Source organism: Schistocerca nitens, chromosome 9, assembly GCF_023898315.1.
Source record: "Schistocerca nitens isolate TAMUIC-IGC-003100 chromosome 9, iqSchNite1.1, whole genome shotgun sequence".
Lineage (NCBI taxonomy): Eukaryota > Metazoa > Arthropoda > Insecta > Orthoptera > Acrididae > Schistocerca > Schistocerca nitens.
The window spans coordinates 446309980-446538773 of record NC_064622.1 but is presented as its reverse complement, the minus strand read 5'-3'; the positions used below and the strand labels follow the sequence as shown (position 1 = coordinate 446538773).

Genomic DNA, 228794 nt, shown 5'->3' with positions numbered 1-228794 from the left:
CGAATAATTGGCTCACACCTAATCATCAAAGACTTGTAACTCTGTTAATGATTTTCCATGACAAAAAAAAAAATTAAGTAGAAAAACCAAACTATATAAGCTTCAAGAACATACGCAGAAATTATATTAATCAAGCGCAAGGTGAATGATGATTATATTAATAAGTCATAAAATAAATGTAAAGCAGCCTGGACTATTGTTAAAACTCATCTGAGCAGAGGTAAAGATATTATCAAAAACTACTGCTGTGATTCAAGTGTCAACTGATTCTTCATTAATCCAGGCAATGTAAATAACACTACTGCAACTGAACATTTTAATAGCTGTAAATATGTCATCATCCATAATGCAAATCATGAAAAATCCTTCTCACAAAATTTTGAAGATTAAGTTCCTGTCTGTAAATGGTAAGAGGTAAAAGAAGCAATACTGTAACTGCAGTAGCAATATTAAGTTACTCAAAATCGGAACACATTTGTGGTTTCTCCAGTTTTGTGATAAAAGGAATTGTGAATGTAATAGCACACCCGTCACATTCTCTTACATACCAAATGTTTGTCAGTGGTTGTTTACCTTCATAATTAAAATTGGCGAAAATCTGTCCATAAATGGGTAGCACATGCCTAAAGCAGCAGATCGACATCATAGTTGCTAGATTTAAGAAAAGTCAAGACAACAGTGTATCACTATGTATTTTTAAAAACGTCACCCAGAAATGGCTTAGAAGAAAAGCATTTGGTACAATAGAAGAGTTCAATATGTGCCCTAAAGGTAATCTTGAGTACTAATAGAGTTTCATTTAAGTTAATGTTAGATACATGAATATATTGAATATATATTGTATGCAGTACGATGAAGAACTTTGCATCTTGATAGACAGTAATGATCTAAAATGCCTTTTATGACTATGTGTTTATTTATATTGTTGTGTCTAGACAAGACAGCCTAGACACAATGAGAGGAAGCCGAAAGGCACACGCTTAAACTCACGCAGGCTGGCGTGAGGTCTGAAACAGGATACATAATGAATGCTGTAAAGAAAAGTACGTAGCTTCTGGAATACTTAACTATAATCCACATTTGTAGAACATCGCTCTTGATGATACATTAATAGAATCTCAATATCAATGGAATACGGTGCCTTGCTAGGTCGTAGCAAATGTAGCTGAAGGCTATGCTAACTATCGTCTCGGCAAATGAGAGCATATTTGTCAGTAATCCATCTCAGGCAAAGTCGGCTGTACAACTGGGGCGAGTGCTAGTACGTCTCTCTAGACCTGCCGTGTGGTGGCGCTCGGTCTGCTATACTGACAGTGGCGACACGCGGGTCCGGCGTATACTAATGGACCGCGGCCGATTTAAAGCTACCACCTAGCAAGTGTGGTGTCTGGCGGTGACACCACATATATAATTGTATATGTAAAAGTGTATGTATACAAAGGACAACATCAATTGCTTCTTTAATGCTTAAAGATGGATAGTAAATAAATAAATGAAATAATGTAAACTTTTGTGCCATATTTAATCAGTCGATTTTATCTGAATACCAGTTGTACTGCAGTCATTTTAGTTGCTCGTACTTGGGTACAAGCACAGAACAAGTTATGGTACAAGGTGCCCTGTTTCATGTTTTAGTGGTGTTGCATACTGAGTGTGGCTTTAGTCTGGGATTGCACAAAATGGTTCATTATAATGGATTTAGCAGTCTGACCGTTGTGAGAGGGTGACTTAATCTGGCTATGATTTTAAAAATCGGCTAGTGTGAAGGTAAGGTCCATGGCTACGACCTAGCAAGGCGCCATTAACCATTTCAAGATAGAGTCTCACTTGTATCATCAAGAATGCTGTATACAAATGATGGAATAAAGTTAAGTATTTCCGCAGCTACGTACTTTTCTTTATAGCACTCATTACGTCTCCTGTTTCAGACCTAAACTAGCCTGCGTGAGCTGACGCGTGCCCTTTCGGCTTCCTCGCCTTGTGTCTCGACTGTCTTGTCTAGACACAACATATTTGGCGACGAGGATGGGATCAGGATCTTGTTCTTTCTCCTTGCTTTGCCTCAATTTGCTTGTGTCATGGCTTCGCCACAATCTCCAGATGTACTGTCCGAATTTTATCGCTTGCAGAATCAGCAGACGCAGGCGTTACTGGATGCCCTTGGACAGCTCGTCCAGGGTCAACGTGCAATGCAAAGCGATGCGGCAGCTGCCGCCTCACCGCTACCGCACCTACAACACGCAGTTGCACCACCTTTCCGCCCATACGATGCGGACCTGGAAACATGGACGGAGTGGTCACGCCAATTTGGATTCCATCTCGCCGCCTACAGAATTCAAGGTAACGAGCGGCAGCCTCACTTATTGTCTTGTGTCGGCGTGCAAACGTACCGTGTGATAGTGAAATTGTTTCCCCGACGCGACGTAGCAACTCTGTCCTACGAAGAAATTTTGTCAGCGTTGGATGCCTATTTCAAAGAAACAGCCAATGTGGTTGCAAAAAGGTATATGTTCTTTCGTACAAAACGTACGGCCGGTCAGTGGGTTGCAACATTGTAAGGCCTTACTAGGGATTGTGCGTTTGAGTGTGAATGTGGACTCCCTTATTCAGATACTATGGTGCGTGATGCAATTGCACAGAACGTTTCTGATGTTCGTATACGGGAACAGATTTTGAAACTGGTAAATCCCTCCCTTCAACAAGTGATAGACATATTGGATAGGCAAGACACACTTGACTTTGCTCAGGAATCATTTGAAACTTCGCCAGCCATGTGTCACATTAACCGGCCCGCCGGGCGAGCTGCACGGAACTGTAAACAGCCCTCGCGCTCGTCCGCGCAGCTGCAGCCTCGCTCTCAAATACGTGTGCCGCCCACGCGAGCACCTGCAGTTCTAAAATCATGCCCGCGGTGTGCAACTAGACATTCGCGTGACAATTGCCCGTCACGCCAAGCTATTTGCTTTTACTGTCATAAGAAAGGACATGTTCAAAGTGTTTGCCAGAAAAAGCTCAGATCAGACAATCACAACCATTCCAGGCCCTTTGCTTCGCGCCGGAATCGAACCAAGAATACTCAGGCTCGTGAACCTTCGCCCATGGACATTCATGTAGTTACTTCCACTCCGTCCAGTGCCACTTTCTCTACCAGTGACTGTGTTCGTCCCACAAAAAGTGTGCGTCGACGTCGCCGGAAATCTCGTCAGGTCGCAAGTGCTTCTGTACCTGTATCAGTTCAAATTGCACGAGAAAGTCGCTCTTGTCGTCGGCAGGACAATAAACTTTTTGTCGACTTGGACTTTGAAGGCAAAGTGATACCATTCCAGCTCGATACCGGAGCTGCTGTTTCATTGAGCAATCACGACACGTACAAACAACTGGGCACACCTCCGTTGCGTGCCGCAAATGTTCAGCTCACTAGTTATTCAGGACAGCAGATCCCTGTGTTAGGACAGTGCACTCTTCTTGCAACGTACAAGGGACAAACAAAACTTGTGTCACTTTACGTCCTTCGTTCTTCTTCTGCAGTGAACTTGTTTGGTTTAGATTTATTTCAGTTGTTTAACTTGTCAATAGTCAATCAGGTCCTATCAGTGAATCAGACTGTGCCTTCCGCCAGTGTTTCTCGTCTTTGTGAAGAATTTGCCGACATTTTTGCACCGGGCCTTGGTTGCGCTAAGAACTATGAAGCACATTTGGAACTGAAAGTAAACGCGCAACCGAAATTTTTCAGAGCATGCAATGTTCCCCACGCATTGCGTGATGAGGTAGCAAGAACTTTACGCGATTTAGAATCACAAGGTGTAATTGAACGTGTGCAAGTTTCTCTCTGGGCCTCACCCTTAGTAATTTTGCCACAACCTTCCGGAAAACTGAGACTTTGTGTGGACTTCAAGGCAACTGTAATTCCACAACTTGTGACTGCAACTTTTCCTTTGCCCCGCCCGGAAGATCTTTTTGACAAACTGTGCCCGGGTAAATACACTCCTGGAAATTGAAATAAGAACACCGTGAATTCATTGTCCCAGGAAGGGGAAACTTTATTGACACATTCCTGGGGTCAGATACATCACATGATCACACTGACAGAACCACAGGCACATAGACACAGGCAACAGAGCATGCACAATGTCGGCACTAGTACAGTGTATATCCACCTTTCGCAGCAATGCAGGCTGCTATTCTCCCATGGAGACGATCGTAGAGATGCTGGATGTAGTCCTGTGGAACGGCTTGCCATGCCATTTCCACCTGGCGCCTCAGTTGGACCAGCGTTCGTGCTGGACGTGCAGACCGTGTGAGACGACACTTCATCCAGTCCCAAACATGCTCAATGGGGGACAGATCCGGAGATCTTGCTGGCCAGGGTAGTTGACTTACACCTTCTAGAGCACGTTGGGTGGCACGGGATACATGCGGACGTGCATTGTCCTGTTGGAACAGCAAGTTCCCTTGCCGGTCTAGGAATGGTAGAACGATGGGTTCGATGATGACGGTTTGGATGTACCGTGCACTATTCAGTGTCCCCTCGACGATCACCAGTGGTGTACGGCCAGTGTAGGAGATCGCTCCCCACACCATGATGCCGGGTGTTGGCCCTGTGTGCCTCGGTCGTATGCAGTCCTGATTGTGGCGCTCACCTGCACGGCGCCAAACACGCATACGACCATCATTGGCACCAAGGCAGAAGCGACTCTCATCGCTGAAGACGACACGTCTCCATTCGTCCCTCCATTCACGCCTGTCGCGACACCACTGGAGGCGGGCTGCACGATGTTGGGGCGTGAGCGGAAGACGGCCTAACGGTGTGTGGGACCGTAGCCCAGCTTCATGGAGACGGTTGCGAATGGTCCTCGCCGATACCCCAGGAGCAACAGTGTCCCTAATTTGCTGGGAAGTGGCGGTGCGGTCCCCTACGGCACTGCGTAGGATCCTACGGTCTTGGCGTGCATCCGTGCGTCGCTGCGGTCCGGTCCCAGGTCGACGGGCACGTGCACCTTCCGCCGACCACTGGCGACAACATCGATGTACTGTGGAGACCTCACGCCCCACGTGTTGAGCAGTTCGGCGGTACGTCCACCCGGCCTCCCGCATGCCCACTATACGCCCTCGCTCAAAGTCCGTCAACTGCACATACGGTTCACGTCCACGCTGTCGCGGCATGCTACCAGTGTTAAAGACTGCGATGGAGCTCCGTATGCCACGGCAAACTGGCTGACACTGACGGCGGCGGTGCACAAATGCTGCGCAGCTAGCGCCATTCGACGGCCAACACCGCGGTTCCTGGTGTGTCCGCTGTGCCGTGCGTGTGATCATTGCTTGTACAGCCCTCTCGCAGTGTCCGGAGCAAGTATGGTGGGTCTGACACACCCGTGTCAATGTGTTCTTATTTCAATTTCCAGGAGTGTATTTTTCGAAGTTGGACCTAGCAGATGCGTACTTGCAAATACCTGTGGACGAAGAATCCCAGCGCGTCTTGGTGGTTAACACGCATCTTGGTTTGTACCGATTCAAAAGACTGCCATTCGGGTGTGCATCCGCCCCTGCATTGTTTCAGCAATATTTACAAACTGTTTGTGCGTCGGTCCCTACTGCAGCAAACTATCTGGACGATATTGTGATCTCCGGAAGGACAGCAGCCGAACATTTAGAAAATCTACGAACATTATTTCAAGTATTGCGACAAAATGGTCTTCGCTTGCGGAAGGACAAATGTGTGTTTTTTGCTCGTGACTTACCATATCTGGGACATGTCATAAATGCACAAGGCATACATCCCAGTCCAGAGCACCTCCGTGCCATACAAGACTTGCCTTCGCCGCAGAATTTGAAGCAGCTACAGAGTGTGTTGGGAAAAATTAACTACTATGCCAGGTTTATCGCGCATGCCTCTTCCATTTCAGCTCCGCTTCATCGCTTACGCCGTAAAGGTGTTCCGTTCGTCTGGACGACGGAATGCGAACGCGCCTTTCGCCAGTTGAAATCGGCGTTGCTTTCAAATACTTGCCTTACGCCATTCGATCCCCGGAAACCCCTTTTGTTGATGGTAGATGCATCGGATTTCGGGATCGGTGCTGTGCTTGCGCACAAAGATGGCTCGCATGATCGCCCTATTGCCTTTGCGTCAAACTTGCTCTCGTCTGCACAAAGAAATTACTCCCAGGTCGAGAAAGAAGCTTTGGCTCTAGTTTGGTGTCACAAAGTTTCCATGATTTCTTGTATGGTCGTCCCTTTACCATCATCACAGACCACAAACCTTTGACGTCGCTTTTTCATCCGAACCAGCCTGTACCTCCATGTACAGCGCAGAAATTCATTCACTGGTCTATTTTCCTCTCGCAGTACCGCTACGATATCTTGTATCGGTCCACTGCTAAGCACGGAAACGCTGATGCGTTGTCCCGTTTGCCTGTTGCTGAGGATAAAGCATTCGATTCTTCCCAACTTGCTTGCATGTTCATTGATACGGAAACCGATAACGTAGTTGAATCGTTTCCGATTGATTTTCGTCGTGTAGCTACAGCTACAGCCACAGCTTCTGACCCTGTCCTTGCTACCGTTCTGCGTTTTGTTGCTACGCAATGGCCCTTGTCAAAGTCATGGATCGAGGATCCGCTGGTTCGCCGATTTTTTGCTCACAAGGAGAGATTTTTTGTACGACGTGGTGTTTTGTTGTTGCGTCCTGATAATGATCAGTCCAGAGTCGTGGTCCCACTTTCGTTACAGTCCTCTGTCTTACGGCTTCTCCACCAAGGACATTGGGGTATAGTGAGAACGAAACAACTTGCTCGTCAGCACTGTACTTGGTTCGGAATCGATGCTGCGATTACGAATATGTGCTCTTCTTGCGTGGCGTGTGCCGAACAACAATCCGCACCGCCGCGGAAATTCTTTGCATGGCCGCAAGCCACTTCCCCTTGGCAACGCTTGCACATCGATTTTGCTGGTCCATTCTGGAATGCTCGCTGGTTGGTTGTGGTCGATTCTTTCAGTAATTTTCCTTTTGGTGTCCGGATGTCTTCCACGACGTCTTCTGCCACAATCCAAGCGTTGTCTGCTATTTTTTGCATTGAAGGTCTTCCACAGACTATTGTTTCCGACAATGGCCCACAATTCATGTCCGCAGAATTTCAGTCATTCTGCAAGGCCAATGGTATTCAACATCTGACATCCGCGCCGTTTTCGCCTCAGTCAAACGGTGCCGCTGAACGATTGGTCCGGACTTTCAAGTCACAGATGTTGAAGTTGAAAGAGTCGCATTCTCGGGAGGACGCGTTATTGCTCTTTTTGTCCTCGTATCGCTCTCAGCCCCGCGATGGTCGCTCGCCGGCTGAGTTGCTCCACGGTCGTCCTCATCGAACCTTGATGACTTTGCTGCATCCGCTGCATCAGGTTCCTGTGCAGCGGCAGACTCCTGCTTTTGCTCCAGGCGACGTTGTATTCTATCGCGACTATCGCGGTTCACGGCGTTGGCTCGCAGGGCGCATTCTTCGCTGCCTCGGCCGCGCGATATATTTGGTTTTGGGGGCCTCTGGTGAGGTGCGTCGGCATCTCAATCAGCTGCGCCTCTGTCGTCGCCTGGGTTCTGCCGCTCCCCGTCTGCTTTCAGCGACGGTGCCGTCCGGTTAGCGCCCTGGGGACCCATCTACTGGCTCGCCTCATCCCCAGGTGTTACCGACGCTGCCTTCCATTTTGCCTCATGGCGACGCGCCGCCGCCGCCGCCTGTTCTCCCGCCGGCGCCGCCCGCAGTGGACGCGTCGCTGCAACCGCCTGGCGCCTACCTGGGTCCCGCGCCGCCGATCGCTTCCCGTGTCCAGCCGTCCTCCGCACTGGAACTCTTGCCCGCTCCGGACCAGATGTCGTCTTCGCCCGTCGGGTGCCCCGACCACATGGAGGTCGACCCTTCGGCCCCTCCTGTCTCTCTACGGGCGCATCCTCCGCATGTTGACGTCTACCCTGGACTAGGTTTTCAGGCGTTTCCTAGCTCCCCTCGGACCGAATGGCCGGGTGCGGGTGGCACAGCCTCGCCTGTTGTTAGGCTCCCCACCTCATCGCATACGTCAACATGGGGTCCTCCCCACGGCGGGCGGAAGCCTTATCACACGACCGTTCGCCGATTTGCGGGGGAGGAATGTGGTGTCACCGCCAGACACCACACTTGCTAGGTGGTAGCTTAAATCGGCCGCAGTCCATTAGTACATGTCGGACCCGCGTATCGCCACTGTCAGGATCGCAGACCGAGCGCCACCACACGGCAGGTCTCGAGAGACTGACTAGCACTCGCCCAGTTGTACGACGACTTTGCTAGCGACTACACTGACGAAGCCTTTCTCTCATTTGCCGAGAGACAGTTAGAATAGCCTTCAGCTAAGTCCATGGCTACGACCTAGCAAGGCGCCATTAACCATTTCAAGATAGAGTCTCACTTGTATCATCAAGAATGCTGTATACAAATGATGGAATAAAGTTAAGTATTTCCGCAGCTACGTACTTTTCTTTATAGCACTCATTACGTCTCCTGTTTCAGACCTAAACTAGCCTGCGTGAGCTGACGCGTGCCCTTTCGGCTTCCCCGCCTTGTGTCTCGACTGTCTTGTCTAGGCACAACAAGAGTTACCCCAAAATATTATACCATATGACATTATGGAATGAAAGTAGGAAAAGTATGCAAGCTTTTTCATTTTTATGTCACCAATGTCTGCTAACACTCGAATTGCAAATACAGATTTGTTAAGGCGTTTCTGCAGTTCTGTGGTGTGCTCTTCCCAACTGAATTTATTATCAAGTTGTAATCCCAGGAATTTAAGACTGTCAACCTCTTCTATCTGCTCTTCTTCGTATTTTATGCATATGCTGGGTGGAAACCTCTTACAGGTTCTGCATTGCATATAGTGAGTCTTTTCGAAGTTTAATGTCAGTGAGTTGGCTTTAAACCATTTATTAATATCCATTAAAATATCATTAGCAGATCTTTCTAGAACTACACTTGACATACTATTTATTGCAATACTTGTGTCATCTGCAAACAAAACGAACTCTGCTTCTGGCAGTGTAACTGATGAGAGATCATTAATATACACAAGAAAAAGCAATGGCCCTAAGATGGATCCTTGTGGGACACCACATGTAATTTCTTCCCATTCTGATGATGACTGATGACTTAATTCACTAGTCCCTTGCACTGACACCCTTTGTTTCCTGTTAGTGATGTATGACTTGGACCATTTTGCAGCACTGCCTATGACACCATAGAATTCTAACTTACTTAAAAGGATGTTGTGGTTCACACAATCAAATGACTTTGACAAATCACAGAAAATACCTGCTGCTTGTAATTTGTTATTTAATGAATTAAGTACATTTTCACTGTAGGCGTAAATAGCCTTCTCGATATCAGAACTCTTCAGAAATCCAAACTGTGTTCTTGATAAGCTGTTATTTGTGGTCAGATGGTTGAGCAGCTGCCTGTACATTACTTTTTCTAAAATTTTTGAGAATGCTGGCAAAAGTGAAATCGGTCTGTAGTTTGATGGTATCTCTTTATCCCCTTTCTTGAGTAGAGGCTTAACATCTGCATATTTTAGCCAGTCAGGAAATGTCCCAGGTATAATTGACTGGTTACACAAGTAACTTAGAATTGTACTAAACTCACAAGAACATGCCTTAATTAACTTTGTTGATATTTCATCGTACCCACTAGAATGCTTTGTTTTTAAAGATTCTATTATGGAAGTTATTTCTTTTGGTGAAGTGAGTGATATATTCATGTACTTGAAGCTATTTGTGAAGGCTAGTTTCAGATATTCAAGGGCATTATTTACTGATCCTGAAAGTCCCATTCTATCAGTAACGGATATAAAGTACTTGTTAAATAGATTTACCACACTATGCCCATCAGTTACTAATGTGTCGTCTACCCTTAGTGCTATTTGCTCCTGTTCCTTTCTGGTTCTACAGTCTGCTCTTTCACTATATCCCATATTGTTTTTATTTTGTTCCCTGACATTGCTATCTTCTTCTCGTAGTGCATTTGTTTAGACGTTTGAATTACTTTTTTTGATGTTTTACAGTATTCCTTGTATTTAGCTAGATCATCAGCATTGGAGCTATTCTTGGTCGACAGATACATTTTCCTTTTTGTCTTACAGGAAATCTTTATTCCTTGTGTAATCCATGGTTTTATTCTAGACTTCTGTTTAATTTGAGTAACTTTTAGAGGAAAACAGTTTTCAAACATGGTACTGACATTGTTCATGAATGTGTTATATTTTTCATTCATGTCATGATCACTATAAACATCTTTCCAGTTCATATCTTTGAGCAGTTTTCTAAAACATTAAATTTTTGGTTGATTGGCTACTCTCCTGTACTCAGATTTAGCAGTCTTGATAATCTGCTTAGAATTTACATCTAAAACAAGGACCTGCATGTCATGATCTGATAGTCCATTTATAACAGGTTTTATGATATGATTTTGTTGCTTTGATTTGTCTATAAAAATGTTATCAATGGCTGTCCTTGAGGATGTAGTGATCCTAGTTGGAAAGTTTACAGTGTGAGTTAGATTGAAAGACAACATTACTAACTGCAGTGAATGTTTACTGGAAGATTGTATTAGAAAATCTGTATTAAAGTCACCAGCAATCAAAATTTCTTTGTTCCTTCCTGTTAAATAACCCAAAAGAGCTTCTAGATGATCTAAGAATAGATTATAATTTCTTGCAAGTGCTCGGTAAATAGTTATTACTATATAGGATCTGTTATGGAACTCTACTTCTGTTGCACATGCTTCTAGATGCTGCTCTAAACAGAATTTATTAATGTCAATGTTCTTGAATTTATGGCAGTTTTTGATAAATGTGGCAACTCCTCCTCCATCCATATCTACTCTGCAGAAGTAGGAAGCTAGCTTAAATCCTGAAATGTCTAACATATCTATGTCAATTTGGTTAGATGATTTCATTTCATCGATACAAATGAGTAGTTCATCAACTTTATTTCTAAGTCCCGGAATGTTCTGGTGTAATAAAGATAACTGATACTGCATACTAATGGGATTGTAACTGCTTTGGCGAAGATGAACTGGCAGTTTCTGATTACTTTCTGTTAAACACTGTTTAAATGGAGACTGTATGATAAAATCTGACTCCTGTTCATCTGTTTTCTCAAACTGTGTGTGTCTGCCAATCTCTCTTAAAACTCGTTTTCTTTCCCCCTTCCGTATCCTAAAAAGGCATCCCTCTGACCCTGTGACCACTGGTATTTTACCACTTGTGCCAGTGTCCCCCCTTAAGTTTTCTGCAATCAACCCAGACAGTTTTCCCTCCCTTCCCTTTCCTATGCCTAGTGTAGTCCCACCTATTGATAGCATCCACAGGAATCAAACCAATATGGGACCCTATATCCGTCCTAAGCAGCCACTCCAACTCCAAGTTCACCCTCCCTACGGAAGAGTTCAAATGAGGCCGATCATGGCGTCTCAACACAGACACAAATCCCACACTCGTATCCTTCGTTGCTGATGCTATCTATGGAATATTCAGAGTCTCTGTCAATGCTATTTCCCAGACCACCCACTATAACCACGGCATCCTCCTTTGTGAAATCCTTGCATAAAGCACCTACATCCTCTGTTACCTGACCCAGATCTGCACTAGGCCCTCTCTCTTTCTCCTTCTTGTCCTATATTTCTCTGTCTAGCAAGGAGTGCCAGTCACACCATTATACTATCATCACATGTGCTGAGCGCACTTTGACTAGATGCCTATAAATGGACCACTGTCCAGTAATGCCCTGATCACTCTGTGTGCTCATAGATGATATTTTTATCGTGTCTGGCCGGCGGGCTGGGGTCTGGCAACTAGAATCTCTTTCCAGTGGCTTCTTTTGCCATGTCCTAGAATTTAACTTTAATATTACTGGCTTCTTCATGTGGACATAAGAGCATACCTTCCGCAAAGAGAGACATTTCGGAAACTGCAAGAATCAGCATATATTCCATGTTGAAAAATAATTTTAAAACAGATTCAGTAAGCAAAATTTCCACATTCTATGGGCAACAAAACCAGCTCATATTTGTATATCGAACCGAAATATAAACCTGCAAAAACTGTACTCAAAGTACAATGATGTTATTTCAGCCATAGAGCATGAAGTCAAATAAAACTGCAGGAAATCTAAAACTAAAATTTCAGTATGCTTAGATGTGCGCTGAAACAATGCACACAGCATACAACCAATGCATACAAGCTCTCTCAAGAAACATAATAATGAGTCGTTTACATCAGAATTCTTCCTGTAGTATTTTCAACAGTCAAGGGTTATGTCTCTGGTCATGAAAGGTAATGTAGAAGGCTTGGAGAAACTACCAAACCAATTCCCTTCTATCATCATTCTTAAAAATTAATAACCCAGTTAAAAAAGAGAGATCAGTGAATTAGTTCAATAAATACAACCTTGCAAGCGAATTACAATTTGGGTTCTAAAATGGTAGAAGCAGAGAATCAGCTATAGTAAAATTCACGAAAGTGGTACTTTGTGCATGTGACAAGGATGAATTCATCATGGACATATTCTTAGAAGTTTCTAAGGTTCTTAATACTGTTGAACATAAGATGCTACTAAATAAGCTAGATTCAGTAGCAATAAGAAGTATGGCTAATGACTGATTCTGATCATACCTAGCACATAGGGTACAAAGAGCAGAGATTTTAATGAAAAACTTACAGAACCAAAATACATTAATATAGAAGTTCCTAAGATTAGTTTATCAGAACCCCAATTGTTCCTGATAAACATCAGTACTTTCCCAGTAGTGTTAGTCATAGGGAGAAAGTCTCTTTGCTGATGAAAGCAGTTTTATAGTCACTGAAAAAACAGGAGAACTGCTTGCTGAAAAAGCAAATGAAACACTAAAAGAAGTTTACATTTTATTAATAAGCAATGAAGTGACACTGAACACAAAGAAAATATATGCCATGAGTTTGAGTTTGAACAGGGTAAATAACACTGTTAAATTAAATATAGATGGGAATCTATAGAGTTTGAAGAGGGTAAACAACACTGTTAAATTAAATATAGATGGCATCTCTATAGATTGCCTAACAATTGTAAAATTTCTAGGGCTGAATATTGTTTCTCAGCTGAAGTGGGATCAACACAGAAAGATACTTGCAAACAGAATGTCCCTTGCATGTTATGCCTTAGATGTCCTGTGATGGGTGTGTAATGCCAGCGTCTTTTAGCTACACATTATTCATATGTACACTCAGTTCTTGGCTATTGAACTCTTTACTAGGGAACAAATACACAAAATATATACACATATTCCAAACCACAGAAATGGGCCATAAGAATAATAATCAAAAGCAGTCATCGAGCTTATTGTAAAGATCTGTTCTAAACAATGGGAATTTTAGCTACACTATTTGAATACATTTAAGAGTCAGTTTCGCACATCAAAAACGACATTGATAATTCCACGGAGTTTCAGGCTTCCAGTGGAATGATATTGACACCTTGCTACAATATTTGATAAGAATTCAGCCATATTATGGTGAGTTTCACAGCACAAAACACCTCTGTCCATCATTATGGCACAAAATCTATACTCAACTTACAATTACCAAGAAAGAATAAATATAAAACTCAAAACAGCTTTATCTACCAACTAATAAAAGGGTACAACAAATTGTCCATGGAGATTAAAGAGATTTCTAAAACAAACTTACGAGGTCTGCCCCAGTTAAAATACACTTTTGCCAACGCCTTTTACAATATTGGAAGCACTTCTGGAACTCCTACGCTATGCTGTTCAGCTCATTCAGTGAATAGAAAGAATAGAACGTGAATAGAAAGAAATCGCAGGGTACCATGTTCGGCGAATACAGTGGCTGAGGCAACGGTTTTGTTTTTTTGCCAAAAACTCAAGAATGGGCATTGAGGTGTGAGCGGGAGCAATATCATGATGCAGTTTCAATTAGAGTTTTTGCTATAATTTTGGTCATTTTATTTTAATTGCTTCAAGCATACGGCACATGACTTGACCATACATTTCATGCCCAAAATATCCGAAAAAATTGCTTGGCATGAGCCAAAGGATATAACGACATTATTAAAACCTTTGCTATTTTCCAGAATTATTTTCTTTACTTCTTCCACATTGTCATCAGTAATTGATGTGCTAGGGTGCCAGGGCGATCGTCATCTTCATTGTCTTATCGACACTCTTTGGAACGTTTACACCACTCATAAACTCTTGTCTTACTCATGGGAGATTCACCAAACGCCACAGTCAACATTTCGAATGCGGTGTTGCACTTTATTTCATTTTCAAGCAAAATTTAACGCTAATCCTTTGATATATGTTTTTCGAAAATAAGAATTCGCCGAGCACTCTAAAACATGTATAATCTTTCCGACTGTCAACAATAAAAGCAAAATTTAACGCTAACCCTTTGATGTATGTTTTTCGAAAATAAGAATTCCCCGAGCACTCTAAAACATGTATAATCTTTCCGACTGTCAACAATAAAAAGAATACTGGAAACACACGAAAATGCAAACATAAACCAGGAATATGTGTACCAACAAGATTTGTTCTTTAACTCGCCATTAATGTTTGACCATGCCTCATCTATAGGCTATTAAAAGAACCATAAAGTAATACATTCTGTATAGTGAATGATTAGTTACATACTGCAGAGTAGGCCTAGTAGTTTGGTAAAAAATGGATAATAATTATAATAATGTTGATGTTGTGGTCTTCAGTATGAAGACTAATTTGATGCAGTTTTTCACACTAGTCTATTCTGTGCAAGACTCTTCATCTTTACACAACAAACGCAAGCTACACTCATTTGAAGTTGCCACTATATTCAAGTTTTGATTTGTCCACCCTCCATAAGTTCAGAATTTTTCAAGGAAGCAGAAGGAAAGTGGCTGTGTCATTTCAAAGGAACCAGGAGTGATTTAGGAAAATCATGAAAAACCTAAATCTGGATGGCCAGATGTGGATTTGAACTGTCATCCTGCTGAATGTGCCCAGTCCGCTGCAGTATTTCCTCATTTGCCATTCCATCTACATGCCTTCAGCATTCTTCTATACTGTCACATTTCAAAACGTTATGTCTACACTCCAGAGAACTACCTTCAGAAAAGAATTCCTAGCACTCAGATTTATATTAGATGTTAAGAAATTCCTGTTTTTTAGGAGCACTTTTCTTGTTGTTGCCAGTCTGCGTTATGTAGCTTTCCTACTTTAAGTACCATCGGTTATTTTGCTGTCCAAATAGTAAAACTTGTCTACTACTTTTAGCATTTCATTTCCTAAGCTAATCCCTTCAGCATCTGCTGATTTAATTTGACTACATTCTGTTACCATTATTTTACTTTTATTGATGTTCATCTTTATAACCTCTTTTCAAGGCTCTATTCATTCTTTTCAAATGCTCTTCCAAGTCCTTAGTCAACTTGTATAAAATTATATTGACATCGATAAATCTCATACTTTTCATTTCTTCTCCTTAAACTTTCATTTGCTTTTCAAATCCCTCCTTAGCTTCTTCACAATTTGTTTATTGTACAGATTGAGTAAGTTGGTAATAGGCTACTTGATTTATTGTGGCTTTTCCTGTCTGGTTTGAGAATAGGGAACAGACAAATAGTAATAGGTAATCATAATAGTATGTGATCAGCTTATACAAACTCTGCTTGTTTGACAATGGATTTTTGCGTAAGGTCTGTTCATTATAAATTTGACCATGAGTGACTTTTCTGAAAATATTTCTTTATCGGACTTCATAGATTGAATAATTCCAAAGCATTGGTTTATGCTGGACCATTCCTAAATTTGTAACACGGAAACTGTAGTCATGCCAAGACGCCATTTAATTGGAACAAAAGCTTGCAATATAAATGAAACACAAGATTAAATAATATCACTGTATTCACAAAATATTGTAGTAAATTGAATTACATAGACACTTATATTAATTCTGCTGCTGTGTGCAACTATGAGTATGCCTGGTGAAATAGAATAGAATAGAATAGAATAAAATAGAATAATGGGGGGAGGTGCCAAATAACTATCTGCAGTGATGACAGATATGCATTCTATCTGTAGTGCTCCTGGAACAAAAAAGGTGCTATCTTCTCTGCAAGACAACTGAAATGTGCAATTATTCTAATGTTTCAGCAGTTGCACACCACAATCGATACAACCACTAATACTAATTAATATGTTCAGTAATTCTTTATTTATTTTTTGAACTTATATCTATGTTTTTGCAATATATCAATGCCCATCCTGCAGATGTGTCTTTAAAGCTACGGCACTGTCTCACTCCCTTCTTGACTACAGCATTCCTTTCATGGCGTTTGACTCTTATAACTTGCTTCTGCACAAGTTGTAAATTTCCTTTTGGTCCCTGTATTTTATGCCTGTTACCTCTAAAATTTCAAAGAGTGTTGTCCAATCCACATAGTCAAAAGCTTTCTCCAAATCTACAAATGCTTTAAACATTGGTTGGCTTTTCTTCAACTGATCTACTAATACAAGTCATCAGCTTTGCCACACATGTTTCTGCAAGCTGATCTTCCCCTAGGTTCGTCTCTACCATTTCTTACCATTCTTCTATAAATAAGATGTGTCAATACTTTGCAGCCATGACTTATTAAATGACACTTGTCAGTACCTGCCTTCTTTGGAAGTGTAATTATTATGTTTTTCCTGAAGTCTGAAGGTATTTCGCCTGTCTCATATATCTTGCAAGCCATTTGGATAACCTTGTCATGGCTCCTCTCCCAAGGCTGTCCAAATTCTGAGGAAATTTGTCTACATCAGGGGCATTGTTTCCACTAAGATGTTTCATAGCTCTGTTAAATTCTTCTCACCACATAACACTTTCACAATACATTTTTTCTTGTCTTCAGAAGTTTAGTCTCAAATATCTTCAGTGTATAAAACTAACACCTCCTCATCCTTTTAAGTTCAGCATCTCACTCATTACAGAGGCTAGAAACTGGGAATTTGCAGCACATCAAATGGAAAACAAAATCTGTTGGTGCAGTTCTGATGTTAGCTGATGGTGAGTGTGCTGTTAGGTTATGAAATAACGTGTGTGTGTGTACGCCAGTGATCAAAAAATAAAAATTAATGAACAGTATAGTACTAGCCATTTACATTATTAAATAACTTCTTAGTGAAACAGTATTATAGAATAGGTACAAACAAATGAGGTATTGCTATAGAAAACAGACAGGCCTTGTGTTCAGGAGGATGTAGGCTACAATATTCATTTGGCGATCCTGATCTAGGTATTCTGAGGTTTTCTTAAGTTACTTCAGGAAAATGTCAGTATTGTTCCTGCTAAAAGGCTATCGCCGACTATTTGTCCCGTCATTGTGAAACTACATCTGTAAGTATGTAAATGACTTTATATATGCATTACTGTACTTTTCTGTACTTAAACTGTAATACCATAACATGTCCAATACCCTTGTAAAAGTGACCCAAGGATGAATAAAACAACAAGTACTACTAACTTGTATAGCCTACTTTATATAAGCAAGAACCTTCAGTATGACAACAGCTCTAATGTTGCTAAAACCAATGCTTGCTGCATGTCTGTAAAGGTTGACAACTAGAGAAAAAAGCAAAATGAGAGCTGTCTTCCATGAAATAAGTGCGTTATCTGTATCTGTGGTCTGCATGCAAGAAGAAGATAGCAAAAAGTCATGTTATTTAATCACTGTGTGTTTTGTAATATCAAATAAAGTGAATATAGCATAGAGTTGCAAAAAAGGTAAAAACTGTGAGTGCAAACATTTGAAAATGTGATAAAATTAACAAACAAATGTCATAAGAACAATCAAGGATCGTGAAAAAAATGTGACACACAAGAGAAAGGGAAGAAATGACAGCAACAGAACAGCAAGGAGAAATGTTACATAGCAAGAACAATTGGCATTAAAGGCAAATCCTCATGTGTTGTGCTGGGAAACTTTCTGATCTATGTACTATAAACTTAAAGAAATATTCCTGTACAAAAGTGACGCTTCTTGAGGAACACAGCAGTTACATCAACAAGTTAATAGTTTAAAATACAATAAAACTAAAGACTTGTTAGTAACATAACTGCTCTACAGAATGTAGCGTTTGAATTCAATCATTTCCAGACAAAAAGACGTCAGACATTATCATCATTCCCAAGAAACTGCCTATTATGCCAGAAGACTTGAAACATTTTTCTCCAGCATGAGATTCATCATACACAATTGAGAAGATTATGGAAAATCTAATGGAAAGGCTCATGGAAGAAGAGGAATGACTGAAATGAAATAATCAAGGAGATAGCAACGCAGCCACAGATTTTCATTTCAGGAGGGGCAAAACATTTTCCCCATACATGTAACTTAGAAATTTTAAGGAGACTATTATCTGCTCCTTATTTTTTGCTATTAGTTTTTGTAGAGCACTTAATATCTGGTCAGTGTTATAAATATAAACAAGCTAACAGTATAATTACAGTAAAACCTGTTTCTACACCCCCAGATTTTACATTTTATAGCCATTTATGTTTGTCCTGTTGTAAGCTCTATTTGTCACTGAAAATTTTGTATTGATAACTTTCCCATATTTTGCGTTCTCTCTTACTGCACATTATTGTCATTGTGTCACTAATACTGTCAGATAAGACTTTCTTGGATTAGTATCACTAGCAAGAATGTACATGATATTGTTCTGCAACTGCAATCTTCATTGTCTCGTCTGCCAAAATCGAAAATGATTCAGTACTAGTGATGCTCTCAATCAAATAATTTCTTAGTACTTTAGAACATTTATCAACTGATTTATTTTTGATTGTATAAGAAATATTGGTGACATGTTCAGAGGCACTTTCATAATCTTTCCACAGTATTCAGTCACCTGACTGCTCTAAACTGCAATAAATAATCAAAAGCAGTATTTGAATTTGTTTTTCCTTTTGCTGGTAATTCATGTAATGCACACATAAAATCCATGAGAAACAATTAATTTGTACTGGTACTAATTTCACAAGATTCTCATTGGTCAGATGTTGAGTGGAGCACAAGTAAGATCCCCTATAAATTATGTGATGGAATTATGTCCAGAGTTTCATAGCCAAACAAAAAATCCGAAATGGACAAATGAGTAAAAAATGGCCAGTATGAGGTCTACGTTTGAGAAAAATATTTAATTTATTTAAAGTGATTATGGAAAAATCAATTAGTGATTTCAGGAAAAACTGTAATATTTCACCAACAGCTGCGGCTAACTATGTAAATGAAATGTTGAAAAGTTAATCTCTTCAAGGCCTAGCTATTTTGCATATAAAAAGATACATTGCTGTAGAAATTGTGGAATACTTTCTTTCATTTTAAAAATGAGATAAATATCAAAGCGCAGTATAAATTGAAACTTGTGTGCTTTCTCTTGACCCTCATGCTCTTAACAATAACTGAATATGGGTCGCTATGTAAATATATTTCATACTTTCTCAGCAAAACTTGAAAATAAAAAGAAAACTGAAAAAATGGTCAAATTTTTTGTGAAATGATTTGTCTAAAACTAGGAAATGAAATAGATTAGAGAAATATTTTATGCTCTACACTATTTCAAGCATGATACAAAGGTGTGTCAAATGTTTCTGTAATATAATTTGTCTCTTTCAGTTTTTTTAATGAGTTCTTTTACACTTTTAGTTTTGTTTGTCATAAGATTAACAAAACTACTTAACTTTTCATCTGCATTTTTCCTGTTGTGGCGTAACAAACGAGCTACGCCACACTGAGAAGGAAGCCGAAAGGCACGCGTACACACACGCCGACTGGCGTCAAGTCTGGAACAGGATACGTTATGACTGCTATAAAGAAAATACGTAGCTTTGGAATATACTTAACTTTTAATGCTTCCTTTGGTACATCTCTCTTGACTATACAAATGAGACTCGTAAGATACATGCACTGATACAATTGGCGCCTTGCTAAGTCGTAGCCATTAACTTTTGCTGAAGGCTATTCTAACTGTCTCTCAGCAAATGAGAGCAAAGGCTTCGTCAGTATAGTCGCTAGCAACGTCGTCGTACAACTGGGGCGAGTTCTCGTACGTCTCTCGAGACCTGCCGTGTGGTGGCGCTCGGTCTGCGATCACACAGTGGCGACACGCGGGTCCGACATGTACTAATGGACCGCGGCCGATTTAAGCTACCACCTAGCAAGTGTGGTGTCTGGCAGTGACACCACATTTCCCATTTGAAATTCTGAAGTATTTCTGCTGTTTCATGTAACTTTTTGAAATTGATGAATGGGTAGCTTATGAATGTGTCATGATGACTGTCATATGTTATAAATGGCTGGAAAACCACCATGGATATAATGACAGCCTGACCAGTCGAAATATTCTCTTTATGCAATCCACATCATTTTTGAAATTATAAATTTATCAGCTTGTTATGGATTCAATTAAACCTTATACTTATGGAATCATCAGTGTCCTTGTTCTCAACATAACTTCTGGCATCGTGTATACTAGATCAAGAATCTACTAGCCTTCTCATCAAAGTACCTGAGACCAGCAGACATATTGACTAGGCTCATATTTTCTCCATCAGCACAATCATTGGAATTTTTAGTAGAGATATCTGAGTTTGTTTCACACTTTCCTTGTGATATTTAATCGCAAGTAGTATATTTTTCGATTCTTTTAGTTTCATTTTCGGTTTTCATTCGTTCATGAGGTACAAAAAAATTACGAACATCCTAAATTTTTCTCTCTATTCACAGTGATTTTACATCTCACAACACAAACAATTTTAAGGAAACAACTTTGATATTTCACTGCCCACAACTCATTACCGACTACGGAAAAACTAAGAGATAACTTTATTCATTGCCCATAACAATCTCGCGTCTCACTAATCAGCTGTATTTCGTGGTAATGCCTTGTAGACAGGTTCATGCTCAGATGCACGGCAATGTGCTGGGGATAGAGAGGATAGAAGACACCAGGGGGTGGGGATCAAGTCTGCAGACGATGTACAGGGTGCAAATGTGTTCATCTACATCTACATCTACATCTACGTGATTACTCTACTATTCATAATAAAGTGCCTGGCAGAGGGTTCAATGAACCACCTTCATGCTGTCTCTCTACCGTTCCACTCTCGAAGGGCACGCGGGAAAAACGAGCACTTAAATTTTTCGGTGTGAGCCCTGATTTCTCTGATTTTATCATGATGATCATTTCTCCCTATGTAGGTAGGTGCCAACAGAATGTTTTCGTAATCGGAGGAGAAAACTGGTGATTAAAATTTCATGAGAAGATCCCGTCGCAACGAAAAACGCCTTTGTTTTAATGATTGCCACTGCAAATCACGTATCATGTCTGTGACACTATATCCACTATTTCGCGATAATACAAAACGAGCTGCCCTTCTTTGTACTTTTTTGATGTCATCCGTCAGTGTCCGCAGCTCGTGGTCGTGCGGTAGCGTTCTCGCTTCCCACGCGCGGGTTCGATTCCCGGCGTGGTCAGGGATTCTCTCTCCCTCTTGATGACTGGGTGTTGTGTGATGTCCTTAGGTTAGTTAGGTTTAAGTAGTTCTTAGTTCTATGGGACTGATGACCACAGATGTTAAGCCCCATAGTGCTCAGAGCCATTCATCCGTCAGTCCCATCTGATGCGGATCCCACACCGCACAGCAGTACTCCAGAATAGCGCGGACAAGCATAGTGTAAGCAGTCTCTTAGGTAGACCTGTTGCACCTTCTAAGTGTTCTGCCAATGAATCACAGTCTTTGGTTTGCTCTACCCACAATATTATCTACGTGATCGTTACAATTTAGGTTATTTGTAATTGTAATCCCTAAGTATTTAGTTGAATTTACAGCATTAAGATTTGTGTGACTTACCGCGTAATCGAAATTTAGCTGATTTCTTTTAGTACTCATGTGAATAACTTCGCACTTTTCTTTATTCAGGGTCAATTGCTACTTTTAGCACCATACAGATATCCTATCTAAATCATTTTGCAAGTCGTTTTGATCATCTGATGACTTTACAAGACGGTAAATGAGATCATCATCGGCAAACAATCTAAGACGGCTACTCAAATTGTCTCCTATGTCGTTAATATAGATCAGGAACAGTAAAGGACCTATAACACTTCCTTGGGGGACGCCGGATATTACTTGTTTTACTCGATGATTTTCCGTCTATTACTACGAACTGTGACCTTTCTGAAAGGAAATCACGAATCCAGTCGCACTACTGAGGCGATACTCCGTAGGCACGCAGTTTGATTAGAAGACGCTTGTGAGGAACGGTGTCGAAACCCTTCTGGAAATCTAAAAATAGGGAATCAATTTGACATCCCCTGTCGATAGCACTTATTACTTCATGAGTATAAAGAACTAGTTGTGTTTCACGAGAACGATATTTTCTGAATCCGTACTGACTATATGTCAATAAATCGTTTTCTTCGAGGTACTTCATAATGTTCGAATACAGTATATGCTCTAAAACCCTACTACGGATCGACGTTAGTGATATAGGTCTGTAATTCAGCGGATTACTCCTACTTCCCTTTTTGGGTATTGGTGTGACTTGAGGAGTTTTCCAGTCTGTAGGTACCTTTCTTTCTCTGAGCAAGTAGTTGTATATAATTGCTAAATATGGAGCTATTTTATCAGCGTACTCTGAGAGGAACCTGAATGGTATACAATCTGGACCAGAGGCCTTGCCTTTATTAAGTGATTTAAGCTGCTTTGTTACACCGATGATATCTACTTCTATGTTTCTCGTCGTGGCAGCTGTTCTTGATTGGAATTCAGGAATATTTACTTCGTCTTCTTTGGTGAAGGAGTTTCGGAAAACCGTGTTTAATAACTCTGCTTTAGTGACACTGTCATCAATGACTTCACCGTTGTTATCGCGCAGTGAAGGTATTGATTGCGTCTTGCGACTGGTGTGCTTTATGTATGACCAGAATGTCTTTGGCTTTTATGCCAGATTTCGAGACAGAATTTCGTTGTGGAAATTATTAAAAGCATCTCGCATTGACGTAGGCGCCATATTTCGAAATTCTGTAAAACTCTGCCAATCTTTGGGATTTTGCGTTCTTTTAAATTTGGCATGCTTTTTTCGTTGCTTCTGCAACAACGATCTGACCCGTTTTGTGTACCATGGGGGATCAGTAGCATCACTTATTAATTTATGTGGTATATATCTCTCAATTGCTGTTGATACTATCTCTTTGAAAACATTCCACAACTTTTCTACACTTACATGATCAGATCGGAAGGAGTGAAGACTTTCTCTTAGAAAGGCGTTAAGAGCATTTTTTATCAGCTTTTTTTTGAATAGATATACTTTGCGTCTCTTTTTGACGGTTGTAGCTGTTACGTTATTCAGCCTAGCAGAAACTGCCTTGTGGTCGCTAATTCCTGTATTCATCACAACATTCCCTATTTGTCCAGGATTATTTGTTGCTAAAAGGTCAAGTATGCTTTCGCAACCATTTACGCTTCGAGTGCGCTAATGAACTACTTGTTCAAAATAATTTTCTGAGAAAGCATTCAGTACAATTTCAGATGATGTTTTATGCCTGCCACCGGCTTTAAACGTATAATTTTTCCAGCATATCGAGGGTAGATTGAAGTCACCACCGACTATAATTGTATGAGCGGGTACTTACTTGAAATCCGACTCAAGTTTTCTTTGAACTGTTCAGCAACTATGTCGTCTGAGTGGGGGGGGGGGGGGTCGGTAAAACGATCCAATTAATAGTTTAGTCCGACTGTCAGGTATAGCCTCTACCCATACTATTTCACATGAACTACCTACTTCAATTTCACTACAAGGCAAACTACCTCTGACAGCAATAAATACCCCACCACCAACTGTATTTAATCTATCCTTTCTGAACAGTGAAGGTCGTTTGAAAAAATTTCGGCTGAACTTATTTCTGGAACGGGGTAGACGACTGCATCCAGCTGAGAGACATCATCTGCCACAGATAACGCCCGAAACCTGTTCGTCAAACGAACCGGGGAAGCCCTACGATCGGCCCCACGGAAAGTTTTTCGCTGCCTGCCAGACTTTGGAATGATCTCCCACTCGACCACGGGTGAGGGATCAACCTCAGTGCAGGCAGTACCTGGGGAGGTCACAGCAGTGGACCTATCGGAGGACACGTGGGACGTGCTCGACGTCCCTCGCATCCCCGCGTCCGATCCCCCACAGCGACGCCCCTTGGCACCAGCCTCAAGCTGTGTGACAGAAGCCAACGCAGCGTGAAGCTGTGAGCGAAGGGTCGCCAGCTCACCTCGCATCTGCACTCCTCCTGTTTGAAGCTCGTAAAAAAAAAAAAGTAACAAGCGAACGGTGTATTCGCCTTAGTAGCAGCAGGAACTAGCGGTGCGCTCTCGCTGACGATCTAACTGACACTGAGTTGTTCTAACCAAACAAACAAAAGCCTGCACGATACGAGAGTCGATACAACGGTCGATAGCAACGGCGGTACTATACACTACACTGTTATTGAAATAAAAGGTTGTGCCTAGTAAGCACTCGAACACACAAGAAATTACAAAACTAAACTAAATAATTACACAGATAACTGAAAATAAGTCGTACTGTTTGAAGCTCGTAAAAATATGTAAAAAGCGAGCGGTGTACTAGCCTTAGTAGTAGCAGGAACTAGCGATGCGCTCTCGCTCACGGTCTAACTGACACTGTTCGAGGAAAAGAAGAAGATGTTGGAAGTAGGTGAGGTCGTAGAGGGTCCGTGTGGGGGACGGGAGGGGTATACAGAAGGCGAGGGCAGAGTGCATGGCATTCGAGGATTTGGAGGGCTTTATAGAATCTGGGAGGGTGGAAATCCAGGCGACGCTGGCATGACAAAGCATGGGGTGGATCAAGGATTTGTAGGTGTGAAGGACGGTGGGAGGATGCAGTCCCCATGTCCGTGGGCTGTGTTTTGGATCGTAAGGAGATGCGGAGTGCAGGTGAGGTGACAGTCGAGGGTGAGGCCGAGGGATTTCAGGGTAGGAGTGAAGTGGATAGGACGGCCATAACGGTGAGGTTACATCGTGTGAAAGACTGCAGGTTCCCATAGTCGGCTTCATAGCAAAAATTGGCGCGAAATCGCATGCGCATTGGCGGCCGCCACAGGAGCGTCGTCTGTAGAAATTTGCGCCCTCTGCAAATACTGTTCTATCTATTGGGCGCAGGCGCATTCGTAAAGGTGAAACTGCATGTCCGCCCTCTGTCGGAATGCACGCTCGCGTTGCTAAAACCAGACGTCAGATATCACCAGACGTGACATTATGAATAAACTGTTTTTTTCTCAGCAGAAATTAGAGAGATCAACGTGTTCCAAGCCTTGTCCAGTTGAAAACCGCCGTCACGATTTAAAAGTTTTTGTGCCAGTCGTAGTTCCACAGATTCTTTAATTACTGAATCCCAAACCTCGCTGGGGCCAAGATTTTTGTGGCAGAAAAATCCATAGAGTGTCCTGTGTTAATAAAATGGTCAGCTGCGGCTGCGAAAGGCGAGTGTGGCGCTCATATTCAACGCACTTTTCATGCACTGTGCGTGTCGTCTGACCGATGTAAGCCTTGCCACGCTGGCAACGAATTTTGTGGATCCCAGCTTTCCATAGATACAGTTCGTCTTTTACCGAACCGAGAAGGGCACTAATCTTCGCTGGTGGCCGAATGATTACTTTAACTTGATTTTTCCCGAGTATCCTGCCTACTTTAGATCAAAGGCTGCCGCCGTATGGAAGGAACGCTCTGGACTTGAACAGCTCTTTATCTCCTTCATGTTGTGAGTGGTCACGTTTCTTCCTCCTTAGCGCTGCGCTGATCTGATGTGGAGAGTAACCATTATCTTAGAACACCGACTGTAGATGTTCTAGCTCCTTTGTAAGGCCGTCACCATCAGAAACAAGATGAGCTCGGTGCACCAACGTTCTAAGGTGGCCTGTAGTTGTTGAAGGGCAATGGCAGCTCGACGCTTGCAGATAAAGGTTTATATGAGTGTGCTTACGATACACAGAATGCCCTAATGACCTATCCACTCTCCTATTAACCAAGACGTCCAAAGCTGGTAAGCAACCATCCTTCTTTATTTCCATCATGAACTGGATGTTCTTGTGGACTGTATTCAGATTGTGCAAGAAACGTAACAGTTGTTGTTCACCATGGGGCTGCACTACATGAGTGTCATCTACATTCGCAAGAAGACTCTCGGTTTAAGTTCTGCCGAATCAAGTGCCCTTTCCTCAAAGTCTTCCATAAAAAGTTTGCTACCAAAGGGGAGAGAGAACTGCCCATGGCAATACCGTCAGTCTGCTCAAAATATTCGTTGTTAAATAAAAGAGTATGTCGAGGAAAGGACATGATAAAAAAGTGCTGTTATATCGACCGTGAACTTATTGCTGATGAGTGCCAAAGAGTCCATAAGATGAACTTTAGTGAAAAGTGAGATGACATCGAAGCTCACTAATAAGTCAGTTTCACTGAATTGAAATGATTGCAGTGACGCTGGGAACTTGCAGTCTCCAGTGGCGGACACTCAGCTGAAGATGGCTTGACGACTGCCAGCCGAAATATCGTGGTAAGACGTCTACATGATCCGGCACCAATCCTGAAGCCTCATCGAATATTCAATACCCTGGGAAAACTGCAAGAATCACAAAAAACGGTTGCTTAACAATGTGATAATAGATGAAACACTGAATGCTTTAATCCATCGTTAATCGTATTTTTCACGCAAAGTTGTACTACGGTATTTAATGTTCAGTGGCACAGCAGGGGGGGGGGGGGGGGAGTGAGGGAGGGACGTGTGTGGGTGGGCAGGTTGCGGGCGGCACTAGGTACCCAGGTCCGTGGGGGTGACAAACATTGCCAAGTTCGGTGACACGAGTTGTTCAAATATTTTATCTTTTCATCCCTGATACTTACGGGAGTGGGGGGGGGGGGGCATGCTCAGCGCTTCTGGACTGGGCCTGGGCCTTCTGCGTGCATACTCGTATTTTACCGCGAAAATAGAATTTAAACAAAATATTCTCGCCCAGAGTTTGAGACAGTGATGTCCATGTCTTAATTCGATGATCATTTTCTTCGTTCGGAAGGCATTGTTAACACAGTCACTAAACTGCTTTTATGATTTAGTTGTGTTGTGAAGGTTTTTGAGGAGTTATTATCTTGTGATAAGTAAATATTACATCTACATCTACATCTACATGGATACTCTGCAAATCACATTTAAGTGCCTGGCAGAGGGTTCATAGAACCACCTTGACAATTTTCTATTATTCCAATCTCGTATAGCGCGCGGAAAGAATGAACACCTATATCTTTCCGTACGAGCTCTGATTTCCCTTATTTTATCGTGGTGATCGTTCCGCCCTATGTAGGTCGGTGTCAGCAAAATATTTTCGCATTCGGAGGAGTAAGTTGGTGATTGGAATTTCGTGAGAAGATTCCGTCGCAACGAAAAACGCCTTTCTCTTAATGATTTCCAGCCCAAATCCTGTATCATTTCTGTCACACTCTCTCCCGTATTTCGCGGTAATACAAAACTTGCTGCCTTTCTTTGAACTTTTTCAATGTACCCCGTCAGTCCTACCTGGTAAGGATTCCACACCGCGCAACAGTATTGTAAAAGAGGACAACCAAGCGTAGTGTAGGCTGTCTCCTTAGTAGGTCTGTTACATTTTCTAAGTGTTCTGCCAATAAAACGCAATCTTTGGTTAGCCTTCCTCACTACATTTTCTGTGTGTTCCTTCCAGTTTAAGTTGTTCGTAATTATAATACCTAGGTATTTAGTTGAATTTACGGCTTCTAGATTGGACTGATTTATCGTGTAACCGAAGTTTAACGAATTCCTTTTAGCACTCATGTGGATGACCTCACACATTTCGTTATTTAGGGTCAATTGCCACTTTTCGCACCATTCAGATATCTTTTCTAAATAGTTTTGCAGTTTGTTTTGATCTTCTGATGACTTTATTAGTTGATAAACGACAGCGTCATCCGCAAACAACCGAAGACGGCTGCTCAGATTATCTACCAAATAGTTTATATAGATAATGAACAGCAAAGGGCCTGTAACACTACCTTGTGGAACGCCTGAAATCACTTCTGTTTTACTCGATGACTTTCCGTAAGTTACTACGAACTGTGACCTCTCTGACAGGAAATCGCAAATCCAGTCGCATAACTGAGACGATATTCCATAAGCACGCAATTTTACTATGAGCCGCTTGTGTGGTACAGTGTCAAAAGTCGGAAATCCAAGAATACGGAATCGATCTGAAATCACTTGTCAATAGCACTCAGCACTTCATTTGAATAAAGAGCTAGTTGTGATTCACAGGAACGATGTTTTCTAAACCCATGTTGACTGTGTGTCAATAGACCGTTTCCTTCGAGGTAATTCATTGTTCCAACTCAATATATGTTCTAAAGTCCTGCTGCATATCGACGTTAACAATATGGGCCTGTAATTTAGTGGATTACTCTTTGGGTACCGGATCTTTCGTCGAGCGAATGGTTGTATACGATTGTTAAGTATGGAGCTAATGCATCAGCATATTCCAAAAGGAACCTTATTGGTATACAGTCTGGACCAGAAGACTTGCTTTTATTAAGTGATTTAAGTTGCTTCACTACTCCAAGGATATTTACTTCTACGTTACTCATGTTGGCAGCTGTTCTCGATTCGAATTCTGGAATATTTACTTCGTCTTCTTTTGTGAAGGTATTTCGGAAGGCTGTGTTTAGTAAATCTGCTTTGGCAGCACTGTCTTCGATATTATCTCCATTGCTATCGCGCAGAGAAGGCATTGATTGTTTCTTGCCGCTAACATACTCCACATACGACCAGAATCTCTTTCAATTTTCTGCCAGGTTTCGAGACAAAGTTTCATTGTGGAAACTGTTATAGGCCTCTCGCATTGAACTCCGCGCTAAGTTTCGAGCTTCCGTAAAGGATCGCCGATCTTGGGGATTTTGCGTCTGTTTAAATTTGGCCTGTTTGTTTCGTTGTTTCTGCAATAGTGCTCTAACCCGTTTTGTGTACCAAGGAGGATCAGCTCCGTCGTTTGTTAGTTTATTTGGTATAAGCCTCTCAATTGCTGCCGATACTATTTCTTTGAATTTAAGCCACATCTGGTCTACACTTATATTATTAATTTGGAATGAGTGGAGATTATGTCTCAGGAAGGCGTCAAGTGAGTTTTTATCTGCTTTTTTGAATAGGTATATTTTTCGCTTATTTTTCGAGGATTTGGGGATTACAATATTCAATCTCACTACGACAACCCTGTGTTCACTAATCCCTATATCGGTTTTGATGCTGATTATTAACTCAGGATTATTTGTTGCTAAGACAAAGAAAATCAGTCGTTTACTAGCGAAAGTACTATGATCATAAAAAACTGAGGTTATGGGTGGCGGAGATATCCGGATTAGGACCTTCTGGATTCAAAACAGTGTTTTCCGCGAAATATTAGGTTGTGCATAAGTTCGTAGCGTTTTTGTTTTGCATTTTGGTATTACTGTTGTTATGGGATTATTTATCAATTGTTGTTTTCTATTTGTAGGTCACTGTTACTATTTGAGTTTCCATATTGTCATTTTGTCATTTGGTGATCGTGAGTGGAGCTGTGGACGATAGACAATGGAGAGTCAAGGGGAGAAATCTGAATATTTCCGAAATATTCTTCTGTTTGAGTTCAAAACAGGTATGACAGCAGCGGAGGCAGGAGGAACATTTATGCCGTGTGTGGGGACAATGCCACTGGTCAGAGCACGGCAAGGATATCGTTTTCTCGTTTTAAGGGGCTCCGGAAAGGCTCAAAATCATGAAAAGTTCAATTTTTACTTTTTTTTGCGTTTTCTGAATCTGCAGACTATTACCTTTTAATAGATATATAATTCATTCAATTCCGAAGACTACAACTATTTTTAAATTTTTTTTGAAATGTGTTCTACATGGGCGTGACCCACTGTGGCGCTGTTAAACTGCTGTCAAATGGTGTTATTATTAATGTCCGTGTTCATCAGGTACATTTTAGTGATGTGAGATAAAGTATGTGTTGTGGCTAACCTGTGATGGTTCAATATATATCGCTGGTGTGATTGTCGATTGTTTCATGTTTATTTACTCTGTCGTTGTCTCGAAAATATTCGTAATTAATTCTGTTTCTTGAGTCTCTGTTTTGTTGAAGTATAATAATGAGTAAAAGTAAAGTTATTAGAAATCCTCTGAAGGCTTTTAAGAAAAGGAGAAATGTTGGAAAGCCAAAGGTATGTGTTATTACTGGAAACAATAAAGACGATGAAAATCCCCAACATAGCTTGTGCCCCAAAGAAGAAGACAGTTGGTGTAAATATAACAAAGGATTGCTAACTGGTGAAGTGTACACTCATAAGCATAGTCTGCCTCATGCAGTAATGGAGGTGATAAAACCTATTTTCAGAGACTTAGCAGCACCTGAACTGTTGAAAAAGTGTATTCACGGAAAAACTCAAAACCCCAATGAAAGTGTAAATAGTGTTATATGGCCGAGAATCCCCAAGACTGTATTTGTTGGAATAGAAACACTTCACTTTGGTGTGTATGATGCTGTTGCGACTTTCAATGATGGCAACATTGTAAGGTGCAAGGTATTTAGAAATATGGGAATGGAGATAGGTTCTAACATGGTACGAGCGATGCTTTCTTTAGACAAGGAACGCCTTCGGGCTGCAGACAGGGCTGTAAAGAGTCTAGAAATACAAGCAAGAGTAAACAGGAGGAGGAACAAGAGGAAGCTGGAGGAGGAGTTTGCAGAGGATGAAGATAATCCATCCTATGGACCTGGAATGCACTAAAAAGTTAATCCAATCTTTGTCGCTCGATTCCAAAAACTTTTATTTTCTCATACTAATTACATGTTTTCTAAGGATATTCCAAACATATTTGTTTCAAACTTCCAGTAAATGTTACACAGTACCTTCTGCATAATTTAACACAGCCTTTTTTCCAAAAAACTGTATATTTTTGAATATATAAATAAAAAATTGCAAAAAAATGTTGTGAATTTTCATTACAATTGAAAAAAAATCATCTTTAATAACTGAACTAAAATTTTGTAAAATCCCTGTGTTAAGTTGTAGCCCATATCCCAATAAATAATCTGTAAAAAGTTCAACTTCCTACCTCAAATACTTTGTGAGGAAAGATGTAATTTATAAGCGTTATTTTAACATTGCAAGTATAGGGCGTTCCGGAGCCCCTTAAGGAGGACCTGTCAGGAAGACCTTCGGGGTTTGATGAACATCGTTTAAACACGATAGCCGGCCATGTGGCCGAGCGGTTCTAGGCGCTTCAGTCTGGAACCGCGCGACCTCTACGGTCGCAGGTTCGAATCTTGCCTCGGGCGTGGATGTGTGTGATGTCCTTAGGTTAGTTAGGTTTAAGTAGTTCTAAGTTCTAGGGGACTGATGACCTCAGATGTTAAGTCCCATAGTGCTCAGGGCCATTTGAACCATTTTTTAAACACGTTAATCCACAATGATCCACGTCAGTGTAACCGAGGACTGACAAATGCGATGAACTGTCACCATTCCACCATCGTGCGACATTTGCATGTAATGGGGAAGGTTCAAAAATCGGGCGTATGGGTACCGCGTGCTCCAAGCCAAAATCACAAAAATCAGCGGGTGGCCATATGTGAATCTCTGAGTGCTCGTCATCAATCGGGTCGTGAAGGACACTGACAATTTCTATCCTGTATCGTTAGTGGTGACGTGACGAGAAATGTTGTCTTTTTGCTAACATAAGGAAAAGATAGGAATCGTTGATCCCGAACAAAGCAGCAACTCCCAGTACAAAGACATACGGATATCCACGAAAGATTGTGTTATACATCTGGTGGAATAGAGACGGTGTGGTGTACTACGAATTGCTTCCCCGAAGCTGATATTTACTGTCAACAACTGAGACATCTTGCAGGCGCAATCTAAGAACAACGACCAGGCGGGCTGCGTGAAGTGATGCTACTCCACGGTAACGACAGTCTGCATTCTGCTAGACTTACAAAAACCATTATACAGGAGTTGCTTTTTCTCGATTCAAAAAATGGACCTACAGAGACTGAATAAAGGAATTAAACTGGGAAGTCATACCGCTTATTCATTTGATCTTATGCCTTCAGCTCTTAGCTTTTTCCGCTCCCTGTCGAACAACCCTCAAGGATTCTCCTTTCCTGATGAAAGGGCTTTTCGAACGTGGCTCGACGAGTTCTTCACTTCAAAACCACCTGATTTCAACAGCTGCAGAATCGAAAAGTTAACCCAGCGTTGGCCGACTGTTATAAATCGTGAAGGATAATATACATACATCAAAAAAAGTTTCCCATCACCCCAGTTCCCAGAACTCCTGAAGATAGACGTTGACTGTGGATATTGTATCACAGACACAGTCCCTTTGACTGTTCAGAGACGTCACTAATGCCGCCAAAAGATGTAAACAACCATGCATGAGCAGCGCCTATTAGGCGTATGGGGTCCGACAGCCTATCAGTTCCAGTCATACACCCAGGAAGTATGTACACGGCTCGTGTTGTCTATAGTTCAACCATGTCTAGACGGTCAATGCCGCGGTTCGATCGCGTCCGCATTGTTACTTTGTGTCAGGAAGGGCTCTCAACAAGGAAAGTATCCAGGCGTCTCGGAGTGAATCAAAGCGATGTTGTTCGGACATGGAGGAGATACAGAGAGATAGGAACTGTCGATGACGTGCCTCGCTCAGGCCATCCAAGGGCTACTACTGCAGTGGATGACCGCTACCTACTGATTATGGCTCGGAGGAAACCTGACAGCAACGCCACCACGTTGAATAATGCTCTTCATGGAGCCACAGGACGTCGTATTACGACTCAAACTGTGCGCAACAGACTCCATGGTGCACAATTTCACTCCCGCCGTCCATGGCGAGGTCCATCTTGGATAGTACGACACCATGCAGTGCGGTACAGATGGACCCAACAACATGTCGAATGGATCGCTGAGGATTGGCATCATGTTCTCTTCACCGTTGAGTGTCGCATATGCCTTCAACCAGACAATCGTCGTGGTTGGAGGCACTCTGGCCAGACTGAAAGCCTTGGACACATTGTCCGGCGAGTGCAGCAAGGTTGGGATTCCCTGCTGTTTTGGAGTGGCATTATGTGGGGCCGACGTTCGCCGCTGGTGGTCATGGAAGGCGCCGTAACGGCTGTACGACACGTGAATGCCATCCTCCGACCGATAGTGCAACCATATCAGCAGCATATTGACGAGGCATTCGTGTTCATGGACGACAATTCGCGCCTCCATCGTCCACATCTTGTGAATGACTCCCTTCAGGATAACGACATCCCTCGACTAGAGTGGCCAGCATGTTCTTCAGACGTGAACCTTATAGAACATGCCTGGTGTTGTGGCGTAACAAGCTAGCTACGTCACACTGAAGTAGCCGAAAGGGCACGCGTCAACTCACGCCGTCTTGCGTTAAGTCTGAAACAGGATACTCTATGAATGCTATAAAGAAAAGAACGGAGCTTCTCGTATACTTAACTTTAATTTCTTGTTGTACATTGCTCTTGATAATACAAGTGAGACTCTCTCCAGATATGGTTAATGCGCCTTGCTAGGTCGTAGCCATGGACTTAGCTGAAGGCTATTCTAACTGTCTCTCGGCAACTGAGAGAAAGGCTTCGTACGTGTAGTCGCTAGCAGTGTCGTCCGTACAACTGGGGCGAGTGCTAGTCAGTCTCTCGAGACCTGCCTTGTGGTGGCGCTCGGTCTGCGATCCTGACAGTGGCGACACGCGGGTCCGACATGTACTAATGGACCGCGGCCGATTTAAGCTACCACCTAGCAAGTGTGGTGTCTGGCGGTGACACCAAACCTGGGATAGTTTGAAAAGGTCTGTTTATGGACGACGTGACCCACCAACCACTCTGAGGGATCTACGCCGAATCACCGTTGAGGAGTGGGACAATCTGGACCAATAGTGCCTTGATGAACTTGTTGATAGTATGCTACGACGAATACAGGCATGCATCAATGCAAGAGGACGTGCTACTGGGTATTAGAGGTGGACCACCACCTCTGAAGGTCTCGCTGTATGGTGGTGCAACATGCCATGTGTGTTTTTCATGAGCAATAAAAATGGTGGAAATGATGTTTATGTTGTTCTCTATTCCAATTTTCTGTACAGGTTCTTGAAATCTCGGAACCGAGGTGATGCAAACCTTTTTTTGATGCGTGCATTATGGATGACTAAGTCTCCGTTAGGTGTATCTGTTGTGTATATTAAGTCTTATGGAAAAACCCTACGAACTTACGCTCGAATCCAATGTGTAACTGAATGTATGTACCAATGTAAGTACAATGTATTAAATTCTAGTTTCCTTCAGGTTGTCTGCTTGGTCGTATGTATGTTTATAACATAGACACTACAAAAAAAAATGGTTCAAATGGCTCTGAGCACTATGGTACTTAACACCTGAGGCCATCAGTCCCCTAGAACTTAGAACTACCTAAAACTAACTAGCCTATGGACATCACACACATCCATGCCCGAGGCAGGATTCGAACCTGCGACCGTAGCGGTCGCGCGTTTCCAGACTGAAGCGTCTAGAACCGCTCGGCCACATCGGCCGGCTTAGACACTACCGTTAAGTTTGTTAAATCATATAAATATGATAGAACGCTCTTGAATGAGACGCTCTTGCAGAACAGTTTTACATTTTTTAGTTATGTAATGGAAAGTGGTGAGTATTAGCGTTGGGTCAGAGTGATGTTCGAGGATTTCCTTTTACCTATTCTGGAAGTTTCTAGGTTGTGTTCAGCATACTGGAAAGGAAGCCGTTAACACAGCGCTTGTTTTACAGGTAATTGAACAGGATGATCAGGATATAACTGTGGCGCCGCTACCTAGTTGTAAGTGAAATTTGTAAGAAGGTGCCCGGGAGTGTTGCGTTAGCTACCACTCGCCAGTAAGCACAATGTGGCGACATGTAGGTTACAGCGACATGCACGGAAGAGGACTGTGAGACAGGCTAGCCATGCTCTGCTAAACCTGATAGCTGGTCTGAGCAGGACCGTATCACCACACCAGTGCTAGAATGGTGTTATTACTACGTGACTGGGAACCGAGCAATGTAGCCCGGAGCAGTACAAGTAAGTGTGAATTTTGAGACCGAGACATTCGGAGCCCAGCAGTACTACCACGGTGTCAGGACTGGGGCATGTGCAGTTGGAGTGATATGCGACCCTTGGTACGTCTAGATACGATTCTGATAGGTAACACGTAGGTAAGTATGCTGTCTGATCACCTGCATCCATTCGTGTCCATTGTGCATTCCTATGGACTTGGGCAATCCCAGCAGGACTGTGCGACACCCCACCGTCCAGAGTTGCTACAGAGTGGCTCCAGGAACACTCTTCTGAATTTAAACACTTTCGCTTGTCACCAAACTCCCCAGACATGAACATTATTGAGCATATCTGGAATGCCTTGCAACGTGCTGTTCAGAAGAGTTCTCCACCCCCTCGGACTCTTACGGATTTATGGACAACCCTGCAGGATTCATGGTATCAGTTCCCTCCAGGACTACTTCAGACTTTCGTCGAGTTTGTACCATGTCGTGTTGCGGCACTTCTGCGTGCTGGCGGGGACCCTACACGATATTAGGCAGGCGTACCAGTTTCTTTGGCTCTTCAGTGTATAAACCAAGTACGATTATGCGTATCTTGCATGACAACCGCTACTATCCCTGTTACACGCAATCCCATGGTGGCTGTTTGAACGTCTGTTGTGACGTGGTTGTTATGTAGCTCTGTACTGTGTTTTGGGACGATTTGTTGTAGTTGCACGCGCAGCGTCCATTTCCGGAGACATGTTGATAGGACCTTTCTTCCCTCCATTTTCAGTCAGGAATCCGTCCCTGCAGTTTGTCGGTTTTATTAATGCTCACTCTGTATATATATGGAGTGAGCATAGCCTATTGCGAATGTTCTCAACATTAAACCGGGCTAGTCACGTGATTATGGGACGACGCTGTTTGTCTACAGTTTGCACTAATAACGAAACTTGAATATTATACGTATTCGCCTTGTTTTATGGACGTTTCTGCATGTTTGAATTTGAGTAACAGCTATGGTGCAGTATTATCGTTACCACTGATGTAAAGAGAAATACGCGAAAGGAAGCGTGTATAACAAATGTACAATTGCAAATGTCACATTGATATGAGGCATTTTATATGCTGAAAAATATCGAGACACGGTATGATAAAGTTTTGTACTGTAGAGACAATTTCTGCAATTTTATAGCTATGCGCTTACGAGACAATTCCTAGATAAATTTACAAGTGTGTCTGAGTAAACTACCAGTCAGTGTATACGTCTCGGTGCTACGTTGACGTAAAGATTTATACGTGATAGTCTGATTAAATTCCTCCAATTTATGCAGATTCTCAAACTCTCTTGTGTATCTAAGCACACTCATGTTCAGGAAAAAAACAGAATGCCTTGAACGACTAGAGACGGGACTGATATTCACAGAGCACATATTCAGTATGTACTGCAGAAATGCTTAGAATTTCAGTCACCTCCGTTCAGCATGTGTTCTGCTGCCTAGTAGGAACAGGGTCCGCCACAGGGCCTAGTAACTTGATGCGTGATGACGTTGACGCGTATTAGTTTTGAATGGCCTCCTGTGGTATAGCCATCCACGCTGAATTGACCTGGTTCCAAAGTTCATCTGTGGTGCTAGGCAATTTGTCACACGCTGCACCCATTGTTTTACCATATCCCACACATTTTCGATTGGCGACAAGTTGGTGATCTGGCGGGCTAGGGCAAAAGGTTGACGTCCTGTGACGCCAAGAAGGCACATGTTCGTGCAGAGACATGTGGTCGTGCATTATCTTACTGAAAAATGGAAAAATGGCGTCAGGGGTGTTGTACAGAAAGGTATGGATACGGGTTGCAGGATGTCATTCACGTAGGTCTCACTGGTCACAGTGCCCTGGACACACACCAGCTGTGATTTGTGGTTGTACTCAGTAGAACGGCGCACCGTAAGGCCTCAAGTTGGCGCTGTATGTCTTGTCACTGTGATACCGCTCTCCCTGTCTGCGGAGAACCAAAATGCGGCCATCATTTTCAAACAGACAGAACTTGGATTCTTCCGAAAAGAGTAACTGATGCCATTCCTGTCCCCAGTGATGTCGTTCCATACACTATTGCCGTCTAGCATGTTTCAGCACAATCCTGAAAGGTAGACGGAGAAATGGACGACGTGCATATAACCCCTTGCGTAACAAACTCTTGCACCGTTGCGCCAGAGGCGTGGAGGACGCAGATCTGTTCGGCATTGCCATTCGGATGAGGTGTTGATCTTCTCAGGGAGGGGAGGTCAAGGCCTTGCGATCTGACCCATCTCGTCGTGTTCTGCGGCCTTCCATGAACCATTCTACATACACCTATTGCACTGCCGAAACACTTCGTCCCATACGAGCAACAATTTCCCGGCTGGATGCATCACCTTCTATCATGCCAATAATGCGGCCTCTTTCAGACTCACTGATGTGGCGGTACGGTTCGCGCATACGACTGCGAGGCATCCTGCACGTGTGCTCAGGTCACGCCGATCCATCACCATCGGTCTATAGCGACAACGAGAGCCACAGGCACATTTTGACGGTAGGTGGCGTTGCGCTGCGAAATCGATGTTGATCTTGAAACCACAGGCCGACATTGCTCAGATGCTAATCACTTCGGCAGTACATACTGATGTACATGTCCTGTGAATATGAAAGTCCTGTCTCTGTTCGTAAAAGGTGTTCTGTATTTTCTGAGCATGAGTATATTTATGCATGAGACAGTCTCCTATAACTTAGAATGTCATTGTAACGTAATTTATTAGAACAGATTCAACAATGTTAATCAGTGCAATGGAAAACGTAAAAAAAGATATTTTTGGCTTTCACTTATTTTATTATTCCCAAATTTGGTCATTGATCCTGTATTTTTTATTTATTTTTTTGTGCCCACTGTAACGTTTTACTTTTCGGATGAAATGATGAAAAAATGTTATAGAAGTTTTACTTGTCCATAAAAAGCAGATGGGTAAGTAAAGAACAACTGTAAATAATAATGGACAAGCAGGTGGTGCAAATCGCTTACCGTGTATACTGAAACAATTCCATTGTTCCAAGAGCGTTGTTTTTTCGCGACACTTAGGCGACGTCTACAGCGTCACTGTAACATAATTAATTAGAACAGAGATTCGAAAATATAAATCAGTGCAATAGAAAACGTAAAAAATATTGTTGGCTGTCACTTCTTATCCAGTTATCGGAAAAACGTAGAGTCCGAGTTATGATACCAAGCAGGAAAAAATACAATACCATTGCTCTTCACATATTTAAGTCAACTTCAGTTCCTGGTATCAGATTGTTTAGATGTCTGTAAAACGCATATACAAAGTTTCGCGATGCTTCTGAAGATGCCGATCTATCTGTAGCAGCGAAGTACACTATTGGCCACTAAAATTGCTACACCAAGAATATGACGTGCTACAGACGCGAAATTTAACCGACTGGAAGAAGATGCTGTATTATATAAATGATTAGCTTTTCAGAACATTCACACAACGTTGGCGCCGGTGGCGACACCTACAACGTGCTGACATGAGGAAAGTTTCCAACCGATTTCTCATACACAAACAGCAGTTGACCGGCGTTGCCTGGTGAAACGTTGTGATGCCTCGTGTAAGGAGTAGAAATACGTACCATCACGTTTTCGACTTTGGTAAAGGTCGGAATGTAGCCTATCGCGATTGCGGTTTATCGTATCGCGACATTGCTGCTCGCGTTGGTCGAGATCCAATGACTATTAGCAGAATGTGGAATCCGTGGGTTCAGGATGGTAATACGGAACTCCGTGCTGGATCCCAACGGCCTCGTATCACTAGCAGTCGCGATGACAAGCATCTTATCCTCATGGCTGTAACGGATCGTGTAGCCACGTCTCGATCCCTGAGTCAACAGATGGGGACGTTTGCAAGACAACCACCATCTGCACGAACAGTTCGACGATGTTTGCAGCAGCATGGACTATCAGCTCAGAGACCATGGCTGCGGTTACCCTTGACGCTGCATCACAGACAGGAGCGCCTGCGATGGTGTAGTCAACGACGAACCTGGGTTCACGAATGGAAAACGTCATTTTTTCGGATGAATCCAGGTTCTGTTTACAGCATCAGGATGGTCGCATCCGTGTTTGGCGACATCGCAGTGAATGCACATGGGAAGCGCGTATTCGTCATCGCCATACTGTCGTATCACCCGGCAAATGGGGCTGCCATTGGTTACACGTGTCGGTCACCTCTTGTTCGCATCGACGGCACTTTGAACAGAGGACGTTACATTTCAGATGTGTTACGACCCGTGGCTCTAACCTTCATTCGATTCCTGCGAAACCCTACATTTCAGCAGGGTAATGCACGACCGCATGTTGCAGGTCCTGTATGGGCCTTTCTGGATATAGAAACTGTTCGACTGCTGCCCTGGCCAACACCTTCTCCAGATCTCTCACCAATTGAAAACGTCTGGTCAATGGTGGCCGAGCAACTGGATCGTCACAATACGCCAGTCACTACCCTTGATGAACTGTGCTGTCGTTGCATGGGCAGCTGTACCTGTACATGTCATCCAAGCTCTGTCTGACTCAATACCCAGGCGTATCAAGGCCGTTATTATGGCCAGAGGTGGTTGTTCTGGGTACTGATTTATCAGGATCAAAGCACCCAAATTGCATGAAAATGTAATCACATGTAAGATCTAGTATAATATATTTGTCCAATGAATACCCGTTTATCATCTGCATTTCTTCTTGGTGTAGCAATTTTAATGGCCAGTAGTGTAATAACACTCAAAATACGCTGAGCGCTATAGGGCTAAAATGCACGCTCTCAAAATTAAGTGACTTGAACTGCAGGAGACACTGCTGACAGGCTTCTCATTCTGCACATCCGAATTCTCACTCCATGAATATTCATGCTCGCTTCCCAGATGTGACGTAAGCATCGCTGGGCGCAGACACAAGTCTACCGACTATCTGGGGCGGCGGACAGCCGCCCGTTGACCGTCACCGGCCTGCTTTGTCGGAATGGGGCATGTCCGCATCACAGTGACGATGGGTAAATGTTGTAATCAAAAGCAAAAGTCTTCTCACCCACCAGTGCCGCTGGGTCCCACTGGCCTACCACTCACAAGGAGAGGCCGCTAAGAGGCACTTCTCAGCCGTTGTCGAGAAAATCGACGGTTAAAAGAAACCGTTGCGGTGAAATACTCTCTACGATTTATAATTTCCTACAGCGTAGGAAATATACTGATTATTCAATCTGTATATTGAGCAAGCAGTAAAGGAAACAAAAGAAAAATTTGGAGTAGGTATTAAGATTCATGGAGAAGAAGTAAAAACTTTGAGGTTCGCCGATGACATTGTAATTCTGTCAGAGACAGCAAAGGACTTGGAAGAGCAGTTGAACGGAATGGACAGTGTCTTGAAAGGAGGATATAAGATGAACATCAACAAAAGCAAAACGAGGATAATGGAATGTAGTCAAATTAAATCGGGTGATGCTGAGGGAGTTAGATTAGGAAATGAGACACTTAAAGTAGTAAAGGAGTTTTGCTACTTGGGGAGCAAAATAACTGATGATGGTCGAAGTAGAGAGGATATAAAATGTAGACTGGCAATGGCAAGGAAAGGGTTTCTGAAGAAGAGAAATTTGTTAACATCGGGTATCGATTTAAGTGTCAGGAAGTCATTTCTGAAAGTATTTGTATGGAGTGTAGCCATGTATGGAAGTGAAACATGGACGATAACCAGTTTGGACAAGAAGAGAATAGAAGCTTTCGAAATGTGGTGCTACAGAAGAATGCTGAAGATAAGGTGGGTAGATCACGTAACTAATGAGGAGGTATTGAATAGGATTGGGGAGACGAGAAGTTTGTGGCACAACTTGACTAGAAGAAGGGATCGGTTGGTAGGACATGTTTTGAGGCATCAAGGGATCACAAATTTAGCATTGGAGGGCAGCGTGGAGGGTAAAAATCGTAGAGGGAGACCAAGAAATGAATACACTAAGCAGATTCAGAAGGATGTAGGTTGCAGTAGGTACTGGGAGATGAAGAAGCTTGCACAGGATAGAGTAGTATGGAGAGCTGCATCAAACCAGTCTCAGGACTGAAGACCACAACAACAACAACAACAGCGTAGTGGCGCTGCGGTAAGCGCTCTGGTTCGTAATGCGAAGGTTGCCGGATCGAATCTCGCGCCATGCAAATTTTTTTTAGTATTTGTTTTTGTAATTCAAATATATATATTTATATATAATTCCCGGCAATCAGTTGCAACAATTATGCATAGAATAAGTTGTTGAAAGTCGTTTGTCGTGGAAAAACTGGCGACTTCGAACATGATTATGTTTTCCGCAAACAAAGTTGTATTTCACAAATGTTATTAAATGCCTTCATAATGTTTACACGTGTAGTTAACGGAAGACTTAGAAACGATATTCCGACACGAATACGTATAGTGTAAGTCAAACGTTCGAATTAGAGTCAGTGTGCGATTTGCAGGGGGGGATGGGGGGGATTTTCCCCCCTCTGCATCAGACCATCCCCTCCTCTGGTTTTAGATTATGCATCCCAACCTGGGATGTTTATTTCCCAAGCACTGGAGTAAAACTTTACATATAATTTAAATTTGTGGAGCCGAACACTGAAAGTTTACTATTAATACTATTAATATGTATGCTTATTAATTTTGAAAAAGTGTTATGTAGTAGTTAAGCATTTCAAAACATTTAGAACTAAATGACTAGACGACGTACGCCACATTTCCGTAGCATGCCACAGTGTTGCAAGACGTCGCCCTAGAGTAAACGAGGCTTTAGAGCCAGGTCTGTATTGTATGGTGGATGTGATGTGTTGCGTACGAAACTAAAACCTGCAATCAGATCCAAACGTCGTGGAAAACTGTGAAGAGGTGTCATCCTGCAGCAAGATAACGCTCGCCCACATTCTGCCAAACGGACAGCCGACGCAATAAAGGAGTTGAGATTCGAGGTGCTGGAACATCCACCATACACTCCAGACCTGGCTCCAAGCGATTTTCACATGTTTGGACCCTTAACGGAAGCACTACAGGGAAGAAGATTTGAAAGTGATGAAGACGTCATTGCTGAGTTGCAAAATTGGTTACAGATGCAACCGATAAACTTATTTTCTGATGAAATAAAAAAAACTCGTAAAACGTCGGGAAAACTGCATTGAAGTATAGGGAGGTTACGTGGAAAAATAACGCATGTTTGAGTTTTCTATCATCAGAATAAGTACAGCTTTTCACAAATATGCCTTTACTTTTTGAATTCCCTTCTCAAAATGGTTCAAATGGCTTTGAGCACTATGAGACTTAACGTCTATGGTCATCAGTCACCTAGAACTTAGAACTACTTAAACCTAACTAATCTAAGGACATCACACAACACCCAGTCATCACGAGGCAGAGAAAATCCCTGACCCAGCCGGGAATCGAACCCGGGAACCGGGCGCGGGAAGCGAGAACGCTACCGCACGACCATGAGCTGCGGGCTCGTATGCCTGTATGTAGATGATTTTGTAAATAAGTTTTACCTATAATGTACTTTTAAAGATATAACAAGGGATGGCTTTTCTGATAGTGCATACGCGTGAATACTGAGTTTCGCCATTAACATCTATTTATAAATAACTGATTAACCATGGGTAACGCCACGGTCCAAGCTAGTAACATATATAGTTATACTAACCCCCTAAGACATCCCCCCCCCCCCCCACTGGTAAAAGCACAAATCGCACACTGATTAGAGACCCCACGATATATAATATATATATTGTTTTTTGCATATATATATATATATATATATATATATATATATATATATATATATATATAGGGTGTCCCAGCTATCTTGTCCACCCAAAATATCTCTGGAACAATAACAGCTATTGGAAAACGACTTTCACCGGTATCAATGTAGGACTGGGGCCCATGAATGTACATATTGGGAAATATTCTAAGACGAAAGCATATGTGTTTTTTAACACAAACTTATGTTTTTTTAAATGGACATCCTATATTTTTTCTTCAGCAATCCGACAAAGCACATACACAATGGCGTTGATTGCATCTCAATATTTCCATTACATCCCGAGATATTAAGACGCGAAGTTGACGCTTGAAACACCCGACATGCGCTGCTAGCGCACGTCCTGAGGCTCAGGCGTGAACCCCATGCTGCCCGTAATCGCGATGTGATTGACAAGTAAGTGTCCCTCTTGATAAGTATGGAGGTGTGATTACACATGTCAATCACATCGCGATTACGGGCAGCATGGGGTTCACGCCTGAGTCTCAGGACGTGCGCTAGCAGCGCATGTCGGGTGTTTCAAGCGTCAACTTCACGTCTCAATATCTCGAGATGTAATGGAAATATTGCGATGCAATCAACGCCATCGTGTATGTGCTTTGTCATGCTATGGATTGCTGAAGAAAAAATATAGGAGGTCTATTTAAAAAAAACATAAGTTTGTGTTAAAAAACACATATGCTTTCGTTTTAGAATGTTTCCAAATATGTACATTCATTGGCCCCAGCCCTACATTGATACCGGTGAAAGTCGTTTTCCAATAGCTGTTATTGTTCCAGAGATATTTTGGGTGGACAAGATAGCTGGGACACCCTGTATATATTATTTGTTTTTTTGTATTTCATATATATATATACTCCTGGAAATGGAAAAAAGAACACATTGACACCGGTGTGTCAGACCCATCATACTTGCTCCGGACACTGCGAGAGGGCTGTACAAGCAATGATCACACGCAAGGCACAGCGGACACACCAGGACCCGCGGTGTTGGCCGTCGAATGGCGCTAGCTGCGCAGCATTTGTGCACCGCCGCCGTCAGTGTCAGCGTTTGCCGTGGCATACGGAGCTCCATCGCAGTCTTTAACACTGGTAGCATGCCGCGACAGCGTGGACGTGAACCGTATGTGCAGTTGACGGACTTTGAGCGAGGGCGTATAGTGGGCATGCGGGAGGCTGGGTGGACGTACCGCCGAATTGCTCAACACGTGGGGCGTGAGGTCTCCACAGTACATCGATGTTGTCGCCAGTGGTCGGCGGAAGGTGCACGTGCCCGACGACCTGGGACCGGACCGCAGCGACGCACGGATGCACGCCAAGACCGTAGGATCCTACGCAGTGCCGTAGGGGACCGCACCGCCACTTCCCAGCAAATTAGGGACACTGTTGCTCCTGGGGTATCGGCGAGGACCATTCGCAACCGTCTCCATGAAGCTGGGCTACGGTCCCGCACACCGTTAGGCCGTCGTCCGCTCACGCCCCAACATCGTGCAGCCCGCCTCCAGTGGTGTCGCGACAGGCGTGAATGGAGGGACGAATGGAGACGTGTCGTCTTCAGCGATGAGAGTCGCTTCTGCCTTGGTGCCAATGATGGTCGTATGCGTGTTTGGCGCCGTGCAGGTGAGCGCCACAATCAGGACTGCATACGACCGAGGCACACAGGGCCAACACCCGGCATCATGGTGTGGGGAGCGATCTCCTACACTGGCCGTACACCACTGGTGATCGTCGAGGGGACACTGAATAGTGCACGGTACATCCAAACCGTCATCGAACCCATCGTTCTACCATTCCTAGACCGGCAAGGGAACTTGCTGTTCCAACAGGACAATGCACGTCCGCATGTATCCCGTGCCACCCAACGTGCTCTAGAAGGTGTAAGTCAACTACCCTGGCCAGCAAGATCTCCGGATCTGTCCCCCATTGAGCATGTTTGGGACTGGATGAAGCGTCGTCTCACGCCGTCTGCACGTCCAGCACGAACGTTGGTCCAACTGAGGCGCCAGGTGGAAATGGCATGGCAAGCCGTTCCACAGGACTACATCCAGCATCTCTACGATCGTCTCCATGGGAGAATAGCAGCCTGCATTGCTGCGAAAGGTGGATATACACTGTACTAGTGCCGACATTGTGCATGCTCTGTTGCCTGTGTCTATGTGCCTGTGGTTCTGTCAGTGTGATCATGTGATGTATCTGACCCCAGGAATGTGTCAATAAAGTTTCCCCTTCCTGGGACAATGAATTCACGGTGTTCTTATTTCAATTTCCAGGAGTATATATATATATATATATATATATATATATATATATATATATAATTGAAATACAAAAAACAAATATTAAAAAAAAAGTTTGCATGGCGCGAGATTCGATCCGGCGACCTTCGGATTACGAACCCGAGCGCTTACCGCTGCGCCACGATGCTGTAGGAAATCTTACATTTCACTTCAGCGGTTTCTTTTAACTGTCGATTTTCTCGACAACGGCTGAAAAGTGCATCTTGGTGCTTTGCCACATTACACCTCTGCCCATGAGCTTTTATTATGCGCAGTATGAATCGAATCTGAATTTCACAATCGGCGGCCTCCCCTTGCCAGTCCCTCCCACTGTCAGACGGGCCCCATATAACGATGTTCCAAGGACGAGGCTATGACAATCCGTCTACAATAGCTGGAGAGCATCCAGGACTTCAAGCAAGAATTGTGAACTTAACCCTAAAGCATTGTTTTTACTCTGTACCACAGTTTTTTAATAGTTCAGTTATGTGCGGCTCTTTTTTTTTTCACCATGGAAAGTTGGGGTGCTTGTTTGACTCAGATTTCGCCCACTTACCACCCACGGATGAAGGATCATTCTGAAAGACGTTGGAGTTACAGTTAAGAGACTTTCAGGTACACTATGGAGTGCTCACTACCAAGCTATTAAGCCTGTCCTTCAGCCCTTTGAAAAGATTACCGATGCCACTGAGGAACAGTCTGATTCTTCGAAAACCATAGAAACCAGATGAGCTGCTCAAACTTTGTTGCCTGCATTGTGTGACTTCTCGTTTTTGCATTTTTGTCCTTATCTAGTTAAAGCACCAGAAACGGAACGTCCCACAATCGCAAAAATTTTAGTTGTCAATAATGATGAAATTTCTGAAGACTGTATATCCTTACAGAAATTCTCCTTCCAAGAACATTTCTTGGATGCGGAAGTTCCAAAAGAAGAGTTCTTGGTTGGACATTTATAAGAATCTGACAATTTGTGGTTGATATAAAAATGTGTTCGCAATCTCGTTTTGGCATTAAGATTCTACATCTATATGTTTATCTACTTCTATACTTCGCAAGCTATCTTGCGGTGTGTGGCAGAGGGTATTTTGTGTACCATGGTCATTTTCCCCTTTTCCTATTCCATTCGCGTACGGTTAGCGAGAAGAACGATTGACGGTAAGCCTCCTCGTGGGCTCGAATATATCTAATTTATCTTCATGGTATTTTTGCGAGATATGTGTAGGAGGAAGCAATATATTTGTTGGCGCTTCCGGGGAAAAACGCTCTTGGAAATTTGATGATAAACTACATCATGATGCAGAACATCTCTCTTGCAGTGTCTGCCACCGGAGTTGATTGATAATCTCTGTGACGCTTTCGTGTTTACTAATTGGAACTTAACGAAACGCACCGATCTTCTTTGAATCTTCTCTATTTCCTCTATCAGTCCTATCTGGTACGGATCCCATACTGAGCGATATTCAAATATTGGTCGAACGAGTGATTTTATAAGCTGCTAACTTTCTTGTTCGAATACGTTTTCTGGGGATTCCTCCAATGAGTCTCAGTCTCGCAAATGGCTTAGTCGCTTTAATTAGGTGTGGTCTTTCCAGTCGAAATCGGTCCTACATATTTTATGGTAGTAACTTCTTCTGGTGATTGTTCTGCAATTGTGTAATCATACAGCTGTGGGTCTTTATGGCTATGTATTTGCAACACGTTACATTTGTGCATGTTGAGGGGTGATTGCCACACTCAGCACAAAGCGTCGACCTTCTGCAGACCACCCTTCATCTCACTACAGTTTTCTAGCGTCGCGACGTCTCTGTATCAACGACTTCATTCGCCTCATGGCAACTTCCGACGTTATCTAATAAATAATTTACATGTAGTGTGAAAAATACTGATCCTACAACACTCCTCTGAGGCACACCCGAAGGCTTTTCTCCATTCAGAATGGCATGCCGTGTTCTGGTTACTAGAAATTCTTCAGTCCAATCACACAGTTGGTCTGATACCCCATGCGTTCGTAATTTGTCAACTGAGTGGCAACGCAGAACTGCATCGAATGCCTTATGGAAGTCAAGGAACACAGCATCTACCTGTGCGCCTGGTCTACTGCTTTCTGGGTCTCGTGGACGAACAGAGCCAGCTGGGTTTCACGAGATCGTTGTTTCCGGAATCCACGTTGGTTCCTACAGAGGAGAATGCCAGTGTCTAGAAATGTCATAATAAGCAAGCCTAAAACATATTTCAGAATTCTATAACAGACCCATGTCAGAGATATAGTCTTATAATTTTGTGCGTCTGTTTGACGTCCATTCTTGAAAAAGACAATGGCCTGTGCTTGTTCCTGATCATTAGCAAAACTTCGCTCCTCCAGAAACTTACCGTACACTACCACTAGAAGAGGGGCAAGTTCTTTCGTATACTCTATGTGAAATGTATTAGTATCTCATCAGGCCAAGTGGTTTTCCCTCTGTTGAGTGATTTAAGTTGATTTTCTATCTCCTGGTCACTTATTTCGAGATGAGTCATTTTGTAGTTCGCGTGACAATCTGTAGGAATCTGTGAATCAGTTTTGGAGAAAGACGTCTAGTATTTCGGTCTTTTCTGTGTCGACATCCTTTCCACTGCCATTGTGGTCACAGAGTATCTGCTTATTTAACATAAGACTAAAACTTCTTAAGACTTTCTATTAACTCGGTAGATAGAATTTTACTTTCGAATTCGTTAATCGCTTCACGCAAGACTTTCCTTGCGCTAATGTTGACTTCGTTTGATTTTTGTCTGTCTGTGAGGCTACGTTTAAATATGTAGTGAAGCTCTCTTTATTCTAACGTTGCCGTCGAGCCACGGAGCGTCTTTTCCATCATTCACAACTTTGCTCGGCACGTACCTGCCTGAAGTGTATGGCACAATGCTCTTGAACTTTGTCCATTGATACTCAGTGTCGTTAGTGTTGGAGATGAATTTTTCGTCCTGCGTGCTCAGGTGATCTGAAATACCTTTCCTGTCGCTCTTGCTAATCAGAAAATCAATCCCTCTTCAGGCCACAAGTGGCCCATCGGGACCATACGACCGCCGTGTCATCCTCAGGTGAGGATGCGGATAAGAGGGGCGTGTGGTCAGCACACCGCTCTCCCGGTCGTTATGATGGTTTTCTTTGACCGGAGCCGCTACTATTCGGTCGGGTAGCTCCTCAATTGGCATCACGAGGCTGAGTGCACCCCGAAAAATGGCAACAGCACATGGCGGCTGGATGGTCACCCATCCAAGTGCCAGCCACGCCCGACAGCGCTTAACTTCGGTGATCGCACGGGAACCTGTGTATCCACTGCGGCAAGGCCGTTGCCATGCTAATGAGAAAGGTCTCCCTAAATTTCTTTGTATTCCTATTTACAGCCGTGTTTAGTGATGCTGTAACGGCCTTATCGTCACTGATTCCCTGTTCTGTGCGCCCGCATCTCGTGGTCGTGCGGTAGCGTTCTCGCTTCCCACGCCCGGGTTCCCGGGTTCGATTCCCGGCGGGGTCAGGGATTTTCTCTGCCTCGTGATGGCTGGGTGTTGTGTGCTGTCCCTAGGTTAGTTAGGTTTAAGTAGTTCTAAGTTCTAGGGGACTGATGACCATAGATGTTCAGTCCCATAGTGCTCAGAGCCATTTTGAACCTGTTCTGTGCTGAGTCGAAAAGTTCGCGTCTGTTTATCGTCAGCAGGTCTAAGATGTTATCTTCACGAGTCGGTTCTCTGATTAACTGCTCAAAGCAGTTGCCGTATAAAGAGTTTAGGACAATTTCATACGAATGTCTATCCCTATCACCCGTCCTAATCAAAATGGTTCAAATGGCTCTGAGCACTATGGGTCTCAACTGCTGAGGTCATTAGTCCCCTAGAACTTAGAACTAGTTAAACCTAACTAACCTAAGGACATCACACACATCCATGCCCGAGGCAGGATTCGAACCTGCGACCGTAGCAGTCGCGCGGTTCGGGACTGCGCGCCTAGAACCGCTAGACCACCGCGGCCGGCCCGTCCTAATCACTTGAATCTTCCAGTCTACAGCCGTAAGTTAAAATCTCCACCTAAAAATATAACATGGTCAGGAAATTTACGCGAAATAACTCCTGGAAATTGAAATAAGAACACCGTGAATTCATTGTCCCAGGAAGGGGAAACTTTATTGACACATTCCTGGGGTCAGATACATCACATGATCACACTGACAGAACCACAGGCACAGAGACACAGACAACAGAGCATGCACAATGTCGGCACTAGTACAGTGTATATCCACCTTTCGCAGCAATGCAGGCTGCTATTCTCCCATGGAGACGATCGTAGAGATGCTGGATGTAGTCCTGTGGAACGGCTTGCCATGCCATTTCCACCTGGCGCCTCAGTTGGACCAGCGTTCGTGCTGGACGTGCAGACCGCGTGAGATGACGCTTCATCCAGTCCCAAACATGCTCAATGGGGGACAGATCCGGAGATCTTGCTGGCCAGGGTAGTTGACTTACACCTTCTAGAGCACGTTGGGTGGCACGGGATACATGCGGACGTGCATTGTCCTGTTGGAACAGCAAGTTCCCTTGCCGGTCTAGGAATGGTAGAACGATGGGTTCAAATGGCTCTGAGCACTATGGGACTCAACTTCTGAGGTCATTAGTCCCCTAGAACCTAGAACTAGTTAAACCTAACTAACCTAAGGACATCACAAACATCCATGCCCGAGGCAGGATTCGAACCTGCGACCGTAGCGGTCTTGCGGTTCCAGACTGCAGCGCCTTTAACCGCACGGCCACTTCGGCCGGCTAGAACGATGGGTTCGATGACGGTTTGGATGTACCGTGCACTATTCAGTGTCCCCTCGACGATCACCAGTGGTGTACGGCCAGTGTAGGAGATCGCTCCCCACACCATGATGCCGGGTGTTGGCCCTGTGTGCCTCGGTCGTATGCAGTCCTGGTTGTGGCGCTCACCTGCACGGCGCCAAACACGCATACGACCATCATTGGCACCAAGGCAGAAGCGACTCTCATCGCTGAAGACGACACGTCTCCATTCGTCCCTCCATTCACGCCTGTCGCGACACCACTGGAGGCGGGCTGCACGATGTTGGGGCGTGAGCGGAAGACGGCCTAACGGTGTGCGGGACCGTAGCCCAGCTTCATGGAGACGGTTGCGAATGGTCCTCGCCGATACCCCAGGAGCAACAGTGTCCCTAATTTGCTGGGAAGTGGCGGTGCGGTCCCCTACGGCACTGCGTAGGATCCTACGGTCTTGGCGTGCATCCGTGCGTCGCTGCGGTCCGGTCCCAGGTCGACGGGCACGTGCACCTTCCGCCGACCACTGGCGACAACATCGATGTACTGTGGAGACCTCACGCCCCACGTGTTGAGCAATTCGGCGGTACGTCCACCCGGCCTCCCGCATGCCCACTATACGCCCTCGCTCAAAGTCCGTCAACTGCACATACGGTTCACGTCCACGCTGTCGCGGCATGCTACCAGTGTTAAAGACTGCGATGGAGCTCCGTATGCCACGGCAAACTGGCTGACACTGACGGCGGCGGTGCACAAATGCTGCGCAGCTAGCGCCATTCGACGGCCAACACCGCGGTTCCTGGTGTGTCCGCTGTGCCGTGCGTGTGATCATTGCTTGTACAGCCCTCTCGCAGTGTCCGGAGCAAGTATGGTGGGTCTGACACACCGGTGTCAATGTGTTCTTTTTTCCATTTCCAGGAGTGTATTTTCCAAGTTTCCCCTTAACTTTTGCACCAGTACTACTGCTGAGATTGGGGTCATTAAAAGCATCTGATGACCATGTTTGAACCACCTTCAACACTCGTCTTCATTCAAGTTATTTCGCATTCGCATTCGTAATCTGTACTAATCTCACCAAATATTGTCGTATTTTTTATTGCTATAAACACGTCTCCACCGCCAGCGTTCAGTCTATCTTTGTGATATGCATTCCCATCGGAATTTAGAATTTCGTTGGGAATGACATCACGTTTCAGCCAGTTATCTGTCCCTAGTACTATGTGGGCATTGTTACCGTTTGTAAGCGAGACTAGTTCCGATACATTTCCATAGACTCTCCTGCAGTTATCTAATGCTATATTAATATTTTCTTCACCGACCTGCTATGACGAATGCTGCTCTGTCTGGACTCAGAAGGAATCTTATTGGGCCTGTGGATGGATTTCACTATCCTAAGAAACCGACATGTGCACGCCACTCGTACTCTGCTACCCTAGTAGCTGCTTCCCGTGAATAGCTCACCTATTAAGGGAAACCCTGCAATTCTTCCCCCGACAGTGGAGGTCTAGAAAATTTCCCTTTTTTTTTTGACTTCGTAGTTATGGTAGCGTCATGTGAAAGGATCGTTTTAAACCTCAGATTAGTTAAGAATAATCGTAGGTACATTGTGAGTCAAGCACCACTCTCTAGGTAGGCAGCTTTGTCAATCGCAGATAGTGTTGCTAAGGGACGAAATTTCCAAATTTGCAGTAGAAGAAGTTAAGAGGAAGAGTTTCTAAACTACATTTTAAAGTTACCCATCACAAAGAAGATCTTTGGTTATTTTCACTGCTTCATTAATAATCAATGTTATTTATAAAATTGCTTTTTATTTATTTTTGTTTCCAATTATAAAAGCTGCCTACATAAGGATTAACATTACACTTTGCTTACTTCGCTCAACAACTCTTCCCCCGAAAAATTCTTTGATGTTTTTGTAGGGTTGGTGGGAATAGGGGTGACAAGTTAAAACCCCGGATAGGATGGCAAACTACCTAGCTACGGCACTGCATATGTCTGTTAACATTAATTGACATTCTAGGCAAAGTTGTATATTCCTTCAGTACTAAATGGTATGTATTTTGTTTTAAATGTGTTTGATGCTTAGTTATGTTTTAGCATACGTCCTCTTTCAAGACACTTTTGTAATCTTGCAACATTGTAAAATAAATAAATAAATAAATAAATAAATAAAAAACAAAAAGAAAGGAAAAGAGGGAGAGAGTGAGAATTCTGTTACCAATTTGGTACCAGGTCATCTGTAGATGCCCGAAACGCGTAATGAGTAATACGAACAAATGGGGCCAGAAACATCCTGTGATCATTATTTTGCGACCAACCAGCTACTTTAAAGCGATTTTCATCACTGTGATTGTAATGGACGCATGCCTCTAATATTACTTTCAATCTCGTGTACGTGGTCATCAATCTATACGGTTCCTCGCCTTTTGTCTTGTAATTTCTGTCTACCCTCACAAATTTTTTTCCTCGTCAGTCACCTCTAATCCAAATTCCTTTGCTTTTTGACATAGCTTTCTTCACAGTATTTTTACGTCATCTAGATTTCCTGGGATTAATACTACATCACATGCAAAGCCCAGTAAAATAATTTTAATTCCTATTCTGATTCCCATCTCTGTTTTACTTGTTGCATCCAGTCCTGTATACTTACACTTAACAAGAATGGTGATATTACGTCTCGTTTCCTTACTCATGTTTTTATGTCAAAAGCCATGGAATATTCTCCATCCATTTTCACTATCCCTTTCGTGCCTTTCAGCGTAACTTTTCAAAACTTGTAATTTCCTTTGGTATTCCAAACTTCTATCACAAGCTTTCTTAAATTCGACAAACAACACTTACGTAGTTTTGCTATATTCCCAATATTTTGATACGGCTTCATTTGTTATAAATGTCTGATCAGTGGTGGATCGATTCTTTATAATTTCCACTTTTTTCTCATCTATTATCTGTCTTTTTCGTATTCTGAATGCATCTACTGTCTCTTTCAATGTCGGCGGTGCAACTAAGAGTCCGCAGCTCGTGGTCGTGCGGTAGCGTTCTCGCTTCCCGCGCCCGGGTTCCCGGGTTCGATTCCCGGCGGGGTCAGGGATTTTCTCTGCCTCGTGATGACTGGGTGTTGTGTGATGTCCTTAGGTTAGTTAGGTTTAAGTAGTTCTAAGTTTTAGGGGACTGATGACCTCAGATGTTAAGTCCCATAGTGCTCAGAGCCATTTGAACCATTTTGCAACTAAGAGATCCGCGGGCGGCCATTTAGATTTAGGTTTTCCGTGATTTTCCTAAATCGCTCCAGGAAAATGCCGGAATGTTTCATTTGAAAGGGCACGGCCGATTTCCTTTCCCATCCTTGACACTATACGAGCTTGTGCTCCGTCTCTAATGATCTCTATGTCGACGGGACGTTAAATCTAACCTTCCTTCAGCTAAGAGCTTTATGCTAGACCAAGCTAAACTCCATCCGAACAGACCTTGGAAGGCCCAACGGTACCGACCGGCCGCCGTGTGATCCTCAGACCACAGGCGTCACTGGATGCGGATACGGAGGGGCGTGTGGTCAGCACACCGCTCTCCCCGTCGTATGTCAGTTTACGAGACCGGAGCCGCTGAGTCTCAATCAAGTAGCTCCTCAGTTTGAATCACAAGGGCTGAGTGCACCCCACTTGCCAACAGCGCTCGGCAGACCAGATGGTCACCCATCCAGGTGCTAGCCCAACCCGACAGCGCTTAACTTCGGTGATCTGACGGGAACCGGTGTTACCACTGCGGCAAGGCCGTTGGCGCTTTATGTTATGCGCTGATGTTTGTGTTGTCCTCCATTTCTGTACTTCCATCTTCAACGTTTAAAAGCTCCTCAAATTATTCCTTTCAAATTTTCTTACCTTTTATTCTTTCCAAAAAAGTATTGCCATTTTTATCTTTAATGCCATACACTCATGGAATGTACCCTATTCTGAAGAAAGTAATTGACCTGTAAAAATATCTTGTATTCCCTCCAGTTTTGTCCTCTTCTGCTATTTTAACTATACTTTCGACACGCTATCTCTCTTTTCTTCTGAGGAGATTTTTGGTTTCCCTATTAGCATTATCAGACGCTACTCTGCTACTCTACTCTGCTCTGTAGGTGTTTTTCTATTTGCTACTCTTCTTTCTTTCACTTATGTCAAAGTCAATGAGCAGAAGTGAAATCAAAGATTCAGCGAAATATGTTGCAGTTGATAATGACATAGAGTCTTTATCACTCTTCACCACTCCTATTCCCCATGTTTTAACGGCACTTTCTACTGAAACGGACGTGGGGTCCAGGTCATGTGACGATCAGTAGACGTGTAGGTGACTGAACGGTGTCTGTCTTAGATTTTTACGGTGTCCACTGTGACTTGTTTGGTTTGCAGGTACCAGTGTAAAAGGGCCAGAAGGCATGATTAACGCGAGCGATGGAAATAATAGCTGAGGCACCATTAACATCGACTTTAAAAGTCTTCGCGTCTCGGCTCACAACTGTATATGGCACGTCATATGATGGCTGCAGAGGCTAACAAAAACCTTGTTACATGTCCAAAGCGTAGCAAAAATTAAAGGGCGACAAGAATGCTGCCCTCTCGCTGCGTCTGGACGCAGCTGTCGAATGTGCCAAAGTAATTGTTGAACAACGTGTGACGCCTCAGTAAGATCGTTAGGCATATTACTGAAGAATTCACCAGGTAATTGTATTAGTTGACCATAGATCAGTTCTGCTGCTGTGTCGTTACCACATTTCTCGACGGTAGCACTGACATTAGACCGAGTAGGACAACTGGCAGAAATTCATAGCATCTTAAAGACACTTTAACTAACGGTGCAAACACTCAATTAAGCCATTTGCTGCTGGATGAAAAGCTGCAGATATAATACGATTCATATCTGACAAATCAGTGAGTGACTCAAATCACATGCCTTGATCTTTGGTGATACTGAGATGCGCTCCGAAACGAGCGATCCATCACAAAAAATGTGGTTACAACAGTTTCAGATGTGGCATCAACAATAAGGAAAACCTCATGCGAACGAGTGAAGTGGTAGATAGTAATTAGACAGTAGGTGATTCCTTACGATGGGGGTAACGGTCCAACAATGTCTATGTAAACGTCAATAAAATTCTTCAGGGTTTGAGGCCGCGTTGTCAACTATAAAATTCCAACGTTTCGGCGACTGATGCAAGGCGCCTTCCTCAGGGTAGCAATACACCCTGAGGAAGCCGCCTTGCAACAGTTGCCGAAACGTCGGAATTTTACGCTACTGGCCATTAAAATTGCTATACCAAGAAGAAATGCAGATGATAAACGAGTATTCATTGGACAAATATATTATACTAGAACTGACATGTGATTACACCTCCACGCAGTTTGGGTGCATAGATCCTGAGAAATCAGTACCCAGAAAAACCACCTCTGGTCGTAATAACGGCCTTGATACGCCTGGGCATTGACTCAACAGAGCTTGGGTGGCGTGTACAGGTACAGCTGCCCATGCAGCATCAACACGATACCACAGTTCATCAAGAGTAGTGACTGGCGTATTGTGACGAGCCAGTTGCTCGGCCACCATTGTCCAGACGTTTTCAATTTGTGAGAGATCTGGAGAATGTGCTGGCCACTGGCCACGGCAGCAGTCGAACATTTTCTGTATCCAGAAAGGCCCGTACAGGACCTGCAACATGTGGTCGTGCATTATGCTGCTGAAATGTAGGGTTTCGCAGGGATCGAACGAAGGGTAGAGCCACGGGTCGTAACACATCTGAAATGTAACGTCCAGTATTCAAAGTGCCGTCAATGCGAACAAGAGATGACGGGGACATGTAACCAATGGCACCCAATACCATCACGCTGGGCGATATGCCAGTATGGCGATGACGAATACACCTTCCAACGTGCGTTCACCGCGATGTCGCCAAACACGGATGCAACCATAATGATGCTCTAAACAGAACCTGGATTCATCCGAAAAAATGACGTTTTGCCTTTCGTGCACCCAGGTTCGTCGCTGAGTACACCACCGCAGACACTCCTGTCTGTGATGCAGCGTCAAGGGTAACCGCAGCCACGGTCTCCGAGCTGATAGTCCATGCTGCTGCAAACGTCGTCGAGCTTTTCGTGCAGATGGTTGTTGTCTTACAAACGTCCCCATCTGTTGACTCAGGGACGATCCGTTACAGCCACGCGGATAAGATGCCTGTCATCTCGACTGCTAGTGATACGAGGCCGTTGGGATCCAGCACGGCGTTCCGTATTGCCATCCTGAACAGTCATTTGATCTCGACCAACGCGAGCAGCAATGTCGCGATACGATAAACCGCAATCGCGATAGGCTACATTCCGACCTTTACCAAAGTCGAAAACGTGATGGTACGTATTTCTACTCCTTACACGAGGCATCACAACGTTTCACCAGGCAACGCCGGTCAACTGCTGTTTGTGTATGAGAAATCGGTTGGAAACTTTCCTCATGTCAGCACGTTGTAGGTGTCGCCACCGGCGCCAACGTTGTGTGAATGTTCTGAAAAGCTAATCATTTATATAATACAGCATCTTCTTCCAGTCGGTTAAATTTCGCGTCTGTAGCACGTCATATTCTTGGTGTAGCAATTTTAATGGCCAGTAGTGTATATTTGACAATGCAGTCTCAAACCCAGAAGAATTATATTGACCGTGATAACGGCCGCGGAAGCCTACGTTTACATCTATGTGAACGTGTTCACATCTTTGGTTGGTTGGGGCAAACTGCCAAGAGGTGCGCCGACGTGTTGAGTGATTTTGTTACTTTGACAGGCCCAAAGCTGGTGCACAAAAGTTTTATTGGCACTGTCCATATTCGGCCACACAAAAAATTACTTAAACATACAAATCATGCAAAGACGAGGCTGCCTGTTGATGAGATTTCGTTGCCACAAATAGGTATGTATTTGATACAGAAACATCACAATAAAACGTTTCGTTCGAAAGAAGTATCTGGATCCGACGAAGCTGTAAACCAGTCAGGTGTACAAGGAAGTCTTTCGGTTCACTATCATGGTGCTGCACCAAGACGAGTGCTTCACAGTCTACTTTAGCTGTAATTGTGCCAGCGTGAGAAAGTTTCTTGTCAGTGCATTTAGTTCCACATCGACATGGAGGACAAGTGTCGAAACTGACATGGCGATGCTTCGTCTGGCTTTTGACAAAAAGCATACGTTAGCAGCTCGTGATCAGTGATCAGCGTACTCCTTCAGCCTTCAAGCTTATGGTGGAATTTCTTTACAGAAGCGTTATGTGCATATAACTCGCGGTCATATGTTGGCCAGCTGTGTTGGGATGGAGACAGTTTCTGACTGAAGAAAGGCTGCCAATGTTAGTCTATAAATTGCTAAAGTTCAGTTGCAGACGTGTCAGTCATTAAAGTGAGAGATGTTTGCGGATGAGGGTGCTCTTAAAAGTGTAGCCACAGCGATAGCACTCCTCATGTTGCTAAAGGCATTTTCCGCTTCACTAGTCCACTGAAAATTGTCACTTGGTTTCCGTGAAACTCGTAAAATGTCACTCAGTGGAGTGGCCTGAAGCTCTTGGTTATGCCAAAAGTGACGGTAATAGTTAGTGACGACGAGAAATCTTCAGAACTCAGGGACTGTCACAGGCTGTGGGAAGTTTTTTATGGTTTCCATTCTCTCCTGCGACGGCCGAATACCTTGGACATTAATGACATGATCTAGGAACTGAACTCCTGGCACTTCAAGCACGCACTTGGACGAATGATTAAACCACGTGAACGGGAGCGAGCGAAGATTTGCCGTGAGTGATCCACAAGTTCCGTTTCAGAGCTAGACATAAGCAAAACATCGTCAATATACAGGGTGTCCCAAAAAACACCCAAGCTTTAGGGACAGCTTCCTTGCCTCAAAACAAGAAAAAGAGTCTGGTAAACATGGGCTCTGAGGAACATACATTAAGAGCTACAAGCACTTGTTCATCTTCGATTCTGTGAAACAGATCTGTTCTACTAAAAGAACTTTGCTTTCTATATTTTGGGAGAAGGAGTATGGATCAAACCAAGAAAAAAGAATCCTGTAAATATGGGGTCTAAAATTCATACTTTAAAAGCTATCAGCACTTATTCATCTTCACTAGTGTGAACCTGACCTCTTCTACTGAAATACACCCTTTAAGAGCTATGAGCGCTTATTTATGTTCACTAGTGTGAAACACATTTCTACTGAACAAGTGCTCATAGCTTTTAAGGTATGGATTTTAGGGCCCATGTTTACTGGACTTTTTTTCTTCTTTTGGTGTAAGAAACCTGTCCCTAAAGCTAGTCGGTGTTTTTTTTTTTTTTTGGGGGGGGGGGGGGGGGGAGGAAGCAGTCTGTAGTCGTAGCAGAAGTCGAGATCACTTGTGACTTCGCTATGGAGCACTGAAAGTTTTGCGCAGCACTGCATAATCCGAAAGGTACCCCAATGAACTCGAACACGTCGAATGGAGTACAGACAGCGATCAGTCTTAGTAAGTCTTCTGTAAAAATGGGTGAATGGTACAAAATGTGTCCCAGTCTGTTGGTGAGAAGACGTGTTTGTCGGGTATACTGAATGAGAAATCTTCAGTGTGAAAGACAGGATACCGATCGCGAATTGTTTTTGCGTTAAGCGTCCGTAATCACCGTATGGGTGCCATCTATAGGTCCTCTTGGGAACGCCATGGAGAGGCGAGACCCAGCTGCTGTTTGACGGATGACAGATCTCTTGGGCGAGCATAAAAGAAAAATCTTGCTTCACTGCCTTCAGTTTTTGGAAATTTGTGTAAGTTCCTATGCGACTAAACTGCTAAGGTCATCGGTCCCTAGGTTTACACACTACTTAATCTAACTTAAACTAACTTACGCTAAGGACAACACACACACACACACACCCTTGCCCGAGGGAGGACTCGAACCTCCGACGGGGGTAGCCGCTCGATCCGGGGCTAGGCGCATGAGACCGCATGGATACCCCGCACGGCGGCTTCAGTTTCACGAGTGGTAACCATCGAGATGGAGTGTGGATCAGTGGTCGTGTCACTGTTAGTATACAATGTACTGGTGAGTGTTGTACAGCCGCTAGTGTCGATAGCTGATGAGCGACCTTCGGGAATCGTCTAAACAGTTCTACATCGACATAGAGAATTACCAGTGGCCTTGCATACGGTAGGGCGTAAACGGCCATGGCTAGCTAAGTTAGTAGTAGTATCAAAAACGCATCAGTAGCAAAGGTCCGGTAGTAAGCTGTGGAATGATAAAAAAGTCTTCTTCCTTGTGGCAGTACGCTGCGTCACAAAGTAGCAAGGCTATTCAAAACCACAGATGTAAAAATATGCTTCAGCATCTAAGTAGGAATATTACACTGAAGCGACAAAAGTAATGGGACAGGGATACGCACATACAGAGAAAGCGCTAGTGTCACGTGCGAAAGGTATAAAAGGGCAGTGCATTGGCGGACCTGCCGTTTGTACTGAGGTGATTCATGTGAGAACAGTTTCCAATGTGATTGTGGCCACACGGCGGCAATTAACAGACTTTAAACGCGGAATAGTAGTTGGAGATAGACGCATGGGACAGTCCATTTTGGAAATCATTAGGGGATTCAATATTACGAGATACCCTGGATTTAATTGCATGAGATCGTAATTTAAGACAGTTTAATCAAATACAAAACATCCATATTCATATTAATAATACGGAAACATGTACTTTACGTGTTTACCTAGTTCTCAAATGTGTTTGCCATTTAGATAACGAACTGATATACCGTACTTCAAAAATACTATGTTGACAACTATTAATCTTTTGAGATATAATAATTTTTGTGCCGGCCAAAGTGGCCGTGCGGTTAAAGGCGCTGCAGTCTGGAACCGCAAGACCACTACGGTCGCAGGTTCGAATCCTGCCTCGGGCATGGATGTTTGTGATGTCCTTAGGTTAGTTAGGTTTAACTAGTTCTAAGTTCTAGGGGACTAATGACCTCAGCAGTTGAGTCCCATAGTGCTCAGAGCCATTTGAACCATTTTGAGCCATAATTTTTGTGTGCTTCCAGTCAAATTTAGTTTTTAGGCCATGAAACATTTTCGAACTTACTGAGCTATATCAAAACTGACAACTTTTGTATCTTGCCCGTTCTTCGAAAAATATTGGGAGTAGAGCAAGATCTGATTCCATCCGTCTGTTTACGTGCATTACAAAGACAGTCTCGCATAACATTTAATAACAGGCCGATTACATAATACATTCTTCAAAATGGCGACCGCAAGACAGACCGTCACGGTCGAAAGCAAACGTAAAAAACCGGCGAAGTATTTCAGTCAGCTAATAAAATGAAATTAGCGGGGTAGCCGTGGAAATGGTGGGGTTTTGGGCGGGGACAACTAAAAAAGTTAATAAAGCGAAGATCATTCAAAAGCAACCAAAAAGTCGAAACATCACACACGCGGATTCTTCTAGAATAAATGAAACGAAAATGTACAGAATACACAAAATAGGAACTGAATTTTTCACTCGACCTATATAGTCCAGACGAAGATAACGATGCCAGACACAACTCAAAGATGGACAGAATCGAAAAATAACACAAATTCCTCCAAAGCAAAAACCAATATAAAAAATGCATTTTTCTCTTGATCGATCCACATCATCGGGAAATGGCACTCAGAGGTTGTCAAGGGGATTTGGTAGATAAAGTTTTACGGAGGAACCCATGTCCGGAAAGGTCATCCAATGACGCTACAGAGCGTCAAAGGTAAAGATGCCGGCGTCTGTAAATGTATGTGTAGACTGGGTGAGTCCGCGATGATGTTAAAAACTTGCAAGGAAGATGGAGACGGGTAAATGTATCAATTTGAGGTAAGTCGAAAGTTACGACCGAAAGTCATTCCGACACCTTTGACAGTGGAATATATGCACCGGTACTGTTGCTGCTAAGAATGTGGCACATGTAACCTTCAGAAGTCGTAGGATGGACCAAGAAAAGAAAAACATTTATCGTAAACATTCACCCTAAAACGCACACCTGAGGAGCTATGAGCACATGTTTATGTTCACTAGTGTGATACACATCTCCTCTACTGAACAAGTACTCATAGCTCGTACGGTATGCATTTTAGCGGCCATATTTACTCGATATTTTTTTTGTTTTGGTTCATACCACGCCTCTTAAAGTCGCCTATCCTACAATCTTGGCAACTACAGTACGGGTGCATGTGTTCCAGTGTCAGAGGTATCAGAACGATTTTCGCTTATGACTTTGGGCTCGTCCGTTTCCGTTACAGGGACCTTTACCTCAAACTGATACATCTCTTCTTCTTCATCACTCTGTATATACACATATTTACAGGCGCAGGGGGCCTATAACGTTGACGCTCTGTAGCATCTGGATGACGTTTCCGGTCATGGGTTTCTGCTCCCTTTTGTCAGAAAAGTTGCGGGTGAGTTTTTTTTTTTTTTTTTAATGGAGAATTACACTTACCAAGTACTGACTCTAGCTTCTATCGAAGTAGTCCCCTTAGCTATCTACACACACTTGCCAACGTTTCTGGAGATCTTGGAAGCAAGCAAGGAAATTGTCAATTGCGATGCTTCATAGACGGTCGGATGTCTGCGACATCTTGATGGAGCTTTCCTTTCAGTCGCCTTTCCACTTGCGGAAACAAGAAAAAGTCGCAAGGCGAGGAGTCAGGCAAATGTGGCGGTTGTGAGACGGCAATAACGAAATGTCTGGCCAGATACTCGGTAACAGATACTGTGTTGCATTGTCATACAGTGAGAAACTGAGAATACCAGAAATCAGGGCGGCGACGTCGAATTGCCTGTCGCAGACTTTCAGGACTTCGATGAAAAGAGTTCTCTTCACTGTTTGACTTGGAGCAACGTACATATGATGAACTAATCCTTTACTATCAAAGAATACTATCAACATTGTCTTAGTTCTCGAAGGTTGTCGTTTGACTTTTTTCGAGGCTGGTGATCGAGGACTTCGTCATTTAACACTCTGACGCTTCATGTGAGGGTCATACTGATAGCATCAATTTTCATCCCCAGCAATAATCTTTGACAGAAATGTGGGATCACGTCTGGCTCTGTCCAGAAGTTTAACACAAATTCTCCACCTTCCCTCTTTCTGTTCGCCTTTTTGTGTGTAAAGGCCGAGTTTTGCATTAAGTTTCCGTTTCCCTTAATCTTCATGCAAAATCTTATGACACACATCACGATTCAAATTAAGTTCTTCTGATATCGCATGTACAGTTACGTGACGGTCTTCTTGCAATATCAATCCCGCGTCCGGCCATCCTGATTTAGGTTTTCCGTGATTTCGCTAAATCACTCCAGGCAAATTCCTGGTTCCTCTGAAACGGCACGGCCGACTTCCTTCCCCATCCTTCCCTAATCCGATGAGACCGATGACCTCGCTGTCTGGTCTCCTTCCCCAAACAATCCAACCCAACCCTCTTCTTGCAATAACTTCCTTACACGCTCCACGTTTGCAGCGGTATGTGCGGCTCTGGGATCGTCTTGCACTGAATCTCTACCTTCACGAAACATTCTGTGCACACTCGAAAATATGACTTGTTGCAAGTGCCGCCCCCGCGTGCGCCTGCTTGATCATTGTCCAGCTTTTACTAGGGGTTTTCCCGAGCTTAACGCAGAACTTAGTATTCACTCTTTGTCACAGTCAGTATCCACTGAGCCACCGTAACTAATGCTCCAAGAACCCACACAGTATGGTATTAACCACAGCCCTGCCACCTATAGAGTTTGTGCGGAAACAGGTCAAGGTCATTTCAAGGACGCACGCATACCAGTTAACATAAAAATAACGTTTATTTCTTTTTAGTATTGCAAACTCAGAAATAGGGAAGCCTGTTCTGGAACTTTTCTGACAAAGGGAGCATGTAGAGCTTGATCTACTAAGTGTCCACTCTCCTCTAGAAGTGTGTGGCATCAATTGTGGAACACTCTGTATGCATGGTGTTCATTTCAACTTGTTTGTCTCAGAGCGGGACATCCAAAGATACCACACTCGACCCATCACCCCACCCCCTGCGTGGGTGGCGGCGGGAACCTTCGAAATCTTCAATGGGAACCCCAGTTTTTATTGCAGTTTACGAATCTGCGGCAAAATCTACATACGTTTTATTTGAAGCATTTTTTTCCGTTTCACCACAGATGGCTCCGTAATCAGAGGAATAGAAATGTGTACACAATCGCAGTTTATGACATGCTCCTCAATGGCTCGTGAATATCCAATGGCACATCGATGCAGTGAGGACAGGATAGACCAGTATTGGAAACCCCATTCGCAAAGTTGTATTCCTCCGACATATTGAACAGGGGGCCACTCGATGTGCCACGGTGGCTGCGGCTTGAGGCGAATGCTTCTCTACTTCTCCAATTAAAGTAAGTATTCAAACATAGTACCACCAACTTCAATGCACTGAATGATCCGCTTTTGACATGGCTGTACACAGGACAGAAGTATATCTATGGAAATGTCAGCACAAGCATTTCTGATGCAGTCCACCATATCTTCACAGCCTGTTCGCACTTGCTGGTACATCTTATCTTCTAAATTACCCCACAGAAAGAAATCCAGCTACCTAGTGGGCCAATTAATAGGGCTACCTCTGCCGATCCACTATCTAATACCTCCTATGCTTCAATTGCAAAATGTGCAAGGCAACCATCATGCTGAAAGCACATACGTTGTCGAACGTCCAGGGCAAAATCCTACAGCAGTACCGGTACTTTTGTTCCAAAAACGTTCAATAGTTGCATCCATTTAACGTGCTGTCGATAAAATATGGAGCAATGAGTTTGTTCCCCGTGATACCACACTATACGTTAACTGACCAAGAACGTTGATTATCAACTTGCCACAACCAATGAGGATTGTCTACACTCCAGTAATGCCTGTTATGCTGGTTAATGCTGCCACGGTTTGCGAATATAGTTTCATCGAAAAATAGTACCTTGTCAAAGAACATGGGGGTCGTTTGCATCTGTTGACGTGCTCATTCACAAAACACTACCCAGTTATGGAAATCGGCGCCATGAAGTTCTTGATGCAGTGACACGTGGTATGGATGATGCTTATGACGATGCAGTTTCGTGACAATATTACCTACAGACATACAAGAATCGCGGTATAATTTCAGGACACTTATCTGTGGGTTGTGGTGCACTGCCACTAGTACAATTATTTCATTGGCATCTCCTGTAACTCTTTTGCTTCGTTTCCTTTTGCTGGTCTGTACGCTGCCATCAGACATAAAGGCGTTCACAACTTTGTAAAAGAACGGACGAGAGCGTGCTTCCTCTGGAACGCTCGACATACAAGACGACATCAGCGTCAACATTTCTCCTACCTTCTCTGTAAATCAGCATCATTTTAGTTTTTTCTTCTGTGGTTGCAACATTCATCGTGCAAATGATAGGTAGATGTGCAGGCAATAAACGCTGCTCAGGTCGAGCAATGTTTAAAGGCGCCATCTGTTCATTTGTACTATAAATGAGCTCCGGTCGCAGTGTTATGATACTTCTAGTTCGCGACACGCCCACTGTGGCGCGTCGAGTAGTCCCCTGTCGGAGGAATACAACTCTGCGAATGGGGCTTCAAATTCGAAGTTACGAAATGCTGGCCTGTCTTACCCTCGCAGCATCGTGGTGGGGTCCCACGTGCCATGGGATCTTCAAGGGCCACTGAGGAGCACATCATAAATTACGATTGTGTACCCATTTTTGATTATGATGAGGTCCCATACTCCGAGGGGCATAGGGAACGATGCGGGAGACCCGCACTGCCGAGTAGGCAAGGTGGTAGCGGAGGTGGTTTGCCATTGCCTTCCTCCGGCCGTAATGGGGATGAATGATGATGATGAAGACAACACAACAGCACCCAGTCATCTCGAGGCAGGGAAAAATCCCTGACCCCGCCGGGAATCGAACTCTGGACCCCGCGCGCAGGTAGCGAGAACGCTACCCCAAGACCACGTGCTGTGGAAAATTTTTATACCTTCGATTACAGTGCCATCTACGGCGAAACGAAAGAAACTGCTTCAGGCGAAACGAATGTAGGCTTTGCCGTAGAATCATAATCTGCAATAAGAAACGGGGGCTCCCATTGAAGATTTCAAAGTTGTTCGCCGCCACCTACGCAAGGGGTAGGGTGGCGGGTCGAGTGTCGTATCGCTGCACTCCTCCTCCGAAACGAACAAATTGGAACCATAAGTTTTTTTTATCTGACGTGTACTTGTAGAGCTATTTCAGTGCCCTGAATTAATGTGAACACGAGGAATCACAGCGTACTCTTGATCTATATAGCTCAAACGAAGTCAGCAGTACAAGGCACACCTTTCAAAACGACTTAATCGAAAAATAACAGTCACAAATTTCTCTAGAATAAACCGTAAGAAAATACATTTAAAAAATTGGAATCGCGTCACAAACAAAAATTAACCGGCCAAAAACCGCAAGCAAATAACCAACCAGTAAATACCAAAACCTCGGTCCCATTCAACTAGACCTTGACTACTCGTACAAAACACATCGCAAGAGCTAACGCCCACAACAAGAGTGAGCCACAAGTAAGAATACGACAACTATATGAAAAACGATTCCGTACACGCAGCTGCAAAACGACGTCACATTCGAAAAAGCTGCCAAATATTTGTAAAATTCACAATTATAAATAACATCACTACTCGTTTCTGTAATGACCATTTGAGCTGTGCTCTTAGATTCCTGCCTAACCTCGCCCTCAACAAACCTACCAGATTAAGAAACAGCCCAATCATTGGGATATAGAGGGGTGATCGATACGAGTAGTTGGCTTTGACCACCGCCATGGGGGACAGGCGCCAAACGCCGTAAACAGTATTGGGACGGTAACGTGATGTTATTTGCGATTTTTCAGAGGGCTAAGCTGCAGATCAGTCTGACACCAACGCCAGGCTTTTTTAGTATCACATTCGCTGGCTTGGCTAACTCACAGCCAAACTATTACAGTGTGACAATTATTGAACTATATGAAATAAAATCATCATAAACTCTGAACGGTTTGCGTTTGAACTTTGAAACTGCACGGTTGGCCGCGGGGCATGACGGGAATTAGTATGCGCTGTACGGTTTGCGGTTTGGTTTAACGACGAAGTCCACTTTAATTTGGATCGGTTTGTCAATAAGCAAAACTGGCATATTTGGGAGACTGAGAATCCGCATTTCGCGTTCGAGAAGGTTCTCCATCCTCAACGGAGGACTATGTGATGTGCAATATCCAGTCACGGAATAATCGGTGCGATATTCCTTGATGGCACGGTGACCACCGAACGATACTTGAAGGTTTTTAAGATGATTTCATTCCAGTCATCCAAAGTGACCCTGATTTCGGCAATATGTGGTTCACGCAAGACGGAGCTCTATCCCATCAAAGTTGGAGACAACAACGATGTTCCGACACTTCAGCGGGTCATGCAAAATTTCGCTATTCGTCTGCGTCACATCATCGCCAATGATGGCAGGCATATCGAACATGTCATAACCAAATCCGAATATCTGTAGTGACGTTTACATGTTGAATAAAGTGTGTGCGCGCCGTAGCTTGTAACTAATTTACGTTTTTTTCATGTAGTTCAATAATTGTCACCCCTTATCCTCCAACCTGTATCAATATGTCACCACAATCAGATGTTCTCTTTTTGGTTCATGCTCGGTTGCTTCAATAACTAACAACAAAACTGTGAGTAAATGCACGGAAAAATTTCGCGACAGCAGCTGTTAATATTACGTCACTGGCCAAAGCCAATGACTCATATCGAACATTTCTCCTGACCGCAGTAACTGTAAGAAACAACATTACAATTATAACCCTAATCGTTTCACTAGCAACAATTTAACTTGTGCTTTTAAGTTCCGTCTAACCTTACCCTCGCAGATCGATCCAAATAAAGGGAGAAACAGTTAAATATCTGTGAGAAAAAATAAAAATATAGTCACTATTAATTTTTTTATCGACAATACAAGCTGTGGTCTCAGGATCCGCCCAGACTGCACCATCATACTAAAACAAGTACGTCACGATATATTTGGAATAAACAGTACAGTTTACAAACATCATACATTACACTACTAACTAACACAATCACAAATAATGCTTAATAATTTAATAACAGCCCGCTGTCATCCTTCCATTTACCTCCATGCATTCTTCGCAACGTAAACTCTTGAGGTCACTCAGGACGCCAGGAGTCAAAGCAGGAGGGTGGAATGGGACCGTGCGCTAGAGATAAAATTTTTGCGGACGCCAATGCTTTGCATTCGTAGCAGAAACAATTATTCACCATTGACGTTACTAACAAATATTTTTTTAAAAAATAGTGGAAATAAGAATGAAATTAAAATTTTAATTTTAATTGACAATGTAAACAAGCAGCGTTATACATAAGTCACGTGACAATTTCGATGTGATTTTGACCAAACGTGCAATATTCCTGTAGTGTGGCCGGTCATGCTCGTTTCAAAACAATTCCCGCAAAGATGGCGTCATTTTGACGTGAAGCTCAATGTCGACGACCACATTATCGGCTATACACTTTGTGACAAGGAAGGATATGTATATTATTGCCCTCGATTCATTCACAGCAATTTAAGCTGTTCTCTTAGGTTCCTGCCTAGCCACACACTTGGAAGTCACTACATATTCGGAAACAGAGAGACAAATATTTGTCGGAAGAAATATTCAAATCTTATTGCAGCTGATTTTAGTCACACTATTTAAAGCTGTCCTCTTAGGTTCCAGTCTAACCACACACGCGGAAATCGCCACGTATAGAATATGCACTTTATTGCTGCTTGTTTCAGTCGCAGCAATTAAGCTGTAATCATAGGTTCCCGTCTAATCACGCCCTCGGAAAACGCCACACATTCGTAAATAAACAGCGAAATATTTGTGACAAGAAAGAATACGAATGTTAACGCTCCTCGTTTCACTCGCAGAAATTTAAACTGTCCCCTTAGGTTCCTGCCTAAACACAAACTAGAAAGGCAGCACATGTTCGGAAATACAGAGCGAAATATTTAGGAGGAGGAAGAATATGAATTTTATTGTTGCTTGTTTTAGTCGCAGGATGTCCTCTTAGGTTGCTGCCTAACCATATACTCGGAAATCGCTAAATATTTAGTTCATCCTTCGTTCTCAGATCAGACTGTAAATAACATCCAATATTACAAAACATGCTTGTATTACTTTCGTAAGAATGTAACAGAACGTGTTAACAACGCTAACATGAAAAAAAATTGTACGTAACAGGGTGTGAACCAACAACTTTCGATTCCAGAAACTGCGATGTTATTCATTACGCTCGTAGTTAACCACGTGATGTTTAACTCCGGACATGGTTATCATATTCTATCCCGGAAGCTTGTATCGGTGATGCATTATTAAGTGACATTAAATTTGCAATGCTCCGTTATACTGAAACGGGATATTGCAAAGTATAAAACAAGTGTGTTCATTCTTAATTTGTAAATTATTGACGATAATAATTCACTGCTAAGAGAGCCTTCTTATATGAAAGCCTTAACCGTCGGTAAATCATTACGTAACATTTTATTACAGCAATAATTACAATAAATCATTCCAATAATGACGTGTTTTTGTAAATCTCCGGTACGCGTGCATGAAATCTTGTCAGAGGCCCGTATAGAATGCTAACGAAAGTTGATAGCCGATCATGAGATCGTCAATATAGCGCGTGACGTCAAAATGACGTCACATGTGCGGGAATTATTATGAAACGAGCTTTATCTTTCTGTGGTTCACTCCATAGATATGCCTACACATAGATACAAAGTTATTCTTTTCTGGTCTTGTGATCTATGCTGTCAATGACTGTTTACAATCTCTGGCGTCTTCTCTTACCTTGTTTTCGGTTATTTTGTAGTTGCTCATTTGACGCCACCCACAATATTTTCTTCGAGGTGCGAAATACAAGCGCAGTTGCCCGCAAATATACGTAGTGAAGTTAGCTTCAGTTTGGTTACCAAATCGTTTCCATATTCTTCCCACAATGTTTGGCGAACCGCCTCCTCAAGATGAATCGAAGATATTCGAGATGGCGATGATGGAGCTGAAACGAGTGCAACATCAGTACAATGTGCTGGCGAGAGGGAAAGCGCCGCATCCACCGGGGACCAAGAGGATCCTTCTTAAACAGAGGTTAGTCTCAAACTCTTCTTCTCACTGGCAACTCGAAAGCTGCAAAGCAGACTGTGGTGAACAGAGTCCGCGCACTTTTTCTCGACGCATCGGCGGCCCATGTCCCTATTCAACAGAAATCGAGCAAGCACCGCATCTATTTTATTTTATTCTGTTGGTCTTATGTATACACTACACAGCCATCTCAGATAGTTACATCTGACACTTCGCAGTTCACAACTTTTTATTTTTATTCATATGTAAATGAGGAGTAGGAAAACACGCATTTTGTACATTACTGACACAAAAAAGGCTAGCTTCAACACAAGGTAGGTGTCTGAGTTTCTAAAACCTTGAAATATCTGCGAATAGATATTCATATTTAGGCCTGTGTACTTCATTACACTCGAACCCTGGATCAGATTTGTATTTTTTATTCTTTCGTTTTAAATAAATTTTGATCTGTCACCGTAAGTTCTGCGATGTAGAGCCTACTATTAATTAGGAGGCACAGAGCGATTATGGGTGTCCTAGGTTCCTTAAATATATAATAACTTGTCTTCTGCTTGTTTCATGTAGTGGGCACTGACATAAGATATAGTTGTGATTACCTACTAACTTTTGGTGGCACTATAATGTTGGAGCCCCATAAATTCGTAATTTATAAAGGTTGCTTCGATGCAACCACGGTTATATACACACATTAAAAAAGTTTTGCATCACCTCTGTTCCGAGATTTCCGGAACCTGTACAGAAAATTGGAATAGAGATCAACATAAACATCATTTCCGTCATTTTTATTGCTCATGAAAACCACACATTGCACGTTGAACCACCATACAGCGAGACCTTCAGAGGTGGTGGTCCAGATTGCTGCGTACACACTGGTACCTCTAATAGCCAGTAGCACGTCCTCTTGCATTGATGCATGGCTGTATTCGTCGTGGCATACTGTCCACAAGTTCATCAAGGCACTGTTGGTCCAGATTTTCCCACTCCTCAACGGCGATTCGGCGGAGATGCTTCTGAGTGGATGGTGGGTCACGTCATCCATAAACAGCCCTTTTCAATCTATTCCAGCCATGTTCGATAGGGTTCATGTCTGGAGAACATGGTGGCCACTCTAGTCGAGGGATGTCGTTATCCTGAAGGAAGTCATTCACAAGATGTGCACGACTGGGGCGCGAATTGTCGTCCATGAAGACGAATGCCTCGTCAATATGCTGCTGATATGGTTGCACCATCGGTCGGTGACGGCATTCACGTATCGCACAGCCGTTACGGCGCCTTCCATGACCACCAGTGGCGTACGTCGGCCCCACATAATGCCACTCCAAAACAGAAGAGAAATTCCACCTTGCTGCACTCGCTGGACAAGGCGTTCAGCCTGACTGGCTTGCCTCCAAACACGTCTCCGACGATTGTCTGGTTGAAGTCAACACTCTTCGGTGAAGAGAACGTGATGCCAATCCTGAGCGGTTCATTCGGCATGTTGTTGGGCTTACCTGTGCCGCGCTGTAGTATCCAAGATGGACCTCGCCATGGACGGCGGGAGTGAAGTTGCGCATCATGCAGCCTGTTGCGCACAGTTTGAGTCGTAACACGACGTCCTGCTGCACGAAAAGCATTATTCAACATGGTGGCGTTGCTGGCAGGGTTCCTCCGAGCCATAATCCGTAGGTAGCGGTCATCTACTGCAGTAGTAGCCCTTGGGCACCCTGAGCGAGGCACGTCATCGACAGTTCTTGTCTCTCTGTATCTCCTCCATGTCCGAACACCATCGCTTTGGTTCACTCCGAGACGCCTGGACACTTTTCTTGTTGAGAGGCCTTCCTGGCACAAAGTAACAATACGGACGCGATCGAACCGCGGCGTAGACCGTCTAGGCATGGTTGAACTACAGACAACACGAGCCGTGTACCTCCGTCCTGGTGGAATGACTGGAATTGGTGGGCTGTCGGACCCCCTCCGTCTAATAGGCGCTGCTCATGTATGGTTATTTACATCTTTGGACGGGTTTCGTGACATCTATGAACAGTCAAAGGGACTGTGTCTGTGATACAATGTCCACAGTCAACGCCTGTCTTCAGGAGTTCTGGGAACAAGGGTCATGCAAAACTTTTTGTGATGTGTTTAGTATGCAGAGGTTCGACTTTGAGCAGCATACCGTTGGTATTCCATACTCTTTTTCGAATTTTCTGCTGAACGCATCTACATCTATATCTGCACTCAGCGGAGCTGTTTTCAGTCTGTGGCGGAGTGTACTCGTGTTAAATGCCGAAGAACACCCTCTTCTATTAATTGTATAATGCCATTCATCAAGCAATTTACAGAACTGCAGAATCTCGAAACTCTTCACCAATAGAGAAATTCCCAGTCCGTGCTGCTCTTTCCGCCACCCTGTCTATTTTTTAATCGTGTCTGATACTCGTGTCGAGCTAGCATCCTTTTCAGGCCTTCGCTCAAAATTACTTTACATTTCATAAAAAGGAGCACGTGTGGATCCTGAGCAGAATTCCGTATTCCACACGGAATACGTGCAAGATCTTACATTTCATTTAGCCCCCTCAAACTAGCAAACTATTTAGTGTAAAAATATGGAACTGGCATCAGTGTGTACCGAAAGAGCTGTGCCATGTTTTCATTTTAATTTTATTTATTGCAACAAATAATTAAGACGACGTAGGACAGTTACGAATAATGTATTTCCTAACGTCGTCACCGAATTTTCAACATGCTGGGAAACTTTTCTGTTATTGAATTAGGCAAACGAAATTTTAAGGACGCATCGTATTTTCATCTCCTCGAAACCGAAACTCTGACAGAGGTTTCTAACGTGAGATACTTTGAATCAAATGTGAAGGATTAAGCTCTGTTGGTGCATCAAAAGCCTGGCAGTCGCCCATTCGGTTTCATTTTAAGAGTAGTTGCATAAAGCCATTTCTGGCACACTTTTGATATAAAATTAATTATGCAAATAAACTAAATTGATCAATTAATGCCGGCCACGGTGGTCTAGTGGCTCTAGGCGCTCAGTCGGGAACCGCGCGACCGCCACAGTCGCAGGTTCGAATCCTGCCTCGGGCATGGATGTGTGTGATGGCCTTAGGTTAGTTAGGTTTAAGTAGTTCTAAGTTCTAGGGGACTGATGTTAAGTACCATAGTGCTCAGAGCCATTTGAACCATTTGATCAATTAATTAAACCCACATCCTGATCACATCATGGGTTTTCCCCAGCCGGCACGTGGGTCCCTTTCCCAGCCACCCCTCTGCGAAACACTAACCCCTCGCCAAGCTTTCCCACAACCCCACCCACTCCTGGAAATGGAGGGAAATTCAAATTTATTGGCAGGAATATCAAATTTTGTTTGTATACCTTTACCACCTCAGTATGGCTTTCAATAGCGGAGCTCAGCGCGTTCTCCCCAGTACTACTACAGTGGCACTCACCAGAAGATGGCCAGAAGACTGCGCCGAAATATCGTGGCAAGACGTTACTGATATCCGGCAGTTCTCCCGCGTTTTTATGGAACAATGTTACTGATTTGTTTGACTGATGGGGCTGCCAAGTGCTATACCATCTACTGCACTCCCCTGACTTAAGCCCTCGTGAGCTCAACTCGATTTATAAACTGAAGGAAACACTTCACGGCTTTCGCTTCAGAACTGCTACAAATTGTCGGGCAATAGACCGCGCCGCTCGAACTGTCAACACAACTGGCACTGCTAAGAGTATCCTACGACTTCCACATCGTTGACAACGGGTTCTGCACAATGCTGGTGACTACTCTGAAGGTCAGTAAAACTTTGAAACACGTATCTATCTTGTAAGAGCTGTAAATAAAATGCTGCCACTATTAAAGTTCCAACCCTCGTAGTTTCATAAGCTCCATCTTTTTAAAATTATCACCTTTTCATTGAAACAGTGAAGTTATCAGTCAACTCTTCTCTTCGCTTTGCTGTATGTGCGTCCTGTCAGTGAGCATTACCAAGAACAGTTGTTAACAATGTAGACAAGTAATACGCAAGACATTTCCCTCAGCTGACGTCGAGTACCAGTGTCCTGGCCAAGAGAGTGAAGTCGAACGTTTTCACTGGATAACATTCACTGACGAATTTGTCTCCGACATTATTCAACATCACGCAACATACAATAAATTATGGTAATCTATGTATATATTTACAAAAGTCATTATATGTACCATTTATGTATGTGAGTTCATTCCACACCTCCTCCTGAACTACAGGATCGATTTCTATCAGACTTTGTACACATATCACTTAGTATACGGAAAGAAGAAGTATGGGAGTACTTCTTCCTACTTCCTACGTCTGTTAGGAGTAAGGGTGAAAAAGGAGTGGCACAGAAGCATAAATCGGAACGTCTGGAGAGATTTCAATCAAGTTTTGTATACCCATGACTTATTATTTGTATAGCAATACTGCCAAAGTAATATAGTCCTACTACGCCTACGGTTGGAGTTTGGGGTGATCAGCCATATCATGTAAAAATATTCTATAACGACTGATAGTAGTATCGAATCCATGATTTTGGGGCTCGCTAGCCTCATTTGTGGCAGTCCCAATATTTCTTTTCCCTCTTAAGGATGGGGTAGGCGCGGAAAGACAGTGACATATCAGCAGATCTCTGTAACACCTAAAGCAGTGTCTACCAAACCTGGCACATGTATTATTTGCTATCTGGAAAAAATGCTATGACAGTAAGAGACCCCAGCACTACCATGACTGAGGATTGCAGTGAATAAAGGTGACAGGAAAACATAGCTCAGGAATATGCCTCAAGCAATTTCAACCAAATCTGGTGCATGCACGACTCATTATTTGTATAAAAATACTGTGGGTGTAAGATATTCTATTACCTCTAAGAGCTGGGATGGGGATGAGAAGGAGAGACATGTAAAATGTTCCAGAACAAACTGTTGGAATTTCTTTACTGTGTTTGGTTGATCTGAAATACTTTAAAAGTATGAAGTCCAGTCTGTCTCTTATTTGTGTTGTTCAGTGCATCAACCAGGTGACAAAATGAGTACTGCACTGAGCCAACAGCTTTGAAAGCATGTCCGGAGACCTAAGATCATTTTTGCATGTATGTGTGAAATATATACAGGGGCCTCTCTTAAAAGCCGTAGGTGCACTTTCTGCAGCGTTCCAGCAGACATTTGTAATTTCATTTTCGCGTTGTGTGTCTGGCGTCACCCCAAGCAAATAGTGTTCATCACTTTTTTCACGCGACGCTAAGTGTCGACGGAAAGCGTCGGATTTCTTCTTTTTACAAACAAAGTGATTTTTAAAGCAGAATTTTACGCGGCCGCTTTGGTCAGTAGAGCTGCATGCTTGGCGGTAGGAGTCAGCGCCGGCCGGGGCGTTGCTGTTACTTCTGGAGTACTGTCCCTGTTTTGTTTGTAACGGGAAAAAAAACCGACACTTTCCGCCGACACTGCGCGTCACATGAAAGAAATGATGAGCTCTCTTTGTTTGGTTCGACTCCACCTACGCAATACAAAAGCAAAATCGCAACCATCTGCTAAAATACTTCAGAAAATGCGCCTGACGACTTTTAAGAGAGGCACCCTGTACATAATATATACTTATGCGGACAACGCTGTGAGCAAAGAACTAGTAACAGATAAAATAATGACCCCATAACTATGGAAATGAAAAAAAAGAAGCAAATCTTAGTATGCAACTGACGAACCCACAATACAGCAAGTTGCCTAGAAGTAGTGCAAGCAGCAAATGTTGGAATGTGGGGATGAAAGTTTGGCAACCCCAAATGGCTGCTGCAGCTACACGTCCTGTAGGATTGGCTGAATATGTGTTGGACTTTTCGTATGAGATTCACCCCATTACCTCCATCGCAGCTGTCAATCCAACAGTAATTTTGGAGAGAGCGCGGTTACTTACACAATCTAAAACACTCTAAGATTCCAGTTATAAGGACACTGGATCTCTGAAAAACTCTTACGTATTCAATAGCCTTTGATAGTTACAGACTCGTATAGGAATGCTGGAGTAAAGCGAAAATTGCGGTACGACGTATCTTGTTTGATCAGTGATATACTAAATATATCGGCCATGCAAAGGACAAAGTAACCAACATAATTAAGAGTGATACTTTGTCCTTATAATGGACAATAAATGATACAGACCATTTTGATTATGAGAATCTTGTGTATCAGAAATAACGCAAATCGAAATAAGATGTCCAGTCCCAAATTAATGGATGGAACATCCATTGGAAAGAAAACAAATATAATATCACATAAGGACATCGATGTAATAGAGATGGCTATACACAGGAAATACAGTATATTAACAATAGACACACACACACACACACACACACACACACACACACACACACACACAGTCCATGGTCTCATCCTAAACTAATGAATCGATATCATCTAAATTTGGCACCGAAGCAGGACTCATGTGTATCAGCAACGTGGTGTTTATAACCTCCTAACTCGAAAAGGAGCAAGTACATGGGCAAAATGAATTTTTTACATCACTGGCATATAGTCTGCCCTGCATGACAGGCACTTGTGTGGCAACAGTAATGAACCTGCTTTGTAGGGCAGCCTATATGTCAGAGGCAAAAAACGGTTTTCTGGGCCCCAGCAAATAGACTAACCTGCATGATAGGCTTGTTAGAGCAGTATTAGCCTGCTTTATCGATCGGCTTTGCGTGGTGGCCTGCACCTTAGGGACAAATTAAATAATTTTCAAGAACCTGATGTATAGCCTGCCATACACGATGTGTTTTGTGGGAGTGGTAACAGCCTGCTTTGCTCAACTGTATTGCAGGGGCTACACATACAGATGAACATGGCTGAGAATAAATTGAGATGGATAGAGAAAGGGATGGACAGAGTGAGGGGAAGAGGAAATGACAGAGAGAAAAGGAGAAGGGCGAAATGCATGGAGCAGATACTGTAGAAGGTGCAGAGGGTAGTGGATGGGTCGAAAAGGAGGAGGCGAAATGATTATCGAAAGAGAGAGAGAGAGAGAGAGAGAGAGAGAGGAGGATATGGTCAGATGGAAGGGAAAAAAATATGGTCAGAGAGAGGGGGTGGTGGAAAACAGACAAAGACAGGAGGAGGAGGAGGAGATGAAGAGATGGAGAGAGTGGGGAGGAGGAGATAGGCAGATATAGGTGGGAAGATGAGGTTGATAGAGGGAGAGAAAGTTTGACACAGAGAGGGGGAGGAGGAGCTTTGTTCAATAAACGTGTCAAATGCATATGCAAGCAAAGCTACTGGTGAAAGCCTAATATCAAATTTAGGAAAATAAATAAATACATTTTATGCATAAAGCTCAAGTGGAATCTGTGGTACACATATAAGTGCATCAGGGCCAAACTATTGAGAACCTCATTCCTTCAGAAATATTTTGGTAGAGCCCACAGTATATCACTACTGTGGTGTCATTATCTGCCATAAATTTGTTAGTATTCTCTCCTGCCCTCTTCGATTTTGCTCAGTTGCAGGTAGTTAACGACCTGGAGTTTAGTGATGACTTCCCCATCTGGATACATCTGGCAGAGCTAACAAACTGGGTGTTCAGGATAACTAACTAGATGCTGCACAGTCAACTGACTGTATTTGGACTATGAGACAGGGTGCTGAATTGCAAGGACTACATTACGATGGTGATCCACTGAGATGTTGATGCATTCACTCCAAATCGTTCATGGCATCTATGAAAATTGTCTGTTTCCTGTTGGAGTGAAGAGTGTCGCTACGCAGTCAGGATCAGCTGGGTAGAAATACACAGGTTCAAGTGCAACAAACTGCAGAAACCTTCGCAGCTTTTCGCTGTCCTATAATTGAGAAGAGTAAGGAGAGATCCTGGCAGGAATTCCCGAATTCATTAAATCGTTCCAATAGCTCATCAGAAGTATGTAAAACCATCAGAAGGATTTTTGGAAAGCATGCAGGCCAACTACAGCAACTGTACTGAAGAAGGGGTGTCTGAAAACAACAGCAACAGATATCACCTAGACAATTACACAACATTTCGCCAAGACTACTTGTGCTGCCAGCATCCAATCGTCACTATCTGAACATGGAAAGGTGTGGACTGGTCGTTAGGTCCAATAACGATGAGTCCTATAACTGTCGATTTCGATGTAGGAGCTGGGTTAAGTATTGTCTGAGGCTCACAATACTGTGCCCGGTCACGACCGAATCAAGTGCACCATGCTGTGGCAGCTTGGAGGAAAATCAAAGGAAAGTCTTCCAGAACTTTTTAATAGAACTCTATTCATATAATTTCGTCAATGGATGCTTAACACTGTTTAGTTGTAAACTGAGTGGACGTAACATCACTTATCATTGACTTACCAGTGTTTACCTGTTGTGTGAGATAATGAAAAATTACTGCAAAGCCTCTCAAAAATACAAATTTAAAAACTCCTTATACAGATAACACTTTTTGACTGTATACAACATTGTATGTACTCATTTTGCCTATCATACCAATTCAGCTGCCAGAAATGGCTGACTAGGCGTAGCTTGTGCTTTACACTTATATGCTCGAAACACTTTTCGTGCATTAACGTATAGGGCCTATATGTCTTTGTACAACAACACCCTCTTTCCCTGATATATATTCTATATTCTATGAAACGATGCATGAGCCCCTTGGGATGCCCTCAAAACTAGTAGTCCAGGGTACTAAGATCCAGAGATCTGGTGGGCCAAGCAGCTGGTCCCGAGCGACCTATACTCTTATAAGTTACACAGCATTGAGATACCCTTTTGTCTCAAAACTGTAATGTACAGGGGCATCATCTTGCATAAATCATAAGTTGGCTCATGTAGCGAGTGAGACGTCATGAAATGGACCACCCAATTCATGTTCCAAAAACTGTCTATACACTCTGCCTGTCAGGCATTGTGGAATAGCATGCATCCCTCCTCCTACCATCTCAACTTGTCCCAGCCACACTCATTGTCACATATAGCCTCTGCAATACAGTCCAATAAATCTGGCTGAAACTACTCCAACAATGGGCCTATCATGCTAAGCAGGCTACACATCAGGGGCTTCAAAATCTTTTATTTGGCCATAACGTACAGGCTGCCATGCAGGCAGATTGATAAAGTTGGCTGATACTACTCTGGCACAATATGCCTGTCACGCAAGGCAGCCTACATGTTGGGATCTGGAAAACCATTCTTTGCCCTTCAAATGTAGGCTGCCCAGCAAAGCAGGTTGATGTGGCAGGCCAGTACTGTTCCCATACAACATTTTTGTCATGCAGGGCAGCCTGTACACGAGGGGCCAGAAAAAGACTTTTGACTCATTTCTCTGCTCTTATTGGAGGTTACGAACCCCACAGTGCTGGCCTAATGTTTCTGTGCCAAAATTAGTTGAATCTGATCTAGGGGTGTGGGAGGAGATCCCAGCCATACACACGAGCACACATTGTGCTTTTATATATGACAGATAGAGTAGCCCCTTCCCCTTGCCTGTGTTCCACACATATAAACTATGTGATCAAAAGTATCCGGACACCCCCCAAAACATACATTTTTCATATTAGGTGCATTGTGATTTCACCTACTGCCAGATACTCCATACCAGCGACCCCAGTAGTCATTAGACATCGTGAGAGAGCAGATGGGGTGCCCTGCATAACTCACGGACTTCAAATGTGGTCAGGTGATTGGATGTCACTTGTCATACGTCTGCATGCGAGATTTCCACACTCTTAACATCCGTAGGTCCACTGTTTCCGATGTGATAGTGTAGTGGAAAAGTGAAGGGACACATACAGCACAAAAGTGTACAGGCCGAACTTGTCTGTTGACTGACAGAGACCGCTGACAGTTAAAGAGGGTCGTAATGTGTAATAGGCAGACATCTATCCAGACCATCACACAGGAATTCCAAACTGCATCAGGATACACTGCAAGTACTATAACAGTTAGGCGGGAGGTGAGAATACTTGGATTTCATTGTCGAACGGCTGCTAATAAGCCACACATCACGCCGGTAAATGCCAAACGACGCCTCACTTGGTGTAAGGAGCGTAAACATTGGACGACTGAACTGTGGAAAACGTTGTGTGGAGTAACGAATCACGGTACGCAATGTGGCGTTCTGATGGCAGGGTGTGGGTATGGCGAATGCCCGGTGAACGTCATCTGCCAGCGTGTGTTGTGCCAACAGTAGAATTCGGACGCTGTGGTGTTATGCTGTGGTCGTCGTTTTCATGGATACTTGCACCCCTTGTTGTTTTGCGTGGCACTATCACAGCACAGGCCTACATTGATGTTTTAAGCACCTTCTTGCTTGTTGAAGAGCAATTTGGGGATGGTGATTTCATCTTTCAACATGATCGAGCACCTGTTCATAATGCACGGCCTGTGGTGGAGTGGTTACACGACAATAACACCCCTGTAATGGACTGGCCTGCACAGAGTCCTGACCTGAATCCTATAGAACACTTTTGAGATGTTTTGGAACGCCGACTTCGTGCCAGGTCTCACCGACCGACGTCAATACCTCTCCTCAATGCATCACTCCGTGAAGAATGGGCTGCCATTCCCCAAGAATCCTTCCAGCACCTGATTGAACGTATGCCTGTGAGAGTGTAAGCTGTCATCAAGGGTAAGGGTGAGCCAACACCGTACTGAATTCCAGCATTTCCGATGGAGGGCGTCACGAGCTTGTAAGTCATTTTCAGCCAGCTGTCATAATACGTTTGATCATATAGTGTATTTCATGCATCTCCTCCTCACCCATCTAGGTCCTCGTCCTCCCTTCTCTCTATCTGTCTATCTCCTTCTCCCCCTTTCTCTGTCGATCTAGTCCAACTCCTTCCCTTGCTGTTCATCTCCTCCCCCCCCCCCCCACCCCATGCCCCACTCCTCCCATACAACATGCCTGTCATGCAGGTCAGTCCACACGTTGGAGTCTTGAAAAGTGTTTGTTGTCTCTAAGGCAGGCAAATACTACTCCCAAACAAAGTGACATACATAGTCTTATTTGTAAATAGACAGACAGATAAATATGGATAATATTCGTCATGCCCAACGGTTGCACAATAAGCAGCACTATAGTTATACATGTGAACTCATATACTCAATCTCCTTCTTCGTGGAACGAGTCAACTTGTACCTAGCAGACTCAAATTACGAGTTTTCAGTTAAATAGTAAGGTAGTAAGGTAGTAAGAGAATAGGGAATCAGCACTGGGTTTTGGGATGGAAGGAAAGCTGCTAGGCAATATCAAACAGTGGAAAGTCCAGTATGAAATAGCAACAATGTGGAAAGGACAGATTGCTGCTCACCACATAGAGGAGGCGTTGAGTCGCACACATTCAAACGAGCCGGTTATCAGTTGTATTATGACAGCATCTCTGACCTTGCCGTGCCTGTGAGCTCGGAGACTCGATTCATCCACCTCTGCACCCGGGTTCGTCGTTGAGTACACCATCGCAGACGCTCCTGTCTGTGATGCAGCGTCAAGGGTAACCGCAGCCATGGTCTCCTAGCTGATAGACCATGCTGCTGCAAAAATCGTCGAGCTTTTCGTGCAGATGGTTGTTGTTTTGCTAACGTCCCCATCTGTTGACTCAGGGATCGAGACGTGGCTGCACGATCCGTTACAGCCATGCGGATAAGATGCCTGTCATCTTGACTGCTAGTGATACGAGGCCGTTGGATCCAGCACGGCGTTCCGTATTACCCTCCTGAACCCACCGATTCCATATTCTGCTAACAGTCATTGGATCTCGACCAACGCGAGCAGCAATGTCGCGATACGATAAACCGCAATCGTGATAGGCTACAATCCGACCTTTATCAAAGTCGGAAACGTGATGGTAAGCATTTTTCCGTCTTACACGAGGCATCACAACAACGTTTCACCAGGCAACGCCGGTCAACTGCTGTTTGTGTATGAGAAATCGGTTGAAAACGTTCCTCATGTCAGCACGTTGTAGGTGTCGCCACCGGCGCCAACCTTGTGTGAATGCTCTGTATAGCTAATCATTTGCATACCACAGCATCTTCTTTCTGTCGGTTAAATTTCGCGTCGGTAGCACGTCTTCTTCGTGGTGTAGCAATTTTAATGGCCAGTAGTGTAGTATGTAGAGATGTTGAATTTCGGGTCCTTTCGTATCCTTGCTTTCTGAGAAGAATTAATTTTATGGTGTTTGTGGTGCACATGTGATCTCAGCCCTACTGCATATCTCGGAAATAAATCAATTGCAGGCAGAGCTTGATTTAATGTGTCACTCTTATTTTGATGGATACATTATACCCACGAAGCGTGTACAGTTACTTTTGAATCACTCTATATGTTATAGTGTTGTTGTCAAGTTAAAGTAAACATTGTGGAGATACAAAATTTTCTCTGGTGTATAAAAGAGAGAAATGTTGACGAAGTAGATGTGGAAATAAAGAACATAATTTTTTGATGTTGTGTGGAGACATGTGCGATGAATATTAATGATAAGGCAGTACGTGTTGAATATTATATATAAGGCAGCACAGTGGGTGAGGGATGCGTAGAAATATTTGGTCACCGATATCCTGCATACTATTAGGAGGGGGATTATGGTCAAAGGCGAATGATGGTTAATGGAGATTTATGAACGGTAGAGAATGATGGGCAATAGAGAGAATGATGATCAGTGATAAGTTATGGTCAGTAAAGAATGATGGTCAATAGAGAGAATGATGGTCAATGGAAAATCATGGTCAGTAGAGAGAATGATGGTCAACAGAGAGAATGATGGTCAATGGAAAATAATGGTCAGTAGAAAGAATGATGGTCAAAATTTATTGTGACTTGTAAATCAGAGAGACTAGCTATGGCTAAGTTGTTACTGGAATTCAAGGAATTGTTTAATCCTCTAGGTCAGCTGCCGATGACATCCCTAACACAACATAGAATTCGGACGGGAGATAAAATACCTGCATATCGAAAACCAGCATGGAACCACCATCACTTGGAACAACCGGTATAGAAGAATTTATCATCAGGAAATTGAACGATGGCATAATAAAGAAAAGGATTATTTCCTGGGGAGTTGCTGTCGTCATTGTGCCAAAGAAGTCATCAGACAGAATGAAGGAGTATAGATTTTGTTGTGTGGTTATCACTACTTAAATGGTAGAACAGCGAGAGATGCATTTCCTATACTTAATGTTACAGAAACTCTTGATAATTTAGGGCATTGTAAGTACTTTTCCACAACAGACCTAAAGAGTGGTTGTCATCAACTAGTGCACTGCAGGCAGTTGACAGGAAAGCAAATTCGTGGTTACTGGAGTACCGGCAATTCTTCGTGTTTTAACGTCCCTGTGAATACACGATAATTAAACGAAGATCGCACTATACTAATCGCGGACCGCTATATCGAATGAGCACGTGAGATCCCACTTCCACTTCAAAAATAATTTTGTTCGCAACAGGAAACGAATTGACATTTTCCGTCGACACTGCTTTCCATGAAAGACATGATGAGCCAACTGCAGCTATACTTTGCGAAAGGGAAATTTCAAATATTTGCCGAAAAACCAAAGAATATGCACCTAACGACTTCTAGAAGGAACACTCTGCATCTCTGATCGCCATGACAGAGCTAGCATTATAAAACTCAATAGAGGGAAGCCAAGCGCCCTAAAAATTTGTACTGTGGAATGCCTTTTTCTTGCAAGAATCGAACTGAGCCATTCCTCAGTTTATTATTTACAGAGGATTGCCACCGGTCGAATGAAGAAATTGAATTTTTGGAAGAGATACGTGTAGAATAACATTTGATGACGCTGGACTGTACTGCTGGCGCAGCAACCTCTGAGACTTCCTTTCTTGTTCGGATGCAAAATGAAGTCGTATTGGTGCCAGGTGGGATGGGATGGTGGTCAGGAGATGAGACAAAGCTGTTTGCAGAGGGTGCACCCAGTTGACATAAAGCAGTCACACCTAGCTGGGAGCATTTCCCTTGTCTACAAGGGCACCTCGTGCTGCCCGCACGTCGCAGTCACTTGTTTAGCAGCCATTGGTGGCTGTGGTGGCAGTACAGAACGGTGCAGTGGGGTGTGCGAACCTTACCAGTGGTGACCTCTGAGACTGGCGCTGAAGAGATCTCCCCCCCCCCCCCCCCCTACACATTTCGTTTGTTTTAAAGAAAGATCGAAATTCATACCTCTCCCAGTTCTGTCTAGATCTGGAAGATTTCCTAAATAAATCGACCATGTTAAAAACTGTTTTATTTGTGTTTTATTCTTAGCACATTGCTGGTGATGTCTGTAGCAAGCTTTTTAAGACAAGACTGCTACATACACGTGAGAAATATTCCTAAATGAATAGAGCGTGCTTTCTTACTCGGATGTTTAAATGCGACATCATATAACACTTCTCATACCCAGTGTCTTGGATCATAAATTATACTAATTGGATAATAAGTTATCTGATAAGGTCCCAAAGTTCTGGCAGCCATGTGGGCTTAATCCAGTACTTCCAGGCCAACGGACAACACCCCATCCATGATTTGTGAATTTCCTCCGTTTTTATGCATTTGCCAATTGACATAGAAGTGTGGGGGTCGGGGGAGGGGGGAGGAGAACGGGAGCGGATGACTTTGAGCTTCTTTCGAGAGCACTGGCTACAGTGCAACCTGTGTGGAACCAACACAACCCCATTACTTTCAATTGAAATTGCAAGCTGTATGTTGGCCTTGTGCCACTTGCTACATCACTCCGGTGGACGCACAGCCTTTAACAACAGGTGCCAACTAGTTTAAATTAGACTATAGCAAGTGGTAATATCAATCTCACTCGATTCTGTAAAACATTTCTAATGTTTAAATCTGTTTACAGGAGCATCTTGTTGGGACTGGAGAAAGACAAAGAAAAGCTGATGCAAAGTATTCGCCCAGCGACCTCTCCCGAGAATATAGCGAAGGACAACAAACTGACTGTGGGTATCAGTACCCTTCTTACACAACGGCAGACGTACAACGACTTGGTCAGGCAAGAGAAAGACACGGTATGTTTTAAAGTGAAATAGCTTTTTGTATACCCGTAGGTCTTTGTTCAGACTCTATTCTGCGAATGTTGAATTGTTAATAAAAAAGCTGCAAATGTGTCAGGTGAGGTCTCCAAGATCCATAGGGATTTTTCTCGAAAATTATATGTCCAAATCTTTTCTGCGTGAAATGCGTTTTAGTTAAATACTTAATAAACAATTAGAATGTGAAGCTAACGTTATTTGGAGTTTCCCTGACTTCAGGGAACAAAGTCAGCTTCATAGTTTCAAATAGGCGGGGAGGTCAGAATTACTGATCACATCAGACCGAAATTAGTGCCGGCCGCTGTGGTCGAGCGGTTCTAGGCGCTTCAATCCGGAACCGTGTTGCTGGTACTGTCGCAGGTTCGAATCCTGCCTCGGGCATGGATGTGCGTGATGTCCTTAGGTTAGTTAGGTTTAAGTAGTTTTAAGTCTAGGGGACTGATGACTTCATATGCTAAGTCCCATAGTGCTTAGAGCCATTTGAGCCGAAATTAGTGACTCCCGCCGCACAGGAGACATCACGATAGCCTAAATTTGGTACAGTTCACAAGTTCTTCAGGTACGCCACATCCAGCTGAAGCCACTCATATATGATCAATTTCCATATACGTAGCTTACAAATTGCAGGTGTATTGATCTCTGCATTCCACAAGCTGTTCCAGACATAGTGGTGTTCAAAACTTAGGGACGAAAGTAACTTCCGTGTTATGTGTCACAACCAAGTAACATAGCTCATGCAAATTTGGACCTGCTGAAGTATAGTACAGAATGCAACTGAAAAAATGCGCAGTGAGATGAAAAGAAATGAGACTTTTATTCAAAGGCAATAATTACACTTAAGTCACCGAGATTTATTATTGTCACCTGGACATTACAGAAGGTGGGACATGGTTCTTAATAAGGTGTGTGAACACCACAAACAGCAATGCATGCTCTGCATTGTGCTCCCATCCTGGCTACAAGAGTGGTAAGGAGTTCTTGTGGTATGGCATTATGGTGTCCCATTCCTCCACCATAATGGTTGACAGTTGCTGGATGGTCGCTGCTGCACGTGGACGTTCTGCAGTGCATCCCCCCACTGCATCCCATATGTGCTTGACGGGATTTGAGTTGGGGCAGTGGGCAGGCCAGTCTTTTTGCCAAACATCCTCTCATTCCAAGAGCTCCTCCACCTGTGCAGTTCGACGCTGTTGCACGCTGTCTCCCATCATATGGTGACAGGTAGGTACACAAATGCAACTAGAAACATCGTCAAAGATGATCGTTTTGGTGATCCACGTATTGTGATGTTACATAGGCTTACTGATCTCCTAATCTTTGAACGTACTACAATACTACATTCATCGCTCAACATTATTGTGACACAGTATATCTTCCACATGTGCATGTTTTCAGGGATGCATTCAGTCCTGACTTCGTTTTATTGATGACAGTGGGCGAGCGCAGTGAACTGAACAGGTGGAAATGCTTGTGGAATCAGAGGATATTCGGCAAACAGAGTAGCCTGACCGTTCCCCCAACTTATATCCCATCGGGCATGTGTGTGATGCGTTGCTGGTCATTTTACAGCATATCCACATGCACTAACGACCACCCAGCTGTCGCCAACCACGCTGATGGAGGAACAGAATGCCCTGTCACCACAATTTCTTACCAACCTTGTAACTAGGAAGGGAGCACATTGCAGAATATGCACTGCATTTTGTGGTGATCACTGACCCTATTAAGAAGCATGCCTCACCTTTCGTAATGTCTAGGGTATCGTCAAAAATCATGGTGAGTTCGGTGTAATTATTGTTTTTGAATGAATGCATGTATATTAATGAATTTACTCATGGCACTTTTGTTACCTACGCTAATGATAAATTTCAAAACTCAAATTAATCATCAAATTAATTAATTTAATAAGATGAACCTCAAATTGCTGATGTACCACCACAATAAAATAAAACTAGTGAATAGTTGAAGGGGTATTAATGAGAAGAGAGCCGTATTTAAGTTTACAAGATAACAAGTTTTATCAATACTTTTGTAACTACAAGTGACTAATAAATCGTACACAAGAGAAGACAAACACAAATCATAAAACGAATGGTGTTTTATTGGTAAAGCATGCATAGGTATACAAGCTATACAAATTCTCCCCTGAATTAATCCGTTTTACAACGCAGTCTGACTTTGTTTACATTAATCCGCTGTGAGGCCCAGCTCTATTCAAATGGAATCAAGTACGACCAAGTATATCACAAACTAAGTTTCACCCTGGAACAGGGAGCTGTGAATATCATTTGACAACCCTACGCTGGTGCTGCAATACCTTATCCTTTCACCTTGATTCAGGTGGCAGCAGTCAACAGCGCACTGTGGGAGAGGAGCTGTAATGTTCTGACGTGTCCACGAAAATTTGCAAGCTATACGGTCTGGCGTTCTGATTATCAGAACGTGAGAAACTTCGCTATCAGACACCTGGATTCGGTGTGAGGTGCACCCATTCTCTGGTCTGGACAAACCAATTCGACTCACTGGCATGACGGTGCATGCTGGAATTGTTAAACGTCAGACAGCCCACTCAGGACGGATAAGTTCAACCTCATGACACATATGTCCGAAATGATATGCAGTTCCACTGTCGGTAGAGTTGGAAACTGCCACTGGTCCTTTGTCTACCACAAGATACAGAACACAAGTCTCACCCACTGGGAAAGGACCTGAACATTTACATCTTGAGAGGACCAGAAGACAAAGAATCACAACCACTTTCCACCAAGCCTCGGTATGGGAGATGAATTAGCAAAAATTAAACCATCCCCACATTTCACAAGCCAGTCGAACTATCCTCTACTCATTTCATATCCGCTCTTGACTGTTTTGTTATCCTGGTAGTCAATCCAAACACAGCAGCGGTGTTCCCACGCTTGAGAAGAAAGCCTCCACTTTGCATATCCTGGGAGGAGTCAATCAGCAACTCCAAATCTCTCCTGTCGGAAAACAGAAAATTTTAGTCTAGTGAGACGTCGTTCTCACGGTAATCATGGCCATGTTTTGGCAGTAAACATCTATCTAGAGCTGACCACTGACTCTCATTTAGAGAGAGATACAATCTTTCCTGGTCCGCCATTTTCAATTTCTTAAAGAAGACTGTTAAGCTTCCCTGAAAGTCGTGAAATGTACGTTTTTGCCCCTCGCTTAAAGAACCTGGAGATTTCCTGGCGTCAGGGAGGTTACGGTCTTGCCTCCACTAAACACGTGCACCAGCCGGTCTGTTCGTATTGTCGCAGCTTCTAACATGAGAATGCACGAAGTTTCATGACAGTCCCACCGTTTGCACAAAGCATCAATTTACAGCAGTCTCTCTTAAATGCCTTCCTTCACCCACTTCCTGCCAACTGGCCACTTCTGCGATGGACTGCCGCCAGGCCTAGGTAAAATGTGTTGTGAACACAACCCTAAGCGGAAGGACGAGAGGGTATCAGCCAGAAGTCCCTCTGCAGCTGCCATCCACTGAGTGCTGCTTCCCAGAATCATTCGCACAGCATTTATGGTTCCCAATTCGTATCTCTCCCTGTTCTCTGTCGCCTCCACTCTGGTCCGTCGGGTATAAGTTCTCTAGACCTGCAGCTATGTGAACACTCTACTCACAATTTCCTTACGTACAAAGTCATTAACTACATACAGCAAAAATAGTACTGGGAAACACCGATATTATGATCTAAAATATGAACATTAATCTGACTGACAATGTTGTTAAAGTGAGAAGAGAGTGGCATGCCACCTCTCACCACTTTCCTGTTACCCAATAATTTATGCGTGGGGATTGTCACACTTCAATAACGAGGTTAGCGTGACACGGAGCAGAAGAAATTACGACACTTTAGCTGGGTCTTTGAGAATGACATGTCGGACCAGATCAGTTTTGCCAACCAAAATAAAAAAATACCACACCCTGTCTTGACACCATTCAAACAGGAGTCATACACTCACTCACTGCTGCATGCTTGGAGAAGTTTTGTTATTTTCTGGGTGTGAGAATTGTTCCTGTGGACCCTCAGGAATTGTTCCTGTGCACCCTCAGGAATTGTTCTTGTCGACCCTCAGGTCTTTGGCACACACCCCTGACTGTAAATACAATGACTGAACGGTTAAATGATCATGCAGACATTTAACTAACCCATTCACACTGAGGCTGGGGTCAGAGATGATTGATTTCCCTAACCACAATACAATATCGTTGAGCACTGAGCATTTTCTGCGTCAGAGATTTTGTTTGTTCACAGTGGTTCGATCTTCCATAGAGACAATAACATGACAAATTGTATCCAAGCATTCAGCAAATCTAGTTCTGCCTATTGGCTTCTGTCTCGGGTTCTTCGGCCGACGTTCATCTAATGATTTTACTGACGTTTCGTCGGCACGAGTGGCTGGCATTGTCAAAGCTTCACCCTCGATTGCAGTTCACCACCGTCAGTGGAGGGTGAAGCTTTGACAATGCCAGCCATTCGTGCTGGCGAAACGTCAGTAAAATCATTAGATGAACGTCGGCCGAAGAACCCGAGACAGAAGCCAATAGGCAGCAAGTGGCCACGAAACACTTAACAATTTTGTAAATCTGGTTCTTTTAGTGCACTGGAGTAAATGGTGTTAATACAAAATAAACAACATATAAATGACATGTGAAACGTAGTGAGACTTTACACAAATGACAAAGACAAAATATAAACATGAGTCAGTTTCAAAAAGTGGTTCGAATATTAATGTATTTGTTGTGTGTGATATTTTGTAAATCTTAGATTTTAGATGAGAGTGACCTTATACTACAGTACTCATTTAAAACTGATGTTGTCCCTCTTGACAAACATATTAAGAAAGAAAAGTGAAAAAATTACATTTAACTTAATAAAATAGATACAGCAAGGTACACAAAAATAAGAATTGAAGAAGACAAACACATTTTAAGTCTCCTATTGCTCCCTTTTCAAGAGTCTTTAGGGATCCCAGAAATTAACTTTACATTAGTCATATGACTAAACACAGAACTACACTCATCAGGTGTGTAACATGTTGGAAGTGGAGGTGTAGGGGTGAGATGGTGCTAAGAGAAGGGTTACCCTTTGCTTAACAGCATCAGTTGTGGCAGTGGTGTCTGTGGCAGGACCTGTCTCCAGTCTGTGGCGGTAACAGATAGGCATCTGAACTACAGACAGACGAGAGATGGGGCAGCGGTTGACAAACTGTCACTCTTGTTGAAGACAGTCCTCCAGCAGCAGTTGTCAGCGTTGTGGCATAGTATCCCGAGAAGTTAATTGCTCGGTCGGGCGCTCTCTAATGCCTCCGTTCTCATTGTCAGTGGAATTACCTTCAGGTCTGGTCCCTCGAGACTCTTTCATCAAACAGCGGTGGTCCCAAGAGGATGCGTTACATCAGGTGCGAGCCTCCGTTACCTGCTAGCAGCAGGCGAGGCACCCCTGCCGATGCTTTCACACTCCATTGGCACGAACTCTGTATGCCTCTGTAGCCTTTGAGCTGCCCCAGTGTCATCCCGTCAGCCGGCAGCCTGTAGCTGAACTGCCAGTGTGGCCATGCAGTGACGTCACGTCAGCTGGTTGCTTGCTGGAGGTGGCACTCTACTCTGACATCCCGCCGACAGCTGCGTCCCAGTCAACCTCTTATCTAAAATACACTCCTGGAAATTGAAATAAGAACACCGTGAATTCATTGTCCCAGGAAGGGGAAACTTTATTGACACATTCCTGGGGTCAGATACATCACATGATCACACTGACAGAACCACAGGCACATAGACACAGGCAACAGAGCATGCACAATGTCGGCACTAGTACAGTGTATATCCACCTTTCGCAGCAATGCAGGCTGCTATTCTCCCATGGAGACGATCGTAGAGATGCTGGATGTAGTCCTGTGGAACGGCTTGCCATGCCATTTCCACCTGGCGCCTCAGTTGGACCAGCGTTCGTGCTGGACGTGCAGACCGCGTGAGACGACGCTTCATCCAGTCCCAAACATGCTCAATGGGGGACAGATCCGGAGATCTTGCTGGCCAGGGTAGTTGACGTACACCTTCTAGAGCACGTTGGGTGGCACGGGATACATGCGGACGTGCATTGTCCTGTTGGAACAGCAAGTTCCCTTGCCGGTCTAGTAATGGTAGAACGATGGGTTCGATGACGGTTTGGATGTACCGTGCACTATTCAGTGTCCCCTCGACGATCACCAGTGGTGTACGGCCAGTGTAGGAGATCGCTCCCCACACCATGATGCCGGGTGTTGGCCCTGTGTGCCTCGGTCGTATGCAGTCCTGATTGTGGCGCTCACCTGCACGGCGCCAAACACGCATACGACCATCATTGGCACCAAGGCAGAAGCGACTCTCATCGCTGAAGACGACACGTCTCCATTCGTCCCTCCATTCACGCCTGTCGCGACACCACTGGAGGCGGGCTGCACGATGTTGGGGCGTGAGCGGAAGACGGCCTAACGGTGTGCGGGACCGTAGCCCAGCTTCATGGAGACGGTTGCGAATGGTCCTCGCCGATACCCCAGGAGCAACAGTGTCCCTAATTTGCTGGGAAGTGGCGGTGCGGTCCCCTACGGCACTGCGTAGGATCCTACGGTCTTGGCGTGCATCCGTGCGTCGCTGTGGTCCGGTCCCAGGTCGACGGGCACGTGCACCTTCCGCCGACCACTGGCGACAACATCGATGTACTGTGGAGACCTCACGCCCCACGTGTTGAGCAATTCGGCGGTACGTCCACCCGGCCTCCCGCATGCCCACTATACGCCCTCGCTCAAAGTCCGTCAACTGCACATACGGTTCACGTCCACGCTGTCGCGGCATGCTACCAGTGTTAAAGACTGCGATGGAGCTCCGTATGCCACGGCAAACTGGCTGACACTGACGGCGGCGGTGCACAAATGCTGCGCTGCTAGCGCCATTCGACGGCCAACACCGCGGTTCCTGGTGTGTCCGCTGTGCCGTGCGTGTAATCATTGCTTGTACAGCCCTCTCGCAGTGTCTGGAGCAAGTATGGTGGGTCTGACACACCGGTGTCAATGTGTTCTTTTTTCCATTTCCAGGAGTGTACATAAACTAACCATTTTCTAGTGGGGAAGCTCTGTTGCTGTAGCATATGTCAGAGTTTTGTTAGTTTCCCAACACTCTGAACAATTTTTCAGATAAAAACTATTGAACGTCTAACACGTGAGCTGGAGAAGGAAGTGTCAATTCTGCGAATGAAGGACATGGATGACCACAGGAGCAAGAAGCTGGCGTCGATCTCCGAGAAGAAACTCGTGAGGCTCGAGAATAAGCTACACGTCGTATGTATTCGTGCACTCTGTTCTGTGATAGTTAATGTCTCGTAGCCGCTGCAGGCTTGACAACAATGGTCTACTGCATCTTAACATTTATATTTCCGTCATAAAAAGCAACACATTTTTATATTTGTACGGTCTACCAGAATATACATAGCGTCAATAAAAAAAAATATTATGTTGCAGGAGACAGTGAAATATAACAATATTGCTACAGAAAAAGATCGGCTGAGGGAAGACATCGATACAATGCTCATTGAACATGAGCTCTTTGAAACCGCCTACCAACAATTACTTAAGAAGCTTGTTACTGGCAAAAAAGTCATGTCAGACCTTATGAAGCTTGCGACCTCCAACTTCGACCAGAGGTAAGCTGCTGCTGGGTGAAACACGATTCACTGTTTCCTGTATCGTGGCTCCATTATACTTCATTTAGACAGTTATGTCACTATTTTCGTACTTTTAAGGAGAGCCTTCTAAAGCAATACAGTATAGGTACTACAAAGTGTGAAGCTTTTGGTGCTAGATCACACAACTTAAATTAGAAAACCCATTGCCTACAATGAATAAAGCGCCGTAGTTCAGCTACGTGTTGCTGCTTGCGTGGTACTGCTGTAGGCATTTTGGAAGAGAAAAAAGTTAATTCAGCTTATTTTTCTTCACTAATAATTTTTTGGGGGATGCTCGACTTACAGTGATAATATTTTTGGAATAGAGAAGCGTATTATAAGAATTATATTTGGTATTAATTCTGAGACATTCTGCAGGGATCTCTTGAAAAACTATGGTAAATTGGCAATATGTTTTGTACAGGGTGTATCAGGAGGAATGGTAAGTGTGCGGGGATACGACAAGAACCATCATCTAAAACAAAAAGCTTCATATGGACATATGCCCTATTCCGAATGATTTCCGAGATAGAACACATTTAAAGCACATTGTTGTTTATTTTTTGTATTATTCACTACCTTATAACTGTTTACAACGTACCACAGTAGTGTAGAGGAAGTCCAGATGAACAATTTGATATAGGACAAATGTGATCTATGAAGCTGGGGAACAACCTAAAACTGGCCCACAAAAACTACCTAAGCTACAGCGGATGCCCGTCGCGCGAGAGTCTCAATATTCTCTCGCTCTTTTCGCGCAAAATTTTAGTCCTAAGGAAAAATGAATCGGATCTCTTTTGTATGAAATTTAATATAGTTTAATTTTTTTACTGAGTCATGTACTCGCTAGAGGCTGCGGTTTTCGAGTAACTCAAGAAAAACGTTCAAAAGTCACAATAAATGTGTTGTATCTTGGAAACAATTCAGAATAAGGCATGTGCCAATACGAAGATTGTTCATTCCTCCTGGGACACCATATATATTTATTTATTTAATTACTACGTCTTATTTCTTTCGAGTATTCCGATTTAAGTCCCCCAGACATTCTTGTTACATATTCGCGTCGCCTGAAATGATCTGTTACGACCATAGCAGCGCACCTTTGAACTCTTTCAATGTATGCTGTCATGCCTGGTTAATAAAAACGCCAACCGTTTTAGCAATGCTCTGTTCACACTAGTATGTGCTACGCAGTTTCCTTTACATATTCACTGCATTTACCCTGAGATCCTTCCAAATAAGTCTTGAAAAGAACGTCATCTCCTCGGAAACGACTTTGTCAGTCTAATGTGAGTTCCGCAATGATGGTCATCCTGAGATCACAGAAAGGGCTTTGGTTCACCTCCACCACTACGGAAGCATGCTGTCATTCTAACGTGGTTTCAACAGAGGTGCCCATCCTCAGATCATGAGGTTCAATCCCATCACTGCGGAAACTACGTTTTCCATTTAACATTAGACTGACAATGTCGTTTGCACGGTGGTGGGACTGAATCCTCGCCGGTATTTTATGACTTGAGAATGGCCGATGCTGTTTGACATCGGTAGTTTCTTTTTAAATAAATATGATGATGCCTGATAATTAAATTGTTTTCAAGTCTGAGTATTCAAATCGCTTTTCATGGCATTGATTGTACGTTATCTACCCATTTCATACCGATTCTTAGGATCACCGCCATAAATTATTATACTATGTGACATTGTATAATCTTGTAATCAGATACTATCAGATTCTTTCTCTTTGTGGTAGACATTACCTTACATTTGTCGACATTTAAGACTGCCATTCATCAGAGAAAGTGGGAATTTCATCTAAGACTTTCTGTAATTGCTTATACTCATCCAACGACGATACATTTCTGTTCTGAACTGCACAGTTAGCGAACAATCTTATAGAAACGATCCTGTCAGACTGATTTTACACACACTGATAACATTAGAGGTCATATTATGTGTCCTTGGGACACATTCAGTGTAACCATAGTTTCATTTCTCGTCAAGTATACTGTAATGGTTTCTATTTGCCAAATATTCCTCGAAGCAATGAGATATTTGTAAAGATACTGTGTACTGTTGCGAGGCGATCACCTCTGATTCAAGAGTCGTGGGTGCGTAGCATTTTCTACAGTACTGAAGTGCGTGCAGAGATAGGAAAGCGAGAGCAGTTTGTACTTTATTTATCGACCGATGCCCTGCGTACGGAATTCGGTTGTAGCTCAGTAGCTGCAATGGTGCGGCCCCTGTTTCATAGATAGGTCGTGCCTACGTCCTTGTGACAGAATGGTGACTCGGCGCCGGCAGTGCAATTGTGGCTCGTGGCGCCGGCGTCCTTGCTGACCGCGTAATGTGTCAGCTCAGTGACGTCTATCAGAAAGCGTGCAAACATCAAGAACTGAACACAGAACCCATTCAGACCAGCTGATGCATCAAGCAATGTCAACCACTGAGCTGCCCCACCTGGAATCGCAGGGCTAACTCGTAGAACATCAACTACGACTAGTAAATGTAACTACGCTGAGTAAAAGTGTGGCGTAGCTGCACATTCGACCAATAACTGGCTAGGAGTCTGGGCCAGTCGAATGTGTCCCACGCTCGTAGATCAGCTGCTCATACTAGTAGCTGAAGCTGCATTTTGAGGAACAATATGGGCTAGCTGTACATTCGATCTATGACTGGCCAGGAGACTCTGTAAGCGTATCGTCATATCGCCGGTTTGGTTGCGAAGTATCTTTGCGAGCGGATGCTTTTTGCAGAGTCGAGCGTGGGACATGGGGCGGCTATGTTGCGTTGTGGGTAGGTCTGCACGCGAAAGTCATTATTATGGAAGTTCAAGTGTTGCTACAAGTGCTATTACAGTGACGTAATGAGACATGGAAGTGGATTCAGAGTAAAGTACATAAAGAAATAATTAATTATGTGCAGTGCCGCCGATAACGTACTTGAGTATCCGCCCGTTTGACTGTCGTACAGTACATCAATCATACGCGCCGTGTTCGGCCTCCCAGAATGAATTAATATGAATCAGTAATACAGTGTACCACAAAAGAAAGCATTTAAGTGCCAGTGTCTTGTAGCGAGCGTGAAAACGTGCGTTTGGCCATCGCGTTACCGCATCATCAACAATCAGCCGCTCCGCGACGGTTACGCGCATGCTCTTGCAAATGAGAAGTGTGGAGTGTAATTTAACTTATGACAAGTGTTGTATTGTTACAAGTGTCAAGAAGGACTGGTACCAGATATCTGTGTGTACGTGATGAGCGTTAAGAACTTTCGTTCGACCATTCGGATTCCGCATCATCAACACTCACCCGCGTCGTGTCGGTTATGCGTACTCTCGTCCAAGTGATATTGTGGACAGATAATCACCATCATTGCCTGTGTATCTATCGGCGAATGTTCTGCCAGAGTAGGACTGTGAAATACGTGAGACAACGTAATGTAGAATAGTGACAGACATTAACTTCGTCATGAATACTGTGCAGTAACACGATAGTGATAATTATGGACAATCATCAAGAATGTTAATTGGCATCAACACTTACGACTTAGAGTGTAAACAGTGCAACCTGCGACGTTTTTTATCGTCTCAGAATATAGTTGTTCACGCCAGACGTAGGACAGTGTTGAGTTTAACGCTGAGTGGCTCCCCTAAACCCGCTTGCATATTTAGATACATAATTTCAGGCAAGTCAGTAGCAGTGTGGAGCAGATCAATACGACCGCGTCGGGAGTATCAGGTCGTGGTGAGGACACGGTGCACGGTCAAGCGAGAATAGTTTAAGGGTCCCCCACTAGCTGTACCCCCTGGCGTGTTACAACTCCACCAGTGAAATTTATAACTGGCTCGTAGATCAGTTGCTCCGACTAATAGATGAAGCTGCACTGTGAGGAACGGTGTGGGCTAACTGTACATTCGATTGATGACAGCCCAAAAGACTATGCCAGTCAAATGTGTGCCTGGCTCGTAGACCAGCTGCTCCTACTAGTACACTGAGGTGAGAAAAGTCGTTGGATACCTACCAATAACATGTCGGACCTCCTTTTGCCCGGGGTAGTGCAGCAGCTGGATGTCGCATAGATCAACAGGCCGTTAGAAGTCCCCTTCAGAAAGATTGTGCCATGCTACCCCTATAACTGCGAAAGTGTTGACGGTGCAGGATTTGATCTCTCGATTATGTCCCATTTATGTTCGATGGGATTCATGTCGGGCGATCTGGGTGGCCGAATCATTCGCCCGAACTGTCCAGAATGTACTTGAAACCCGACGCGAACAATTGTGGCCTGGTGAGATGCCGTACTGACATCCAGAAAAATTCCGTCGTTGTTTGGCTCTAAATGGACTCCAAGTAGCCGAACTTACTCATTTCCAGTCATTGGTCTGTTCAGTTGGACCAGAGGACCCCGTCCATTCCATGTAAATACAGCCCACACCACTATGGGGCCACCACTAGCTTGCACAGTGCCTTGTAGATAACTTGTGTTCATGGCTTCGTGAGGAGTACGCGACACTCGAACCCTGCCATCAGGTGTTACCAACTAAAATCAGGACTCATCTGACCAGACCAGGTTTTCAGTCGTTTATTGTCCAAACAATATGGTCACGAGCTCAGGAGGGGCGCAACAGGCGGTTGTGCTGTTAGCAAAAGCACTTGCGTCGGTCGTCTCCTGCCATAGCCCATTAACGCCAAATTTCGCCACATTGTTCTAACGACACATTCATCGTACGTCCAACATTTATTTCTGCGATTATTTCATGTATTGTTGTTTGTCTGCTAGCACTGACAACTCTACGCAAACACCACTGCTCTCGGTCGTTAAGTGAAGTTCGTCGGCCACTGCGTTGTCTGTGGTGAGAGGTACCGTCTGAAATCTGGTGTTCTCAGCACTCTCTTGAATACTTAATTCCCTAACGATTTCAGAAATGAAATGTTCCATGCATCTAACTCCAACTACCATCCCGCGTCCAGATCTTGTTAATTCCCGTTGTACGGCCGCAATGACATCGGAAGCCTCTTTACATTAACCACTTGGGTTCAAATGACACCTTCTCCAATGCACTGTCCTTCTATACCTTGTGTATGCAATACTGAAGTCTTCTGTATATGTGCATATTGCTACCCCATGACTTTTGTCACCCCATGTAGATGAAGCTGTACAGTGAGGTCGAATGTGTGATGCAGAACGATTTTACTTGCTGAGCCAGGAGTATTTTTACTCCTTGCAGCCAGGTGCATTGCCGCGGAAGGCAGGCTTCCATAAAGAACTCAGTTCTGGAATTGCCATGCTGTACTATACCTTGTGGTAATACCGCACGACACTGACGATATAATGCAGTGATCTGCAAATTACTCGGCTTGTTTGAAGGCGTTCTGCAGGTTAGGCTGCTTCAGTGCGATCGTATCTTGGTGAATGAACTATTTTGAAGTTGAAATGTCCGACATCTCGGGCTCAAAATTCCTACGACGATGAAATACGCTGATTGTGCCCAACGTGCCCATCCTGATTTCAACAGTCGCACTGGTGGCCAACACAAAGCTTGATAATATCCCTGTTACCTGACACTACGAAGTATCCCATTCTCTCTACAATATACACTCCTGGAAATTGAAATAAGAACACCGTGAATTCATTGTCCCAGGAAGGGGAAACTTTATTGACACATTCCTGGGGTCAGATACATCACATGATCACACTGACAGAACCACAGGCACATAGACACAGGCAACAGAGCATGCACAATGTCGGCACTAGTACAGTGTATATCCACCTTTCGCAGCAATGCAGGCTGCTATTCTCCCATGGAGACGATCGTAGAGATGCTGGATGTAGTCCTGTGGAACGGCTTGCCATGCCATTTCCACCTGGCGCCTCAGTTGGACCAGCGTTCGTGCTGGACGTGCAGACCGCGTGAGACGACGCTTCATCCAGTCCCAAACATGCTCAATGGGGGACAGATCCGGAGATCTTGCTGGCCAGGGTAGTTGACTTACACCTTCTAGAGCACGTTGGGTGGCACGGGATACATGCGGATGTGCATTGTCCTGTTGGAACAGCAAGTTCCCTTGCCGGTCTAGGAATGGTAGAACGATGGGTTCGATGACGGTTTGGATGTACCGTGCACTATTCAGTGTCCCCTCGACGATCACCAGTGGTGTACGGCCAGTGTAGGAGATCGCTCCCCACACCATGATGCCGGGTGTTGGCCCTGTGTGCCTCGGTCGTATGCAGTCCTGATTGTGGCGCTCACCTGCACGGCGCCAAACACGCATACGACCATCATTGGCACCAAGGCAGAAGCGACTCTCATCGCTGAAGACGACACGTCTCCATTCGTCCCTCCATTCACGCCTGTCGCGACACCACTGGAGGCGGGCTGCACGATGTTGGGGCGTGAGCGGAAGACGGCCTAACGGTGTGCGGGACCGTAGCCCAGCTTCATGGAGACGGTTGCGAATGGTCCTCGCCGATACCCCAGGAGCAACAGTGTCCCTAATTTGCTGGGAAGTGGCGGTGCGGTCCCCTACGGCACTGCGTAGGATCCTACGGTCTTGGCGTGCATCCGTGCGTCGCTGCGGTCCGGTCCCAGGTCGACGGGCACGTGCACCTTCCGCCGACCACGGGCGACAACATCGATGTACTGTGGAGACCTCACGCCCCACGTGTTGAGCAATTCGGCGGTACGTCCACCCGGCCTCCCGCATGCCCACTATACGCCCTCGCTCAAAGTCCGTCAACTGCACATACGGTTCACGTCCACGCTGTCGCGGCATGCTACCAGTGTTAAAGACTGCGATGGAGCTCCGTATGCCACGGCAAACGGGCTGACACTGACGGCGGCGGTGCACAAATGCTGCGCAGCTAGCGCCATTCGACGGCCAACACCGCGGTTCCTGGTGTGTCCGCTGTGCCGTGCGTGTGATCATTGCTTGTACAGCCCTCTGGCAGTGTCCGGAGCAAGTATGGTGGGTCTGACACACCGGTGTCAATGTGTTCTTTTTTCCATTTCCAGGAGTGTACGAGGGTTGTCCAGAAAGTAAGTTCCGATGGGTCACGAAATGGAAACCACTGGGAAAATCCGGTAAAGCACAGATGTGTTGGGCATTGTGTCTAGTGTGCCCGTCGATCGTGTCGCGTCGCTCTTTCCAGTTTTGATTGAACAGTGAGCACGTAAAGATGCGTAGGGAATAGCGTCTCCCGCCAAGTATGAGGGCCTAATTAGAGATTTCGCCTGTGTCATGCAGGCCACATAACACAACTCTCCAGCAGTTCCTTTTTCATGCCAATTCTCGGCCACACACTGCAGGGGCAATGAAGACGCTCCTGCTCCGTTTGCGATGAGAAGTGTTTGATCTCACACAATACAGTCCGTAGTTCGCTCCCCCTGAGTTTCATCTCTGTTCACAAGAACCGCTGGCTATGAAGACAAAATTTTTCCACAGACAACGAGCTGCAGTCCAGTGCAGATAACTGGCCGAAAGCACAGGCGGCTGCTTTCTATGACGAGGATATTGGAAAGTTGATACAATACTACGACAGCACCCGAAGTTGGAGCGGCGACTATGTAGAGAAGTAGGTGGAAGGTGTACCTAACTGTTGCAAATAAAACGTTTTTGGTTTTCACTGTGGTTTCCATTTCGCGACCGATCGGAACTTACTTTCTGGACAACCCTCGTAGCAGCTGCTATTTGAAATTAACTGCTAATGAGTGTTTTTTACATCATCTCATCGACTCATGAATTTTCCCTTCAGTCTAATCCACAAACAGTCAACAGACATACCGGGGAAAACTGTACGGATACATAGTGGTTTACTGTCAGCTAGTCCCTGGGATGGGAAAGCAACAATTGTTGTGTGTGATAGGTCGATAAGGTGCACTTTGTAGTGTCAGTCCCACAATAGTAAGCTAGTGTTTGTGTTGCAGTGTTTGGGCATTCAGCATAGTAATAAACTGTTCAAAAGAAGTTTCTCAAAAGGAGCAGGAGATAGAAAAATAAGCTTTGTGAAACTTCGATGTGAAATAATTGCAAAGCAATAACAAAAATATGGCAGTCTCTCCGAATGCATTCAGCTTTGCACTTATGTGTAATCACAATGTGCTGCTGCGCAACATTCAGTCCCATGTTTCATTAGTATTAACGCCAGAACTAGCACATTCATTGTAACTCTGGTACTGCGCGCCGCCGAATTTGAATCCCCGCCAGACATCATGGACGTCGAAGACCCCTAGAGGTCCGTGCACCATCGCGCCGTAAGCTGTGGCGGTGCGCGCGTCCTGGCCCGCATTTAGTGTGAGGGCGCCACAGTGGAACACGTGGTTCCAGCGGCCAATAGCGGCGCCCCGGATAGAGTATTTAAGAGCCGGCCTCTTGTTCAACCAGGTAGGCAAAACCACTCCTTCCTTCCGTCTCCTCGACTTCTATATCACCATTTATGGGCGTCCTGTCACCCTCACCCCCACCCTTAAGTACCTTGGCGTCACCCTTGACCGTCGCCTCTCTTGAACCCCCCATCTCCGGACAATGTCTACGGCGATCATTAGACATGAGACAAATTTTGCGGTTCTGGATCAAGAGAACCTGACGCCATTGTTGGAAAGTGGATATTACCACAATATTACGACCGTCACTCGTGCGAGCCATCTTAGAATATTGTTCAAGTGTGTGGAACCCGTTCCGAATGGAACTAACAGGGAATATTGAACGAATACAGAGAAGGACAGGGCAAATGGTCACAGTTTTGCTAGACATGTGGGAGAGTGTCAAGGAGATGCTGAAAGAACTGAACTGCCACAATCTTTAAGTTAGACAGAAATTACTTACAAAGTTTCAAGGACTGTCTTTAATTGATGACTCTAGGAATATACTACAATGCCTAACTTATCGCTCCTGTAGAGGTCGTGATGACAAGAGTAGATTAACTGCAGCGTGCACTGAGGCATTCAAACAGTCATTCTTCCCACGCCCCGTTTGTAATAATACTCCAAAAAAACCCTAATAACTGGTACTATCGTACGTGTCCCTGCCATGCATTTCACAGGCATTTGCAGAGTATGGTTTGAAATTACCTATTTCTTCAACATAATAGCTACAAATTACATGTAGAAAGCTACGATTTTAATTATTTACACTATAATCTTACTTTTACTTTAATGACAGCTGAATTAGATTAGTTTAGTTATACATTCATTTGCCAGCAGCAAGACATATGATAGCATTATTAGTACTGAAAGAAGTGTAGTTACGTCTCTTTAAAACATCATTATCAAAATTAGTTTCCCTTTCAGGTGTTGCCTTGTCCACCTTCTTCACTTGGTCTCTCTTGCATGACGATTGTCAGGCGTGAGAGAAATTTTGCAGTCGTGCCTGAAGAGAAATCGACGTCGTCGATACAGGTTCCATTCCAAGTGATGCCCTGGCCGTGTTTTTCACACATCACTGTGGTGAGGGATTCGTAATGTGATTCGTAATGGTCGCTTAGTGACCAAACTGATCGTGTGTGGACGATTGGGTACTGTCTGTATCGACACAATCCTCACACTTGTCTACAGAAAGGCAGCTTGTGTTTTTGTGCGGTTTTCCTCGTCCGAATTCCCCGAGGGAGAGTAATGTACCCTACCTTGTTTCGAAAATTCTTCTAGTTATTTCTCAAATTTGCTTTCGGCGAATTAAACGCGTGCGAAACAGGGGTGACGGGAAACTTTGCTACATCTCGTTGCTCAGATCCAAGTGCTGTCACGAGGACTTATTTATCAACAACCTTTATTCGCTGACAATGAAGCATTCATAGCACATACTCAAGACGATCTTCAAAGGTTTATGGACGAATTTTCTACAGCATGCAAGCTCTTCTCTATGTCTGTGATTGTAAAGAAGACTTTGATTACGGCGCAAGGATACACAGATATGCCTGCCATAATATTAGATTGCTCCTTATTGACTGTAGTCAAAAAATTCTATTACCTCGGCTCGCTAGTGTCAGAAGATCTTTCTCTGGACTACGAAATAGATGCGAGAATTGGAAAAGCTGTGAGCATTTTCGAGAAGCTCCGCGCAACAGTATAGGATAACTGACAACTGACGGTGAGCACAGAAATGCTCGTCTGTCAAATATACGTTTTAAGCACCCTCTTGTATCGTGGTAAGGTAAGACATGAACATCATACGCCAAACAAGAACATAAGCTAAACGTCTTTCATCTGCGGTGCTCACGAAGCATTCGAGGCATAACATGGAGAGACTACCTGACAAATGAGATGGTCCTGAAAACTGTGGAGTTACCTAGTATCACCGCCATTCTCAAGGAACGTCACTAGTGGTGCATAGGACACTTATGTCGTATCGACCCTCCCATCTTCCCCGACGCACACTACTTAGTGAGGTAGCACGTGCCAAGAGATCACCTGGAAGGTCTGCTTTGCGTTCTAGAGACTGTGTAAAGCGAGGCAAGGACGGCGCCTAAGAATGGAGCAGATGGAGGAAACTCATCAAGCAGGGCAGCAGTTTCCACGATGGTGTCTGGCTCAACAACGAAGCTGCGAAACGAGCGGGTAGACAAGCGTCCCAAACGAACTCCTCTTTCGGGGTGATATACGACTGCCCCACCTTTGTGTGCTAAGTGGTGTATCGTTCTAGACTCCAGACTCACCAAAGAAAGTGCCTGCGTGATTTCCATTAGGAAATATAGACCACTGATGATGATGATGATGATGATGATGATAAGCTACATCCATTATTTGCAGGTAGCGGCCGTCAGGTGGTATTACTGGTCGCGACTGCTAGCCAGATCTTCAGTATTTCGTGTCTCACGACAGTAGCTTAATGTTGGAATGACGTCACTGTTGCTTATACCAGTTAGGCTGAAAACTTCCCGGTCTGGCAACCCACCTTATCGTAAACTGACAGCACGCACAGGCCAAGCTTGAAATGACCCTTGACATACTCAACGGTGTACGTAAGCCGCACTCTCCCGCCCACTTGTCCCTCCCAACACCTCTCCATTCTCTCACTCCTCCTGGTTCTCTTTGCTTCTCTCAGAGTTGAGTGCGATGTCAGTCCACCTGTGACGTACTTTGACCTATCCTGCACTGCTCCATTCCGACTTTTTTTTAAATTTATTCCAGTTGTTTTGCAATCCGTCCTGTTTTCTTTCGTCCAGTTGTTCCCTGCTAACCAAGTTGCGTTCCATGTCATATTATTCAATCTCCTTCTCTCCGTCTTCCTGATGTGCCTAGCAAATGTCAGTCTTCTCTTCCGTATCATGCTTGAAATTGTTTCAACACTCTCATACAATTCGTGCATTGGTCTATGTGGCCAGACTTCACCTTGTATTTCGTGCCCCAGAGTCTCTCAAAAACTCTCTTTTCTCCTCCTCCAGCCAGATACAAGCTTTCGTGCGCAAGGCGCTCGTGTCCGTTGCGCACAATGCGGCATTTCTGGTTGTTGACATGTCTCAGTTTGGCGTTCTTGGATAGGTTTTTATTTCCACAGGTTGTCTTTTGCAACATATTGAAGTTTTTGCGGAGTTTGGGACCTGTCTGTCATGTTCTTTTTGGTCCGTAACTTTCCGATTGTGTTTTTTCCCCAGGTAATGGAAGCAGTTCACATTGTCCACCATTTGATCTTAAGTCTTCCAGTTGGTCATTGCAGTGAGGACCCTGTTCTTATTGTACGCCGTCTCGATTATATACAAGAGTAGTTACACAGATTTAATTATCACTTCTCCGGCCATTGTGGCCAAGCGGTTCTAGGCGCTTCAGTCCGGAACCGCGCTGCTGCTACGGTCGCATGTTCGGATCTTGCCTCGGGCATGGATGTGTGTGATGTCCTTAGGTTAGTTAGGTTTAAGTAGTTCTAAGTCTAGGGGACTGATGACCTCAGATGTTAAGTCCCATAGTGCTTAGAGCCATTTGAACCATTTTTGAATTATCACTTCGAAAAAGTCATGCTCAGACTGTGAAACCTGGTAATGGAGTGTTAGTACTTCTTTTCATCTTCAGCCTTCAGTGCGACACACTTTCCTCAACGATGGATGATTTGGTGGAGCAATTGGTTATAGAAGTGTGCATTTTGGCTCTTCAGGAAATTTTCCATTTCGCCATGATTTTGCAAATGTGTTATTGCTGATATTTATTTTCTCGGCATAAGCTCGTGGCCCAAAGCATATTTCTGTGTCTAACGTTTCTTCTTCAATGCTGGAGACATCATTAGAGGCCTTAGCAATCCATAAATCAGTTATAGTCTCAAACAAGCTCAAGGAGCCGAACTTTTTGTATGTCCCCACGCAACGTCCGGTTCGTGACGTCACCAGACCGCTGCCTGGGATCGCGAAGTCACTCTGACGTATGTTATGGAGCTCATAGTGAAGTTGTTTTTGTACTGTTGTATTTCTACGGCCCCTCTGCACATTCAGTCTTAATGATGATTTGACGTTACTAGAACTACAGCCTCAGAGATACGAATTTGGTGGCTCCCTGGTCCCAGAGCATGATCCGCTACTGCTATTTATCCGTTTTATTCAGGCGACAATTGATCTCGTGTTTCTTAAAGCGGATACTGATCCGTTACTACTGCTATTTATCCATCTTCTCCAAGCGACAATTGATCTTGTTCTTCTTAAAGCGGGTGTTAATGCTTCTTGATGTAGTTCCTATTTGCATTTAATCACAAGTACAAGAGATTTTACTTCTGCCATGGAAAGCGCCAGGACCAGACAGAAAATAAGAAAGATTGAAGTTAGACAAGTCGTGAGCTTTAGTACTCGACAGCGGCACCGACAACGGTCGTCAGACGCCATTACCTGAGGCCGCCCGATAACATTGGCCGACAGATTGGTCACGGTGTATCCAATCTCCTTCGCCAGTTTTTGTAGGAATCAAGGAGGTTAGGTCAGGTTATTAAGTTACTTCTATTCCATGTATGAAGTAGGTTAGCTTTTAAACTCCAAGTGTGGGATGGGTTCTGTAGTATCCTCGTCGCCTCTATATAGTCTTGTACCATAAGGAAGCAAGGAAGAGGAGGATGGCCGATATCCTATTTCTACAACACAAATGCACACATGGATTAATATGGTTCTTTATTTACATAACTGAAAGAATTTACTTAACTGGAATAGAGTCCATGTGTTATGGTACAAGCTCGTCAGCAATAGCTCTCTTGCAGACAATATCGGCAATCTTGCTGTTACAACTTTAGTCTCACTACAAGTCCTGCTTTGGTCACTACTCTGGTCGCTATGTACTGTCGTAGCCTGAATGAGTCAGTGCTCCCTCCAGTCTGCGGTAGCGGCCTAAATACACTCCTGGAAATTGAAATAAGAACACCGTGAATTCATTGTCCCAGGAAGGGGAAACTTTATTGACACATTCCTGGGGTCAGATACATCACATGATCACACTGACAGAACCACAGGCACATAGACACAGGCAACAGAGCATGCACAATGTCGGCACTAGTACAGTGTATATCCACCTTTCGCAGCAATGCAGGCTGCTATTCTCCCATGGAGACGATCGTAGAGATGCTGGATGTAGTCCTGTGGAACGGCTTGCCATGCCATTTCCACCTGGCGCCTCAGTTGGACCAGCGTTCGTGCTGGACGTGCAGACCGCGTGAGACGACGCTTCATCCAGTCCCAAACATGCTCAATGGGGGACAGATCCGGAGATCTTGCTGGCCAGGGTAGTTGACTTACACCTTCTAGAGCACGTTGGGTGGCACGGGATACATGCGGACGTGCATTGTCCTGTTGGAACAGCAAGTTCCCTTGCCGGTCTAGGAATGGTAGAACGATGGGTTCGATGACGGTTTGGATGTACCGTGCACTATTCAGTGTCCCCTCGACGATCACCAGTGGTGTACGGCCAGTGTAGGAGATCGCTCCCCACACCATGATGCCGGGTGTTGGCCCTGTGTGCCTCGGTCGTATGCAGTCCTGATTGTGGCGCTCACCTGCACGGCGCCAAACACGCATACGACCATCATTGGCACCAAGGCAGAAGCGACTCTCATCACTGAAGACGACACGTCTCCATTCGTCCCTCCATTCACGCCTGTCGCGACACCACTGGAGGCGGGCTGCACGATGTTGGGGCGTGAGCGGAAGACGGCCTAACGGTGTGCGGGACCGTAGCCCAGCTTCATGGAGACGGTTGCGAATGGTCCTCGCCGATAGCCCAGGAGCAACAGTGTCCCTAATTTGCTGGGAAGTGGCGGTGTGGTCCCCTACGGCACTGCGTAGGATCCTACGGTCTTGGCGTGCATCCGTGCGTCGCTGCGGTCCGGTCCCAGGTCGACGGGCACGTGCACCTTCCGCCGACCACTGGCGACAACATCGATGTACTGTGGAGACCTCACGCCCCACGTGTTGAGCAATTCGGCGGTACGTCCACCCGGCCTCCCGCATGCCCACTATACGCCCTCGCTCAAAGTCCGTCAACTGCACATACGGTTCACGTCCACGCTGTCGCGGCATGCTACCAGTGTTAAAGACTGCGATGGAGCTCCGTATGCCACGGCAAACTGGCTGACACTGACGGCGGCGGTGCACAAATGCTGCGCAGCTGGCGCCATTCGACGGCCAACACCGCGGTTCCTGGTGTGTCCGCTGTGCCGTGCGTGTGATCATTGCTTGTACAGCCCTCTCGCAGTGTCCGGAGCAAGTATGGTGGGTCTGACACACCGGTGTCAATGTGTTCTTTTTACCATTTCCAGGAGTGTACGTGCTGTCGAGAGGGCGTTGGCGGCGTGTTGCTTGTCAGTGTGTCTCTGGCCTGTCTCGTGATAGGCGCGCTTGATCCAGCGCCTACTATCGATCTTCGCGCTATATCTTTGACGACCGGTGTGCTGGCGACAGATTACGCCGGCACAGGTACCATCATGCATCTATGCTTGGAGACAGGTGTTGGTGTCCATCTCGAAAGGAATGTGGCGAGTACTGTACACTTTGTCGTCAGTTACCGGGAGACCCAGACAACTTTTATTAATATGTGAGATGAAGGGAAAAACCCCCTGCCACAAAAGCTATAAACGCTGTAACTTTCTGACGCTGCTTCCCTTCTACCACCGCCGATTACCGTCAGAAAGTGCTACCACCTTTGAATGTAACAAGATTCACTTGATTTTTTACTATTTATAGATGTGTATTATGAACATACGTAGTTTCAGAGACACACCGCGTTAAGGATCTCTCCAAAGTACGGTGTTCCGAGTATGGTATATTATGCTTCACTGGTAGGATGTACGACTTAGATGTATAAAGTTTTTGCCAATGAGATTATGAGCACATAATGGTTAAGTTACGCGGTGAAAGCAAATAATGTTTCTGTTGTGTGATGCATGGATAATTTTGTGTTAATAAGCAAATATTATTCAACTAATAAATGGTAGATTTGTGGTTTCACAGTAGCTCACTTTATTCTAAGAATGGTGAAAATTAATGCTATACTGGCAGCATATTCAGATAATCAGATTGCGGTATTGGAAGCTTCAATGCTCTTTAAACATTTACCTGGTGGACCTGAGAAAGGAAGTAACAAGGTTCCTGGTGGCAGTGTAACCTCAGATTGAGTGTAGCTTTTAATAAAGAAAATCAATTGTATTACAATGTCTTTTAGTTCAGTTGCACAAAAAATAGCTCCAAATTCGGTATGGAATAAATTTAATATTTGGGGTTCAAGAGAGAAGACAGCTTTTAAATTAGTTCTCAGGGCATCGTAAATAGCACCCAAAATATTAGACAAAAACTTCGAAACTGAAATTTTCAGAACGTGGTCTAAGGCTAAAATACGAAATATCTAATGACCAGACGTCGAATATCGGAAGTGTCACTTCTAGTTTTACTTGAGTCAGAACTGCATCTTTAATGTGAGTATTGGATTTCTTAATGGAACTCAAATCATACTTCTACAATTTCTCGAAATTAACTTTCGTTATATGAAAGCGTTTCACTTATGGGTATTTGTCTTTATGTACTCGAGATGATTAATGATGACCCTGAAAAGCAAGATTACAAACACTATGTTTTGCTGAATTGATTTGAAGTTGTGATAAGTGAATTAACCTTCAATGACTGTCATTCGGCGTACTTGTGAGAGACCAACATAAAGTTTAGAATAAGATACCCCGAACATCTAGGGCTCTGAAAACTGGAGACACATACACCACAACTGAAAGCCACTTCATGTAACAGATTCACCACTCTACTGGTATAAAACCGCCAGTAAGTAATAATAATACTTTGTTGACAGATAATGTGCATCTACCATATCTCAAAACAGATCCATTTCAGTAACTTTCAGCAAAAGATACGCCACCCTTCTTTCTTCATCATATAATTTTTGAGGTTACAGTTTATACCTAAAATTTCCGATAAAAATTTTACGTATTTCTGGTTTCCAATAAACCTGTAATTTCAGTCCATAGATTCCGAACTATACCCCGAGTATGATATTTAAGTTACTTTGTTACTGAGCTATGTTCTGTGACTACCAGGGACGATGCGACGAAGCATCTGCAGGCGCTGAAGGACCGCGCAAACCAGGACCAGATGGCGCAGACCAAGGAGATAAACAAGCTGCAGCGCTACTGCGGCCGGCAGACCATCATCCGCGACTTCATGGCCACCAAGGGACACCAGAGGATCACCGCTGACGTCGTAGCCCAGAGGATACAGAAGAAAGGTGCGCAAATCCGCTAGTTTTCTCTATAATTGTAGGTGGTGCAATGTCCTCGAGCAAATTTACTCCCAACGGTCTTAATGAGTTGTCAGAAAAGGATAACACTTCCCCTTTGTGATCAACTACTCGACACTGAAAGTACCCAGAAGTTTATGTGCGTTACCTCGCCAAAGGTTTGTAAAAATGACACTTGGAGAATATATTTTTGTCCCTAGCAGACAACGTTGATTCGAGGGCGTGAGACAATTCTGTCGAATCCTTCGTTCCTTTTGTCAATCTAAGATCGTATCAACATCAGTCAACATCTAATCAAATTGTATAACTTCCCGTTGTTAGCAGCCACCCACAGACGGTAGTTTCTAAGGAATTTGCCCTGGCCTACAGGGCAGCTAACACTAACACCCCTCTGGAATTTGATCAGACATCACACCTGCCTCGACCGTAGAAAGCACCGGCTTCTCCCTAGTTTCAGTGGGTCCCTGATTCATTAGGAGAGGTTAATAGGGTATACAACTCGAATTTAAAAATGGGCTAGAACTAACAACTGGGTTATTCTGAGAACAGAGTTACAAACAAAAGCCGAGAGCGCCTGCATTGACATAATTTACATACCAACTAACACGGGGTACATCAATAAGGACATGAACTAGAGATAAATAGTCTCTGCATAGAAGACATTCAAGGAAAGTTTAAACCAAGCCTAAGCTATATTGGACCTGAAAGAGTGTGAATTCATGAATAGTTTCTAGCATGCTAGAGAGAGAGAGTACTGAACTGATGAGATCACGGTGGACGTGACAGTGGGGCTGATGGCGGTGATTTATTACTATTGTGCCGTACGGAAATAGACTCGCCGGCACAACGGTGGGTCCTTCGGTTTGACCCAGGAGGAGATTGAAAGGAGCTGTCGCACGGAAACTATTTGTTAACTCTGTTACAGCATACAAGGGGACATAAAAGTCCGTTAATATTTGAAAATGTAGACTACTAATTCACGGAATAATGTAGGTAGAGGGTTAAAACTTGACACACCTATCTGAAATGACAGGAGGTTTTGTTGAAACCAAGAACGAGTGCAAAAACCGGCCAACAGATGGGATGGAAATACGAGGTACTGCTTTCCAAACTAAAGTATGCCGATATATTTCAGGATCGCAGGATCGCTGCACATCTAGCCTGGCTGATAAACACCTGCTGGAAGGTACGACTTTTATGCAGGCTGGCGCTCCACCTCATATTGCTGCACGTGTGAAAAATCTCTTGCGCACATCGTCTGGTGAGGATTGCGTGCTGAGCTGCCACATCCGTCATGCTTGGTATCCCAGGTCCGCAGGCCTCAATCCGTGTGATTATTGGTTGTGGGGTTACCCGAATTCGCGAGTCTACTGCGATCGTCCGACCCATCTCATTAGTGATGCTAAAGGACAATATCCGACGGCAGTTTCTCACATATCCCTCGACTACAAGTATCATTGGTGATTGATGGCTGACATGTTGGGCATTTGTTATTAAGAACATAGTACTTGCTAAAAAAATCGATTGTTGGGCTAATTACTGCTTTTGTATCATATGAAGCGCCATCCGTTGGTCATTTTCTGCACTTTTTTGATTTCAATAGTAACGGACTTTTTGGTCAACTTGTAGATATGAAGATTTATTTAACTTTCTGCAATCCATTTCCACAGGAATGTTCTGAGGACATTCCCGTCGAGTCACCCAAATTAGCTCTTCCGTGATTTCCTTAAATCGCCCCAATCAAATGCTGGGACTGTTTCTCTGAAAAGGGATTTCCTTCCCCATCCTTTCGTAATCCGAGCTTGTGCTCCATTTCAGTGTTAAAGTATCACTTGGTACAGATTTATTTACAAGACCATTCAGTTGAAGAATGGTTGACATTATGTTCACATTAAGTTCTTCCTAACACATTTAATACATTCCTGGCCTATCTGAGCCGATGCTGCCGTCTTCATCATTAACCGCGTACTGAGCCGACTGTTCCTCTCCTCAGCTGTAAGTAGGCCATCGACTGCGGTGGCGTGGCGAAGTTCTAGGAGGCGTGGCTACGCTGGCGTTATTCATTTGTCGCTGCTGCATGGAGCGGCTATACTCTTCTGTGGTTTCGTTGGTTTTATGGCCTCGATGACACTGCGCTTCAGTGAACTTCCTACTCGAAAAAACAGGGCCGAGGACTACCTGTTGCAGCGTAAGAATCTGCGAACAGAGGTTTCCCATTCTGCCTCATTTCCAACCATTGAAAATGGTTGTCCCTGCACCTCCGTCATCCCACAGGCTGAATAAGTAACCTTGGAAAACTTTATGTACTTTCCAGCGGTTGCTACCGTTTTGAGTAAATTGTTAGCTTTTCTCTGAATGACGGAGACTGGAATCCAATTTCGGATTTCTTAGTCTTAACAGGATGTAGGGCTTCGCAGAGGAGGGTCATAAACAGGAGCAGGAAATGAAATATGTAATGAAGGTTGATTGGCTAAAGGACATAAATGTTAAAACAATCTTGTAGAGCGAGTTTTTCTAGATCTAGAAAGCGGAAATCAGTTAAGAGCTTTTTTAGGGATAGGACGCGAGTCGTGGTTTTTGTGGGATGGAGCTGGTGCCTTTAAAAGTTATGTTGAGTGTGTTTAAGTCGGGTATGAGTAATCCTTAATGATCAGTAAAGTTGTCTCCCTGCGAAGAAAGTTTGTAAAGTTCGCAAGTGCTTTCCCAAGATCTGTCTTGGGAGTCACTTAGCCATTTGTCTGCTTTCAAGGCCTGTGTTGGAGTTTAGTAGTCGTACACGAACTCGGCAGGGGGAGTGGAGCCATTAACTATAGTAGCTGGAGCTCTGGGTTAACGAACGAAGCAGAATTGAGGAAGTCTAATGAAATGCAATAAATTCCAGAATGAAATTTTCACTCTGCAGCGGAGTGTGCGCTGATATGAAACTTCCTGGCACATCAAAACTGTGTGCCGGACCGAGACTCGAAATCGGGACCTTTGCCTTTCACGAGCAAGTGCTCTACCATCTGAGCTACCCAAGCACGACTCACGCCCCGTCCTCACAGCTTTACTTCTGCCGAGTTCGAGTCTCGGTCCGGCACACAGTTGTAATCTGCCAGGAAGTTTTTACAATAAATTCCTTTTGTTTCAATGGAAACTTGAAGTATGGTGTTCTCATGTGTGTACTTACTCTTGTTGACTTTAGACTGTGTTCCTGTTTTGTTTATGGAGGTACTAACCCCAAAATAAAAGAGCGCAAATCGATGGAAAACAACGCGTCATTGACCGCAACACATGAACATCCACAGAGAAGCTACGAATAACATAAAGTTCCAAATCGAGAAAGTCAACTGCGCAATGAAACCATACCAAATGACCGAAAAAGTGGGCTCAAAAAGCCGTGATGAAAAATCAGTCCAGCGCATCGATTCAAAGTTCGATTGCAACTTCTGTTAACATGAAAGGAAAAACAGATGCCACGAGAACGTGGAACAAGGAACGCAAAAGGCTGACAGTAAAGTGAAGAATAAATAATCGTTAAGCAAAATTGTCATTCTGTTGGATGTTGCCCACTCTTCGCTTATAGGGTGCCTAAGGGATGCTGCGTTCTCGAAATGCTATACAACAATTCAAGCAAATGACATTAGTAGTTTTATTTCTATAAAGCAATTGACAATACTTAACTTTGGAGTTACATCGTTGTCGCAAGTAACACACAAACAGTAAGATTCTTCATTATAGTCAAAGTCCAGACAAGTAACTGACAAGGATGACAACTAGTTGTTCTTGTAGCACGGTCCACAAATACGTTCCACTAATGTCAGTACACTGAGGCGATCTGAGCGGCCGAGGCTGGCCGGAGCGGCGTTTATATTCACTTCTTGCAGGGGGCGCTCCTGGCGCGGCTCGGTACTTGTCAGCGGGCTGTTGGCTGACGTTTCCTCACCGCCTTCTTTGTTTTTCCCTTCTTCGTCCTCGTTCCGGCGCTGGTGGTTGCGCCAGAACACATTCAGTCTATAAATACTGAAAGAACGACAAATATTATCTACTCGTGATGATTTTAATACAACAACTGCTGATACTTTGTCAAAATGAAGGAAAAGCATCTATGTCCAAGAACTTTTGAAATTTTAGTGGGATTTAGACAGAGTAGACCCGAAATAACAAGAAGAGTTTCACCCAACTGAGTGAAGGACTGAGTCCCTACACATATCCTCGAGTTCTTGCAGTTTAATCTTACTCCTATTTAGTTCCTCACAGTTTCACACCAATGGTTCGTTTAGGCTTTTCAGAATATGTATTCCTGTAGGAATTATCGAAGTGTAGTCGCTAGAACACTCCGTTTTGGGTTCAATATTATTAGAAAAATGAAGCTAATTTTACTTTCATGCTGTATCCTGACTACTTATTGAATGATTTCTGAACTCCTCTGATTGTTGTGTGGCCTGCTTCTGAACTTTATCAAGCGTTGTAGCAGATGAAAGTCAGTGCTAAATGCAGACATGTGCAAAGACATCCGCCGGCCGCGGTGGTCTCGCGGTTCTAGGCGCGCAGTCCGGAACCGCGTGACTGCTACGGTCGCAGGTTCGAATCCTGCCTCGGGCATGGATGTGTGTAATGTCCTTAGGTTAGTTAGGTTTAACTAGTTCTAAGTTCTAGGGGACTGATGACCTAAGATATTAAGTCCCATAGTGCTCAGAGACATTTTTTTTTTGCAAAGACATCCGTGGTTCTAGGAGGGCAAATTGTTTGGTGCATACTCCCCATATCATTATTAGTAAAATAATATTGGCCTCTTTCTGCTGAGAAACTCAATGTCAGCGACTCGTTAAATAAGAATTTGAATGTTAGGGATGCATGAATGTGAAGAGACTGTTGGACGGAAGCATGGAGAGCTCCCTGCTTTTTCGCAATGTTTCGGTTGGCAACTAGAATAAGAATCTGGTGCCACATAATACCGCAGAATCATAAAATGTTAATTTTCTGACTTGATACTAAAATGTGTGCTATGGAATAAGTGGAATAAATGAATTATATGCTTCTCGGAAAAATTATGTACTCGTGTACTACTTTCGAGTGCAGAGAAGCTCCTTATCTCTTTGTTGTGCGTTGCATAGATTTTGGTACCTGCTGATGAGGTTCTTTCTTCTTGGGATGAAAGTGTAGTGAGCAATCATCTCCGATTTATATTCTTACGACTGATGACGTGATACTAGTTTTATCAATTCTGTCAGATATGTGGACAAGCCTTATTCCGTCAACTTGCAGAACGTGCTGATAATGAGGCCTGCGCACTGCATTCTGAGCCAAGATGATGGCTTTGTATTTATTTATATCTTAGCCTCTGCCGTAATGCTCGGTCAGCCAACTTTAACACATGGCTATGGCACTGCGCATCCTGCATCACTTCACTTGTTCCGAATCACGTCCTCAAGAGCGCACTGCCAATTTTAAATATATTTTGGACTTAATGCGTCTCATATTTAATAAGGGAATATGCATGGCACGAGCTGCGTAAAAATTAATTTTGTTGCTTTCTGTCAGATTAAAATACTTCACTGGGATATTTAATGCTTTTTCTATTGTCTCATTTGTTTTTAACTCTGTTCATTTATACGTTCCGCCCGCGCACGCGCACATACACGCACGCACACGCCCGCGCGCACATATACGCGCTCGCGCACTCAGACACACACACACACACACACACACACACACACACACACACACACAGTGTGCACCGAGCTAGGTGTCGGAGTGGCTAGCACGCTGGACTCGTATTCAGAGACGATGGTTCAAATTCTCAACGAGCCACCCAAATTAGGTGTTCCGTAATTTCCTTAAATCGCCCCAGGTAATTGCCGGGATGGTTTCCCTGAAAAGGGATTTCCTTCCCCATCCTTTCGTAATCCGAGCTTGTGCTCCGTCTCTAATGACCACGTCGTCGATAGGCTATTAAACTCTAATCTTCCTTCCGTCCTTCGTTGTGTCCAGTGAGAGAGAAGACCGATACCTGTGGGTAAACACAGTTGGTTTCGTGTATCACAATCTCTGTGCATTGTGAGAGGTTTGCCAATGTGTTGGTGGGGCAAGAGCTGTGAGAAGTAGGCTGAAAGATGTTAAACTTTTCTGATGGAGAGCTATTACAAAGGAATGAATGACTCATTGTGAGAAGATAACTACAAGGATTTTGCGGAAGGATATAGTCTTAATAACCATTCCATCCACCTAAGAATGCGTAATTTCTCGAAGACGACGTGGCATTGATTCTGCACAGTTACTCGATATTGTAGAGTGATGGTTCATCTTCTACCAAGCGTTTTCTACATTCGTCCAAAGGTCACTTGCATTTGCAGATCCACGTGACAATGACTTTGAATTCTCTCTCCACATAGTCTCCATTTGGGGGGTTCAGTGATTGCGGAAGGAACGCTTTTGCCTTTATTTTGACCTGGAAACAATCCTGAACAGCTCTGCTCAGATGGATTGGTATGTGGCCTTGTAAATCAATTGTTATCAGCTTATTTTTAAATAAAGCATTTATAATTAACCAAGTTTGTCTCCATCGGAGCAGCTGTGTCAGCGATTGTAGCATATTTCAAAGAAAGAAAAGTAATTCAGCAATCAGTTGACAATTCAATCTCTATTTTTACTGCAGATCTAGATTTCAGCTATTGAATAACTATTTTCAGTGCGTTTAAATCGAGTCGTTTAATGTCGTCAAGCTTTTGACAGCACATGCTACAGCACTGTAAACAACAGTCTCTATTAGAATCTGGTCACTTACACCCTAAAGTCGTATAGTAAGGGACTGGATTCGTGACTAATTGCTGAATTTCTTTTCATTTTCTTTGCCATTTGTATTTAGTACACTGTATCAGTATTTTATATACTGGGCAAGAATTCAGTTCCTGTCATATTAGGGGTATTCGGAAAGTAAGGTCCGATCGATTGCGAAATGGAAACTACAGTGAAAATCCGATAAAGCTTTGCATAGATTTGTTGGACAGTGTCTCTAGTATTCCCTCCGATCGCGTAACTTCTCTCTTTTCAGTTCTGACCACACAGTGAGTACGTAGAGATATCTACAAACAGAGTCTCCTGCCAACTATGAGTGCCTGTGAGAGATTTCGCCTGATTTCGTGCAGCCCACACAGCGTAACTGTCATGCATCTACTTCTTCATGACAATTCTCAGCCCCACTCTGCAGGGCAATAAAGATGCTCTTGCAGTGTTTTGGATGGGAGGTATTTGATTACCTATCATACAACCCGGCTTGGCTGCCTCTGATTTTCATCTCTGTACACATGAACTGCTGGCTACTAGGAACAGAGCTGCAGATCAAAGCAGAGAATTAGCGGAAAGCACAGGCGACTACGTTCCACAACGAAAGTATTAAAAAGTTGGTACACCGCTACGACAAATGCCTGAGTCGGAGAGGCGACAATGTAGGGAAGTAACTGGAAGATGTAGCAAACTGCTGCAAATAAAACGTTTTTGATCTTCATTGTGGTTTCCATTTCGCGACCAATAGGACATTACTTTCTGAATAGTCCTCGTAGGTGAGAGGTCTAGATTAAACTGTATGCAGCATTCGCACCTACACACTGGCTGGAGAGCAATCGCACGAACAACCGCGTCCCGTGGGTGGTTTAGGCTCAAATGTCATGTGCTATTGGCAGAACAACAGTTCTGAGTAGCAAGCCAAAACAACAACAGCAATAACAGCGCTTCTTGTTAACGCCCGGAACTCAGGACTCGACCACTACAGGCATCACTCTCGTCGCCTGTCGTCGTTGCAATTGGCGACAAGAGGCGCAACCACCGCGGTGCTACTACCATTTGCAAGTCATGTGCCGGAAAATAGTCTGCACTCTGTACCTCCACCTCAGCAGTACTTAGGCCGGCGCACGGGCCCGGAAGAGTCAGTTCCTCATTGGCATGAACCCGAGCAATTACTCCGAACGCGCTCCGGTCGGTCATTCGGATTATACTCCCGGCCACCTCCTATGCCGGACGCACCACTCTCTCGCCAGGGACTGACGTACTGACTTAGGCCTTATACTAAACTTCGTTCTGTTAGAGTTTTTCATGGCAAACTTTCTACAGGGCTGACCGCGATTATCGATTGTCAGACAATAGCCTTCTTGCAACTGTTAAGACTAATGTCAAATGAAACTATATGGTTCAAGAGACCTTTTAAAGCCTCAAGCATCTATGATGTATACAGGGTGTTACAAAAAGGTACGGCCAAACTTTCAGGAAACATTCCTGACACACAAAGAAAGAAATTACGTTATGTGGACATGTGTCCGAAAACGCTTACTTTCCATGTTAGAGCTCATTTTATTACTTCTCTTCAAATCACATTAATCATGGAATGGAAACACATAGCAACAGAAGGTACCAGCGTGACTTCAAACACTTTGTTACAGGAAATGTTCAAAATGTCCTCCGTTAGCGAGGATACATGCATCCACCCTCCGTCGCACGCAATCCCTGATGCGCTGATGCAGCCCTGGAGAATGGCGTATTGTATCACAGCCGTTCACAATACGAGCACGAAGATTCTCTTGATTTGGTACCGGAGTTATGTAGACAAGAGCTTTCAAATGCCCCCATAAATGAAAGTCAAGAGGGTTGAGGTCAGGAGAGCGTGGAGGCCATGGAATTGGTCCGCCTCTACCAATCCATCGGTCACCGAATCTGTTGCTGAAGAGCGTACGAACACTTCGACTGAAATGTGCAGGAGCTCCATCGTGCATGAGCCACATGTTGTCTCGTACTTGTAAAGGCACATGTTCTAGCAGCACAGGTAGAGTATGCCGTATGAAATCATGATAACGTGCTCCATTGAGCGTAGGTGGAAGAACAAACTAAAATGAGATCTAACATGGAAATTAAGCGTTTCCGGACTCAAGTCCACATAACATCTTTTCTTTATTTGTGTGTGAGGAATGTTTCCTGAAAGTTTGGCCGTACCTTTTTGTAACACCCTGTATACATGCTGATCGAAACGACTAGTGAATGTTCGTACCAAGGCTGGGGTTCGAATATGGGTATGCTCACTAGGCAGATGCGCTAACCACTACACAACGCTGACACAGTGGCTTTGCACATCTGCACGGACTATCCTAGCACGACTCGCTCCTCAATCAAAATTCCCATTTACGCCTCAGTAGACTTGGTATTCCCCCTAAATTCGAAGAGCGTTGCAGAGGCTCTCCACCTGTATTGCAATTGCACCCCAGCATTGAACGAAATGGGAACTCCTACCTGAGACCCACGCATAGATGGTTTAATTAAATGAAACCATATGGTCCCAGAGACCTTTTCAGATTCCAAATATCTGTGATGTATATATGCAGACTGAATCAACGGATGATCTCATGTTCATTAGGCATATGCTACGGTGCTATTCAAATAGAGCTGGAGAGCTGCTGCAGTGCTATTCGAGTTTAGGGGAAATACCAAGTGGGTTGAAGCGTGGCTAAGGTTGTCCGTACAGTTGTGAAAACCCACTGTGCCAGGGTAGCCTAGTGGTTGGCACATCTGCCTAGTGAGCGGGAGACCCGAGTTATAACCCCAGCCTTGGTACAAGTTTTCATTTATCCGTTCAATCTGCTTCCATACATCATATGATTAATGTATCATATTATATCACTTTTGCAGTTCCGAAAATAAATGTGTTATTACTTGCAGTCTACTCAAGTGCTGTTTTATCTGTATGTAGCGAACCCCAGTGTGTAACAGTTTGGCAACAAGGATAAAGTTTCGACCAAGGCTCAAAGCCTCGTCCGCCATATCAGAATGGCGACGACGGTAAAGCTCTTGTTTGCGATGTTTCCTTCGTTGGCGACGTAGGATCCACGCTGCTCTGTGCATTTTCATCGTTGGCGCAGAGGATAACCGATTTCATTTGCCCAGTGCCTGAATAGGCGACGGTCACAGCGTTTTCAGTCTCATCTGCCGTACCGCTGCTGCCTCCTCCAACCGCCCTGAGCTGCTTCCAGTTGTATCAGCACACTGCAGCTACGGCGGCTCGTCTTCTGCTGCGGACATCAGCTGTCCATCGGGCTCCAGCTCATTTCCATTACAGAGCCTCTCCACGCCCGGCCTCTGATTTATTTACGACTGTACGGAAGGGCACCATCGTCAAAGGCAAGCACAATGAGGTGGTTGCAAACCTTTAAAGAGACAGCCGGTGTCAAAGACGTTCCTTTAAATGGAGGTTTATCTGGACATGCTCTGACAGTTCCTACACCACAGATCAAAGAGCAGCAGCTGTCCATCATGTTTCGCATAATTTTGCCCCCCCCCCCCCTCCCAATTGCAGTTTTAACGAGCAGAACGCTCTGAATGTGCCCTGAATGACACTTTTCCTGAGAGGTGCATGGATCGTGATGGTCCCATCACATAGCCCCAGCAGTCTCCTGATGCCACGAAACTAGACTTCTTTGTGGAGTAGTGTCAAGGACCGCATGTGCACGTCACGAGTCATTGATATTGCTGCCCGCCATGCAAGCAATGAAGCAGTCTGATCTGTTGATACTGCAGTGGTGACTTGTACATTGGCAGAATAATATCCTCTTGATTTCGGGAGCACATTGGAATTATGGCATAACATAAAAAAGTTTGAGAGATGCTTTACAATAAACCACGAAACTCTGTCTGTAATAGTTTCCAAGTTATGAATTTTTCACATGATAGCTTATGGATAACGTGTTGGAGCAGCTGTACAGTCTTTCCATCCAGTCCAGTTTTAGGTGCAGGCCATATCTAGTGAAACTCCAGTTATCGATGGTCCCGACTGGTAGCAGAGCAACATGCGCAAAGACAGCTCCTATCAGTGCCACTTCTAAACCCACATTTATCCAGGTCATAGTTTATGAAAATACGTTACCTGACAGAACAAGCCAAGCACTCAGAAGGTGCGAATGAAAAGAAATGAAACTTCAGGGACTGGGAGAGTATGAAATGCTATTTCAGTGATTAAGGAAGAGAGTGGCATTTACAAAGAACTACATAGTGTGAACCGACTTAGCTGTATGACGTTGCGCGCCTTCTGGCCTGGATTCGTGTCTGATTCGGTTGGGAAGGGTATCATAACGCAGTTGCACCCTGTCCTGAGTCAAGCTGGGCAATAAGCTTACAGTACGGGGATCGGTACCAGATAGGGTTGATAGAAGAGATAGAGAAGATCCAACGGAGAGCAGCGCGCTTCGTTACAGGATCATTTAGTAATCGCGAAAGCGTTACGGAGATGACAGATAAACTACAGTGGAAGACTCTGCAGGAGAGACGCTCAGTAGCTCGGTACGGGCTTTTCTTGAAGTTTCGAAAACATACCTTCACCGAAGAGTCAAGCAGTATATTGCTCCCACCTTCGTATATCTCGCGAAGAGACCATGAGGATAAAATCAGAGAGATTAGAGCCCACTCAGAGGCATACCGACAATCCTTCTTTCCACGAACAATACGAGACTGGAACAAAAGGGAGAACCGAAAGAGGTACTTAAGGTACCCTCCGCCACACACCGTCAGGTGGCTTGCGGAGTATGGATGTATATGTAGATGTAGATAACTGTTGTAACTGGTCCCACACATGTTCTGTAAGGGATAGATCTGGCGATCTTGCTGGCCTGGGAATATCTCAACATCACAGAGTCAGTTCACAGAGATAAGTGCCATGTATGTTCCAGCATTGTCTTGTTGAAAGACAGCACCACGATAGTGTCACATGACAGGTGACACATGAGGACGCAGGATGCCCATGACGAACCACTGTGCCATCAAGGCTCCCTCATTTACTACCAACCGTGAACTGAAGTAATATCCGTTGGCTCCCCACACCATGACTCCAGAATAACATCGCTGTGCCTCTCTAAAACTTTGGATGAATGGGACCTCTATCCAGATCGCCGCCATGTTAGGCAACTGTGGTCATACATGGTAGTACAGAACCGCGATTCATCGCTGAACATTATGCGGCGCCATTCATCAGCAGTCCGTGCTTCCCAATCATTGCCCCATGACAAACGTAGACGTTGTGATGTGTTGTAAGGGAAGCCTACGCATTGGATGGCCAAATGGAGAGCTATAATGAAACCCCTTTGACATTCTGTCAGGTGCTGATAACACTGTCTCACTGGAGTACAGGGTATCTCTGTGTCCTTGACAATGTTTACACAAAATCTGGTGCTGTTCGTGCCCCTTATATACCGATCAGGCACGGTAACAACAGTAAACACCAAGAACACTAATGCACACTGGTCGTCATTCCATCTGTCAGGCGGAATTGCTACTCTAACCATTGCTATACCTACCGATGGTGTGTACATCTAGGATATTTCATTAACATCCGACCATGTCTTTTGGGTGTTTCACTTCTTTTGTCATGTAGTGTATATTCGTATTTAACATGTCAAATCTTAAGTTTGTGTTTATGCAAAATAATTTATTCTTTATGCTGAAATATTTTTCTAATTGATACTTCAGAACTTCAAAAGGAAGAAATGAAGAAGCTTAGGGAGAAGTATCAAAAGATTCTAGATGACATTAAGGAGTTTACTGACCAGCATGACGTCGATGCACTAACTGTGCGCTTCATAGAAACTCAAGAAGAAAACTTTGCTCAGTTTAACTGTCTGAACGACATGTACAATGAGGTAAGCAAGTGTCAGTGATTCCGACGTTAATTTTACATTACATAGAGCTAACATCTTTCTGCACTAAAGAGCATCAGTCATATACTTTGACAAATGGGAGTGAGGCCGAGGAGAACAGAATGACACAATCTGTGTATCTACGGGATAGCGTATACTAAAATACAGTACTGGCCATTAAAATTGCTACACCAAGAAGAAATGCAGATGATAAACGTGTATTCATTGGACAAATATATTATACTAGATCTTACATGTGATTACATTTTCATGCAATTTGGGTGCTTTGATCCTGATAAATCAGTACCCAGAACAACCACCTCTGGCCGTAATAACGGCCTTGATACGCCTGGGCATTGAGTCAAACAGAGCTTGGATGGCATGTAAAGGTACAGCTGCACATGCAACTTCAACACGATAGCACAGTTCATCAAGGGTAGTGACTGGCGTATTGTGACGATCCAGTTGCTCGGCCACCATTGACCAGACGTTTTCAATTGGTGAGAGATCTGGAAAAGGTGTTGGCCAGGGCAGCAGTCGAACAGTTTCTATATTCAGAAAGGCCCATACAGGACCTGCAACATGCGGTCGTGCATTACCCTGCTGAAATGTAGGGTTTCGCAGGAATCGAATGAAGGGTAGAGCCACGGGTCGTAACACATCTGAAATGTAACGTCCTCTGTTTAAAGTGCCGTCAATGCGAACAAGAGGTGACCGACACGTGTAACCAATGGCAGCCCCATTTGCCGTGTGATACGCCAGTATGGCGATGACGAATACACGCTTCCAATGTGCGTTCACCGCGATGTCACCAAACACGAATGCGATCATCATGATGTTGTAAACAGAACCTGGATTCATCCGAAAAAATGACGTTTTGCCATCCGTGCACCCAGGTTCGTCGTTGAGTACACCATCGCAGGCGCTCCTGTCTGTGATCCAGCGTCAAGAGTAACCGCAACTATGGTCTCCGAGCTGATAGTCCATGCTGCTGCAAACGTCGTCGAACTGTTCGTGCAGATGGTTGTTATCTTGCAAACGTCCCCATCTGTTGACTCAGGGATCGAGACGTGGCTGCACGATCCGTTACAGCCATGCGGATAAAATGCCTGTCATCTCGACTGCTAGTGATACGAGGCCGTTGGGATCCAGCACGGCGTTCCGCATTACCCTTTTGAACCCACCGATTCCATATTCTGTTAACAGTCATTGGATTTCGACCGACGCGAGCAGCAATGTCGCGATACGATAAACCGCAATCGCGATAGGCTATAATCCGACCTTTATCAAAGTCGGAAACGTGATGGTACGCATTTATCCTCCTTACACGAGGCATCACAACAACGTTTCACCAGGCAACGCCGGTCAACTGCTGCTTGTGTATGAGAAGTCGGTTGGAAACTTTCCTCATGTCAGCACGTTGTAGGTGTCGCCACCGGCGCCAACCTTGTGTGAATGCTCTGAAAAGCTAATCATTTGCATATCAGAGCATCTACTTCCTGTCGGTTAAATTTCGCGTCTGTAGCACGTCATCTTCGTGGTGTGGCTCTGAGAACTATAGGACTTAACTTCTGAGGTCATCAGTCCCCTAGAACTTAGAACTAATTAAACCTAACTAACCTAAGGAAATCACACACATCCATGCCCGAGGCAGGATTCGAACCTCCGTCCGTAGCGATCTCGCTGTGGTGTAGCAATTTTAATGGTCAGTAGTGTAGGAAGAAAAATTTGCGAAGTGTTGGATTAAGAAGATACTGGTATGAGCAAACAAGTAAGTAAGTCTAACTTTGCATGATGTAACTGCAGACAGAATGACGAGAGAGAATGCTGGTAGCATTTGTGGTCTAAGACAAGGACTTCGACGATTAATGAGGGCCTTAAATGTTCAACCCGAGACAGGTGGGGATAAAGTGTACTGGTATAATTAGGGTGTTAGGAATAGTTAGGAATATAGGTACAGTTATTGTGGTAATTGTTATCTTGGTACGTTCCCATTTCAATGCGTTATTTGTTTTTTCTCTGCATGTAACAGTCTTCCCGCAAACACATCGCTTCATTTACCACCTGATGCACTGTGCGTAGTTGTAACTGTGCAATGAAATGGGCTATGTCTGACGGTCTAGGCTATCCGTTTCGTGTCCACGTGTCCACACTTCAGTACCTGAGCTGCTGCCCAGAGGAAAATAAACTTTAATGACTTCCTTGTGACACGCGTAGTTGGAGATACTAACCAAACTAAGAACATACTATTCACAATAACTATAATTATTAGTGAGCAAATGATGTAAACACTGATGTAACAGTAATCAGTGCACTCTCCTTAGTTATCCCTAACAGCCTGATGTAGTGTGGGTCGCATAAGACATAACACTCCTTTTACACTGTGAAAAGCTGAAGACATGAAAAAGGGGTTTTCGGTGCATGACAGTATACAGTGGGACTTGTAATTTTGTTATATCGGTAACACTCTTGTTTTTTTGTATCGACCGAGATATTGAAGGAAGTATTTTCTTTTGAGTAGGACGATATAATTATCTAATGGCATCCGAAAGCTATGGAAGTCCTATAACGCTGGTTAATGTTAGCGTTAAAATCTGTCGCAAAATCTGAGAAACGTGCTGAAATTGAAATTCAAATCACCCGGACTCTGACATTGGGAGTTTAAAAAACTGTGAACTGGGGCTGTCACACTAGGCTCTAGCTTTATATGCAGCAACAAGGCCTACACTACTAAGATAAAACGTATTTTGGAATCAAAGTCATGAAAGGCTGATACTCAAAAAAATGAGAGAAAAAGTAATGAATTATTTTCGTGAATGTCGGAGTGTAAATAATCAGTGTACGGGTCCAAGAACAGCAGGGTAGTAAGGATGACAAGTATGGACAGCTGGACACGAGGATGTAGAGTGTGAAGTGCTGGGGTGTCCTTGGTGCGGTGAGTGGTGTCATGACGTCAGCACAGCCCCTCTATGGAGAGGTGGCCAGCAGTGAGTCAGTGAGTTCCGTCGGCAGGAACAGAGGGAGGCGGCAGCGAGGCTCGAGTCGAATCCAGGCTCTCTCCAGACACTGGAGGCACTGACGTCTGCAGAACGGCCCCACCGGAGTGGATCTAGTTGGGTGCCTGAAAGCATCAGGGTAGCTGGCGCTAGCACGCCTGTGACTGCGCCTAGTAGCCGGTGTCAACTGAGGAGCCAGCTGGCTGCTGCTGAGTTCAAGTTCGAGTCCAGAACGGAGTCGAAGTGCAGCAAGGCGCCGGCGCTAATCGTTACGGAAGCCCTTCTGACGTCGGGACAGGGCAAGTCCGATATCGATTGATGTGAGACAAGTGCCCATTGCAAGTGATCTCCAGGTGGGCTGGAGCAACTTGGCCTGCTGTAGGGCAGCTTATGGAGTGCATGATGCTGAGGTAGCAGTACTACAATGCCTGCCTCTGGAATATAGTAACAGATGGACCACTAATAATTACTGCATTAACACAGTTTTGCAAATATTGTGTTGCTCCTTAGTGCCCAACTCGATTGTCACTTCCTTCTCAGTAGCTGCGACTAAACAAAAAGTTCTCTCTCTCTCTGAATCTGCTTAGTGTATCCATCTCTTGGTCTCCCTCTACGATTTTTACCCTCCACGCTGCCCTCCAATGCTAAATTTGTGATCCCTTGATGCCTCAGAACATGTCCTACCAACCGGTCCCTTCTTCTTGTCAAGTTGTGCCACAAACTCCTCTTCTCCCCAATTGTATTGAATACCTCCTCATTAGTTATGTGATCTAATCACCTTATCTTCAGCATTCTTCTGTAGCACCACATTTCGAAAGCTTCTATTCTCTTCTTGTCCATACTAGTTATCGTCCATGTTTCACTTCCATACATGGCTACACTCCATACGAATACTTTCGGAAAGGACTTCCAGACACTTAAATCTATACTCGATGTTAACAAATTTCTCTTCTTCAGAAACGCTTTCGTTGCCATTGCCAGTCTTCTCTACTTCGACCATCGTCAGTTATTTTGCTCCCCAAATAGCAAAACTCCTTTAATACGTTAAGTGTCTCATTTCCTAATCTAATTCCCTCAGCATCACCCGACTTAATTCGAGTACATTCCATTATCCTCGTTTTGATTTTGTTGTTCATCTTATATCCTCCTTTCAAGACACTGTCCATTCCGTTGAACTGCTCTTCCAGGTCCTTTGCTGTCTCTGATAGAATTACAATGTCATCGGCGAACCTCAAAGTTTTTACTTCTTCTCCATGGATTTTAATACCTACTCCGAATTTTTCTTTTGTTTCGTTTACTGCTTGCTCAATATACAGATTGAATAACATTGCCGGCCGCTGGTGGCCGAGCGGTTCTGGCGCTACAGTCTGTTACCGCGCGACCGCTACGGTCGCAGGTTCGAATCCTGCCTCGGGCATGGATGTTTGTGTTGTCCTTAGGTTAGTTAGGTTTAAGTAGTTCTAAGTTCTAGGGGACTTATGACGTCAGCAGTTGAGTCCCATAGTGCTCAGAACCATTTGAACCATTTGAATAACATTGGGTAGAGATTATAACCGTGTCTCACTCCCTTCCCAACCACTGCTTCCCTTTCATGCCCCTCGACTCTTATAACTGCCATCTGGTTTCTGTACGAATTGTAAATAGCCTTTCGCTTCCTGTATTTTACCCCTGCCACCTGCAGAATTTGAAAGAGAGTATTCCAGTCAACATTGTCAAAAGCATTCTGTAAGTCCACAAATGCCAGAAACGTAGGTTTGCCTTTTCTTAATCTTTCTTCTAAGATAAGTCGTAAGGTCAGTATTGCCTCTCGTGTTCCAATATTTCTACGGAATCCAAACTGATCTTCCCCGAGGTCAGCTTCTACCAGTTTTTCCATTCGTCTGTAAAGAATTCTTGGTAGTATTTTGCAGCTGTGACTTATTAAACTGATAGTTCGGTAATTTTAACATCTGTCAACACCTGCTTTACAGTTACATCGTTATTATTATTGCCCCAGAAAAATTGAAGTCCCGTATTTAAGTTTATGTTTGTTTGCAGGTACATATTTGCAGTACTGGTACGTACTAACACGTTCACGCCGGCGCTGAGAACTGTGTTTCTTGCTGTGGGGCGTCGCGCTTATTCATGCTTTCCTTCATCTGCTTTTCCTGTTAATCGGTGTGGAGGGCGGTCGTATTTGCGCCCTAGGCTACTATTTCAGGGCATTGACATTTTGTTTTTAAAACAATCAGAGATCATGTCAAATAACTTTACGCTAAATGAATAACAAATTTTGTGATATTTCGTCAGTAAGCTCTCTCTAAGCGTCACACGAAATTATATTCAGAGGTTGTCGTTGCGCCTGACTGACAGGCAATATGTCACACGTTATTGTATTGCTGGTAGCATAATTTGCAGAGTGGAGCGTGAGCCACTGGTGGTATACGCTGTCTGATGGGAAGATCTAGCGTGACTACCAAAACTACGGTTCGGTAGTTTCGACACGCTCCATAAATGACGTACTAAATGGTAGGATTACCGTAGTACTCGTAGGGAAAGAAACACAAATTAATGTGTAAGACAGGAACTGGAAGTCGACGACTTCTCTTTATGTTTGTTTGCTTGTTTGTTTTGCACATAAATAGAATTTCACATAATATATTTTATAAGCAGTAAAAATTAGTTCAACGCGTAACTTACGCCGTTTTATGTAACCGAAGCACTTACTTTTGATGCAAGTAAACTTCAAATACACAAACATAAAAATATATATAATTGTTGCTGTTATTTTGTACTCAGTAGAAATTTCATCATTATGATGAAAGACAAGAATTTCCTGTTATTATTGATAAATACGAAAATTGTCTGTGAACAACACAAAAATTTTTATACAAGTTCGACGAAGTACAGAAGCGATGTTTGACTTTTTTTTTATTATTTCACAGTTTTGTTGAAGAAATTATATTTTCTGGCGTTCTATGATAAATTTGTATTATTTTCTTTATTTTTTTCTGCAACATTCCTCTATTTCACGTTAAAAATTGATAATTTCCGAAAATCTGAATTAGACATTGGTAATTTCAATTTTGCTATAAATACCGTTTACTTTTAAGTAACAGACAGGAGGATAATCATGTAGAACAAAAATGTTCACTAGCTTACCTGACCCCTTATATATCCTCACTCAGTTTCTAGATGGTTGACCACTTCTGGTTTTTAGCGGAGTCTAGTATGACACAGGTCGCACACGCAAAGAAACCGATCGTTATCAGTTAACGTCCGAAACGTATGCAACACACCTAACGTACAGGTAATGCAGGCACGACCTCGCACACAGTCGCAGGTTTCAGGTCCGCTATTCATTACTGTCTGTGAGACGGGCCGAGCAGTATAGCTTCTTCTTACTGTTTCTCCTTCTCTGTCAATAGATGACATGACATGTTATATATCGTGGGTGTTGTGGAAAGAATGACGATCATTCGTGGATACGTTTTCAACAATTTCTGATATTTAGAACATGAAAGGGGTCGCTGCCTGCTATGTTGTGCGACTGTTACCACATTCAAGAAGCACACTGAATCGAGGCAGCCGAAGGAATGTTGCAGCTGTGTCAGACGGAACCGCCTCGTGAACGTAGTCGAGTGCTGCGTGTATTGCTATGACGCCGAGATGATGATGTTTGGTTTGTGGGGCGCTCAACTGCGTCCTCATCGGCGCCCATACAAAGTCCCAATTTTTTTGACAGTCCAAATTTTTACGCTGTCCAATCGAGCCGCTGTCACGAATGATGACGATGAGGATGAAATGATGAGGACTACACAAACACCCAGTGCTTGGGCAGAGAAAATTCCCAATCCGGCCGGGAATCGAACCCGAGACCCCGTAATCCCGAGGCAGCAACGCTAACCATTAGACCACGAGCTGCGGACGATGACGCTGAGACAAAGGAGCAAAGCAAGAATTATAGAGCCGTAGAATGCTCACAAGGGAACCTCCCCATCGCACCCCCCTCAGATTTAGTTATAAGTTGGCACAGTGGATAGGCCTTGACAAACTAAACACATATCAATCGAGAAAACAGGAAGAAGTTGTGTGGAACTATGAAAAAACTAAGCAAAATATACAAACTGAGTAGTCCACGTGCAAGATAGGCAACATCTAGAAGAGTCCGAGTTCAGGAGCGCCGTGGTCCCGTGGTTAGCGTGAGCAGCTGCGGAACGAGAGGTTCTTGGTTCAAATCTTCCCTAGAGTGAAAAGTTTACTTTCTTTATTTTTGCAAAGTTATGATCTGTCCATTCGTTCATTGACGTCTCTGTTCAGTGTAATAAGTTTAGAGTCTGTGTTTTGCGACCGCACCGCAAAACCGTGCGATTAGTAGCCGAAAGGACGTGCCTGTCCAATGGAAACCGAAAACATTTGATTGCAAGGTCATAGGTCAACCGATTCCTCCACAGGAAAACACGTCTGATATATTCTATACGACACTGGTGACGGCATGTGCGTCACATGACAGGAATATGTTGTCGACCCACCTAACTTGTACACTTGGTGAATGGGTAAAAAGATTCTTCTACCTTGCCCAATTTAAGTTTTCTTGTGGATGTGATAATCACTCCCAAAAAAGTGTGAAAACATAAGAGTTTGTCACATTAACTGCAACAAATGAATGCAACAGTTTCACAGTCGCACAGTTTTGTCTGTGCTCTGTCAAAACATATGTTTTTAACGTTTTCAAATTTTTCCGTGTGTAAACCGTCAAATCCTGCATATGTCCAAGCAAATCTGAACATGTCCTGGAATTTTGGAGAGCGAAGTTGATTATATGTGAGTGCCTGAACTTTGATAATTGTCTGAAAACAAAAAATTAAAATTTTCTGTCGAGGGGAGACTTGAACCAAGGACCTCTCGATCCGCAGCTGCACACGCTAACCACGGGACCACGGCGCGCATGGGTTCATACCCACCTGGATGTTGCCTACTTTTTTGTATATTTTGCTTATTTTTTCATAGTTCCACACAACTTCTTCCTGTTTTCTCGATTGATCTGTGTTCAGTTTTTCAAGGCCTATCCACTGTAGCAACTTATAACTAATTCTGAGGGGGGTGCGATGGGGAGGTTCCCTTGTCGGTAGTTTTTGCGACTGCCGTAATGTGGTTCTTAAGGGACAAACCTTAACGAAGATAATATCGCAATATCCAGAATAGATTACGATAGGCAGTTAAATTGAAACGTGGCGTGAAGCTGTCTGAGGCGGTGTGTTTGCTCCACGACAACACCCCAGTTCATACTGCGCACGGCGCAGACAGACGTGCTGCTTACACTGAGTTGACAAAACTCATGGTATACCTCCTAATATCGTGCAGGACCTCCTGCTACCCGGCGTAGTGCAGCAGCTTGACGTGGTAAGGACTCAGCAAGTTGTTGAAAGTCCTCTACACAAATATTGAGCCATGCTGCCTCTATATCCGTCCATAATTGCGGAAGCGTTGGCTGTGCAGGATTTTGTGCAAGAACTAATTTCTCGATTATGTCCCATAAATGTTCGGCGCGATTCGTGTAGGGAGATCTGGGTGGCAGAATCATTCGCTCGAATTGTTCAGAACGTTGTTCAAACCAATGGTCCGGTGACAAGGCACATTGTCATTCATAAAAATGTCATTGTTGTGTTGGGAACATGAAGTCTATTAATAGCTGCAAATGGTCTCCAGGTAGCCGAACATAACCACTTCCTGTCAGTGATCGATTCAGTTAGACCAGAGGACCAAATCTGTTCCATGTAAACACAGCTCACACCATCATGGAGCCACCACCAGCTTACGGGGTGCCTTCTTGACAATTTGGATACATCACTTCTGCACCAGACTCGCACCCTAACATCAGCTCTTACCAACTGGAATCGGGACTCATCTGACCAGGACACGGTTTTACAATCGGCTAGTGTTCAGCTGATATGGTCAGGAGTCCAGAAGAGGTGGTGAGTATTGTGGCGTAACAAGCTAGCTACGCCACACTGAAGTAGCCGAAAGGGCACGCGTCAACTCACACCGTCTTGCGTGAGGTCTGAAACAGGATACTTATGAATGCTATAAAGAAAAGAACGGAGCTTAGGTTTACTTAACTTTAATTTCCTTGTGGTACATATCTCTTGATAATACAAGTGAGACTCTCTCCAGATATGGTTAATGGCGCCTTGCTAGGTCGTAGCCATGGACTTAGCTGAAGGCTATTCTAACTGTCTCTCGGCAATTGAGAGAAAGGCTTCGTACGTGTAGTCGCTAGCAATGTCATCCGTACAACTGGGGCGAGTGCTAGTACGTCTCTCGAGACCTGCCTTGTGGTGGCGCTCGGTCTGCGATCCTGACAGTGGCGACACGCGGGTCCGACATGTACTAATGGACCGCGGCCGATTTAAGCTACCACCTAGCAAGTGTGGTGTCTGGCGGTGACACCACAGTGAGAGTGATGACGTGCTGTTAGCAAACGCACTAGCGTCGGTCGTCTGCTGCCGGTCATTAACGCCAAATTTTGCGGCACTGTCCTAATGGATATGTTCGTCATACTTCCTACGTAGATATCTGCTGTTATTTCACGCAGTGGCGCAAACACTACTGCTCGACATGACATGGACTCAAAGAGTTGTTGAAAGTCACCCGGCGGCTGCCTGCGACCCGCGCTGCCTCTATAGCTGTCCGTAACTGAGTGTTGGCAGCGCAGGATTTTGTGCACGAACTGAGACCTCGATCATGTCCCATAAATGTTCGATGGGATTCATATCGAACGATATGGGTGGCCAAACCATTCGCTCAAACTATCCTGAATGTTTTTCAAACCAGCTGCAACCAAATGCGGCGTGGTGACGTACCGCATTGTCGTCCATAACAGTCCCACAGTTGTTTTGAAACATGATGTCCATGAATGGCTGAATGGCTGCAAGTGGTCTCCAGGTAGCCAAAGGTAACCATTTACAGTTAATGATAGGTTCCATTGGAACATAGGACCCAATCCATTCCATGTAAACACAGCCCACAAGATTATGGAGTCATAACCAGCTTGCACAGTACCTTGTTAACAACGTGGATCCATAGCTACGTGGGGTCTGCACCACACTCGAACCCTACCATCAGCGCCTACCAATGAAGTCGGGACTCATCTGACCACGCTATGGTTTTCCACTCGTCTATGGTACAAGTGATGTGGCCACGAGCCCAGGAGAGGCACTGCAAGCGACGTCGTGCTGTTAACAAAAGCACTCGCGTGGGTCGCCTGCTGACGTAGCCCATTAACGTAAAATTTCGCCGCACTATCCTAACGGATACGTTCGTCGTGCGTCCCATATTGATTTCTGTGGTTATTTCACTCCATGTTGCTTGTATGTCAACACTGCCAACTCTACGGAAAACTCACTGCTCGCGGCCTTCGTGTGAGCGCAGTCGGCTACTGCGCTTTCCGATGTGAGATATAGTGCCTGAAATTTGGTATTCTCGGCAAACTCTTGTCACTGTGGATCTCGAAATATTGAATTCCCTAATGATTTCCGAAATGAAGAGTTCCATATGTCCAGCTCCAATTACAATTCCGCTTTCAAAGTCAGTTAGTTCCGGTTCAAATGGCGCTAAGCACTATGGGAGTTAACTTCTGAGGTTATCAGTCGCCTAGACTTAGAACTACTTAAACCTAACTAACCTAAGGACATCACACACATCCATGCCCGAGGCAGGATTCGAACCTGCGACCGTAGCGGTCGCGTGATTCCGGACTGAAGCGCCTAGAACCGCTCGGCCACCCAGCCCGTCAGTTAATTCCGGTCGTGCGGCCATAATCATGTCGGAAATCATTTCATAAGAATCATCTGTGTACAAATGACAGGTCCGAAAAGCAGTGCCCATCCATATCTTGAGTACTCCATACTATCACCATCTGTAATTGTGTATATCGCTATCCCATTTCTTCTGTCACCGCAGTGTACGTTTCCTTTCTCGCAATGATTCCCATTTAATATTTCGAGCAATTCTGTTCCAAATTTCTCTGGCCTATGCAATCTTGTTCGATCGAAGTAGGGCGTGGCTGCGTTTGATGCATGTCTGATGTCGCGCCTACTTGATGTTTTTGTAGTGGTAGTAGTAGTAGTAGCAATTTTCATTGTTGTCTTCATTCCAAAGACTGGTTTGATGCAGCTCATCACGCTATTCTATGCTGTGTAAGCCACTTCATCTCTGCATAACTGGTGCATCCTACATCTATCTGGACTTGCGGGGATAGCCTACAACCCAGCCTTCGTCCTTCTCAACCACTGGCACTGATCTTTGACTTGTAACTTTGTAACTGCCGTCCGGTTTGTGTACAAGTTGTAAATAACCTTTGGTTCCTGTATTGTATGTCTGCTGCCTTCAGAATTTAAAAGAGTGTGTTGCAGTTAATATTATCAAAACCTTTCCATACGTCAACAAAAGCTTCACTAACAGAAGAAAATCGCAACACCAAAAAATAATTAATGTAGAGTAATGAAATTTCGGGAATTAATTTGTCTGGGTGACGTATTTATGTGATTAACATTGAAAGATCACAGGTTAAGCGTGAGATGAACCACTGCAAATATGAAATGCTGATACGCTAACAACCGGTGTAGCCATTAGAATGCTGAATGCAAGTATACAAACGTGGTGCACTGTGTTGTACAGGTACCAGATGCCATTTTTTGTGGTAGAGCTCCATTCCTGTTACATTTGTTCTGTCAATGAAGGGACAGTTAATTCTATTTGTTGATGACGCTGATGTCTTCTTCCGATGATGTCCCATATGTGCTCGATTGGAAACAAATCTGGTGACCGAGCAGGCCAAGGTAACATGTCGACACTCCGTAGAGCATGTTCGGTTAAAACAGGGGTATGTGGGCGAACGTTATCCTGTTAGAAAATAGTCCCTGCAATGCTGTTCATGAATGGCAACATGACAGGTCGAATCGCCACATTGACATACAAATTTGCGTCAGAGTTCGTGGGATAACCACAAGAGTGCTCCTTGTTGTTGCTGTTGTTGTGGTCTTCAGTCCTGAGACTGGTTTGATGCAGCTCTCCATGCTACTCTATCCTGTGCAAGCTTCTTCATCTACCAGTACCTACTGCAACCTACATCCTTCTGAATCTGCTTAGAGTACTCATCTCTTGGTCTTCCTCTACGATTTTTACCCTCCACGCTGCCCTCCAATAGTATATTGGTGATCCCGTAATGCCTCAGAACATGTCCTACTAACCAGTCCCTTATCCTTGTCAAGTTGTGCCACAAACTCCTCTTCTCCCCAATTCTATTCAATACCTCCTCATTAGTTATGTGATCTACCCACCTTATCTTCAGCATTCTTCTGCAGCACCACATTTCGAAAGCTTCTAGTCTCTTCTTGTCCAAACTATTTATCGTCCATGTTTCACTTCCATACATGGCTACACTTCATACAAATACTTTCAGAAACGACTTCCTGACACTTAAATCTATACTCGACGTTAACAAATTTCTCTTCTTCAGAAACGCTTTCCTTGCCATTGCCAGTCTACATTTTATATCCTCTCTACTTCGACCATCATCAGTTATTTTGCTCCCCAAATAGCAAAACTCCTTTAATACTTTAAGTGTGTCATTTCCTAATCTAATTCCCTCAGCATCACCCGATTTAATTTGACTACATTTCATTATCCTCATTTTGATTATGTTGATGTTCATTTTATATCCTCCTTTCAAGACACTGTCCATTCCGTTGAACTGCTCTTCCAAGTCCTTTGCTGTCTCTAACAGAATTACAATGTCATCGACGAACCTCAAAGTTTTAATTTCTTCTCCATGGATTTTGATACCTACTCTGAATTTTTCTTTTGTTTCCTTTGACTACTTGCTCAATATACAGACTGAATAACATCAGGGAGGGGCTACAACCGTGTCTCACTCCCTTCGCAACCACTGCTTCCCTTTCATGCCCCTCGACTTTTATAACTGCCATCTGGTTTATGTACCAGTTGTAAATAGCCTTTCGCTCCCTGTATTTTACCCCTGTCAGCTCTAGAATTTGAAAGAGAGTATTCCAGTCAACATTGTCAAAAGCTTTGTGTAAGTCCACAAATGCTAGAAACGTAGGTTTGCCTTTTCTTAATCTTTCTTCTAAGATAAGTCGTAAGGTCAGTATTGCCTCACGTGTTCCAATATTTCTACGGAATCCAAACTGATCTTCCCCGGGGTCGGCTTATGTGCTCCTGATGTCATACGAGATCGCACCTCAGTTGTGCGACCAGTGTGTCCAGGCTGCTGACAGGATGGTTGCAGGCGCTCACTGTGCCTCCTCCTAACCAACACACGCCCATCAATGGCATCGAAGCAGAACCAGCTTTCAGCAGGAAACACAACAGGCCTTCACCATGCCCATCAGCGAGTTCTCGCTTGACTCTGCTGAAGTCCCAAATGGCTGTGGTTTGAGGCCGGTGGAACGCACGCTACAGGGCATCTCGCTGGGACCTGCTCGTGGGGTAACAGATTTGTGACGGTTGTGTCACTGTGGTGTCAACTGCTGCTCAGATACAGTACGATGCGCCAGAGCCATACGCCGAACACGATGGTCAAACCTCTCGATAGCGCCACGTGGCTGTCCGGAGTCCGGTCTTCTTGCGACCACAGCTGCCAGCAATCATGTACAGTGGCTTCAGTACCGCAGAAGGAACATCCAGCTGCTCATAGCCGCTCAAACTCAGTGAGGTGTTTATAATGGCGTCTTTGTAGCCTTAAAGACTGTCTTGACTAGCCTCAACTCGTCATGTTCCATCTCAAAGGAAACTAACGTTCACGACCATTACAGCGAATATTTAAAGTAAAGCTGAATTGCATCCTTATAGTGACGCTACTAGTAAGACTCTTATATAACTGGCGCAAAAGTTGAGTAGACATCATAGTTCAGATGTAGAAACCCGCCTACCAACTTTTGTTTATGTCGTACAGCTCCTTCTTGGTGTTGCGTTTTTTTTCCGTTAGTGTATAAACGTAGATTTTTCTTTTCTTTATACTATCTCCTAAGAGAATTCGTAGGACGTGTTGCTACATTTGTACAGAACACAAACTGAGTTTTTCTAAGGTCTGCTTCAACGAGCTTTTCCATTTTTCTGTAAATAGTTCGTGCCAGTATCTTCAAACAGTGACGTATTAAATAGATCGTTCGGTTGTATTCACACCTCTCAACACTTGCTTTCTTTGGATTTGGAATATTGCATTGTTCCTGAAGTATGACTGCATTTCGCCTGTCTCATACATCTTCCATACTAGGGGAGTAGTTCTGTCATGGCTGGCTGCCCCAAGGGTATAAGAAGTTCTTAGGGAATGTCGTTTACTCCAGGTGTCTTGTTTCGTGATGAGGACATCAAACACTGAGAATTAGTCATCCATTACAGATACAACACTCTTTCCCGAAACCCTTCCAACAAATCTAAGTCTCCAATTCACCTTCCGCGATACAGATTTTGCGTGATGGTTCTTCTCAGATTTACTCCTATTATTGTTATTATCATTTCTGTTATTAATGGTATTATTACTGCTATCAAAATTAGTGGCAACAGACGCAGCAGTACAAGTAGAGCCAGTATTAATTTTGTTTGTTTATAGTCAATATTATTTTCTCTCATTGTAACTCGCATCATGGTAATACTATCTGTCATGTTAATATATAAATAATTACACGACGTGAGGTACTCTGCATATTCCTCACAAACCTTGTAGTCAGATAGTACTGGATTCTTTCATCATCAGGCGGCCTTCTGAATGACCGTTATAAGGCGAGAATAGTTGACTGGTTTGTGGAGTACAGATTAACGAACCTGGCTTGAAAATAAAATTGCTTTCAATAATATTACAGAACAGTGATTTAGATGATCTGTCAATGAAGTGGACGTGCGACTGCGGCTGGTCATAAACTTGTAGAAATAAGGAGTACTAACAGCTGTACTTTTTATAAAAATACTTATTAATTACGCGACCGTTTCGACACCGCATTAGTGTCATCTTCAGGACTCTGTTCAAACTGAATGGTGATACTGAACCAGCGGGGCGTTAGGACAGGAACGATGCGCATTCGTTGGCCTCATGAATTTCTGTTTACAAGATGGCTAGGGTGCACGCAGTCCATTAGACCAGTGAACAGACATGTTACCTGTCTTAATGCATCGATGATTGGGTATCACAATTCAGTTCGCACAGGGGCCTGAAGATGACACTAATGCGGTGTCTAAACTGGTCAGGTAAGTGATATATTAGGTTGGTAAACAAGTTCGTAGCGGTTTTGCATATGTTTAATAAACACAACAGGTACATGTAACAGAGACTTTAGCCACGAATAGTATATTCTAGTTCATTATGTACAACAATGTGCCAACGCTGACGTAATTTTTCCATTCCGTGACTGTAGAAATTACGTGGTTTTGAGGCGAAGAACTGATCGAGCTATGTTCGGAGCACATTTTCACCCGGAAAGGAAGTGCCTTCAAGGATTTTCGATAGGGACAGGAAAAGGTGAAAATCTGAGGGCACAAGACCAAGTGAATAAGGTAGGTGCGGAATGAATTCCCAACCCAACACCTATATAGCGTTTTTTGTTAGTCTAGCAGAATTCGGTCGGGCGTTATCGTGGAGAAACATCACTTCACGCAGTCATCATGGTCGTTGATCTTGGATTGCGTCTGCAAGACATCTGTCTGTTGACTACAAACACTTCGGCGAAGAAATTCGTAATCAGCGAAATAAAAAAAAAACATAAAAATAGTGATTTAAATGAAATTACAAACAATTTTGAATGAAATTGTTAAGGCTTTCGTGGACACTTGTTGATAAACTGCCTATTGGCTTCTGTCTCGGGTTCTTCGGCCGACGTTCATCTAATGATTTTACTGACGTTTCGCTAGCACGAGTGGCTGGCATTGTCAAAGCTTCACCCTCCATTGCCGGTGGTGAACTGGAGCCTAGCTCGCGGGCGCAGACTATATGTACCTGGCGCGCCAACGTCCGAGGGCTTCTCCGCGCTTCTCCTCTTGCTAACTGCGACGGTCGTTCGCTGCAGTACGGGCAGCCAGGATCCGTTTACCTTAAGGCTTTCCTCTTTCTTGTTGAAACTGTTCGCGTGTTTTTGTATTGCTACAGCTTCGCTGAACAAGCGCGTGTGATAGTGCTTCTCTACAGCCTCTTAGTCCAGTGATGGCCAACTTCTTCATGGAACAATTCGAAGCACAGGCACTGGACTTGGCGACTTGAGTACCTAAGGTGTGGTACAGGTACGTCGATGATACTTTCGTGGTGTGGAGCTATGGTGAAGAACAGCTCGGTGACTTCCTAAGACACTTGAACAGCCTCCGTGCCAACATAACATTTACCATGGAAGTAGAAAAGGACAAGAAACTGCCATTTCTAGATGTGCTGGTCACAAGGGACGGCGAAAACCTGGGATACAATGTGTATCGAAAACCGACACACACGGACCGATACCTGCACAAACTATCAAACCACCGCCCGAGCCACAAAAGTGGCATGATTAATACACTCGTAACGAGAGCAGGACGAATATGTGAGCCGCAGCACCTCAGACGAGAAATGCAACACCTGGAAAGTGTTCTGAGGAGCAATGGATACTCCACAAATTATATTGGAAGTGCAACAGAGCCAAACACTCGGCGAAGTAAGGAATCAGAAAAAGAAATGTCGGGTACGGCCTTTCTGCCATACATTCCCAGTGTGACAGACAGAATCGGCCGTATATTGCGCAAAGATGGCGTAAAGACGATTTTCAAACTGACAAGGAAGATCAAAGAGTGTCTTAGATCGGCGAAGGAGAAAAGGGACTCACTTGCAATGTCGGGAATATACCGTATACCATGCACATGCGGAAAAGTTTATGTGGGAATGACTGGACGATCAATTAACATCAGGATCAAAGAGCATAAGCGACATGGCAGGTTGGGGCAGGTGGAGAAATCGGCCGTGGCAGAGCACGCACTGAGTGAGACCGACCACGTAATAAAATTCGCCGACACGGAAGTTCTGGCTGTAGAGACGCAATATGACATGCGCTTGTTCAGAGAAGCTGTAGAAATACAAAAACACGCGAACAGTTCAAACAAGAAAGAAGAAAGCCTTAAGGTAAACGGATCCTGGCTTCCCGTACTGCAGCGAACGACCGTCGCAGGTAGCAAGAGGAGAACCGCACCGGAAATGACTGTGGAGAAGCACTCGGACGTTGGCGCGCCAGGTACGTATAAAACTTCCTGGCAGATTAAAACTGTGTGCACCGACCGAGACTCCAACTCGGGACCTTTGCCTTTCGCGGGCAAGTGCTCTACCATCTGAGCTACCGAAGCACGACTCACGCTCGGTCCTCACAGCTTTACTTCTGCCAGTATCTCGCCTCCTACCTTCCAAACTTTACAGAAGCTCTCCTGCGAACCTTGCAGAACTAGCACTCCTGAAAGAAAGGATACTGCGGAGGCATGGCTTAGCCACAGCCTGGGGGATGTTTCCAGAATGAGATTTTCACTCTGCAGCGGAGTGTGCGCTGATATGAAACTTCCTGGCAGATTAAAACTGTGTGCACCGACCGAGACTCGAACTTGGGACTGGGAATGGTAGAGCACTTTCCCGCGAAAGGCAAAGGTCTCGAGTTCGAGTCTCGGTCGGTGCACACAGTTTCAATCTGCCAGGAAGTTTCATATCAGCGCACACTCCGCTGCAGAGTGAAAATCTCATTCAGGTACGTATAGTCTGCGGCCGCGAGCTCGGCTCCAGTTCAACACCGGCAATGGAGGGTGAAGCTTTGACAATGCCAGCCACTCGTGCTGGCGAAACGTCAGAAAAATCATTAGATGAACGTCGGCCGAAGAACCCGAGACAGAAGCCAATAGGCATTTTGTCATTTTTGAATGAATTGGTCGTCTTTATTGGATCTGCTATTTCGAATTTTGGAATTTTAATATCAAATTCGTAATCAGCGACCTCAGTAACCCTTACATACGAATTTACGTTTAAATCTGAAGCTTTATTCCATTTTTGGCCAACTTTCCTGAGATCCAGACCACTATGTGATAGTTCGATATCACAGTTCAGTTTGCACAGGGGCCTGAAAGTGACACTCGTGCAGTATCGAAACTAGTCGCGTAATGAATATATTTTATAAGAAGTGTGTCTGTTAGTATTCCTTCTTTCTACGAGTTTTAATACGACGTCGAATTGTTTCTTTTTCTGGTTTACACAGATTGACGAAATGGAGAACCAGATTAATGAAATTAACGAAGAGATCGAGCGGCTGAAAGAAGAGAAGGAGACGCAGAAGGAAGAGCAGATCCAGGAGCTGGCGAAGGTGGAGGAGGAGCTGGAGGCGAAGAGGGCGGAGCGCGATGCGGCCGAGGACCGCCTGCAGGACCGCGACGTCTCGCTGGAGGCGCTCTTCCGAGGCATCGAGGACCTCTTCAACGCGGCCGGCTGCGACAAGACGCCCACCATCACACACCTCGGTGAGTCAGCCTCGCCTGCCGCGTCCCTCCGTCTGGAAGTCAGGCAGTGTCAGACGGACTGAATGCTAACGCGAGGGGCGTTCAATAAGTGATGCAACACAGCGTTTTTTCGAAACCTGTTCGATTTTATTCGAGATTCCAATTCACCATTTTGCTCCCCACTGTTTTGGCTACAAAACTCTTCCCTTTGTCCACACCATACACACTTGCATACCATACCGTTCCTCAGATTCCTCAGGCACGGCTATTTCATAACCGGCAAAGAGCAACGCGGTCCTATGGGATTCGCGCACAGGATTGACTCTCTGCGATGGATATGGCTGGTCTTAATGTTTTCCGTCGCGGTTGGAGCAGATTTACACCTTGGCTCCTCCGGAGACCCAGACTTACACTACTGGACATTAAAATTGCTACACCACGAACATGACGTGCTACAGACGCGAAATGTAACCGACAGGAAGAAGATGCTGTGATATGCAAATGATTAGCTTTTCAGAGCATTCACACAAGGTTGGCGCCGGTGGCGACACCTACAACGTGCTGACATGAGGAAGTTTCCAACCGATTTCTCATACACAAACAGCAGTTGACGGGCGTTGCCTGGTGAAACGTTGTTGTGATGCCTCGTGTAAGGAGGAGAAATGCGTACCATCACGTTTCCGACTTTGATAAAGGTCGGATTGTAGACTATGACGATTGCGGTTTATCGTATCGCGACATTGCTGCTCGCGTTGGTCGAGATCCAATGACTGTTAACAGAATATGGAATCTGTCGGTTCAGGAGGGTATACGGAACGCCGTACTGGATCCCAACGGCCGCATGTTGCAGGTCCTGTACGGGCCTTTCTGGATACAGAAAATGTTCGACTGCTGCCCTGGCCAGCAGATTCTCCAGATTCCTCACCAACTAAGAACGTCTGCTCAATGGTGGCCGAGCAACTGGCTCGCCACAATACACCAGTCACTACTCTTGATGAACTGTGGTATCGTGTTGAAGCTGCATGGGCAGCTGTACCTGTACACGCCATCCAAGCTCTGTTTGACTCAATGCCCAGGCGTATCAAGGCCGTTATTACGGCCCGAGGTAGTTGTTCTGGGTACTGGTTTCTCAGGATCTGTGAACCCAAATTGCGTGAAAGTGTAATCACATATAAGTTCTAGTATAATGTATTTGTCCAATGAATACCCGTTTATCATCTGCATTTCTTCTTGGTATAGCAATTTTAATGGCCAGTGGTGTATTTTAAATTTGACTAATTTTAAGACCAGATTTTACATTCCAATCCCTGTTTTTTAACATTTTAGATGTGCATCACTGTTTTACCGTCGTTTACACTGATGGCTCCAAACAGGAAAATTTCCTCGGCTGTTCTGTAGTGTTTCCTGATCATGTTACCCGGATTCGCCTCCCTGATGAATATACCGTTTTCGCAGCGGAGCTCCACGCGATCCTGAGGGCACTGGAGGAGATGAATCGTGTTCGGGGCAATCGATTTCTCCTCTGCTCCGATTCTCTTAGTGCCCTACAATCATTGCAGAATCTGTACCCAACTGAGGAGATGGTCCAGCTGATATATGACGAACTGTACTTGCTCCAACGGCGGGGTAAGGAGGTGTCCTTCTGCTGGGTGCCTGGTCATGTAGGCATATGGAGCAATGCAATGAACAGGCCGATCGGGCTGCCAAGGTGGCCTGCAGAGAGCAGGATGTGGTCCAGTGTCCTATTCCCTTGCAGTGTGTCATCTCTGCACTCCACAGGAAGTGCGTGCAGTTGTGGGAGGAAGAATGGCTGACGGTGGTGAAGTCAACAACTCGACCGTGGCGTTCCTCCTGCCGGTTGCTCAGGCGGGAAGAAGTGACCCTCACGCGTCTTCGGGTCGGGCACTATCCTCACACACATAGCTTTCTATTACGGCGAGAGGATCCCCCGTTTTGTGATGCTGGTGGTGTGGACGTCTCTGTCCGGCACATTTTAACAGACTGCATTTTATACCGTGATGCAAAGGCAGAAGCACAAGTTGATGGGGATCTGCCCTGTGTTTTAGCTAATGATGAGACGTGTGTGTCTAGGGTCTTAAAGTTTTGTGATGTGTCGGGACTCTGGCGTAAACATTTAGGCTGGAGGTTTTAGTGTATTGCAGAGTTGCTGGCTCCTCCCTTTTTTCCTTGCGGTCAGCCAGCCACTTCCATCTGCTATAATGTTTTAGCTCCCTCTACCACTTTCTTCCTGTGTTGTCTATGTTTTAGTGCTGACGGCATGCTTTGTCCCACGCTTCGGTGTGGGTAGGCACATATTTCTCCAAGCTTGTTACCAGTGTTTTACGTTCTGTTTTATCTTACTGTCCTGAGTATTTTCTTGACACCCGTCTCAATCTGTCACTGAGTCGGCGCTGAAGACCTTGCGTCGTGCGCCCATACAACCCTCTCCATCCATCCGTCACCATCTTCCCTTAAGCGGCGACAAACCCAGCGGCTACACATCTTTGAGTACGCCCAACTGGCAGACGAGTGTGTCAGCACTAACAGAGGCATCCAGTTGTGCAGCGAGGCGTTTGTCATCCGTCGATCACCGTGGAGAGAGTGTCCCCACGTTCCAACATCACAGGGGTCACAGCTGTGTGCGGCTGGCCGGCTATCATGAGACTGAGTAGGTTTTGCGCGACCTTGTTGCAGTGATGACAGAAGCCTCACCCAACGAGTCGCAGTGCTTTTCGTCACTAACAGGTCTCCTTAGACATTCTGCAAACACCTATGAATATCTGCTATGCTCTGGTTTAGCACCAAAAGAAATTCATTGATAGTTTTCTGCGTGGAATGCACCTGCGTTACGGACACCATTTTGAAGGCTACGTATAGTGCCGCCACCTATCGGAGCTTCATGCAACCATAGCGGATGAAGCGGAAATATTCCACGATGCCCCACAGAAAATTTCGCATTTTTGGAACAGAAACTGGCAGAGAAAAGAAGTGTCCCAATACATATTGAACGCTCCTCGTAAATGTACCACATTGGCGAAGATATCCACTATTTTTTAATTACTCTATGTACCGGAAAAATAGCCAGGAGTTGTTGTTGTGGTCTTCAGTCCTGAGACTGGTTTAATGCAGCTCTCCATGCTACTCTATCCTGTGCAAGTCTCTTCATCTCCCAGTACCTACTGCAACCTACATCCTTCTGAATCTGCTTAGAGTCTTCATCTCTTGGTCTCCCTCTACGATTTTTACCCTCCACGCTGCCCTCCAATACTATATTGGTGATTCTTTGATGCCTCAGAACATGTCCTACCAACTGATCACTTCTTCTGGTCAAGTTGTGCCACAAACTCCTCTTCTCCCCAATTCTACTCAATACCTCCTCATTAGTTATATGTTCTACCAATCTAATCTTCAGCATTCTTCTGTAGCACCACATTTCGAAAGCTTCTAGTCTCTTCTTGTCCAAACTATTTATCGTCCATGTTTCACTTCCATACATGGCTACACTCCATACAAATACTTTCAGAAACGACTTCCTGACACTTAAATCTATACTCGATGTTAACAAATTTCTCTTCTTTAGAAACGCTTTCCTTGCCATTGCCAGTCTGCATTTTATATCCTCTCTACTTCGACCATCATCAGTTATTTTGTTCCCCAAATAGCAAAACTCCTTTAATACGTTAAGTGCCTCATTTCCTAATCTAATTCCCTCAGCATCGCCCGACTTAATTCGAGTACATTCCATTATCCTCGTTTTTCTTTTGTTGATGTTCATCTTATATCCTCCTTTCAAGACACCATCCATTCCGTTCAACTGCTCTTCCAAGTCCTTTGCTGTCTCTGACAGAATTACAATGTCATCGACGAACCTCAAAATTTTTATTTCTTCTCCATGGATTTTAATACCTACTCCGAATTTTTCTTTTGTTTCCTTTACTGCAGCCAGGAGTAGCAGACTGTAGTGATCTGAAGAGGAATGACCACATAAAAGAAGCAGTACGAAAAGCAGACTCAAGGCAGAGATTCATAGCAAAAATCTTAGAGAAATGTAATTAATCCATGAAACAATTTGCTTACAGTATAATTGTAAAACTTATTCTTGAATACTGGTCATCAGTCAGGGACCCTTGCCAAGTAGTATTAACAGAAGTGATGGAAGAGATCCGACGAAGAGAAGCACATTATGGCACGGGATCGTTTAGCCGGTGGGAGAGCTTTACGGACGTGCTTGAATAAACTCCAGTGGCTCACACTCCAACGAAAGTGTTATGTACCACGGAGAGATTTACTATTCAAATCCAGAGAACTGCATTTCGGCAAATTTCGGACACAGTATTGCTTCCTCTCTCATAGACTATATGATGATAAATATCCTGATACCTGGCTGAAAGTGACTTAAAAGTTCGTGGCGCCCTCCATCGGTAATGCTGGAATTCAGTATGGTGTTGGTCCACCCTTAGCCTTGATGATAGTTTCCACTCTCGAAGGCATACGTTCAATCAGGTGCTGGAAGGTTTCTTGGGGAATGGCAGCCCATTCTTCACGGAGTGCTGCACTGAAGAGAGGTATCGATGTCGGTCTGTGAGGCCTGGCACGAATTTCGCGTTCCAAAACATCCCAAAGATATTCTATAGGATTCAGGTCAGGACTATGTGCATGTCAGTCCATTACAGGGATGTTATTGTAGTGTAACCACTCCGCCACAGGTTGTGCATTCTGAACAGGTGCTCGATCGTGTTGAAAGATGCAATCGCCATCCCTGATTTGCCCTTCAACAGTGGGAAGCAAGAAGGTGCTTAAAACATCAATGTAGGCCTGTGCTGTGATAGTGTCACGCAAAACAACAAGGGGTGAAAGCCCCCTCCATGAAAAACACGACCACACCATAACACCACCACCTCCGAATTTTACTGTTGGCACTTCACACGCTGGCAGATGACGTTCACCGGGCATTGCCATACCCGCACTCTGCCATCGGATCGCCACGTTGTGTACCGAGATTCGTCACTCCACACAAGGTTTTCCACTGTTAAATCGTCCAATGTTTACGCTCCTTACACCAAGCGAGGCGTCGTTTGGCATTTACCGGTGTAAGGTGTGCTTTATGAGCTGCCGCTCGACCATAACATCCAAGTTTTCTCACCTCCCACCTAACTGTCATAATTCTTGCAGTGGATCCTGATGCAGTTTGGAATTTCTGTGTGATGATCTGGATAGATGTCTACCTATTACACATAACGACCCACTTCAACTGTCGGCGGTCTCTGTCAGTCCGCAGACGAGGTCGGCCTTTACGCTTTTATGCTGTACGTATCCCTCCACTTCACCATCACATCGGAAACTGTGGACCTAGGGATGTTTAGGAGTGTGGAAATCTCGAGTACAGACGTATGACAAATGGCTCTGAGCACTATGGGACTTAACATCTATGGTCATCAGTCCCCTAGAACTTAGAACTACTTAAACCTAACTAACCTAAGGACATCACACATATCCATGCCCGAGGCAGGATTCGAACCTGCGACCGTAGCAGTCGCGCGGCTCCGGACTGAGCGCCTAGAACCGCTAGACCACCGCGGCCGGCTAGACGTATGACACAAGTGACACCCAATCACCTGACCACGTTCGAAGTTCGTGAGTTCCGCAGAGCGCCCCATTCTGCTCTCTCACGATGTCTAATGACTACTGAGGTCGCTGCTATGGAGTACCTGGCAGTATGTCGCATGAGAAACGTATGTTTTTGTGGGTGTCCGCATACTTTTGATCACATAGTGTACGTCTCGCGAAATAAGCTCGAAGCGAAAACCACTCTTCCCTCGAGCCATTCGCAAATGGAACAGGGAATGGGGTAAAAGATAGTGTACCAGAAGAATCCTCCACCATAAGGTGGCTTGCGGAGTAGATGCAGATGTACATGCAAATGTGATGACGTAGTCACTTCCAAACTGGGATCGTTGCTCACGCCTGTAACAGGGGTTATCTGCAGAGGAAATGTAACTACTGGTGGAAACCGACCTGGGAGAAGACAAGTTTGGACATCGGCTAAATGTGACAACACGCGATGCAGCTATGACCCTACGACTTATCTTAGAAGATAGATCGCAGAAGGGTAAACCAACATTTATAGACTCTGTAGGCATAGAAAATAGACCTTTCACAACGTTGACTGGAATATAAGCTTTGAATTTCTGAAATTAAGATGAGTAAAAGTCAGCGAACGAAAGATTATCTACAAATTTCGTAAGATGCGATATGGTCGCGGATTAAAACAGTGATCCAGGAAATGTAGAATGCTACTGCTGGTTTTATCTGGTCATTCCTCTTCATCATAAAACTTTTGATCTATGAGTGTCTATCAGTAATCACCATCTTCAGATCTGTTTTATAACACGTCCAAATATAATGCAATTATGGCGTTATTATATTAGGACAGGTTATGAAACAGATCTGAAGATGACCGAAACCGGTAGTCTATGAACCAAAAGTTCTGTGATCATTGGCGGAAATAAAAGAAATTAATTCTATCTACAAACTGTACAGAAACAAAACTGCTGTTATAGAGGAGACCAACACGATAGGGAAGCAGTTGTTGAGAAAGGGGTGAGAGAGGTTTTCAGCGTGTCCCTCATGTTATTAATTCTGTAAATAGAGTTAGCAGGGAACCGAAACCGTGTATAAATCTGGAAAAGGATTTAAAGTTCAGGAAGAAGAAATAAAACAACAGTTCTTTTGATCCATTGGTCCACAGGCAAAAGATGTTTGTTGAAAAAGCTATTTTCGTGCTAAGAAGTACTAAAGTAGTCGATGAGCTTTGCTGTTGATCTTTTTTTCATTACTCATCTGTGAATACCATTTTGTTGTTTGTAGTTTGCCTGCTTTTGGTTTGAATCTTATTTTTATTTTTTTTCTGTTTCTTTAAGTTTCCTGTTTTACTACGCAAATGATCTAGGGTTAATTTTAGCTCTTTCATATCCTCCCTGATTTAGCTTATCCACCCTACTTGGTGTTTTATGTTCCAAAGTTTCTCTATAATTTTTCTTGGTAATCTGTTTTCTGGTGTCCTCATAATGAGCGAGAAAGAGAGATCCTCTTTTCCTTTTAGTATTTGTAATGGGCTGTAAATCACTGTACAGCACTTTATTTGGAACTATCTGCCACTGTCAATCGTTTTGATATTTCTTATTTGTGGATGTCCAAGCTATTCATCTCTCTACTTTTAGGATTTTGTCGATGTGTTTTTCTGAGTGACTTCAAAAAGAGTTGCACTTCCGTATGTCACCTCTGGCTGAACCAGCGTCTTGTAATGTTTTAGTTTAGTTTTGAATGACTAACTTTTTTTTGTATAAACATCATGTTAATATTTGAGCTCTTATCATTTTCTTAGTTGTTTCTTGTCATGCATGTTTCTCGTTCAAGTTTTATGTTAAAATTTCTTCAAGGTATTTAAATTCTCTAGTTTTACTTGCCTGTAACTTGGTGTTATATGGATCTGCTACCATTATCTCAGTGTGTTCGAACGGTATCTGGAGTCCTATTTTTTGTGCTATATTTTGTAGGCTTCTTCTTTAATTTCTTGGTTCTTGAATGTTATTAGCTAGTAATGCTAAGTCATCTGTGATTTTAATTTCCTGCTTCTTGAATGTTATTAGCTAGTAATGCTAAGTCATCTGTGAATCCGAAGGAATTTAAGTTTATTTCATCCTTCTTGGCTACAATTATTGTATTTTTAGGATTTTCCTTGAACCATTCCTTAATCGCACATTCTAGAGCACAGTTGGAAAATACTAGCGATAAACCGTCTCCCTGTCTTAACCTGTTTTAATCGTAAATGGCTCAGATATTTCTCCTCTGAACTTTATTTTAGATTTGGTGTTTGTCAGAGTTAGGTTTATTATTTTATTAATTTGGGATTCAGACCGAAATTCCTCAGTATCTTCATCACTGACAATCTGTGGACACAGGCATAAGCTTTTTTGGAGTCCACAGAAGTTGTGACTTCCTGTTTTTGTCTTCTTTTGTAGTAATCCATTACCAGTTTCAAAGTGATAATCTGTTCTAGGCAGCTTCTCCAGGGTCTAAATTCTCCTTGGTATTCCACTGGTTCCAGTTCAATTTGATCGGAATTCTTGATATGACGTTATGTGTGATATCCGAAAGGGACATTCCTCTATAGTTGTCGGGATTTGATTTGTCTCCTTTTTTGTGTAATGGATGGATTATAGCTGTAGTTAAGTGTTCCGGTAGGTCTTCTTTGTTCACTGTCCATTGGTGTAATGATATCTTCTTTATTGAGTCTGCTGAATATTTCCAAAGTTCATCAATTCTCTCATTGTTTTCCTCCCAACTGGTCATTAGAGCACAGATTAGAATTTATGTGTGGCTATTTAGAGAATGAACCAGCTGAAAGAATGCGATGGGTCATTCACGATTGTCACAGTGAAGGAGAATTTTACCATGCGTTCCTCTCAGCATATTGGTCACAAGCTACACAAGACCGAGTAAAACATAGCATCATAATGATGAAACACTTTGAACAATCTGAATTTTCCAGTCTTGTCAAATATTTTGAAGACATGTTGCATAAGAATCAGTATCTTTCAAACCCATACAGCCCCTCAGAACTCATCCGCATTTGCTTAATCAAATTCCCTGAACATTTACGACATATTATTTTAGCAGGACGTTGCAAGGACGACATTGAAGCTTTTCAGGGACTGTTACAAGAATTAGAAATTGACACAGACAGTCGCGGGATGCGGAAACAGGAAAACAATTACTACAGGTCACATCCGTCAGAATTCCGTGACGACAGAAACAATAACTTGACACGACAAGTCTATTCTTACAACGCAAATCATGACCAAAACAGACACCACCCATATGACAACCACTGGCAGAGTAATAATAGTTACAGAGAAAGATTGCATTTACGTAGGAATGACTATCACAGAGACAATCAGAGAAACAGACAATATGGGAACCAAAACAATTATTATCAAGGGAGGCAGAATAACTTCAGACGCAACAGTTCGGCGCACAGTTACGATTCAGGGAGAAATTCTCCACCACGTGACGGACAAGGAAGAAACTACGGAATCTACCGACATGACGACAGACGATATATTCGTAACGACAGACCTGAATTGCATCAGAACTGGCGGGATTTAAACAGGGCAGGGCCTTCTCGTCAAGGTGAATTTTTAGAAGTTCGGTCTCCTAATCCCAATAACGGCGCGCGCCAACAAAAAGACAGACAATGACTCGCACCGCAGGCAGCCGAGTGCGCCGGCTGGCTCAGAGAAAAATAACATAGACGCTAACCTTGAAAAAAAAATTCCAGTATTCTTTACCGACGTATACGATATGATAATTGCATTCAAGTTCAAACTCTGAGTACTATGAAGAGTAAAGGATTTCACCACACTTCACATGTAAAACCGTTTATTGAAAGATAATATGTTTTTTTTAACTTTGTCTTTGCCATAAAACTTTTCACTTCACATTTCTAGTATGCATTGTCAGACTTAGAAACTGTTACCATGCAACAATGTTTGAAGTTAAATATCCAATCAAGAACCAAGGGAACATTTTTAAACAGAAATTACGAATGTATTGTTATAGTGAACAGACGACACAGTGTTGTATTTGTATATTCTTGCTTGTTAGTTGCACGATTACGTAACGACTTTCAGGCTTACATACTTAGGACACATACTGGTACTGCTAATGAGATTTTAATGCAACATTTTGGTTTACTTGAAAATACATTCTGGATTTGAAGTACTTTCTGTGAGATACCAGATGACACAGTGGTTAGTTTATGTGACAGCTACATGATTTTTATCACGATGCTACTAATGAGTGACAATTTACAATGTTGCTTTTGCAGTGTTTCTGTTTTATATCTGCACAGTTTTCTGTTTTATTCTGGAAAGTAAAACATGTTTTAGTAGTAACTTTTGTGGTATAGCTACAATGAGACAGCCTTTTCCATAGCACAACAATACGTTACAGTACAGTACTTTCTTCATCACACAAATAAGCGTAATAACTACGATATCTTTACACAAAGCATTTCACTTTTGTTTATCATGAGGTAAGTACATTGACTTCTGCAGAACTTAGCTTTCGGAGGACGATAACTACGAGACTTCCACAGAGATTATCTTACAACATGACGCACAGTTTAGCGCTACAGTACACGTATTTGAGTGATTAATTTCGCACTTAAAACATTTATTTTTTTAAGATATTTGAAGTGTAATGATACAAGGGTTTTCCGTGATACATTTCATTCCATTGCTGTAATCTGTAACACCTGAGGGTATAATTACATTAATCCTCAGGGGGGTACACGCTTACTTTGTGTACCATGTGTTTGGCAAGCACAAGGAGCCCTAGCTAATATGGTATTTGCTTATGCAACTTTACACATCGGTACCATATTTCTCTAACACATAAATTACACAGCTATCTGATCATTTAACTGAGAGAGACAAACATGTCTTTTTTACTACGTCAGTGACACATGTTTACGCAATTACACAGTTGGATAATTTCACACTTATGAAATGGTATTTTGTCTGCACTTTGTGGACTGTTCATATTTTTTCGGACCCATTGTGATATTATGAGAGCTTTGAATGATGTATTTGGTAAGGGAGCATGATTTTAAAGTACGTTTGAGGCAGATGACACTTTTGACATGAGCAGAGAATTTTTTTTAGGTTTTGAAACTATTGGAGGAAGCTACGACGATTTTGAGATTTGGCTGAGGTTTTATGATGTTATTATTATTATTACGATGATGATGTGTATTATGCTGTTGCAGTATGTTTATGATCAATAAGCTGATGCTATGTAAGGAATCTGATTATGCTATGTAGTTATTATGATGAAATATTGAAGACGTGTCGACGAATATGTATATGTGTAGTAAGGTAAGGAATAATGAGTAGTGGTTAGGGACTCTGACTTGTGAAAAAGGATGTTGGAAACCAAGAATCATACTTTAAGGGTTATGAAATGTGTGTAAATGCGTGAATGTATCACAATGCCGGCGAAAATTGTTTGGACACTGTTATATTCATAAGATTTTGTATCTACACATTTGCAATGGAAATTCTCGACCTCTGCAATTTTTTATATGAGACTGCCACTGTAGCGGAAACTGCTGTCGTAAATATTTCCGTACGAAAGTTAAGTGACCACCTGCACGTAATGCATCGCGGGCACCCAGCTGTGTCAGACACCTGGAGAAAAAGCCATTAGTGTGTGCCAGAGGAGCAGGTGAAAAAAAAAAAAGGGAGGCCATTATCCTCGCTATTGACATTCCTTTGTAGAAAGCATCGTAAATACGACACGCTCAAACTTGAAAACATGATTACACTGTAGAGTTCTTAATTTATGATATTTACTAAAATGCCTAATGAAATGATGAGAAACATTTCACAGCTATTGTCTTGCTAGTTGAGAGAAATGCGATATGGCTTGCTTTATGTATTTATTTACTCATTTTGTTTAATATCTAGTTTCTAGCTGCACTGCAGCATTGGTTAAAATAAAATTTTATAGATGTACTAATATAAATATTTTCTATCTACAGATCGAGTAAATAATAATTTTTTTCCAAAAAAATGAGGGAGCACAAAAAGACATTTACCTTCACAGGAACTGCATTCATAATTTTCTTTTCAAGTACTTGGTAATTTTTTTGGTAGAATAACTTCTTGTGGTGCACCACTTTAATTACATAGACATTAAGATGTGAATAGACATTGCCCTTATCTGCATTGTTGTCTTTAGTGTACTAGCTTGCGCTTTGTCATGTTTAGATATAATTTATTGCTTCTGCTGTTTGCCAGGCATAGTGTTACTGAATTTGACTTTGTGTTATTCTGCTAAGCCAGTTTACTACTGATTTATTTTTCTTGTTTGCTGCTCATTGCCTTATATTAGTCGTAATATTGCAATTGTTTGCCAATGTCCATTTTTTTGTCATTGCTGTTTGTGTTATTTGTTTTGTGCTGCTGCATTGCCTCGTCCCTTAGTTTAGCATCTGAGCTCAGTAGATTTAAGTTAGCTTAAGAGGGGGTAGCCTATAAGAGAATGAGTTGCGATGAATTTGAAGAAATGCACTGAGAGGTTATACGAGAAAAGTACAGAAAGCAGGTATAGATAGGAATTTTTGGAAATAATGAAGAACGAAGGGAGATCTCTGAAAAGTAAAGAAAGTTTTGTTTGCAAAATACTGCAGTAAAACAAACCCTGTCCCTTCCTTGTGTTATCCCACTATGTGTTTGTGTACCCTTGTGTATTTATGTTCTTCCTGTCTTTGTGTAGCTTCATAGAATTTTTTCTTCTTCTAATACTAAGCTACATTCACTATGATGAGGAATACTGTTATCCTCAAATATAATTGGCATTAATAATATGTTATTTACCTTGTAAATATGCTGAGACATTATTTATTATGTTCTGTTTTAATGCACATGTGTGAAGTTGATGTTTCGAAAGTTATTATGATCTTTTATGTATGTATTCATGTCATAATTCCTGTAACACTGATGTATATGTTATTTTGATTCTTTTGTAAAGCCTGTATTACAAATGTTATCTGTATTGTTCTGTTCTTTAATGATGTATTTTGTACCTTTGTAATTGTATTCTTATGTTATACAATTGTAATTGACACCAGTTCATCAAATTAAGTAACTTGTAAGTTCTATTTCACTGCTCACGTTTCTGTTGGTCATAGTATATGGACAATATGTGAGAAGTAGGGACTGTTAGTGCTTGCACATGTGTTAATAATTCAGCAAGGGACTGGGTAACAGCATTGCTGGTTCTAAAGACAATTCCAAAACCTTTGTGAGTACACAAGTGGTAGTTATGGACTTGCTATATTATCCGCAAGACTCTTCAATTGTGATTGTGCACCTGCACAGTCACAACAGATGGCTGCTGGCCATCTCTACAAGGACTACAGTGGGTCTGCATCTTTGATGACCGACCAGTACCATTATCTCTACAAGGTCTACAGTGGGTCTACATCTTTGATGATCCATCAGTACCATTATTTCTACAAGGACTGCAGTGGGTCTGCACCTCTGGTGGCCCACCAATACCATAATCTCTACCAGGACTACAGTGGGTCTACTCTGTGATGACCTACCAACCAATATTCTTCAAAACTTCGACTGACTCCGCTGTGGGTTTGCTCTGTTGTGGCCCATTACCTGTCTGCATGTCAAGAGTCAGCACTGTCTTTCCGTTGGAAGGACAACACTACTTCTTCAAGACTTCATGGAAATCCACTACTTCTGTGTGCATTTTCTTTTACTGCTCAGACTTTGAGAAAAAAATTGAAATTATACTGTGATGTATGATCAGGACTGTCTTTATGGACTGTGAGAAAATTTTAGCTTTTGACCAACATTGTATCAATAAGTGTGTGCATTTGATATCTTTGTTATTGTAATTATGAAAAATTTTATCAAATCATTATTGGCCACTGCCCAAAACAATTTGTAAAATTTTTTGTGGGGAGCATGGGGGCTATGTAAGTAGGCTGTTTATGTTTTCTTATTGGCAACGTTACGTAGCGCTCTGTATGAAAATCACTGGCTGTGCTGTGTGCAGTCTGTGGCTAGTTTGCAGTGTTGTCTGCCATTGTAGTGTTGGGCAGCGGCAGCTGGGTGTGAACAGCGTGTAGCGTTGCGCAGTTGGAGGTGAGCCGCCAGCAGTGGTGGATGTGGGGAGAGAGATGGCGGAGTTTTGTAATTTGTCATGAACTGCTATATATATTATGACTATTAAGGTAAATACAGTGTTTGTTTTCTATTAATATCTTTCATTTGCTAACTATCCCTATCAGTAGTTAGTGCCTTCCATAGTTTGAATCTTTTATTTAGCTGGCAGTAGTGGCGCTCGCTGTATTGCAGTAGTTCGAGTAACCAAGATTTTTGTGAGGTAAGCGATTTGTGAAACGCATAGGTTAATGTTAGTCAGGGCCATTCTTTCGTAGGGATTTTCTGAAAGTCAGATTGCGTTGCGCTAAAAATATTGTGTGTCAGTTAAAGCACAGTCTTGTATAATTGTTAAAAGGGGACGTTTCAAGGTCTGCACAAGATAGACTATGTCGGAGAGTTGCATCAAAGCCATCTTCGAACTGAAGACCACAATAAAATCTGCAAATGAAACCGATGAGCCGGCCGCTGTGGACGAGCGGTTCTCGGTGCTTCAGTCCGGAACCTTGCTGCTGCTACGGTCGCAGATTCGAATCCTGCCTCGAGGATGGATGTGTGTGATGTCCTTAGGTCAGTTAGGTTTAAGTAGTTCTAAGTCTATGGGACTGATGACCTCAGATGTTAAGTCTCATAGTGCTCAGAGCCATTTGAACCGTTTTGAAACCGATGAACAGCTGGGGTTAACGCAGAACTGGATGTCTGTTCCTTGAGCGACTTAGACGTTCGTTCACGCTGGCCGACCTTCTGTGTGTGCCTTAGTGGTATATATATATGTGTGTGTGTGTAGAAGGAAGGACGGTGTACCTATATTGAGAAAAAAACTCTCATTGCATAAGAAAAAAAAAGAATGAAATGGATGTGTTGTTGAAACACGTACCTCATGAGCACGTGTATCAGAATGCAATTTTAAAACAAGTGTCATTAACAAATGTAGTATCAGTACCAATATGGTGTTCTGATGACACTGATAATAAAGATTTTGTTGCTAACAGGATTAGTTTATGATGATGTTATCATAGTTGCAATTAATAAATTAATCGGAAATGTCCACTGCCTCACATAAGTCACTATACCACGGGAAAATTGTAACAAAAAACACCAGTAACTCAAGTAAAAACAAATCGAGTCACACAAAAGTTACCAGAATGCCGGTTATTACACACAAAACTACCACCTACTACCGGTGAATCGCTGTGCTGCCGACTGATTGTTGTGAGAGCTATTGTACAATTCCCAAAACAAACAGATTTACACTATAAAGTTATTCAGAAACTACTGCATTAACTTATTAGCTTCGGTACGTCAAAACAGAAAAGATAACAAACAATTACTTTACGTGAGTCCCCAGAAAAGATCAGTATATCTTTATAAAATCCAAACGGGTATAGAACAGTTGTTGACTGCCTAACTTTTATAAAAATTCTGATACGCTTAAGATCAGTTTTATGAAAATTTGTTTTTGTCAGCTCCGTAAAAACGACACTTAAATGTCGCTCTTCTCTTTCTCTCTCTCCCTCTGTGTGTGTGTGTGTCTGCCTGTCTCTCTCCCTCCCACCCCCCCCACCCCCCCTCTCTCTCACGAAATGTTATCGATTAAAGCAATTGCTTCAATGCTGCTGTAAATAGTTTATCTACTCTCTGTATTTTTTTTTGATCTGATAAAGACAAATAAAAATTTGAATTAGTAACTGTGAATGAAACATCTGAAAAATATAATTCTTACTACTTTCAGTGAAATCTAATAAAGATCTCATATACTTTCTAAAATTAAATTTGGTAAAAATTATCACACATTATTATATTTAAATTTGTGAATGTATATCTCCTTTTTTTGTCATAATCCCGCAAAAATGATTGTTATCATAAAAGAGTACGTCCACTTAATACGTGATTGTTATTCATATTACGAAATTTTATACCACAAAGTTATGTGAAATAAATGCCTCATATGTATTCATTAATTTAAATAAAATTGGCCCAGCTCTCTTATCTGAAACACTCGTAAACTAGTCATTTCGAATTTGCTGTCTGATCAACTTTCCAACCCTCTCGTAAGTTACACGTGGCGTTCTACGCTACGACCTTTGGACACCAAGAAGTTCTACTACGGTACAGATAACAGCTTCATCATAATGTGGGAGTGAAGTGGAGCGGGAACTGGAAACGTAATCCAAAGTTGAAGTACGCTGGACACTACGGTTCTTGTAGACAAAGCGAGTAAATTGCACCCATATTTACCATGAAATTCTACCGGAATGTTGATTCCAGCCGTTGTGAACTGGTGCCAAAAATTTGACTGAGGTCACAAAGACGTGGGTAATACTGGTTGAGGCATAATACCATCAACATGGACCACAGACGAGAATGTCCCTAGGAAGTGGTTCACAGAAATCGTAGATTTTCCGAGATGAGGACGCTTACAGAGCGGTTCTCCAGTGGCTCCGTGAGCAACGAGTGGATCTCTAATGAAGAGGAACTGAACGATCTGTAGGCCGTTCCTACCGTTCCTTACGAGACTTGCTGACTACGGTGAAAAATATCATGTATCTGTGTCACTTTGAAGCGTGCAGTCCTATTCGGTGAAAGCTGCTTGGTCTGGCATAATAACGTGTAGCTTACTTTTTGAAGTTGTATCGTAAATACTTGTTCCAATTATTTGATGGCGACATATTTCCCAAACGATCAAGATGATAATATGTCCAGAATAATATTTTCACTCTGCAGCGGAGTGTGCGCTGATATGAAACTTCCTGGCAGATTGAAATTGTATGCCGGACCGAGACTCGAGGTCGAGACCTTTGCCTTTCGCGGGCAAGTGCTCTACCATCTGAGCTACCCAATCACGACTCACGCCCCGTCCTCACAGCTTTACTACTGCCAGTATCTCTTCTCCTACCTTCCAAACTTCACCGAAGCTCTCCTGCGAACCTTGCAGAACTAGCACTCCTGTAAGAAAGGATATTGCGGAGACATGGTTTAGCCACAGCCTGGGGGATGTTTCCAGAATGAAATTTTCACTCTGCAGCGGAGAGTGGACTGATATGAAACTTCCTGGCAGATTAAAACTGTGTGCCAGACCGAGACTCGAGCTCGAGACCTTTGCATCTCGCGGGCAAGTGCTCTACCATCTGAGCTACCCAAGCACGACTCACGGCCCCTTCCTGACAGCTTTACTTCTGCCGAGTTCGAGTCTCGGTCCGGCACACAGTTTTAATCTGCCAGGAAGTTTCATATCAGCTCACACTCCGCTGCAGAATGAAAATCTCATTCTAGAAACATCCCCCAGGCTGTGGCTAAACCATGTCTCCGCAATATCCTTTCTTACAGGAGTGCTAGTTCTGCAAGGTTCGCAGGAGAGCTTCTGTGAAGTGTGGAAGGTAGGAGAAGAGACACTGGCAGAAATACAGCTGTGACGACGGGGTGTGAGTCGTGCTTTGGTAGCTCAGTTGGTAGAGCACTTGCCCGCGAAAGGCAAAGGTTCCGAGTTCGAGTCTCAGTCACACGCACAGTTTTAATCTGCCAGGAAGTTTCATGATAATTTGTGCTCTAATTATTAAAAAGGATTAAATTTGCGTTTCAAGAAGGACAGAATACAGAGAATGGATTACCATACGGCATATGCTGCGGACCCCGCGCTGGCAGCGGACCAGCAGCCGTACAGCGCAGTTTCCCGGCGGGAAAATTCACCGTAAGCCGGACTGAAATGAAAATACACGGTCCAGTCACTTTAACGTGACCAACGTCTATGTTCGATCCAACGTGAAATAACCTCTCACAGGCGGCATGTGGCAGCACTAGCAGTGGGGGGTATAAAAAGCGTGTCGGAGAGACGCGGAAAATAGTGCAGTCGTTGTCGTAATGCGGAAACGGTACGATTAATCTAATGTCCAGAGGAGAATGGTCATTAGCTTTCGGGACAAGGGTGGAAGCAGTTACAAAACGTCTAAGTTTATAAAGTGTTTGCGTGCCGCCGTGGTTGAAGTATACCGTGCATGGCAAAATGGCGCTACCCAAAATCGGCTCCGAGGCCACCCTGGTGCGCCATTGGCCGTAGACGACAGGGGTAAGCGACGGCTGCGCAGCTGTGTACGGGCGAATAGACGTGCAACTGCTGAGCAACTCACCACCTAGATGGACCACGGCGCTACCAACAGCGTCTTCTAAACGACGCTAGCGAACGTTTCAGGGCATTCGTCTCCGCAGCAGGCGCCAGTTTCATGCTGGAATTTGCACACAAATATAGTAATTGGACGTCCAGTAGTGGCGACAGGTGGCCTTTTCAGATGAATCACATCTTATGCTCCATCGGGCAGATGGCCGTTGACGTGGATGGCGTGAAACGTCTGAAAGCAAATATCGTGGGCAGTCGTCGAAAGGTGCCAGGGGAGAGGGATATCCTCTATGATTTCGTCAATATGGAGGATGCATTGCATCAACACAAGTACGCATCTATTCTTGAGGAGTTTGCCCACTCCTGCATGCAGTTTGTTTTTCCTCGTCACGATCGCATCTACCAGCAGATCAACGCAACGCGTAACACAGCTCGCAGTGAACTCGCGTGGTTCGAGGAATACCAGGACCATTTTATGGCACTCCTCTGGCCACCAAACTCCCCAGATTTAAACCCCGCAGAATATCTGCTAGTCTATGTCGATCGGACTGTTCGCGCCATCGACCCTCAACCGACAAAACTCACGCAGGTGGCCATGGCATTGAAGTCGGCATAGCTCCAGATCCCTGTCGATACTTTCCAGAATCTGATTGACTCTCTTCCTGCGTGTGTCACATACGTCCGCACTGCAAAATGGTGGTTATTCAGGTCTCTGAACCAGTGTAATAACACTGATCAGGAATGTGTGCGCACGACTACGCAGAGTTTTTAAAGCCACGTATATAACTGATCTTTGACATGAATCTGTGTGTGCTATCGTACGTTGAAGTATACATTCGTGGTAATTCTACTGTATTAAACGACATATTACGTATTGCGACTGTCACAAACAAATAATTACATTTTCGATTCGACTCTGCTATGGTGTGCATCATTACAAACTTGTGCTCCAATATTGTCGACATATATTGTTTGCTATAGAAGTAAGTTAATAACAAAACTCACAGCCTTAAAATGATCCTGATCGTCTGAACTGTTGGACAACGTTCACTGACATACATCTCATGCGAAACTTTATTTTTAATCCCTAGGAGTTCAAGACAATCTTTGTGGACAATGCTTTACTTCCTAGGAGGTGGGCCGTTAAAGAATGTTGATTATGTGACGTAAGCAACTAATTGCGAGATTTTGCCAATGGACCGACATCACGCTAACGCTTCAGTTATTAGCAGGCATTGGTGTGCTCCAAGTCTGTAATACGAGAGGTCATAAGCGAACGACTGGGAACAAGGCGAAATTTGTTATATTACGCAAGTATTTTGTTCAATAGAACATGTAGCATCGATGTTCACATTTGGATCAAAAATATTAATTCTATTTCGGCACATTGTTCTAAAAGAAACTAACTTTTATACAGTTTACACGACTTTACTTGAGAATGATTATTACGAATAAAATTTATCTGACTGCTGATTCAGACCGAACATTTTTGTTCCTGCAGTTCGCACTACAGTCTTTTTCCTCGTTTTTTCGACTGATGCGAGTACTATAAAAATGACTAGGTTTTAACTTGAAATAAAAAAGGTTATTTGGTGGTTTAAATATTCATAGTTTATCCACAAAATGAGCTGTAACAGACTGCATTCTGACGAATACTGTTAACTGATACATATTACGTGGATGATAACAACAAACTGGAGCCTTCACAAAGTTAGCGCCTAAAGGGCCCCACACATGATCGATAAACCATCGATGATATCGTGTGCATCGTTCGCTCGTTTCGATCCCGCGATATACGAACCCAGCCGAGAATCTATGGGTTCACGTCGGTCGGTCTGTTCGCACCATGGACCCTCAACCGAGAAACCTAGCTCAGCTGGCCACGACACTGGCTCCACATCCCTGTCGGTACCTTCAGAACCTCACTGAATCTCTTCCTGCAGGTCTCGCAGCAGTCCCCCGCCGCAGAAGCTGGTTATTCAGGCATCTGGCAGGTGGTCACATTAATGTGACTGGACAGTGCAGAACTGGTTGGCTTTCCGTAGTAGCTGGTGACAACGTCTCGCTCCCTCCTTTTTATTCGGGGGTGGGGGGGGGGACTTCAAAATTTTCCAGCAGAGTGGTCCAGTGAACATTATAAAACTGTAGATTTATCTTTCTTAAATACACTCCTGGAAATGGAAAAAAAACACATTGACACCGGTGTGTCAGACCCACCATACTTGCTCCGGACACTGCGAGAGGGCTGTACAAGCAATGATCACACGCACGGCACAGCGGACACACCAGGAACCGCGGTGTTGGCCGTCGAATGGCGCTAGCTGCGCAGCATTTGTGCACCGCCGCCGTCAGTGTCAGCCAGTTTGCCGTGGCATACGGAGCTCCATCGCAGTCTTTAACACTGGTAGCATGCCGCGACAGCGTGGACGTGAACCGTATGTGCAGTTGACGGACTTTGAGCGAGGGCGTATAGTGGGCATGCGGGAGGCCGGGTGGACGTACCGCCGAATTGCTCAACACGTGGGGCGTGAGGTCTCCACAGTACATCGATGTTGTCGCCAGTGGTCGGCGGAAGGTGCACGTGCCCGTCGACCTGGGACCGGACCGCAGCGACGCACGGATGCACGCCAAGACCGTAGGAACCTACGCAGTGCCGTAGGGGACCGCACCGCCACTTCCCAGCAAATTAGGGACACTGTTGCTCCTGGGGTATCGGCGAGGACCATTCGCAACCGTCTCCATGAAGCTGGGCTACGGTCCCGCACACCGTTAGGCCGTCTTCCGCTCACGCCCCAACATCGTGCAGCCCGCCTCCAGTGGTGTCGCGACAGGCGTGAATGGAGGGACGAATGGAGACGTGTCGTCTTCAGCGATGAGAGTCGCTTCTGCCTTGGTGCCAATGATGGTCGTATGCGTGTTTGGCGCCGTGCAGGTGAGCGCCACAATCAGGACTGCATACGACCGAGGCACACAGGGCCAACACCCGGCATCATGGTGTGGGGAGCGATCTCCTACACTGGCCGTACACCACTGGTGATCGTCGAGGGGACACTGAATAGTGCACGGTACATCCAAACCGTCATCGAACCCATCGTTCTACCCTTCCTAGACCGGCAAGGGAACTTGCTGTTCCAACAGGACAATGCACGTCCGCATGTATCCCGTGCCACCCAACGTGCTCTAGAAGGTGTAAGTCAACTACCCTGGCCAGCAAGATCTCCGGATCTGTCCCCCATTGAGCATGTTTGGGACTGGATGAAGCGTCGTCTCACGCGGTCTGCACGTCCAGCACGAACGCTGGTCCAACTGAGGCGCCAGGTGGAAATGGCATGGCAAGCCGTTCCACAGGACTACATCCAGCATCTCTACGATCGTCTCCATGGGAGAGTAGCAGCCTGCATTGCTGCGAAAGGTGGATATACACTGTACTAGTTCCGACATTGTGCATGCTCTGTTGCCTGTGTCTATGTGCCTGTGGTTCTGTCAGTGTGATCATGTGATGTATCTGACCCCAGGAATGTGTCAATAAAGTTTCCCCTTCCTGGGACAATGAATTCACGGTGTTCTTATTTCATTTTCCAGGAGTGTATATCTACTAAGGTAAAGTCATGGGTCAGTATTACCCGTGTAACACTTTATTCCTCCGAAACACAACTAAAATTCTTCCAAGACCTGTTTCTGCCAGTTTTCCATAATTTTATACACAGTTTGTTTCAGTATTTTGGAACTTTGGCTGAAAAAAATGAATTAATTCTCAAACCAGTCAATACTTTCCGTGATTGTGATTATGCTTCCTAAAGGATATTTCGCCTGTCTCATGTATTCTGCCCGTCAGGTGGAACAGTTTTGTTATGATTGGTTCTGAGGGAATTTATTCTTCGCGAGGTGCCTTGTTTCGTATTATCATTCTTACAAATTTTCGTTTTTGCATGGATTAAAGCCTCCATACCAAATTGCGCATGTTCATCTCTGCCTGTGGTTTCTAAACGAAGAAATTTCGGTTGTCTAGATGTTTAGTTTTCACATCTTTGCATGAAAATGTCGCACAATGCTGGGTTGATCAGAGTTCATCACATTTGGTACTTCGCGAGTACAATGACGTGGATCATTATGCGTTAAAGCGTTTATACGATCATCAAACCCCGACCGTCTTCCCGAACGTAGAGAGTCAGTAATGTCAAAACGATCCTCTTTAAAACGAGAAAACCATTTTGTTGCCCAGATCTGTCCAGTGGTAATATCTCCATACATGACGCAAGAGTATCTGGCAGCCTCCGCTGCTGTCACCCCTGTATTGAATCAGATGAATATGTCGAAAATGCTCCGATTTCTCCACATGGCACTCCGTAATGTAGCGTCTCCAAATTAGAATATGTAATCTCAAACAGCAACACTGAATATGTAATCTCAAATAGCAACACTGAACTACAACAAAAAAATGACAATCTATAAATAAATCCATAGTGTTCGGAATACCAGCATGCAAAATAAAACCGCACGAACTCACGCACCAACCTAATACAAACTAGCAGAAAGGATACATGATTAAATTTGCAGATTATTTGGAGGTGTACAGGGTGAGGAATTTAGCATACAGAGCTGACACCTATGGCAGCAGTAACGGCTGTGACGACGCCGGCCACGGAGTCGCACAGGGCTGAGACTACAGACACGTGTACTGTCATTGCACGGTGCTTCCAGTCATAGTGGGTGGCGGGTGGATGTGAGCCAGTCGCGCCAACACAGGATCAGACATTTCAGTGGATCAGAGACGTGGAAACCTTCTGGGCAGGGGGACACTGGAAGAAAGGTAGTCAGATCAGCATAGGGAACATCTCACTGAAAAACAACCGCATGGAGATCTTGAAGACAGGGCAAAGGCACTGTCACTAACACGACAGATGTGTAAGGACTGCTGTCGAAATTACAGGTTATATGATCCAGAAAGCATACACAGTGACACCCCATTGTATCAGGCCAGATTCAGGACCTGTACGACAATAATGAATGCAGTATGGGGAAGTTCGTTCTCTGCAAAGCCTCCACATAAACACATGTCCATCACGATGCTGTACGCAGAACCGGCACTCGTGTCTAGGGATGTCACTGCGTGCAGCACTGCCGACGTGCCTCTCTCTGCTGCCGAGGGGACAAGGGACACGAATGGTACGTTTGCTGGCAGTCTGTCGTGTTCCAGACGTCGTCGCCCTGTGCGAGTGGATGCTTGCCTAGCTGTAGACAAGACCATTTCCTGACTCAAGGAAAGTCGAGTGGCTGCACGATTTTGCACAGTGAAACGAGCAATACATCTGTCTTCTCAGCACTAGACGTGTGGGGCCATTGAGCTCCTTTTTACTATCAAAAAACAGTCTTGATCACAATTGATTTATTACGGTGACCGGTTTCGACCACTACTGTGATCATCTTCAGACCAATGAGTACGATCCTCCTTCTGGTGGTAAATCTGGTGATTTACCACCAGGAGGTTCGTAATCATTGATCTGAAGATGACCACAGTAGTGGTCGAAACCAGTCACCGTAATAAATCAATTGTGATCAAGACTGTTTTTTGATAGTAAATATTTGTAACACATTGATCACTGTTCGCTCCCACAATGTATTCAAAAGTAATTAATTCATTGAGCTCCTGCTTGGCTCCGAGTGTGGCACGCATAATTCCTTCTCACTCTTGGTAAATGATTAAATGTTATTTTTTATGTAAATTGAAGGCTGAGGGGGCGCAAAGGAAAGAAAAGGGAAGGAGCTAATGTTATCAAATGCACTGGGAATTATGCCGAATCGGCGGCGACGAATCAAAATGAATGCCAGACCGGGACTCGAACTGGGGATCTCCTGTTTAGTAGGTAGTTCGTTAACCACTTCACCACCCGGCCACAGTGTCATCAAGCGAGGTAGCCCACTGGTTAGCACTCTGGACTCGCATTCGGAAGACACTGGTTCAAACCCGCGTCCGGCCGTCGACATTTAGGTTTTCCGTGATTTCCCTAAATCGCCAATAAGGCCCCTTTGAGAGGCCACGGCCGATGTACTTCTCCATTTTTCACTAACCCGAGCTTGTGTTACGTCTCTAATGACTTCGCTGTCGACGGAACGTTGAACACTAATCTCCTTCTCCTTTCCGGCCGCTGTGGCCGAGCGGTTCTTGGCGCTTCAGTCTGGAACCGCGCTGCTGCTACGGTTGCAGGTTCGAATCCTGCCTCGGGCATGCATGTGTGTGATGTCCTTAGATTACTTAGGTTTAAGTAGTTCTAAGTCTAGGGCTCAAATGGCTCTGAGCACTATGGGACTTAACATCTATGGTCATCAGTCCCCTAGAACTTAGAACTACTTAAACCTAACTAACCTAAGGACATCACACAACACCCAGTCATCAAGAGGCAGAGAAAATCCCTGACCCCGCCGGGAATCGAACCCGGGAACCCGGGCGCGGGAAGCGAGAACGCTACCGCACGACCACGAGCTGCGGACTAAGTCTAGGGGACTGATGACCTCAGAAGTTAAGTCCCATAGTGCTCAGAGCCATTTGAACCATCTGGACCATCCTCCTAAGGACACGGTTTTTATTGCAAGTGCGCAGACTACCTCGGCGAGCTCCTCGGCCGACTACCGTTCCCACCTAGCGCCACCTGTCCGCTGTGCTTGTCCATGCTCTCCACGCTCGCTAGTTTTAGATTCCCGCTGGAGGTCGAACATAAACATGTCCAAAACAACAGACACTAGGCGTTCATATAAATGTTGTTTGTCCAATATGAGTAGCAGAAAGACAGAAAACGGAATTGCGACGGGAACGAATTTATGGATCAGCACAATCTCTAATTCTTGATCTGCAATTAATAGAGTGATGCAAGACCGTGGAGGTAAATGTAAGTATTTAAACACTAGTCTTATCGTAGAAGCCCGCATCTCGTGGTCGTGCGGTAGCGTTCTCGCTTCCCACGCCCGGGTTCCCGGGTTCGATTCCCGGCGGGGTCAGGGATTTTCTCTGCCTCGTGATGGCTGGGTGTTGTGTGCTGTCCTTAGGTTAGTTAGGTTTAAGTAGTTCTAAGTTCTAGGGGACTTATGACCACAGCAGTTGAGTCCCATAGTGCTCAGAGCCATTTGAACCATTTTTATCGTAGAAGAGCAATGTTTCTTTAAATGGGTCGGATATAAAAAACCAAATTTTGGAAGAAACGCAGGTTATTTTATTGATCATTGATTTAAGGGTGCAGAAATGGCCGCCAATCAGTAGCATCTCCGTATGAGCAACACCAACGTCCCAATCACACTTCTGTAAAATACAATCAAATATTAACCACCATTAATTCAAGTTTAGAACTAATGGAATTAATCTAAATTGTACAACAGTCTCACCTTCTGCTGTCTGTGCAGATCAAATAGTTTCGAACAAAAACATGAAAAAGTCACAGGGAATGTAATGTCTATGGTATATGAGATTTTTGGAAGTTCATTTTTCTTAATTTTTAATGTACTATTACACCTTCCAGAACCCATCACTACATACTGCCACGACAGTTGTGGTATACCGACCAATGCAAACAGCTGTCTCAGAGAACGATAAACAGCATTCTCGATGGGGCCCAGTCCGCTTGACGTAGCCGCACGGGTCAACGGCGTACTGTATCAGCGTTCGACTAAATGCATTCCTGATGGGAATTTTGGGACAAGAGGCATTGTCCCAGGCCTTGAGCGAAAGTTGGAGCTCTTTTCAGCTAGAATTTTGGAAGTTATTTCACGGTCCACCTACAGTACATGTTTGCCACTAGTTGTTGGGGCATGGACATGACGGCCTGCTAGTGCTAGTTTTCAGATGCACCTGATGATGGGGCTAAGACCCGAAACCGGTGGTACAGTATAGCGAATTCTGTCGTGCAAGACTTCAGTCAATAAAATATTTTACAACTCTAGCGGGGTTTCTTTATCATGAACATAAAAACAAAGTTGTTGCACTGTATTTGAGCTGTACAGCACTTCACTTCCGATATACGTACGGATATTTTGTATTTACTTATTATGCCCCTCGTCTCAAGATCGATTTGTTAGAACGAGTCATGTGGTGTGATTATTTGTTTTAAAATCAAGTCTAATTTTCAACTTGTGATGTAATGATACGCTAAAAAATTAAAACTTTTGTGTTAGGGAATCTGCATCTTTGCTAAGCAAAATGAAGCTTAGTTTGCAAACTAGGGGTAACTTAATTTTCTAACCCAACTGTGGCAGAAGTCTCGAAGCCTCTAGGTTTATGTTGCAGGTGAAAACGAGCACGTGACTCAGCACAACGTGATGATGTTCCTGAACCTCATAGAGCTTCGCACCGACGAACTCCTGAACCAGGTATTCTACGCCGAGAAGAGCAAACCGTGGAAGTTGGTTCCGTGCCAGCTTCCTATCATCAAGATCAGGACGCCCAAGAAGCCCAAGGTCAGCCAGGGCGACAAAGGAGCTGTGGACCAGCCCCACATCTGTGAGTTTCACGCATCCTACTGTTTCCTTGCTTTAGTAAACAAATCAGTCATCAACCAGAACGTTACTTCAATCTCCATCGAGCTTTAATAAATACGGTAGTCATATCTGCATAACCATAAATCCACTGTGTCGAGCCGCTGCTGTATACACTCAAACCTTGGCCCAAGTTCAGCGACGAAAACTTCTTTAATGCTCGTTGCTACGCTTCTCAACTCACCTTGACCTCATTAATCGACGTGTTATTGACAGTCATCTGCGTTTCCAATCTCTCATTATTTGGCGTTATCTGCGCCCCCTAGATTTCCGATCTCACACATTTGCTTATTATTCGTAACCATTAGCGCCTCAAAAGTTGCCATAAACTGGGCCCTATACGGTAAACACGGCTCCAGGCTTCTATCTATACTGTTATCACTTTCTGCAAGAACTTTGCTTCCCTGTGAGAACTCTGTCTCACATAGTTCCGAAGAAACTACTGCTAGAATCTGGTCTCCACCTTCCAAACGTAGAATATCGGCAGCACCGCTAAAATCCAGTTCACTGAGCAACGAATTCGGTTCGCGAATAGTCTAAGAATCAGGAACATTGCTCCCTACATTCCATGTTTTCTGATTCTCTACTTGCAACTTCTTCCGATGGCATGTTACTCACGGATTCTTTAAGTCTAGAATTACATTTTCAACGTCTGCGCGTACCCATTTTTTTAACCACATAATTCGTCTGCATAGCACTAATTCTGAACACAAATTGACTAACACAAGACCGCTGTTTAACGTACTCAAGATGCTCACACGAAAGTAACACATATATGCACAAATTACAACGAAAATTAATTGACAACAGATATACACGAATTTCTCCAGGAGCAAATCACATTGAAAATTAATTATCCTGACTCATATATCAAATTCTCCACACGCAAGTTACAATAAAGTCACACGATCCTACTACCGAAGCCTAAATTAACGCAGAAACACACACTCTCATGTAAAATGAAAACGAGAGAGAGAACGCCGAATGCAAAACAACGCCGTTCCCACACTGGCTATTGCTTAAAACAATCCAGAAGTTGTCCAAGCTCCAAGGAAAATAATATTTAACTAAAACAATTTGTACATGGCACTGAAACCTAACTCCTTTTCAGAAAGTTCTCTGGCAAGCGCATTATTCAGGGTCAGGATCGCCGTGTAAAAGGACAAGGACAAGTATTTAAGAATGTAAAATCCAACCTATCTAACCTTGGGGTAATTTGAATACTTCATAATGAACAATTACCTGTATCCAATTATTGCGCCATGGATCAAAGGTGGATGGGGCTTGGGATGAATTTGAGTTACTGAAAGCCTGAATACAATTACGAATGAAATGAACGTTTATTGACCACCATATATTACTTAAAAACACTTGTGAGCGTAATATAATGTGACAATTGATAATGCCTGATGTATATTCAGTTCCATACTTGATAAATCTTAAACCTTATATCTGAGTCCGCTACTAAAGTCGTGGTTTATAGGACGGAAATACTCAGAGGATGGGTTAACCATACACGCTCTTAACATCCACTTGCAGTTGATGAGGTTTACGCAGAGGCCCTCCACAACGAACACACTTGGCTAGCAAAGAGATCGATCGATTTTAACACGTGGAATGCATATGTAAAATTACTGTTGCAATACACAAACGAAGATCAAAATATGAACTAAATATATATTTAACTTAAATACACAAATAAGAGGAAGATTACGGAAGCTACAGCAAGAAAGCTCTTAAACCAGAACACGAGCACGTGATGGTAACGAGCAGAGGAAAGTACTGAACAACAGGAATTTCAGGAGAAACGAATTGGAGTTGCACAGAGGTAACAAGTAGTGAGAGCTGAAGGCTCTTAAACATGCGCACTAACACATCGTTGCCTTCACGATTAATGAAAAAGCTTTCGACAAAGTCAGTAGACCTCTATTGTGGCAGATCAGGGGAAGACCCCAATGCATCTCATTAACTCTGTAAAAGATCTTTACAAAGAGACAAAAATTGTAATTGAAGATGCAGGTAACTGGTACAAACAATTACCAACAACAAAGAGAATGGACAAGAATGTGGCCTGTTTTCAACTCTTTTTACCATCTACACAGATGACCTAGTCAGTGATAGGCAACAAAATTTTACTTACGGCATAATGTTCATCAGGGAGCAATGTTTTAACACTCTACTATGCGCAGATGATCAAACAGTAATTCAAGAAAATGAGGATAATCTTCAAATATCAGTTTATCACCTTCTTGTATTGGCTTCTAACTATGACATAAACGTCTCCAGTATTAAAACAAGAGTTGTGTCATTCAATAGAAAAGTGTCTCTACGATCTAAAATTATAATACTGGAACAGATGACCACTTTCAGTATCTTGGTTGTGACGCGGTACAAAATTGACAACAAGATCCTAAAATTTGACGCAATCTATGGAACAATTAGAAATACGCTAGAAAATAAAAATCCAGGTAAGAGTTTTACAAACTTTGGCAGTGCGTACTATACTCTGTGGATTTGAAACCTGAATTCCTACACAAAGGGATTTGAGCAGGGTGCAGGCTGCAGAAATAAGATTTCTCCGTAGTGTTGAAGGTTGCACCAGAGGAGATGGCTTCAGAAGTTAAGACATTAGAAATGATTACAAATTGATTCAGTGCAAAAGAAAATGGATCTAAACAGAAACAGATGTGGGAATATTTAGAAAGAATACATGAAAATAGACTCCCAAAACAAATTCCTAACTACAAACCGAGAGGGACAAGACATGGTGAAGGCCACGGAAGAAATGGCTGCATCTAGTTGACTGGAACAGGCGAAAACACTACTCTATGAAGGAAGGAGAAGATAATGGTGGTGGCAATGAAGAAGTAGACAATATCGAATTAGGTCCTCATTGACCGTATTGGGCTGTTTTCATAGACAAACGGCCCATTTTTGTTTCTTTGTGTCAAACAAAAAACGCGTGGACAGTGATTTTCATCACAAGAAGCTCTTGAGTGCTTCCATAACCATGTTTATGGGGTACTAACCTCATTCTGAAAAAAGAAGGTTACTATAGTGCTCTGAACACATGCATGATTGTATAAATTTCAAAGGCGAATCTTTTAGAGTACTATGTGTGTGTCCAGTATATGAGCAACTATACCTTTCACATAGTGGCAGATCTACGTAGACTTGAGCCTCTTTTCCATTCACTGGACCATGTCACGTGTCCCAACAGGGACACCGCGCAATGTTTCCGAATATTTGACAAGGGCAGTTATTTGCTGGGATATTCTGCATGCTCGGTAACCCATGTATCTAACACGATCTAATGTTCCACCAATCTGAAGATGCCTAAATCAGGCGGAATGCGTCATTGGTACATTAATAATAATTACAGGGTTATTACAAATGATTGAAGCGATTTCACAGCTCTACAATAACTTTATTATTTGAGATATTTTCACAATGCTTTGCACACACATACAAAAACTCAAAAAGTTTTTTTAGGCATTCACAAATGTTCGATATGTGCCCCTTTAGTGATTCGGCAGACATCAAGCCGATAATCAAGTTCCTCCCACACTCGGCGCAGCATGTCCCCATCAATGAGTTCGAAAGCATTGTTGATGCGAGCTCGCAGTTCTGGCACGTTTCTTGGTAGAGGAGGTTTAAACACTGAATCTTTCACATCACTATGTGTGAAACTTGCCCGCACGCGTTCAACCGTTTCTTCGCTCACTGCAGGCCGACCCGTTGATTTCCCCTTACAGAGGCATCCAGAAGCTTTAAACTGCGCATACCATCGCCGAATGGAGTTAGCAGTTGTTGGATCTTTGTTGAACTTCGTCCTGAAGTGTCGTTGCACTGTTATGACTGACTGATGTGAGTGCATTTCAAGCACGACATACGCTTTCTCGGCTCCTGTCGCCATTTTGTCTCACTGCGCTCTCGAGCGCTCTGGCGGCAGAAACCTGAAGTGCGGCTTCAGCCGAACAAAACTTTATGAGTTTTTCTACGTATCTGTAGTGTGTCGTGACCATATGTCAATGAATGGAGCTACAGTGAATTTATGAAATCGCTTCAATCATTTGTAATAGCCCTGTACATTCCCGCAACCAAGACAGCTTGTTTCTTCAGCATGATCATAATATGAAATAGGGAACATTCCCTAACGTTCCGTAAAATTATATTTATTTGGTCACGAGGCAGCTTTCGGATCCTTAGGTCATCTTCAGACGACAACTGAATGGAGCAAACACAGATAACATGACGTCCGACTTGCAGCGGTGTCATTTATACGTCAGATACTAAAGACAAAAAAATGATGACTGTAGTATTTAAATCGGAAAGCATTAGTTTATGTCGCAGGAACTAGTGACATTAACTAACGAAGGGAATAAAGTTTTTTACATGGAGATACGTTTAACAGCTGATCAAAAATAAAGTTGAATTTCAAGTTTTAGTCTATTATTTGTAACTAAAACTTAGTTTAACACAGGGGAAAAGGAAACTGAGTTTGTTCTTTCAATAATAAGCTGGCATTCTCTGTCATGTGTTTATTGGTTTCCAGTACTCCAGTAAGATCATTTTTGTGCTTTTCTTAACATAATGTAAAACTTCGCAGTCTACATCATATGAGTGATTTTCTGTCAAAAGATGATTGAACTTTTCTTTCTTGACTCCAGCTTCCCTCATGTTCCGATAAACTAACTGCCACAAGTCTGACGGCCTAGCTATGGCTTTGCCTCTTAGTCCTATCGTATATCCTGTTTTAATGGAAAACTTCGAAAAAATGTTCTTATAGAAATAAGCACTGAAGTGCAAAATTAAATACTGGTTCAGATACGTGGGTTATATGCCGTGTTTGTGGACATTGCCACTAGGCAATTAGAGACATTACTACAACATTTAACTTCCAACGCAGGGAAATTCAATTCACAATGGAGCTGGGAGAGTTTTATGCAAGGTGGTCACAAACAGTCTGAAAAGGCTGTAAGGGTAGACTGTACTGAGAAGTAATTGTTAAGAAAAAGTTCTATACACTGCGCTGTTTCCGAGCTAGTTAGCTTGAAGTTAGCCAACGAGGCCGCTGCGAGCGCAAATTCAAATAGCCCTCGGAGTCGGTGTCGCCAAAAAAGTTCTCCGTTTGGTTTCCTAACAAAGAACAAGAGAGCGGTACAAAAGTTGGACATGGGACAGTAGTAAGGACTGAAACTGAGCCAAAGGCTGACCAGTCTCGTGCGCTATCGTCTACACGGTGAGAACAACTTACACTAATTATACCTGATGTGAATAAATGCTTTTTTCGAGATTTTGACGGTGCTAATCATTTTTTGAAAATTTTACTATGATTTTTTGTTATTAGTTATGATTTACGATTCAAGTAATCACTCAATAAAACAAGCTTTTCTCATTTTCCACCGAAGTACCAGGGTTCTCAAAGTCAGAGGGAAAGTTTGGAAACCCTGTACTAGAATCAAAAGTGATTTGTGTTTCTTTCTAGTGACCCTGGCTTTGGGCTGTGTCCCTCCTGCAAGAAAACAACATGCAAAAATCTGACATGGTCATACATGAGACACCGTCCCCCGGAACAGACACAAGCGCTTGCAAGCCAAACAGTGATCCGCGCTCGTCTCGTATGTTGGTAAATGTTCCGTACAACAACAATTACAGCAGTACCCTGGTTTGTTGTCGACGGAGCCTCTGGCAGCCGCCATGAGAGGCGCCAAGTCTGCTGCCAGCAGAGCGCGCTTCCACGGCCACAGCACAGTGAACACGGCCAGTATTCTCCTGCGATACGTCACTTGTCCGCCAGCAGCTCACACTTCATCTGAGCGCCGTGGCAGTATATAGGCGAGCGCTCAATCACGGATTAGCAGTTTGGTTTCAGCTGTCAAAGCAGTCATTCCTTTGAGTTCTCCGAGACAGGCGCCGACTGCATCCGCAACACAGCAATCCGAGTTTCACTAAGAAATCACCCAAATACAGTGTTTAGCTTCTAATCTGCACCGAGCAGTGACTTTACTTTTTCAGGCTTCGGCCTTACGCCAACATAGTACTGATCATGTGATTAACTTCTGAATATTCGAAGTTATTCTGGGCTTGAACTCACTTTAGCCTTCAGTGAATTAATCATTATTTGTCTTTCTTGTTTGAGACTCAAAGCACCACAACTTTCATTTGTATGTAACTTAACAATCCACGAAGAAGACTTTGTCCTTTATTAATCTACACTCCTGGAAATGGAAAAAAGAACACATTGACACCGGTGTGTCAGACCCACCATACTTGCTCCGGACACTGCGAGAGGGCTGTACAAGCAATGATCACACGCACGGCACAGCGGACACACCAGGAACCGCGGTGTTGGCCGTCGAATGGCGCTAGCTGCGCAGCATTTGTGCACCGCCGCCGTCAGTGTCAGCCAGTTTGCCGTGGCATACGGAGCTCCATCGCAGTCTTTAACACTGGTAGCATGCCGCGACAGCGTGGACGTCAACCGTATGTGCAGTTGACGGACTTTGAGCGAGGGCGTATAGTGGGCATGCGGGAGGCCGGGTGGACGTACCGCCGAATTGCTCAACACGTGGGGCGTGAGGTTTCCACAGTACATCGATGTTGTCGCCAGTGGTCGGCGGAAGGTGCACGTGCCCGTCGACCTGGGACCGGACCGCAGCGACGCACGGATGCACGCCAAGACCGTAGGATCCTACGTAGTGCCGTAGGGGACCGCACCGCCACTTCCCAGCAAATTAGGGACACTGTTGCTCCTGGGGTATCGGCGAGGACCATTCGCAACCGTCTCCATGAAGCTGGGCTACGGTCCCGCACACCGTTAGGCCGTCTTCCGCTCACGCCCCAACATCGTGCAGCCCGCCTCCAGTGGTGTCGCGACAGGCGTGAATGGAGGGACGAATGGAGACGTGTCGTATTCAGCGATGAGAGTCGCTTCTGCCTTGGTGCCAATGATGGTCGTATGCGTGTTTGGCGCCGTGCAGGTGAGCGCCACAATCAGGACTGCATACGACCGAGGCACACAGGGCCAACACCCGGCATCATGGTGTGGGGAGCGATCTCCTACACTGGCCGTACACCACTGGTGATCGTCGAGGGGGACACTGAATAGTGCACGGTACATCCAAACCGTCATCGAACCCATCGTTCTACCATTCCTAGACCGGCAAGGGAACTTGCTGTTCCAACAGGACAATGCACGTCCGCATGTATCCCGTGCCACCCAACGTGCTCTAGAAGGTGAAAGTCAACTACCCTGGCCAGCAAGATCTCCGGATCTGTCCCCCATTGAGCATGTTTGGGACTGGATGAAGCGTCGTCTCACGCGGTCTGCACGTCCAGCACGAACGCTGGTCCAACTGAGGCGCCAGGTGGAAATGGCATGGCAAGCCGTTCCACAGGACTACATCCAGCATCTCTACGATCGTCTCCATGGGAGAATAGCAGCCTGCATTGCTGCGAAAGGTGGATATACACTGTACTAGTGCCGACATTGTGCATGCTCTGTTGCCTGTGTCTATGTGCCTGTGGTTCTGTCAGTGTGATCATGTGATGTATCTGACCCCAGGAATGTGTCAATAAAGTTTCCCCTTCCTGGGACAATGAATTCACGGTGTTCTTATTTCAATTTCCAGGAGTGTATTCCACCTGGCAATGTCCTCATTGCACCCTCAACGGCACAAGACACATCATATCACGAGGGGTTTCCTGGCTCCAATGCCCCCCCCCCCCCCCACTCTTAGCTTTTGTTGTGTGTCATTTGGCAATGAGGAATCTTTTGATCACTGCGACCCTCTCCCCCGTGCTCTCAGTTTTCGTCCCATTGTCATTTGGCGCTGAGGAGTTTTCCAGCCCCAGAACTCCCTTCCCGCTCAGTTTTCGTCCAACCATTTGGCGACGAGTAAACATTTTTTCAGGTGGAAGTGACCCTGGATGCTTCCACTGGAGACTTTTTCGCTTTGATTCTGGTTCCAAGTGATGACACCATGACATCTCCAGCCAACATTCGTACCAGGAACGCATTCCCTTCCCGAGCATAGCGCTGCAGATGAGCAAGACAGTGGGCCATTCGACATGGTTGAAGACTGTGGGGCACCCATTGGGCACACACTTTGGCATGTGCAGTCGTTCCTTCAAGATGGTGTGAACACTTCCGACGCTCAATCCGACAACAGCGGCTATGGCTTTCGCTGTCACTCTGCGATCCTGCATAATCAGTGCATCTACCAGCTGGACGATGTAATCGGTAATGCAGTGTGGTGCTCCAGACCCTGCATCATCGGCTAACGACAGCCGTCATCCATGAAGTGCTTGTGCCACGCCTTGACCCTTGCAAGGGACATGCAGTGTTCGCCGTACTCTCGTGACATTCGTCGATGAATGTCTCTTCCTCCTACTCCTTCCGCTGTCAGAAAACGAACAACATCTTTTTGCTCTTGTTTTGAAGCCTCCATGTCACTGTTTACAGTGCGACTGGCAGCGTTGGACGATTGATGCATGCTGCTGCTAGCTCTGTATAGTCACGGGACGTGCACGCGTCCCTTCAGTGACGGGCAGTGAACTTCCACGCTCTGGTCGGTACCACACCTCGTTACACACGTCACGATATGACCCTCCTGTCATCGGTCATCGGCTCGTTTATTTTTGAGCGCCCTTATACATGCGTTCGCTTTCCGACACTTCAAGTGCTCCTGACCTTCTGGAGCACAATTGTTTTGCTTGCAAACTGCTCCCACATCCACCTATGCCCTCCAGGCACAATATTATTGCATTAGACATGCTACATACATTCAGAGGACAATAATTGTATTTGTCACGTGCTGTCACACTCTCATTCGCCCTCCAGGTACACGTTTCCTGTATCCTTTCCGTGATGCTCTCACACCTCTGTCAGTCATCTGCATGCAGGATCCCATACTACAGGGCTATTACAAATGATTGAAGCGATTTCATAAATTCACTGTAGCTCCATTCATTGACATATGGTCACGACACACTACAGATACGTAGAAAAACTCATAAAGTTTTGTTCGGCTGAAGCCGCACTTCAGGTTTCTGTCGCCAGAGCGCGCGAGAGCGCAGTGAGACAAAATGGCGACAGGAGCCGAGAAAGCGTATGTCGTGCTTGAAATGCACTCACATTAGTCAGTCATAACAGTGCAACGACACTTCAGGACGAAGTTCAACAAAGATCCACCAACTGCTAACTCCATTCGGCGATGATATGCGCAGTTTAAAGCTTCTGGATGCCTCTGTAAGGGGAAATCAACGGGTCGGCCTGCAGTGAGCGAAGAAACGGTTGAACGCGTGCGGGCAAGTTTCACGCGTAGCCCGCGGAAGTCGACGAATAAAGCAAGCAGGGAGCTAAACGTACCACAGCCGACGGTTTGGAAAATCTTACGGAAAAGGCTAAACCAGAAGCCTTACCGTTTACAATTGCTACAAGCCCTAACACCCGATGACAAAGTCAAACGCTTAGAATTTTCGGCGCGGTTGCAACAGCTCATGGAAGAGGATGCGTTCAGTGCGAAACTTGTTTTCAGTGATGAAGCAACATTTTTTCTTAATGGTGAAGTGAACAGACACAATGTGCGAATCTGGGCGGTAGAGAATCCTCACGCATTCGTGCAGCAAATTCGCAATCCACCAAAAGTTAACGTGTTTTGTGCAATCTCACGGTTTAAAGTTTACGGCCCCTTTTTCTTCTGCGAAAAAAAACGTTACAGGACACGTGTATCTGGACATGCTGGAAAATTGGCTCATGCCACAACTGGAGACCGATAGCGCCGACTTCATCTTTCAACAGGATGGTGCTCCACCGCACTTCCATCATGATGTTCGGCATTTCTTAAACAGGAGATTGGAAAACCGATGGATCGGTCGTGGTGGAGATCATGATCAGCAATTCATGTCATGGCTTCCACGCTCTCCCGACTTAACCCCATGCGATTTCTTTCTGTGGGGTTATGTGAAAGATTCAGTGTTTAAACCTCCTCTACCAAGAAACGTGCCAGAACTGCGAGCTCGCATCAACGATGCTTTCGAACTCATTGATGGGGACATGCTGCGCCGAGAGTGGGAGGAACTTGATTATCGGCTTGATGTCTGCCGAATCACTACAGGGGCACATATCGAACATTTGTGAATGCCTAAAAAAACTTTTTGAGTTTTTGTATGTGTGTGCAAAGCATTGTGAAAATATCTCAAATAATAAAGTTATTGTAGAGCTGTGAAATCGCTTCAATCATTTGTAATAACCCTGTATGTTTGGCATCCTTGCAAATTCGCTCCAACCAGCTCGCTCCTCAGCTGTTGCCAGTCTTGCCAACCACTCCAGGTCTACCCACGCCAGCCTGATGGTGAGTCCAGGAGCTCAGCCTCTGGACACAGCCGCTGGACGCATCTGACGCAACTTCCTCAGGGTCAACGCTGCAGTGACTCCTCTCCCTACATAGCCATCGTTATGTGGTACGAAGAAGCTGGCCCGATCGTCGTACATGACTTCGCCATCTCTACCCTGAGTGAAGGGATCCTGTGTCTGTTATACGAAACAGTAACCTGCAAACCTGCAACTCTCACATCACGTTGTTGGTTACCCTTCAGGCATCGTGCGCCGCAGCAGGTACAAGCTCCTGGAAGCGAAACAATGATGTATGGTCATCCCACATGTTGGTACAAGTCCCAGGCTACAACAACAACAACCATAAAAAACAGTATGTTAGTTTGTCGCCAACAGAGTCTCTTTCAGGCGCCATGAAAGACGTCAAGTCTGCCGGCGACACAGCGTGCTACCACTACCAAAGCACTGCGATCACGAGCACCATTTTTATACGTCGTGTCACCTGCCCACCAGTAGCTAACACCATATCCGCGGTCGTGATGCTGTTTAGACCAGCGCTCAACCGTGGACTGGCAGTTCGGAGTCAGCTGTCGAACCACTCATTCCTTTGATTATCCTGGGCCAGGCCACAGATGCATCCTGAGCCCATCAGTCATAGTCTCGCTAAGCGATCATCATCGGACCATCTCCATACATTGCTTATCTTCTAATGTGTGCCAAGCATGCTGCAGTGACTTTACTTCTTCAGGCGTTGGCCTTGTACCAACTTAGTACCGATCGTGTGATTAACTTCTAGACATTCCAAGCAATTCTGGACTTGAACCTTTTGTTACTCACTTTTGTTTTTAGTGACTGAATCATTATTTGTCTTTCTTGTTTGGGACTTAAAGCACCAAAGAACTTTCATTTATGTATACATGTATAAATATTACACGCCACGAATAATGTTCCAATAAAGCAACTATAGATCGTTTACCTTTATTTTTCGGGTAGATGTACTGATTTCTTTAATATTTTTGTAAGACTGATTGAATGCTTTAGAATTGTTGCGGGAAGCTTTAGTGTATAATCATGTTTCTTTGTTGCGAGTCATAGACCGATATTCATCATTTATCATCTATTTCAACTCAATTGTTCACTTACACTGCGCAATGCCTGTAATGAGTAAAGCGTGTATTTTTTAGCTGGTGGAGTAAACGTTATGTAATACAATTACTTTATTTTTGCAGGAAAGTAGAAGGCGACGATGCGGCTGGAAAGTGAGATGGGTCTGCGTTCGAGGAGCGTTGTTCGTCTATGAAAATGTAACAGAGTCAAATTATAGACAGTGTAAAGTAGAAAATGTTTTGTACCAAACTTTTGTAGTGTTTGTAACAGGAACAAAAATTGTTTTACAGATATCTTCCTTTACTGTCAAATGAGTTTGTGATATAGCTTTTGCAAAGACAAACTGTTGTATCGTCAGCTAATGTACATTCTCACGCATGGCAGTTACAAGTGATATGCAAATATTTGAAAGTCATTAGTAGGTGACAGATTTAATTATTATCTACAGTTATTGTTTGTTACAGATGTAAAACGTGGTTTCCATTTGTCCAAACTGAATGAAACCATTGTAACATTGTGTAATCAGTATCATTATCACTACAGGATCTAGGTTTTGGGCTATAAATCCATTTTCTAGCACACAACTGTACCCAGTGATGGGAGCAAAGCAAAGATAAACACAAAGACTTTTATTACTTAAAAATCTATTCTGACCATAGTCGTTCAAAATTTTAAAGAAAGTCAGTGTTAACAATAATAGCTTTCTCTCAATGATATGAAACCAGGAGCAGCGAATACTACTTACGTAAACATTAATATTTCCGTCAAGCGAAAATTACTTTCTTTTGTGCGGAAAAATTTATCACTATCTCATGGAGATTAAGCTAGGTGTCAAGTCAGTGATATATTTTACTACCTACCCAAGATTCCTTTGGTTCTCTTTGTAAAATTCTCACTTCTTTTTCGTCTCATATCTCTTGAAAAATGTAACTAGTTTCGTAATATTTATTACATTAATAGAATATATCTTTCAATTTCAAGTAATTTTCTTTTACATGTACATTTTTGTCATTTTTTAAAATTAGAGAGTCGTAATATAACGAAAAACACTTTGCATCATATTTTATGCGATTCTAACTACCTAGAGAATATTAAGAACCTTTGCTTTGTCTCGAATGAAAAACAGCCCACAGTTGCAGTAATTATGTTTATTGTAAACCTTGATCATAGTTTCTGATACAATAATATAGCCTTCTTCAGAAGTCATAAGCTTTTAAAAATGAAAAACGTCTTAGCCCAGCGGCTGCGTCAAGGTCAATAAAACGCTGGGCTAAGACGTTTTTCATTTTTAAAAGCTTATGACTTCTGAAGAAGGCTATATTATTGTATCAGAAACTATAGTCAAGGTTTACAATAAACATAATTACTGCAACTGTGGGCTGGTTTTCATTCGAGACAATTTCGTAACGGTTGCTGGTTTTGCTGCCATGATGAAAATAACCTTCGCTTTCATTTGAAAACGCTTACAGACTCTTATTTCTAATTCATCTTTAGGCTAGGGATTGACAGAAGTCAATGAAGAGTAATTTCGTATAATTAGAAGTCGGAGAACCAATATTAGCTTAAGTAACGAAGCTTTATTTTTTTTCTTTCATCTTTAATATCAGGTACAGTGAACAGATCACAACTAACGCATTATAAGGAAAAAAAGCAAACAAAGAAAACCATCACTTTGGTCCATACACTTAAACAATTTAAACAAAGTTCAATCTTCTTTAGGTGTTGGCGTCATGCTACTACTAAAAATGCCTACTGGTAAAGGTCAGTCAACATTGGTAAATTAGAAGTAATAGCTTCTCTGTACAAATACTTTCAATAATGGATCGTTAAAAAGAGTGAGTTCTCTTTTACTGTTTTAGGACAGATCTTCTCAAACTCATGGGCAAATTTTCACTTAAAGTGCAAGATAAGTTTCCGCTATCCAGTGGTAGGGTCTGTCACCTTAAATGTAGTGTACTTGAGACATTATCTCGCTCAAGGCCAATCTGCCTTCTATACAACACCACAAAATAGAAACAACTCAATTACCTCAGAGTGTGCTACCACAACCTCTAGCAATATTATACAGAAGAATACGGATAACAGTCTGTTATCACATACCAGCAAATCACAATCGCAATCTTTAACACTTGTTCTGTACAGCCAACAAACATACTGTTTTAATAATAAATAATTACGCACGTTAAAAAAATAATTCGTTACAGATCTCCCTTTACCATGTGAATCGTTAGGTGAATCCTGATTCTATTAACCACGAAAATAGAAGCTTATTCCTACAAAAATCTATGTTGGGAGGATGTGCGAAGTGATAAATATAGTTGGTAGTGTCTTCTTGTTGTGACTTAACGCACCAAATAACTCCCTCCCGACAATTATCTTCAGCAAGACTGACAATTATCTTCAGCAAGACTATCTCCCTTCAATACTCGAACGTTAGTAGTTCGGCTGAAATAGTACTGCCTATGAGGATCATTTTAAACCTGACTGGAACTGTTAATTTGGACAAACGTAGAGTCCCAGTATTCCTTTTAAGAATTTTAATATTGTCGGCTGCATTCTCAGTGGCCAGCCCCGACTGCAGGCTCTAACTTCTCTGGATTGCACGATGGCATGTTGTAGTGCCCCACGGCAATTGTCGAATACTGGTATACTGCATCTAGAGTTTATGGCATCTACAACACAAGTACGACAGACATATAAAAGAAAACTTTAATAAGCCTTCCTTTGATATTTCCTTGGACACGAAACATATTTCCAGACGCTTAATCAATAATTCAAGGTGACAAAAAAAATCGTGTGTTTGCGACTTGACACAGCACAGTTGCCAAATAGTTGACATGAGGTAGCTGAATAGTGGCAGAAGTGAAAGTTATTGTAATCATTAAATTACGTGCCATGAAACAAGTTTGAAAACAGGTTACAGAATTTAGCACAATCTTCATGCAGGGTAGTGCGAGGGCTGTCCAGGATAAGCTTAGGTGTCTTCTTGCCCTACAGATCTCTCGTCCACTTTATTCTTCAGGACGAAACTGTACTTTTATTCCTGAAGCCTACTTCAATGAGTAGTCATAGGATGACTGTAATCATCCGATATATTGCTGTAGATACAACAGATCTTCTCAAAGTAAGGCATCTCAAACTACTGAATCTATGTAACAGGCAATCATAATTTCTTTTTTGGCACAACACTGTTAGCGTTTTGCATGGAGGTTTCTGCTTGAAGTATTTAGTGGAGCGACGTACGGCGATGAAAAGTTTCTGCTACACCTCTGCTGACGTCACAGCATCTGCCGCTGCGTCCAAAACAGCATACGAAGGCCAATGAATACCTCAAATAGAAATTACAAAACACAGGCGAAATTTAATCTAGAAAAAGTTACATAAATAAATCATTGATTTACAAACTCCAAACCTTACTTAATGGCAACTGAAATCAATCCACTATAACAACAAAGTACGCTTGCTCATTCATAATCAGCGGCAAGAGTAGAGAATTTTTAAATCGAAAAAATATTCATGAGAATATCCCAAACTAAAATCTGGAAATTTCCGTACGCTGTCACGTGCCACCCATATTGAGTAAACGTAACTCACTAATTCACCAATTAACCATATATATATAGCAACTTTTTTATATCAACAGTTATTATTATCCTCAATATTGTCATCATTTTCATTTACCTTTAAAAATCACGTAACCATGTCAATCAATATTCCAACTAAACATAAAGTACTTTCCTCTAAAAAACATAACTTAAGTGTAACTACCACCCTGTAGAAAATTAGAAAAATCCTCCCAGGTGTGGTTTTCTGATTAAACATCCCATATAAAATTTAAGATACTCTTGCATAAAACATATCCACAAAATTTGCCTTAATGTTATCCAATCGGCCGCGCGGGGTAGCTGTGCGGTCTAAGGGGGCCTTGTCACGGTTCGAGACCTCCCTCGGGCATTGGTGTGTGTCGTCCGTAGCGTAAGTTAGTTTAAGTTAGATTAAGTAGTGTGTAGGCCTAGGGACCGATGACCTTAGCAGTTTGGTCCTATGGGAATTACCACAAATTTAGAAATTTTAGAAATTTAGTTATTTAATCCATAAGATTACGTGACCCATTTCTGGTTTAAAAAGAGTATACAAAATTTATGCTGTTTTTGGATGGACATTGTTGCAATGGAACATGACATTCATACTGGAGTGCTGTAGGAAGGTTTTATGCCCTTTTTTAGCTATGCAATTAACAACGTCATTACTTGCTCTTATAGCCTCTGCTGTCAGAGTACATGTCTGCGACACCCTTTCGCAGGTGAAGAAGGTACGTTGACCTCAGAAATGTGAACAGTTCCCCTTGGAGCTGCCACCTCTCCAATTATCTAAAACATAAACTGACAAACACCACCATCATCAGTGTAAAACTCGTTTTAGGGCGCTCTAAAATAATATTGGTTCATTGACCATCATAGTATTTTATGCACTCGAATCTCAACATGATATAGCACTATTGCTAACGCTGCCCCATTCCTTCTGCGAACTGCATGTCATTATATTAGTTAATTTCTGCCATATATTCTCTACTATGACTAAACACAAATGACAGATTGTCTCCCAGTCCGCAAATGCTAGGTAAGTATTACTGTCTTCTCTCCTAATAATAATACAGCCAAAATGTTACTTCCCCCTAAGTGCCCAAATGTAGTCTGAAGGTTGAGAAGAAACTTCTGTTATTAAATACACTCATGGAAATGGAAAAAAGAACACATTGACACCGGTGTGTCAGACCCACCATACTTGCTCCGGACACTGCGAGAGGGCTGTACAAGCAATGATCACACGCACGGCACAGCGGACACACCAGGAACCGCGGTGTTGGCCGTCGAATGGCGCTAGCTGCGCAGCATTTGTGCACCGCCGCCGTCAGTGTCAGCCAGTTTGCCGTGGCATACGGAGCTCCATCGCAGTCTTTAACACTGGTAGCATGCCGCGACAGCGTGGACGTGAACCGTATGTGCAGTTGACGGACTTTGAGCGAGGGCGTATAGTGGGCATACGGGAGGCCGGGTGGACGTACCGCCGAATTGCTCAACACGTGGGGCGTGAGGTCTCCACAGTACATCGATGTTGTCGCCAGTGGTCGGCGGAAGGTGCACGTGGCCGTCGACCTGGGACCGGACCGCAGCGACGCACGGATGCACGCCAAGACCGTAGGATCCTACGCAGTGCCGTAGGGGACCGCACCGCCACTTCCCAGCAAATTAGGGACACTGTTGCTCCTGGGGTATCGGCGAGGACCATTCGCAACCGTCTCCATGAAGCTGGGCTACGGTCCCGCACACCGTTAGGCCGTCTTCCGCTCACGCCCCAACATCGTGCAGCCCGCCTCCAGTGGTGTCGCGACAGGCGTGAATGGAGGGACGAATGGAGACGTGTCGTCTTCAGCGATGAGAGTCGCTTCTGCCTTGGTGCCAATGATGGTCGTATGCGTGTTTGGCGCCGTGCAGGTGAGCGCCACAATCAGGACTGCATACGACCGAGGCACACAGGGCCAACACCCGGCATCATGGTGTGGGGAGCGATCTCCTACACTGGTCGTACACCACTGGTGATCGTCGAGGGGACACTGAATAGTGCACGGTACATCCAAACCGTCATCGAACCCATCGTTCTACCATTCCTAGACCGGCAAGGGAGCTTGCTGTTCCAACAGGACAATGCACGTCCGCATGTATCCCGTGCCACCCAACGTGCTCTAGAAGGTGTAAGTCAACTACCCTGGCCAGCAAGATCTCCGGATCTGTCCCCCATTGAGCATGTTTGGGACTGGATGAAGCGTCGTCTCACGCGGTCTGCACGTCCAGCACGAACGCTGGTCCAACTGAGGCGCCAGGTGGAAATGACATGGCAAGCCGTTCCACAGGACTACATCCAGCATCTCTACGATCGTCTCCATGGGAGAATAGCAGCCTGCATTGCTGCGAAAGGTGGATATACACTGTACTAGTGCCGACATTGTGCATGCTCTGTTGCCTGTGTCTATGTGCCTGTGGTTCTGTCAGTGTGATCATGTGATGTATCTGACCCCAGGAATGTGTCAATAAAGTTTCGCCTTCCTGGGACAATGAATTCACGGTGTTCTTATTTCAATTTCCAGGAGTGTATTTTGAAGTGTTAAATTTTGGAAACTTGGTAAGACTTTCTCAAAGATCGTCACAAATCTGAAATATCTGCCTCTCTTCCCAGTCACACGGAAGTGTAGCAACGTTTCACACTGCTTTTCTCACAATGCTAAATATAAATTATTTACTAATTTCTAGCATTCTGGAAGGCATAACGTCAGCCAACATACTGGTTAAACAAATTATCAAATAAACTGAAAGAACTTTCAGAGTCGAAATATTAATTTCCTTTGTTACTTGGTGACTAGTTTCGAGCCTAATCTCAGTATCAAATCACCAGATAAGCTATGCGATGACATACATTACTGCAGACACAAGACATTATTTCAGATTTGTAGTTAAACACATTTTAGTATAAATCAGTACAGGGCTGAACTTCTATCACCTTCAAGAGAGAACTGTCGGAATTGTATTCGATGTTTCTCAATTAGAAGCTTAACTATTGCATTCGCCGTGAATGAATGAATACATACTTTGTAAAACAGGCTCGCTGCCCTACACATCACTACAGGCAAGAAGCTAGCACAGACTGTTAGTACCACATGTTGGTTACACACAACTATTCGCTTTCGTCTCCTATTCCATACGGAGACAAGCATGTCCTTTATCATCCATTGCGCTAATTTATATGAAATTTTGTGCTGTGTGACTACTTTTTAAGTACTGTTTTGAGTCAGCAGCGCTAGAAACTTTCCGTGGCCATTATGTATTTCATTTTGTATATCATTATAATACCAGGGCTTGCACATCACTACCTCTGAGAGTGATTGATGTTTTTCACAAAATACAGGGTTATTACAAATGATTGAAGCGATTTCACAGCTCTACAATAACTTTATTATTTGAGATATTTTCACAATGCTTTGCACACACATACAAAAACTCAAAAAGTTTTTTTAGGCATTCACAAATGTTCGATATGTGCCCCTTTAGTGATTCGGCAGACATCAAGCCGATAACCAAGTTCCTCCCACTCTCGGCGCAGCATGTCCCCATCAATGAGTTCGAAAGCATCGTTGATGCGAGCTCGCAGTTCTGGCACGTTTCTTGGTAGAGGAGATTTAAACACTGAATCTTTCACATAACCGCACAGAAAGAAATCGCATGGGGTTAGGTCGGGAGAGCGTGGAAGCCATGACATGAATTGCTGATCATGATCTCCACCACGACCGATCCATCAGTTTTCCAATCTCCTGTTTAAGAAATGCCGAACATCATGATGGAAGTGCGGTGGAGCACCATCCTGTTGAAAGATGAAGTCGGCGCTGTCGGTCTCCAGTTGTGGCATGAGCCAATTTTCCAGCATGTCCAGATACACGTGTCCTGTAACGTTTTTTTCGCAGAAGAAAAAGGGGCCGTAAACTTTAAACCGTGAGATTGCACAAAACACGTTAACTTTTGGTGAATTGCGAATTTGCTGCACGAATGCGTGAGGATTCTCTAGCGCCCAGATTCGCACATTGTGTCTGTTCACTTCACCATTAAGAAAAAATGTTGCTTCATCACTGAAAACAAGTTTCGCACTGAACGCATCCTCTTCCATGAGCTGTTGCAACCGCGCCGAAAATTCTAAGCGTTTGACTTTGTCATCGGGTGTTAGGGCTTGTAGCAATTGTAAACGGTAAGGCTTCTGGTTTAGCCTTTTCCGTAAGATTTTCCAATCCGTCGGCTGTGGTACGTTTAGCTCCCTGCTTGCTTTATTCGTCGACTTCCGCGGGCTACGCGTGAAACTTGCCCGCTCGCGTTCAACCGTTTCTTCGCTCACTGCTGGCCGACCCGTTAATTTCCCCTTACAGAGGCATCCAGAAGCTTTAAACTGCGCATACCATCGCCGAATGGAGTTAGCAGTTGGTGGATCTCTGTTGAACTTCGTCCTGAAGTGTCGTTGCACTGTTACGACTGACTGATGTGAGTGCATTTCAAGTACGACATACGCTTTCTCGGCTCCTGTCGCCGTTTTGTCTCACTGAGCTCTCGAGCGCTCTGGCGGCAGAAACCTGAAGTGCGGCTTGAGCCGAACAAAACTTTATGAGTTTTTCTACGTATCTGTAGTGTGTCGTGACCATATGTCAATGAATGGAGCTACAGTGAATTTATGAAATCGCTTCAATCATTTGTAATAGCCCTGTACATGCACCTTTCAGAGTGGCTGATTTTTTGGCCCTTGGTGGTAGCAATTGTTCTGGTATATAATTGTGCCAAGCATCCGAAAGTTCTAATCCCACATCGACGCATCCCTTAGATAGCCAGGACAACTCCGGGCAGCTGTTCCTCAGGAGACAGAGTTTCCCTGCTCGCTGCAGGCGCTTGTTTCGCCCATCGCCTCTCGGAGTGTCGTCCATGTTACCGCTTGCTTCCTTCAGCATCTTCACCAGGGCACTCGCCGTGTCTCCGTCTGCGGCAGCTTGGCCGCAGTTACGCTACTTGCCAGAACCATCCATCATGTCAGCGCTATCATTTGGGCCATCATCCCCAGCACCTGGACCTTCCTTCGTATTGCCTCTGTGTTTCAGCCGCCACGTTCTTATCCCCGATATCAGAAATAATCATCTGTGAATCTTACCGCAAGCACAACAACCACTGGCATATATATGCACCATCGCGTGTAGCTACACCACCTACGCAAGACCTATCCAAAATTTCCGAGAATATCCCCACAACACTCATAAGACTTACCTTATATCTTAATTTCCACCATCAGCTTCAAAGTAGTTCGTTAGCGATTGTATGCAAAGCTTCCAGCGACTTTTCAATTGTTAAAGCAGTGCTACAACTCCGCTGGACGAGTCATGTTCAAAATTAGTTGCGATTCCGCTTGAATGTCTTCTATGGAGTCAAAATGCCACCCTTTCAACTTTAATTTCGTTCTCGCGAAGAGAAAGAAATCAGAAGTTCTACATTTGGTACGTAGCAAGGCTGGGGGATAGGAGGCATGTTGTTTTCTGCCAGCACTTCCCTCACAATAAGCGAGGTGTGTGCAGGTGCATTGTCATGACGGTGAAAACAGTCTTTGTTCCACAATCTATCAGGCTGTTTGCATATAACAACTTTCCTCAGTCTCCTCATAACATCGCAGTAAATCTTCCCTGTGATAGTCTGACCACATAGAAGAAATTCCTTATTGACAGTTCTACGAATGTAAGAAAAATCATGACTTGATGTTATTGCTGCGAACTTGGCGCGCTTTTGTGGGTAGTATTTTGTTTCATAACTACCATAGCTGCACGCTCTTGGTAATTGCGTCCCAGGCCCAGAAGGAGAAATCTGTATCATCTCGAACAGTTGTTTGCTGCTTGTTTCACACCCGAACGCGATGGTGTCGTTGGTCCACCGTTAAAAGAAAACCAATAAATTTCTGTGCAATTCTCCTCATCTTCAATTCGTCAGCAAGAATGAGTTGATATGTCCCGTATGAGATTCCAACGTTTTCCCAAACATGTACTGTCTACCGTCCTTGAGGATCACTACACACTCTTCCATGATCATTTGCAGAGTGTTTGTCATCCGCCACGGACTCCCAGACTCAATTTTTTGAATGTAGACTTTCCGGATAGATAATTCTGATGAAAAGTTCTTGGGTTCCCAGCCGGTTGGTATTGTTAAAATACGACGAAATTTCTACGACTGTCATACTAACTACTTTGCCACTCTCCGACGCGTCGCGGTATTTTGACACTGTGAAATGTTCTTGCTTGGCTGAAAACTTGCTCACCAAAAGCCTCCCTTAGTATGCGGTTCGTTTCAGCTTTATTTTCGTGGAGTCTAAAGCAAAATTTAATGCAGATTCAGTCAAGCCAGCGAGCCAGCCATTTCGAAATTTGTAGACGCACTTGAATACTGTGTAAATAAATAGCAACAAACTTTCACACTAATACACTCACCATAACGGCACGTGGCATACGAGCGGTTAAAAGACACAACTAGAGGCCCCTAGCAGCGGAAGTTTTCGCATTTGAATTTTTAGTCACAATATTCAGACTATCGGCATTTTTGGGTATCACCTACTACCTCACCCCACCTATTTTTCGCGACATCCACTCGTACCCGCCGCTAAGCTGACTCCCTAGTTCCCGTTCCGCCTTGCACACACCCAATAACATATCCACAAGCACCAACTTCATGTGACTTTTTCCTTGTAGTTTTAATTACTCCAAAATATGCCATATGCCCATTACTACGTCAACAGCACTTCAGAAATACCACACAACAGCAGCACAAGTTCTATCACGCCCAGCTGTCACCATGTCGCAGGCGCGCCAGCTTCCTCCTTGGCAGCGCCATCTGCTCGACTTCATCTAATCAAACAAACCAACCCCTGCAAAGACATCTTGCCACAGAAAATCCCATCCTAGCACCTCACCAACCCCAGAGCCGAGAAATCTTCAAACGAAGATGACAACATAACAAATGGAATCCATTCCCATCTCATTCCATATCCTGTTTAAGCCATTCCTTTGTACTACCTGCACTTGACCAAACATTTCTTACTTACAAGACCATAAAGTATGAAGCAAAAAGTATCCCCTTAGCCTCAGCATCATGCAATGTATCCAGAGCAAATATTCTGTAATCCTCAAGTTTTCAGTTCATGACTTCCGCACTGTCCTGGGACACAAACGGTTCTCTGTAACCTTTAACTTCCATGCATTTATTACTCCATCATCGGCTCCACATCCAAAGCAACCAACCCAACCCAACAAATATGATATCCTGAAAACCCACAGCATCTACAGTACTTGTCCCATTTTTCCTAGGCATGCATGTCCTAAATCTCCATTAACTACTAATAACCCCACTACACATGGCGCCCTCATTTTACCAATGTAAACACGACAGGATCTTCCTGAGTCCAAGCCCAGGCATAGCGTTACCAAAATAATTTCAAGTGCAATGACCATCTATCACAAGAATGTTGAAACCTATCTACTTGTTGCAGTTGCGGATCCTATCACCTCCTAAAACAATGTCGTAACCTATAGTCGCCAACCCGCTGTAACACTTGCAACCTGTCCTGTTTGGCCTACATGCTACGAGGTCAGGCAGCTGTTGTCCTCATCTAATCATCGACACGCCTCCTGTCTCTGACAAGGCCCACCACAAAAGATTTAATTTTCTTTCTTACTTCAAAATATCGGTCCGTTTGATGGGCCTATATACTGCATCAAATCAAACACGCTGCCCGTTACGCGTTTCACCTGAATGCGACTGCTACATGATCCAGAACCGCTAGTTTCTTGTCTAAATCTCGTTGTCTGATTCATTTCTCACCCTACCATGCAAAGCATCTTCTAACTATCTGTTTACTGCAACACATAAACTAATAAGTAATTGATTATTCAGGAAGTCTCATTTTCACAGTTCATAAGACTGCTGAATATTTCTTCATGTGTCAACATGAAATAAGTGGACTGGTCAGGCGTATGCTCAGTAAAGTAAATGATTATTATTTTCACTCAAGTATAGTCGTAGAATTAAAATCAGCAGTTTTCACTGTTAACCGGCTCAGTTGACCCCTTCAGTGATTTCAGCTCCAGAAAGGTTTTTCAGGTTCTTCACTTTCATGTACAGGATCCAATAAATAGTCTCAAAAAATGGTTCAAATGGCTCTGAGCGCTATGGGACTTAACTTCCGAGGTCATCAGTCCCCTAGAACTTAGAACTACTTAAACCTAACTGACCTAAGGACATCACACACATCCATGCCCGAGGCAGGATTCGAACCTGCGGCCGTAGCAGTCGCGCGGTTCCAGACTGAAACGCCTAGAACCGCTCCGCCACCCCGGCCAGCAATAAATAGCCTCATTCAGCTTCATTCATACTTGCGTGAATGTTCATTGTTATTTCTATCTTCGTTAGTACATAGATACTACACTGTAGACACTGATAAGAACTGCCATACATAACCATGTACAACGACGAACTCTCTACTACATTGAACTAAACAAAACCTGCACATGACAAGTGCCCCGAGGTTACGCTCATAATCATTGAATTACTCCTATCATAATAATTTTTCCAATATACAACATATTTCGTTCATAGATGCCACACTATCTTTGTCGGCATATAAGATTACTTTTTTACTGTATTGATAAAATTTTAATACAACTGACAGCAAACACTCTACTTATTATTATGATTCGATTGGCATTAATACCAACATACTCCCAGATAATGGGTAAAAAAATTACAAAACATGATTTTCAGTGCAAGAAGCTAATAAAATTTTATCAAAAAATCTCAGTTATGAAAAAAAGCTGATAAAAATACTAATCTTTCTTTAATCAAACGTGCAAGAAGCGAATTTTGTAAAATAGTATATCTTAAAAGTTTTAAAATTTTTGTGAATAAATAACATATAAACGCAAGCAACGTTTTCAGAGCGTCTAGTAACTATACTAATGTAGTTTAATACAGATGACCTGTTAGTAACAAGTGACGAAAATCTCTATTGCTGGATCGTGTTCTTCACTAACATGAATCTGACACAAATGTCCAATTTCATTACAGTATCCATTCTTAAACTGTACCAAATTCCCGATACAGGCCCATCAAAATTCTGTTTCATTATCCCAACCCTCAGATTACCTTGTGCAACCGCCACTACTAGCTCCCCACCTTTATACCTCTTCCATTCTCCTCCGATTCAAGCGACGACCCGCAGCTGTTGGCCGGGACCCCGCTTAGCATTTTACGGCTGAGCTACGGGAGTATTCACAGAATCGAATATCTGAGGACGTTTCTCACAAATTCTTCTGCAGCTGATCGAGGATCAAAGCGAATCAGGCATCTGTTTTAGGATAAAAGGCGTTAATGGATGTGTTTATTTACGTACAGACGTATTAGATATGAGGTGAGATATTACCTGCAATGGTTACGACAAATGACAAGAGGTCGCATCTACTGGAGTGTCCTGCATCTAATTCTTCGTCTACATCTGCATGACTTTTCTGTAATACACACTTAAGTGTTTGACGGAGGATGTACACAATCAATTTCAGGCTGTTTATCGATCGTTCCACCCTCCACGTGGGAAAAAGGAACACTTAAATCTTTCCGTGTGATGTGTCATTTCTCTTATTTTATTACGATGGTCATTTCCCCTCAAGTAGGTGAAAATCAAAAAATATTTTCGAAGTCGGAGAAGAAAGTTTGTGTTTGAAATTTCGTCAAAAAATCTCGCCCCAACGAATACCACTATTTTAATGATTGCCACCTGAACTTGCGTATCAAACCGCTAATAATTTCTACCCTATTTTGTGGTAATACAAGACAAGCTGTCTTTCTTTGAACTTTCTCGATGTCCTCCATCGGTCCTATCTGGCAAGGACCCCATGCCACACAGCAATAGTTCTGAAGAGGACGGACAAATATAATGCAGGCAGTCACTTTAGTAAACCAGTTGTACCTTCTAACCGTTTTGTCAACAAAACGCAATCTTCGGTTAGCCTTCCCCGCAACAGTTGAAGTTGTTCCGATTTAACTTGTTTGTAATTGTAATCCATAGGTATTTAGTTGAATCGACAACCATTAAATTTGTGTTATGTATCGTGCATCCGAAATATAATGGATTCTTTAATACTCATGTGGAAGACTTCACACAATTTATTGTTCAGGGTCAGTTGCCACTTTTGGCACCATACACATGTCTTGCCTAAATCATTTTGTAATTCGTTTTGATCTTCTGACGAGAGTGCTGGGTGGTAAACAATAGATCACCTGCAAACACAATAAGGGTTGTGAATCTTTAGGTTTTGGCGGCGCAAAGACTGTTCCATTAAGTTTCGGGTGTGCAGCCGCAAGAAATCTCCTTCTTCTTCTAATATTTCGGCTATATAACGTTCAGCCGAAATATTAGAAGAAGAAGAAGGAGATTTCTTGTGGCTGCACACCCGAAACTTAATGGAACAATAAGGGTTGTCTCCTAAATCTTTCTACAGGCTAAGAACGGCAGAGGGGCTGTAACTCTTCCTTGCAGAACCGCAGATATCACTTCTGTTTCGTCACATGACTTCCCATCAATTACTAGAGTTGCCGGTGTTCCAGTGAGGAAATCACGAATCCAGTCGTATAACTGCGGCGAAATTCCATTGACGCGCTATTTGATTAGCAGCCGCCTATGAAGAACGGCGTCAGTAGCCTTCTGAAAACCTAGAAATAGGAAACAACAGGAGTTTCCAGCTGTACTTCCTTTCACGCAGACGGCGTCCTATGGGGACAGTGCATGGCTCGTTTCAAGAACTCCATGAACTTCAGACATTTCCATGTCAAACGTCATAATTACGTCACAATATATGATCAAACGACAACAATCATGAAGTATTTTGTTGAATGATTATTCCTGAAAAGATCTGCAAAAACGAAACAAGTTATCAATTCAATAAGACGAAGGTTTGGTTTGATTTAGTCTACAAACACACCGGTAGTCTACTATTGAAACAGATTAAAACACTCAGCGTACTAATTATTATTTCAAGCTATATAAATTTATTTTTTAAACTACTTTGACGTCACGTAAATTGAAGTTACAGCGGCTGGAACGAATGTCATTGAAAAAGAAAAAGACTGTTAACTTTAAATAAAAAAGAAAAATTAACATCACAATCATCAACGTCATTATAATGCGGAGTAATATTAATGGCACAATAACCTTCCTTGAAATCTTCATCTATTTTACTGATACCTTGTGTATGTTTTCCATCTTCTAATGTTTGATTTAAATTTCATTGCATTAAAAGTAACTGTACGGCTACATCACAATTAAAGAAAAAATATTGTCCAGTTGCGCAGTTGTAGCTAAACATTCTAAAATGATACGTTCTCATACACGTGTGGGTGGAAGTGTCTGATCGGGCAATAAAACGTCCTTTCGTAATTACAAGTCCACGCCCAAGTGTTGGCTGTGGCTCCCACACAACCACTTAACGATTGCACAAGCAGAAACATAAACACGTATGCAGAGATATAAAATAAACACAAGAAAGAAACGGAGCAGACATTGCTGTCCTGTCTAAAACGAGCCTTGAGGCACGTTATTCAGCCACACTATGTATTTAAGCTATTATCTCCATCAACAAACTTTTCTGTGTTTTAATACTTCTGATCGAGAAAAAAACAGCATCCAAAGGAAATGTCTTTATGGTAGCTATACATTTTATGTAGCTCTTTTATTTAGATAAGTATGCGTAATAGCCTAATATAAGGCAATCTTTATGTAAAGTACTTGTTTTTATCAACAGAGCGGTTCAATGGGCATGAATTACAGCTTTGTCTGGGATTCATAGACTTTGAGAAAGCATTTGCCTCAGTTTTAACAAAACTCAATAAGAGTTCCTCAACGGTGAAGGTAGCGGTGATGAGGTCTGGGAAGAGGGGCGGTTTTGGTCCAAAGCAAATTCAGGGGGTGTTGACGGCCAGACGCTGACCCTTCGACCGTCTCCAAAGGCCGCGACAATCTGCGACTCTTGAGGAGGTATCAACGAAGCTTACGTTATACCAGTCTGCAGACATGCAGAACAGCGAAGGTATCCGTGTTTTCAAAGGTACACTTCATATTACGATACTACTAATACGTGAAAGTCAGTACACCAAGTTCAGCTCTCCCACTAAAAATACTGTAAAATTTTAAAGTATACAGGGTGAGTCACCTAACGTTACCGCTGGATATATTTCGCAAACCACATCAAATACTGACGAACCGATTCCACAGACCGAACGTGAGGAGAAGGGCTAGTGCAATTGGTTAATACAAACCATACAAAAATGCACGGAAGTACGTTTTTTAACACAAACCTACGTTTTTTTAAATGGAACCCCGTTAGTTTTGTTAGCACATCTGAACATATAAACAAATACGTAATCAGAGCCGTTTGTTGCGTTGTAAAATGTTAATTACATCCGGAGATATTGACCTAAAGTTGACGCTTGAGTACCACTCCTCCGCTGTTCGATCGTGTGTATCGGAGAGCACCGAATTACGTAGGGATCCAAAGGGAACGGTGATGGACCTTAGGTACAGAAGAGACTGGAACAGCACATTACGTCCACATGCTAACACCTTTTTATTGGTCTTTTTCACTGACGCACATGTACATTACCATGAGGGGTGAGGTACACGTACACACGTGGTTTCCGTTTTCAATTACAGAATGATCTGCCAACGTTACTCGAAAATGTCCCACTGGAAACGCGTCGACGTATGTGGTATCAGCATGATGGTGCACCTGCACATTCCGCAATTACCACTAGGCTGACCCTTGACAGGACGTCAACGAGCGTTTCATAGGACGTGGAGGACGCATAAATTGGCCAGCCCGTTCTCCTGATCTTACACCTCTGGACTTCTTTCTGTGGGGTACGTTAAAGGAGAATGTGTACCGTGATGTGCCTACAGCCCCAGAGGATACGAAACAACGTATTGTGGCAGCCTGCGGCGACATTACACCAGACGTACTGCGGCGTGTACGACATTCATTACGCCAGAGATTGCAATTGTGTGCAGCAAATGATGGCCACTGTTATGTTGCTAGAGAAGGCCGAAATGCACGCTATAAGCTCACGCAGGATGGCATGAGGTCTGAAACAAGATACGTAATGAATGCTATAAAGAAAAGTTCGTAGCTTCTGGAATACTTAACTTTAATCCATCATTTGTATACATCGTTCTTGATGAGACATGCTTCATACGATAACTATCAATTGCTATGGCGCCTTGCTAGGTCGTAGCCATTGACTTGGCTGAAGGCTATTCTAACTATCTGCTCTGCAAATGAGCGAGGCGAGTGCTAGTAAGTCTCTCGAGACCTTCCGTGTGGTGGCGCTCGGTCTGCGATCACTGTCAGTGGCGACACGCGGGTCCGACATGTACTAATGGACCGTGGCTGATTTAAAGCTACCACCTAGCAAGTGTGGTGTCTGGCGGTGACACGACAGCCACCACATTGAACATCTATTGGCCTGACATGTCGGGACACACTCTATTCCACTCCGTAATTGAAAACGGAAACCACGTGTGTACGTGTACCTCACCCCTCATGGTAATGTACATGTGCGTCAGTGAAAAAGGCCAATATAAAGGTGTTAGCATGTGGACGTAATGTGCTGTTCCAGTCTCTTCTGTTCCTAAGGTCCATCACCGTTCTCTTTGGATCCCTACGTAATTCGGTGCTCTCCGATACACACGATCGAACAGCGGAGGAGTGGTACTCGAGCGTCAACTTTAGGTTACAATATCTCCGGATGTAATTAACATTTTACAATGCAACAAACGGCACTGATTATGTATTTGTTTATATGTTCAGATGTGCTAACAAAACTAACGGGGTTCCATTTAAAAAAACGTAGGTTTGTGTTAAAAAACATACTTCCATGCATTTTTGTATGGTTTGTATTAACCAATTACACTAGCCCCTCTCCTCACGTTCGGTCTGTGGTATCGATTCGTCAGTATTTGATGTAGTTTACGAAATATATCCAGCGGTAATGTTAGGTGACTCACCCTGTGTATTTGTTAATTAACCACTGAGAATGACACCAATATTGTCAGCACCTTTTAATAAGATAATTTTAAAATGTATCCTTCCTTGAGTTCTAATTAACAGTTAAATATTAATTGATGGACGAAACGAGCTGGAATTTGAAGCAAGATGATTGCTTATTTAGAGCGGTGCTATTACAAATTCAGCAACTGGAGGACAACTCACAACAGTCCACAATTTAATCTTACATTACCTGTCTCCACATCTTTCCACATTACAGTAATACCGCATTATTGAATTGAGACTGCAATTGCCGAATTTTTGTTCGAAAAATGTATTATGAGCAGAGCTAATTGAAAAGCTTTGTGTTATTTATTTATGGAGCGGGATTGTATCAGATTTCCTTTCTTTGAAAGAAGGGGTTGAGGCCTCTGAGTAATTTTTTCTTCGAAAAGCGGGCGGTGGGCTGGAAATGGTTGAGGACCTATGAGTCTATAGTGATAGCCATTGAGAAATAAGGTACTGATTCTACTAATGTTAGCATACTGAAGAATATATACGTCAGTACTATAACTAACATTAGATTTCGAGAAGATAGTAAGAAATTTAACGTCTGAAGTGAGGTAGGGCTCTGATATTTTGTATTACCAAAATTATTCTCACCAGTCAAAGACGAAGTTTTTAGATTCTTAAACTGTGGCAATTATGGAGGGATACGTACCTGAGGCCCCTTCATTTTGCTGATGACACTGTACACAGTTTACGTCTACTGCAGATGAACTTCACCAGCATGGAAGAACTTAATAAAGCAAGACTGATATCAGGCGTGAAAATTATAAGCTCTCTTCTAGTAAACTTACCACAATTTAATGAATTTGCGGCAAATGGACTGTTCAGTTAGAAGAAGAGCTCACATCTGTTAGTCGTATACGCATTTAACTGTGACCATATGTCTAACCAATACGACCTTTAAAGTCGTTAATATGCTTATGTGCTATTCATGTATGGGAAACTACTGAATGATAACAGAACAATTTTAACAACTCTTCTCTAATTTATTAAGATATAACAGTCACTATGATTCGAAAGTTTTAGATGCGCGTTGTTGAGATCACAGTCTTACCTTTTATACACGGCAACCCATTACAAGCGAGAATTCTTTCAGTTATTTGTAATAAAGTAAGATACATTCTACACAAATTACTTGCGATATCATCTCTTCTGTCTCCTGTCAACTAACTGAATTATACCAACTTTAATACCTTTACGTGATCATACTCACGCCCCCAACACGACAGCTCCCATAATGTTGAGTCGAACAAAGCAGTACGCGTCATCGTATCTAGCGGTTCTGCAGTTCAAAGATAGTCAATGCGGGGGAAAGAGTACACCGCTCTGGATAAGGTGAGCGGTACGCTTACAAAAACATCTACTATAAATACAAAATAATGCGGAACCAGTGCAACGAAAAGAAAATAGTTCAAATTAATAATGACATCACATGTGAAACATCATTTTGATCTACTGAACTTAGAGGGCATTTTTATTGCACATTTCAACCCATATAAATGTTCAGCCGCTCATTAAAGACATTTTCCCTTGAGAAATTACGTAATTACATGATGGCCCGCCCAGTTAGCCGTGTGGTCTTACTCACGGCTGGTCCCAGGCACAAACCCGCCCGGCGGACTTGTGTCGAGATCCGGTGAGCCGGCCAGTCTGTAGATGGTTTTTAGGCGGTTTTCCACCTGCCCCGGCGAATGCTGGCTGGTTCTCCTTATTTCACCTCAGCTACACTATGTCGGCGATTGCTGTGCAAACAAGTTCTCCATGTACGCGTACACCACCATTACTCTACCACGCAAACATAGGGGTTACACTTATCTGGTGTGAGACGTTACCTGGGGCCGAACAGCACAATAACCCTGAAAGAGTGGTTCGGTGTGAGGCGGCGGAAGGGTGAAGTCATGGGGTACTAGTCATGGGGTTGTGGACCACTGCGGCTGCGGCGGGGACAGAGCCTCTCCGCCGTGTCTAGGCCCCCGGTTGACATACAATACAATAAAATACAATTACATGATTGTCTATTTAAACGTATATTCATTGTTATGTGTTACATTATTTGATCAAAAGTATCAAGACAGCTATTAGTGGAAATTAATATGGGGTGTGTCGAACTTAAGCGTTTACAACGGCTTGAACTCTGCTAGGAACGCTCTCAGTGAGGTGTTAGAATGTCTGTGGAGGAACAGCAGCCCAGTCTTCCTCAAGAATCGAAAACAAGAGAAGGAAATGATGTTGGACACTGGAATCTGGAAGAAAGTCGACTTTCTAACTCAACCCAAAGTGGTTCCAGTCGAGACTCTGACTCTGGGCAGCCCAGTCTATTTCAAGAATGTTATTGTCCACAAACAATTGCCTCACGGATGGTGGTTTGAGGCAGGGCGCATTGTCAAACTGATACAAGCAGGCATCCTCTCCGAACTATTCCCCTACTGTGGGCAGTACACAATGCTGTAAAATATGTTCAAATCCATCCACATTTATTGGTTTCTTAGACATAATGATGGGACCACACCCGTCTACTGCACCTCCTCTGCACTTCACTGTTGGCACTAAAGATGTCTCTAGACATCTGCCCAACCCAAACCCTTCCATTGTCCAATAGCTTCGCTCTTTACAACACGTCAAGCGTTACTTTGCGTTGACTACAGATATGTGTGACTTATGAGATGCTACTCGACCGCTGTCACCCATTCTTTTCTACACACAGTCCTTGTTTTCCCTGCTCTGCTGATAGAACTTTGGGGTCTAGTTTAGCAGGGGGTACAACCCGTCGGCTTTGAAAAACGACGTCACAAGTCGCCAGAGAGCATGTACAGTATTACAAAGCTGAAAGAGCTGAGGAGAATGTTGAGAAACAAAGGAACGCGAGAGAGATAAACTTTATTTCACATATGTAAGGGCCAGTAGTATTTTCACGTTAACGATATCGCGTGTTTGTATCTTAGTATTTCTCCGCAAAATACAATGGAGAGAAATGAATGAAATTACTAGCAAAGAATACATCAGGTTACATGTATGTCAGTTGTATCTCGAAAGTCTTTCGAACTGTATTGCTTAAGTGCAGTACGGGATCCAAGTTCAGCGTAGTCGATTTCTTGGTTTCAACTAGCATTGCTGTCCTGTTGTTCACTTGAACTATGTATCCCCAGCTTCACTAAACCGCAAATGAAACACCCTATACAAATTAAAAGCTCATTCGAAGTGTGTTGCTTAAGCACAGTCCGGAATACGAGTTTGTCGTAAGGCGATTTCTTCGTTTTCACTAGCATTACTGTCCTGTTCTTCACCTGAACGATGTATCCTCCGCTTCAGTAAACCTTAAGTGGAACACGGGATACAAATTGTAGATGTGCTGTTTATTTCGTCTCCGCTATTACTAACAGTCTTTTCTTACGTACATATCAGTATTACTGATGACAGAAGGACCTACATATGTAATGTATGTATACCAGACTTCCATTGACCTCGATATATGTACACTGGTAACGAATAGGTGGAAATACACGTACGTTACATTTGCAACCTGTTTCATTTTATATGTTTTGATTGTTTATTTAGTCTTTGTGTTTCACTTGTTGAAAGGGAACTACACATTGATCTTGTCAAAAGCCGAGAAGCGATTCTTCTTAGTGTTGTAGCTCCCTTCAGTAGCTGATAAGTGTATTTTGGCTTTTTTTTAAAAAAATCTCACGAGTTTTTTATTGATTGCTTAATGAAGTAGGATCAGTTTATTTTATCTCGTGAGATTTTTTTTAAAAAAAAGCCAGAAAACACTTATCAGCTACTGAAGCATCTGTATCTTAGGATCAGTTTATTCTATCTCGTGAGATTTTTTTTAAAAAAGCCAATAAACACTTATCAGCTACTGAAGCATATTGGTGGAATAAGAAAGTGAAATATGGCAAAATAGTGAAATATAGATAAACGATCGCTTTTAGATTCACATTCAATTATTTTAATGATAGCGCTTATTAGAACACAGAACTGCTTTATTATCTATGCCTCGAAGTGAAGACATTACTATCTATGACTAAGGAATGACGTCATTGTTCAAAGCCGACGGGATGTATCCCCTGCTTCACTAGACCCGAACTTTGGAACTCACGAGTGATTCCTTCCAATGAGTTCACACCGTTTTTTACACTCACCTTCTGCAATGCTGACCATCGGTGCATAAGGTCTGTCCGGTGGTTTAGCTATGGTTGTTCAACAGTTAACTTGGGACGCTTTAGAAGAGTTTAAAAGTCTCTTATCAAGCTGTTACTTAAGTGACATCTAACAACTAATCCAATTTGTAAGTCACTGAGCCCTCGTGATAGTTGCAGTTAAAGGAAGCACAAAAGAAAACACGAATTTATGTTGTTACTAAAATTGCGGAGACTCAAAGCGCTACTCTTTTGTCCGTTTTAGTAGTTATATGACAGAGTTCATGATAGTTTACCTGAGCCAACACAACTATCGTGGAGGTGTGCTGCAGTAGAGTCAGCGAAAGAAGATCCCTGGCCACTGGCAGCACTGTTGCCAGCTTTCAACTGCGAAGCGCCAATGGCTGCAGGCGGAGATAGCGATTGTCTACAATCTACAGGGCTGCCGCAACACTGAGGCATTGCCATAGAAACATATGCAAAATCGCGTTACGCAGTTCGTTGAAGCAGACTCACGAACAGAAGCGCCAAGTCAATTGCAATTCTCAGGGATCTTATTTTGCCGACTCTGATATAGGAGCAGGTATGGTAATTTACGTTGAATAAACATGCAAACTAGTAGGCTTTGAATCTCCGATATTGACTTGTGTAGCTGAATTTTAGCTGTAGAATATCGCGAAGGCCTAATGTGGTAGATTCGGCAACAGGATAGAGAGCAGTTCCTGAGCGTGGTAAAAGACCTTTGTCTGGCAGGAGAAAAAGTGGTAGAGACATGCACAAATTTGCTCAGATTTTTTATTTCTTTCGAGTGGTGATCAAAAGCTAGATATCACGAGGGAATTAGCTGTATTTTAAAAGGAGTTTCCTTGGCTCACAACCACGCCAAACAGTGTAAGGTTAGCATAGTAAATATTATATAGTTACTTCCAGCCCCTTCTCTTTTGTTCTGTCATACATTTAACAAAGTGAATTTATAATAATAAATGTTAATTAGCTGCTGGCAAATAAGAATGTGCTAAAAGTAATCTAAAACTTCGATAGTAAAGCTAAATCATTGCCACTACATACGCCACTCATTACGAAAACATTACGATCAGACTACTTATATAATTTGTCCCCACTGTAACTTTTAACCTGAAGCTATTTTATTGAAGTGGGAAATTTTTATTTGAGTGTTTGGGCAAGTGAAGTGATTCATTAATAAACCAGTGACCAGTTCCGGCTTAGCCAGGAGCGCACTAAATATCTACGGCCAGATGATTTTTCTGGCATGGCAGTAACTTTGTTTACGGGCCACTGCGTAGACTTATGATTAAAATTCAGAGAAAACAGCTTCAGGCATCTTAAACGATTTAAGCAATGCATGCCAGAAACGTTAATCGATAAAAATCATGATAGTTCAACCAACTTGTATGAAATATTTATGAATTACATTCATAAACCTTCCTGGTGAATCATTATATCTCTTAGTTAAAACTGTATGAAAATCCTTACAGTAGTTCCTGAGGTCAGCGAGATCATACGGACAGAATAATACAGCAGAGGACTTTATTATATGTGCACAAGTCAGGGTGGTTACATTATAAATGTGGCAAAAAATTTCTCTCTAAAGGAAGGATACAAATCACCGTTCGTACAAATAACTGCACTGCAATATCACAGAAGCAAAACGCTCTGGAATCTAGCTGTACATTAAGAATTGCTACAATGTACACGTAATGCAAAATCAGACTCATTCAGATTACAAACTACGAACCTGTTCTAGGAAAACAAGATAACTCCGGTGAGGTGACACAGTTTCATTTACATTCGATAATACGAGAACACATTGTACCCGGCGCATCTCGTCACTCTCTATATATTGTACTCGTATAAAAGGCAATGTGTTTTATATTCGCTCAGCCTAAGCTGCTAAGGATAGAAACCTGAAATTTGGAGAAGGCGTGAATGTTATAATGTATGCGTTGTTTAAGAACGGATTTTTAGAAATTCTTGTCCTTAGAGGTGAAACAGAGAAGAAGGTTTTTTTGAAAAATGTCGCTATTAAGAGAATTTTGAAGCTACAGCTACGAAAATTGGTATTTGGTTTGTCGGTCAGAAATAAGGAAATAGGTGTTACAATGTTTCTAGAAATTGATTCCCTACGGGGGTTAATTAGAAGACGACATTTTTTATGAAAATATTTTATTATGAAAGCATTTTTAAAGCTAAATTTAGAATATTTAGCTTTTTCTTCTCAGCTAGGAATAAAAAAAAAGTGTTTCATTGTTATTTGAAATTAACCCCTATAGGAGTGAAATGGGTGATTAAACTTTTTATGGAAGTATTTCACTGTACAAGCATTTTGAATGTAAATCTATCAAAATCAGTGTTTGGCTTCTCTGGTAGAGACGAAACACACGCATGTCACTTTTTATTTGGAAAATTCACCGCTAAAGGCGTGAAATAGGGAGTGAACGTTTTATGAAAATATTTCATTGCGAAAGCATTTTTAGAACTAAATCTTTGAAAATTGGTATTTGGCTTCTCGGTTGGACATGAAAAAGTACGTGTTTCACTGTTTATGAAAATTCAACCCCTACCGGGGTGAAATAGGGTCTGATTCACTGATTCATCATCGCCCAGCCCAAACCGCTAAGGATAGAAACTTGAAGTTTGGAGAGAGTGTGGATCTTATCGTGTAGGCGTCGTTTCAGAAGTGACTGTCCGAAATTCCACTCCTAAGAGGGTAAAATAGGGGATGAAAGTTTTTTTGAAAATTCAAATTTACTAAAGAATTACTACATCGATGACAATTAGTATTGGACTTCTTAGTTAGAAATAACATAAAAAAAACATGTTTCAGTGTTTCAGGGTATTCAACCTCTAAGGAAGTGTAATAGGGGACGAAAATTTTTCAGAAAACATTTCGTTATATTAAGAAAACATTTAAAGCTAAATTTATGAAAATTGGAAATTCACTTCACTTGTTAGGGGACGAAAGTTGGGTCAAACCACGCTTATATGTCCACAATTTGCGTGAAACGCTTAGAAGGTGCTGGAACTTGTATGCAACATGTTGTGTTGTTGTGGTATTCAGTCCTGAGACTGCTTTGATGCAGCTCTCCATGCTACTCTATCCTGTGCAAGCTTCTTCATCTCCCAGTACCTACTGCAACCTACATCCTTCTGAATCTGCTTAGAGTACTCATGTCTTGGTCTCCCTCTACGATTTTTACCCTCCACGTTGCTCTCCAATACTATATTGGTGATCCCGCGATGCCTCAGAACATGTCCTACCAACCGATACCTTCTTCTAGTCACGTTGTGCCACAAACTTCTCTTCTCCCCAATCCTATTCATTACATCTTCATTAGTTATGTGATCTACCCATCTAATCTTCAGAATTCTTCTGTAGCACCACATTTCGAAAGCTTCTATTCTCTTCTTGTCCAAACTATTTATCGTCCATGTTTCACTTCCATACAAGGCTACACTCCATACAAATACTTTCAGAAACGACTTCCAGCCAATAAAATCTATACTCGATGTGAACAAATTTCTCTTCTTCAGAAACGCTTTCCTTGCCATTGCCAGTATACGTTTTATATCCTCTCTACTTCGACCATCATCAGTTATTTTGCTCCCCAAACAGAAAAACTCCTTTACTACTTTAGGTGTCTCATTTCCTAATCTAATTCCCGCAGCATCACCCGACGTAATTCGACTGCATTCCATTATCCTCGTTCTGCTTTTGTTGATGTTCATCTTATATCCTCCTTTCAAGACACTGTCCATTCCGTTGAACTGCTCTTCCAAGTCCTTTGCTGTCTCTGACAGAATTACAATGTCATCGGCGAACCACAAAGTTTTTACTTCTTCTCCATCAATTTTAATACGTACTCCGAATTTTTCTTTTGTTTCCTTCACTGCTTGCTGAATATACATATTGAATAACATCGGGGAGAAGCTACAACCCTGTCTCACTCCCTTCCCAACCACTGCTTCCCTTTCGTGTCCCTCGATTCTTACATCTGTCATCTGGTTTCTGTACAAATTGCAAATATACTTTCGCTCCCTGTATTTTACCCCTGCCACCTTCAGAATTTGAAAGAGAGTATTCCAGTCAACATTGTCAAAAGCTTTCTCTAAGTCTACAAATGCTAGAAACGTGGGTTTGCCTTTCCTTAATCTAGCTTCTAAGATAAGTCGTAGGGTCAGTATTGCCCCACGTTTTCCAATATTTCTATGGAATCCAAACTGATGTTCCCCGAGGTCGGCTCCTATCAGTTTTTCCATTCGTCTGTAAAGAATTCGCGTTACTGTTTTGCAGCCGTGGCTTATTAAACTGATAGTTCGGTAATTTTCGCATCTGTCAACACCTGCTTTCTTTGGGATTAGAATTATTATATTCTTCTTGAAGTCTGAAGGTATTTCGCCTGTCTCATACATCTTGTTCACCAGATGCTAGAGTTTTGCCAGGACTGGCTCTCCCAAAGCTGTCAGTAGTTCTAACGGAATTTTGTCTACTCCCGGGGCCTTGTTTCGACTCAGGTCTTTCAGCGCTCTGTCAAACTCTTCACGCAGTATCGTATCTCCCATTTTATCTTCATCTACGCCCTCTTCCATTTCTATAATATTGTCCTCCAGAACATGGCCCTTGTATAGATCCTCCATATTCTCCGTCCACCATTCTGCTTTCCCCTCTTTGCTTTGAACTGGGTTTCCATCTGAGCTCTTGATATTCATGCAAATGGTTCTCTTTTCTCCAAAGGTCTCTTTAATTTTCCTGTAGGCAGTATCTGTCTTACCCCTAGTAAGATAAGCCTCTACATCCTTACATTTGTCCTCTAGGCATGCCTGCTTAGCCATTTTGCACTTCCTGTCGATCTCATTTTTGAGACGTTTGTATTCCTTTTTGCCTGCTTCATTCACTGCATTTTTATATTTTCTCCTTTCATCAATTAAATTCAATACTTCTTCTGTTACCCAATGATTTTTACTAGCCTTCGTCTTTTTACCTACTTGATCCTCAGCTGCCTTCACTACTTCATCCCTCAGAGCTACACATTCTTCTTCTACTGTATTTCGTTCCCCAATTCCTGTCAATTGTTCCATTATGCTCTCCTTGAAACTCTGTACAACCTCTGGTTTAGTCAGTTTATCCAGGTCCCATCTCCTTATATTCCCACCTTTTTGCAGTTTTTTCAGTTTTAATCTGCAGTTCATAACCAGTAGATTGTGGTCAGAGTCCACAACTGCCCCTGGAAATGTTTTACAATTTAAAACCTGGCTCCTAAATCTCTGTCTAACCATTATATAATCTATCTGATACCTTCTAGTATCTCCAGGATTCTTCCATGTATACAACATTCTTTTATGATTCTTGAACCAAGTGTTAGCTACGATTAAGTTATGCTCTGTGCACAATTCTACCAGACGGCTTCCTCTTTCATTTCTTACCCCCAATCCATATTCACCTACTATGTTTCCTTCTCTCCCTTTTCCTACTCTCGAATTCCAGTCACGTATCACTATTAAATGTTCGTCTTCCTTCACTACCTGAATAATTTCTTTTATCTCATCATACATTTCATCAATTTCTTCATCATCTGCAGAGCCAGTGAGCATATAAATTTGTACTACTGTAGTAGGCATGGGCTTCGTGTCTATCTTGGCCACAATAATGCGTTCACCATGCTGTTTGTAGTAGCTTATCCGCACTCCTATTTTTTTTTATTCATTATTAAACTTACTCCTGCATTATCCCTATTTGATTTTGTATTTATCAATGAATCATCAACCCTGTATTCACCTGACCATAAGTCTTGTCCCCCCCGCCACCGAACTTCACTAATTCCCACTATATCTAACTTTAACATATCCATTTCACTTTTTAAATTTTCTAACCTACCTGACCGATTAAGGGATCTGACATTCCACGCTCCGATCCGTAGAACGCCAGTTTTCTTTCTCCTGATAACGACGTCCTCTTGAGTAGTCCCCGCCCGGAGATCCGAATGGGGGACTATTTTACCTCCGTAATATTTTACCCAAGAGGACGCCATCATCATTTAACCATATAGTAAAGCTGCATGCCCTCGGGAAAAATTACGGCTGTAGTTTCCGCTTGCTTTCAGCCGTTCGCAGTACCAGCACAGCTAGGCCGTTTTGGTTAGTGTTACAAGGCCAGAACAGTCAATCATCCAGACTGTTGCGCCTGCAACTACTGAAAAGGCTGCTGCCCCTCTTCAGGAACCACTCGTTTGTCTGGCCTCTCAACAGACATACAGACGTACATACAGTACGGCCATCTGTATCGCTGAGGCACGCAAGCCTCCCCACCAACGTCAAGGTCCATGGTTCATGGGTGGGGAAGTGTGGGTGGCGGGTGAACAACATGAAAATTCGATTAAACGAAAACAAAAAAAAAAAAAAAATCTCTACAGGTCAAATAGCGTACGGGAGCGAAACTGCGGGCGCTAGGCTAGTGAAACAATAAAAGAATGAAGAATAAATTCGAGTTACTCTCAGAGACTATTACTCTACTGCTTCAAGATTAATAATATTGTGGTATTTATACTGGCTATCATATTTTTAGTTCATTAAGGGGGTATCAGATACCACTTTTTAACTCACGCGAGGGAATATACTATAAAGGCAAGTGTGACGCATATAGATGTTAGCGTTACATTACGTAGTGAGTTTAATACCGAAGCAAACTGGCAAGTTGATATCCTTTTCTTATTTCGGGTAGCCGGAGAAAGTCACTGCATGGAGACGAGAAAGAATAAAACAGAAGAGAACTGCTTTTGCTCAGATAATTAGAGTTTGCAAATTAAGCTTTTAATTGTGTATGAAGCGTACGGTTTTGAAACATTGATTTCAAATGTGAACTATTAAAAAAATAATGTATCCGTTCGCATGGTCATTTTCTGCAGCAGTTGTTATACTGTATTTCAGTCTTTTTTCACATCTTAAGCTTACTGCAGTTTTTGAGGTTCCTTCTGTATTGGAGAGCATTTTATTGGGACGCTGCAGCCAGCAGAAGTAATTCGCTCCCTTCAGCTGCACTGCAGGAAGCACCAGCCCCGAGAGAGACGCTGTTTGTATCGCTAACGAATGAGCCGTATGTCACAGTAGTGAAGGGAGACTCTCGCTTGACAGCCGATACGTAGGGGAACCACAGGTGTTCTGGCGCGAAAATCAGAATTTCCTTTATTAAGTATTTATTATCAATGTCCACTTTTGGCATGATAAATACTAGGGGGAGCCGATAGATCATCAAAGCTTGCAGTAAACCAGTTAACCCAATAGACAAACGAGTTTTGTTATGGTACCGACGATGTACAAATAGCTGAAGCTTTCTGACATGGGTAAGAGTTTTCGGCTGCATGCCAGTGCCGCTAGCCGGTGACAGAATGTATGCTATGCGGGACCTGTTCTTATGTCACAGTCAGCGACAGGACATGCTCAGAGCACGGTCTCCTGTGATAGTCGGTTACACCATGCTCTTGAATTTCATTAACTTTTTGAGACGAAACATTTCATTAATTATTGCTGTTTTGTGGAGTTCACCAATAAAAGCATTGTAGTGGTATACTGCGACTTATTTAATGTAAATTCGCTACTCGCACAGCCACTTATAGACACAGGTCGCCTACTTGCATCTTCTAAAGAATCCAACGTGCTACGAGAAATGCTTCGAGGGACTACGTCAGCGAGAGAATCACAGAAAATTAGTGGGAGCAAATCCTACATGGTGATTCATTAAAATAATTCAGAAAAGAGTTAACTAGTGCAGACTAGGGCGAGAAGATATGCTCAGTTACACCGTAAGTCAGCTATACCACTTTCTTCGGGCTCGCGGCTAAACTGAGAAACTTTTATGGAGTTTTGGTACAGCGAGTGGATCTTGCGCAATTCATCCCTTTGTGACGAAATGTTTTGATAACCTGTGTTGAGGATACGGGACGCACATGGTAAATCTTACATATGGCATTCCTTGCGTTGGAAAGAATTATTTTGTTGAAAAAAAAAAATTGTGTTGATGACAAGAGATGCAATTTGAAATCACGATTTCGGAAAGAGAAGCTGGAAGTGAACTGCGTGTTAAAAGAGACTGAAATTTGTAGCAGAGCGCGAAACGTGTGTTGTGAAGCGTAATAAGTCCGCGTCGCGGAAAGTTTAAATTGCGTCCAAGGATTACGAAAATTTCTCGAGTAGAACATAATGATCGACATGAAGAAGACATCACGAACATGAAGAAAGAAGACAACGCCAGCAGCAGACATGGCGAGGTCAGTCACGTATCCAAAGGAGGATCGTCACCAGCTGGGAGTGCGCGAGAAGCAGACCTTCACAGTGGCAGCCAAATGGTGCAGTGGGCGCGCAGACACAGAGGTCCAGGATTCGACGTAAGGGCCCAGCGTCTGTTCAGTCTACAAATAGCTACGTCGTCCAGAGAGCAATGACACCTAAAGTAATTCCGTGTTCACGTAAGGGTGTCCTGCTTAGGAGAGGCAAGACAAGTCTGAAGGCCAGAAAGAATAATTTAATGGAAAATGCGGTGCAGAATATGGTTCTAGAAATTGTAGATTTAGTAGAAAATATTGGTAACTTAAACTCACCAGTGGAAACTAAAAGGCAGGCCAGGAATGTAGAATGCTTGAAGTGCAAGAAATCGCCCAAAGATCTGTATGTTTGACAGACAGTGTAACTGAAACAAATACTCAGCTGGTTATCAGTGAACGTATAACCACAGGAATATGAAAGTAACAAAAGTAAATGTGCAGAAAGTAATCTGGAGAAAATGCTGCAAGATTTTATGAATGAAATGGAAGAATTTTCTAGGGCTACTAATAGTAAAGTAGAGGAAATGCGTAACAAATTAGACGAAAATAACACAAAAATAGATGCAACAAACAATAAAATAGAAAAATATGTGAGGTGCGCATGTCACCTTGGTTGTTATAGAATTGCTAGTTTCTGAATTTCACACATCGATATGCACACATCTGAGAGAGAGCCACGTTGATCCGCAGTGTTTGGTTGTGTTGTTACGTTGTTACACCGTCTCTTCGACCTGAAAGTGCTCAGAGAGAGAGAGAGAGAGAGAGAGAGAGAGAGAGAGATTATTAGTCGAGATGTGTTGGGAAGTAGGCGTGGAACTGAATTGTCAGGAAACTTTTAGCTGTAATTGAGCTACTACATATTGAATACATATTTGCTGGAAATCGTTGAATAAGCTGATGATGAGAATATTTGTGGAATTTGAAAAGAGTTTTGTGACGAATTGTGAGTCAAGATAAATCTGTAGCTTTCCACACTTGTGTGTAGTTAGCAGTCCGTTGCAAGATTAATTGCCGTACCAAGATTTGGTTGAAGCATTTATCTCATGGATTGATCATAGCTAGAGAAGTTAGTGAGTGATTGTGGACAGCTAATCGGGAAGTTTAAGCTGCTACTGTTGCAAGAGCACGCTGCAGTTGTTGAAATTCACTTAAAAGATTCGTGATGCTGATGCTGCGAAATGTTCAGCATATGCATACAGATGTACCGAATGTGGTGACCAGAAAGCTTCTGCGTCGACTCCAATGGTGGACCTCCGGCTCCTCCTCTCTTCTGGATCCACCTTTGTGCCCCGAGTCCGAATCGATCTCTCCCTGTTTCCAGCCAATTTCCAAATCTACTCTCCGACACTCCTTTATCCTTCATGGCCACCATGCGAATCTCGCTTCCTCACTGTCCACTCAAGCCCGCAAAACACTCCATACAAAGTATGCACCAAAAAGCTAAAAATCACCAATCGAAAACGTTAGCGTTCTCATGTGCCAATCGCATACATCTCTGCGTACCATACAGCCTCCCTTAAGAAGATGGATATTCTTTTCTCCAATCCTAACACATATCATGGCATCGAACAGGCGTCCACCAGTACGCTTTCTGACATCACAATCGGTGTCTCAGCCAAAACACTGTTGTTTTGCTTGCATAGGAAGCAGCATATCTTGGGTGTCTACGTGACCCCAATAGACTGTAACAGGTATCCTGGTGAGATAGTGTCTGGTGTCCTGCAGTGCCGACCCATTTTGGCCACTGAGGCGAAATGTCTTCAAAAGCCAAACATATACAGATCTTGTAGGTAGGTGCACAGGAATCATCATAACAGCTGCAGAACCGGAGAAACGCACTCCCCTAGTCTGAAAACAACTTCCTGGGTGCCTGTCCATCGCAAGTCGGTGAAAACACACTTTGTGCTCCTGACTGCTGGGACAAACTGGAGCCCACTACTAGCCCTCCACTCTCTGTGGCTTGTAGGCCCCCTACGGCTCAGGCCATGTCCTCCACCATGCCTTCCGTTGCATTGCCCCCCACCCCCAACTGTTCTCACTGTAAAGACTCTCACTTCCTCAAACACTGTCCAATCATCACCTCCCCTACCACTTGCAATAATGCTCACCCTACCTGCTCCGCCAAGTGCAAGGCTAAGCCCACACCAGTCAAGCCAGAACTAACAGTACCCATCTGTCCTACGTGTTATCGTATCACTCCCAATAATTCACTCTGCTCAACCCCCATCGCCGAAATCATCATAAAATTCCTCACCATTATCCTCCAAATACTGAACCCTTCCAATGACCACACAACCTACAACAAATTCCTCTAGCTGCCCACTCAGTTTTCCAAACCAACACCCAGGCCACCTACTCCTGAAACCAAGCCCACTTCATTGTCACCTGTCTCAATTTCCTCGTTTAAACTCTCGACCCCTCACTCACAACCCACACCCTAAGCTCATGTCATGGTGTGGCAGCAATACAGCGTCTCACATCACAATATCCACTCCCTACTCACGAATATGCCCCTTTTCATGCACACCCTATCCCAACCGAACGTCGATATCTTCGTCCTTAATGAAACATTCGTCCAGCCATATAACATCATCCAAATTTCTCTCTGCATCCTCCATCATATAGGTAATCCTGTACCCCTGGCCAGAGGTGGAGTTGCAGTTGCCCGCCACAAAACATCCCTGCTCACCCACACCCCTTACTGAGCAATCCCATCAAACACCTCATCCTTAGCCTCTGCTTCAAATCCCTAACTGTTACCTATGTGTTATGTACATCTGACATAATACTCCCATCTTCTATTGGTTCCTCAACCACCTATCTATACTGTTGCCGGTGGCCTCAACATCCATAGTGGATCCCCTGCAGAATTCCAGTGGTGACATGAGATTACGGACTCCCTCCTTGGTGACATTGTCGCCATCCCACAGCACACATGTCCTGAAAGCATCACCACTCTAGATGTCATCCTCACATCTTCCAAACTCTTTGGACGCCTCACTGCAGAAGTCCTTGATCCAATTGGAAATCACTTGCCTGTCCTCCTCACCATGTCCTACATACCACATCATCCTCATGCTCCATCCCCATCTCTACCTCCACACCCATCCAAAAGTGATCCTGTGCCAATTAGAATGCCTACTGGGACTCCATAGATACACAGGAAGGAAGTCACTCCCTAACATTCCAGCAAACGTGATGCTATCCCCTTTGTCACAGACTTCCTGCAGGTGGACCTTGTCAAATGCTATCTCTGTCCAATTCCCAACTAAAGACATATTATACTCATTGTCCCACTCTCTCATCTCAAGCCATACTCCTCTGTGAATCTCACCACTTGTATCACTTTTTCCTATGGACTTGCGACTGGGATACACTCACACAATAATAGCAAATTTCATTGACACTTTAGAGAATTACTCAGTGCCAAATAACGAAAACATGATTACCAGTGTAACTGGTGAGCCAGTCCTTAAACGATTTTTTGGAAGTCAGTTACGCAAACATAAGTGACAAATTTTTCTGCAGTTTAGATGCTTCACTATATTAAGCTGCTGAGTGGGTGAGGGAGGGAGGAGGGGGGAGGGCTGTTTCATGCAAAATTTGCAGAAGCGCTGGGGGCTCTTCCCTCCCGTCCACTTCTCGACCTCGGCAGAGAGTTCCCGGTATGCCCTTGGAGATAAGGAAGTGCTGATGCTGCTGTCAGCGAAATATGACATGTACAATTCTCTCAGCAGTCGTGCGACTGCACATGTAAGAAAGTACTGATGCTGATGTTAACAGATAAACCGCCTGTGCCAGCACTGCCCTACTACTGCAGCCCATTGATTCCTCTCTCAAAAAGCTATTTCAATGGCTGTATGAGCGGGACCAACGGCAAGAGAAAGTAAGGAGGCCACCGCCTTCGTTCCACTCATTTGAAACAGTGAAGGGAACTTGGAACAGCTGAATCACCAATCTGGAGCAACATTTCACGGCACGCAGGAGGACAGGCGATGTTTCAAACGAGCTTTCTTATCGCCCACTGCTGATGCTCGCACCTGCCTATTGATACAACAGATCCGTGTGTGTTAGGTTATGTAGAAGTGAATTGAGTGAATATTTCGAAAGTAAGATTCTAGTCCCTCCATGAACCATGGACCTTGCCGTTGGTGGGGAGGCTTGCGTACCTCAGCGATACAGATGGCCGTACTGTATGTACAACCACAACGGAGGGGTGTCTGTTGAGAGGCCAGACAAACGTGTGGTTCCTGAAGAGGGGCAGCAGCTTTTTCAGTAGTTGCAGGCGCAACAGTCTGGATGATTGACTGATCTGGCCTTGTAACACTAACCAAAACGGCCTTGCTGTGCTGGTACTGCGAACGGCTGAAAGCAAGCGGAAACTACAGCCGTAATTTTTCCCGAGGGCATGCAGCTTTACTATATGGTTAAATGATGATGGCGTCCTCTTGGGTAAAATATTCCGGAGGTAAAGTAGTCCCCCATTCGGATCTCCGGGCGGGAACTACTCAAGAGAACGTCGTTATCAGGAGAAAGAAAACTGGCGTTCTACGGATCGGAGCGTGGAATGTCAGATTCCTTAATCGGTCAGGTAGGTTAGAAAATTTAAAAAGGGAAATGGATAGGTTAAAGTTAGATACAGTGGGAATTAGTGAAGTTTGGTTGCGGGGGGGACAAGACTTATGGTCAGGTGAATACAGGGTTATAAATACAAAATCAAATAGGGATAAAGCAGGAGTAGGTTTAATAATGAATAAAAAAAAATAGGAGTGCGAGTAAGCTACTTCAAACAGCATGGTGAACGCATTATTGTGGCCAAGATAGACACGGAGCCCATGCCTACTACAGTAGTACAAGTTTATATGCTCACTAGCTCTGCAGATGACGAAGAAATTGATGAAATGTATGATGAGATAAAAGAAATTATTCAGGTAGTGAAGGAAGACGAAAATTTAATAGTGATGCGTGACTGGAATTCGAGAGTAGGAAAAGGGAGAGAAGGAAACATAGTAGGTGAATATGGATTGGGGGGAAGAAATGAAAGAGGAAGCTGCCTGGTAGAATTTTGCACACAGCATAACTTAATCATAGATAACACTTGGTTCAAGAATCATAAAAGAAGATTATATACATGGAAGAATCCTGGAGATACTAGAAGGTATCAGATAGATTATATAATGGTTAGACAGAGATTTAGGAGCCAGTTTCCAGGAGCAGTTGTGGACTCTGACCACAATCTATTGGTTATGAACTGCAGATTAAAAATGAAAAAACTGCAAAAAGGTGGGAATTTAAGGAGATGGGACCTGGATAAACTGACTAAACCAGAGGTTGTACAGAGTTTCAAGGAGAGCATAATGGAACAATTGACAGGAATGGGGGAACGAAATACAGTAGAAGAAGAATGTGTAGCTCTGAGGGATGAAGTAGTGAAGGCAGCAGAGGATCAAGTAGGTAAAAAGACGAGGGCTAATAGAAATCCTTGGGTAACAGAAGAAATATTGAATTTAATTGATGAAAGGAGAAAATATAAAAATGCAGTGAATGAAGCAGGCAAAAAGGAATACAAACGCCTTAATAATGAGATCGACGGGAAGTGCAAAATGGCTATGCAGGGATGGGTAGAGGACAAATGTAAGGATGTAGAGGCATATATCACAAGGGGCAAAATAGATACTGCCTACAGGAAAATTAAAGAGACCTTTGGAGAAAAGACAGCCACTTGTATGAATATCATGATGGAAACCCAGTTCTAAGCAAAGAAGAGAAAGCAGGAAAGGTGGAAAGAGTATATAGAGGGTCTATACAACGGCGATGTACTTGAGGACAATATTATGGAATGGAAGAGGAGGTAGATGAAGATGAAATGGGAGACACGATACTGCGTGAAGAGTTTGACGGAGCACTGAAAGACCTGAGTCGAAACAAGGCCCCGGGAGTAGACAACATTCCATTAGAACTACTGATGGCCTTGGGAGAGCCAGTCATGACAAAAATCTACCATCTGGTGAGCAAGATGCATGAGACAGGCGAAATATTCTCAGACTTCAAAAAGAATATAATAATTCCAATCCCAACGTAAGCAGGTGTTGACAGATGTGAAAATTACCGAACTAACAGTTTAATAAGTCACAGCTGCAAAATACTAACGCGAATTCTTTACAGACGAGTGGAAAAACTGGTAGAAGCGGACCTCGGGGAAGATCAGTTTGGATTCCGTAGATATGTTGGAACACGTGAGGCAATACTAACCTTACGACTTATCTTAGAAGAAAGATGAAGGAAAGGCTAACCTACGTTTCTAGCATTTGTAGACTTAGAGAAAGCTTTTGACAACGTTAACTGGAATACTCTCTTTCAAATTCTGAAGGTGGCAACGGTAAAATACAGGGAGCGAAAGGCTATTTACAATTTGTACAGAAACCAGATGGCAGTTATAAGAGTCGAGGGGCATGAAAGGGAAGCAGTGGTTGGGAAAGGAGTGAGACAGGGTTGTAGCCTCTCCCCGATGTTATTCAATCTGTATATTGAGCAAGCAGTAAAGGAAACAAAAGAAAATTTCGGAGTAGGTATTAAAATCCATGGAGAAGAAGTAAAAACTTTCAGGTTCGCCGATGACGTAATTCTGTCAGAGACAGCAAAGGACTTGGAAGAGCAGTTGAACGGAATGGACAGTGTCTTGAAAGGAGGATATAAGATGAACATCAACAAAAGCAAAACGAGGATAATGGATTGTAGTCAAATTGAATCGGGTGATGCTGAGGGGATTAGATTAGGAAATGAGACACTTAAAGTAGTAAAGGAGTTTTGCTATTTGGGGAGCAAAATAACTGATGATGGGCGAAGTAGAGCGGATATAAAATATAGACTGGCAACGGCAAGGAAAGCATTTCTGAAGAAGATAAATTTGTTAACATCGAGTATAGATTTGTCAGGAAGTCGTTTCTGAAAGTATTTGTATGGAGTGTAGCCATGTATGGAAGTGAAACATGGACGATAAATAGTTTAGACAAGAAGAGAATAGAAGCTTTTGAAATGTGGTGCTACAGAAGAATGCTGAAGATTAGATGGGTAGATCACAAAACTAATGAGGAGGTATTGAATAGGATTGGGGAGAAGAGAAAATTGTGGCACAACTTGACTAGAAGAAGGGATCGGTTGGTAGGACATGTTTTGAGGCATCAAGTGATCACAAATGTAGCATTGGAGGGCAGCGTGGAGGGTAAAAATGGTAGAGGGAGACCAAGAGATGAATACACTAAGCACATTCAGAAAGGTGTAGGTTGCAGTAAGTACTGGAAGATGAAGAAGCTTGCACAGGATAGAGTAGCATGGAGAGCTGCATCAAACCAGTCTCAGGACTGAAGAACACCACAACAACAAGATTGTAGTGGCGGCGGCACTCCGTAAGTTTTATAGGGTGTATGAGGAAGCCGGAAAATCTTTCAATGCTCTAAGGTTTCGTTTGTGATTGTGAATTCCGGTGTGAGAAACGGAACTGTAATATGTCCTATGTAGATACAGCGGTCGTGCACCAAACGCAGGGTTGCGGTATGACCTTATCTATTTAAATAATCGCACACTGGAAGAATGTGTAGCCATTATTCAGCCTTTTAAACAAACCAAGCTAACAGAGCGGGTTTTCAATCGCGGAGGAACCGATGTTTTTAGGATGGACTTTGATATGGCTACAGACGCTTCAGTCGGAAGAGTAAACAGAAGGACAAAACCCGCTAAACAGCCGCGTGTAATTCCAGCTTACCAAAGGGTGGCGAGTTGAAATTCGCTTTAAATCAGCCATCTGAAGCGTAGTCTAACGCTCAGTCTTTCGTTACTCGTAATAGAAAGACTTTTTTGTTTTTTTGTTTTGTTTTGCTTTAGGGTGCAAAAAAGAACTGAGGTCATACGCGCCCAAGTCAGAACTATAAAACACGAAGACAAATGGTTCAAATGGCTCTGAGCACTATGGGACTTAACATCTATGGTCATCAGTCCCCTAGAACTTAGAACTACTTAAACCTAACTAACCTAAGGACATCACACAACACCGAGTCATCACGAGGCAGAGAAAATCCCTGACCCCGCCGGGAATCGAACCCGGGACCCGGGCGTGGGTAGCGAGAACGCTACCGCACGACCACCAGCTGCGGACAAAACACGAAGACAGAGAGGAGTTAAGATACGATGTACGTTAGTCCCAGTTGACAGAAAAGAAGACAGGTAAAAACAGCCACGTGGAAAAAGGGTTAAACCATACAGAAACGGAGGTGCAAAACTAAAAATTAAATATCCTTGTTTATATTATTTTTCAAGCCAATGAAGCGGTTCTGATTGATGTTGGACTCAGTGGACGAAATGTGCAATTTCATATTGATGCAGATTCTTCTAAAACTATAATAAATAGTGCCACTTGAAATATTGTACCCCAGCTAAGACACAAGTTGAAAATATGGTCACTATTTTTTATTTACTTAAATTTGCCATATTTCGTGACAGTACCTTTTCCGTTAGACGTTTGCAAGGCGATATTAGTCTTGGCTTCAGTTGTCTAAGTATGATTCCACAATGCATCTTTGTCAGCTGCAGAAAAAACGTGGTTGAACGTGTTTGCCTCATTTTCGTGTTTCAAATACCATTTCTTCAAATGTAGTTTCTTTTTTTTATGGTTAATACAAAAAAATAGTAACATAATTCAAAATTATTTATGACGGCGACCTTCACATTGTTCTTCCGTCAACACACACCAAGAGTTAGCTGCCGACTGACTATAGTCAAAGACGACTCCAGCGTTAAAGATATTTTACACAACACAGAAGCTTCCACTTGTAATCAGTCTCTTTGCTATTCTTCGATACATTTACTAATAGTAATCAATATGCTTTCACTCTCAAAAACATAAGTAAATTAACATATAATAAGGCAAATTACAATAAATTCTGACAAAAAGTATAAAAAAAAATTTACAATTTGGCATCGACAAATACAGTAAAAAAAATAACATCTCCCAGATCAATTACAACTGCTCCCCAGGGCTTTTGTTGTTATGGACATATACAACAAAATCCCGACCACACTCAGTGATGGATCTGTATTACACAATTAGTACACTAATGATGCAGTCTGATAACCTCTTCCAAATTTGGACTCTTTGAATCTGTGGACTTGTTACTGGCTGTTGTTGCAATGCTACTTCCCCATCAATCTCATACACAAAAAAAAATTCAAGTAAAGAAATTATTTGACATGACAAATATACATGATATAAAACATACATGAGAAATATTCTAACATACAGCATACAGATTGAAAATAATACGAAGATAAAACTCATTTCCTAGAATAAGATTTAATTTTTTTTATTTTTGCCTTATATATATATTTTTAATTTTTTTAATTATTTTTATTTATTTTTTTTCTTTTGTGTATTTTTTTGCTTATGATTTTCTTTTTTTAGTAAAACTAAAGATACATCAGTATTATGTAAATTTTTTGCAATTATTTATGTACACTTGCCTCTCCACTACAATATTACTACAAGTCACATTCTTGTGAAGAGTACTTTTGCTCCCCACAACATCAGTATAAACAACAATAAACTGCTCATATATCATGAGGCTTTACCTAAAATTGGTTTTGAAACTTATACCTTTGCATGCATGTCCTCACATGCATGCCTTCACCCACAGGGAAGACTTAGCTTCCAAAAATTAGAAAAATTCAGAAATGCTCACTATGGAGACTTTTTTTGTGAAAAAGTATAAATAAATCTTTCTCTCATTCTTTGTTACAACAGTCTTTTTACATCAGTTTCAATTAACATGTGACTTCAAATTATTAATATATACATGCAAATATACATACTTGGTTGTACAGACAGTTTCGTTCTAACAAGCGTAATCCAGTGGAGGACTTTTATTTTAAATGATTATAGGTCATTTAAATTTTGAAATTATGATTTCTGTTTATACAGTTTTAAAGAGACAACATTCCTGAGACCAAATAATTTCTTTGACTTAGGATACACCAAACGATAAGCATTAGGGTGTGGATTTTCTATGACTTCAAAAGGCCCAATATAGATATCAAAGAATTTTTTAATTTCTGAAGTTAACATTTTTGATTTTTCATGAGATTTGACCAGAACAAGATCCCCAATTTTGAAAGTGGTTAATTTTACCCTATTGTTATGTCTTTTATTCCTCTTTTCCCCTTGTTTCCTCATAGTTTCCCTGACAATATCTTCTCTCTCTTGCATAGTTAAAGGTGTACATTTAGGAAATTCAATAAGTTCTGATATAAGATTTGGAGGTCTAATATTAAACATAATCTCATACAGTGAAAATCATTCCAACTATGTTGTAGGCTATTCATAATATCTTCAAAATTTCGAATGTGCTCAAACCAAGTTGGATGTTTATGGCTACAATAGGTTCTACAAAGTCTCCCAGTTTCCCTCATATATCTTTCTGCAGGATTGGTGGATGGAGAATAAACAGATATAAGTATATGCTTCAATTTTGATCTTTCAATAAACTTTTTCCAAATTTTAGAGGTGAACTGTGAACCATTATCTGATAATATAGGTTTTGGTTTACCCACCTGTGCGAAATAATCTCTTTCAATATTTATTATAATTTCATGGCTAGTAGCTTTTTTCACTGTATATAGTTTAATTAATTTTGAAAATACATCTGCCATAACAAATATGTAACAGTGACCACCTTTACTCTTTCGTAACATTCCAAATAAGTCCACTGCGATAAGATCTAAAGGTTTTTCCAGAATAATGTTTTGCGTCTCTCCACCACATCTTTGATTGCTCACTTTAACTCTCTGACATTTGTCACAGGTTGCCAATTCTTTTCTTACCTTCTTTCCAATATTGTAAAAATAAACATTTTCTTGTATCTTTTGAATGCACTTCTGTATCCCACAATGACCAAAACTTTCATGTATGTAAATGATCAGCTTATCAGCATCTACCTCTGGCCAACACACTTTCCAATTATCAGAATCTACATCTGTTCTCCGAAATAAATTCCCCTTATGTAATTTGTAAAATTTATCAAGTTTCTCATACCCCTTCTTGCCTAAACATTCTTTGATTAATTTCCAACTCTGATCTAAATTTTGATTTTTTCTAATTTTGTTACACATAGCTCTAATTGTTTTCTCATTTTCCACCCCTTTCAAGTATCTAATTTTAAATTGCTTTTCCTCCTCTTGTTCAAAAATCTCCTTTTCTCCCCCAATTGGTAACCTTGAAAGTGAATCAGCTACTACATTCTCCGAACCTTTAATGTGTTTGATTTCAAAGTCAAACTGTTGCAGAAATATTGCCCATCTGGTCAATCTACTGTGGTATAATTTGCACTCTTGTAAGTAACTCAAAGCTTTGTGATCCGAAAATACTATGGTTTTATGTCCAATAAGGTAAATTCTAAATTTTGTAAAAGCCCAATGAATTGCCAAAAGTTCCTTCTCTGTGACTGTATAATTTTTCTCATGCTTGAGCAACATTCCGCTTGAAAATGCTATGGTACAATGTATCTTAACTCCATTCTCTACTCTTTCTTGAAATAACTCTGCTCCAAGCCCATAATTACTGCTATCAGTGTTCAAACAAAATGGTAAATTAAAATCAGGTCTGTGTAGTAAGTGTTGCTTCCTCAACTCTTGCTTAATTTTATCAAACTCTTCCTGACAACTTTTATCCCAAACCCAAACAGTGTTTTTCTTAAGTAATTGACTTAAACATGGTGCATTCAGACTCTGATCACTTATATGTTTTCGGTAATAACCGCATAACCCAAAGAACGACTTTAATTGTTTTTTAGTCTTAGGAATAGGAATTTCTGAAATTGTTTTAATTTTTTCTGGATCTGCCAAAATTCCCTTGTCTGTGACAACATGATCCAAAAATTTTGATTCAGAAACTGCAAATTTACATTTCTCTAATTTCAATGTCATCCCCCCTTTTCTAAGTTTTTCACAAATTGACTTCAAAATCGAAAAATGTTCCTCCCAATTTTTCCCTGTAACCAAAATGTCATCTACATAAATTATCAGTTTAGACGCAAGTTCTTGCCCCAGTACACGATCCAAAGCTTTTATAAATTCGGAAACAGAAGAATTTAACCCAAATGGCACAACACAATATTGGTAACTCTTACCATTGTACAAGAAAGCAGTATATTTTCTAGAATTAACCGAAAGTGGTACCTGATGAAAACCCAAAGTTAGATCCAAACTTAACATATATTTTATATCTGTAAATTTATAGAGTAACTCATCAATATTTTCGGGATGGTCTGTCTGTCTGAACAAAATCTTACTCCACCATCTTTTTTCGAAACTACTACTAGAGGATTATTATATGCACTGATACTCCTTTCTATTATATTACATCCTTCCATCTGTTTCAGCTCTTTCTCAACAGCAGGTCTTTTTGATATTGCAATACTGTATGGTTTTATGAAAAATGGTTCATGAGGTTTTACCTGAAGCTCACACTGATAACCCTTTACCCTACCAGGTATGTCACTGAAAACATCACTGTATTCCCACAGCAGATTTTCTAACTGTTGTTTTTGCTCCCCAGATAAGTTTTGTGTTTCTGAAATTTGTAATTTACTAAATTCCCAAATTCAACTTCATCAGTATCAAATCTATGAGTTTCAATATTCTCCAATCTATTTTCTTTTAGTAAATTGATACTGTCAAAATTTCCATTACTCTGATCACCAAGTGTGTTCACAAAATTTGTCTGAATGTATTCCCTTTCACTAGTTTCTATCAAAAGTTTTCTTCCAACCCAATCAAATGCTGTATTTACTTTTACTATCCAATTCATACCCAAAAGAAAATCCTCATTAAATTCCTGAATTACAAAACATCCATGTGTGAACAACTTGCCTTCAATTAAAAATGTCACTAAAGCCTGGCTTTTTACCAATTTACTGCTCTTCCCAGTAGCACCTTTTATCTTTACCCCAACAACTGGCATTTCAACATAATCTTTCCCCACTTTCAATTTCTTGCTTAACCTTTCAGATATTCCCGAGATCTCACTTCCTGTATCAATTAAACATTTACCAATCCATGACCCAATTTGAACTTTTATATAAGGACTGCAAAATTGATCACTTTTCTCAGAACCTGTATCCTCCTGTAATAAATCACTTTCAATTTCCCCAAACCTATACTTATCAGAATCATATGGTAGATCATTACATGTATTATTTGTCACAGTTATAAAATTTGCACAAGATACAAAATTGTCATTAGTACTCTCTATTATCTCAAATAGCCAAGAATTTTCATCCAAATCACATTGTATACTATTGAAGTGCTTATCTTTCAGCTTTTCAAAAATAAAATATCTCATCTTTTTCCACCACTCAGGACATACAGTTTCATATACATTAATAAGCATCTTTCTAAAGTTCTTGTCAAAAGAAATAGTTTCACTGTTCAGCCATATATTCATAAGAAATGTGTGTGTATCATTAGTATCTGTAAAAGTTTCACTTAGGCTAGAAGTTATACATGTGTCATCGTTATTTGTGTAGTCAGATTCTTTACCAACAACATCAAAATTCACGCTTTCACATACATCCAGCTTGTGAGCTTTATTCATCCTGGTAACATCCCTGGGAATTTCTATAATATTCTCACTATTTAATCCATTTTCAACCATGTGTATACCCAACTCCCTATTTAAACAAATGAAATACCTTTCCTCAACATCATCATCAATACCATCACCATCATTATCAACTTTATCGTCAACATCATTATCATTACACATATTCAGGTCATACACATTTAAATTATCCCCCAAAATAGTATTTCCCCTTTCTAAAGTTACCAGATTCCTTTCACTAACATTTTCATTCTCACAGCATGCATTCTCTCTTTCATTCACACACATCTTTGAACTACTACATATTACATCATCTGACAAAGTGTTGTTCTTTTCTGCCCAAGTGTAAAACTCTGTTAAATTAAATGAATCACAATTACTTTTATCTACTGTATGTTCTTGTGTACTGAAAATGTTATCTTTATCATCATTATTTTCCTCTTGAAATTTCTTCAATAAGTAACAACTAATGACCTCATGTGATAGCTTAGGTTTGGAACTGTCATGTTTGGGTTTATGATAGTCACATCCGTTGGTCCTTTCATCATGCTCACCTTCTGCCTCAACCTTGCGGACCTTCAAGGGGGCGTCTACTCGTTTTTTATTTCCGGTTCCTGTTTGAACTGCTGATTGTGGTTCTGCCAATGTCTCTGATCAACATTTCTGTTCCCATTCCTATGCCAATCGTTACCTGATTGTTCGTAGTTTCTATTGTACTGATCTCTAACAAAATTTCTGTGATTTTGATCCCCAAAGTGTTCTCTATTTTGTTGATTATTTCCGCGAAAATGTTGTTCTTGTTTTGGATAAAAATTATGGTCCCTCTTTTGAAAATTGTTATATCCGCATGAATTTTGACTGACACTGTGATAATTGTTTTGTTCCCTTTTTTGAAAGTTGTCATTTCCCCAATTTTGACCATTACCTTTCTGAGTAAACCCACTGTGTGTTCTTGTTGTTACCCTATCCAACTTTTCAATATAATTGAGAAACTGCTCTACATTACTATCAGGACAATGAACTAAACTCAACTGCATTGTTGATGGCAATCTTCTCTTTAAGGTATCAATTTTGATCAAGTCATCCAAAGGTTTTGTTAAATGAATAAGTTTTTGAAGTTCACTTTTGCAAAATTGTTTCATGCTCCCATCTCATTCTCTATAGTTTCTCCCATTCAAAAATTCACTTTTGATTCTAGTTTGTTGAAGATCATCTCAAAATTTTTCCAGAAATTTTGATTCAAATTCTGAAAAGGTCATCCCCAAAGTTACAATCTGGTTTGCCCAAGTCAAAGCTTCCCCTTCCAAGAATTTTTTCACAAATTTAATTCTCATATCATCTGGTGAGTGAGGTAAAACACAATCCTTACAATACTGTATAAAATCAACAGGAAATAAGGGTCCATCTACCGAAAAGTGCTTCACTGGAATATTAGATACAAGATTGCATGTGTTGACATTGTGATTTGTGCTTTGAAATTCAATGTCAAAACTTCCAAGTTTTTCGTTAAGTTCTCTGACAGATTTTTTGTTTTCTAAATCATTGCACTCTATTTTTTTCTAGAGTAACCAAACGATTGACAGTTTTTTGTTGTACATTTTTTACTAAAACTTTTGTGTTCTCATCCAAATTTTTAATTTCCCCTTTTATCTCATTAAATTCAATTAAATTCCTTTCCCTATCTACCAGTAACTCATTTTTTACAGTATTAATTTCACCGCTCAATTTAGCATCAATTTCATTTACTTTTGCTTCCACAGATTCAATTTTTTCCTCAACACTGCCAACTCTGTTCGAAAGATCACCCACTTGGGTATTGACTGCTTGGCCTTGCAACAAAATGTTATCAATTTTTTCATCCCAGTAAGTCTTATTGTCGTCAACTGATTGTTTAATTTCTTTCGTGAAATTTACAAGAAAACTTTTTAAATCAAATTGATCGGTTCTTTCTGTTTCATTTGACCTGTCCTGATTTTCGAAGTCTATTAAATTACTACTTTCTACTTTAGGCACAATACTCTCGAAAATCTCATGTCATTGTGAAGAACAAAAATTTATACACAACAATACAAAACAAGATAAAAATATTGTTTTAACAAAATACGAGGGTTTCGTGACTTATCTGGAACACTCTTCTACTGTTGCAAATCCACGTTTTCCATCCATGTGATTGTTGACCAAAATTCTTGAAGTATTTTCTTATGTCGAAAATTATATTTTTTGCCGAAACATTTCTTCTCAAAACTTTTACTTCCCGATGAACACAAATACTGTAACACACACGCTGAAGAAACTGGTATTAACACACAAAAATTTTATTCCTCATAGCACTGTTGAAGATCTCGTGAACACAATATCCCAGCTACAGTCCCCAGTTGAAATATTGTATCCCGGCTAAGACACAAGTTGAAAATATGGTCACTATTTTTTATTTACTTAAATTTGCCATATTTCGTGACAGTACCTTTTCCGTTAGACGTTTGCAAGGCGATATTAGTCTTGGCTTCAGTTGTCTAAGTATGATTCCACAATGCATCTTTGTCGGCTGCAGAAAAAACGTGGTTGAACGTGTTTGCCTCATTTTCGTGTTTCAAATACCATTTCTTCAAATGTAGTTTCTTTTTTTTATGGTTAATACAAAAAAATAGTAACATAATTCAAAATTACACTCCTGGAAATGGAAAAAAGAACACATTGACACCGGTGTGTCAGTCCCTCCATACTTGCTCCGGACACTGCGAGAGGGCTGTACAAGCAATGATCACACGCACGGCACAGCGGACACACCAGGACCCGCGGTGTTGGCCGTCGAATGGCGCTAGCTGCGCAGCATTTGTGCACCGCCGCCGTCAGTGTCAGCCAGTTTGCCGTGGCATACGGAGCTCCATCGCAGTCTTTAACACTGGTAGCATGCCGCGACAGCGTGGACGTGAACCGTATGTGCAGTTGACGGACTTTGAGCGAGGGCGTATAGTGGGCATGCGGGAGGCCGGGTGGACGTACCGCCGAATTGCTCAACACGTGGGGCGTGAGGTCTCCACAGTACATCGATGTTGTCGCCAGTGGTCGGCGGAAGGTGCACGTGCCCGTCGACCTGGGACCGGACCGCAGCGACGCACGGATGCACGCCAAGACCGCAGGATCCTACGCAGCACCGCCACTTCCCAGCAAATTAGGGACACTGTTGCTCCTGGGGTATCGGCGAGGACCATTCGCAACCGTCTCCATGAAGCTGGGCTACGGTCCCGCACACCGTTAGGCCGTCTTCCGCTCACGCCCCAACATCGTGCAGCCCGCCTCCAGTGGTGTCGCGACAGGCGTGAATGGAGGGCCGAATGGAGATGTGTCGTCTTCAGCGATGAGAGTCGCTTCTGCCTTGGTGCCAATGATGGTCGTATGCGTGTTTGGCGCCGTGCAGGTGAGCGCCACAATCAGGACTGCATACGACCGAGGCACACAGGGCCAACACCCGGCATCATGGTGTGGGGAGCGATCTCTTACACTGGCCGTACACCACTGCTGATCGTCGAGGGGACACTGAATAGTGCACGGTACATCCAAACCGTCATCGAAGCCATCGTTCTACCATTCCTAGACCGGCAAGGGAACTTGCTGTTCCAACAGGACAATGCACGTCCGCACGTATCCCGTGCCACCCAACGTGCTCTAGAAGGTGTAAGTCAACTACCCTCGCCAGCAAGATCTCCGGATCTGTCCCCCATTGAGCATGTTTGGGACTGGATGAAGCGTCGTCTCACGCGGTCTGCACGTCCAGCACGAACGCTGGTCCAACTGAGGCGCCAGGTGGAAATGGCATGGCAAGCCGTTCCACAGGACTACATCCAGCATCTCTACGATCGTCTCCATGGGAGAATAGCAGCCTGCATTGCTGCGAAAGGTGGATATACACTGTACTAGTGCCGACATTGTGCATGCTCTGTTGCCTGTGTCTATGTGCCTGTGGTTCTGTCAGTGTGATCATGTGATGTATCTGACCCCAGGAATGTGTCAATAAAGTTTCCCCTTCCTGGGACAATGAATTCACGGTGTTCTTATTTCAATTTCCAGGAGTGTATTTATGACGGCGACCTTCACATTGTTCTTCCGTCAACACACACCAAGAGTTAGCTGCCGACTGACTATAGTCAAAGACGACTCCAGCGTTAAAGATATTTTACACAACACACAAGCTTCCACTTGTAATCAGTCTCTTTGCTATTCTTCGATACATTCACTAATAGTAATCAATATGCTTTCACTCTCAAAAACATAAGTAAATTAACATATAATAAGGCAAATTACAATAAATTCTGACAAAAAGTATAAAAAAAACATTTACAATTTGGTCTCGACAAATACAGTAAAAAAATAACATCTCCCAGATCCATTACACACTTATGACTTTATTGTCTCTTTTCAGTTGGTCGAATTTTACACACTACGACGAGTTATAGTGATCAGCTGACACAAATCAAAAGTTTTTGTATAGTGATTGTGTTGTATAAAGTTAAATGGGTACAGTCTGGTGACGCAATATGAGACAGCTGCTAAGATAATGGGTCTTGATCTTTTTCTGCCATTTGGATTTACGGTTCAGGATAAGCCCAAAAAATCCATGTCTCGGTTGGGAATGTGGAGGGTACACAACAATATGCAGGTACCATACCACACTGCCGAAATCTTATTTAGCTCTGTCTAAGGCAGGCGAATCCTGGAGTTGGCTCCACCTAGACTACGCCAGGCCATATATGAGGGCTAAGTGGCTTTTCTTGTGGACACTAGTTATCCTAGAATCGTGAGAACGGGCAGTACAGGGGCACCTCAAATGGCCCACACCTTGAAACAGATATTTGCAGTGGAAGATCTCCCAACAGCTGTTGTTACAGACAATAGCGTCCAGTTTTCTGCTCAAGAAATTGAGTATTTCTTCATGGACCATGGGATTCAGCACCTTCACAGTGTTTCATTTCATCTGGATCAAACGAGATCACAAAACATTTCGTTTGGACATTCAAGGCAGAAATGTAAAAAAAAAAAGTCATTGCTGACTACACTTTAGAGGGCGCCTTGTTGAATTTTATTTCTTCTTACAGAAGCTCTCTTCATAAGAACGCATCTCCCATGGAGATTTTGCACAGATGGAGGTCCCTTATATCCCTCGTGTCAGCTCGCCCACCAGAAAGCACCATTACCATCGGGTATCCAAACAAAACACTGAATTTTGAGGTGAATGCAAGGTCTTCTGTTCCAAAGAGTAGAAAGAAGGAGTGGTATCCTGGGACCGTGGTCTGTAGCCTGGGCAACGCTATGTACGTCGTGCAGATGGCAGAAGGGGACGCACGAGTCGCCGCCACGAATGTGACTCGTGAGACGAGTCCTGGGCGATGCGCCGCGGCTCTCAGTCTGGCTGGACACTTCCCCCATCAGCATGGCACGCCGTCTGAGCTCGAGGAGCGCAAAGAGGGGGACACTACTAAATTGTCTTATTTCGAAGGCTATGGGATTACAATGTACGTGACTTAGTTTCATATTTCATATTACTCAACGACGTAGGTTGCAAATGAATCTAATTTTCAGAGTTATTTAGTTATTTTTGAGACGCTGAAGACTTAATAGCCGGCCGCGGTGGTCTAGCGGTTCTGGCGCTGCAGTCCGGAACCGCGGGACTGCTACGGTCGCAGGTTCGAATCCTGCCTCGGGCATGGGTGTGTGTGATGTCCTTAGGTTAGTTAGGTTTAAGTAGTTCTAAGTTCTAGGGGACTTATGACCTCAGATGTTGAGTCCCATAGTGCTCAGAGCCATTTGAACCATTTTGAAGACTTAATATAATTTTTACCTGTTGCAAACTGTCGGCATTTCGACAGACGCGGACAGTCTCACAGATTTTCGCACTCAGGTTGCCACGCAATCATGATTTATTTAGTTTTATAATCGAGAAAGATATTTCGCACACATATGTTGATCAAAATACTGTAGCATTTATGCAACCTCATTACGGAGACTTGGAAGCTCTACCTGAGGTAACTCAGTTCCATCTGCACAAGCACAAATGCTCTTTCAACTGGCAGTGTCTTCAAAACGTTTATAAAACTATCCTTTTTATTCTTTTAGGGCCACAATGAATTCTTCAAACTTTGCATTTTCTTTGACATCGGTGAGCTTAGGAAACCAGACTTTGTTTTTTTTTTTTGTCAGAATCTGTCCCTTCTACAATGCGATATTCTTTTAGTTTTGTTGTGTTTTAGGCGCTAAAACAACTAGGGTTATACGCGCCCATATCACAACGGTAGAACAGGAACACAAAGAGAGGTGTTAAAAACGACTGCACGTCAATTCCAATCGACGAGAGAATAGACAGCTAAAAACAGGAAAGGCCGATAAAATACGCCTTTGAGAAAATGGTTCAAATGGCTCTGAGCACTATTGGACTCAACATCTTAGGTCATAAGTCCCCTAGAACTTAGAACTACTTAAACCTAACTAACCTAAGGACATCACACACACCCATGCCCGAGGCAGGATTCGAACCTGCGACCGTAGCAGTCCCGCGGTTCCGGACTGCAGCGCCAGAACCGCTAGACCACCGCGGCCGGCACGCCTTTGAGAAACGGAGGTCCAGAACAAAAAATAAATGGCCTTCGCCATATTGCTACGACGGATATAAAGTAAAACGCGGTCGAGAAACCCCGCATCGTTCGCGAAAACAGCCGATAACTTAGACGGCAAACTCAGGCGGGGACGTAAGCGGTTAAAGAAGGGCATTGCGTCAGGAAATGGTGGACAGTCAACAGTCGAAAAATGTTAAAGTGTGTGTGAATTCCTATGCGACCAAACTGCTGAGGTCATCGGTCCCTAGACTTACACAGTACTTAAACTAACTTATACTAAAGACAACATACACACCCATGCCCGAGGGAGGACTCGAACCTCGGGCGGGAGTGGTCAACAGTTGAGCGCAATGGGCATAAAGTGGTGGGGGAGCACAACTTCTCGAATGGCGATGGCTAAAAAGATAGTGCCCAATACGTAACCTAGCTAAAATGATCTCGCGGCGAGAGGAATGAGAGGAGGTCGTCCAAGCCGCTGGGACAGCCTTAATAACTCGGAGCTTGTTCCCATGAAGGCAGAACCAACGGTGATGATGAAGTGACACCGCCTGCCGACAGCAACACAGAGATCATCGGACGGAATGTAAGAACTAGCAGC

General features: G+C 43.3%; 1 protein-coding gene and 2 pseudogenes across 1 annotated transcript; 1 reads left to right on the top strand and 2 right to left on the bottom strand.

The window, feature by feature from the left end:
- Nucleotides 1–48547: 48547 nt before the first annotated feature.
- Nucleotides 48548–48664, bottom strand: LOC126204668 (5S ribosomal RNA; annotated as a pseudogene).
- A 5128-nt stretch (nucleotides 48665–53792) lies between these two features.
- On the bottom strand, nucleotides 53793–53910 carry LOC126204787 (5S ribosomal RNA; annotated as a pseudogene).
- Nucleotides 53911–84109: 30199 nt separating this feature from the next.
- LOC126203803 (outer dynein arm-docking complex subunit 1-like) lies at nucleotides 84110–177975 on the top strand. Its single transcript, XM_049938170.1, has 8 exons — nucleotides 84110–84381; nucleotides 91597–91740; nucleotides 91921–92102; nucleotides 108611–108798; nucleotides 121288–121457; nucleotides 139690–139948; nucleotides 166059–166271; nucleotides 177875–177975. Coding segments are annotated over exons 1-8 (1347 nt in total). The 5' UTR covers nucleotides 84110–84192; the 3' UTR covers nucleotides 177877–177975.
- The last annotated feature ends 50819 nt before the right edge of the window (nucleotides 177976–228794 follow it).

Bases quoted from the DNA above. Each gene is read 5' to 3' on its own strand.
- LOC126203803 (XM_049938170.1), top strand. From the start codon at position 84,193: ATGTTTAAATCTGTTTACAGGAGCATCTTGTTGGGACTGGAGAAAGAC. The intron at 91,741-91,920 runs GTATGTATTCGT...ATTATGTTGCAG, and splicing joins TCGAGAATAAGCTACACGTC to GAGACAGTGAAATATAACAA. The intron at 108,799-121,287 runs GTGCGCAAATCC...TTGATACTTCAG, and splicing joins CCAGAGGATACAGAAGAAAG to AACTTCAAAAGGAAGAAATG.